Source organism: Rhinolophus sinicus, chromosome 13 (genome assembly GCF_057876585.1).
Source record: "Rhinolophus sinicus isolate RSI-liver-muscle chromosome 13, RSI-T2T, whole genome shotgun sequence".
In the NCBI taxonomy this organism is placed as follows: domain Eukaryota; kingdom Metazoa; phylum Chordata; class Mammalia; order Chiroptera; family Rhinolophidae; genus Rhinolophus; species Rhinolophus sinicus.
The window spans coordinates 2647201-2935558 of NC_142513.1; the positions used below are offsets into that span (position 1 = coordinate 2647201).

A 288358-nucleotide genomic window follows, 5' to 3' on the forward strand; every position below is an offset into this window, starting at 1 on the left:
AAGTTAAGGGAAAGAGCACAGTAGTAGCTGGAATGAGATGTGGATTCAAGGGAGGGATTTTGTCATGTACTTTAAGGGTAAGAGCTTTTTAAAATTGATGGCTGGGGTGACAGAAGTTGAATAGAAAAATTTAAGCCAAAAGAGAGAGTGTAATGGAAGGAGAGCAGCAGGTAAAGAGGAAACAAGATGGGTACAATATATCGGTAACTGTTACACTGGGTAAGTGCGTATTTTGGGTTTGTTATATTATGATTTCTACCTTTTAAACATTTCCATAACATAAAAAAAGATGTAAAGGAAGGCACTGACCTGGGTGCCTCCGTATGTGGAGGAGTCATTTTGGAGTTAGGAGATGAAAGCAGCCAGTTAGGTATAGAGAGTGCTCCTGGCATGGGCCTCACAGGAGCCAGTTGTTTCACACAGAGAACTGTGAAACTGCTCAAAGTGGTGGGGAGAGAAGATGCCAACCCTTTCCTCCTGACCCTGAGCTTTGAGGAAGAATTAGCACCTTACCTGAAGAGGGCTATAACGGTAATGGTGCCATCAGAGTACACACCGGTTTCGATTAAGGCGAAGAAGTGGAGGGAGTTAGTGAAGAGATGGGGGATTTAAGGGAGTTTCTATAGAGTGAGTTGTGCGTAAGTAACTAAGGAGTTGGTCTGTTTGCCTCACATGACTGGGAGGCTTTAGAATCCCATCTGTTAGGCATGGCGTCTGATGTTTACTCAGACTTCGTGAATTCAGTATTTTATTCAGTTATGCAAATTTTCAATTAAATTACTTGAAAGGGCAAAACATTTTAGGTTATTAATTAATGTGCATCAAATCTTTGAATCTGAGGACATTCAGTAGGTGGGATTTGAGGAATGTGTATGATTTCACAAAACATTTCAAGGAAGAAATGACAGAATTTGGTAACATTTTTTTTTTAAAGGAATGTCCTCAAATAAATATTCATGGGTAGTCATTTCTTGTTTTGGTCAAGAATAGGAAACCATAAAATTCATACCATTATTTCCTTTTAAGAGTGGACAGATGTATAATGTATTATGCAGTCAATTGATGAAGCAAGAAATGTGTGATAACAAATGGTTACTGAGTGATATTTAGTAATAAATAAACTTTATTGCTTGTAGAACTTTAAAAATGGTGTTTAAAGAAGCTTTAAAGCAGGAGTAAATTACTTATTTATGGTCAAAACCTGTTTTTACATTTTAAGGATCATCAGTGGGAAGCAGTCACGGTGCCTGAGGAAGAAGTACAAATATACAGCATTGAAGGTATTCAGCTTGTTTTCTGTGATTCTCTTCCTGATTCTTAGCATGCCAGGTAGAAGGTGCATGCTCTCTGGGAAAACAAAATAGCCCAATGAAGCAAAATGAACACTTCCTATGTTCCCGTTCATCCGTTTGATTGTTCAGCATCATCAAATGTCCTGCCCCTATGTTTCCCCTCCCACAGGGTTGCTCCCAGCTCCCTCCTGTACTTGTTTCTTTTCTTTCTCTATCTGACTAGAACGCAGGAGCAGTCACTTTCTCGTCAGTATGTTCAAGGCTCTTGTCCTTCCATCATATTTGTTTGATTAGATCCAAATATCTCGTTTATCCACTCAGAGAACTGGAATTGTGTAACACTGCTGGACAGTATTATACAACTTGGCAGACTGTTATCACCACAAATTCTGCTGCCAAGACATGTTAGTCATTTCAGTGGGCATGCAGTGGCATATCACGATAGTTTTATTTGTGTTTCCGTAGTGACCATTGATGTTGAGCACTTTTTCATGTGCTGAGTGGTCATCCATGTATCTTCATTTGTGAAGTATCTGGTTAAATATTTTGTCTACTTTTTACTGGACTGCCTTTTTAAAAGTTTTTGAGTCCTTATGTATACTGGATACCAATTCTTTGACAGATTAAGTGTTCTCTGAGTATTTTTCCCAGTCTGTATCTTGCTTATTCATTTTCTTAATGGTCATTATGAAATGACCCTATTTTTGATAATGATAATATTGTTTGTTCTGCAATTTTCTTTATGTAATATTAATATACTCTTCTAGCTTTTTGTTGGTTAGTTAAAACATGGCATATATTTTCTTTATTTTTAACTCGTGTGTGTGCGTGTGTGTGTGTGTGTGTGTGTGTGTGTATAAAGCGGGTTTCTTATAGGCATCATATATTAGGTCTTGTTTTTTAAATGAAATTTGACAGTCTCTGCCTTTTAATTGTTGTGTTTAATGTGATTACTGATATGCTTTTAATTTACCATCTAGCTCTTGATTTTTCTACCTGACATCCCACCTGCTATGTTTTTTTCTCTTTTTCTTCCTTTGTATTAATTGAGTTTTTAATGATTTCGTTATATCTCTTTTGTTAGTTTTATACTCCCTTTTTTCAGTGGTTGCTTGAGGGTTCATTTTATACATCTTTAACTTAATAGTGTGTATATTCAAGTAATATTATACCCCTTTATGTATATAGTATGAGACCCTTGTAACAATATACTTCCATTTTTGCTTTCCTAGCCTTTGTACCATTTGCTTCTGCATGTGTCAGAAACACCATAACATGGTGTAGTGAATTTTTGTTTTATGAAGCCAGCTAGATTTTAAGGAGATTTAAAAAGTGGATTAAGAAGTATGTGCTATTTCCAATGTTCAGCTTTGCTTTGTGTAGACTCAGATTTCCATCTGGTATTATTTTCCTCTGCCTGAGTGACTTCTCCAATATTTCTTGTAGTGGAGATGTGCTGGTGATAAGTCTTTCAGTTTTCATATGTCAAAAAATATTTATTTTTGTATTTGAGAAGTATTTCTGATACACACAGAATTCTACATTGCCTATTGTTTTTCTTTCAGTTTACTTTAAAGATGTTACTCTACTGTCTCCAAGCTTGCATTGTTCCTGATGAGAGGTCTGCTGTCATTCTCATCTTTGTTTCATTTTATTTGAAATCTTTTTCCCCCTGGCTGCTTTTAAGAGTTTCTCTTCATCACTAGTTTTAAACTATTTGATTATAGTGCTTTAGTGTAATTTTCTTCATGTTGTTTGTTCTTGGAATTCGTTGAGCATCTTGCTTCTGGGGATTTATAGTTTTTATCAAATTGAAACTTTTCATCCATTATTCCTCAACTTTCATTTCTGTTCCTTTTCGCCCCCTCCACTATGAAGATTCTGATTACACTTATACTAAACTACTTGAAGTTTTCCCACAGCTCAGTGATTCTCTGGGTTCCCCAACCCCCACCCCAGACTTTTTTTCCCTTTCTCTTCTTTCATTTGAATAGTTTTATATTGCTGTGTTCCGTGCTCATTAATATTTTTTTCTGCAGTGTCTCATCTGCTTCTAATCCTGTCCTGTATGTTTATCTCAGACAATATATGTTTCATTTCAATGAGTTTGATTTGGGTCTTTTTTAAAGATACATTTTTCATTTTGGAATAGTTTTAGATTACAGAAAACTTGCCAAAATAGTATAAAAGTTTGCTCACCCAATTTCTTTTTATTGATGTGAGAAAAATGCACAACAAAATTTACCATCTTAACCATTTTTAAGTGTATACAATTCAGTAATGTTAAGTATATTCACATCATTGTGAAACAGATCTCCAGAACTTTTAACTTGCAAAATTGAGACTATATCCGTTAAACAACTCCCGTTCCACCCTCCACTCAACCCCTAGTAACCACCATTCCACTTTTTGTCTCTGTGAACTTGACTATTTTAAGTTGAATCACACAGTATATATCTTGGTGACTGGCTTATTTCACTTAGCATAAGGTCCTTCCCCGAATTTTTCATATCTTGCATTTTTATGGTACACTTGCCACTGCATCTTAAAACAAAAAGCCTGCTTGAATCCTCTGTCTTTAGCTCTAGCAAGCTCATTCTGTTTCCATTATAGCCAGTTTTACAAGAATAGTTTTTACTAAATCTTTTCCTTCCCCTGCTAGTCATGCCTGATCTTATTACATTCTGTTTTATATCCCACTCCACTGAAGTTTCAGATGTCAAAATAATTAACAATCTTATTATTAGTTTCAGTCTTTCCCCCACATTTGACACTGTTGACCATACTTTCATTTTTCAGTCATTTTCCCTAATTTCTCAACTGAGCTTTAAATGCAGATGTGAGTAATAAACCATTCCATTTGGCTATTTTCACAAATATCTCAAGCCATGTCTGAAACTAGACTCATACTCCCAAAGCTCCTTTATTTTCTGTCTTGACAAATGGTATGATAACCTTCCAGGTTCCCAAGTACAGAAGCCATTCTTGATGGTTTCCTTTCTCCTAATAATCATTTTCCATGTTCCTTCATTTTTGTCTCTTAACATCTTTTGCATTTCTCCTCTCGCCTTTATTTCACATCATTTCCCGTGTTAATCACTGCCATCACTTCTTACTAAGGTTTTGTCTTTTGCATCTTGCCAAATGTAGTTGCATATTCATTGGGCAAAAAGTTATTTTCATGGCGTCACTTAAAGTTGATTTTTAAGATCTATTTTCCAATATATAACTCACCCTGATTGTATGAGGATATTTTTATAAAACATCAAGTTCTTTATGCATGGGTCAAAATCTGGGGGGAGCTTACGTGCTGGGAGGGTGGTGTACTGCATATACCGCACTGTCCAAACGGATAGGAGCTCTTGTTCTCAGGACCCCTCCAGATTTCACACTGTGGACCCTTCACCGGCTGTTCATTTGTATCCTTTAATACCCTTGTGATAAAGCCATAATCTGGCCTACTTGTATGGAGCAGGCGGGATCTACATTTTTACACGAATGGCACTCATGGAAGTTAAAAAGGTGTGGACCCTGGAGATAAATCAATATTTCTAGTGAAAGAATTTCTACAAGAAGTTTCTGACTGAGGGGATATGAGGAAACAGCAGTATGACAGAGTGCAGTTAGAGCCTTTTATAAACAATGTATAGGAAATTATAAAATACAGGCTCCATGGACAATATTTGAAAAGTGTTTTTAATGGCTTTGCAGAAGAAAGCATTTTATTATATTCATGTAAGTATAGTATACTGGAATCCCAGAGAAATACCTAGATAACACTATAACATCCAATTATGTTAACATCTATAAATACTTGGATTTATAGCAACAAAATAGGAAGTTTTCCAGTATCTCATTAATATTGCTCAATAACTAAAAAGCAAGGTGTGATATACTCCAGGCAGTCAAAGCAAATGTCAGAAATTTCAACAAAGCCAGCAGTAAAATAAAATAAGTATGAATAATTCTTTTGCAGATAGTCACGATATTTGTGAAGAATACTTTGTACAAATAAGCACAAGGCATTCAGCAAAATAATAAATTTGAAGTGATTCTAATACTATTTCATTGAAGCAAATACTTCATTTACTATAAGTTCACAGCAAGCTGCAGGGAAAAAGTGAAATGCATATCAGAGGGATATAACAATCAGCAAAAATATCCGTGTGGATTATAAATGTTCCAGTCTGCGTCGAAACATTATCATCTTCAAAGCCACCTCAACTTTTATCTCTAAAGCCTGAAAACTTGTGACTGTTGAAACTCATGACTTTTTTTCCAAAGAAAACAAAAACAAAAAAACCCACTGACACTTTGAGTTAGAAACCGTCACCACTGTCTTTAAGCAATTCATAATTCTTAGTACCATCAAAAGACATTACTGTGAAAATTTCATGGCCACATAGTTGCAAAAACAAGTAAGCATTTTCTGCTTCTGAGAGCCTCACAAGAATCAGAAATGGATAGCCTGTTGGACTGTTTGTCCTTTAGAGCAGATCACTGAGTGGCCAGCAGTGCTTTTCCTGCTGTAGAAACAAATTGTTCTCCTCCGTGTGGTCCTTCTCCTTCAAGCTGTTTGCCTCCTGCCAAGAGGTGTGCCCTGGGGGCAGGTGTAGAGACCTCTCCATCCCCAAAGGAGCACCACCATAGCGGCCTTGAGTCCATAATAACAGGCACGTTAATTGGGTGCCAGGTAACTTTTTGATACCTTTTTGGAGGAGTGAGGTGAATACCTCTTATAAAATGGCACTTACAGTATTTTCTTTTCACTTGATTAATAAATCCCTGAAGATCAGCACTGTATCCTTAATGCACAATTTCCTAGCACTCAAGTTTTTATCAAACGATTGTTTATTGTCAACACATTTGTAGCAACTGGATTTAATAGAAATGTCTTAATAGATACTTATGCATAGAAATACAGTTATTCAGGGAATTAGTCATTTCGTTTGCCTCTTTTAAATTAAGAAAATAGTTTTCTCACATGTGTTCAAGGATTATTAAGAACGTGTTAGTGTCCTGAATGTACTCAGGGCTTTAGGTTATTTTGTTGTATTACCCTATACTTTATAGATCAAGAAACTGAAACTCTGAAAAATAAATTGATTAAAAAGATTATTTTAAAATAAATTGACTTAGTTGATTACATAGGTAGTATCAGAATGAATTTAAATACTATTGAAACCTAAAAGTTAATTTTATTTCATTTTAATTAATATGCTGCACGCTTTTCTTATTTATAGTATACCTAAAGAGTATTATAAAAATGAAAATAAACTAATCATCGTGATTTGTTTGTTGTGCAGTGAGAGAATCGAAGAAGCTACTGACCATAATTCTGAAAAATACAGTAAAAATTTGTAACAGAAAAGGGAAAGAATTGCTTTTATATTTTCATGCATCATTAGAAATTACTAAGGTGACACAAAAAATTTTTGGCACAGATAAATATAGGGTAAGTGTTTAAACTGTTTTTAATAAATATTATTTTCACATTCTAGAAACCTATGGTTACTTGGAGCTTTAAGTTTCATTGATTTTTTTTTCTCGAAATCTTAAAATGTCTTGTAGATTTTTAGTTCTTTACATTTGTATTGTGGACTTGCCATCAGATTGTTAGCTATACCCTTTGAGGTACTTATTAGAAAAAGAATAATCTCAGATGACAAAGTTAGCAGCAGCTACTCCAAACATTTAATGAATTCCTGCCAGGTGTTTAACAAATGAAATGAGACAAAGCCCTGTTTTCAAGGTATTAAACACTGTTTGTGAGAATTACAGCATATACCTCAGAAGAAGAAGTAAGTGGCAGAGGGAAAAGGTAGTGGGGAAGTTGCGGAAAGAGAATGTGCATTAAGAGACAGATTTGAAGGAAAGGCTGTGGAGATGGGGCTTGAAATGACTTCGAAGTTGACGGATGAAATTTAGATAAAACGCTTTGCAGGTCTGTGGAAGACATTGTGAGATGGATATTGTTTAACTGGAAATCTAAGGTGACAATTCATGTTATATTTGGGGGAGATACTCTGTTGACAAATTTGGATAGTGGGTATCTTAAGTCTGTTCAGGCTGCTGTAACAAAAATACAATGGACTAGATTGCTTAACAACAAACGTTTATATCTCACAGTCCTGGAGGCTGGGAAGTCCAAGATCAAGGTCCCAGCAGATTTGGGGTCTGGTGGGGCCCACTTCCTGGTTCATAGTGGCCACCTTCTCACTGTACCTTCACATAGTGGAAGGGATGAGGGAGCTCTTGGGGGAGTCTCTGGTAGGGAAAGGGCACCCCATTCGTGTGGACTCTGTTCTCAAGACCTGATTACCATCTGAAGGCCCCACTTCCTAACACCATCACATTGGGGATTGGGTTTCAACATGAATTTCGGGGGGGGGCGGCACATATTTATGGGAGTGCAAATACTTATGGTGAAGAATCCAGAGAATCTGTTTTGAGGAACCCTTACCAAAATGGCAGACGAAGAAGACTATGGCTAATGGGGAGTCACTGAATTGTCTGAGAATGGTATTTATATATACAAAATAATGACTTGAGATAACTGGGCCATTGTGGAAGAAAACAGGTAGGAAGTAATTACCATTTTCTTCTAGTTCTTTCCATTTTAATGTATCACTTTTAATTAATTTAATTTTAGGACTTTACCAGAAAACAGAGTATCTCAGTTGCCAAGACATCTGTGCATATACTTTTTGATGCAAGTGGGTCACAGGTATGTGTCTCACTTCCTTGATCTTACTCATTGGGCTAAGTTTAACCCAAACGATAGCACAGCAATCAAGTTCATGTTGGAGGGTGAACATCTAAAAAATAAATGGTCTCAACGTAGATAGTGCCCCAATAAGATGTATATGATTTTTAAACATGTTATTAATGATAATTTAGTATAGCAGGCAGATAGTTATTAATCAATACCAGTTTGGGTAACTTCAAAAATTAGAAGTATCTGTCCTTCCACTAATGCGAAAGCTAGCTTGTTTTAGGTCTATTAACATTTGAAAAAGTGGATGCTTTTAGTTGGGTCACTTTGCAGGACTGAAAATTATAACAGTACATAGAAACGGAAAGAACTGATATCCATGTAAGATGAATGGGTGCTTTATTAAGACATCAGTGGTTTTTGAGAATATCCTGCGGTTTGCAGTTTTAAATACTTTTTTTTCCACATTCTCCAACAGATTCTAGTGCCAGAAAGTCAAACCTCACTGGTTGAAGAAGAACTCTTTAGTTTGAAAGAAAAACCTAACTCCCAAAGGGAATTTGCTAAACCTAAACCTCCAAAATATATCAAAAACAGTACTCACGGGGAGAGAAAAAATAGTGAGCTTGAGGTAAATATGGTGTCAAAATAGTCATTCATAAAAAACATGTCAAGTCATTGTTATATATAATTATAGAAAAAGCATCTAGAAGTTATGCTAATAGCCTTCATCAATAACATTCCAAAGTATTTTCTCTGCCTTTCGCAAATACAAACAAAAGATAGCGTTTTTATCAAATTGTGTTTATGGGTAAGGGTTAGGGGGTTAGGACAGGTATACTATATACTTCCAAATTAGCAAAGTAATCACCACTTTTTACATGTAACTTTTCTATTTTTGCATTTAGATATAATGTAGAATACACATTTATAATGTGTATATAAATTTCCATTTATTTGCATGAAGAAAGAAAGCAAAGTATTAGGTTCTTTTTCCGCCTCCTCCTCCACTGAGGCTCTCCTCTGGGCCACATCCGGTAGAACCGTTGACAGCCGGCTGTGACCTTGTTGTGACACTTGACATTGCTAACAGCCCTCGCTTCCTTAATGCCCTCCTCTTCTTTGACTTCTCTGTCAGCATTTTAATTCTCTTCCTACTTCTGTTACTGTATCAGCAGCAGTTCCTCTCCCCGCCTCCTGGAAGTGGACTTGCTTTACAATCTGGGTACCTGGCCTTCTGAACATCTCTGCGTGTACCTTCTCCCTTTGCGAGCTTCCTTCACGTGCACAGTGGAAGCTCTTAGAATAAATGTACCAGACTCCTCTTCAAAGTTCTACAGCGACGTCCCCACTTCCTCTTCTCATGTTGTCTTCTGTGTGTCTCAGTAAGCCCTTTCCTGAAACCTAATCTCAAACTCTTTATTTTTTGCCTCAAATGTGTATCTGCCTCCATCCTAAAGTCCTGCTACCATTGATTTTTCTGATGTCATCCCTGCCTCCCATCCCCCCTCACCTAGAACCAAGGTGTTAGTGATTGTTTTTTCCTAGTGTCTCCCACACCCTTGCCTCCTGTTCCCCTGACCGGTACTCATTTGAGCATGCCTGCATGACCACAGCCACCTCTGGCTTGGTCTCTGACACCATTGTTTCATCCTGTGAGCTACCCTAGATGGCGTACCACTGGTTTTCTAAACACTAGTATTTTTGTAGCATTTTTCTGCTCAAAGCTTTGTGATCTCTGTGTTTATCTCACTTAGTCTGAACTTTGGCTCTGAGACTACAAAATACCCTTCACGTTAGTGAGGTCAGTTGTTTTACTGTCTTTTTATGTCACGCTCATTCTTGCCTCTGTACCTTCACGCATGTTGTTTGTTTTTCACCTTTACGCATCTAAAGTGCACTTACTACATTTGTAAGCCTTGGTTCATTTTCACTTTCTTTGTGGAGCCTTTTTTGATTATTTCATTTTTTACCAATCTCTCACCGGAGGCAACTAGAACTCTCATAGGATTTTCCATACATTTGAGGTTTATGTTATGATTTTTCCATTTAGTCTTGTGTCATTCATTCAATTAAAAATGTCATGTTAACCTTAGATCATAAAAGCCATTTCAGTCTTTATATCAGAATCATAATTTGAGTCCTTATTAAAAATGCAGATTCTTGGATCCCCACATTATACCTATTGAATTACAAACTCGGGGAAAGATTGTAAGCACACCTAAGATTGCAAACACTGCAGGATTGTTAAATGGCCACTATGTTTTCAATAAGGATTAAGTGTTGAAAGTATTTATATGAATAAGTAACTGTTCAGGTCCCATTCACTATACCTCTAGGAATTGTCATTTCTCTCAGAAGAATCTGCCGGTCCAGTGCTTTTGTGCTTGATCCTAGAATTCCTTTTTCTTCTGTCCTCCCCGCCCTTTCCTCCGTGTCCTATTGTACATACCTACCAAAACTCCATCAGTGTTCTTTTTCTCTGTCTTAGGGGCAGGTAGGTAGGTGCCTTTTTAAAAACAGCTCTCTGCCTCTTTACAGTTTGTCATTGTCTGCTCCTTCACATGGCACCCTCAGAAACTCCTGCGGTGGCGACGGGGACAGAAGCAGATGCATTCCTGCTTCTCTCCTGTTGCTTTTACCAGTCAGGCATTTGAGCATGAAGTTAAAAATATGAATCTTTATTGGGATACTTGCTTATGTCACAGTCTCTGACTTCCTGTGGCTACTTTTTACTCCAAAGGCAGTTTAGTCTTCACAGAATATTAATACAGTTTTTTAAATGTAGGAAGTTTTGGACAATTCTTAGCATTATGAAAGCACTCACAGACAAGTTCACATAAATATGTATGCAAACATCATCATGAAATAGAAGAGGGAACTGTGAGCCACTGCTTAACGAGGTAGACTCAGTAGCAGTAAAACTGCAGCTAGGAGGTAAAGGTACTTCATTTCCGATGGCTAGGTATCCTATAAATTTTCTCACACAATATTCCTTGTTTCAATACCGAACGTTAGGATAAAACCTCTGGTTAGTGAAAAGTTAACCTAAAACAAAGAAATTTCTGGATATCATGTTGTTTATTAAATGCCATATATCTTGTGTGTGTGGTCAAGGTAAAGTATTATGAATAAAATTATAGGATATTTAATTTCAAAAGATAATGTGTGTTTACTGTGGTTGTTTCTCATGGTTTAAGATAATTACTCCTAGCAAAAGAAAAATGTCTGAAGCATCAATGATTGTTCCTGGTGCAGATAGATACACTGTGAGAAGTCCAATACTTTTAATCAACACATGTAAGTTTTACAGTCTTAAAAAATTTCTAACAAGTGTTATTGTAATTTAAAGCAGGCGTTTTTAAGTCAAGAATATTCTGGACGTAATTGACCTAGACGATAAGTTGGGGATATAAAAATTGAGAACTCTGAACCACAAATGTTTAAGAAAGTTTAATGGGTATTGGCATATAAACATTACTAAAAACATTAATACCCATCATTAATAATGTAATTTAAGTGGGAGCAGCATTATATAGTGGATAAAACATTGAATTAATCAGGCATTTGGCCTGTTTCCCCATTCCCAGGTGTGTGCTTTGTACAGATTACCTTCTAGCTAAGTTTAGAACCAGTTTCCTTTCTAAACAGTGGGGTTGAAGTGGGTCTACCTCATCGAGTTGTTCAGAGGATTAAGTAAAAATCATTAATTCAAATGACAAGGAATATTGTGAAACATTTAGACAGTACCTGGTACATACTAAGAGCTAATACAAATTAGTAAGTAATCTGATACTGTACTAGTTGCTGTAAACAGTCTTGTTTAATCTTTATGCAATTAAATAGTGACCTTCTTTTCCCCAAATCCCATTGGCTACTGGTCAGTTGTCTGATGTCTAACAGGCTTCGCAAACTTAACAGGTCCGAAATAAATGCATCTTTCCACCCATCACTCCAACCCCTAGCAATTTATGTCTCCATCCCTTGCCTTGGTAAATGGTGTCCTTATCCACTTACTCTCTAAACCGGAAACCTGGGACCCGTCATAGAACCTCCCTGTTTAACCTTCCTCATCTAAAAAGCACCTCAATAAAGCAATATGTAATTTTTAAAACCCCACAAATAAACCATCCCTTTGTCCTCCTTTTTAGCAACACCACGAAGAGGAAGAATTAAACCACCACTGCAAATGATGGGCTCTGCAGAAAAACCTGGCGTTTCTAAAACATTGGCTAACGCTGTAGCACTTAACTCTAGACCATCTGAAGGAAGAAGTAGAGGCGATGATACACACAAAGTAACTTTGAAAGCGTTTTTTAAAATTTTTATCAAGTTATTATAGAAATACATATTGAGCTAACTTCTTTTACAAGCAGTGAGTGTCTCACTTTGCTTAAGGCATTGCTTTTTTTCAGATATCATTTGTCCTTGAATGTAAGGTCATTCTCACAGACGACTCACTTACTGTGCTGACAATAAAATTTAGGAATATCCATTCAATATAACTCGGATTTAGGCATTCGGTAGCAGAATGGACTCACCATCATTTTTTAGTTTATTATACAAATTAGTGTCTGCTACGGGGAAGGTTCTAGTATAGAAATATAAGATACAAGTGGACTCTGTACTTAAGTATCTCGAAGTCTAGCATGGGAATTAGACAAATGAATAAGATTAATAATTACCATATTGTTTAAGTATTCTCAGATGTGCCTACAGAATGCAGTGGGAACCTAGGGAGGGCCTGGTGCCTCACCCCAGCTGGAGGGGAGGGTGAGAATCAGGAGATGCTCTTTAAGGAGATGGAGAGGGAATTGATTTCTGAACGGTCAATAAAGGTTGTTCAAATGGACATAGAGGAGAAGGGCGTTCACTCCAGGTCACTGAAGGGACAGCAGGGGACGGCTAGAGAAGGTTGTTCTGTGGAGAAATAGGTAAATGCATCCAGAGAAGTCTGTAGAGGAGGGACACCTCAGAGCTGGTTTTCTCTGCAATGTGGCATGGCGAGCTTCTCTTGGGGATGTGCTGACATAGAGGGCTCAGGGACGTGGAAAGATTTGGAATAGCCACTGAGAGCTAACGAACAGGGCTACAGATAAGTAAGGATGAGCATTAGGCAATATGGAGGGCCCAGTTTCAACTTGACTAGAATTTTATCATGGCATTGCTTCAGAAATATGTGTAATGTTCTCTCAAATATAGCTTAATAGCCTTGGTGTTGCAGTGAGAAAGAATAGGTGGATTTTAATTTGTTTTTAACTGCTACTTATTTTAAGTGTTTTTCCAGGACCCATCAGCTCCAAGTCAAGTAGTTGTTTCAATCTAGTTGTAGTGGGCACAGCTCACTGGCCCATGTGGGGATCAAACTGGCAACCTTGTTGTTAAGAGCACTGCGCTCTAACCAACTGAGCTAACCGGCCGCCCCCTGAAATTGTTTTTAAATGGTTATGTGGCAGAAAGATAAAGGCTGCAAGAGTTGAAGATACTAGCAAAAAAGAGTCAAAGTGGTGGTTCAGATTGTCTAGCGAGGTGTTTCTTAATAGGGGCACTAGGCCTGTGCTTACTTATTGTTAGGCGAACCCTTCTGTCATTGTGACAACAAAAACCACACCTGCGTGTTTTCTTTCTTTCTTTCTTCCTTTTTTCTTTTTTTCTTTTTAATGCTTTTAAGGAGGGCACAGCTCACAGTGGCCCATGCAGGGATCAAACTGGCCGGCAACCTTGGTGTTATCAGCACCACACTCTAACCAGCTGAGCTAACCAGCCACGCCTCACACCTGCCTATTTTCAGACTGCTCTTCTCCCAGTGTAGAGAGCCACTGGCTAGATTAAGAAGGGAAGAAAGCCAGGATGGGCTAAAACATCTTAGTTCAGAGGGTAGATTTTTCTTTAATCTGGTTAAGTGTGTATATGTGGCTATGGAAAGAGGGAAACTTGCTGTCGGTAAAAATTTTTGACGGGGGTTAGGGGGTGAGTGCCCCTAACACCTAAGTTCTAGAGTCAACTGTAAATAGAAAGGCTAACTTTTAATAGCAATGCAACTTTATTTTAACTTTTAATTTTTAATACTCTGACTTTTTAGAGTTATTTTCATACAATGCCTTAATTGAAATTTTAACATATCTCCTGTGTTTATAGCATATCAAAACTGCTAACGTTATAGAAAAGACAGACAATAAGGATATTGACTTCCCAAACCAAAGTTTTAGTAAGTACTTTTTGGTTTAATTTCAGTAGCTCTTTTAAAAATATATATACCAGGGGTGCCAAAAAAAAATGTACACAAGTGGACACTTTGGTCAGCGTTGCTCAAGCAGTAGTTCGCCGTAATCAGAAGTGTCTGGATGCTGATGGGAACCACTTTGAGCACCGCTTGTAATTGCAGAAGTCAAATGTGACTTGTATTCATCTTTTGTTATCGGTATATATTATTACAATTTTAATAGTTTTTTCCTTTCTTAAAATATGTATACATTTTTGGCACCCTCTGTATACTTCTCTCTCTTCTTCCCTTCAGCCCCACTGGCCTTCATTGATTTGGAAAAGAAAAATTCATAAAAAAATGTATTCAACTTTATACGCGTACAAGGAAATTAGAGGATACAAGGAAATATACTCTCTATTCCCAAGAAGTTTGGGTTTGAGAGGGGGAAGGGCGATCAGCCTCCCTCCCAATATGTAAACCTTGACTAAATTCTGTACTGACTCCCATTGTACCCTGCCGACGGCATGAAAAATGAAACTACTGTAATTTTTGTTTTATTTAGATGAATTCCAGAATATTGTTCCTGATTTGCAGTCAGTGGGAAAAATAGATAAACCTGTGTAAGTACGAGAAAACCCATCAGCTCATTTAGCATATACTGTTACTTTTAGATGAAGGTAACAAATTTAAGGAAAAGGCCTGTACAGTCTTAGGATGCAGCATTAATCATCTGTCAGGTACAATTATGATGGTGAAGATTCTATATGTTTTTTCCATATCAACCAACATAACTCCTTTCGAACTGAGACTGAAAAACGAATGAGATTTTCAAAATAATAAAGTATGAACGCAAAGAATTTTAACTTAGTTTAAATACACAGAATATGAAGGATACATGAGATATACTTAGGTAAATATCAAAATAGTAGCAATAATGGAATTTTTAAATAATATTCTCTGATCAATTAGTAAATTTTAACTTTCATCATGATTTATGGAATATTTTCATACTTGACTGTTAACAAATTGTTATCAGTAAAAACATTGAGTATTAAAAAAGTCAAGGTCTTATGTCACAGTCATAACTAATGTTCTATAATATATTAAGCGAATGAATTTATTTTCTAGAATACCTGGTGATTTTGGCAATGTTTGTGGAAATAAAATGCACTCCAAATGGGCATGCTGGACACCTGTGACAAATATTAAGCTATGTGAAAACCAAAGAACAAGCACGTCTTCCGGAGACACATGTAATCAAGGTGAAACACACACTTGACCCTTGAACAACATGGCTTTGAACTGCGAGGGTCCACGTACACAGAGTTTTTTCAATAAATATTGTAAATGTGTTTTCTTCCTTATGATTTTCTCAGTATTTTCTTTAGCTTACTTTATTGTAAGCATACAGTATATAATACATATAACATACAGAATATATTAACTATTTATGTTATTGGTAAGGCCTCTGGTCAGCAGTAGACTGACTATTAATAGTTTAGTTTTGGAGGAGTCAAGTTAGACGTGGATTTTTGACTGCACGGGGGTCGGCGCCCTGACCTCCACCTTGTTCGAGGGTCAACTGTAGTTTTCTCTGTATAGAACAGTAATTCAGGGAAATAGTCATTTCTTGAAATGTCTAACACATATCTTTGGTTTTAACAAATTTTATACATTATCAGTGTATTAATTTAAAAGGATCAATGTCTCATTTTCCCACTAGATATTGTTATCAACAAAAACCTTACTAAACAAAAATCATCCTCTGCAATATCTGATGATAATTCTGAAGAAACAGGAAAGGTGGAATATAAGAAAAAAATAATGCAGCATAAAGTCAGTACAGCAGAAGTAGAAGTTTGCAAAAGAAACAATCAACAACTAAATCATCCACATTCAGAGCAGGAAAGTATTGAAAATACCAAGCAGAGCGGTTGGCATTTTGAATCTGAAACTACTATTAAATCAGTTCTCAATAGAGTTGAAGAATCGGTGATCTACAGGAAGAAGTATGTATTGTCAAAAGATGTGACGACTGCTATTTGTGATGAAAACCCTCCTAGAAAAGGTGCAAAGAGTCATAAAAAATCAAATAAGAGATTGACGTCTGGACTTCATTCCTGGGACTTGAAACCAAAAAAAATGGTGAGCCTTCAGTGTGTTTTACTTCTGCGTACCCATAATCTGCCTACTTACTAACAAAACAAGTGAAAGAAGCTTGATCAATTGCTGCACATTGAACATTAGTAATACCTTGTTCTTTAATTCACACTTACTTCCTCTCCAAGGGCAGTGGCTCCTGAACTCCCTGGTCCAGGCCCTGATAACGCAAGCTGCCTGCTAGTGCATAGCAGGCGTGTGAGTGGGTGTGGCGTGGAGGAACCCTGCCTTGTCTCCTCTTGTTGGGTCTCTCCCACCCACTCTGTCCCTCAGGTCCTTTTCAACATGCATATGGGATTGTCTGTGCCTCTCGAATGGTGCTCACCTTTCTTTTAAACTATTAGGTGTAAAGACTGTTTTACTCAACATTTGTTTTCTTGCATGGCCCAGCACAGCTTTGCGTGTAGTAGCATCTGAAGTATTTCTTGCATTATTGCATTAAAGTTTTCCAAGAAAGGGGGTAAGTGGGCTGGAGGATCCTGCTTTGTGCTCTAACTTGCTCCACTTCCTCCTTCAGAGGAATCAGCAGTAGAACGAACACCTCCAGGACACTTTCAGCTACTTTACACCAGCCTTGGAGACCAGAAGTTTGGGGCAGGGATCACTGCTATCAAGATGTAGATTAAGAAAACTTGTAAATCATAATATATTTCTACTGCCCGCAATGCAAGTCATTTTTCGTATTCCTTAGAGGGTCCAGGTTACATAGGCTTTCATTTTCATTTATCTTCCAGAGTATTATTAATTTGTAAGCGGGCATTTTCCCGCCAAATTGCGTCGTAACGCGGGGCTTTTTTGACATTTTCTCGCCAAAATTAGACTTTCCGTAAAATATTCATATCTTTCGATCTATTTGATATTTTTCTATGAAACTTTCAGTGTTTTAGTTTAAAAAGAGGTCTCGATTTATTTACTTTGCAAAATTTTTGCCGGTTCCAACTAGAGGCGATATGACGAGTTTACTCGTTTCCCACAAACAATGTGTTAATACCTGGTAACCAAATTTTTAATTCTAAATTTCTAAAATGTAAAATGTTCACGTAGTGGAACATCTCGGTGTGCAGATGAAATATTAATACTTTGCAATTATTGTATGTAATTAGACATTATTTCATTTGCCTTGAGCAGACTCTTTGTTTTTAACCTGCAACTCACTTTTTGTGCCTACTTTGGCTACTTTTTTCTTTAACCAAATCCTTTTGGGTTACTTTTTTCTTGTTTTTATTCCCTTTAGGTTTTGTTGTGTGTTTTTTTTTAATTAGTTTCAGGTATACAAAGCAACATAATAGACATTTAAACCCCTCATAGAGTGATAACCCCCCCTTCCCCAAGCTACTACTTGTATAGCTGTTACATTACCATTGACTATCTTCTTCATGCTATACTCCACCTTCTGTGATTGTGTGTGTGTGTGTGTGTGTATACTTATATACACACACACACATATATGTGTATATGTATATATATTCACTTATAGTTGACATACAATATTATTCTACTTCAGCTTCAGGTGTACACTGCAGTGGTCAGGCATCTACGTAGTCTATGAAGTGATCTCCTTGAAAAGTCCAGTGCCCATCTGGCCCCCTGCATAATCTTTACAACATTGTCGATTATCCTGACTTATTTTAATGCCTAACAAAGCCCAAATTTATTAAATAATTTCTGACCCCCTTTATTTCTCTTTGTGGTTATCCTTAGAACCAGATTTTTCTTAAACTTTCTTTTCAGCTTTTATTTATCTTTGAAGGTTAACTAGTAGAGTTTTAAGTAACTTATAAATTGTTTCAGAGAGAAAAGTCAAAAGGGAACAGATTTACTAATGCAGCAGAATCCTTGATAAGCCAAATTAACAAGAGATACAAACCACTGGGTGATAGACCAAAGTCTGCAAGAAAATTAAAGGAGTCCTTGATTGACAGGTATGTTCTTAAATTCTAGACATGAATATTTTTCTGACAGATACAACTAAATTATACTGTTTTAAGGCTAGTTTTAAACATGTTCAAATAATGTAACTTTCAAGTAGAAAGTAATACATAGTTACTTATTTACTTTTATAAATAGTAGCTGTTTAAATTATACAGAAAGAGAACTAAATTTGAAACTAGACAGTCTAGTATCTGATTACATTTTATAAAGTCAAAAACACCATATTGATATGGCATACCACTTCAGAAATAAATCTTTAGGATACAGACATTTTACATTTTTATTTATTGAGCTTAATGATGAGTAAAATGAAATATATTTAAATATATTACTTAATGAACTATGAAATTTAAATGAGCCGAAATAAGTTACTTTTATATAGTAAATATGTATTCCTTGTTTATAATATTTCTGAAGGTTAATTTTTCTGATTATAAAATGTCTCGTTATAGGCTGCCAGTTGGTTAATTCACATTTAAATTAATTCTGGTATCTTACATGGCATGAAAAAATTAGTCTCACAGCAGAACGCTTCATTGGCCCCTCCTGCTGCATGAATGATTCAGCTTGGAAGGAAATATTATTGTTGCTACGTACTATGAGTGAAGCTGCAAAAGTACCAGACTAGGGCTGTCATAGTTCAGTTATTTGTATCATGTCAAGTCGAGACTTACGACCCAAATATGTTTTACCTTATATAAAATGGCTTTCATGAAAAACATTCTACTGATATTTAATTGCTTTTTAAATTTTGACAAAACCTTTTTTTATAGTGGTTTTTCAAACAAATCTGATCTACAGTTCAGTAAGGTAGGTTTCATTTATTTAATTATATCAAACATACAGTCAAACTATGATATTTGACTAAACACTAAAATAGAATAGTGGTATGATGAAATTAGATTTGATGTTTTCAGCATATTGATAAATGGATTAAACAACTGAGAAATTTAGTGGCAAGTACTCATAGAAGTCCTCTAATCTGCTTTTCAAATAAAATGCTGCTTTTACATACACTGATATTTTTACTTTTTGGTTCATGATTCAGTATATCTTTAATCTCCCGTTTTGTTTTGTTTTTGTAGCTAATCCCATCTCTCCTGACAATAAGATCCTTCTTAAATCCCTATTTTTGTTAAAAACATTTACTATTCATCCAGGCTTTAAAGTATCAATTATCTTTTGATTTATTCCTCAATTATTTTCTATCTCTAATTTCAAGTTTTGAGGTTCACCTTCTGTAAATTCCTCCTGAATCTTCCCTCTCCTGCCTATGCCAACTCCTTTTTGGGGTGCTAATTTTTAATCCCTGGATTATGACAAGAGTCTTTCTGTAAATCTTTTCGCTACTAGCATCTCTCTGTGCCCGCCCATTCAGTACATTCAATACGGGCCGTTTCCTTTCTAAAGAACACAGCTTCAATCCTGTCATTCTCGTTCCCTGTCACTTCCTGAATTAAGTGCAGATTTGGTCTGGTTCCCTAGTCCCTTTAAAAATCGGTCTTGTTTTCTAATCCTAGTTCCCTAGGCATGTTTTAGTCAGTTGAACCATAGTAACTTGAGATCCCCCCAAGTGTTTGTTCTGTTTTTCTTCCGCCTTTGGAAGGAACTTGAGCTGACTCAGCAGGCTCTCTCACCTTATCTTTCCATTGTCAAAACTTGACTTCTCCTTGCAAGACTTATTTCAGAGTATTCCTCCTTTTTGAAAACTTTCCTAATGGGCAAGAATTCTGAATCTGCACAATAATTTCTTTGTACCTTTTTAAAATATTTCATTCACTATTGCAGTTCTTTTTTTCTCACTTCTGTCTTTTACTAGAATATAACTCTTTAGAATCATCTTTGTATCCTGAACACCTTTGCTCACTTTTGTGTCCTTTAATATCTTTGCTCATTTTTATATCTTTTGTAATACCTAGCACACACTGGCATGCAAAAGATGAACTGAACAAATGTATCTGAACACTGGTAAAAATCATATTGGAAAGGACCAGTCACTGATCAGAGGAGTAATATATTGAGGGATAATTTTTTTTGGAATAATGCAAATATTTCTATATAAAATAGCCAAAAGAAATAGTAAAGTTAAAGATGAATCACAATTAAAATGAATACTTTAGTTTTAATATTTCCAACTTACTGGATATTAAGTTAAACTTCTGATTGTTTCTGATTAGTAATCATTTAGTGATAGTAATTATTTGTGTATTACAGTTAAATTACTTTAATGAAACATAATTATTGAACTTATTAAAATTTTCTTTAACAACTTTTCGCCCCTCACTACTTTTTGATCAGGTTGAATACATTTTGAGCAGCAGGCTATAGGAATAATCTTACACATTTTTCCCTAAAGGTCCTAGTTGACTGATACAATTTTGAGTCTTTCATGTGAGATTTTTACATAAAACTTAGCCTCTCCCAAAGTGTTTCTATTTAAGAATTTAAAACAAATGAGTCTGGGGGAAAAGTGCTTTTGTGTGTGTGTGTGATTCTAGAATCACTAAAATTAGAATACCATTGACAAGGTCATTTACCTATGTACAATAATGTTAGCAAATATTAAAGATATGAGGATCTAATATTTTGTACTTGATTTTTAATATTTTCTATTATGTTTTTAGTTAATACTTAAGGAAACTGTTACAAATGTAAAATTTATATTCGTGGAAACAAAATTAGAAAATATATGAAAATTTAATTGCATATGTTATTTGTTTGCCAAGTATAATAATGTACAAACTTGAGTGGTTTTATGTAAACCTCTTTTGTGTTTAGGAAAAGGTTCGGAAAAAAAGTTACAGACAACTGAAGACTACTTTTGTTAATGTTACTTCTCAATGCCAAGCGTAAGTAATTAATTGTTCATGAATCTTAGAATTTTCTTCATGTTCGAAGGAAATAAATTTTTTTTATAATGGAGTTAATGTTTCTTTATCTTCATTTTTACAGGAATGATGTCTACAATTTTAATTTGAATGGTGCTGATGAACCTATTATAAAACTTGGAGTAAGCTAGAAATCCGTAGTTATTTTGTATTTAGTTATTCAGTATTTATCTTGTATTTACCATGCAGTTATTAGAGTGTATTTTTTAAATTTCCATCCTCTCATAGGTATGCTTTAAAATATTTTAAAATATATATTCTATTTATTTTATTAAATTTATTGGGGTAACATTGGTTAATAATATATAAACTTCAGGTGTTCAACTTTATCATACAACATCTGTATCCATTTGTGTGCTCACCACCCAAAGTCTAGTCTCCTTCCATATATTTTTAAATATTTTAAAATTTACTTGGTACCAATCTAGGTATATTTAATTTCCTTTCAAATCATTTGGAATGAAGTAGAGAAAAATTAGTAATTGGGGCTTAGAGGGACTCAGATTACTCCATCAAGAAAATTACTTTCCTTATTGATGCAGCCATTTAAATTTTTTAAAAATTGTTTTAAAATTTTTGAACAATTACTCTATTTTATTTTTACTATATTTTGCATTACTAGCTTTGTTCTTAAATATAAAAACATTTTAGTAAACTTAATTTTATTGTGACATGTCTATATCGATAGAAACTAGATTGTACGTTTATTTCTTTTAGTTTTTGTTCACCTTATTTTGACACTAAGAAAAAATTTTTTAATGCTTATTCACAATATAGATCCAGGACTTTCAAGCTACAGCTAGAGAAGCCTGCGTGGATAATTCAATAACATTGTAGGTGTTTTTATTATAATGAAAGTTATCAGATTAAAATACACTTACCTCAACCGTTCCTTTTTTAAAATATCTCCTCCCAGTTTGTCTGAGTTTTTAACATACTATGTGAAGAATGAATAGAAGTGCTACTGTCATGATTATTCCCATTATGATTTTATTATTCCAGCATTTATATTTGACCCTTCAACATGCGAGTTAGAGGCACCGGCCCCCTGTGCTGTTGAAAATCCATGGATAACTTCTGACTCCCCCAAAGTGTAATTACTAATAGCCTATTGTTTACCCGGAAGCCTTACCAATAACATAAACAATTGATTAACACATAATTTGTATGTTATATATATTTATATATTATGTGCTGTATTCTTACAATAAAATAAGCTAGAGAAAAGAAAATCATAAGGAAGAGAAAATACATTTACAGTATTTATTGAAAATAATCTGTGTATAAGTGGATTTGCGCAGTTCAAACACATATTGTTCAGGGGCCAACTGTACTTCTAAAATCAATACACAGATTATGTGCACTTCTGATATTAGTAGTGTATCTCAGATGATAAAGCTGAAAGGCCCTAGCAGTACTTTCATCTAACCTTGTTATTTTGTAATTAACTGTGGTTAGAGGATAAGTCACTTGGCCAGAATTATATGATGAATTAGTAAAAGAGTAAGGCTGAAAACTCAGGCTGGTTTAGGGCATGCTACCTTAAGAAGATAAGGACTTAAAATTAATTAAAATTAATGCATATTTTTGTTTAAGGGTAGGTTTAAGGAGTCATGATGAATTTGAACCTTCTCTCAGAACAGAAGATAAAAGAGTAAGTTACAATATCCTGATGTGTCTAATACCAGTATTTCTTTTAATTTCCAATGCCAAAGATTATCATGGAACTAGAAAACAAAAATGATTGGATCTCTTTTTTTTCCTCAGAGATTATCCATGTTCCCATTATGACTTTTCTTAATGGTCTCTGAGCTATTTGTAATCATCTAGTAATAGATGTAATGACAACTTTAGTTGCTTTCTTTGATGGTATAAGGTTATGTCTCTATAGCAGTAAACTGTTTTGATTTAACTTTTAATTAACAACAACGCTGACAAAATTCAAATCTTGATCTCTGATCTGGATTGCCAAGTGACTTTCTTGGATAGTCCTTAATGACTGATAGATTAGGGGGCTAAAAAGAGTGAAAAGTTTGTTTTTCTGCTTTTTGGTGGTGTTTTGTTTTTTGGCTTAACTTACTTTGCATGACATATACAACACATTTCTTCATCTATTACAAGGACTCTTTTTTTTTAATAGATCGTAACAGATCATAAAAAGAAAAATCCCTTTAGTGATACTGACACAGAATACAGATATGATGACAGCAAGACTGATATTAGCTGGCTGAGAGAACCTAAATCAAAACCACAGCTAGTAGACTATAGCAGAAATAAAACTGCAAAGAAACAGAAGAGTGGGAAATCAAGTAAGAAATCACTTTATAGAGAAATGTTGCAACTGATTTTATCATTTCAATTATCTGTTTCCATCTGTATCAATTATAAAATGCTTTGTTGGTTGATAAGTATATTTTTATATGTAGATAGTATTTTTAATTATATACCCTTATGAATAGAAAAAAAGTAAGTGAAAGCAATTACACAAAAACACTACAAAGGTTTTGCTTTTTGTTTTATTTTTGGTAATATGGTTATATTTAAATTGCTTTTTAAAATGGGATCTTAGGGACATAAAATATGACTTACGATCTTTGGTTCATGAATACTCTCATGGTTTGTCTATTCATGGCCTAATAATATTCAGTCATTAGGTACATACTGTGAATGATGTATTAAGTACCCAACGACCTCAACAAAATGAAAGCTTGCACAACATCCCGTTCCCAGCCACACCCAATACACACACTTCTTAGGAATGAATTCATGTCGAGGCAATAAAAGATTGGAAACAATTTCCTTGCAGAAATATTTTTGCCTAAAACTTCCACAAAACGTTTCCCCAGCGTATGGCTGCTGTTCTCGCTAGTGAATCTCGAAGTAGAGGGATAAGAGTTTGCGGTATGAGTTTTGGGTTATAGACATAACGACCATTTTCATTGCCTAACATCAGTTCCAATGTTTACTAAACTCAAAAAAAGATTTTTATATATTTCATTTTAAAGATAAGACAACATAATTCTGAGCTGTTAAATTTATATTTAAGGGAACCAGCTTTTATCTTATTTCAGGATAAAAACCAGTAGTGGCCTGTGAATGTGGGGGGAGATGGGGTGATGGCTTAAAAAGAAGCAAAAATAGAGATATAGAAATGAACTTTGGTGTGTGGTTAGAAATGAGGCTGGATCTTGGAAATGGATGCGAGGTCAGTCCTATGCATGAGGATTATGACACATAAAAGAGACAGAAGTATGAAATAGCTTTGTGTGCCCAGGGAATGCTGTACTGCAGTAACTAGAACTTGGATCAAACTTGTGGGAAAATGTTGAGAGATGCAGCAGCATGTAGTCACAGTGAGTAGACTCTGAAGCAGTGTGTTATAAGCCAAGGAGAAACATAACATTCGCATGCCCTAGGGAGCTTACAGTCTCGTGGGGAGGTGTACAAATAAAGATAATTATAACAAAGAAGATTAGAGATCTTGGGGAGACATGAAAGATTAGAATACTATAATCAGTAAATACTTTTAAAGTTGAACTTCTGAGTGAATTGTTTTGTTTAAATGGCTGAACGATATAAAGTCAATATGTCTTAGCTGTTATATTGCCAGAATTGGAGGACCTTTCTTCCTGAACTTCATTGCTTCCTTTGCTTGGATAATCCCATTTCTTAGGCTTCAGAGAATATTTCGGAAGTTGAAATTGTGCTTGAAAGGCAAAAGGAGTAGGGACTAAAGCTACTCTCAATCTGGATAAATCTTAGAAACATAATGATGGGTGAAAAATAAGGCAAATCATAGAATATTGCATATGACACAATATTTTTTTATAAGTTCATTATATTGTTTATGGATACATATCTGTGAATTTACACTATACACAGTAAAAGTTATCAATGTCAGTTTAACCTCAAATCATCTTGAAATTTAAATTTTGAATGAGTAAGGATGTATTCTTATTTTTTTATGATTTTAACTTACATACAGAAATATTCTAATAAATGTTACTGCCAATTCTTATCTATTTGAAATTTTTAACCTTATTTTCTTGAATTGCAGGATCATCTTTGGAAAGAGGACAACCAAGATCTAAAATGGTAAAACCAGGAAGTTTGTGTTCAAACAGCCTTTTGAAATTAATTTTATCCTTGTTATCAGTTACTTGTTTTCCATAATTGTTCCGGTCTTTGCACACTTACTTCTTGTCTTTTTGAAATTATTAGCCTGTTTTAGGTCTGTTTTATTCTGTGCTAAGTATTTTTGATCTCTCTCTCTCTCTCTTCCTTGCTCTCTATTTTACTTAAGTTAGTTAACATGTATCAGGCCTCTCAGAGCTTTAATGATGGATTAAAAAGTGATAGAGAAGATACTTGGAAAGATAAAACCCAGTCTTTTTTAAGTTATATAACTGGAAGTTTGTGCTTTGTAATCCCCATCCTCTTTTCTGCCCTACTCCTTACCCCCTCCCCTCTGGCAACCATCAGCTTGTTCCCAGTATTTATAAGTTTGTTTCTCTTTCGTTTTATTCGTTTGTTTTGTTTTTGAGACTCCACATATAATTGAGATCAGATGGTATTTGTCTTTCTCTGTCCAACTTATTTCACTTAGTACTCTCTAGGTCCAGCCATGTTGTCCCAAATGTCAAGATTTCATTCTTTTCTATGGCTAATTACCATTCCATTGTTTTCCAGTCCTTTTTTATATTCTCTCCAGTCATTTTTAAAAATATTAATCAGGGACCTTTTTATTTCTACAAATAGTTTATGTAGGTCTTATCACAGTTCCAATTTTATAGCAAATAGCTTGTATTACTGGTATCTCAAATATTGATCTAATAATATTCAGGAATTTTTCTCCTAAAGACACCCAGTAAAAACATCACCAAAGACGTAGATAAGACAGTTCCAGGTGGGAGAACCAGACTTCCACGAAGAGCAGCAGACACCAAAAAAAATTATAAAGATCTCTCAAATTCAGAATCAGAAAGTGAAAAAGAAGCTTCACATTCATTGAAAGAGAAATTGCTAGTAAAGGTAAATAGAAACAATTCAGATTAATAATTTTAAAAGCTTCTTAAAATACTAAATATAGAATACATTTTTATAAAAATGTCATATTTATCTTGCCACTTCTTTTTCAGATTTATCATGTATGAGAAAATATATGATAATTCTAAGAATTGATCCTTAGGCAATATAATGTTAAAATGTATAGTAAGTTAGCATTAGTATATAAAACAGAGTTTGAATCTAATCAAATTATAACTTTAAGGTAATATCTTTGAATTAGAGAAGTCCTTGTCGTTTCCAAAATTATGCTTCAGGAAAAGTACAACCTGTTGGGAAACTGGGGATCTTTCTCTTGCCATAGTACTGGGTGTGAGGTCCTTCCCGTACACGACTCCATCTCTGTCCGTCCCTGACTTCCTTGTCTCCTAATGTCACAGACATATCCCTACCCCACTGTGCTTGAAAACTTTTTAAACAAAGTTAAAAATGCATACAGTGTTTAGAATGTGCCAGCTGCTATTCTAAGTACAGACAGTCCTCGACTTATGGTGGTTCGGTTCCACTCAGAAATTTTTGACATCAGAAAACCGGTACAAATCGATACAAAATCGATACACAGTCAGTAGAAGCAGTACTTGGAAGTTTGAATTTTGATCTTTTCCCAGGCTAGCAGTATGCAGTAGGATACTCTCATGATACTGGCCGCTGCATGCCTGGTGGGTTAGATGTAGTAAATGCATCTTAAACTTAGCGATATTGCAACTTAAAATGGGGAGATCAGGACATAACCCCATTGTAAATTGAGGAGCATCTATGCTTCGTAGATTTAACTTCTTAAAATCTCGTAAGTACCATGGGTGACTAGTACTATTATTGACACCTCATTTTACAAATGAGAAAATTGAGACTCAGAGAGACGAAGGAACTTGCCCAAGGTCCCACAGCTAGCAAGTAGTAAAACAAAGGTTTGAATCCCAAAAGTCTGTCACTGAAGGCAGTTCTCTGACCATGACACTGTTCTGATTTTAAATCATTAAACCCCCATCTCCCCTTGTTTGTAACTTTGTTCTCTCTTACCCTGGAAGACTTTAAGGACTTCATAATTTATCGCCACACTATCTATCACTCCTTACTTTAATTTACTGTACATATAGTCAGATAAGTCTTCCCAGGCCCCTCTCATCTTATCGCTTTTCAATTAAATACCCTGAATATCTCCATATAGTCAGCCATTCAAAGCCTCCAAATAACTTCCCATGCTGACTTCCCCTCTTCCCCAGTTACCCCTAGAGCTGCAATGGTTGGAATAACCAACCTGTGACTCTAAAACAAGGCCTGTGCTTCTCTGCTGTATCAGCAGCCCTCTGTGCTCTCAAAACTCCTTCCCTCACCACCCGCTCGCTGCTTTCAAACTCCTGGGCCAGGAGACCCAGAACTCGCTCTGGTTTCCCTAAACTGAATATGATTGCCTTCGAACCCTTACGAGCATTTTATTTGTATCTCTTATGGTATTTATTATGGGGTCTGTATGATATTTTCCTGTGAATTCATCATGTTTTCTACAAAACTGGAAAGTCTTTCACTACTCATGCCATGGCCCCTGCTGTGCCTGTATATAGTAATTTAAGACATTTAGTAAATATTTCAATATGAGTTAATTAAATTGTTTTATGTGTCCAAGTATAAATTGCTTGCATCTAGTGTAATTTCAAAGTTATCAATACATTTAGGAGAATACCCGTTCCAGAAGCAAAACCACAAAGCTGTCAAAGAAAGCACAGGATGCCATCTCCACCAAGACACGAAATGATATATCAGAAGAATGGAAAAACTCATCTTTGCTGAAAGATGCTACAAGAGATAATAGCCTTGACTTACCTCCGAGGCCTTCATCTGGAGGTCCATCATCTCCTATGCCTTTGTCTGGGAGCCCATCATCTGTAGAGGTGATGAGAGGTCAGTATATTTTTTCTTTAGTTTGAATATTTTAATTTTCTATTATAACTCTATATGAAAATATAATTTGAAGACTAAATTTAAGGGGTATATATTTAAGATCATAGGTAGTCAAAGTTTCATCTTTAAACTAGTTAAACTAGTCAGTGCTTGGAACTTGGTCTTGGCTAAGACTATTTGGGAACAATGTTATAACACTACAGTGTTTGCACTTTTTATATATTTCAGTCCATTTAAGGATACTTGAAAGCATTTCTAAGTGTCCATAATTTCAGTTAAAATTCAAGACAAATCAGTTAACGTATACTACCTCTAAAGTAGCTATTTTGTTCTTTTCTAGAATATTTTCATAATGCTTGGGACCACTGTCATGTCAGATAAATACATACTCAGAAGACAGGTGCATATGCCCTGATTTGATCTGAACACTGTCTGAGAATTCATTTATACTAAGACTTATTTCAGCCATGAATTTCCTCATCTGTATATGAAGGATTTAGACCAAATGATTTCCCAAGCCATTCCAACCAGAAAATTCTGTGACTTTAATATATGACAGTACTGGCTATGACGTCAGAACAGGTTGATCATTATAGAGCAGTTCCTACTATAGATACTTTTGTTTGAAAATGTTTTGAAAGTTCTTATGGTTAGAGTTACATTTTAAATTGAACCATTAATATTTTTCAAAGTCTTATAAAATGTTTTAAACATAATTTGGTCTTGATTTATTGAAAGGGCATCCTTTTTAAAAACACCTAAGATTTGAGGATTTAATAAATTACTGTATTCTTAGAATTTAAATAAATCATACTGTTTCTAAAGCAGACATCAGTGATAACACCTGCCATCTCTTTTTTGTTTGTGTTTTGTGAGGCAATAATATAGGTATGAAGGAAATAACAGAAAGGGATTTTACTCAGGATTATGAGTGTATAACAAAATCCAAATCACCTTATCCAAAAACTTCATCACCTGAATCCTTAAACAGCGAATATGGAGTTGGAGGGCCAATAAAGTCACCCAAAAACAGTGAGAAAAATTTACTATGTACAAGAGAAAGTCGCTCACCAGTTCTTCAGTCATCCTTTCTGGTAAGATTTTATATACATATGAAAGCCACCCCACCCCCACCCAGTCTCATTCGTCTACTTCTAAATTTTCTTGGCCCTTGATTGTCCATATAAATTTGTTTCCGTAAGTGAAGAATTATCATTTCCCAATATTACTATTGAGCTTTCTCCTTCACATATTTCATTTTTTTCTCTACTTTTTGGTCTTATTTCCAACAAAGTTGTGCCAAATCTTCCATAAATAAAATTATACTTCTTGTTAGATTAATTCCTAAATGTTGTATGTGTTTCCTTTTTGCTGTATTGGAAAAAAAAACCTAAAAATTTTGTGTTTTCTGGGTTTAATTTTTTGCTTTCGTATAGAAACTATTGATTTTTTTTTTTTTTTTATCTCCAACAACCTTGGCCATTCTATCATAATTGCCTGCCTCGAATCTCTTGGATTTTGAATGTAGACAATCATAAACTTTTACGCATCAAAATGTTTTCATTTTCCATTCCAGTCCGTATACTTTCTAGTCTTTATATTTTCAAGATGACAATGACCTCTGGAGCAATGTTAAATAGATATCGTACTAGCAGGCATGCTTATCCATAGTTTTGAGTAAATACTGGTTATCAGGATAATGGTCTGGTTATCTACGTGCTTTTATTTTTCCTTTTAATTATGAACAAGTGTTGAATTTAGCAGCAGATGAATTATTCTCTCATAATTTAAGTCGTCTTGGTTTAAATGTTTTTTTTTGTTTTTTTTTTGGCTTTAGATAATTTTTTTACTTTCTTTGGGTTTCTATATGACTTGTTTATTAATAGTCCAGGCCTACTCCAATTAAGAATAACACTGTTGTGAATAGAAAAAAAATGTAAATTCTGTGGTACTTGCTCAAGAAACACAAAATTGCAACAGTTATTCAAATGCAAGCAGTTACAGTTCTGAAAAACAGTTTATGGAACTTGAACCTGCAAATACCAGTGAAAATCATAGAGAAAGGGAGTTATATATGGTTTATAGCTGTCAAACTTTCCTTAAACTAAGATGATCTGATAAGAATCGATTACTAGCTTTTACTATAATTATAATTTAATATTTTCCACTGTTATTACCTGAAAACCTGTTGTTTAAAATATGTAGGATGGTTTGATTATAGAAAAAAGTTGAAATTTTAAAAATGAGAAGTAATAAGGTGTTAAATAGTGAGGATATAGCTGCTGAGTCCCTGGCTTACTGATTTCTAACTAGGATTTACTGGTTTCAGAATTCGGTTGAGCTTTTTTGCCACTATAAAAGTCCATCAATCCAGTAACAAAAATTTGATAATCTGTAACATACAGAAAGTTAAGACAGAATTTTACAGCTTGGAAAGGGCTAAGATCTGACCTAGACGTAAGTGGAAGGGGGGGTACGTACAGACTAAGTGGAGAGAGAACAGTAATCTAAGTAAAGGAAGGGAACTGGAGTGGACATGCATTTTCATGAAATAGGAAAAAAACTAATTTGGAAGAAAGAAACCTGTGCATTGAAACAGTAAAACGTAAGGTTAGATGAAAAAGATGTGTCTTAAAAGAAACTTGAAAAGAAGAGCTTGAAAGAAGAGTTTAAACTTATTTTCTATGGCTCCCCATTTTCTGACTCAAATCAAAATCCGAGTGAGGAGAAATAGAAAAGCAGGAGTAGTCACAAAAGCCAGATCAAAACTATTACTATAATTTAAGATTGAAGTCAACCTGAGAATTTAGGTTAATGCATTGTAGTGTTAGAGATGAGAAGGTAGGGATAGAAATAAAACAACCTGAAAAAGAATTCACAGCATTGGCAATTTATGGCTTTTGGGTTTGAGAAAGATGGTCAGAGATGAATGTGAAAATACTTATGGTATTTTTTTCTAATTTCTGATGTATATTTTAGGAAAGTCATTCAGCATGCCCATTAAACACATCTAGTGAAAGAAGAGAGAAAATACGGTGTAACATGCCCCGTAACTCTGCTCATGGATCAGGTTTGTAGTCATAGCCTTGCTTAAAAAACAAAAACAAAACACAAGTTAATTACTGAAATACTACTGTGCAATTTCATCTAAAGGGATTATATATTTTAAGTCATACCAGTATTCAATTTACTTAATGTCAAAATGAAAATAAGGAACTACATAGAATTTAACGCACAGTTGCCTAAAACAAAGTAAATAATCGAAACAAAGGCTTTTTTCATAAAAACAAGAAAATATTAGGTATTTTACATCAAGACTGTAGCACTATTATTTTTTAATTGTTCCCAAGGCCCTACACCCCATCTTAGTCGCAAACGAATGTACATAGAAGATAATCTAGTTAATTCCTACGAAGTAGGATTGGAAGAGGAAGAATTAAGAGCAAACTTCCTTGCCAGAAAACTGTCTAAAATGGAAGCTGCAGCTCATCTCACTGACAAAGGTATGTAGGTCATGTGCATATGTCAAAATGCAATTGTTTTGGACGGTACTTTCTTCGATCTTGAATGATTCCATCCACAAAACATATCCCTTTGTAAAGACGTCTTTGGTTAAGTCCAAGGAGGAGGATGCTTCATCACAAAGTTCACTTTATGTGCATCATGTAGTAAAGGTCTTTTTTACTCAAACATCCCTCATCTTTCTATCACTAATTACCTCATATAAGTTTTACTAGAGTATGAACTTATTAGCTTGGGTTAATAACTCGTTTTCACTACTTCAATGTTAAAAAAAAAAATCCAAAAATCTTCCGTTTTAATGTACCATTACTGCCTTAATCCCCATGCCAAATGGATTTTTATAAATCAAAATATTTTTAAATTTAAAAATTAATGAGGTCTGCCTTTGATTTCATAATCCTTAGATTGCACGTAGAATCTGAAAATAAGATAGATTTGTTTCCAGCCTCGTGACCAGTAAGTCTAAATTTGTAAGAATACATATTTTAACTTTGGCTGATTGTCTTCATTTTTTCAGGATCTGAAAGTGTATCTTTGTTATCAACAAATGCCTTTTCTATTTCTGGGGAGAACCGGAAATCTGAAATTTCACGTGTAGACATGTGTGAAGAATTTAATACAGAATTTAGAAAGCAATTAAATGTGAGTTATTCTTTAAATTATGACTTATCCCCAACAATATGATAATATGCCACACTTTTCTACCAAACTACCAGCCTGTTTAATCCTTTGACAACAACTTTGTCATGTACTCGTGGAAAATTGGAATGATTCTGAGGTGAACGCCTTATCTCATGAGCGAGTTTTTCCTCTAAAATCTGTGCATTATCCCTATTCTTTTTCTACGGGTTCTTTCTTTGTCCTATTTTCCTTTTTAATTTGTTTAACATTATGATTTTTCTGTGCCTTTTCTTTTTCTGTCTTTTCATGCCTCCTTTACTATGTTTTAGATCTCACAGAGGTGACCGCTAGTGAGGCCCTGGGAAAGAAGATAAGCGACCCAGTCAGAGGAGCAAACCCCATTTCACTGGGTTCTACCAGCTCTGTGTGTAGGTGGCCTTCATCACTGAGGTGCCATGTGCTCGTGTCTGCACAGCTACTCTCTCAAACAATGTTTAGTTTCTAATGTTTGCTCCGCCCATCTCTTTTTCTTGCATGCCTATATTTACAATAGTTCTTTTTGCCCTCCTGTTAATAAACTATATTTTTTCTGCACAGGTTTTCAGCCCTGCCTCTTCCTTGCCTTTTTCTTCTATTTTGGGGTAAAATCTGAAATTAAGATTCTATATATTTATTTTGTTTTGATTTATCCAAGGTTGACCTAGTCTAAACCGAGAAGCCCTAATTCACATATTCTGTTATGCGTCTGTGGCTGGATGTGAATAGATGTTTTGTGAAAAATGATAGTAAATAATTCTGAGTATAACTTTTAGGCTGTGTTCCTGAAGAGAATTATAATTACTCACATTTTTCTAAAATATTGTAGAGTGTGGGGTCCTTATGAAAATATTACCACCTCACCCCTTAGGCAAAGCCTTCCTAAAGGAACCAGACCCTGCTCTGCCTGAGCTTGCCTATTAACACTCTGCTGAGTTTTTAATTTTTCACTTTTCTAAGTTACATTTAAAGGCTTCGTTCTTAACATAGTCTTGGTTACATTGTTATTTTGTAAATAATGAGTATTTTTCAGGTCCGCCAAAAATTGATAGATTATTTTTCTAAGAAGTCTTTGAAAACAGCTCAACACCATCTGAAAACAGTGACTCATAAGATTCAGGAATACAGGTGTGTAATAAAAACCTTCTGAATGCTGTATGTTCTGAGTCCTATAGTTTTTAAAATAATCTTACTTTGTTTCTTTAATAGGACCAAAAAACTTGATAAATTCCAATTCAGCATCATACGGGAGCTGGAGAATTTTGAAGAAGATGCACAGTGTTTAAAAGATTTGGAGAAGGAATCTGTGGTTTGTGCTTTTAAGAATTTAAATTTTTAAAAAATTTTGAAACCTCATTTTTAAAGAGCTACACTCAGGAAAACCTCTGTTGACCTTCTGTGTTTAGTGTTTCATATAAACACCCTTAAGTTACAGACTTAAGTTTATGATGAATACCTTTGAGAATAAGGGAGAAATCGTGAGAGATTTTACTTGCACTATTTATCTGAACACTGAGTGTATGACATCTGGAACATTCTTAGCATATAGCCAAGTTGTTTATTTAAATTAGACATAATGGAAATATAGTAAATTCTTCCGTCAAGTTTGAATTTTTAATCATATTAAAGTGTAACTATATTTTGTATTTTAAAATTTAGGACTTTTGGGAAAAGACATTTCAGAAGTTCGGTACCTATCAAAAAAATGAACTGGGGAGGTTGGTATGACATTTTTAATCACTGGAATCTATAAAATTTGATTTTAAATTAATAGGATTATATTATTTAAAATTTTTAATTAAATGTGCTATATCAATTTAATCTGAATTCCTCACAAATTGAAAGGTAACTTTTCATCATTTTACTTGTTAGGTTTCACTTTCTGAAAGCTTCATTGGATAAAAACGTCTTCTACAGCCCTGATCGTGAAAAAACTATTTGTACATCTGAGGTATCAATTTCATATTGTTATATAATTTCTCAGTAGTAGTTAGTCTAACGTGTCTTCTGCTGTGAGCATTTTATAGTAAATTTCATTGGGAAAATATTATTTTACAGATGTATTTCATGAAAGAAAACATGAAAAAGCTGCAAGCCAAGCTTCTTAAGGAAATGGTAAATGTTTAGCTTGGGTTTTTCAAATGGAATAATCTATAGTGCTTTTGTAAGGGGAAATTCTTTCACAGTTTTTTCTTCTTTCTTTTTGGATAGAGGAGGTGGTTTTAGTCCAGTGACTTAGTTATTTAAATTAGAATCATGGAAGCATCTTTATAGTAAAATAGGGGTGATCTAAATAATGAGTCCCTCCTAAAGAAAAAAAATATCAACTGCAAATTTAAAAATGAACTAGAAGAATGATTTCTGTGCACTGCTGCTGAACTCCGTCCTGCAGAGTTCTCAGGAAGAAGGGGGTGTCAGGGCAGATCTACTGGAAACAAGACTTCATTTATAGAGGTAGGGAGGGGAAAGTAGTGGACTTTGCAAAGGTCTTCCAGCCAGCAGCGGCTTTGGCGGGGGAAGTACCCTTTGTGAGGTCTGAGGGCTCTGCTCGTGCGACTGTGTCTTCGGAGTTTTCTCCAAGAGGGGAGGCATTCTCACGTCCACTTTGGTGCAGTCTTTGTAGGCAGGATCTGTTCGTACACTTGATACATTTTCCTAGAACCTCAGTCCTGGGACAGCTGGAGATCAAGATGCTTGACTGAGACAGTTCAGCTTGAAGCAGACATGCCAGTCAACCCGACTGAGCACTGTGCAAATTGTTCTCTAGACTATAGTTTACTTGTCCTTTGAAATAGCAAATCTAAATTTCATTGATTTGGGATTTAAAAGACTAAAGGTCTTCTCTCAATGGATCATCTAGAGCAGGGGTGTCCAAACTTTTTTCAACGGTTTTCACCAAGGGCCACATGCGGTAAAATACACAAACAGCCGGGCCACTCACTCGAGGTGAAGTACGTATTGCCTCACCAGGTTTATTTCAGTAAACTAAATATATTTTTGGAATTTGCTGCGGGCCGATTAACAATGGATCGCGGGCCGCAGGTTGGAGACCCCTGCTCTAGATGATCAGGGAGGATCACAGAAGTCTGTGGTTGTCTAGGAACGGACCCTGGGATGAGCCGGCGTGAGCGCTGATACACGGTAGCTTTATGGAAGGGGCTGTTTGGAAATGAAGCCTTGCTAGCTGAGTGTCTTTCTGTTTTGATGGTTTTACAATGATCATTTAAAATGTAATTTCTTTTTCTTGGCCATAGCAAGAAGAGGAGCTTTGTAATGTACGCAAAGGACTGCTGTCATTATTCGTGGCTCCTGAGAAGTGTTAGTGTGTGATACCTAGTTGTTATCAAGTTTTATCCAATGACTCCGTATATAACCGAAAATACCAGAGTGGCCCCACAAAGAGAAAAAGAACTGTCACCCAACCTTTGACCTTTGAACTCAGGTACATGTCTTATGGATGAAAAAAAAACATTATAACATGACTCTAAGCCCAAAAAACCTGTCTACACAATGCCACTCTTTTTTTAGAGAGAGAATTTTGGGGAACCAAACAGTAAAAGGAATTGGCTTCTTACTGTAGTAACATTTGCATTAGACAAATATTACTGAGTTAACTAAACCACTTACAAAACTAGTTTAATAAGCTAAAATTTATATAAAATGAATATAGTTTGGACTAAATGATAAAGTATTATTAGTTTACCTGTTCAGAAGATCTACAAATAATAAAAATGTAAGCATGCTTAGAAGAAGTCTTTGATTTCCAATGTTTACCTGAGTGTAAGCTGGTACTTGCAGCACGCTGTTGGAGGTATAGTTATTCAATTATGGCTCTAGTATTAGAAGGCACAACATAGCCTGAAATAGTCACTATATTTCAGTTCTAGGTAGAAGTCTTAACTCATAGCAGGCTGTTATTAAACTCCTGTTCCTTGTAATAGTAATTTGATAGATTGATTTATAAAAATGAATACAAATGTAGTTTGCTGTAAGTGTATATTAAAGTTGAAATAAATGCTGTGTCACTTGGATAACTATTCTAAAACTATTTTGTAAATGGGTTTCCTATTTTACAAATCCTGGGTCAAACTAAACCTCCCCCTCCAATCAGGTATCCAAAGCATAACAATACTGAGCAGCCTTAGATGCCTCACTTAGCTGCTTAATGGGAGTTGGAGGGCTTGAATCCTACCAGGATTTAAATTCCGTGGTAAAAGTGGTTTCTTAGCTTTAGTCAGTCACTAACATCAGTAAGATTTAGTGACTGGGTGGTGGGAATGCTATTTAAAGGACAGTGACAACTCTAACTTTAAAGACGTCTCAGGAGTTGCAAGTCTGCTTTGCCCTGTAAGACTGTTAGAACCGTATCATAACATGTTTGGCCAGATGGACAAGACTCTTACATCCTACATCATACTGATTCCCGTTCTCCTCATTCCACAATCTGAAAATCAGAGTTGCCTCTTTATTTCAGGACAATCCCCTACTAGTGTTGTGGACCCTATTGTCTTTGACTTCTCTATCCTGGTGTATAAGCCCACACTTATTTAAAAACAAACAAAAGCTCTTTACACCCAGTTCCTCTCTAACTAACTGCTGCCCTCGCCATGTCATTCTCTACTCACCTATTGAACATACTAAATTACCTTTAATTACTAGCTCAACGTATGCACTTCCTGTTTGCTCCTTACCGTCCCTCAGTCCAGCTTCTGTCCCTACTATTTCACTGAAACTCCTTTAATCAAACTTACCAGTGATTTAGCTTACTGAAGCTAATTCTGTCGTCTTACTCAGCTTCTCAATGCCATTTCACCCTTGGCTGGCATACATTTTCCACCCTGTCTTGCCTCTTTCCTGGCCTTCCTTTGCCTCAATCCGGGGCTCATTCCTAGTCTGTCACTTTCTCCTTAGGTAATTGCATCTGGTCCCATATAATAACCATCTTTGTGTTGATGACTTCCAAAGGTAGAAAAGTTCTGACGTTTACTTTGCACATCTCAATGCCATATACACTGCTTTATTGACAGTTCTAATACGCATCTATAGTATCAAAACTCTTGATTTCTCTCCCTCTGCATTCTTTCTCATCACCAAAGGGGGAAAAAAACAAAAACAAACCCTTGTCCTTCCATCTCAGTAAATGTCTTTTATTCACCCAATTAGTCAAGCCAGAACATAGAATTCCTGTTTCTCTTTTTCCTTTGGCCAGTTAGTTGATCAACAAGCCCTACAGTCGTTACTACGACAATATGTTCCACGTGTCTACTTCCCATCACTTCCACTGCACTACCTTTGACAGTGTTAATATCATTTCTCACATAGACAACTGCAACCGCCTCCAGCATTTATAGTTGCCTTTCCACAATCCTTTATTTACTTAGCAGCCAATCTAGTCTGGCTAAATCACAAGTCATACCATGTCACTCCCTTACTTAGAACTCTCCAATGATAACACTCTTAAATAACCAATGAGTCAAAGAAGAAATCACAAGGTAAATTAGAAGATACTGTGGGAGAAATAAAAATGCAATAACTGAAACTTACATGATGCAGTGAAAGCAGTGCTCAGAGGGAAATTCACAGCTGGAAATTTATATACATTAAAAATGAAGAAAGCTCTCAAATCAATAACCCAACTTTACATTTTAAAGAACTAGGAAAAGATCAAACTATGCCCTAAGTTGTCAGAAGGAAGGAAATAATAAAGATTACCGTGTAGATAAAATAACAAAACAGAAAATAAAACCAAAAGTTGGTTCTTTGAAATGGTCAAGAAAATTGATAAACCATTAGTTAGACTAAGATAAACAGGTAGAAGATTAAATCCCTTATGAATATACATGAAAAATTTCCTCAACAAAATACAGCATATTAAAAGGAATAAATTTAACAAAGGAGGTGCAAGATTTGTACAGCAGGACCTCGAATAACATCATTTCATTAAACATTGTTTCATTATAACAATGACATGCTGCAGGAACTTAACTCATATACCAATTAGCCTGTGTTAAAACTGGTTTCATTATACCGCATTTCGCTTAAGGTCACAGAATCTAATTGATGACATTAAGTGAGGGTTTACTGTACACTGAAAACCACAAAACATTGTTGAAAGAAATTAAAGAAGACGTAAGTGGAAAGACATCCCATGGTCCTCAGTTGCAAGACTTAATATTGTTAAAACAGCAGTACTCCCTGAAGCAAGCTATAGACTTAATGCAATCAATCCCAATCCAAACTCCCAATGGCCTTTTTGTGAAATGAAAAAGCCATTCCTAAAAGTCATATAGAAAAGAAGAGAACCCTACATAGCAAAATAATCTTGAAAAAAATAAGTTGAAGGACTTATACTTCCCAATTTAATACTAAAAAGCTAAATTAACCAAAACAGTGTGTGGTACCTCTATAAGGATAGATATACTGACCAATGGGCTAGAATTGGGAATCCAGAGATAAACCTGTTTTTCTATGGTCAATTGAATTTCATCAAAGGTGCCAAGACTCATTTGATGAGGAAAGAATAGTCTCTTCAGCAAATGGTTTGGGGACAACTGCATAGCCACAAAATAATAAGTTTGGAACCTTACCTTCCACCACATATAAAAATTAAATGGATCAAAAATTTTGGAAAAAACTTAGAAGTAAATCTTCATAACCTTAGATTTGGCATCCAGATTCATAAATATAACACCAAAAGTACCGGTGACACGGAAAAAAAAAAGTGAAGTCACCAAAATTGTAAAAAACTTTTGTACATCACTGTATGACTCAGCAAAGAGTTTACAATGAGGTTGAAATTTGTAGCATTTGGTGTTAAAATTTTTTAAGCTTATTTATAAACAATTTAACTTTGAGTTCGTTCTGTGTAATTTTCCTATTATATATTTAAACTTTAAAAAAATAATTTCAGAGCAGGAGTAGGCAAACGGTCTTAAGAGCCATACAGTAAGTGTTTAAGGCTTTTAGGTCAAAAGGTAAAGTTGAGGATATCATGTAGGTACTTGTATAAACAGTAAATGTAACCATTCAAAAATGTAAGAATCATTAATGCTTGCAGGCCGTTAAAAAACAAAAAAGTGGGCCAGATTTGGTTTATGAGCTGTAGTTTGCAAGACCCTGAGTTTAGAAGAAAAATTTTAAAGATGAGATCTCTGTTCTTATTATAAAATTTATTTCTCAACTTATCTTACTATATAACAGAGATAATGATTTAAATCAATTTTGCATTAGCAGAGGCTAAAGATAGTTAATCAACTAATATAGCTAACACTTCTTGATTTTTCTATTTTAAATGCATTAAAAATAAATGATAATTGTAGCTAATGACTTATATTTCTTACCTGGATCACAATTTAACACCATTTGGTAGAGGTTTTCCACACTTCCTCAGCCAAGTGGGGCTATAAAGTATTAACTGTTCTGTTCCAGAAGAATATATGAAAAAAGACATGAAAGAGAAAAGTATTAGTACAGCCAGGCAAAAACTTAAATATTAACTCTGCAGCCTTCCTAACGAGACCTAAACGCCACCAGCTCCTGACACTGGACGCCCAGCAAGTCCTGTGATTGTGTGTAGGCTGCCTGTCCTCCAACACTTAACTCGAGGTTGAGTTTGCATCTGCAGTGACCAACTCTGCCCACGCTGAACTCAGGGACTAGTGTGACACTCCACAGCTGCAGAGGGCGTTCCTCAGCCACTCTGTCCCCACCTGTCAGCAGCTAACCAGTGACATGTATCGCACATGGATTCATACTTAGTTCTCAGTCCCTTAACCTCTGGGGTCGAATCAGTGTGGAAGGGATCATGAATGCTATGAGTAAACAACTAAAGTAGAACTTTGAGCACAATAACATACCAGGAAATAAGTTGCAATGTCCAAAATGGAGCAGACATTATGGTTCCTGAGACGGCTTTGTGTCACACGAGGGGTCACCAGTATAACACCAAGTCCTCTGGGTGGAAAGTGGGCTGGATGGAGGTGGACGCCGGATACCTAGGGTGCACACCTAGGTCGTGGTTTTCAGTACACGTAGCTCTGAAAAGGGAGAATAAACTGCATTTAGAAAATAATACAGCTTGTTTTCAGCTTCAAAAATGTTCAGCATATATGCCATATCCAAATTCCCTACCATTGCTTATTGCCAAGAAAATGTGATTTTTAAAGAATTTCCCTGTCCACATCTAAGGAGATTTGTAATTGATATTAGAGACATAGAAGTTATTTATTCCTCTAAATATAAAATACCGTTCTGTTTTCAGAGCTATGGGACTGATAAGTGGGACCTTTTCCATTGTTCATTCTAGCGCAACATTGTCTAACTATGAACTAGTGATATGTTCCTAATATCATCAGTATCAATAAGTTTACAGAAAAATAAACATGTAATTTATATTAATGTCGAAAATATTTTCGTATGTCAAGTGTGACTTTCAATATGTTCAGTTTCTTCTGAGCAACTTATGAAATGTTCCATATGAAAAAAAAATCTCTGGAAAAGAACTGGATAAATGAGTATTGCAATCACAATTTTAACAGTCCAATCAGAATTTTGCATTTCTGGACTTTGCTGAATTTGCTGTTGAGGAGCTGCGGGTATGTAGCTGAGAATTTTTTCACCTCCCGTATATAATAGAATAAATTTAGGCTTGTAATTACTATGCATGTCCACAAGGTGGACCTCTTGATTTTAGGTGTTTTTTTAATCCATTTCAATTGTCCAAAAATCACTCATGTAATTTCAGAGTACCTTTCAATTTTCATAAAGTCATGTCATATACTGTTTCCCCTATCACACTGGCTTAAAACTTAATGAATGCTCTAGAAGTGATTTAATATAATAATTGTCTCTCAGAAAATTACTCCTTAAGTTTTCTTAAACTTTTAAACTTCTTGAAAACAATTTCTTTAATGGCTTAATAGTCATTGTTACTTTAATAGTTAATCATATTTCATTTTGTGAAAATAGAACAAATGAATTGTTATGTCAATGCATAAAAACCTCATTAATGATCACTGCTAGTAATGAAGAATTCTAATAATTCAGATATTGTATTTGGTATTGAATAAAAAGGCAGAAATTGCTTTTTTCTGTCTTCATGCTCTTAAGTATAGAAACTTTCTCTTCAAATTCATACAACATAGGTAAATTTGTGTAATAATACACGTAAATCACCGTGCCATGTGGTTTGTGAACTACTTTTTAATTCTTTCCTCCAGCGAGAATGAGAGATTTTGCAGCACTTACCTCTCACAGGACTGTGGACGCAGGTGCAGAGGATGTGTAGTCGGTTATCAGTTTCAGTTGATGTCTTAACCACTACACTACTTGATAAAGAACATGAAATAGGGAAATACAATTTAGAGTACTGGTGTATGATTAATAAAAATACAATGGTAGAAGTTAGATACTATTGCTAAACATTTTGATTACAATGAAAATGTCTCCTGGTTCTATGAGATGTTAGAACCCTTGAGACTGGACCAAGCCAAACCCTCCTTCAGGGATCCTGTACTTTGTCTTAATTGTTAATGTTACTTGTCCATCAATTATGGGACTTGACTTGGACTAAAAACCTAACCATGTTTCCTTTCTACCGGGTCACTCACCGAAGGCACATTGAGTTATTTTCTAAGCAGCGCCGTTTCTTTCTGCTTTGGGGGCCAGGATGGTTTCCAGAACGGAAGCACCCACTCCTTTCTTTGGTTCATGGTAAATATATGGCTATTTCTATGTGAGGGAGATGGAAGTCTTAGTTTTAAATAATTTGGGCTCCAATTCATATTTTAAATAGACTAAAATATAGAATAGGGAGCTGCTAATATGTAGCTTAAAACAGAGAAAAAAATCTTTAGTGTTTTGGAGGTTGATTGGCCACAAAAAATGGATTATGAATAAAATAGGGTACATATACTCTTATATAATAAACATATTACATATACTCTTACATATACTCTTAAATATACAATATACACATAAATGTTTATAAAATTAAGGAACTGCCTTCCAGTTAGAAAGCGTTTAGATATCTCATTTCATAGACAGAGAAATTGAGGCTGAGAGAAGTCAAACAACTCACTGTAGGTTACACAGCAAGGAAGAGAGACAGCTGGACTTTTTCTACCATAACGGTGATTTCTATTCAAGACTCTAATTCAACTAACACCTACGCTTGAGCACAGGCCCTTGGGACAAAGGACTACCACAGGGATGAGCAATTTTCATGGGCGCCGGGCCCACTGCAGTCTTTACAGACTGGGAAGCAATGAGGTAGTATGTGTGGGTGAGGTCACACAGCACAGAGTTGGCCCAGGCCACCTGGCAGCTGCACCAAGGCTCACACGGCTCCGATACATAGACGTGCCGGGCGCTGTGCTGATGCTTTATCCCCGATATTTCATCTAGAAACCACAGCAATGTTGGGAGACAGAGACAGAAGATCTCCTGCAGAGAAAATCGATACCTGCTGCATGGCGCCCACCTGTGGTTCCAGCCCCGGGGCCACGAGCCGCAGGCCACGGAGCCAGCGAGCGGAGGCCTGCCTGGAGAGGACACTCATTCAGAGGCCACGTAAAATTACCTTTCAAGGACCACGTATTTTTATTTCACTGATGGTCCCCTTGGAGCCTAAATGACTTTTTACCTTCGTGCTGAGTAAATTTCCGCCTCCACTCCATCTCAACCTTTGTCTCTAAGAACAGTTTTTAATCATGTTCGTAAATGTGAACCTGAAAATACTCTTAAAAAGCATAATTTTCATCTTGGTAGAATTTTTCAACAAGTTAGTACTTACTTCTAGGTTCATTACTCAGTGATACATAAATTTAAGTTGGAAAAGATCATTTGATTTTCCAAGGCACAAACCATATATACTAACATAATTTACAAAACAAAACAAAACACAAGAAGCTGCAATCCTCTTTTCTGGATTCTGGTTGCTCAAAAATCATAAAACCACAGAAAAAGAAATACAAAAATCATAAAACCTGACTCATTTCCTAGAACCCGATTCTAACAAATCTCTTCTCCCACCCCCCACCCCCAAGAAAATAGAAAGCCCAGGTTGATTTCCTGCAATAAGTAGTCATTTAATTAAAGAACAAAAGTAACAGGAATCAAAATGCTGCAGCTGTATTTTTGTTTTGTTAGACATTATATAAAAAACGAAAAAGTATAATACAGTAAATCATTTTCTGTAACATGAACTTAAAGAGTTCGCAAATTAATCATGATCCGAATAAAAGTGTCTTTTCAACATAACACTAATGACATTGCGTCGTCACATGTCCCTCACGTCAGCGTCCGTGGAGTGGTGAGCGCACCCTCAGTCACACTGCAGAACTGGCAAACAAGCTTGAAAGGCAGTTTTCTCCTGGCAGAGTGACTCTGGGTCTTAACTGACCCCAACAGTTCACTCGTCAGACACCAGACAGTGAGTGTGTCCTCTGGTGTGTCCTCTTACGGCTCAGTGCGGCCATGTTGTCACCTGTGTGCGATCCTGCACCTGTCACAAACACAGCAGGTGGCCTCGAGCCGAACTTCAGGAGAGTTCCCTGATGAATGCTCAGTGTTGGTATCAAAAATTAAACGCAAATTCTTCTCAGAAGAAAATCTCTATGGCCTGTGGAATCTAGAAATTATTTTGAAAAAAATAAGGTTATACATTTGTAAGTTAAAACTTCCAAAACCATCCACAAATAAATCTGTTGCTATTAAAAGCTTCTTAGAAGTCCAACCTGTAAAACTGAACACTGGTTAAAGTAGTGCACAGCCCACAGGGCTCCCAAGGGGCCCAGAAAGGAGTTATAGCCTGAATTCTTAAAACGACCTAAAACTTGCTTTGAAAGCCGTTAGTTAAACCTTGCAGTATCCCAGAAAGCTGGGGCTTTGCTGAATCAGAAGTAATGAATGGATGAAACAAATTATTGCAAACTAGTAAAGTTAATGATCTTGCTTTTGTAGAGCTGGTAATGTGTTCATGGTATCATTTAATAAACTTAAGAAAATCTCGTATGACTAAAAATATTGTTCTTTTAAAAACTGACAGCAGGTGCAAAGATGTGCTGGTATAAAAATCTTAATTATTTCCTGATGCCAAGTTTGGGGCTCACTCTTAAAATTCTGTCATCTAAGACAGCTATCAAGGATGTAAGAGGGAAAATGCGTATCTTTAGTCAACATCTCTTTTAATAACGTATAATAGGAAAACAAATATTTTGACATTACCACACATAGAATATGTAGTAATTATATCCTTTTTTTTTTCACACAGAGTGAACTTTGAACCTTTTACTGGAGAATGTTGATTTCCTAAACATTTTTGAGTGTTTTCAACAATCAAACATAAAATGATCCATTCCCTCCCAATGTACGCCAGTCACAGGGGAAGGGGAACCTTAAACATTTTAGACTATTTACTTGCATCGTTTTCTCCTGCCTTTCCAGCCTCCTCTTCTGCCCTTGATACATTCATCCTAAACTGTCTTGCACGATGGAGTTCTAGGGTTCCTGGTTTTTATCCCTACATTGAGCTTACAGAGTAGATCTTTTAAACAACCATTGTTGTGGCCACTTTGTGACAGAGACACAAGGAAAGGAATCCATCATTTTAGTTGAAAGCAGGGTTTCCTTTCTCTGTATTCGGGGATTGAGCATCTTTAGACCAAGGGAGAAATGACAAAGCAATAGGACGCAGGCATCCTGCATCACCTCACCTCTCTGGGATGCAAGGTATATGAGAACTTCAGGGAGTATTACACGTCATGGCTCTGGACAGGAGGGGGGAATGCTGAACGAATACGCAGCCAAATGAGCAAAGGGACGTAAGTCTTCCCACCACATCATCAACAAGGACGCCTGTGCCATCTTTGCTTATGTCACATGGACACAGATTCACCTTGGTGGGAAACGTCTTGAGTCCGGAAGAACTGACCAATATATTCCCACTGGAACATAAATGCCATGAAGATGGGACCCTCCTTGATCTCATCCCACAGTTGTTTTCTCAGCACCTAGAATGGTGCCTAACGCATAGTAGATACTCAAAATATTTGCTGAGGAAACAAATGTTCTTTGAGCTTTGGGGAGCGTTAGTTTGTGTTAAAGGTGTGATTATAAATGTAAATGAGACAGGAAAACGTAACTGGGAGGGAGAGTAATTACACAGAACTCCCCTAAATCCGGGCATCCTAGAAACCCGGAGACTTGTGAATATTAGAGAAGGGGAGTGAAATGTACAGGCTAGTCACTTTCACGCTGTGAAGTTAATTTTCTTAAATGTGCATCAACTACTTAAAAACACCAATGACTGCAGTACTCGCCTACATAATTGCCTTTCACCAAGCCCTGGGAGAAACCATGGGAACGAACCCCCCTTTTAATTGGGGAGCATTCTGTCTGATAAAGACAGCTGTCTGCAGAAATACTGAATGTGTTGACCTGGATACACAGTTCTTCAAGGCAATTTTCTTTTTTAAATAAATACCACGCAATAAGCATCATGAAACCTGTACCAATAGAAATCTGACCTTGTCAAATGCTTGCTTGATGCGTGCACCTCCATCTCGTTACTTTTGTATTCATTGAGTTCTTTGCGGATTGCTGCCTGCAAGGTAAAACACCACGTTGTTTTACAGGACAGCAAAAAGTTCACATAGGAAATTAGTAACCATACGTGTGGATTAACACCCATTCCGAATACTCGAATACTCGCTGACTTCTGTTAGTTTTTATAATATAGTTCAAAAAAGAAAAAGAAGCAACTTTTTGCTCACCATTTGGACTCTGCTCACCCTCACGGCCCTACCAAGCTAGTGCACAGCCAGTGCTATGGATGTGCTTGGAGAATTTATTTGCTGGGCTGGGGGAAGAAGACAGGCGTCCCCACAATACAAATCAGATGGACCAAGCATGTCCTTAGGGTGCTTATAAAGTAGGACCACCAAAGTGATGAGTCAAGTTCAGCTTTTGGTAAACTGGGAATTTCACAATTAGGTAATCCAGAGAGATTACGTAACTTCAGCACATACTTGTTTTGTACCATTGGAAAAATAACATGGTCATTGCATGCGTGTGAGATGTGCATCAAAGTCTTGTCTGTTTTGGGGGGGCCTGGTCCTGCTCCAGATTCCCAAGGCCCACTCATCGTGTACTTCTCTCTCAGAGAACCCCCCACCCCAGCCAGGAGAGCCGAGAACATCAGACACAGCGTCTGGGACAAGGAAAGGCTTTGAGTGGAAAGATTTGGGGGGGTCTGACTCCATTGACACCCTTTCTGCTCCCCATGTGACCACGCTCCTCCAAGCACATCGCCGACCCTGGGAACCAGGAGTCAGTCTCACCCCGACACGTCTGCGTTTCTCCATGTTGGTGCAGTGTCGTTGTGCATTTATTTATAACTCACGGATTCATTCTCAGCAAGAGTGAGGTACACTTAGCCATTTCAGCAAACCCACTGGCTGAATGTATTATATTCTCTTCCTAAAGGCCTAAATCCCGCCAGACGACCAACTTTGACCACCAATAAGACCTTAGCGTCTCTGAGCCTTTGCAAGTCATCTGTTCAAGAGCATCTCAGGGATTTTTCCCCCTTTCTTGAGGATTAAATGAAACAACTGACAGGCTGGGTTCAGGATGGGGCCGACTAGGGGCTCAGTGAGTGTTAATTCCCTCTGCTTCACCCCTTAGCCTCTGGGACCCACTGCCACCTCGGTCTCCCGCCTCTGACCATTCCATTCAGACTTCTCAGGAGGGTCCTAGAGGCACCTGGGCTGGAGTCCAGGTCAGACTCCAGAGTCACCTGTCCACTGCAGAGGCTTTCCTGAGCAGTGTGGCTCTCTCCCACTCGTCTCTGTCCCTACTGTAGCTCATTTGGGCTTAAACTTATGCCATCTAGTCTCTTTTGCCAGCCTCTCCTACTTCTGATTCACCGCCAGACTAGGTTCCTCAACTTCCACATTCCTGACACTTAGGACTGGATAATTCTCTGTTGTGAGGGTTGTCCTATGCATTGTGGGGTGTTTAGCAGCATCCCTGGGCTCCACCCACTAGATACCCCCACTTGCGACAACCAAAAGTGTCTCCAGACATTGCCAAATGTCCCTAGGGACAAAACCGTCCCCTCGTTGAAATCACAACCCTGACCCTGGATTATCTTTGTGAAACCAACATGTGGTCAAGGCATAGCCTTAATTTGAACAGCTGATGGCACCCACTGCCTAAGAGCAGACTTCCTGGCACGATATGATTTGCCGAATCTCCCAGTACTGTAGCCGTGACCAGCTCGGACAGACCAGCTTTGCACCTTATCTGCTGCCGACAGTCTCGTCCAGGGCTTGTCGGCTCGTCTGTCGTAGTCCTGTGCTTTTGCCACTTCCACATAATCGCTGAATCGTATCAGAATTTTTCTGTCTCGCAGCTCATCAACTGTGGGTCTCTGAGTAAGCTAAAACCAAAGAGCATCACATTAGGGAGCACAGACAAACGAGCTTTCTTAAAGTCCTCTAAGCAAACCGTGCATTTCCAGAAATAAACATAAAACTAAAACTGTGAGGCACAGCCCTGCCGTACGTGATGCTGATGTGAAGGGCTTAAATCACACACTCTTGTTCCGTTTCAGCACAGCACAGGCTCAAGGAAACGCGGATGAATTAACTTAGAGCCCACTTTACGGCAGCAGCTGCTGCTTTTCAATGGCCGTTAGATAAGCTTTTTAAAACGGGGACGGATCAAGTTCAAATGCTAACTACTGCTCGTGGTCCTACGTCGAGCTCCGGGAGGATCGTCTCTTCATTTCAAGCAGTACAGGCTTTATTATTATGAGCACAGTGGAGACACCAGAACACTTGAGTTTAGAGATGGTCAGGGCTTCCAAAGTAGCTCCGAGTGCACAGAGCTGCTGCCTGCGTGGGTATCAGCCAGAGTAAGTCCCAGCAACGCGAGCCCCGCATACCAACTCTTAGAGCTAATGGGGTTTTCTGCATCAGGAGCTTCCAGATAAATTGAAGGTGACCGAATTGTCTAAAAGGTAACCAAAAGACTGATACCCAGGTATGCATCCTTAGGCGTTGCATAAAGACCCCAAATAAAAGGAGGAAACGCCCAGTCAGCACCTGGCTTCCTGGGAATAAAGGGAAATGGCATCTGGATGGTTCTGCCACACCACGCCCCTCCTGCGCTGGGGAGGGCGGCACTGGTTTTCGAGTGTTTGGGGAGTGAGTTCACTGTGGCCCTGGAAATCACTGATCAGGGTCACAGAGAGATGCCTCGCATTCCCATCCCACTCGCTACAGAACCAGCTCTTCTCTCATCCCTCTTGCCCCTTAATATTCAGGAAATGTGATGCTTAAATTATAGTACCTTTCTTGTCAACCTTTGCTTGATTTCTCTTCTTTCTTCCTGCTCTGTCTGGTCGTTCCTTTCTGTGAAAGATGAAAACAAAAGCAGAGGGGACAGGTTGAGACTTTCTTCTCTGTAGCGGGGGTGCACTCCTCCCCCCATCCCTATTTCTGAGCTGTGTGTGGGCTGTCACCTGGAGGGGACACTTTTTTCCGTGTCACAATTCGTTTTTCCCCCTGTGCCAGTCACTGCTCTCCCTGTCACACAGAAGTACTTGGAAGGGACGCTCTGTCATAGTCCCATCTGCTGGCCCTTCTCCAGGCCACCCTTAACCACACTGATGGCTGCTGTGCATTTATTTTCAGAAGAAACAGAAAACAGACCTCTCTCCTCTCCAATCGAATGTCTCACCTCTATGGGTGTATTTACCTCTGGGAACATAGATGGCAAACAAACACAGGTACATTGGGATCCGTTTTATATAATATGTATGTTCAGATATACATAAGAGTGAATATTCACAGAATAGTCACTGCTTGCTTTTTTCCCCATTTAATAGGTATACATCCTTTTAGCCAACCACCATAAGATCAAAAACACCCTGTTCCGATTCTGGCCCCGAACTGATATTTTCGGGGACTATTTCCAGTGCAGACACTCAGGAGCCCAGGGGACTGTGTGGCAGAAGAAAGAACACGGACACGATGTGCCTTAGCGGGGCTGCGTGTCTCCCCCAGTCGGGCTTTGCCTGGTGAGTTGTGACTGAACCTTCCAGCCGTGCTCACACCTACACTCGGGAGCTAAAAATAGAGCAGAATGCGAGATGCAGCGTAAAATCCATCCTGGCCCTAGGATACGAGATAATGAAAGCCCTATTTCTAGTGCTCTGCTGCTAAATAAAGCCTCAGCGCCCTGACCTGACGAAACACACTCCATCCCTGGGAAGGGCCCTGCCTCAGCACTCCTAGGGCCGGGAGGGAAATCCTGCTGCTCGCATGTCTCACAGTTTCACACTATCTGCCTTTATGGAAAACGTTTCAAACATCCATGCACCTTGGACTGGGCGCGTGGGTGTTTCACATTCTAGCCCTTGCTCTCTCAGCAATTTTGTTTTTCCTTTAAAAAAGATTCAGCTCGCGTTTTAGAAAAGGAGATGAAATCCGATTATGCTCTTGGTTCTAAATGCAAGTGACATACCGGAAGGACGCATTTCTAAGCTGTAGTCAGAAAGCTGATAACAATCAGAAAACAAAATTGCGAGAGTGTCGCGTCTAAGGCCAACCACGAGGGTTTGAGTGATGACAGGACACTCACTTCTCAGGTTTCCTACGAACAGGCCAGGGACATGGCAAGTCCAGCCTCCATGTGGAAACACTGAAACCAGACCTTGCTTTCCTCCAATCACGGATGAGGTCAGCATCACTACCGAGGTCATGTGGGCACAGGTGCCTTGGGAGCTGTCCCGGAAAGCGCCCAGCAGGTCCTCCTCTGGGCCAGGTGCTCTGTGGGGCGCTGCCTCCAAGACGTCCTACCTGGGAGCTCGGAGCTCCCCTCAGCGATGGGTGAGTGGGTGTCTTGTCCCAGACCCAGAAAACCCTGTGCCTTTTACAAGCCAAGGGAACCCTGAGCAGCACCTCCATGCCCAGATTTTCTGGAAACAGTGCCAGGCACGTGGCCAGCCATACTCGAGGCTCCACAAATCATGAGGAATATATATGACTGCTCCCGTGCAGGGGCGAGGTCACCATGAGGGGGCCAGGCAACCTGGGCATGTACTTCAGCTCTGCCCCTTTGCCAAGCGTCATGTTAAAAAGCCCTGTGACCTGACTAAGCCCTGGCCTCCTCCCCAGGGAAATGGGGACAGCAGACGTCCTGACTGCTATAGTGATGAAGGGAGGGAACATAACCAAGCGCTGAGTAGGGCGCCTGACACCGAGTGGGCCAGACACAGAGTCAGCATTTTTCACGTCATCACACAGAGGGGCCGCGGTGTCTCTTGCTCTCGTATCCATGAATACACAGGCCTGGTGCTGAGCGCTCATCAGACACGACTGCAATTAGTCGTGAGCTCCCCACGCGAAGGGGGGCAAACGCAATGTGAGGACATTCTCAGAGTGGATTATAAACAAGAGCAGTAGAGCAGGGGTGTTGGAAGCCTGTATCAAGGGCCCGCAGATCTACACAGACTGTAAGTGGTCACCCATTCTCATCCCCACAGATCAGAACAAAAAACACCCACCACACACTGCCCTGAAAGTCTCGGGCTCTCCCACCCAGGGCACCCAACAGGCTTCTGGGCGGGGGACACACCTGACTGCTTCAGTGGCAAGGAAGGGGCTACCGTGAACACACGGAGCAAACGGTTTCCCATTTGTGCAGCAGGTGAGTGCAGTCAGGCCGTCAACGCTGGCCATGTCCACTCACCAAGCACCGGGTCTGTTTCAAGGCTTCTGCCTTTACTTGCAAAGACTAACAGAATCGGGAGGGCTGCAGGTGGGGGGACCTGGCCGTCTGTCCGCCACAGCCAGGAGGAGCCAATCCCAGGGGAAAGGCCTCTGCCAGCCACGGGGAGCAGGCCACTCCAAGCCCCACATTCATGTCATGGAGACTATTTTCAGGACATCTGTGACTTTGAAGCTTTAGAAATTAGTGACTTCATTTGCTAAAATTCAAATATTTGGTAACATGGCCTGACTTTTCCATCTGCCAACTTGATGAAGCATGTTATCAACAAAAAGCCTTTTTTTAAATTCTCAGACAAGGCCTCATTCACACAATACAGAATAGTAGTCTCCGTATCTTAAGTTTAAAAGGTAAAACAATTCTTAATCTGAGGGCTATTTCCAACAGTCGATAAGGAGGGGATTGTCTGAGGCACTTAGGAAGGCATCGAGGCAAGGCGAGGGGAGGAAATCAGCCAGCACCCAGCACCCAGGGCACGCGCTCTGCGGGCTGCTTTCCCACAGAGTCCGCCTCGTAACTTTGTAAAAAGATGTTCACAGAATAAAAAACCAAAGCCAGAGAATGTCCACAGTGTTCACCACAGAAAAAGGAAAAGGAATGAAAATACTTTTAAAATCTAGGCCCTTAGAAGACACTTTTTGCAGAAAATCTTTTGAAAACTGAAGTCTATTGACCAGCTACATAAGGACCAGCTGAAAAACACTTTCAAAGGGGTTTACCTCCCAAGTCATGGATGACTTTAATGAGATGGAACAGTGTTTTCTAGACAGTGGAGGCTACGTGTGGACACCTGTGTCCACCCAGCACTTACTGTCACCACATACCTAACTGGGGACACCCAGTGGGCGGGTATGATGCTGGGAGGGGAGTGCCCAGAATCATGCCTCACTGATCCAGATAAAGCTGCCTGCTTTATGCCCTCCAGGTTTTATGGAGGGGGTTTATGACCCTGTCCACACCGAGCCTGTGTCGTCTGCGGCCATCGAGAGGCCCCATCCAAAACTGCCAAGGAAACCTGCTCAAAACCCACATGGCAAAAAACTATATGTAATAAAGGTGCATTTCCCTTAGATCTACTAATTAGGGCTGACTAATTGAAGAACCCTGAAGATGGGGACATCTTCCACTGTGCCAGGCGGACAGCTTTTCCACCCTATATTTTAAAGGTGGGTGTTTCTGGGTGTAGCAACTTTCCTTTAGGGCTCACTTTCAGAATTGCTCAGCTGCTCAGACTCACTGGGGACACAGAAGGGGGCTGGGCTGTGAGAAGGGAGGGCACCAGGGCGAAACTGCCCACAGGTACTGTTCCAGCCACAGCCACAGCCTCAGCACACGTGCGGGGACACCCAGAGGGATCCCCAGCTACTCACGTTTCAAGATGTTTCTTCTCTCCAGTTCCTCCACGGCAGGTCTTTGGCTTAGCCGTCTGCGGAAAAACACTAGAATTACATTTTGCACCATGGTGGCTGCTTGCAAATTGCACTCAGGGTCTGCAAGGTCAGAAGTGGCTGTAGCACCCCTCAGGATCGCTCCCCAAAAGCTGCAGGAGACGAAGGGGACCTCTGGTGGCCGCCTCTTGCTGGCAGGGCGAGTCAGACCCCCCCACGGGAGGGAGGTCCCCACTGTCACCGGGCAGCGCGCCTGCCCCCTCTCCATGGGCGGCTCCTCATGTCCAGGTCTGCGCTCAGCCGCCCAGCCTGTCAGGTCCTGAAGGTCCCCGGGGCCGCGTTTGAGCAGCACAGAGATCTGCTCAGGAAACGCTGCCTGCCCAGGCGGAGGGAGGGACGCCCCAGCCTCAGCTTCTGCGTCCAGAGCTGGGGACCTTGGCGTAGGTGCCTTGACACCTGCCCTGCTCCCGCTGCTCCTGCCGCTGAACCAGCCTCCTGCAGAGGCAGCGTGACTGAGGGCGCCCCGCCTCCCTGCACTGAGCCCGCAGCCCCAGCGAGCGAGCGCGGGTCACACACGGGAATCTCCTCCGCGCGCGGAGCCAGCGCCACGCACCCAGCCCAGACCCCGCGTTCCTGCGATATAAAGACAAATCATTATTTCCTCTCAAATGGCTTCTTATTGAGGGCGATGGAGGATGCAGCCCCCAAAATACAGAAATAAACGAAAGGCTTGTCTGGAGAGTGAGGCATAATTAGACATAATTAATGCCAAGCTCCAATTATTTTTATAACTCCAATAATGTTATCCTTGGGTCACAGCCGGAACCCGCCCCAGTTCCGGATCTTTCAGCTCCTTGCAGGGAGACCACGGACAAAGCTGAGTGGTGGCACACCCAGAACGGGGCCCAGTACTTTGTCCCAAAGAGGACGCTGCCTCCAGCAATATTTGTCTCCTATTTATAATCCCTGTCCAAACACAAAGCCGGGGCGTCCCCAAGGCTCTGCTGCTCCTCCCTCCACCCCCAAACAGGACAGTTTGCTCTTCTGTCCCCTGGGGGCGGGCTTTGTGTGTCTGCTGGCTCCGTGGGTGGCTGCTTCAACAACCTGACTTGCTGTTGGGGCTCCCTGACAACTCCTGGCTGGGAGGGGCCTCCCCACCTGTTTGTTCCAAGCCACAGGCACAAAACCCAGCTCAGTGGGCGGGACTACTCAGCCTGGTCAGGTCGCCAAATGCCGTTCATTCACTCAACCCCATAAATGACTCTACCAGGCAATGTCCCAAGCCCCAGGACACAGTGTAGCCAAGAGAAGCCTGTCCTGCCCTTGGAAAGCTCACAGTCTATCGAGGAAGGCAGACAGTCAACAAATGAACAAAACCAACCCAGAAAGCGGCCAATGTGTGGAGGAAATAAATGGGGGCGAGGAGTGAGGGATCAGTGAAGAGGCAGGGAAATTTAGGGGAGAGCCATTGCTGCTGAGACCCCATGAAAAGGAGGAGCCAGCCAGGGGAGGATCACACCTCTCAGACACAGTGCCTCCTACTAGTAACTGCTTCCAAGCTAGGCTTGAAGATGGGGGGTGGGGGGGGGGGTAGGGCAGTCATCAAGGCAGGCTCCATGGAAGAGGACACTGTCACAGTAGTGGACAGCCCACAGGGGCAGAACCTGGTGCCCAGTGACTGTTAGCTGATCAGCCAGGGCCACCTGAGGAGGGAGGCACCAGTCTGTGAGGAGCGGTGCTAGGAGGAAGGACCCAACAGCGCTATAAAAGCCTGGGTAGGTGGGTTGATCTGGATGGGACGGCTGCCTGGAGGGTGATGCTTTAGTAGAGATCCAAAGGATAAGTGGGGACCGCTAAGCAAGGAAGGGAGGGAAGAACTCAGGAGGCAGTGGGGAGAGCACGTGCAAAGGTCCTGAGGTTGGAAGAAATCCTGCAAGAGCCATGGAGCCTGAATGGAGGTGTGTGCACAACCACCAGCAAGAGAGCTGGACAGGGTGGGGGCAAGGGTGTGCCAGCTTTGGGTGTGCCAGCTTTGGGTGTGCATTCATAAGCACTGTCTGGACTCCTCAGATTGCTACCCAAGGAAGAATAGAGCAGAACCTGCTACCAGGACATACAGCCTGCCCGTGGCCAGGAGCCCTCATCAGACAGGAAGGACAGGCGTCCCAGGCCTGCGAGCAGTGAAGGGCCCCCTGAAATATCAAAGATGACGGGACACTACTCACCCTAGCCTAAGAACACTGCAAACTCCAAATCCACACATGGCAGATGGCACATACAGAGGGTGCCAAAGGAATGTACACACATTTTAAGAAAGAAAAAACTATTAAAATTACGCTGATGGGATCCACTTTGAGCACCTCTTGTCATTGCAGAGGTCAAATGTGACTTGTATTCATCTTTTGTTATCGGTTTATATTGAGTATGACAATTTTAATACAGTTTTTTCTTTTCTTAAAATGTGTATACATTTTTTGGCCTCCTCTGTATATAAAACATAACATTTCGTCCACTTGCTCCCTGAAACTCAGCTGACTCCATGCGGGATGGGATGACCACAACCCTACTGTCACGTCACGCACACAGCACGACTGTGCCTCCTATACAGACGAGACCATCGACGCACAGAGAGGCCACGTGATCAGGTCTCACTGCCCACAGACCCTGGAGCCCACACAGGCAGGTGTGAGTGGCAGGAAGGAGCAAACGCATGCCCGCGGCCCCTCACCCGCACTGTGCAGCGTGCCCGGGCAGCCCAGGGCCAGTGCTGCCAGAGAATCCTCGTTTTGGCTCCTCACAGCCAGGGTTCGCCAGGACCTGTGGGCACACGGCCCAGGGAGGCTGCGCTGTGGGAGCTGAGGGGCCCCGGGCCTCGGGGAGCGGGCCAGGCAGGGCTCAGCACCCTGAGGGATTCCCCAGCTCCCACCCACAGCTGCTCCCTCTCCTGATTCAGAAAACAGTGCTGCTGTGGTGACGATGACGTGCAGGTGTCGCCCGGAGCTGGGGAAGCCAGTCTATTTTTGACTCTCCTCCTTGAGGAGGCCGGAGTGTGTAGCTCATTCCAGTGCCTTGTGAGGTGGGAGTGACACTGAGAAAAGAAATGCCAGGAGAGACGCCCCACCTGTGCTCACAGGAGAGATGGGGGTACAGCGGCCTGGGGACCAGCAATGCGTGGAAGGCCCTGGGGAACAGAAGGGAAAGGCATGGAACGCCTGGAAGGGGCAGGGCGAGCGGGTGGCCCCTGTGGAGGGGCCCCAGGCTGTAGGGACGTGGGAACCCACCCACACCACTGACCCCTCGGGGCTTCCGAGCCCTCCTGCCTCCCTCACGAATGGCTCTGTAGTGAGCCCTGCTTCCCACCTGACCCTGTGCTGTGAGCGTGGGTAATGCCTGGGGATGGGAGAGACCGGCCAGTGAGTGGGGATGAAAGATGGAGAGGAACAGGTGGAGACCAGCGCCGTGGGCCACACACAGGCGCTTGCTGGCTTGTCTTCCTCCTTGCTGGCCCCTCCTCGCACACAGGGTGGCCACAGCACCAGCAAGCGTTAGTAGCCGCGGGAGATTCCAAGAAGCGAAGGGAAGCTCCACTGCCCACACTTGGCCCCAGCCGCCGGCATCGCCCCACCTGTCCACTCCCACCACGGCTCAGGTCTGAAGTCACCCCAGCGTGGAGCAGGAATCCAGAAGAATTCCTGCCAACCAAGCAGAAAGCCTTGGAGCGCAAAGCTGCAGTTGCTGAATAGACAGATCCGCGCCCACGGGGACGCTGGCTATTCTGCAAGCGCCTTCCTGGGAGCACTGAGCCTGCTCCACCACCAGTCTTGAGTCACGGGAGAATGCTGGCGTCCCCGCCTGGGACGGGATTTCCCCAGGGCGGTGCCTTCATTGCCATTCAACAGCAATTCCTGCGTGCTGGGCACGGGGTTCCCGTGGGGCGCTGTCAGGGCCAGCAGATAACCATGGACATGTGGGCAGGCCCGGAGAGAAGGTCAGGGAGGGGACACCTCTCCAGGGTGTGACAGGAACATGAGGCCACAGAAAGACCAGGGATAGGCTGCAGACTGGGGTGAAGCTAGTCCGGCAGCTGCCCCCTCTGTCCTCAGTCACCCCGCAAGTACCAATACCAGCCCACTTAGGGCTCATGTGGGGAGGCACTGGTTGCAGGTCCCCCAAGCGGCAGCCCCGTCACAGCATCTCGTGACCCCAGGCACTCAACATGCACTCGTCCAGAGCCCACCTCCTCACACTGCTCATCTTCCGGTGTCCCTGTCATAGAGAGTGGCACTGGCCATTATCCAGTCACTCATTCTAGACCCCTGATGACCCTTTGCCCTTTTGTTCCTAACCCTCAGCCCCCAGGAACCCCCACACGCTGGGTTCCACTTGCCGACACCTCTTACATGCATCTGCCTCTCCATCCCCATCCCCACGTGACCCAAGCCAGCAGCCTCTCACCTGGACATGTGTGACAGCCTCTGTGGGCCCCTCGCTGCTTACACTGCCCCCTCGGGCACAGACATCCTCCTCCCATCACACCCCACACGCGCTGTGCAACAACGGTCTGTACCACGCCCTGCACTCCATCCTCCCACACACGTTATCTTAAAAACCAATGCAGTGTCCTAGCTGCAACATAAAGGAGGAAGGAAGGTCAGTTCTAACCAAATGACACAGTCAATCCGTAAGTGTTCAGACACGAGCACATTAGGTGACGTAGTAAAGGTGTCAACTGCCCAGACCGACATGAAACAATCACCGTGGTGCCATCGGCTACCAAGGCAGGAGTCCCCTACTGGTCATTCACCGGCTCCGAGAGACGCTACTGTGGGGGAGCCGCTCCCCAAAATGAACAATTGTTGGTCAGGTTCTGACAGAAACAAGGACATGCTTCTGTCAATGTCCAAGGCGTCCGCACTCAGGGGAAGCGCCCCTGTGTTGAAACTGCGAGTCACGTGGGTGCCACAGCGCACGTAGGTCATCGTAACAGGCTCTGCACCTGCGTGAGGGGCCAAGGGTCAGTGAAAGCCAGGTGGAGTGGGGCGAGTCCTCCCTGCCTAGTACGTGCCCTCGACTGCTGGGACACCAGACCTGCTGTCCTGCCCCAAAATGCAGAAGTACTGTCACTGCAACAACCAAGTTCACCGAGGGTCAAAGGGATGCTGCTCCCACCCTGAGTTCTGGGGCAGCCACCTCACCTCCTCTGAGGGGCCCTGCAGGCTTGAACGGGGGGCCCTTCCTTTACTGCCGCCGTGGGCTGCCTGACCTCCAGGCAGGTGTGCTACCCCACGAGCACCTGTGAGACGTGTTCCAGCCAAAGGCTCTCTGCGGTCACCCTGGGGGCCAGCCTCCTAGGCTCCCTCCAGGGCAGGGGCAGCTCTGGGGTTCTCCCAGCCCAGCACTTCCAGGGCAGCAGTCCCTCCCTGTGCCTGGAAGCAGAGAGGCAATGCTGCCTCCCAAGTTTATGGTCAGAATACAGGAGCGATGCACATGGAGCCCTGTGGGCACAGCGCCAACTGCACCTGAGCACTGAGCACCTGCCTCTACAGCCCCTCCCTGTCTCCTCTGCTGCTGCGGTCTGGGTCTGCAGGCCTTCCCGTGGGTCACCCAGGACAACAGGGTGACCCTGTGGGAGGTGGACATGGCCGCTGAGAGGCACTTTCTCTTTATTCTCTCAGCCAGGTAGAGCAGAGGAAATTACTCAACCTGACGCCCAGCCCTATCTAATGCTATTTCTGAAAGGAGGCATAGAGTGTGGAACAGGCCCAGGGCCTGGGTGAGGTGCGACGGAGAGGAGAGTGAGTCCCCTGAGGGGACTGTGATCCCCTGCAGGTGACAGGCTCTGCTGTGCAGGGCCATGGAATCCACTCAGTAAACAGGTGAGTGAACGCTACTTACCATTGTGGTGGTGGTTTCTACTAGTGTCAAATGGCTTCTGAGTGGCTGCAAACAACTCAGTTTGTAACCCAGCAGCTGCATCTGGGCAGAGGGGTAGGTGGGGCTGAGGCTACTGCCTGTTTTTACCACGTACATAATCCCCTTATTCAGCTTTTACAAACTGAAACACCCCGTAATGCTCCCCACGGCCTGCGCCCTGGCAGTGAGACCCTGGTCGACAGCACAGACGTTTCTGCAGCAGCGGCTGGGTGCCAACCCTGCCTGGCCGCCACCTTCCTCACGCACTACCCCAGTGGCACCTGGTGACCGTCCTGCTTCAGACACTGCATTTCTCACCTGTGAGCTCTTGCCCAGGCAATCCCCTGCCAGGCTTCCCAACCCCACCTGCCTGGGGAGGGTCTCCCGGGCCAGCCCCACTGCACTCCTCTCTTCAGCCGCCAGGTCAGGGAGTCTGAGCAGCCCGCAGCTCCCCAGGTCCCTGGACCCCCGGCCCCTCCTCCACCGAGATGCTCATCCCCTGGGCTGCCTCTCAGGGTCCCCACCCCTCCCTCCTCAGCAAGTCTGAGGGGCACTTGCGGCCCAGGGCAGGGGCCCAGCCACACTGCAGTGAGCAAGCAAACACCAGACAGCGAAATGCCCAGGCAGAGAGAAGCACCACCTCCACTTTCATCTGTCCTTGATTTTAGAGAAGAAACAGCGCCACCCTACACACCAAATCGCTCCGACAGGACAGAGAGGTCCTCAGTGCCATTGAGGAGTGCCTGACGCTCACCAGCCCAGAGAGGAGAGGTTAGGAGCCCCAGGAGGGAACCCAGGACCCCCACTGCACCTTGGGCACTCCAGCATGCTAGGAGCACTTCCTGTGCCCCCCACCACATCCGGGGTGCACGTCACACTCTCTTACTGGACCTCACTCCCAGCCCCCTGGTCCTGAAGGCAGTGCCTGCATCCATTTGGTTCCTTTCTCCTCTCCCAGGGCCCAGGAGCGAGGCTGGCTCAGAAGTGTCTGTCCTTGAACTGAAATGCTGTGGGGGAGGGTACCCCTGAGAAGGGGGCAGCCTATCTGTCCACGGCACCCCAGAGACCCCTCAGTTACCCTCTCCCTGCTCCTCCTTCCCAGCTTCCTGCCACCTGCCAGCAGCCCCTTGGCCCAGCACTGGACAGTCGGGGACAGGGGGCACATACAAACTGCCAGGGGGTGCTCCCTGAGCCCACCAGGGGCTCCACGTACACGCCTCCGAACAGACTTTAGAAATCACCGCCACCCAACGGGAATGTCTTCATTCACACATCCATCTGTTTGTTCATGTCTTCCTTTTCCCTTCCATCTGTCTCCACAGAACTAATCTGAACACCTACAAGAGCAGACACTGCTAGTCTACCCAGTGTCCACTCTGTCCTTAAGCAGCACCGGAAAGCTGATTGCACGCAGTGCAGCCTCTCTTCCAGCAAAGCATGGCCGTGCGAACAGGCTCTGACCCGGGAGCGATGTGAGGAGCTGCTGGGGAGAACCTTCCTGAAGAGCTGTCTCAGCTGCCATGTGTGCACCTTTGGGGCTGCAGTGGGATGCCTGGAGGGCAAATGCCAGCGTGAGGATAATTGAGCAGGAAGGGAGAGGAGCCCGAGGCGTCTGTGACTGTGGGACAACCATGCCAGGCCTGACTGTCTACAACTACTCCATGGAGCAGGGTAGTTCCAGGCCTGGTGTCCAGAGCCAGCCGGCCGGCCTGAGTCCAATCTCAGTCCATCGCCTACCAGCCGCGTGACTGTACATCTCAGCGAACCTCTCTGAGCACTTAGAGCTTAGGCTTGAGTGAATGCAGGCAAAGCACCGTCCGTGGCACATAACATGAATGTCACAAACGTTACTGGGCCATCATTGCATCAGTGTTACTGTGACTACCGCTTGCACCAGTTAAGCCCCGATCCTGGGGAAAGCAGGGCCGGCGGATTCACTCCCTGCAAACACCTGTCTCGCTGGCTCCGACAGGTCGAGTCACTCACCTGGGCTCACTCAGTCCACAACTCCCAACCAGGTGACCTCCGGACCCGCCAGACCACCTGCCCCCCTGGGTTTGGGAATCCTGTCTGTTGACACTGAAGGGAGGTTGACATTGTTTCGCATTTTCTTACAAAACACGCTGTACCTTCTTGGACAGATTCCCAAGCAACCAAGAAAAACAAAGAGCAGCTGACCCTGTGCAGTGACTCCAAGGACAAAGGACATGGGCTTGCTTCACAGTGACCCAAACAAGGGAGGCTGCGCTCGCCCTGCAGGGACCACGGAGCCCTCCCTGCTCACCCCAAGTTCTACCCCAAAGACCAAGGTGTATAGTTCTGTCCCCCGAAGCGTAGGTTTTGTGAAACATTCCCCGGTTTGGAAGTGCTGTTTTCTGATGCTCAGTTACCTCCATCTTAAAGCAGAACATGCAGGATGCACACTTTACAGCCACCGCTCTGTGGGGCTGGCCTCGCCTGCCTCCCGGGCCGTGCAGGGCCACCCAGCGTCCTCCCTCTGGGGCAGAGGTCACGCCATCCTCCCCACAACACCCCACAGGGCCCGCTCACAGCCCTGTCCCACGAGCTCCTCTTGCATTTTTGTAACAAATCCTTGCAAGTGTCCTTATAAATCCTGGCATTCTTCTTGACATTCGTAATACTTGGGGGCAGGCTCCTTCCCATAGCAGCGGACCCGGCAGTTGGCGTCAAGTTCAGGGTCTGGGATGGTTTATCTGGATAGAACAGACCTGATCTCAATGTACCCTGAGGTGTCTAACCAGAGATGGAAGCCCCAGGAAGACGCCAAGGCTCTCCGGAGGGCTGAGGAAGCAAGTCAGGTAAATCTGCTTCATCACAGAAAGGAAGCAAAGCAGAGAAATTGCCAACACCAAGAGTCTTTGTTCCTGGGAGCTCAGAATCCCAAGGGGACTGCGGAGAGCTGGAGGTGGCAGGAATCTTGAGCTCACCACCCCAGCAGGTCACTGCCGGGGGCGGAGGCGGGGTGTCCTGGGCTGGACCCACAGGGTCTGTAGGGAGCTGGCCCTGCTCCACTGTCAGCTGAAACAGCACCCCGCCCAGCACAGCTGCACTTCGCTTGAAGAGGCCCAGCAGTCAGTTTTCTGTTCAAGAGTGACCTTGGGCACAGTGAGTTCTTTATCAGTCTGTACGTCTACATTCTTTCTTCCATTTCCTAAAAATCCTTGTAGAGACTGGCCCACTGGCCATTTCAAAGACTGAGCCAACGAATGTGCTTTCATAGACGAGGCGGCCAAGTTCAGCCCCTGAGATTCCCGTTGTGCAGTCGAGCTGATGCTGGGAGAACGTCTCGTGCGATCTTCGTGGAAGGATGTGCTTCAGCTCGAGAGCTCCCCTGACCCTGAGGCCAGCGGAGACCCCAGGGCTGCGGTTCCCAGGTCAGCGGGTGAGGCAGAAGCTCAGGCCCAGGCCCTCCTCAGCGACCTGACGACGACCTTGGCCTCCCACCACTCCCCCATGTTCTGTTTCACCCGAACGGAAATGCCTGGCTCCTGACGTGCCCCACCTAGAACCCCAAAATATTCAGTAAGTTCACTAGCGCAAGCTCCACAGGCTCCCAGAACAAAGAAAAGTGGGTTTTAAGCCCACCTATTTTTGGGGGGTTGCATTTAATGCCGCCCATGTCCAGTAGATGGATGGGGCTCATTAAACCCGAAGACACAGCAGCCTGTCCTGTCCTCGGTGGTCAGTGGAAAACAACCCACCATTCACCAGCCATCCGTCTGTAGAAGTCACGCGGAGCCAGAGGGAAGGCACTGTGGTAGGAAACGAACCAATGACGACAGGAAAACCCGACAGAACTCCATGCCGGGCCTTCAGTGCCCTTGAACTTGAGCTGGCACTGCTCGCCACTGCCACCCCATTATTTCAAAACCACCAGTGGAGTCTCCTCTACCTGGTCTACATGCTCCTACTGTGAGCTCATCCAGGCTCAGGAGTTGAACCATCACTATAAGTGCCAGGGACACCGCCAACCATGCATCTCCCTTCCTTCCCACATCCACCTGTGTCCATATTTTACTACACACAATGATGCTTCGTGTACTTCCGGCCATGCCACCCCATCTCTGTACCCAGCACCTACCTGCACTTTGCAGGGACCTGAAATCTCTGTAAGTGGGGGGTATGCACCCCAAGAGGTATACAGGGGCATTTGATGCTGCAGGAGAAACCAGGGCTGCTTTCCTGTGGTCTCGATTTCTCCCTGTAAGTAACCTGAAACATTCTCTTATGTCATAGCAACCACAGATAAACCACAGGGTAGCAGGCAAAGTTTGCATGAATTTTTAAGGACAGCAATAATGACTGTTATTATAACAGTAACATCCGGGGCTGGCTGTGGCGAGGCCCCGGTCACAATGAAGGGCTATGATATGGGTGTCAGAGGCTTGTTTTAAGGATCGAGGTGGTGACACGTGTACAGCGTCCCACATCACGTGGAACACAAAGGTTCCATCCAGGGCTGCTGACGCTGAAGCAGGCACAAGCCCCAGCCCAGCGGGTGTGGACATTACTGCTTCATTCACACTGACACGGACCAGAAACTGGACTTGGCCGTAGTATGTCGTGCGTTTCCTGCGCTCGCGTGCGAGATGAGAGCGGGATCTGGTGGCATCAGGCAGTGATGCCTAGTGGTTAGGGAGGAGGGCTCCCAAACCTCCTGTCTGGCTGCTCGCCGTGAGACTCTGGGACCACCTTCACCTCTCTGTGCCGTTTCCTCCTCTGCAGAGCAGGGATGACAGTCTCTGCCAAGGGCTGCAGTTGTGCCCGGTGCCCTGGGGGCAGTCAGGGGGCAGCCCTTCCCATGTGCTGCTGCTCTGGTTGATGTTGTCATGAATTCTGGCCTCAGAGGCTGGTTCTCCCTGTTCCACTTATCTGAAATTTATGGCGGGCACTTCCCCGGAAATGAGAATTGTCAGCCACGCAGGTACAAACCCACAGCAGAACAAAGGCCCCGCGGGACGCAGCTCAGCCAGCTGGTCCTGCCCGTGTTCAGTCGGACACCTGGACGGCAGCTTCAGTGTAAACATGGTCTCCACAGGTCAGCGTGTTCTGTCCCCAGGACCTAAGACAGATCTGCCTCACCTGAGCACAGCTAGAGGATGGACATTCTCAGAACTCAGCTGTCACACTGTCCTGTCCCGTTGGCCCCATAGACAGCAGGGGGAGCTGGTGGGCTGAGGCCACGCCCACAGCGACGCTTTGTGCCCCCAAGGCCTTGAAGCATGGAGACCTACAGGCAAAGGTCCCCTGGGAAGTCAGCATCCAGGCTCAGGGGGTGCGTGTGCTATGGGCGGTCGGAGGCCATGTCACCCGTAAGGACGACGCGGAGGGGCAGGCAGCCTCAGGACCCCCCCCCCCCCAAGGGAGCAAGGGTGGGGAAACTGGAGGTTAACCACCTAAGTATGGCTACACAGCCCAGCTGGGCCCTGGTCAGCCTGACTCCGGGGACGCTGACCCCTCACAGGAGCGGGGGACCATGCCACGTCGTTACCGTGTGTTCCCACTGCCTCATGTCAGATTGGGCAGCACAGCGCCGACCTCATGGGCGTGATGTGTGGGGAACAGAAGCAGCCCAGGTGCCATCCGGTTTTTCATCTCACCACACGGTCTCGAAAGCAAAGCAGGCGAGACCTGGGAAGTCACCGGGTCCACCTGGGGCTCCCAGAGTGACCTGACCACCCCCCACCCCACCCCAGCAGCTAAGCTGAACCTCCTGACCGCCCAAGAAAAATTCATCGCTGTTTCCTCTGGGGCTCAAAATTAACCTTCACAGAACTAACCATTCTTCTCCTTCTTCTAAAGTCTTTCACTTAAACGCCCAGAAGTGGGACACTCACTCAAGATGTGCAAACTGTCACCAGGACCCCACACACACTCACTGCTCCATTACTTTCGAGTCACGTGGCTGCCAGCAGTGAGGGATGGCACGGAAACCATGTCACCAGGGCTGAGTATCCTTATTTAGTTTGTTATGATTTACATTAACAGTGACGTTATTAAAAAGTATTTAATATTTAAAGGTAATATTATGGGAACGTCTTATTGTTGTTTTAATTGGGGTGAAAGGTTCTTTCTTACTATGAATTTTTAGGTCTGCGGTTGCTAGCGAAGTTGAATTCTTTTCCGTATGTTTGTTTAGAAGTTTTGCTCCTCCCTCCTGAGCGCCGGTGCCGGCTTCACCCACAGACCTCGGGTCTCACTGCTCCTGCACAGCTGGTCTTCATCCTTGAATACAGACGTGGTCTAATTCAATGCGTTTGTCCCGCCTCCTCTCCGCTTTCTTTCTTTCTTTCTTTTTTTTCATTTCTGGAAATGTAGCTCAGGAAAATGATCCATAAAAAGGAAAACACTGCCGTGTGAAAATGAGCATTGCAGGTTTATTTTTCCAGATCTTGAGGCATCTAAAATCTGCTGAGGGTGGGAGCAAAAGCTGGACACGTGTCCACTCCTGAGATACTTGACCACTTTTAAAAATGAATATTTGAATACCGTGTAGCAGGATGAAAACCCTCTGACATGACATCAGGTGGCAAAATCTCACCTCTGCTAAGAGGGCCTGCATAAAAAATGGGTATGTTTACTTACATTTCTATAGTAAACTCTAGAAATGGATTTGAAATCATGTATAGAAAAATATACCCCATAAAGATAAAACAAAGAGTTGTGGAAATTGAGGCAAAGGGCCTATGACAGAAGGTCAAACACAGACACCCACCCAGAGTGACACAATACAGTTGCCACACCTGACTCTTAGCTTCTTGGTGGCCAAAGCAAAAGGGGAAACACAATGAATTACAAAATGTACATTCTCCTTAAGATACTAACAGGCGGCTGATATACAGAAGCACAGCTTATTTGAATCCTGAAGCCTCAGAGAACAGTCTTCCAAGGTCCTAAGGAAGGCGACACAGTGTAGCATAGGGTGGGCAGTGACATGTGGGAGAGACAAACTCTGTAAAAATACAGATTCCTACTCAAGATATCTCGAGTGGGGGCTGGGAATCTGTTTTCACAAAGTTCCCTGGTGATCTGGATACACAGTCAGGTGTGGGAACTGGTGTGGCTCACATGACCAGTTACCCTCTCTATGTCGGCTGCTGTGTGACTGTGGGCAAGTGACCCACTGCTCTGAACCAGTTTTCCTCTTCTAAAATAGGACCATTAAGAGTATCTACTCCAGAGAGCTCTTGTGAGGCTTCAAGGAGACGACATGCAGGAAGCACCCAGCAGGAAGCTGGTACACAGAAGACGCTGCATAAATGTTAGCAAGGACCATTATTAAAACCACATTTCTTGGTCCCTCATCTTGGATGAAGCCTGCGGGGCTGGCTTGGAGGCTCTCGGACGAGCTGGGTGCCCCCCAGCACAGCTCAGGAGGAGGGAAATCAGCAAATATTTATCGAAGGTCAGTTGTTAGTATGCAATCCCCCACTCCCAGCAATGAAGCTTCAATATTTCCCAAAGGGATGGCTTCCCTTCTGGCAATTACTTTTTTTTTTTTTTTTTGTAAGCCTCTAAAAGAAAGGTTTCTATACTAAGACCCTACTCCACGCCCCCAGCTTTCCTTGCAGCTTCAGCAGAAAGAAGAGACCAAGGCTAATGTTTGGGGGTCCAGCCATGCCACGATAAGCTGTGCCAACCTCATCCCTCCATGCTCAAAAGTGGCACGCTTCCTCCTTCAAATTCTGCAGATGTCAAGGCGACCGTGGGGGCTGGGAGCAGCGGCACACAATGCTTTTTTCCTCCAGGAACTTGTTTTCGTGGAGGCCTGAGTGATGGCAGCCTGTTCTGGATGCAGCAGAACAAAATGTACAGAAGGACGGCGCAAGGATCATTTAATGCCTGTGTTAACATGCTAAGTACCAGCTCCTGTCACTACTGAGTATTAATCAGCTCGTTTCAGTGCGATGGGTCCCAGAGCACAGCACTCCCACGGGAGAGTTAATGGAAGGCTCGTGTATCACTCAGGCAGCACGTGCCCAGCTCCTCTGTCCCCAGGCAAATCACACAATGGTCACAAAAAAGAACCATTGGGACAGGATGACGCGGCCGCTGGCTCCTTTGGCACAGCAGGAGTTGTCCACACAGCAGAGCTCAGCTCATCCTTACTGAGGCCTGCTGGGCGGCCCCCTCCCCCTGTACAGGTGACAACTCGCCCAGGAGGGCACCTGGCCACAGCCAGAACTGCCCCTGAGCGCCCCCTGCCAGGCGCAGGCTTCTTTGTGTTCTGACAGGGACTAAGCGGGAACTTTCCGAAGGACCCCCAGAGAGGACAGCACTGCCATGGCCTCCATTTTACAAACAAGAGGGACACTCGAGATGGTGGTGTGTGCCCAAAGTCACACAGCTGTGACAGGAAGGCTGGGATTGGAACCCCCATCCACGTTTCCCCAGCCCATGCGCAGCCGAGAATCTCTTTCTGGATATTTTCACTAGCTGCCCCCACCACCTTCCACGCTGGGGCACTCGGTCATCAGCTCCCACCCTAACACAGGAAGGAAGTGTTTTGTACCCAAAGGCCCAGCGTGCTGGCTGGAGGCCAAACCAATACAAGAAAATGAGAGGCTGTGACGAGACAGTGCTGGCCCTTCTGGAATGCGGGCCCTGAGGCCTGGGCGTCCTCCTCCTGGCTGGGGGACCCTGGGCACAGTCCTCCTTAAGGCTTAGTGTTCTCACCTGTCAAATGGAAACGGTAACAGCACCAACTTCACTGGCTTCCTATGAGGATTAAATTAAATGAGGAAAAGGAAGCAAAACTGACAGCATGGGGTCGGCACCTCAGCATGAAAGCAGCCGGGCGTCCTCACCGCTGCTGCCCCTTCAATGGTGTGCGCACGCCAGGACTGAAGCACGGCCATCTGCGCCTTTGTGCAGAATTTCCAGAACATGCCTACTATGCGAAACACGGGAGCTGCTCCTGGACTCTGGTGCTTCCTTCACACCTGTGCTAAAGGTGAGCTGATCTCCCCTACAGAAGGGGGTGAGAACCATCACACTTACACTCCTCCACAGGTGACTGACTTCACTCTGGTCCCCAGACCCAGCACACAGGGTGTGTTATTGGGGGCTTGGGAGGCAGCAGTGACCACTTCATCCAGAAAAACCCCAGGAGTACCCAAAAGATCAAATTTTAAGGGTCTGGAAATAACAAAACAAAAAAAGCCCAACTGCCCTTCAGGCACGTTGCCATGACAACCAAAGGCTGAATTATTCAGCAAGTGATAGCAGAAGGATCTCCGAAAGGCAGCAAAACAGACAAAGGGTTCCAATTAAACCACTTTTGTAGGGAAAACAAAGTGGGCTGGCGAGGAAGGCTGCATCTGACCCCAGGGATGCAATTTATCCACCGTGGCTCTGTGGCTAATTCTGTGGGCGCTTTTCCATTTTTAAGCATGGCAACAAATGTCTAAGGCACCACTACTCCATTCCGGTGCAAGGTTTAAAATTAGTTACAGATTCAGTGGAAAATGCACAGAACTGAGGCCCTCAGGCCTGGCATCCCGGCCCCCCACCTTTTCCAGCTCCCTCTGCACCTGCAGGTGGGTGTGGGGTCCCCCAGCATCACCGTGGTAACTGTGCCCTATTTTTAAACCACAGATACTATCATTATTTACTATTTTTCCTTTAAATTAATTCACTTAATACTGTATTCTGAATAAGAACTTGCTTTGTTTATCAAATAGAAAACCATTATCAATTGGCATCTTTAGAAGGTAGCTGCAAAAATGATACCATGAGTCAATATAATTTGTTTTACTGCTGGGTACGGAAGGATTTTAAACACGGCACAAACAGTATAAACCACACAGGATATCAGAGGTTGGCAAACTTTGTCCCATGGACTACAGGGGCCTGTGTTTGTAAATAAAGTTTTATTGGCACATGTTATTCATTACATTTGTTACACCCCCCCCCCCCATTCATTTCACACCGTCTCTGGCTGTGCTTGTGCTACAATAGTAGAGGTGTGTAGTTACAAGACACACGGGTCCACAAAGCCGAAAACATTCACGATCTGGTCCTTCATGGAAAAAGTCTGCTGACACCCAAAGCACCTGATTACTAATCTGACGACCTGAAAATGAGAAACTCCGGCACATCGTCGGAAAGCGTGAACAAAATGAAAATACGAGCCCCAAACAGGGAGAAGGATGTGTAACTCAATGGATTAGAAGCCACAATTTCCAAAGTAAACTTCTAAAATCATGAAGATAAAGAAAACTGCAGGTCAGGTACATGAAAAGAAGAAAGCGAAAAACTGATAAACACTGAAAAAGAAGAAAAACTTCAATCTCAGTAGGAATAAGAGAAAGACAAACCAAATCTCACACGATCGCACGAGCATCCGTGAGCCGGGCCACAAGCAGCACGGGGGACGGACGGGGTCGGGTGGCAGGACGTTTTATGAGGTACAGGCAGAAACGCACAGCAGTACAGCAACTTCGAAGAGCAATTTGGTAACAGCCGATGAGTACGGTGGCGTGCTCTGTGACACCGCTCCTGCCAGCGTTCATTTTAGGGTTAAGGTAAAAGCAAAAACTTAGAAGGAAAAAAGAACTAAGCATCAACTGGGGATGGGCCCCAGGAGCAGGTGGCGCTTGAGACACTTCTGAAACGTGCGGGGAGGAAGGGCTCCCAGAGGCACACACTGAGCAAAGATACTCTGCCCCCTCTTGCAGAATACAACACACATTGTCACACTCAAGGCTATGACAAGTCACATGACAAATAAACCGCTTGTGAATGGTTTCCCAAACTCACTGGACCAAAGAGCGCTGGTTTACATCTCACGCCTGTCACCTCTTTGGGGACTACTGATCCACATGCATCTCTTCAGGGGCCCTCTGAGAGCTCATGTCTGTGGCAGGGGCTGACCTGATCTTGGGGGACCCCGTCCTACCCGTGTCCCTTCCCACTGCTGTGGGGTGTGTGGCCTGTGCTCGAGTCTTTGCTCCCTGCTGTAACCATCGATCCCTCCTGGGACGCACACCCATGCCTCCTGTCCTCCCACGTGCCTACTGAGCGTCGTGTCTGTATCAAGCACCAGGGTGGGTGGACATCAGCGACACGGGAAGAGGCCTGAGGCAGCCACTGCTGACAGGAGCACGTGAGCTAACAGCTGTGTCACCAGCAGCGGCCACAGCGCCTGCTCCTCATAGGAGTGAAATAAACCTTGGTGATGACCAGACACAGAGTGACAAATGCTCGAGGGTCTGACAATGTCACTCCAAGCAGGCTAATAAAGGCCTCAACCCCTTGGTATCGGGGGAGTTGTTAACCTGCCCTCCCCCCAGAGACAGATGGCAGATCTGGGTGGGGCTTATCAATTTCTACTTTAAGAAGCTTCTCCTTGGGGAGCGCTATTCTGGGTTCAGGAGCCACTGGACACCACCAGGCACTTGAGAGCGATCTGTGCCGAGGGCAGCCTCACCCCAAAACTTAGAGGAGACCCACAGGTAGGACCTTCAGGGACCCGGCTCCCAGGCCCCAGCAGCCAAAGCAGCAAGCGCCATGACCGGGTGAGCACGAGCTGCATGGCAGGGCCTCCCTGACACCCACAGTGAGCTTGAAAGTGTCAGCACCTACGTTATAGACAAGAAAACCGAGGTTGCTGAGTTTGGGGCCCAGCTGCTCGGGTTCTTCGAAAGCAATTTAGAAAGTCATCCAATGCTTGAAGACGCCATACTTTCAACCCCTGCCCCATAATTGCCAGGTGCCCTGTGTCAGGGAGCGTGACTGGATCCCAACAGACCTTGGCCACTAAGACACACCCCATGCTGTCCTGTCCCACAGCACAGTGACTCTACAGCCAGCACCCCCCAGTGTCCTCCAAGGGCACCTTGGGGGCTGTAAAGCAGAGGGCACTCACTCGTGGCTCTGGTCACAGCCAGGTGGCAAATGGGCTTACACGGTACACAGACTGACCCCCAAATACACAGAATTCCAGCTTTTCTTGAAACACTTGGACGATCTGGTAACAACTGGAAGCAGAGTGTTGCCGGAACCAATCAGATGGAGGTGAATACGGACACGCCCACTCCCCCGCCCGCCCCCCCAAGTCACTGTGCCACCGTCCCTCCCAACCGCCACCCCTTCTTTCTTCAGGTGCCCTGCTTTGCTCCTATAACCAGTGCTTCTGCACCGGGGGTGACATGCTCCCCAGGTGGCATGTGGCAATGTCTGGGGACAGTTTGGGTTGTCACAGGAGGATGTACCGTGTAGAGAGCAAGGACGCAGCTGAAGCTTCTGACAGAGCACAGGATGGCATGGCGGGGGGAGCTGAGGGCACAGGGGCCCCGGCTGCAGGGCGGGGACGCAGCCTCTGCGGGCGCCCACTACTCACTTGGACAGTCTCATTTCAATCTGCTGCCGGATCTCCCGCCGTTCCTCGTCAGTCCGCCTGGGGAAGACGTTACGGTCCTCCAGCTCCTGCTTGCTGGGCCGGTTCCGCAGTTTCACTGCCAAGAGCTCCTTCTTGCATCTCCGTGGCAGTGTCCCTAGGAGAGCCGTGCGAGGGAGGGGCAACAAAGAAACAGGTGTTAGTGAGGTGCTGGCGTGTCACTGCAGCCACCCACCTGTTGGAGGAGGGAATGAGGTCAGAGCGATGGGAGGACGTGGTCAGCTTGTGGCGCCTTCCAGGAGGAATGGTGGGCACTACAGGGAGACGGGGGTGCCGCCATCTACCTCCCCTAAAACCCCACGCATGGGCCCCACATTCCATGGCGGGTGGGGTGTCAATCATACCGTACATCCCGGGTCTCCAGGGCCAGTCCTGGTTGATACCTGTTGCCCCAGGGTGCTTATTAACAGCACCCACTTTTTTTTCAAACATGTCCTAGTCAGCGTCATACCTTACAGGTACTTTACCCATGGCGGCCCTGCCCTCCCCCTCCCCATCTAGTCCCCCTCTCCCTACTGCCTGCCACCTTTTGGCCATGAGGGTCTTCTTTCAGTTCCTAGAACGTCCCACCTCGGTCTGTGCCCCATGTCTGTCCTCTGCCTACCACCCTGCTCTGCCGGGACTGGCTGGGGCTGGCCTCTTTCCGACCCATGCGGCTAGCCTTGAGCCATCTCCTCAGAGGTGCAGTGGGGCCTCCACTGCCATCACACCACCTGCTGACTCCTCCCTTCTCTGTCTCCTTCTTGCTCCTTAGTTTATTCTGTCTTCTCCTCCAGACTGAGTTCAGTGAGAGCCCGTTCTGCAGGGTCCTGGCACAGTGATGTCAGAGGAGGTTATCAGTGAGTCCTGTTGAGTGAAAGCAGCTGTGGGGATGCTGATTCATGGTCCATGAGGCTGAGTCTGACCTTGGGGTCCTACGCTTGTCCGGAGGCCGTGGGGCAGAATGAGGGCACAAAGAAGCTCTTAGGAAACAGAACGTTTAAGTTTATTTAAGGGCAGAAATGGGGTTGGGCTACATTCAAAGGCAGAGCTGGGCCACTCACTAGTGCTAGGAAACCGCGTGTTCTGGTTAGTGGAGCTTTCTGAATAACAGGGTCTCCGCCTGCCCCGGGCTAATGCTGACTACTGGCAAGTAACTGTAAAGTCTACCGCAGGTGGCATGTGTGCGGGTGCGGTTCTGCAGTGGTGCTAGGGCACAGACTTAAATCCGGAGGCTCAAACCATCATCCAACACAATCGCACCCACTGACGGAGGCAAACTTTATTTCTTAAGGAAAATGGCTTCCCAAAGAAAGTAACTCCTCATGTGGGAGATGAAAACACAAAGCTAGAAGTAAGTCTGATAACATGATAGTTTAACAGAGTTTGGGATCAAATAAGGCATGAAGAGCTGAACTCAGCTAAGGCTTGATTTTCTAATGTGAACTGATTTGGAATGTGTTTTACAGAGAAAAGAGAAAAATAACGGCTCCACAAACCACTGCACAAAGGGCTCCAGCCTGAATTTGTTTTAATAGCTTTACAGAGGACGGGGATCCTGTATTTATAGAATCATAACGAGCCTGAAGGAATGACATGCATTTTCCAGCTGGTTCTCACTGCATGTCCTAGGGGACATTGAAAGCCATGGTGATGGCACTGGCTCAAGGGCGTCTCCAAGGTCTCGGGACAAACCCTCCCTGAATATCAAGGGTCTAATACATGGCGAGAAGGGATTGCCATTTTCAGAGAACTATAGTATGCTTACGCACAAAACTGTACTGAATGTGCTTTAATCCTTCTAGCTTTTCATAGAGAAAGTTTCTAGCCCATTGCAAATGTCTCAGGCTTGCCATTATAAGCTTTAATCATACTGATTCTTAACTGAAAGAGCCTTTCTTCAGAGATTTCTGGACGTAACTGAGACTTTGTTCCACGGGAAACCTCAGTGCTCAGAGCCAGTTCTTCGCCCCCACCCTCTCCTCCAGCCTCCGCGAGCACAGCCGGGTGCACTGCAGGACCACAACAAACACGTATGCACCGGCCCCAGGTCTTCCCCAAGGCAACAGAGGTGAACAGGTTTTGCCACTTAAAAGTCAGAAAAGGAAATTTCCAGACAAATAGCTTGAAATGAGAGCTTTCCATGAATTTGAGTGGCACATCAGCCCAACTGATGGAATTCATCCAAGGGAGCACCCGTTCCAGAACAATCTGTGGAACACGGAGTGGGTGTGAAGTTGAGAGACAGGCCAGGAAGGCTTTGTGTCCAGACTGCGGGGAGCAAGCAGTTCTCCATCCCCAAGGGCCCCCAAACATTTGTCTTCTGATCTTTTTGACCCGGAAATCCCACGACCAGGGGCCTGCCACCAAAACAAGAGGAACGAGCTCATAAAAAAAACATATCAAGGGTGTTCACCCAGCGTCGTTTACGAAAGTAAGAAATTAAGCAACCTACATATCCACCAAATGGGCACTTGTTAGACTGTGGTGCCACCTGTGCCATCTGAATAGCGGGAACCCTTGACTATGGTCCTGCACATGTTACTGAGGGACAAAAAGACAGTCAGGATACGCTGCTTTAAAAAGCAACGTGCAGAGAAGTACGTTAGTTATGTGTGTATAGAAATACAGTTGTGTGTGTCTAATTTCGTTCGGTCCACGTACTCGTACTATAAATCAGCCCAGTAATGCCCGGAATTGATCATTTCAACTCATTAATTTTGGTTTTCTGTATTTTATTTTTAGCTAAAACATAGTTTTCTTATATAAAAGTAAATAATTGTTTAAAAGGAAAGACCTCTGTCGAGTGACATCAGTAACGATAATGGAAAATTCTCCTCTCCATAAACGCAACAAGGAAACTGGCAAAAATGGTCAGAATCAATTTTCAGAACTCTGCAAATTAACCAAAAGGCTACCGCAACGTGAGAAAAACGGGCTGAATCTCAGTAAGAATGTTTTGCGTTGTCCGGCCCCCTGCCCCTCTGTCCGGCTTTGTAGTGCTTCCATCACCGTGAAGAGGGGCTGCCAAGCAGCCACTGGAGGAAGAGGGACGGGCCTGTTCCCAAAGAAAGGACTGCCGTCATGTCACCTGCCTGCCAGCCCCTAAGGCCCCACTGGTAAGGCTGTCTGTATGGGATCTGACTCAGCTGGCCCAGTACAAAGCGCCTTTTCCCCAGGGGGAGTTTGTTGAAAACAATACTGTCTTTCCAGGTGCTCGAGTTTCATTTATCTTTAGCTCAGTCCCGCTCAGTACTCTATGGAGTTCTTTATTGGCAAAAACCAATAAAACATTCAATGCAGAGGCCAAAAAATTAAGTCAATTAAAATAAAACTGTGATGTTACTAGACCTAGTTCAACTCCAGCAAATGTTGGGGCTGCCTCTCCAACGCCCAGCTGACAGGCAGAGCTTAGGAAGTCGGAGGGGGAATGAGGTTCCGTCTCCCCAGGAACCAGAGTGGCCCGGACAGCAGCTGGCCCGCGCAGCCCCGGCTCCACCTCCCCAGGCAGGAGGCAGCCTTCCACGCCCCGTGCTCACCGACACACCAGTGTGTGTGGGACTCAGAATACGCCCATTATCCACCTCAGTGGAACAAAGGGTGCTCCTGGCAAATCTCAGGCTACAGGTTTCAATAAGCTTTTAATAAGTTTAAAGGTGTTTAAGGCATAAAAAGTGTGTTCTCTGATCAGAAGAATTGGAAATCAATAACAAAAAGATCTCCAGAAAAAAATACTCAAATCTTTGGACAATAAATTTAAAAACTTCTGAATAACCCATAGTTCCAAGAAGAAATCGAAAGGGAAATTAGAAAGCATTTTGAAATAAATAAAAATACAACCTATCAAAAGGGTGTTGGGGAAAATTTTATAGCATTAAATGCCTCTATTAGAAAAGAAGAAAGGTCTCAAATCGTTGCCCTCAGATTTCATTTTAACACACTAGAAAAAGAAGAGCAAATTAAAACCAAGGGAGTAGGGGGAAAAAAAAAGCAATAAACATAAGAGCAGAGACCGATAAAATAAAAAATAGAAAAACAATAAAGGACACAATTGAAACAAAAAGCTAGTTCTTTGAGAAGAGCAATAAAATTGATAAAACTCTAGCTAGACTTATGGGGGGGAGGGAGAGAGAGAAAGAGAGACTAATTACTACCAACATCAGGAATTAGAGGGGTGATACCTGCATCTGATTCTACACAAACTAGCAGGGCTCAGTCAAGAAGAAACACATAACCAGAAGAGACCTATATCCATTAAAGAAATATATTTCTAGTTAAAAAGCTTCTTCCACATACAAAAACAAAACAAACAAACAAACAAACAAAAAAATGCTGCTGGCCCAGATGGAGGCACTGATGAATTCTATGAAATGCATAAGAAATAAATAACAGCAATTCTACACAAATTATTCCAGAAAATGGAAACAGAGGGACTACATTAAAACTTGTGCCATGAGGCTAGAATTTCTTGTGCTGTCAACACCAGAAAAGACATTTAAAAGAAACTAAAGACTAATTGTCCTCATGAGCTTTGACGTAAAATTCTAGCAAATGAAACTCGACAGTTTATAAAAGTGACAATACACCATGACCAACTGGGATACAAGGTAGCTCACCATTTGAAAAGCAACCAATGTAATTCACCAAATTAACAAACTTAAAAGGAGGAAATCAGTATGGTTACCTCCATAAACCACCTTTCGGTCTGTGGGGTGCTTGCCCTGACTGTCAGAGCTGAAAGGGGCCCACCAGGCCCTTCCCCGACCCCCCACTGGTGAATGAATGGGGAGGACAGTGAAGTTCATGGAGAAGGGATCTGTCTCAGGTCACAGCTGATAGCAGACAGCGAGCTGGCTGCCTCATGGCTCAGAGAAGTATGTTCTCTCACTCACCTACAAAAGCAATGCATGCTCATTGCAAACAACTTAAGCCTAACCGCAGTACCAAGAGGCAAAACGTCTTCTTTCCCTGCCCACATCTCACCTCCAGAAGAAACCACTACTACTAACACTTTGCCATGTCCACGTCCAGACCTATTTCTGTACAATCAACAGCTTCCAGCCCCACTTCACGCACAAGTGAGCCCCCACTGTACACAGCAGCCTGCAACATAGTCTCACTCATGCATCCGTCTCTGGGTCCAAATCAGAGTGAATCGATCCCGCTCTGCCCTTTAATGGCGGTAAATTTTCCCAGAGTGTGGCTGCTACGCGATCCCATCACGTGTTTTTCTAGCCCACCATGAATGGACATCTGGGGTGGTGTTTGTGTTTGCTCTTTCATTCAAAGCTGCAGAGAACAGCCTCATCTGTATTTCCCTGCTCATGTGTGAATATTTCCATCAGCTCAGCCCTTGGAAAGGGGCAATTCCAGAGCCAAGGCTGCTGCTTATGTTAGGTTTTGACGGGCCCTCCTTTCTCAGCTCCCTCCCCCACCCTACACACACACACACTGAATCTATGCCAGCCTGCACACTTGTTTTTACCAGTGGAAGGCCCACTTGCTTCTCCCACTTGCTGTCACTCTCGAGGTTCGGCACGGCAGCCCTTATAACAATGAATTAGGAAAATGATACACGTGCATTTGATTATAGAAGTCCTGAACACTTCCTTTAAAATGTAGACAAGTAAATCATACTGACAGCCACAGCTGGGGAGCACCTCTACCTGCAGCACATGCTAACTGCACAGAGGGTCCCCATCAGCACCTGTTCATGCATAGGACTTCCATACACCTGTGAAGTGCACAGAGGGACCTCCGCACACCTGCCCCTGCACAGAGGGACCTCCGCACACCTGCCACTGCTGGGCAGTGCCGAGCACTGTGCCACCACACTGCCCACTTCCTCCTGCTGATGGATGATGGAGTCCACTCCTGCCACAGAGCTAGACAGATCTGGGTTCAAAATGGGCACGTTCCTTCCCCTCTGTTTGCCCTGATTTCCTCAACTGTAGCAAAAGGACAGTAACAGTACCTGCCTCCGCTGGCTGTCTCGGGGATTAGGTGATAGAAAGCATGCGAAGTGCCTAGTAAGGTACCTGGTGTGCAGTGGTGGCTCAAAAGAGAAAGGAGCTTTGTTGTGGTGGATTATCATGGCGCCTGAGGTCCCACAGCTCTGCTGCCAGTGCTCAGCGACAGCCACCCAAACCCTGACAGGCTCCTCCAGGAACAGCCCACCAGGTTATCCCAGAGGCCAGGCTCTTCAGAGCATCTTGCATCCCAGTGACTGTCCACAGCGCCACCTAGTGTCCACAGGGGAAATGACCGGGTTTCCAGGTAATTTCAACCCCAGAGCCCCAACTTCACGCACAGGCAATAACTGCATCCCATGATGAGGACAGGAGAGGAGGGAAGTAGGATTATTTTGTTATTATAAGGCCCTCACACTACCTTTGAAGTGGTATAGTGTTATTTAAAAGTGGACCTGGATGTAAACATATAAACTCTAGGGCAGTCACTAAAAAAAGTATAATTGATATGTTAAGACAGGAAAGAAAATCGAATTATATAAAATGCTCAGTTAAAACCACAAAAGATAGGGGCAGCCGGTTAGCTCAGTTAGTCAGAGCGCGGTGCTCTTAACAACAAGGTTGCCGGTTCGATCCCCACATGGGCCACTGTGAGCTGCACCCTCCACAACTAGATTGAAACAACTACTTGACTTGGAGCTAATGGATCCTGGAAAAACACACTTAGATAATAAATACAAGTTTAAAAAACAAAACCCACAAAAGGTAGAAAAAGAGTGGAAGGAGGAGGACAATAAATGAACAGCAGTAACTAATATGGTAAGTGTTGATCCAACTATGTCAATAATCACTTTGACCATCAATGGTCTCAATATACCAATTAAAAGGCAGAGATTCTCAGAGTGGATCAAAAAGAAGACCCAACAATATGTTATCTACATAAAGACACATATAGATTAAAAGTGAAGGGATGGAGAAAAATATACCATGCTAATAACACTAATCAAAAGAAAGCAGGAATAGCTATATTAGTTTCACACAGCAAACTCCAAAGTGAGGAAACTTATCAAGGGTAAATAAGGGCATTGCATAATGATAACGGGGTCAATTCCCCAAGAAGACATAATTCTTAACAAGTATGTACCTAACAGCAGAGTGTCAAACTATGTGAAACAAAAATAGATAGAACTGCAAGGAGAAATGGATGAATCAATCTACTAACATAGCTGGAGACTTCCACACCCCTCTACCAGAAAAGGACAGACCCAGAAGGCAGAAAATTGGTAAGGACACAGATGAATTCAAACCACAATCAATACATTAGATATAAGTGATATTTGTAGACTACTCCATCCAACAGCAGCAGAATATACATTCTACCCAAGCTCACCTGGAACACCTACTCAGACAGACCACATTCTGGGCCATAACACACACGTTAACAAATTTAAAAGAATAAAAATCATATTCTTTGTGTGGGAAATCCCAATGTACATGGAAATTAAAAGACACACTTCTAAATAATATTTGGGTCAAAGAAGAAATCTTAAGAGAAATTTAAAACTATTTTGAATTAAATGAAAGTGAAAACACAACTTATCAAAATTTGTGGGATGCAGTGAAAGCAGAGCTTAGAGGAAAATTCATAGCATTGATGCATTTATTAGAAAAGAAGAAAGATCTAAAATCAATCATCTAAATTATCAATTTAGAAAAATAGAAAAAGGGCAAATCCAATCCAAAGTTGGTAGAAGAAAAGAATAAGAATCAGAGAAGAAATGCAGTGATAGTCAAATCAGGAAATCAACAGAGAAAATCAAGGGAACCACATGTGGCTCTTTGAAAAAATCAATAAAATTGATTTGCCACTAGCCAGGCTAAGAAAAACAGAGGATACAAATTACCAATATCAAAAATAAAAGAGGGGACAACATTATCAATCCCATGGACACTGAAAGAATAAAGGAAAACATGCACAACTCTATGCCCACAAATTTGATAACTGAGATGAAATGGATCAATTCCTTGAAAGACACAACCTGCCAAAAATCGCACAAGAATAGATGATCTGAACGGGCCTATATCTATTAAAGAAATTGAATCCATAATGAATAACCTTCCAAACAGAAAGCAACAGGCCCGATAGGTTCACTAGTGAATTCTACCAAACTTTAAAGGAAGAAATTATACCAATTCTGTATAATCTCTTGCAGAAGAAGGAATGCTAACCCTATCGATGAGGCCAGCATGACCCTGACGTCAAAACCAGGCAAAGACATGATAAGAAAACTACAGACCTCTCAAATGAGCAGAGATGTAAAAATCCTCAACAAAATATTGGCAACAATTATTTAAACTGCTAAACAAATTTTAAGTAAATATTTAAATTAAAATTTTCATTTAAAATCAATTTAAATTTAATGTTTAATTAAAAATCTAAATTAAATTTTAATTAGCAAATTAGCTAGAACTGGGCATCCACATGCAAAACAAAAAAGAATCTGGACACAGACCTTATACCTTTCACAAAATGGATCACAGACGTAATGTAAAATTAGAAACTAACTCCTAGGATATAACATAGGAAAAAAATCTTGATGACCTTAAGTATGGTGAGACATCGCCAAAAGCATGATCCACGAAAGATAATTGATAAGCTGAACTTCATTAAAACTGAAAACTTCTGTTGTGCAAAAGATGATGGAAAGAGAATGAGAAAACAAACCATAGGCTGGGAGAACATATTTGCAAAAGGAACATCTGATAAAAGACTATCATCCACAATGTATAGAAACATTTTAAACTCAGCATTAAAGAAACAAACAACCCTATTAAAAAATGGGCCAAAGACCTAAACAAACCCTTCACCCAAGAAGATACACAGATGGCAAATAAGTACAGAAGATGCTCCCCATCTCGCCGTAAGGGAAACGCAAATTAAAGAAACGAGACAGCCCTGCACCCGTCAGGACGGCCACAACCCAGAGCACTGACACCACACGCCGGCGGGGACGTGGAGCCACGGGAACCCTCAGTCACTGTGGGGAAAGCAAACGGTGCAGCCACTTTGGAGGACAGTTTGGCAGCTTCTTACAGAGCTAAACATACTCCTAGGATCCAGCAATCACGCTCCTTGGTATTTATCCAAAGGAGCTGGAAGCTTGTCCACACGAAACCTGCACACGGACGTTTACAGCAGCTTTATGCACAATCGCCAGAAGTTGGAAGCCACCAGGATGTCCTCCAGTGGGTGATGGATAAACAAACTGTCCATCCAGACAGTGGAATATTACTCAACACTAACAAGAAATGAGCTGTTGAGCTGTTGGGCCATGAAAAGACACGGAGGAACCTTAAATGCACATGACTAAGCGAGAGAAGCCAATCTGAAAAGGCTGCACCCGTGTGATTCCAACTACACGACCTTCTGGAAAAGACAAAACCAAGGAGACAGAGAAGACCAGTGGGTTCGGGGGGGGGGGGGAGGGATGGACAGGGGAGCACAGGGCACTTTCAGGGCAGTGAACTACTGTGTGTGACACTGTAATGGTGGGTACATGACATTATACCTTTGCCCAAACTCGTAGGAAGTACACCACCAACAGTGATCTTAATGTCAGTCACAGACTGGATGATGATGACGTGTAAACACAGGTTCATCTATTTTAACAAACGTCCCATCTAGTGGGGACGTTGATAATGGGGGTGGGGAACTATACAGGTATTGGGGGGCACAGGGAATATGGGAAATCTCTGCACCTTTCTCTTCATTTTGCTGTGAACCTAAAACTGCTCTGAAAAACAAAATCTTAAAAAATTGCTCTTGATGGATTTGAGAATGTCCCCACTTCCTGTTTTTACCTGGCGCCTACGTGCACATAAAGGTGCGTGTGTGCGGGCATGTGCGTGTGCAAGCGTATGGTGGGAGTCGTTTACACACTGCCAGAGGGGGCGTCCAGCGCGAGGCCTAAGCACGCGGCCTGTAACGCAACTCTCTGCATCAATCACGATGTCATATTTGCACCACGTGGAAATCCAACTGTTAGACTAACTCAAATATGTTTTCGCCACAACTGGGGCGAGCAGGACGCCCTTCCAGCTGGTGCGCAAGGCAGGCCTGCTTGGATGGGGCCGCCAGCAGCCCCAGAAATTAAATTCTAACGTGGATACGTGTGCTGCCGACTAGTAGAGAATTCCAGGTGACAAGACGTTTGATAAAGTTTCCTCGAAGTGGTCATGTGGGACAAGACCAGGCCTGCAGAGGCTCCGTCAAGCACCTTCCTGTGGTTACTTTAATGCCCTCTTGACTTCGCACCTGACATTTTATTTATTTACCATTAGGCAGATAAATAAATAAATAAGCAGCACTGCAGCACTTATGATTAATAATGGATGAATCTACTGCCTGGCACTTTTCTGCTTCAGCACCACAGAGATTCACAAATAACGAACCAGCCGTAACAGAGGAAGCAGGGTTTGAACTCGAGAGAAGCCAGTATCATCTGATCCATTCCCGTGTCCTGCTGGGCCAAACGAAACACTCTTATGGGTCTTTCCTACTGTGACTTCTCCTCCCAAAGCAACATTTTATTTATAGACTCCTTGTATAACCAATATTGAATTTTTTCCTCCAAGCATTTTTGTCTCCAAGATTCATAATGGTGTGGGAGTTATGGACACATCTGAGCATGTGAGAAAAGCAAAGACCCTGCTTTCTGGACTCGATTGCAGGGGTTCAGGGACCCCAGACTGGATGCAGGACTAGCACCCAGAGTCTCAATTTGCAGATGGCAGGACTCTCCAGGCAGACCTGTGTGCAACTGGGTGTTCTTAGCGTTGAGTGTGAGGCTTCGACCTTCAGCCCCAAACACTGGTGCCCACAAAAGGCCCCAGGCGGAGGGGAGGCTTTGCTTGGGGTTTGCAAATACAGTAAGTGCACGGCGTCCCCAAGCACAGCATGGGGTTGAGCTGGGCATGTTATTGACTGCTGAGTTTCTACTGAGTTCTATCCTTCCTGCACTCTTGTCACACCACAGTGTGACCAAACTCCATGGTCAGTTAAGGGCACCAGGTTTTAAGAGTCAAGTAACAAGAGACTGAGCTTTGACCCACACCCTGGAAGAAACCACAGAGGAAGGCAGAAACGGGTCCTCTTCCACGTGACAGCCAGACCAGGACGAGGGCTCCCTGCACTGCCATTATTCATACTTCACAGGCATGGCGTCCTTTAATCCCCCTTATGGCCACCTGCACGCCAGGTGCAAAGTCAAGAGGGCATTAAAGTAACCACAGGAAGGTCAGAGGCACCGTTTAGAGGGTTGGGGCACAGTCTGGGATTGGAGCTGTGGTCAAGACTTGGAGACATCTGCTCAGCCACCCCCAGGAGCCCTCAGGTGGAGGTGCCAAGTCAGCAGAGAGGAGAGACACCTGCAGCTCGGGGTCCTGGGCTAGAAGAATGAATGGGGACCCATGGGCGCTGCAGGCAGCATTGAAAGCCATTCATGCAGCAGCTGCTTTGTGACGGCAACTTTGAGCCAGGCTCTGTGTGGATGAGGGGCACAAACATGCTGGCACTGTCCCTCGTGCGGACAACCGTCAAACACATAAATTAGGTAAAGTAATCAGATAATTGACACATCAGTGGGCAGACAGATGACAGGCAGATGATGACAAAAATGAGTGTGAAATTACCAGTGCCCACGTGACGAAAGGCATTTACTGTGTTGTCCTAAATGCTGAGGACGAGTGTGTTTGATCTGATCAGGGAGGCAACAGAGGTGAGACGTGGGGACCTACCCGGGGCCACAGGGGCAGGGAGCCAGCTCTGTCCTATGGCAGGTCCCGTCGGAGGCAGGCGGACTGGCCCCGCTGCAGAGGGCCCACGCTCTGCCCAGGGCAGTGAACGTCACCAGGAGATGCCTCCAGGAAGAACAATAACCCCTCATTCAGTGATAGGAGCCCTCCCTGAAAGGCCTACAGCGTCCACCCGGGACCCTCCGTGAGTGACAGCGCAGCTCAGCACAGCCTGTGTGGGTGCACAGTGAACCCCTGCTTTCCCTGCTCGTGGCCTGCACCCCTTTCCCTTGGTCAAGGGGCTGTCTACAATGCTCTGGCTCCCTGAGCCCCCAAGTCCTCAAGGGTAGGACAGACTGTGACCCTGAGAAGATGTTGTGAGGACAGATACGGAGCTGGGCTTCCAAGGGCCCTGTGACATGTGGCCCCGAACGAGCATTTGTGCCACTTCCGAGGTGGCCACCGGAAACCTCCCCTCCCACCCGCTCTCGCTTTCCTGCTGGCATTCTGGGCCACACGTTGCGAACACCAGACACCAGAGGACCACCTGTTCTCCTTTCTGCCATGTCACCCCAGGCAGCGTCCTCTCAAAGCCATTTGCGGAGCCACATTTATGTTGTTTCACACACAGGAAAGTGAACGTGCAATTTTCAAAATGAAGCCAGGTCAACCAGTGCTTCCTACTTGGCGCCCCAAGCCCGTCTGCATGCACCCCTGCCCGTCTCTGGAGGTGAGACTCCCTCCAGCGCTCCCGGGTGCAGCCCCTGCCGTCCTGCCTCCATGCTGGTGGCGGGAGTGCCACCCCCAAACACACAGACTCCAGCCCCCGCCCAGAGGCAGGACCTCCTGGGAGCGCCCGCTCGGCAGCCAGCCCCCAGCCCCAGGCTCACCGGAGATGATGGAGGCGTTCAGGGCGTCCTCGTCCTGGTACAGAAGCAGGTCGTCCTGGAGTTCGGAGCTCACGAGCAAGTTTTCCTTGTTCTCCTCCGACTCGCTGGCCGCGCTCCGTTTGCTTTCCGAGGCCCCATCGAAGCTCCAGGCCTCTTCCCGCTCCCGGCCCCGCTCCACACTGGACGTTCTCGACAGGCGGATATCTACACGCTTCTTCGGGGACCCTTTACTGTCCCTCCCTTGAAAACTGAACCAAAACGGTAACCGGGATTATACGCTGTCCCCTTCACCTGGAAACCCAGCAAAGCCCAGTGAGGGGTCCATGATGGACACTGCAGAGACGGCCGCCCCGTAAGCACAGCTTCTTGGCGTCGGTCCCAAGTACACAGGGCACGAAGTGCCACCGGCACACACGGCTTTACGTCCAAGACCCATGGTGTTGAGAACGTGCTGTTTCCAACAGCAGACACATGTAATAAAACCTGCCCAAACTGAGTGCGGCAACTGCTCAGCCAGCCATGTCTCAGGACTTCCAAGGCCTGAGAAGGGCACTTTGTCTGGCATCTCCTCCAAACCATATGTGTGCCCTTCACCTGCTTTGCCCTCCAACAAGCAGCTTCTCCTTCACACTCCATGAGGCACGAGACCAAGACGACCAGAGGGAGCCTTCGGGACAGGCGCACCTCTCTCCTGATGAAAACTCGAGGGGTCCTCCCTCGTAAGTCTCTCTCTCATGAGCACCCACCCCACCGGGGTCCTCTGGGATCCACGGTGCACACACCCCACCCCACCCCCTCCCTACCCCCGGCCCCTCGCGGAATGTGGCCACCAAGACCAGCTGCAGAGCCCAGTGCAAAACGGAAATGCAGGGCCCCTTGTTAAAAAATGATGAAGAATTTCAAGGTGGCGACAGCAGAGAATTGAGCCCAGCCCAGCCCCGGGTGACTGCACAGTGCACCCCTGAGGCTGGCCAGGCGCACAGGTCTCCCCTGGGAGGGCGAGGGCCTCACCTGTCCTGGCGGTGCTTGGTGGCCAGCGCCCTGTGCAGCTCCTCAATGACACGGCTCGGGGGCAGCGGCCGGTGGACAGTGGTGAGATGAGGAGACCCCGTGGGTGTGGAAAGCTGTCCTCGGAGGGGAGGGTCTGTGCTCTTCCCGCCAGAGCCTTGGAAGAGTGCGGCCTGACCTGCGGAGCGAGAGAGGCCCACAAGAACGTGAGTGCAGGAAAGGGAGGAAGGGCATTGCTGAGACATGAGCCATGGGGCAGAGAGGACGCAGGCCCATGGCCAGACGAGCACCGATGACCCGGGGCCTGTGGACCACTATCCATCACGCACGGACACATGTAACAAGTGCTGCTTAGCTGAGCACATGACCTGCCCAGGGGACCATGTGTCGCTCCCATTTCTCAGATGAGAAAACTGAGGTTCAGAAGCCAGTTCCAGGCCGTGCACCTCTAGCAGGTGACGGGGCTGGGATGGATCCGGCAGCGTGACTCCAGGTGCAGCTGGCAGAGACCATGGGACCTCCACACGGGGAGCCGTCACCCAGCTGGGCCGGGGCGAAAGCCTGCCCTGAGGGCTACCTCACACAGGGTCCAGGCAGCTGAAACACAGGGGAGTCGAGGGGCGCCCTGCGATTCATACTGACAGGAGGGGAGGGAGCTACAGCAAAAAGAGGAGCACCGGTCCGTCTTAATGGGGCCGCTGTGACTCAGGGCTGCCAGATACGAAGATTTTGCGAGAAAAGCCAGGAATGTGGATTCAAGGTAAGCACTTTCCTGCACTTCTATACATTCTACCATCTAACGCTGAAACATACTTCACTGTCTTGACCATGCTGGCACCCATCTTAAAAAACACTGAGCACCACGCAGACGCAGCAAAGCAAGCCTGAGGTGGGAATTGGGGGCAGGAGACGCCCTAAAATCTGGGGGAAGGAGAAGTGAGGAAGCCCGTGGCTGGGCCCACTGTGCATCTCAGACAAGAAAGCGCCCAGTGGGGACTCAGCTTGTGCACTGTCCCCTTGGGCCCCAGGAAAGTCCAGCTGAGGGGCCCTTCTCCCCCTCTGCTGCCACCTACCATTCACGTTATGAGGCAAACATTTCCCCAAAAGGAAAAGCGAACGAGGGGCAGTGGAGAAAATAAACGCTCCCAAAGGTAGACTGTGAGCGATCCAGGCCGAAGCCCAAAGCTCACAGCCATCCGCCTGGCCCCTCTGCTCCTAACCCAGTCCCCAGACGAGCTGATGTGATGGCCAGTGAGTGTTCTGGAGCTCCTTGCACCTGCGGGGAGGGTGGAGGTCAGAGGAGCCGCCCCACAGGCCCCGGGACCCAGAATTTAGGACATGGGAAAACATAGAGGAGTCACGTGACATGAAGGTCGCGTGCCGATCTTCCCGAGCCCCTGGGCTGAGTTGCTGAGGGCCCAGAAGCAATTCCACAGCAGCCAGAATACAGCCCAGTGAACGGCGCCCAAACAAATGGAGCTCCAGCTGCCCCAAGTTTCAGGGGATGGAAAGGGGGATTATCACACAGACACTACCAAGATGCCAAACAGCACCAGGGCTGCCTCAAAACTCTTGCTCTAGTCTGTGTGGCCGTGTCCCTCAGGGCTGCACACTGTGACGCAGTCCCAGAGATGGAGAGAGATGCAGGAAGCAGACAGGGGGTCAGAGCGTCCATCTGTGGCTTCGATCACTGGCACCCTCACTCAATGGGCCCGTGCTACATGCCAGGCACAGGGCTGTGATGGTGAACGCAGCGACGTGGCCGCCATGGGACTGTCTGGGGAGGGAGTGGAGATGGAGAAATAATTCTACAGAGGAGGTTTGGGTTCCTGGAGTTGCTGTAACAACGTGGCGCAACCTGGCTGGCTCAGAACAACACACATGTATCCTCTCGGCTCTAGAGGCCAGAAGCTGGAAGCCAAGGTGTCGGCAGGGCTGGTGCGTCCTAGGGGCCGAGAGGGAGAAACCGTCCCAGGCCGCTCTCCCAGCTTCTGGTGGCTGCCGGCGTCCTTGGTGTCCCTTGGCTTGTAGACATGTCACCACCATGTCTGCCTGCTTCTTCACATTATCTCTGTGTGTCCTTTTGTGTCTCTTCTAAGGACACCGTCATTGGACGCGGGGCCCCCGTAACCCAGGATGATGGCATCTCAACCCTTCTCTAACTGTGTCTGTAAAGACCCTTCTCCAAGGAAGGTCACGTTCTACGATTCTGCTTCGACATGAACTTTGAGGGGACACTGCCCAACCCATTATACGTGGAGAAACGACGTGGCAAATGCCAGAAGGCCAGGCCCGTGTGGCCACTGGGAGAAGGGACAGGAATGCACGGGCACTGACCAGGTGAGGTGAGGGGAAAGAATATTCCAGAAGGGAGAGCAGCATGGGGAGTGGGGGCGGGGGTATGAGCTCTGGGCCCAGAACTGGGTTCCAGTCTCCTCAGCTGGGGGACCTGGGACAAGTTGCTGGAGCCTCCTGAGCCCCAGTTTCCTCCACTGCAAATCGGGCCCATGTCCCCTAGGGGCTGACACATGGCTTGTGAAGGGGCCGTGTGGCCTGGGGCCTCCTTGGAGTGGCGGGGGCTGGAGCGCACTGGACAATGGGTAAGTCCGAGTCTGGGTGGTGGTCAGGGGTGGGGCAGAACCGCTGGACTCTGCTAACCACGGTCATCTTCACACCCTCCAAGGCAGCATGCAGGACTTACTCTCAAAAACAATCTCCTCATCGTGAAGGGCCTGCTTTTTCCCCGAGACCGCAGTGTCTCCAGTCTCCAGCAGTGATGGGGGAAGAGATACCCAGGTTTGGAAAGTAAATGCCCCAACTTCTGGGATTTTTCAGGCAATGCAGCCAAAGCTGCAGAAGTGGGGGCCTCTGCCCAGCCACGCTCCCCTCTCTGGCCACCACTCTACAGGCTGGTGTTGATTTCCTGGCTCTGCCTTGCTGGACAGAGTTCACTTGAGAACGAATTGGTGAAACAGGGATGAGCAGAGAGACAGTGAGAGGCTGAGAGAGGGAGGGAAGGAGGAAGGGGAGAGAGAGATGAAAGAGAGAGAAGCAGGAACAGAAGGGCACCTAATCACCCAGACAGACAGAAAGTCCTCATGCTGGGGGCTGGCTGGTCTGCTTGGGGGAGCTGAGTGGTCTGACGACCAAAGGTCCTCGCTAAGAACAGGCCCTCCGCCTCCAGTTGTACCCCCTGCACCTGTCCAAAGCCCGAGTCACAGAAGCAAAGAGGGTGAACAGTGGGAGCCCAATCAGGACTGGCTGAAGCATTGGTGGAAGGAAGGGAGGAAGGGAGGAAAGAAGGAAGGAAGGAAAGAGGGAGGGAGGGAGGGAGAGAGGGAGGGAGAGAGGGAGGGAGGGAGGGAGGGAGGAAGGAAGGAAGGGAGGAAAGAGGGAGGGACGGAGGGAGGGAGGGAGGAAGAAAGATGGGTGGGTGGACGGGTGATATGTGCGGACCCACCTGTGACATTTTTCGTGGCTTTGGAGCCTGCCTTGGGCGGTGGGGTGGGCAGCAGTGGGGGGCTGGGGAGCTGTCCCACGGATCTCTCCAGGGTTCTGGGAGGACTGTCCAGGGAGTCGGACCCAGCTAAGGCTTGAGAGGACTCATCCGTGGTAGGCGGAAGGCTGCCGGCGGTGTCTGCTTCTTCACCTCTGGATGCTGACGGCATCTTGGCTGGTTCAAAGACAAAACAAAGTGTTCACAAACCATGGTTCCTCTGATTGGGCGGATGTGAGTGAGGAGAGCAAGGGGGCTGTGGCTGGGTGGGGTTGTGTCCTCAGAGCAGGATATAAAAGGGTCACTCCACATACACACTTGACTTCCGGTGAGTTCAACTATCGACAGAACGTCAGAGGCAGAGAGAGGAGGAGGAAGGGAGGAGGGAGGAGAATCATTTCAAGAGCTTGAGTGATTCCACCCCTTTTTTCACTCCATAGATGGTGCCAAAGCTCCTGCTTCGTCTGGGGGTGGCGGTCAAGATCACAGGTTTTGGAATCACACCCACCTGGACTCCAGTCGGCCCCTGCACTTACTCCGTGACCTTGGATAAGTTACTAAACCTCTCTGTGCTCCATTTACCCATGCATGCCATCGGAGTAGTAACAAAAGTCCCTCCAGTCTTGCTGTGAAGCTCAAACAAGAAGTGACAATGAGATGTGTGCCTGCCTGGCCCATTGCAGACCCCCAAATTCAGCAGCTATTGACTTTACATGTCCAATGTGCAGCAGCCCTGTGCCCTGACGTGCCAGCCAGATGCGTGGTGGGCAGGGGCAGGGAGGTTAGATTTTGAGGAAGGGTGAGCCCACCCAGAGCCCCCATCCCCTCCTCTCAGCTGTTGGCTCAGACTCCCTAGAACCGCTCCTCTGCTGCCTTGAGCACCGCCCTCCAGCCTGTCCACCCCTCTGCTTCCTTCCAATCCCTCAACCCTCTCCTTTCCCACTTGGCTCTTTATCCAGCTCGAGGTCACTGTCCCTCAGAGCAGCAATCTCACCCACACGACCCCCCCATGTCCTCTGCCTCAGTTCCTCTTCATTTAACTCTTAAAACCCCATCTCTGGCTGAAGCTTCGATCCACTGGTTCCCACCTGTGCCGAGAGCTGCAGGAAAAAAAAGGGCAACACACAAGCCCCAGTCCCGGCCCTCTCAGGACCACCACCCTCCAGGGCCCCCAGCTCTGCCTCCATCCTGCCGTCACTCTGCTCCAAACCTTTCTTGGTTCTTTTATACCCCCAGCATCTCACCTCCCGCCCCACTCCCCACGCAGCCTCACCTGCAGATTCTCAGGGGAAACTGAGGCTATCAGACAGGGGCTCCCCTCTGATTTCTGACTCAAACACAAATCCACCGTCCTGATGCCCCTTCCTTCCTTCCTCCCCGACACAGAGGCAGCACCCATTCCCTCCTTGGGACCCCAGCAATCCCTGCCCTCTTCGACCACACCCCAGGTGCCCAGGCCTGTGCTGTTTCATTTTTACAACCACCTGAGGAGGAACAAACAAGCTGTACCCTCAGGGGACAGCTTGACAGAGCTGGTCCTAAAATCACTGTGTGTGTGGGACTCATCCATCCACCAGGGAGTGTCACGCTGGAGGCCTCACCTTGGGCAGGGCGCTGTCCGCGGTGCTGAAAACACCGCTGACTGAGGCGGGCGGACCCTGCCCTTAAGGAGCATCCATCGAAACTTTAGAAGCAAACGCTGCATCCCCCACGTGTCCCCACTAGTTGGCACCATTTCTGTTCTTTTATTGTTCCTGTTGGAAAGTTGGAAACCTCTCAGGCCAGGCCCTTTCTCTTGTGTAGCTCATGGAAATGTCCTCTTTGCCTTAGAAGGGCTGGTCCTCCCAACTCCTGCTGAGCAAAATCTGAGAAAGAACATGCCGTCCCCCACCCTCTGCTGAAGGCAGACTCAGCTCTGTATCATGACGTTAGTGTGAACTGAGAAGCTCTGCGCTGTGCTCCTTGCCTCACATCACATGACGTATCCTGTCATGCACGGATGCCCACAGGACAGTGCTGTTTTTCATTATTACTGTCACTATCACTACTTATAAAACTGCCTTCAAACATGTTATTTGCTAATAGGAGTTTGAACGACTGCTAGACTTCAAGACTAGTGTTGTGTCCTATGAACTGTAACCCATAACTTCTAAGAGTCTACGATTCTGATGGTTTTACTTAAGTTTTGTACCAACAATAACATTAAAATAAACATTTTGTGCCTTCTAGGGAAACACAGTTGTGTGCTTTCCTTGTTAATCCATAGGTGAGCGTGGAAATGTTCTTTTTCTCCCTGTGGACACCAGTCCTAGGAATTCGTTGGGTTGCCTGTCTCGCATAAACAAGGCAATGACACTAATCCTTGGGACACAGCTCCCCAGCCCAGGCCCTCAGCAGGAAGCAGCAGGCGTAGGGCTGGCTTGAGCTCGCGGGACTCCATCCAGGCTCAGTTTCTGTCCCCTAGGCATCCAGCATGTTTCCAAATCATGGTTTTGGGAGAGACAGATGGCACAGGAATGGCTCACCTGGCCTCCAGCACGCCATTCTCCCACAACCATCGCCTGCCTCTGTTGTGTCTGACTCATTTCCAGACATGTGGCCTGGTCTCCACCTCTCTGAGCCCTGGTGTTCTCATCTGTACAAACTTGTGTATAAAATACCCGATCTTGCCCGCCGTGAGGGATGGGGGCATACATGAGCTCGGAAGAAACTGTTTGTTGGAGCATTGCAACAGTTATCTGACTTAGGATGCTTAGGGGCCATCCCGCCAGAGACAAAAGTATTATTGTGGAACACAGATGTGTCTCCCTCATTCTAGGTCAGGGGTTCTCAGCCTTACTCTGCGGACATGTTGGGCCAGGTAAGTCTTTGTTGTCAGGCTGCCCTCTAAGATGCTTAGCAGCTTCCCTGGCCTCTATCCACAAGACACTAGTAACTCTGCCCAGTTGTGACAACCGAAAATGTGTCCACATACTGCCCAATGTGCCCTGGGGAGGGGGCAAAGTGCCCACAGCTGAGAACCACTGCCTGAGGTAGACACTATTTAGATTTCTGAAGGGGGGCACTGTGGCACCCACCTGGTGAAGGCCCACACTGAGAGCCCCGGCTGGGACACCCTCTCACAGCACTGGCCTGGGTCCTCCCTCCCGCCATGGGCCTCGGTCTCCTGCCATGGACCCAGGAGTCTGGACAAGGCAGGCAGTGTTTCAACTGGACTCCACAGAAGTGTCACCCAGGGGAGGGATAAGAGGGGGACAGAGAAGCGCAGGGTCAGGGTCCCCACCCCTGGGTCTGCCCGAGCAGGTGCGCTTGGATCTGTCTGAGCATAGTCCTTCAGTTTCTGTATCTCTAACAGTTTCCTCTGGGCTTCTGGACACCATGCTTTCCACGTTCTGCCCTGTTCCCTCCTGCCATGCTGGCCCTCCCTGCTTAGCCTCTCACAGGCCCCACCTGGGCTGCCCCAGGACCAGGACCAGGACCAGGACCAGGACCCAGGACTCAGCTCGTGGTCCTCTTCTCCATCTCTCTCTCTCTGCAGATCCCACCCAGTTCTCTGGCTTCAGAATCAATCCCAGCTCTCTGTCAATACTTGGCCTTTCTTAAGAACTCCAGATTCATTCATGATTGGCCACTTTTCATTTCCATCTGAAGTCAACTAGGTAAAATGAAACACGTCCCAAGCCATCTCTTGATTTCCCATGAGTAACCCCTCCTCTTTTACTAATCCATCTTTCCATCCATTTCAAAACTGTCCTGGAACAAGGTGGGGCGCAGGCCCTCTTCCAGGAGCTGTGGACATGGCATTTACCAACACACAGCCCCACCTTCACCAGGCTTGCTGCACGCCCCCCCCCCCCGCCTCCCGCTCTCCAGCCAGACTGGACACAACAGTCGGTCCCTCTCTGGCCCTCTCCACCTTGTACTCCCCCGCTTCTGTCTAATTCATGCATAGACACTGTGTGCTCTTCTTCCAAATTATTTCTCAGAAACGCCCACTTGTCCTCCCAATGTCAGCTGCCAAGGCCTCTGCCTGGAACTCAGCAACGGTGTCTGGCAGCCTCCGGGCTCCTTCATCTGCTTCCCACTCTGCCCCAAATCCATTCTCCAAACCAGAGGTCAGCAAACACATTCTGTAAAGGGCTCTGGCTTTGCAGGTCACAGAGTCTCTGGTGATACAGAACACTCTGGAAGGACTGGCCAATCCAAACAGCAAAAGCTCCCCTTGCTGCGCACCTCTCACCCTCGTGCTGCAAAGGAACTTTCTGAGACGATATGAACGTTTCCTCCTTGTCCATTAAAGTAGCCACCCGCCGCATATGGCCAGGGGGACAGCTGACAAGTGGCTGGTGTCACTGGGATCTGAACTTTAATTTTACTTGGTTTTAATTCATTTAAATAGCCATGCAGCTAGTGCCGACAGCAGAAGACATGTCTGGGGTTGAGTCAGTGGCCACGGCCCACAGGGGTCCCTCCACCCCACTAGTGCACAGTGGAATGTGTGTTCCCCCTCTGAAGGCCCTGGGACTCAACACAGCAGCAACCATCCTCCTAATTCTCTCACAGAACTGATTATGCTCATTAAACAATGACCCCTGCGCGTCCCTGACCTGTTGGAGGGGTCCACGGGCTGCGGTGCTGGTTTGCAACATCTCCTTTCTAAGTCGACATCTTTCTCTGCATCTCACGTGAGTGTGTGTAGCTACCATTATAGTTTGGAATCTTGTCACTGAAACTTTAACATCCGTTCAAGTCCCAAATGTTGTAATCGAATTTAAAAAAAAAGAAAAAGAAACCAAGACAGCGTGAGCTTTGCATGTTCCCTGCAAGTGGGATCCCTCCCCAGGGGCTGTCCTCGACCTGTCCTGATCAGTAGAGGTCGCTGCTCACCCACTGAATGCTCAGCAGAGGCTCTTCTGTCACGTGCAAACCCCAGTGTGGGCTCAGATCTGGGAACAGAAGTCACTGAAGCCCACAGTCCCCATCACTCTGGGAGGATGAGACCCAGACCATTTAAGCGCCGGGACCCTCAGACTCAACAGCACATCCCACCCACAAGAAGGTCCTTCATACAAGTGTGTGCTCTCAACAAACCAGGCCTGCTCTCAAACCCGTCCCCAAACCATCTGGATTGAGAGCTCGCCTGATGTTAGATGGGTGTTGAGAGCAGGCACATTGCTCAAGGCTGAGCAAGCAGCAAGAACCTGCCAGGGAGAGGCGCCAGGTGCCAGTGGGAGGCCAGGCAGCTCCCCAGCAGAGCAGCAGGCTCCGTGGCCAAGGGCAGCACTCAGCTGCAAGGACACAGGTGGAAGACAACGCTTCACCAGCCATGAGAGTCACGCCAACCTCCCCCCTGACTGAAGTGACATGCCTGGGGGACACTGGGACACGGGCCTGCCCAGAGGGCCGCTTGAGAGACCAGGACCATCCCAAGGACCACGACTTTTCAGACCCCAACCTCCTGTGTCCCCAAGTTGGAGGGAAACTGGAGAGGCACAGCCACCCCCTCTTGGCAGGTACCTATAAATGCTGGGGGACACTGTGACAGGGACCACGGCAAGACACACAGGTGAGACTTGTTTGGCAGAGGAGGCAGTGAGGACAGATGCCCGCTGCCTGTGAAGCAGCGGCCCGGCCGGCCACAGAAGCCCCAGCGGGCCTGTCCTCAGGGCCGGGCTTTCCAACCTCCCACACTTGTGGAGACAGTTTGAGTTCCAGCCCCCGCACCGGGCCTGGCAAACTCCTGGCTGCCATTGTACTTGGGAACGGGCTTCCAGCTCCATAGAGAGGTCTCCTGGAAGATTTCCCTAAAAATGCTGCTAACAGGTCAGAGAGCAAGGTGGGGGTGTCTCCATGCACCCACAGTTTTAGCTGGGTTCATGCTTTCCTTTCTCTCCACCCTTCCCTTTCTCCTCCACTTTCTCACAGCTGGCACTGTCCTGGTCTATTCCATCAAAGCTACAACCACCACCGACGACCCCCACATCACAGCCCCACCAACAATAATTAACGGGGCAGACACGGTGCTAAGCTCCTCCCACCCTCCAAAAACACAGTCCCCATTGTTTGTCCCATTTAACAGCGAGGACCAAGGAGGCTTGGAGCAGCGCACCAATCACGCCTGGCAGAGAAGCGGCGAGAAGCGCCCTCACCCGGGAGGAGCACGGCAGCTGTGCCTTCACCAGCACCCACCACGCCAGGGCGCCATGCGTCAGACACTAAAGCACCATCTCAGGGCAAGAGGCCACGCCCTGCAGAGGAGGCAGCCGCTGCTATGGGACCTAGGCCACTGGCAAGGTCCCTCTACATCCATCTGCCCGATGGTCATGGGTCAGCTTAGACCTGCCCACTGCACACCGGTTCCTTGAGGGAGAATTGTCTGCTCGGAAGTTCCTAGTGAACAAGCAAAGGTATGCGGGGAGGAAGGTGTATGGGGGGCCACCTCTGAGCCTCTTTAAGCATCTTCATTTACTGGCTGTGCCAGACGTGGGAGCACACGGGAGAAAAATGCTCCGGCAGACACTGAAACCACTCCACATGGTGGAGAGCGGCACAGCTCGTGGCCGGGGCGTGGCGTGCCCCCGAGGATGGTCTCCTGCCAGAGCTGCTGCCCAGGGCCTGGCCGGGACCCCAGTTGCCACCCAGGCTGATGGCCATCCTGGGAGCAGCTCAAACCTGCCCCATCTCCGGCCAATACCTGCATCGTCTGAGTGGGTGTCTGAGGACAGCGGCTCATCCGGAGAAGCCTGGTCTGTCCCGGTGGCCAAAGGGCTTCCAGGCTGGGCATCTTCCAGAATCAGTATCTCCTGCTTGGGAGTGGACGGTTCACTCTGTGCAGCTCGGGGCCGTCCGTCAGGGCCGCACGCTTTGTTTTCAGCGTCTGCAAAGAAATTCTGCTGTCAGCCTAGCCTGCCCGCCCTCCCTCCCCATGCGCTTTCACTCCTGCCATGTGCCTTCCCAGGCCCAGGTGCAGTACCAGCCGCCTCCCCGGTGCCTCCGGGCGTCCCTGTCCACACCGCCTTCCTAAGGTAGCCCCAAGCATCACGACGTCCTTCGGCCCCTGCGCTGCGTACCACTGCCTGCCTGTGCCCTCTCACCCACCTGTGGGAGACGGCACAGCGCCCCCACCACCCCCGCACCCACATCCTAAGCCTGCACACTGCCCTGTGGCTTGCTTTGGTCAGTAGGATGTCAGCAGTATTGATGTGGCAGCAGCTTCCAGGGTTTGCACACTCCTGCCTGCTCCTCTTGTGTCCCCCTAACCTGCGCCCTGAGGACACACCCGGCCAGCCAGCTGGGGGCGAGAGGCTTGTGGGGCAGAGCCAAGGTCAACCCAGGCAGGTGACAAGACACGCCCCCCCCCCCAGGTGCTGGGGTTGTTTGTTACATGGCATTATCGTGGCTGCAGATGACTGATTCGCCTCTGCACCCACCACCCTACCCTGGGTCCCCATTATGCTGACATTTCTCAATCACCCTTTGTGCGTCTGGAGCCACGCAACCCCGGGAAGGCAGGGAATAATAAGACACGACGCTTGCCCCCGGTGGCTCACGAGCCCAGAAATGGGGCACCACCAAGGACTGGCGTGTGGACAGGCGGCCACCTCAGAAGGATGACACGTGGCTCCTAGCAGGGCTGACAGAAGCACCTCGGCTCCCCTTACTTGGGGCTCAGCTGCTGGAGCCTTTGAGGGTCTGTCCCTCGACTGATGTCACCCCAGGGTCACTCTTACTGAGGAGGAGCCCAGCGCTCGGGAGCTAATAACTGGTCTGGCCACAGTCACAGGGGCAGGTCCAGGCTAGGAGACTCAGCAGCTGATAAAAATGCCCCCCTCTGACACACAGGTCACAGCCCCCTGCGCGGCCCCGTAAGTCCCCACAGCAGGTTCACTGAGGCCAGCACGGCAGAGAGCAGTGTGACCCGCACACGTTCACAGGGCCAGGAGGCCGCAGTGTGGACACAGGCCCAGCCCGGACCCGGCAGAACTTCCTGCCATCACGGCCTCCATCACGGTGGGGGAGGGGAGGACAGACGTATTTGTGAATCAGGGGCCCCTCTGCCCAGGTCACTCCTGATTCCTCCCTGCTGTCCCTGTGTCCTTCAATTGTGTGTCCCTTCCACTCCCCAGAGTACTCTGCTTGGACACAAAGCATGCACCCCACCCACTGCAAACGGGTGGGCCCCCACAGCAACCATGTCTGGGCCTCAACCTCATCTATAAAATGGGGATAATAACCTCACTAGTTGCCTCATGGCACCGCTGTAAGAATTAAATAAACACAATGTGCCTGGCATAAAGTAAACACTACACACATGCTTACAATTGTCACTATTGCTGTTCACGATGACAGTTTGGATGGGGAGGAAGAGGGTGATAAGGTGATGGTCTGGCCAGGAGGCCCCGGCCACGTGCCCATGTGCCAACAACAGGCTCCCCCGACTGTGTCCTCCCTACGCGCAGGACTCAAGCCAGGCTGCTGGCGTGTGGCCCTCCGAGGGACATGAGCTGTCATCATGTTCCCTCTGCTGGACATTTGTCTCCTCAGGGAAGGGCAGAAAAATCAGCCAGGCCAAGAGTCTGCAGACCTGGGGGGAGGACGGTCTCAGCTCTGCAGCCACGCCGCCCGACTGGGTGGCCGGCCAGGGGCCCACAACCTGTTCCTAGACAGGGGCAGATGTGTCAGGCTGTGCGGGGCATATGCCATAGGGTCTGTGCGGCATTTTCATCCTTGGTTTTTTAGTTTTACAAAAACCCTTTAAGTTTAAAAACCATTCTGAGCGTGGCCTTATAAAAATAGGCCCCGGGCCAGATATGACCCAGAGATACAGTTGGCCAACCGACCCCTGACCTCGGAAAAGACCGAGATGCAAGCCAAGAGAACTCCCCCAGTGGCCAAAACTAGACGCCACAAAACTCAAAACGACAGGTTCAGAGCCTTTCTCCTGACTGGTTTCCTCACACTGGACACACTGTTGTGACAACCTCGGCCACCAGCTTACTTGGCCCTCGTGACAGAGAATGGAGAGGACAGCCACACTGACGCGGGTGTGGCTGCTGCCAGATGTGTGCTCTGCGAGGACCGTCTCAGGTGAACAGCAGTGTGTTAGGTGAGGCTGCCGCCGCTGTTTCCGGGTGGCAACACCGAACCTTAGAAGGCGCGGGCCCTTTGTTGCCTCGACTGTCGTTAACAACAGTGACCTCTCCATCATCACAAACAAAAACAAGAAGCGTGGAAAGGTCTCCAGCCTTTAGCCCGACTCAGCAGTCTCCACACCAACACTCTGCCCCAGAATTCCTCTTTCACAGCCTAGCGGAGGCACAGGACTTCTCTGGGCTGTGCTCTGAGCTCCAGCTCATAATCTTGTTCAATGAAAAGTTACAGTTCCCAAAATAGCCCTGGTAGCAGGGCCGTTGCTAAGAAACGCTGCTTGGGGTGGGGGAGCTGTGGGCGCTGGTCCCCTGCTCCTCTCGCTGTGCAGTCGGCCCTCCCTCCTGCCCGTTTCCCACCGCTGCCTTTCCCCTTCCGAGGGCCGCAAAGGGGAGCAGTCGGCCAAGCCTGTGTTATGTATGGAGCAGCCACAGTGACAGGGAACGTGCCACCAACACACATGCACACACATGCATGCATACACTCACACACTGCCCCAGCCTCCCTGCAGCACAGAAACCGGACAGACTGACTGGCCATTGCCCGATTCCCTCAAGGAAAGACCCCTCGTCTCTCTCAGGTCGCTGAACACGCACCAGGCTAATAGCTCTGCCATTCTTGCATCTACCGACGGAGTCTGAAACGCCTGGAATTATTTAAGAAAATGCCAAGTGGCACCCACAGGAAGGTAGAGGAACGTCATCCACAGGGTCTGGTGCAGGGACACCGGCCAACTCCAGTCCTCACTCGTTGCATTTGGGTGGGGCCGGGAGGAGAGAGGCTGGCGGGCTGGTCAGCTGTCACTTGTCACATGTGTCAGAGGAGGAGGGCAACAGCAGTGACGACAGGGTGAGGGGAAAGGGTCACCTCCTCTGTCCCCACGCAGACCCGGTCCCATCTCACTCCTCCCACAACCGCACAAACGGCCCTTCCTGGGTTCCTGAGCATAGCAGGCTCCCCGGAGTGAGAGCAGAGGGCAGGTCAGAGAGCTCCATGAATGCAGGCGGGAACAGGCTCATAAAATCACCCCCTAGAGGCTGGAGGGCACGCTATCCCAGGTCAGCCCCCACTGTCACACTGCTGACTGCTTTGTGGGCCAACTCCAGGGTGACTGGCATGTGTCTGTGCACACTGTGTGTGTGTGTGGGGGGGGGGGGGCACGCGCAGGAAGAGAGCCTTCCTGGGGTTCGTCCAGGGCCAACTCCACTCAATTGTGAGTTCATGGGGCTGCTAAGCACTCCAGGCAGTTCTGGGAGGGTCTGTGGCCCCAGCCCGTGGGGGCCTCTCTGGGCCCCTCCCTCATGGTCACCCACTCAGCCTCCCAGGCCCCCGCCCTGCGTATTGTGCTGATGACAGCGCGGCCACAGGCCCAGTTTCCTGGCTGCAGGGATGTCTGCCTGGCTGGGAGCAGGTGCTGGCAGCTGAGGAAGATTCCTTACCCCAAACCCAGGAAACCGCAGCTGCCTCCTGGGACGCCTCACACCACAGCCGCACCAGCCCAAGGCCTGCGTTCCTACTCGGAATTCCCACTCGGGAGCCTCAGTGCTCACTTCCTCTCCCGCCTGGGCTCAGGGCACCACAGAACCCTACAAACCCAGCAGGACCCCTGGTGTCTCAACACCAGGACAAATTAGGGGTACACAGGACCTGACATAGAACTTGACTTTGCCCCCAGTGACAAAAATCATTTTCTGAGCAAGCGCACAACAGAAACAATAGTGCAAGGAAGTTTTTCTCCCAGGAACCTGCTGCCAAAGGTTTCCGCGCGTCCTGTGATGTCACGGGTCATTAGAGGGGACACACACAGCAAAGAATTCAAGCAGTGCAAGGTCAACGGCCCTCTCCTCCCCTCGCTGACGCCAGGTCCTTTCCCAGAGTCAACCTGCTACCCGGATTCTAACATGCCCCTCCCACAACTCCCTGGGCAGTCTCACTGCAGACCCACTCACCCACCTGCCCTGTGGCTGCCCTGGACTCCCACAGCCGCTTGGAGGTGCCTTTGTCACGCAGCCCCTTCCTGGGGACTCTGATTGTCTTGACTCTGCCCACATTGGAGAGAAGGGACGGGGAAGATGCAAGGCCCTGTGGGGCCCAGTCCCCTCTCCCTCTCCAGCTGTCTAACCTCCCTGCACCCAACTGATGTTCTCTGGGCTCCTCCATGGGGGTGCCTAGCTCATGCTGCTGAAGACACGCCCCATTTCCCTGTGACCCCCACTTCTCAACCTTGGCTGCACCAACGTTGGCAGCAGCTGGGAGGTTTATAAAGTACAGATGCCCAGGTCCCATGCCCAGAGCATTTAAACTAAGAGTGGCTTAGATGACCCTTGTGTGCAGCGAACCGAGAGCCAGGCTGTTTCAGTCCTGCCGCCTTCCGACCCCCTCAATCATCACCTCCGTGGCCCCAGGCCAGCCAGGTCTCCGCCTCACGTTCTTAGAAGCTACCTGCTTTTTCTTCACCGTCCTCATTGCAGCTGTGACTTTATATTTATTTGTGGGATGGGGTCATGTTTGTCCCCCCGGACTATGAGTTCTGGGAGGATGGCATTTGGCTCACCTGTCCCCTCACAGCTAACAGACCCTGAACCCAGCAGGTGTGCAATAGATGCTGTCATGCCAATTATAACGTGCGTTTTCGCCTCTCACGGAAAGAGACTGCATCTCAGGCCCCTCCAGTTCCTGGTCCGTAATCACTTAGCCAGAGAGAAAGAGTCATCTGAAGGAGGGGCTAGCAACCAACACCCGGAGGGCCAAACCCAGCCCTCCACCTGTTCTGTGGGGCCTGAGCTGAGACTCGAGTCCACGGCTTTACATGGCTGAGAGAAATCAAAACGTAATAGCTCGTGACACATGAGAGTTGTACCAAATTCAAATTTCAATGTCCACAAACGCAGTTAGCAGGAGCACAGCCACGCCTACTCTGTCCGTGTGGTCTGCTGCTGCCGCTCCCGGGCAGAGTCCTGTCACAGAGTAACTGTGACAGATGCCTCATCACCCCCAAAGCCTAAACCACGCCCTGTCTGATCCTTCCCAGAAAAGGGGTGCTGACCCCATCTGCCTGGCGCGAGGCGGCTCCATCACACACACGGAGGCCAGGAGCACAGCCTCCAGTCACCCTCACACCTTGGCGTCAGTCCCCGGGAGTCTGTCCTCAGCCCGCCAGACAAAACCGTTTGACAAAGACAGACAGACGGCCCTTCTCGTAGACGGTCTCCCTTCCGTTACTTCTCCATCCCTTTACTTTGGACAGGAATCAAACCCACATCTTTGTTTACTCACTCATCAGCGATCATGGTTTTTATCGTAGATATGATAGACAGGCCTTAATCCTGTTTCTATTTCCCGTTCCCCTTCCCCAGGATCCAAAGTAAGTTTTGCTGGCAACATATTCGAAACACCCTGTGTGAAGCTTTGTTGTCCCATCCAAATGAAAATAGTCGAGATTTCTATCTCAGCCATGACAGTCCCCCAAGTGGGGGGCAAGTCAGAACAGAAGGTTCAATGCCTGAGCCCCTCAGGGCTTGACACCAAGCTGTCCTTTCACAGGCCAAGTTGGACTGTTAATAGTAAGCAATTGTCCATGTAGGTTTCCCCTGAAAATAGCATCATACAAATACTTCGCTCTTTGAATCTAAAGAAATGACGACCAAGGCGTAGCCCACACCGGGTCTGTGAACAGACAGGCCCTGCCAGAGTCAGAGCACTTTATAAAGCTGCCCTCACTGACTTCATGAGCTCCCTTCCCGATTGCTGACACGTGGGACAATTACAGACACTACTAACAGTTTAAGGCTGAACTGGGACATAGGAATTCCGTCTATTCACACCCCCTCCAGGAATGGGCCCTGAGAGGCCAGGTTCCTTCAATCAGGAGGATGAACGTGGTCCATCTCCTGAGAGACTGGTCAGCGGCGCTGAGCCCCCGTCACCAAGCGGAGGGGAGCCTGAGAACCAGAAAGCACATCAGGACCCACGTCCCATGCCTCACGCCTCAATCACCGAGAGAGAGCAAGACGGGAACTCAAGAACTTCGTGAATTGTCCTGGAGATGATAACGTGCTTCTCAAAGATGCAAGCAAAGGAGGCCACCTGGCAGACGCCATCGCGATGAAGGGCTCAGACCAGAGTCTGAGCAGCAGCTGGACCCTCCGGCTGTGTGACCCGGGGCAGCTGCCTCCCAGACCCCCACCTTCATTATCTGCAAACTGGGTGGTAAGGCCGTGCCCAGTCCCGAGGATGCTGCGAGGACAAAAGGGATAAGGTGGGTACAATGCCCAACGCAGCCCCCGGATTATAATCAATGGTTAATAAATGGGAGCTGTAGCTGTAGGTGGCAGTAGAAATAACTTGCCCAAATCAAGGATTAAGAAGTGAGTATGAAAAGAGTAGAAGCCACTGCCCCCACTTCAGGGGACTGAGGACTAACCACCAGCTTCACCCATACCCAGCCCAGCGGGAAGCAGTTACACACTCCCAGAGGTGATGGCGGCCCTTAGCTCTGCACCCCATGAGAGAGGTGGCCTGAAAGTCACTGAGGGGTTGTCAGAGGCCCCGGGCTGAGGCCCTGGGGCAGGACTCAGGAACTTCTCCAAGCGTGGAGGCCCCACGCAGGTCCAGCCTCCACATGCAGACCCGGATTCCTCCAATTTCCATTCCGTCCTGGCGGGCTTCCTGGGCCCAGGAGACACACCCAGGGCTGTGCTCCCGGGCCATGTCACGCCCTGCCCCGCTGCCCGCCGCGGAGGCCACCCCACTCACCCTGCTCCATCATCTCCAGCAGCCCCTTCTTGATCAGCTCCTCCCGACCTTGTCTGCCGGCCATCTTCTTCTCCAAAGCTGCACAAACACAAATGGGCAGGTGAGTCAGGGCAGGGAGCAGCCAATGCCGTTCTCCAGTTTGCAGAAGAGACGGGAGGCGGCAGGTGACGGCAGGGTGAGGGGCCTGGTCCATGGGGAGGGGTGTGTTCAGGAACCCCAACCTTTCCCACTGAGCAATCTGCCAAGCATTGCACGTAAAGCTTGGCCAAAAGGAAACACATCGCCTGTTTAAAACGGTCATTTCCATGATTCATCTGAAAAGCAATGCCTCGAATGACACCCTTCTCTCGGCTGGCTCCTACGCTCCACCAAATGCTCTGTAATTTCCCTGCCCCCAGTACCCTGGGGCACTTTTCTGCGGTCCTATTATCATTTGCAAAGTACATCCTGACCACTCTTTATGTCTGTTCACGGTTCAGCCTCTGTACAGCCATCTCACCAAGCCGTCCCTCCCAGGTTAATACTTTCAAAGAATTCACCAGGCAAACAGGAGGGAGGAGGCCGGGCCCCCACACCCTTCCAGCCTCCCCACTCCAGAGCCAAGCCCTCACAACCCATCCGTGTTCTCCCTACCTCTTCCCTCACTGGGGGTGGGGCTCACTTTCAAGGACAATCTCCTTCTTTTCTCTAATTGTCCAGAAAACGATTTGCCTACAGGGTAACCCACTTTCTAAATACAAACCTATGGAATCCTCGGACCCTTTCTTTGAAAGATACAGACAGAGTGCTGGCCGTTAAGCCTGGACCACAAAGAGCCTGGGGGTCACCGTGTGTGCAAGCACTCTGCCCGTGCACTCGGCCCGTGTGGGCTGCCGTGGGGACAACACAGAGCCGGCCCACCTGTCAGAGCCTAATGTCTAGAAACAGATGACAAACAGATAATGACAATGAAGTTATTTAATTTATTCAAAATTATTTACTAAGCACCTACTATGTGCCAAGTGCTGGGGGGGTCACTGGGGAGCAGAACCAACTCAGCCCCCCTTCAGGGAGCGTGGGCTCAAGAGGGGGTGGTGCAGGCAGTGATAACGAGATTACTCAATTGATTAATACTAGTAAAGCATTTACCGAGCACCTACTGTGTGCCAGGCACAGAGGAGCAAAACAGGCATGGCGTCTGCCTGCGGACCAGTGCACGTGGGAGGGGAGAGGACAAACATGTACAGTCAGGCAGGTGGAATCCACCAGAACCAGCGGGCACTGGGGGCAGGGGGCCCTCAGGCTTCCCTGAGCTGTTTGCGCTGAGGGCTAACGGATGGATGGCGCTAACCCAGACGTATCAGGGAGAGGACAGTCAGGGCAAAGGGGACAGAACTCCTTTCTCTAGTCCCATTTCCTGTCCGATTTCCAGGTGCCTAAAGCGTGGTAGATAAAACTGAGAAATGGAACTCTGACTTGGGGAGGTGCAAGGAGAGACGCTGCAGTCCACTCTAGAAACAGGGACAGCAGAATGGGGGGCAGGGGCCTGAGAAATGGGGGACCCCCATTGCCCACCAGCATTGGGTGGTGTTCACGGGGGCCGGCTCCATGCAGGATGTCACCTGCTCTGACTTGTGGTCTTCCCAACGACCTGAAGATGCAGCTGCGAGGGTCTCCTGTCCTCATCTCAGGGGACATTGGCCCCACCCCTCGAGCCACCCCCCGCCCCCAGCAGGTATGAGCTCAGACGCTACTTCCCAAACTGCAGGTTTCTGAGAACCAGCTTGATGGTGGTACCCGACCCGCGCCCACCCGAACCACTGTTTCCTTCAGTTTTTCCTTTAACTCATCTGTTTTTATTCCATCTCATCTTAACCAATGACGCCTGTGAAATTAGGGATCTGATACGCTGAAATAAATGACATCCCACACTTCAGGGGGAAAGAATGGTTTACAATAAATAAACAAAATGCAGTCCTGTTCCCAGGATTCCCAAATGTTTGAATAAAGGTTCTGAAAGTGGGGGTCCCTGCTCAAAGGTGGGGATGCTACAGATAACCCCATGGGGTCCCCACAGCATCCAGATGCCCTCCCAGGTCACTTGCCCGCAGAGCACTGAGGAGGGGCCCGGGGGCATGGAGTCCGCATAGCACACAGCTCAACCCTCCATGGCTGAGGACACCGAGCCCAGAGTGTCACAGGCTCCCCTGCGGTCACAGAGGTCACCTGCTTTGGCCCCTTCAGCTTTTCACTGATGCGCAAACATGTCTTCCCCAGCTCAGCACCTCCGCATGGGCTGTTCCTACTGTTGCCATGCTTTGCCTTGCCTCCTCAAGGCCGATTGTGTCTCAGCTCCACGTCACGCCCTCACCTGGGTCTTCTCAGGCCACCTAACACAAGCAATGCCCAGCCGCCCACTTCCTGCACAGCACCAGAGTCGTGGCCGCCCCCTAGGCTCTGCACTGCTCCCTTTGCCGCCCAACTTCAGGGACAGCTCTAAGTGGGCAGGGCCTGGGGCCTCCCTGTCTGCACTGCACCTGGCATACGGGACGTGCTCACCATCCACTGAACAGCAGTGTGTGTTCTGCTCTCGTTCCTGAAAAGGAGCATTACCCGTCAACCTCCTGGGTGGTTACAAAGTAATTACGTGAAACGTGTCAAGAGTGCGAGTGGAGGACGTGCTGCTGCGATTAGCAGGTCCCCCATCGGCTTTGTCTGCGCGTCCTCTGAGCTCTGCAGTCCGCACCTCTTCAGAGCTGAGAGGGAAACAGGGACCCCAGGGCCCGCCAGCAGCCACAGCCTGAGCTGGCACTTGCCGGGGCTGGTCCCCAGGGCCCAGGACTAATTCCACACCAGCAGCTCCCTCACTAGTTCCAGCCACACCTATTGGGCACGTGGCCCAGCGGCAAGGCCCGTGAGGGTGAAATGCTGTGTCCTCGGGGGTTTGCTTCTCAAGCCACCAACCTCCCGTTGAACCAAGGACACCCAGGACACCTGTCATCCCGGAGCCAGACCCAAGCCAGATGTCAGGGCTCAAACCCCAGCTCCCTGACATGCTGACTGCTTGGCTGGGAGTGACTTCCCCTCTCCGAGGCCGTTCCTGTCCCTGAGAGATGGGCAGGATCACAGTGACAGCACCGGCCGTAGGGGAGGTGCTGGGTATTCCGTTGGTTTAGAAACGTGCTCGGTCGCTCTTTGCTATTATGACCAATTCTGCAGTTGTCACCACACATGTCCCCTGTCATTTAGTCTAATGGTCATAGCTCCTGGCGTAGTTGGCAAGGAGGCCGGGGCAGCGGTACAACCCAGCGCAACCCGACGTCCCACAGAGCTGGGACTGGCAGGGTGTAAGGAAGCAGCCGACGGTGAGTGAGGGAACCTTCCGGGCCTGGTGGGGGAGGCCGTTGGGACGGGAGGACCTCGGTAGGAGCCTCTTCAGGAAGCGCTTAGGGCTGGGCAGTGGCCGGCTCTGGCTTCCAGTAAGAAGAGACATCTCGAAGTTCCAGGCCAAATGAAGGGCCTTGACCCTCTGAGTCACCCAGGGGGCTCTTTGGGGACAGCGAGACCCAGAGCCAATGGAATCCGCATCTCTGGGGAGGGGCCCAGGTGCCGGAGGGCTGGGTGCTTGTTACTCGAGGGGGTCAGCAAAGAGAGCTTGTTGCAAGCCAGGGTCTCGGCACAGCCCGGCTGTGAGCTGACTCGGCTCGGAGCCTGCATTTTCAATCAGGTCCTGGGTGACTTGCGTGCCCAGCCCTTAGGGTGTAGGTGGTGAACGGGTTATGGTGCTGACCTGCTCCAGCCAGGTGAGACCTGGAAGGGCCAGTGGAGGGAGGTGACCCGGAGGAGGATGGGCAGTTCCTGGCCATCAGAGGCCACCGAGCATAGCCTGCCCTCCTGGGTGGGGCCAGGAACACAATATTAGTCACAGAAAGCAGAGTGACAGTGACACCAGGCACCCTCCCCCTGGTGCTCACCAGACGTCGTCTGCTTCAGTTTTTCATTTTTCTTTTTCCTCCATTTCCAGGGTTTGAAGATCCGGCCCAGGGTGGCCAGCTTGCTGTTCCTCCTCACGGGGGGAGTTCGAATCCCTGAGACCAGATACTCGGAACGCACTGGGGGGGTCGGGTCCATCTCATCTGCAAGACAAAAACCAAGGAAGGACTCAAGTGGTCACCAACCCTACAAGGCTCCCCGGGGGGGCCAAGGTGACCCCACACACACAACCTGAGGAGCCACCAGTGATTCTCCAAAGCCTGGGGATCAACAGGGTCCTCAGAGCAATGGAGACTCTCTGGGACCCATTCCAACTAGGTGGCCCATGGGTGGCACGGGCCAGCTCATAAGAGTGTGCATTCATTTCCCTTCTGTGCAGACCCTCCCTCCTGCACCCCTCTCACAGCCCGCAGGAAGCCCTCACCCAACTCTGCCTTTGGCCACAGCAATTTAAGACTTTCCCACCCCAGGACCTTTGCTCGTGCTATGCCTGCCACCTGTGCTGCTCTCCCTTGTCAGCTTCTTCTTTGCCCTGTGCACTTCAGTGACTCGGCCGAATCTGACTTCCTCCAGGATGTCCTTCCACCCCCGTCCAGACAAGGTCCAGCCCCTGCCTCCTGCTCCTGATGCTACTCATGTGGGCGCCAAGGGACTGCCATGATCCCAGGCAGTTCAGCTGCCCGCTCTGCCTCTGGCTGTGCTCCTCAGTGAACAGCTGCAGGATGACTAAGTCCATGAAAGGACAGAGCGAAGCAGCTCCCTTTGGATCCCTTCCTTGCTCAGAAAACGAGACCATTTTGTTCACTCTGTGGGATGCAAAAGATGGCGTCTGAGGAAGCGCATGGTACCACTGTTTGTCATACAGGAGAGCGGTAGCAACCTACATGCCCCTCGCCAGGGCCATGGCTAAGTCACCGTCCTTCCTCTCAATGACCCGTGTACAGAGGTGGGAAAGAATAAAGCAGATGTTTGTGTGCAGACCAGCAACCTAAAATCGCTAAGTCAAAACAGCCGCACTCAAAGTCACACAGGTGCCACCAGTGGACAAAAGGGGGCCATGCGCATGCACAAGCTGGCGTGTGCAGAGAAAAAAGTCTGCGGGGCCCCCTAACAGAGGGGAAGCCCTGGCTGTTGGGGGGACTGGGCTTCACCATAGGCCGTATATGATGTGTGCTTTTTTAAGAAATAATATTAGAACGGAAAACAACGGAACCAACAGAATGGTGAAGTGGAGACCTGTGTAAAAGAGCAGAGCTGTCCCCAGCAGCTCACCCTGGACCCCCACCTGACGGGCAGAGCTTAGATCTGAGTTCAGGCCATCACTGTGGGAGGACTGAGAAAACAATGCCCAAGTGGCCCCAAAGCCCTCCTGGGACGGGAAGACATGTCTCTTCCAGCAGTGATAAGGACCTAAGTCCCCTGCAGGCTCTCAGATTTAACCCCCCAGTGTCACTTGGGTGGAAGTCTGTATACCTGGAAGGAGGCGGCCAGCAGTCAGAGGGACCGGGGACCTGTGATGGGCTGGTAACCATCAGACCCAGCCCAACCTATCATGTGACATGTGTTATTTTACCCTCACAGTGAATCTATGGGGGTAGAGACTGTGCTGTGTCCATTTCACAGACAAGTGCACTGAGGCCCGGAGCAGTGAGTCATTTGGTCGACTGTCACAACGAGAGGTATGCTGAGGTGGGGCATGACCCCAAGAGCAGCCTGACTCCACAGACCCCTCTCGAATCTCTAAGCTGCTTCTAGAGTGACCGTATAAATTTATCACCCAGGGCAGGACACAAACGATGGGACACCAAGAGGAGAGGCACAAGCCGGGAGCAGCCCAGGTCAGCTGGGGTACTGGCCTGTTACACCTGAGCTTTAACTGTGTCCCAGGGCTGTGTCCCAGGTGTCCACAGAGCAACCCCGGGTGGGAGGCCTTTATCCAGGATGAGCCCAGGACATCTTACTTCAGAACTTGTCCTGTAGGCTCAGCAACCAGTAAGGCACCAACGGCAACAGCATTCTCCATCTTGTTTTCAGCTATAATAACCCTGGCACCCAGTAGGGGCCCAGGACATGTAGGTCAGGGAGTGATGGAGCCGGGGAGACCAAAGGTGCTGGGCATGTGTCCCTCCTGCCATCGTCTCCCCAGCTCCACACTCCAGGCGGGCGGGAGGCAGCCGGGTCCTTCTCTTCCCAGAAGCAGCGTTTTCCATGTTATCCTCTCCTTTCCTTCCTCCGCCCACGGCTGCCAGATGGAGTGGAACTGCCAGTGCCACCAGTGTTCCCAGGAAAGCTGGTTGTCCTGGAGGCATTTCTGGCACAATGGGAAAAGAACTGGCCAGGTCTCCCCAAGCCTTGGGGCTCATTTGAAAAGAGAGATGAAGGTCCCCAGGGATGAGCATGGGGACGATGGAGCATTGTCATTGCTTTCTTTATACCTCACCAAGTTTCACAAAGGATGGGTGGCAGTTACCAGAAACACACAAACCCAACAAGATAAAATGAGCATCCGAGGAAATCCAGAGGGAGGGGACCCAGACAGAACCACAGCTTCAGGGGGTTAAAGACCCACGTGGGGGCCAGGGGAGGGCACACATGTGGCTCTGAGCTTCCTAGCAGCCAAAGCAAAAGGGAGCAGCACGAAGAATACAAATCAGACTACAACCCACTCCATTTGCTGAGACCCTGGCCCAGGCCACCCGATGGGGAACAGCCAGGCCAAGAGCTGGTGGGTGAGGACCACGGATGCAGCTGGGGAGGCAGGTAGGGGCTTCAGCTTGGTTTAAAGTTCCACAGGGAGCCATCAGAGACCTTTAGCTTGGAAGGCCTGATTTGTCATCCACCAAACACGCAATGTACTCGAGCAGGACAGACACCTTAGTCTGAGAGACTCCTCAGAAGGAGTCCCTGTCAGGGGAGAGCAAAGCCCACAAGCCCAGAGGTCTGAAGGGAGGATGCGTCCTCTCCCCCCGCACTTCTCCACCTCCCCCAGGTGGCTCAGGCCCAGGGCCAGGCCCACGAGGGCTTCTGAGGCTGTGACTTACAACCCAAGAACAAAAGGATCAGACATGCTGAGCTGCTCAGTGAAGGAGGTACTTACAAATGCCTGCAGGGCAGAAAGGGCTCGCATGTGTCACCAACTGTGTGCTCCTCCGAGTGAGCAACAGGTAGGCTTGGGTCCTGCTGGGCACAGCGTTGGTGGGTGTGAAAGTGGGCGGGCATATAGTAGGAGAGTGGGGTGTGGGAACGTGTCTACGTGTGCCATCGTGGTGAGTGTGTACGTACATGGTTGGGTGCATGTGCCCATACGGGTGTGTCCACAGAGAGACGGGAGGGCTGGGTGTGCTGCCATGTCCCTCTATCTCCAGCCCTTGAACCTGAGTCTCTCGGGAGTTGCTGAGAAACCCCCTTCCTGCACTGGGGAGGACCGAGGTGTGAACACATTAGCAGGTCCCTCTAGTCTCCGAATGACACAGTGGTGCTAAGTTCCCCGGGTACCTCTGCCTGTGAGACATTAGCAGTTAATTAATGGCAATGAGTCCCCACACGTGCATGAGGGAGTAAAACAGAAAGCCACAGGGGGGTGGGGGGGCCCCCCTGGTTCCCAAGTGACGATGGGGCAGGCTGAAGGTGCAGGCGCCAGTTCCCTCCTGTCTCTGGTCCCCTAGGTAACTCCAACCCTCTCCTGGTCCCCTCTCAGGCTCAGGGCAGTTGGTGCACTTGTCCCCTAGTATCCAACTGCCCCTACCTGCCCCCTCGATGGATCCCGCAAACGTAGAAGTCAGGCACTGTTCTAGAACAAGGCAGTGAGGGACACCAATGCCATGGCTGAGCTCACGGAGCTTACAGGCCAGTCTCCAAGCCTGGTGCAGGGCCAACTCCTTTATTTATAACATTCCCTTCCATCCTACCTGCAGTCACTCTCGGATATCATCCTGAGATGTTTACTCTTGTCATCTTTCCCACCAGAACAAACAGGTGCCATGAGCACAGGAGCTGTGGCCGTCTTGTTCATTGCTGTCCCTGGTGCCCAGAAGGCGCTTCAATAAACACCTGCTCGACCTGAGAATCTGGGATGTAGAGCTGCTGCTGCTGAAGCCAGGATCTGGCCCCACCCATCTGACTTGGAAGTCCACCCTTAGTGACACTGGGCGTTTCTTCTATCCACTGACCTGTCCCTCTCGACAGACACCTTCTCCCCAAAACACAATGGACGGAAAGCCCCACCTCATTGGGGGAGCAAGGTCAGGCACCAGGTGTCACATGCTGAGTGGCTGGCCCCTTAGGGAGGACAGACACCATCTGTCTCAGACAATGTTGGGACGTGATGTTTGCTTGTTTCATTCATTCATTCACAAGCTCATTCATCAGGTATCAGCTGAGACCCCCTGGGTGCCAGGACTGTTCTGAGTTTGAGACAGAGCAGTAAACATGATGGACATGCTGTCTCGTGCTGCATGAAGCTCACCTGCTTGTGGAGGAGGAAGAAAACACACACGGAAACAATGACATAACTTCAGAGTGTGACGTGAGCTATGTGTGAAAGAGGCAAACAAGAAGCTGAGATATGGACCAACAGAGAAGGGACCCTATCTGTTCAGTGAGTCCTTCCTTGCCCCAAAGAATCCATCTGACAACACGTACTTAGTGACCACCTGCTGTGAACAAAACACCGTGCCAGGCCTGAGGCAAAATGAAGAGGTGCTGGCCACCCCCTGCCTGGGGGGCTCACTGACCACGGAGGAAACCACAGTGCAGGGACTCACCAGGAAAAAACAAGACAGAAGATGACAACTGCAGAGAAAGCAACTCTTCCTGCCTGGGGGTGGAAAACTATGAGAGGGCTACTGGGGGTGGAGAGATAGTTGAACAGGGCCTTGGCGGTTGAGTAGGAGTTAAATAAAAGGGGCAAATCCATAACAGCATGACAGCATGTGGTGTTTGGAAATGGGGAATAACTCAGGGAAGTGAGATCTGATGTGCCCAGTCTCTGAGGTTCAGAAACCCAGTAAAATTTCCACGTATAAAATTGGGATCCAGGTAGAGATGCCAACTTCCTATGGTGCCGAGTAATGACCAACACATGCACACAAATACACATACACAAAACTACCATCAATTATTATCATCACTTACTACAACTATTGGAAAGAATGTAATCTAAAAGAAGAGAATCGTTTTAGTAAATACATGTTGATAAATGAAAACATAACAATGTTGTGTTGGCCTCAATGTTCCTGATTTGCTCGCATCGGTCTGTGTGCCTGAAAGTGAGAACTCAGGCTGGAGCTCAGAGTTTCCGGAATGGAGAAGATGGAGCTGAGGAGGGATGGGGCCAGCCAAGCAGAGCTGTGTGTGGCCGAGACAGGTGCCTCAAGGGCATGGGAGTCACTGGGGACCTGGTGTGAGGGCAGCATTGTGGAAATGCTGGATGTCGGTGTGGATGGGAAACCGGGGAACAAGGCCACAGGTGGGGCAGCCACTGAGGGGCAGGGAGGTGAGGGCAGTGGGGCCAGCAGAGAGAGGACGGAGGGATGTTGTTGAGGCACAGCCCTCCTCAGGGCCGGGTGAGCAATCAGTGTGAGGCATTCATACATGTGGAAGAATCTAGAAAACCAAGCTGTTTTGCTGTGACCATCGCCAGCGACAACAGCACTGCTGTGTGACAAGCTCTGCCTTGAGCCCTCCCATGAATTAGCACGTGCCATTCCCACCCAGACCCAGAAAGCAGCTCACCATTTCATCACCCACATTTCAAGGAGGAAAATGGAGGCACAAAGATATGAAGTAAGGTTCCCAAGTCATGCAGCTAAAGTGACAGTAGACGTGGAAGTGAGGATGTCTCCTCCAATAGCCCTTATCCGAACCCCTCGTGAGACCCTCACGGAGCAGGTGATAAGCGCCCTGCTACCAGGGGTGTGGGATGAGGGGCGGGGAACAGGGCTGGGCAGAGATTATCATTAAAGCAACATCTACAGTAAAATCATGGCATTTGGGGGTCAAGAGATCAATGGCTAATGTCCAGGCTGGAGGATATGTGGACTGACGGCCATAGACAAACAAAGTGCTGGGTGTTTTAATAGACTCATCACAAGGATGGGTCCAAACCTCTGAAACCAAACTTTCACAATGAATTTTAATCTCCCAGATGGAAAAGTAGTCTTCATCTGACCTTCCCCACTCCTCCTGAAAAATGCTTGAGTAACGATGGCAGAGGACATTTGGGGAGCACTGATCAATATGAATGGAAGTAGGACCTCATTTGAAGCCCTTTCAGGAAGGAGGGAGACCATGCCACACAGTCACGCTGCTCATCACCGAGGAAGGAACTGGTCGCTGGCGTGGATGGGGCAGGGAGGGATGCAGGAAGAAGGGGGGGAAGAACTGCTAAGGCCCTGTGGCTCCATTCCCAGGACCTCTGCAGGCTTTACCCTACAGCTCTGCCAGCACAACCCTCAGAGCCCGTGATGGGTCACAGCCCCCGTGATGGAAACACTGTTGCCTTTCCAGCGTGAGGAACCCAGGACCTCAGCAGCACCCAGCACCGCGCCTGGCACGCAGAGTGAAGGAACAAAAAAGCGTGTGAATAAATGAAGGAGCAATTGAACCTGTGATACAAACACTGAAGAGGAATCAGAACGCAGGTCCGTGGTCACTGACAACGACTTGGGGTCACCCCTGTGCCCCTTGAGAGGGGGACAATTGCAATTCTGAAGCAGCTGCCAGGCCTCCTGCTGGCCCTGCATCTCTCCTGGCTACCACCTAAGCAGCCTTACCACACACGGCCTCTCCCTTCCCGCCCTTGCTCATCAGTCAAGGTGCTAAGAAACACAGAGAAGGAACTACAAGGGCCTGGCTATGAGCATCACAGTGAATAACGGGCCCCTGGAATACTGTGAATCCAAGCCTGCCTAAATGCGGGGGAACAGTTTTGAATGTCCGAGGGGAGGCCACCAAATTCTCTAGCATGTTCATTCCAAGCCAAAAAAAACCCCTAGGAGGCAGGGACTATATTTCCAGCTCCATTTTACATTTAGGAAGTGAGGGTTAAGGGCAGGGAACCCAGGTGCGAAATCACACAGCTGGGCACTGGCACCCAGGCTCTCTGATCTAAAGTTCACCATCTGGACATGGCACCAGTGTTTCCCAAAGCGTGTTCCCTGGAACCCTATCTTTCTGGATGAAAACAGTTGGGAAAACACTGTCTACACTAGAAGCATCCGCTGAAGAGCCCTATTACATCGTGTCAGAGTGAAGGCTCTGAGAAGTGCCGCAGTACGCCTACTCAGCTGCTTAGCCAGCTGTTCCTAAACAGATGGACCAGGCAGCCCTATGTACACCTTGATGCTCAAACAGCAATAACCCCACAAAAGCCGTCCTAAGGAGTTTGAGCAATAAACCTGAGATTAAGCAGTCTGAATGTACTCCTGCTAAGTAGTGTTAATGACAATTTATTTTTGGAATATAGAAGTCTCTTCCCCCATATCTGTATTCCACAGATAATAGGATTCTCTGCTTTCTGAGCAGAGGCTGGGCCTCACCATTTCCCAGGTCTCTAAGCTTCTTCCAGCTGTCTGAGGCCCCCTACACAGCGAGGATGCTGAAATTAGGACTAGATAAATGGGCGTCATCCATGCCTCTGACACCAGTGGAAAAATCAAGGCATTATTAAAGTGGCTTCTTTTCCCTCATCTGCAGGGTGGGAAACATGGCACATCTAACTAGAAAGCCCATCTGTTTAGTATCAGCCCCATAACTCTGCCAATGGTCGCGTGTGCCTGCCAGACATATGGCCAGTTCTCCAAGTGAAAATCAGCTCAGATCTGCAAAACAAGTGGGTCTGAAAATGGTGCAGGGAGTTTGGGACCAGGAAAGACAATAAGAAGAGGACGGGGTCGGGGAAGGAGGATGGTGCAATCTGGAAAACCGACTTTGTCATTGTCATTGCCCGAGTCCTGCCTTGTCATTGGGTATTTGCGCGCAAGCAAACGCTCATAAAAATGCTTTTGCAAGAAGCCCAAAGATTTTGCAAAGACTAAACGCTGCTTTTAGAGACATCCTCCTAAAGCCCTATCTGACGGGGAGAGGGGGGGAATGAGTGTTTCGGAGAGAGGATAAACAGTAAAATAACGCATCAGGAGATTTTAGCAAGTTACTAAAAATTTAGACAAGTAATATTGCCCATGATCTTCAAAGCCCAAGTTCCACCCCTGAATTTCTAAAGCTGAAGTGTAAGATGAGGTTCTTATGTAATGTCACTCAAAGCTTAATTTAAAAATATGCATACTTTAACATTTTTCAGAGAGATTAAACACGTTTTAAATGCTGGGAAGATATTGAGCCAACAGGCTTGTATTTTGAAAATGTGTCCCACACTCATTTTGCTTAGGTCAGAAATAGGCAAACGTGTTCTGGAAAGGGCCACATAGTAAATATCTTAGACTTCGCAGGCCGTACAATCTCTGTCACGACTACTGTAGCATGAAAGCAGCCGTGTACATGTACATTAGATGACATGTACATTACTAGGCGGGGCCACATTTTAATGCAATATTATTTACAAAAACCAGTGGTGGGCAGATTTGGTCCGTGGGCTGTAGTTTGCCAACTCTTGCTTTAAGTGGTCCCTTTGGAAATGCCTTCAGGGAGAAGGTACTAGTGGATGCTCTAAGAAGACAGGGAGAAAAGGAATGGTTCCTGATCTTGACCCCTTGCCTCTCCCCCACTTCGAACCCAAGTCAGCATCCCTCTCCCCACCCAAGTCTGCACCTCCTCCCTGGTTTTCCAGCATCTGCTAATCCTGCCCCACTAAGCAAACAGGGTCTGGGATTACTTTCATACATAATGACATGGTGGCTTTTAGGATGAAATACAAAACCCCAACTGTGACCCCAGAGTCCTGACCTGATTTCTTAAGCTTATCTCATGCCACACCTCACCCCATGCCCCAATTGTATCTATCTCTTTTTTGCTCCTCACTCATCAAGCTGTCTCCTACCACAGGGCTGCCTCCTACGCCAATCCCTCTGGAGAAAACACTTTTCATTGATGAACTCCTACTCATCCCTCACAGCCCCATCCTCTGTGCCCACCTGCTAGGTTTGTTGTCATTTTTTCCACCATAGTATTCAGTACAATTTATAATTAGCTATTGATTTGCATGTTCATTAGTTTAACGTCCTTAGCTGTTCGACCATAAGAGCAGAGATCCAGTGTGTCATGTGTAACTCTCTCCCCAGGCCCTACAACAGAGTCCAGGAAGGCCCAGGAAGGGCTCAGCAAGTATTTGAGAAGCCAAAGGAAAGAGCTGCAGATTCTTCTGTGCTCAAGTTCACAGCCCCTGAGCATGGAGCACTAGCTGGAGCTGATGCTCTTACCAGAACAAGGCACATTGCTCAGGAGTTACCCACTTGGGTTCCTTCATGAATTTTATGAGCTTTTCTGTCACGCTACACTCTACCTGGGCTCACGGTCCACCTGGGCTCACAGTATACATGGGTTCATGACCCACCTGGGCTCACAGATGTCAACCAACACATCAAATGCATAGGGTACCACGATAGCCAGGTAAGTGTTTTGAGGGAGAGGGAGGGAGTGGCATGAGAGCACATAATGGGGGATTGGACACATTTCCGAGAAGAGGTAACTCAAGCTCAGATGAGGAGAATGAGCTGGGCTGAGCACTTTTCAGTCAGGAAAAAAAAAAAAAGAAAGAAAAACAATGTATAAACCCACCTAGAAAGGGGCACATTCACACCTTCCTCCAAAAGTCTTCACTGACCATTTATCTCGCCTGCATGCCCATCAAGAGCCACATGGCAAAGAGACAAGTACAGTCCCGAAAGGCGAGGTGACTGGCCCAGGGTCACCCAGCACTGGGTAACGGCCCGAGTATGGATACTGGGCTTCACATCTTACCAGGTGAAGGCAGTTTCTACAGGTCTCTGCTGCTCCCCACCCTGAGGGCGCCCAGACCAGAGTCCTGCAAAGTGTGTACCCTGTCCAGCTGCTTCTTGTGAACGTCCGAGGGACTGTAGGCCCCCAAGTGACCCAACTCTTCACCACTCCAATGTCTTTTGAAAAGTCATGACTCTCCAACTCCCTTTATAAAGGTCCTTGGTCACAATTCCCAGCCTAAAAGGCAGCCCCCCACACGGTGGTTTAAATGCGCTGTCGAAAGCGAGTCCTTGGGGACCACTCAGTCTCAGCCTCAGAAATCACTTCCCTCCTCATCCATTAAGTAAATGAAGTTCCGCCCGAGACTGCCAGTGCTTCCATCAGGCTGCATGAACATGGGGGAGGGCAGGAGAGGACGCTGGCTGCTCCTGCAGGCGTCCCGGCCCTGCCAGCGGGGGCAGGAAGTATGCCGGGCGTTCTCGTGGGGCACCTGCTCTGTACATCGACATGCAACTGCTCGGGGCAGGCGTGGCCAAGTGCGCGAGAGATGTTCAGGAGTGATCACAAGTGTGGGCGAGGATGTGGGAAATCGGAGCCGTCTACATACAGCTGCTGGGCTGGTGCTGCTCTCACACAGCATCAGAACTGCTGGCTTCACTCGGTTTCTAGCTGGAATGACTCCATCGAGGCAGAGAGACAGACACGTCTTGCCCACCCTCATTCATCAGGGCAGAACCTTATCGTTAGTCCTAGGGCAGGACCTCTTGAGAGGGCCGTGTCTGCTGCAGGTTTACCCAAGCAGCATGGCCAAGCTTGGGATCCATGGGTGTGAATGCAAGCTCCCATTAACTGTTAAAACTGGGACACGTTACCTAACCTCTCTGAGCTCCCACTCGCGGGCATCTGTGAAATGGGATGACTCTAGTACTGACTGCAAATGATTATTGTGGGCATTAAACGCTCTCATGCACATGGAGGGCTTAATACAATTGTTGGCACCCAGCATCACGTTCACGTTTAATAAACGTTAGCTACCATCATCACCTTCTTTATCACCAGTTTTTCTAGGCTCCGTGGCTGGCTTTCCTGCATCAGTCTCTGGCACACAGTAGGCCACTCAATAAATATTTGTGGAATGAGTAAAGACACTGCAGACATCCTAGACAAAATCGCAGTTTTCAAGGGACTCACAAAAAAGCAAACACATTGATCAAGCCTTTGATTTTCAACAGAATGGATGTTCCCTTCCAAAACCAAAACACCAAAGACAAACAATACCAACAACGAAATCAGGGGTTCCTCCTGGAATCTGCAAGGACTGGGTTAGATTCTTTGAAGGGAATTGGCCACTATGGCAAGAATATTAAGATACTTGGAAGAAACACAATCTTTTTCACAAATCTGGAAAGAAATGCACAGTGAAAATAGTCAGAGGAGCCAGCGTCCTGAGACCAAAGGAGACGCACGGAACTGTGTACAGCTCACGCTTCCGTTGGAAGGGGGCTTTGGCAGGAGGGCTCAGGCTGTGAGGAATCCCGGCCTAAACACACAGCACAGAGGGGACTCGGGCACGGCGAGTGCCATCAGCTACGTGTCCCTGCTGGGTCCCACAAGAGACAGCACTACTGAGCCAAACTCAATGGCTGTGCCCCCAAGAAGCAAAGGGGACAGGAATAGAGGGACATAAGAGGCCATGGCCTCTGTCTGTTTCAGTCTCCACATGAGCCCATGGACTCTTCATGGGTGGCCTTAGTGTTTACGGACACGTAAGCACCATGAACCTCCAGGAACCAGCAGGCCAGTACATGTGGTGTGGGCCACTTGGCACAGGCTCACCCAAGGAAATGGTGACCTTCTGGGCCAGAAGTGCTGGCCTCTGAGAGAGGCTGTTGTTCTTCAACGTGGTGCCCCCCATGGGTAATGTGGTAGCGATGTCCCCTCCTCCCTGGAGAAGACCGCCCCAGCACGCGTGCCCTTCCTCGCTGCATGCATCCTGGGTGACAGCCTGAGGCTGAGAACTCTCAGAAACACCAGCACAGGGCCCTGCTTCCAAGGGGTCTGCAATCCCACTGGCCACCTGGAAACGCCAGGGCCTCCGTGCCAGGAAACATGGGCTGGCTCCACGTCACGCTGGTCCTGTGGCCAGAGCCGGGTCCCAGCCCTCTCCAGGTCTCTCAGGGGTCCTCAACTGTGACATGTGACAACGCTACTGTTAACACCAGTCACACCCACGACGACCCTGGGAGAGGAATCAGCCACCAAAACACATACATGAGGAAGTCCAACGAATTCCCCCAGAGCCTGTTTAGAAGCCACAGAACTGAGGCTGGTCGGGAACCACACACTTGGTTCGACCGTTTCTCTGGGGGCAGGTGGGCCAAGGGGCTGGAGATGTGTCCTTCAGGCTAAGAGCACAAAATCCGGTGAAAACCCCATAGGATCTGGCAAACTTGAAATCACCTCAGGAAGGAAAATAAAAGCTAGCAAATTCCCTTTAAGAATAAGCTACCAATAAGAAGGAAAAAAAAAGCACATTTTCCCCAGCGTGCCGCTGTCAGAACAGCCCCTGAGGGAGGCCCGTTATTCATTTATTCATCTGGCATTACCAAGAGCTAAAAACTAATTTATTTAAAAAAACACCCTCATGCAACTGTACACTTCGCCACATTAAATTTTCATGAGATCTGATGGGCTCTTATCTAAATAAGGGATGGCCCTCCCGATGAGATCGCTGTCACCCAGAGCAGGGCAGGCTTTCTGGTGACGACAGGAGGCCATGCGTAGGCCAACCAGTGACTTAACCATGAGGAGCTGCTCACCACACATGGCAGAAATACGGCTGAAACATGCGGACAGCCTTTTCCAAACACAGCCATGCAAAGTGCCAATGTTCATCCTCCTTTAGACCCAGGTTTAACTCAAGGCGTTGCATTAGAGTGAACCGTTCGAAATTGCCAATACTCAGCTGCCACTGACTTACAAAATCGGCAATTTCATACGGATCAACCGCATGTAAGTTAAAACCCAGATCTCATTCTGTAACGAAATAAACAAAGATAGGAATGTGATTAGGGTTGTTTGGGGGCAACTTTTCTCCTACATCATCACACCCAAGCCTCAGTAATGTCCCCGTCATTATGCTGCAATGGACTGTCCTTTTCTTCCACCTTCAGGCGCACGCACACACAAGGCAGGACCTTGCAGATGGTCCCGGCAGGTGGAATCACCGACCCTGGGGCTCGGGTCCTGCTGGACCTCAGCCACAAGCACAGCATTCACTGGGACCAGATGGGAATGTTGGGCGGTAGGAAGCGTTCGGATCCAGGGTCCAAGGTGAACGCAGCACACCCTCTCCTGCCTCAATAACAGAGCCAATACGTGTGGGGAAACTGGTCCAGCAGGAATGAAACAGAACCCAGAAATTCAAGGGTTGGCCAGCCAGGTTGTCCTAAGCTTCTGAGCCATGAGAGCCATATCCAAACATGATGTAAAGAGGAGACACCACCCAGAGCCCCTGGACACTGAACCGTGAGGAGGGCCTGGTTGGGACTTGGGGGCCCTCGCTCCTGGGAAGAGATGGGAACTGAGTATTTAGGGACCAGGAGGCCAGCCTATGACGGACTGCGATTGTCACAGATGTCAGTGCCCCCCTGGGGAGAGGACTACACACCTGGTGGAACTCAGGCTTGGCCATGTGATGTGCTTTGACCAAGTGAATGAGTCAAAGGGACACGTGCCACCTGGGTGGATGCTTCACCAGCCACGACAGTTCTGCACGTGCTTGTTTCCTGCCTCTATGTCTGTGGGGCCACACGCTGAGGTGCAGCCTCTGTCAAGGTGGGAACCAGAGGTGTCCGATAAGCAGAGTCACCTTGCTATCCCTTCATCAACTCATACAAGTGGTGACATAGACAATAGCTGTGAGCCCTTGAACGTTCAGGTCATTACAGCAGCATGAGCCCAGCCAATCCTGTCTAATGCCCGCCCTGCCACCCCCAGCCAACTGTCCCACCCACCCACACCCCCGGGTCCCCACTCCAGTGTACACACACATGACCCAGGCCTTATCAAATCAGCATCACTTCTCACTGGCCACAGTGACCCTCAGGGAAGGACGTGTGACTGGGCTGGGCCCGTGAGAATCAATTCCAGGACTTGTTATGACCTGTTGGGATTAACATTTGTTTCCGTCCAGAAGGATTGCTAAATTTTAAGACCATGCACATGGGGCTCGAAACAGCCACCTTGTGGGGAGAGTCTGCTGGGAGATGAGTCAAGCCAGATGAGTGCAGGACACACCCGAAAGAAGGTTCCTGCCGAGAGCGTCTGTAGCCCCGCGTGCAGCTGCCTGGTCAACACCTGGACATTTCGGTTCTGTGAACCCAGTGAGGCCCTTTCTCATTCACGCCACTTCAAGTCAAACTCTTCTTCCCGCACCTGTTACTAAATGCAAATAGAGTCCGTGTTCTTTTCAGAAAGAAAACAATGAGCTGCTTTGAGAGAAGCTCTGAGGAAAAGGCCCGCAGACAATCGGAAGCAGTGGTGGGTTTTTCCAACGAGGAGAGAATGCTGACTGGCTCCTCCCCACATCGACACTGACAGAGCCGAGAGCCTGGGCCCTTGGGAGCCAGGCTGGGGACGGTCCCCCGTCTGTCAAGCCTGGGTTCTCAACCAGAGGGCCTCTGGTTGTTCTGGCTTTCCATGTATGCACGTGATTGTGTGTGTCTGCATTCTAAGCAAAAACACAGGACTAGAAGCAAAACGTAGCACTTCTTTCCCCAATTAACAGCTCTTAGGATAACGGCTCAATTATCTTTCCAGACCCAAGCGGAACGTCCATTAACACTAATGGGATCCAGACAGGAGCCCGAGAGCACTGGCTCCTGGGAACCGGACACGTCTGGTCTCTGCTCTGGGAGGGACCAGATGAGCCTCCTACAGGCCTGGCCACCGGGTGGGGTCAGACTGCCATTCGTCATGACCCCCATGTTCACAAAAGTCTCAGATCCATACAGCCAGGCCCGTGCGGAGTCAACATCTCAAATATGGGGCATTGGGAACCTCACTGTGCCATTTCCTCGTTTGTTAACGAAGAGTCCTGGACCTCACGTGCTCTCCGAGCCTTGTCACTAGCGTGCAGTCTTCCCGTGACCTGGGACATAAACCCACAGTCTGAAGCTCCCAAATTGACCATACTGTCCTTTGTGAATGTCCAGATGCCACAGGCTGGCACCTTCTGCTACCTGACGGGTGGGAAGCCTAGACTTAGGTAACAAATAGGTCTGGTGGACACCCTGAATTCTGTCTGTGGCACCGTCACTCCCCTGACACCTGCCAGGTAGATGCTTGTTTGTGCATAGAGTGCTCACAACTTTCCGAGCCCCATCAGTGGACAAGACACAAGGGCCCTGACTCGGGAGCCTACAATCCCGTGGGGAGAAAGGAAGGTGCCCCTCGTGGGGGCCGGGACCAGGGAGACTGGCCTGATGGGAAGGTCCAGGAAGGCTTCCTGGAGGAGCTGGTTCTGCATGCAGTGGTGAACAACATGCAGAAGGGGAGAAGGATGTCTGTCCTGGCAGAGGGGGCAGCAAGAGAAGAGGTGTGGAGGGAGGGGATCTCACTGGATCAGATCAGGAGCCAGTGCAGGAACCAGCAGCGTGGTGTCCTCAAAGGCAGGACTGGGCAGAAGGATGGGCCCGGCCATCAGAAGGCAGAGTTCTAGCCCCATGTGGCCACTTGCCAACCAGCTGCTGACCACAGGTGAGCTGCATAACCTGTATGTATTTATTCTGGGTTTACTGCCTAGAGAAAGGGCAGTTTAAGGCTAGTCAGATGACAGAGCACAGAAGACACAGCAGGGACACGGAGCAGAGCTGCCCTTGAACCAGGCCATGTGGATCAGGTGGGCGCTATCTGAACATTTCACAGGAAGCAGTCACTCCTTTCACTGTGGGCTACTTGGGGAGCTGGTCAATCAAACCATGCTCAGAGAACTGAACAGAACCCACTGGAAAAGCATTTTAAATGTGAAGGGTTTCTAAGGTAACTTGTAACAAAATGAATGAATCCAAATCAGTATTTTTTCCTAATAAGTTAACAACCATCACCCAGATAATGTCAAAGAAAAATGAAAATCCCACTCACAGTAACAAATGCAAAACATTAAACGCACAGGAATAAAACTCATAAGAAATTGTTGGACTCCTTGGGAGGAAACAATAAAATTTAAACTGAGAGTTATATTGACTTTTGAAAAGTCTCAAACAACAATGAGATGTACCAGGTTCTTGAATGGGATGACACAATTTGGTAACGATATCAGTTCTCCAAAATGATTTTATTAATCTCATGCAATTCTAGCTGTATATTGTAATCTAACATGATATAAATCATAATATTCTTCTTATAGAATCCTTATGATAGAATGGCCAAAAAAATTGGAAAAAATACAATGAGGTAGGCTTCATATTACAATGCATGCTAACTGTATTTTAATTAATATATAATTATAATTAATACATAAATATGTAATGAGGGAAGTCAGATATTAAAATATCTGTAGTTATTAAAAGGACAGATACAGGTAGAGAAAAGAAAGTTAAAAGTCCAGAAGAAGAACTCAGTATAAGTAAGAGAAGAGGGTATGATATAAAATATGTATCTCAAATCAGTGGCAAAAATGAGCTATTCAAAGGATGGGGCTGAGTCTCTGACATAACTCAGAAGGTCAGGACATCACACCTCATACTAAAATGCATTTCCCATGACCTGAGGGCCAAACACAAAGAAAAGGAACCTAGAAAAGAACCAGAAGAAAAGAGCGAGTTGCTATTTATCTGACTTGGTGACGGGGACGACCTTCTCAGTACAAAAGCAATTAACAAAGCCTTAAAGAAAAATTACCAGTATATTTGACCTAATAATTTTTAAAACTTCTGAACACGAAAATACACCATATGAAGAAAAACAAAACAGAATGCTACCTGGTGGAGAAAATATTTTTAACACACGTATCAGTACGGTATAAGTATCCCCAGGCATAAACAGAGGAGCTACAGTATTCCTTGCTGTTGAGAGTAAAGTTTGGCACCTTCTCTCTGGAGAGAATTGAGCAAAAATGTATAAAAAGCCTTCAAATGTTCAGGCCCTTCAACCCAAGAATTCCACTTCTAAAGACTGACTGTGAAGAAACGAATGATGGTGGTCTCAAAGATTCCAGTGTGAAAGGGTTCCCAGCATAACTTTTCAAATAATGAAATAACATTCCACTATTAAAACAATGTTTTCAAAGAAATCCATTGAAAATGAGGAGTTTAAATGAAAAAAGAAGTAGGATGCAAAACTAAATGCAGAGAACTAGCCACATTCTGCTTTGAAAGATGTGACACATATATACGTGGCTTCTACCCATTCAGTAAAGTGGCGCTGAGCGTCTTCTCAGAGCCACACGCTAGACTATGAACAACACAGACGAGAGGCCTGCCCGGCTGGCGTTTGCAGTGTAATGAGCTCACACGCACACAAAGGAAATACACTAACAGGCTAACGATGTTTAAAGGAACTATGGGTAATGCCCGTTTCTTTCTTACACTTGTCTGAAAATATTTCCATCACACACATTCATTTCATAATTGGAAATGGGACTTGGGTTAAAACCCTCACCACTTCCTACCTAGGACACCACCCATCCCCATGGAAAGATGCAAGCACCTGACTTGTGTGTGTAAAGCTCGTCTCCTGGGCTGGTTGAGCCTCATCTAAATCTTCTTTCCCTGAAAATAATTTCCTTTGCTAAAAGTAAGAATGGGTGAGGAGAAAGATATGAGACAATGATCCACCTACTATATTTGAAAAATCTAAATGACCTTTCAAAGTACTTGGACTGAAAATAAATCTGTGACTCAGAAACAAGTGATCCCCAGTGACTGAACGTCCTCATAAAAATACCTTCAAACGGCCCCCGACTGTGGATAACTCACCACACCAAAAAAAGACCATTCATGCTTGTAAGTACTGACAAGAAAATGGAAATTATGTCTGTAAATTTCAAGACCTGTTCAAAACTAATGTATTTATGGTGCTTATCTGCACCTCAGGAATGGAGAACGGCAGAAGCTACATCAACACCTTTCAAAGCCTAAACGGATGGGGAGGAAAAGGAGAGACGGAACATTTACGAAAGCACCTCTTTGAAGCTGCTTCTTGTTGGTTTGAATGGCAGGACACTGACGGCTCCATCCCTCTGTTCCAGAGGAAGGGGGTGTGGACTAACCTCCGGCAGTAGGCACATGACCACACGTCAGGGTCCCAGCCACGCCGCCCCAGACACAGCACACACCCCTGCAGGTGTGCTTTCCCACCTCTCCTGCTCACTGGGTGAATGTGGCCGGCACAGAGGTGAGGCCGGCGACTTGAGGGTCATCAGAGTGGACAGAGTGATCAGAGAATCATTTGTTCATCCCACAGTTGTTTTCCGTAAGCCTCAGCACCCTGCCCCCACCACTGTCCTAGGGCTGGGGGTTGTGGCCAGGGATGAGCCAGAGGGGGGCCCTCCCTCTGAGGGGAGACAGATCACAAACAAGCAGATGACTGTCTCAGGGCGTGAAAAATGTCATAAAGGAAATCCAAACAGGAGTTTGTGAGGGAGGGTTACTGGGCAGTGCGGAGTCCTTTCAGGAGGGGTCAGGGAGACCTGCTCAGAGGAGGTGTCATTTGAGCTGAGACCTAGACAGTGGGAAGACTTGGGCTAAGGCTTTCTGGACAGAGGGAAGAGTAAGCGTGAAGGTGCTGAATGTGGGACCCAATGTGGCCACAAGTGGGAGGGAGGGGACGCAGCATACGAAGCCAGATGGGGGCAGAGTAAAGGAGCAGACTCCAGGCTATTTGGGTCTCAGGTCACAGGAGATCTGGATAATGTTCTAAGTGCAACACTATTTACGTGTGACATCTAACCACTTTGAAAATATAAAAAAAGACTGTGCCAAAAATTGGAAGCACCTCAGATGTCCTTTACTAGGTAAATGGACAAACTCTGGTGCATCCGGACAATGGAATATTATGATTCGATGATGAAAAAGAAATGAGCTGTCAAGACATAAGAGAACACAAGGAAACTGACAGGCATAGTGACTGCATCAATCTGGAAAGGCTCACACTGTATGATTCCAGGTATGTGACATCCTGAAAAAGGCAAAACTGTGGGGACAGTAACACGATCAGTGGTTGCCAGGAGTTCAGAGGGAGGGAGGGAGGGGTGGCTAGGTGGACCACAGATAACTTTTAGGGCCGTGAAACGATTCTTTATGATGTTGTAATGGCAGACACATATCATTATACATTTGTCGAAACCCACAGAATGTTTACCACCGAGGGTGAGCCCTACTGTAAACTGTGGAGTTGAGATAATAATATAATCAGCATTGGTTCATCAGTAGTAACAAAAGTACCACATTAGTGCAAGATGTTAATGATATGAGAAGAGAAACCTGGGGGGGGGGTCAAGAGAGGGGGAGGTATATGGGAGCTCTGTGCTTTCTAGACGATATTTCTGTAAACCTAAAACTGTTCTAAAATACAATGCATTTGACTTTCATAAACCATTTGTGTCCGTGCTGGTCTTTCCTATCCCATTAGGGCCTGACTACTAACTAGGCCCTCAGGGTGACTAATGCCCCAGAGCCTGGCAGACAGTGGCATTTAGGGGGCAACCCCCAGGCAAAGGGATGGCCACTCATACTCAGGGTGACACTAGGTTCCCCAGTTCTGCCACCTACTTAATCTCTCAGAACCTCTGTTTTCTCATCTGTATAAGAAAAACAAAGTCATGGCTTCCCAACCTCACAGGAAAGCCTCAGAAATGAGTGACAGGATCGTGCCAGACTCTCAGCCTGCTGCCTGCCACACGATGAGTTCTCACTAAATGCCGGCAGAGAAATGAAAATGCATCATCATTTATTGTCCAAATTTTTATTGCATGGGTCAGATGGTGAAACTGTTTCACATCTGACTTGAAAATGCCTGTTTAGTGGTTGCCAGAGGGTAAGGGGGGTGGGGGGTGGGGAGTGGGAGATGAGGGTAAGGGGGATCGAATATATGGTGATGGAAGGAGAACTGACTCTGGGTGATGAACACACAATGGGATTTATAGATGATGTGATACAGAATTGTACACCTGAAATCTATGTAATTTTACTAACAATTGTCACCCCAATAAATTTAATAAAATAAAATTAAAAAAAAAAAAAGAAAATGCCTGTTATAAAAAGTACAAGGAAATGAAATATTTACAAAAGAACAGACATGAAAAATGAACGGCCATGTACCTGTCACTCAGCTTCTGGACTCCCAACGCATGGGTGAGCTCTTTTCATACACACCCCCTACTCCCTCGCACCCCCACTACATTATTTTGAAGTAAATGTAAGACATGATGTCATTTCCATTGTAAATATGGCGTTAATTTAAGCCAAAAAATGACTTCTGGTTTCAAGCACTACTCTTGTTGATGCATCTTTTAGAGTTTTTGATGACCTGGCCTGGTGAGGGCAGAGTGGTCAAGAAACAGTGTTCCTACTAATTTTTGTGTGATTATAAATTGGCACAATATGTTTTCAGGTCAATTGTTATGTCTATCCAAACTTAAAATGTACATATTATTTGACCCAACAGTTACAATCATCAGAACATAGGTTTCAAATAAACTTGAACCTGAAAATAACGATGCATACACAGGTAAAATATTGTTCAGGGTAGAGCTGATTTTATCAACAAATGTTTGGACACCTCAGTCTCTACCAACAGGGCTCTGGAGAAGAACATTTTGCAAAGAGTGAGGAAGACTGACATGGCCTGATCTACAAGCAATCTTGGCAAGTAAGAGAAGGTACAAAACAGTGTGTCTAGAAGTGTCAGTAGCATAAAAAAGCAGGGACACACACATATACATAGTTTCACCTTGAATATCTCTGCAAAGAGTCACAAAGAAGAAATTCATAGCAGAGGCTGCCTTCAGGACAGAGAATTGGGCAATCTGAGAATAAAAGTAGGAGGGACACTTCTCGCCGACTAATAAAAGTATTGATGATACTGATAATAGTATTCATGATAGCCCTATGCACCTTTTCATGTGGCTTAATTTTTTTTTACCATATGCATGTATTATCTATTCAAAAAAATTTTTTTGAGTAAGCGTAAGGAGAGGGCAGGGGGAACACAGTTGCCAGACCAAACATAATAGCCAGCTACCATGGAGATATTTGAAAGGAATCCTAAGAGAGGAGACTGGAGTCAACAGCGCCACTGGCCTTCTTTTTAACAGCAGAAAGAGGAATGTCAGGTCTTTGCCCGTCACAAGGGTGACTGAGGGGGCCCAGAGTGACCCTCAGGAATGAGTGACTTCTGGATTTGAAGTTGCTGGTTCGGGCCACGTTTCCTGTAGCTCTTGGCCCTGAATCTAGAGGATGCCATATTGGCCCCTTAAAACAACATGAGGAAGCTGTGCTTTCTCCTTGCAAACCCCAGGGCTGGCAAGCAGGTGAAGGAGGCAGCCAGTGGGCTCGGCATCTCTTTTCCTGACTTGGTCTGAGGCTTCTCAGCTGTTGGAGCCCTCTGGGCCCATGAAAAACAAGAAGCAACACCCCTTTCAACTCAATAGTCCAGCAATTTGATGATATTTGTATAGCTCGGACATAACCTTTCGACCTTGGGATTTGGGAGCAGCAGAAACCCTGGAGCATCTGGGGGAAGTCGTGTTTCTGAATGTGCTTCCCAGCGCTGTGGATCTGTTTTCAACATCCTGTGGCTCAGATGGGCCAGAGAGTGACTATCTGAATTCTTATCAAACAGAGAGAAAAAGAATCATCAAAGACGAGCTCACTTAATTAGAGGAATTGTGTGCCCAGTAGTTAAAGAATTAGCACCATGGACAGTTCCATGGACTGTGTGCCGGGTTGGCAATTCATAAAGCATCCTCTAGGAAGTAAGTCAGATTAGACCTTGAACGTAAAATACGAATCTTCAGCTATCCAGCCCTTTCCCTCCCCTCTATGCTCCTCCCCAAGTAAATCCCTTTTCAAATTGTTTCTCTAATTTCTCTGAATACAATTTTTTAATTAAACGCACAGGGAATAATATATTAAACACACAAAACTGGCAGCTGTTAAAGCTGCTGTTTGGTGTGTGCGTGTGTATATCATGGCATATAAAATATATATAATGAAGCATTATTGATAAAGGTGAAAGCCTCTTTTACTCCATCCCACTTTCCCAGAAGGGCCAATTATCACGCGTTCGTATGTGTTTCTCCAGGCCAATATTTAAAGTACTACGCTGTCACTTTTGTGCGTACTCACTCACACGCTCTCTCTTTCTCTCCCTCTCTCTCTCCCTTCCTCCCCTTTCCAACACCACACTTCATCTGTATGACATTATTTAATTGGGGGGTAGGTTTATAAACACGATACCACACTGTACCTATTGTCTCGCAATTTCCTTTTTTGTCACAGAAATTTAGTTTACTGCTTTTCACTACGGCCTCGGGTCCCAGGGTGAGGACACATCACCTCTGATAGATCTGGCTCCTTACGGACGGCCATTCAGGTTGTGTTCAGCTTTTCATTACTACACACAATGCCCTAATTGTAATGACTACCCTGGCACATGCCTCCTTGCCCAGAAATAGACAAGAGGAGTCTGCACATTTCCAGATTTATATGATATTGCCAAGTGGCTCCTCCAAAATGGCCATGTCAATTTACATCTGAAACGGATGAGAGCTGCTTCCCCCCAGTTTTGCCAACACTTAACATTGTCAATTTTTAAAATTTTTTGTCAATCTCTTGGGTGAACACTGTCCTGCCCTTTCCTTTTCTTCCCCTCCTCCTTCTAATCCCCACCCTTTTGAGCCTGTTCCCTGACGAGGACATCACATACGATGAGTGCTTCCTTGTTCCTCAGGGTCACCAATGGCAACAGCCACTACCTGAGGCCACGGAAAGGTCCCCTGGCTAAGAAAGGGTGGCGGGGGTCTAGCGCCCAGTCCCCTGGCTCACAAAGCCCCGTCCCCAGCACTCACTTCTCTGAGGGGCGTCTGTGTGTGAGGACGGGGATGAAGAGGTACATATGAGCCACCGAGAAAAGTGCCCTTTTCCGGTTTCCATGATGTCATGACATGGATCCCTGAAGCATTGGCGTCCAGCCATCCAACAGCAATGCATAAAATATGGGAGCACACACTGAGAAGAAAGGAAGGTCCCCACTGAGACACACCTGAGCCCACATCCTTGGCAGAAGGCTCTAGACAAGTGTAGCTGAGCATCTGTCCACCCTGGGGTGACTTACCCCAACCCTCCGAGCCTTCGTTTCATAACCTGTCAAGTGGGGCAGCACTAGCCTCATGAGCCTTGGTGACAATTAAAGGGGATGAGGCTGTTTCTGTCTGATGCTGTTTTCATTTTCACATCTCTGCATCCTAGAGGGGGACTGTGGGCAATTGGTGGCACTGCTGTCCCTTCTCTGGAGCTCAGTTTTCTCCTATGTAAAAAGGAGGTGAAAACAGCACCTACCGCAAAGGGCTGTGTGGAGACCAAAGGGTTAATCCATGGAGAGGACTGAGAATGGCATCTGCAGGTTGTCCACAAATGGCAACTGCTGACATCAGCAGCATCCATCGTTGTGTACCTCACTCCTCCTGGAGGTCACAGAGCCCACGACAGACTCACAACCAAGCCACCAAGGCCAGGCTTCCGGCAAGGGCCAGTCAAAATGCTCACTGGGCAGCTGGCCAGATGCTAACTCAGAGCGAGCACAAACAGGTCACCTGTGGAGCCGAACGCGTGCGATCTTCTGGATTCTCACTCAGTTCTGTTTATGATGATTCCTGTCCCGTGGGCCTGCTAGGGAAATGCTTGTGAGGTCTTTGGTCCTCAGACTGGAGTCCACACCACTTGCTTCCTTCCCGAATGCTGTGCTCTGGGTACTTGTCAGATTTCACCCACAAGTTCAGTGGAGCCAATCCTTCTAATAGAACTTCCTTCCAACATTGAAACAAAGACGCAGTGTTGGCTACATTGTAGCTTTACTCTGGATGCTAGTAGCAAAACGAAAATCCAGGTTGAATTCCTTAGCTCCATCCTTTCTTCTGAAATCCTACTGCAGAAGGTGCCTTGACTCAAAAGATCCACCGTAAATCACAGGGAGTCAGTAGACTGGGTCACGTACAGATAACACACCTCCCTGGCAGGGTGAGGACCAGCTTTAGAGCTGGAGACTCTGGCTGGGGAGGAGGGATGCGGGGGGAGGAGCAGGAATACGGGGATTTCCTGCCTTGTCACCACCACTAACTCACAGCTTTGCTTTCATAAAATCACTGTACTCGCTACAAATGAGAGCGTTGGACGGCTCACCACACATCCTTCCAGATTTAAATCCAGTACTTTCTATATGACTAAAATCCTAATGAAGTTATCAGAGATTTAAGACATATAGGAGGTAAGCTAAAATTTAAATGAAAAAATGAAGAAAGAAAGAAGAAGAACCAGAAAAAGATTGAAAAAGGAATAAGGGGAGAGGGGAACAGACGTCTTTGTTATGAAAACATACAAAACGGTGATAAACATTTTAAAAACATGGGTTTGTTGCAAGAATAGACAGAATTCAATGGGACAAAAGGAAAGGTCCAAACATAGACCTCAATTCATATGGAATTTAATATTTTTATAAAGAAGGCAATAAAAATCAGAGGAAAGTAGGATCCCTCAATAAATGGAGTTAGGACAATCAGTGGCAAACAGGAATAAAAGTAGGTCATATCCGTCCCTCACACTTTACACCAAAATACATTCCAGATTATCAAAGCTTTAAATATGTAAGAAATGAAAGCATGAAAAGAGTAAAAGAAGTCATTTAAACCTTGGAGTAGAGAAGGTCTTTCTAACAATGATATGAAACCCAGAAGCCATAAAAGAAAGTCTTGATAAATTCACCTATAAAAAAAATGAAAATTTCTGTATGACAAAAACCACTATAAGCAAAACTGAAAGACTAGCTTCAAACCATGAAAACATATTTGCATCTCATATCTTAGGAAAAGAGCTGATTTCCCTAACACATGAGTAGACAGAAAGAGAAGACAGAGAGCAATGACAGGAAAGTGAGCAAAGTGAAAATCATCCCCGTTGACAATCCGAAGAGGATGCAGAGGGCAGGCTTCCCACCAGGACACACACAGGGCCACACAGAAGCTGCAAATGACCCCTTCACGGCAGTGAATCCTGCTTTCTTACCCACGACATCCTGACCCCAATTTCTTCTCCCCCCTTCCTGGACAAAGACCACTGAGATACCGCACAGTGGAAGGGCTCCCCTTTCTTGACAATAGCCAATGCAGTCCTGGCGCTCACTTCTTTCATTCCTTCGGGAATCATCCAGCTCACGTTCTATACCCAGGAGAAGCCCCTCCCAGGCGTCCCTACGGGGACGCTGCCTGGGCCCCTGGGTGGTCAGTCCTTCTGAACTGCAGCAAGCTCAGTGCATCTAACTTTATTTGACTGCAGCTGTTTCACTGGTGGCCTTCGGCGGCTAGGCTTTGGCAGTATGACAGATAGAAAATGACTAGTTATACATTGATTATTCAAAGTATTAAAAAGAGACCGTTCCAGCATACAAAAGGCAGGGGCTCTGGGGATGGTGAATTGCAATTGGCTTCCTTTCCCAGGGAACCCAGATCTGAAACTACCCCACAACACGATGCTTCAGTGACCCAGTGAGGAGGAAGGGTTTCCCAGCAGGACAATGAGGAAAAGGCCATTTCCTGCTTGGACCTCAGAACATGAAGCCACTTCTGTGTATGGCTCGTGATCTTCACACAGCCCCTAAGGTCTCCATCTGTGCTACATGTGCTGGCAGCACCCTAGGCGGACACCGTGCTGATAACCCAGGACACAGGTGCGTGAGGTAGAAGAGCTTGGCTTTCATGTTGCTGACAGCCCAGTGTGTGACAGGCAGAGCCAGACGGAACCCCAGCTAAGACAGTGACAGTCAGTTCTGGGTGTCCCAAAGGACCAGGAAGATGTGACAGGGCCTGGTGAAGAAGTGATGCTTGGACGTGGAGGAGGATGGGCAGGGAGAGCAGGAGTCAGCTGGGCAAAGTCCTGTGTCTGTCCACGTTGTGGGGGTGCAGTTCACATTCAGAATTCAGAACTCTACTGCAGGTTATAACATGTGTCAAGGTACTGAGTTTGGAAAGATGTCCGTGCCTTCATGGGGCCAGGAGGGCAGGGAGGGGTCAGAGCAGGCAGGATGATGAGGAGTCGGGGCATGTTTAATCTTACAAGTCATGAGCAGCCCCTAAGGAATTTTTAAGCAAGATGGGACCATGGGAGGGGATAGACAGAGGATACTGCCATAATGAGATTTGAGGTCTAAAAAGATCACGCCAATTATTCAGCAGAAACCCAATTAGATGGGTCTGCCAGAGGAAGCAGGGGACGGGCCAGGATGCAGCTGCCTCCTCCAGAGGAGAACCAAGGAGGCCTGGACCTCGGTGGGGTAGTGCTGGAGGTGAGGAGAAGCAGACGGGCTTGGGAGGTACTCGGGATGGAGCCTTCAGTGATGCAGGAGAGGCAGGGAATGACCAGGCTGACTCCCAGGTTTCTGACTCAACAGCCAGGTAGAAACTGCCGCCGTCCCCCGGGAACCCTGCAATAGGACGAGGGGAAACCCTGAGTCTTGGTTTCCCCTAGTGTCCAGTGAGGGGCCTGGACTGCGACAGGGTTTTCACTTCCATTCACCAACCAAGTCTGGACCCCAAACCAATACTCGCAGCATTCTGGTACCCAAACAAATCAGGTGAGAGGGGATGCAATGTTCAGCCTGGATAGCTTGGCATGGCCCTTAATTCTGAGCGGGCCCCTGGGGCACCCCTACAAAACTCTCAAAAATTGTCTCTGGGGAGACAAGTATGAAAAAAACACAGTACTCAACAATTTCACCAGCTGCTGCTATCTCTGTCCGCTCTCCTACTTGACAACCCATCTTTCTCCTGGCTGAGTCATCCTCCCGCCTGGCCTCACGCTGCCCTTCATCCCTTTGGCCTTCTGGCCAGTCCAGCAGCTTAAGCAACAGCCGCCAGGGACTGACTCCTGCCCTCTGGGGGAGCAGCCCCTGGGACAGTGCTGCCAAGGGCTGCAATGAGAGCATCTCCCCCAAGGAGTTAGCACCGTCACCCTCAGCCCTTGCAAACCCACATGGCAACTCTCCTGGCACAATGGCAAACCCACACCCGACAAAAAAGCTGGCTCTTCAGACATGCATTTAAAAATACCCATGGGATGGTGTGGGTATAGAGAGAGAATGAAGCCAGGCGCCTCAGCCCACACAGAATGCAAATATGTGGCTTGAAAAAATCCATGTTGTAGCTTAAATAGGGGCCTAAGAGAGGAACGTCACCAAAGAATAGAAATTAGTGCTCAGAACAACTGTGACGTCACCTAGTCCAAGCCTCCGAGAACAAAGGCTCGCGCCCTACAATGTTCTCTGCTTGCCTCCTGGTCCTGATCGCAAACATCTCCAGTCGTGCAGCTGCCCCGGTCTCACAGCTTGAGGACACATGTCATCGTTATTTACTATTCAGCATTTGTTCATGACCCCCACCATGTTCCAAAAAGGGGGTAAGGTAGCTTATAAAAACGCCTAAGGCAATTGTATATATATTTTTTAAAAAGGTAAAATCAAGAGAGAAAACAAGTAGAGGAAAGAAAATACACAATTCCAGGGCTTAAATATACACAACACATACTATAGGGTCTGTGCAGGATTGGAGGTCTGAATTAAGTTGGACACTGGGCTTCCTAGCAACCCTGGTGAAGAGAGAAACACGATCAGGTATGACATTCTCAGAATCCAAGAGAGCAAACCAGGCTTCTCCAGTACTAAGAAGAGTGTGTTCCCGTGGATACTCACAAAGCTGCCCCTTAGGGAAGCAGAGAGAGCAGCTTACATGGCCCCAAAGGACCTCCAAACTTCCATTCCACCTACACCCATATCCCTCACTCTGCCTTCCATGAGCGTTCTCTACAAATCTGTCAAGAATCTTTGTATGCACAATCAGCTGCCTGATAACTTATACTTTAAGTCAACTGACTTTTTGCTCCTCAGTAAATGTATCTATTAAAGAAACTTTACCCCTCTGCTTTCATAAGGATATCAGAATCGATTTCCTGAAATGTTAAGAGGCCACAAAATAAATCCAGTGGAAACAAGTCAGTGTAATTACATTCTGGCAGATACCGCCCCCTTCAAGGGCTGTTCTCTGCCTGGTAGAAAAAGGGAGCTCAGCCAGTGTTTGGTGTCAAAGACACACCAGCCACAAACTATAATTTTCTCCTTGATGTACACAACCAAACGACTCCAAGAAAATTCAAGGGGGAGCAGCCATCTGACCACAGGATCCCATGACCTCAAAGCCCCATCTGAGTTAGTTACATCAAAAATAGTGGTGCTCACAGCCATCCAGGGCCACCTGGGAAGTGTGTGCAGTGGGTAGCAACCAGGTAAGGATTGTCTCAGGTACAAATCTATCCCCCAGTTAAGGAAAAGGGTCACAGTGTTTTTCTCATATTAAAGAAAGTCACCCCAATAAATTTAATTAAAAAAAAAAAAAAAAAGAAAGTATCGGTTTGCAACAGATTGGAAATTTTAAAACAGGTCCTATTGCACAGGGGGTGTGAGAGTCATTGCATCAGGTACCTGCTGGGGGCTGTGGCCACACAATGGTAAACAGGCACCCTGCCTTCAGCTTTAGCACATTTCAGTTCAGTAGAGCTCATGAGTCTGAATTTGTCTGATAACGGCAAACAAGGCTCATTCATTCCCTGGCAAACACTTCCTGTGTCCTAGCTCTCCTCTCATTGACTAAATAGTCTTTTCTTCAACTCTGCTCTACTCCACATTTTGAAATCTACTACAAATAACATCACTACCACCATCATCACTACCACCATCACCACCAGCATCACCATCATCACCATCATCACCATCACCATCATCACCATCACCACCATCATCACAGTAGCTACCATTTATATAGCAATTACCAGGTGCCAGATACTGACAGTGTTTCAGGACCTTTAAATATGCCTAACTCACATAATCCTCCCAACAACCTTGAGACAGGTACTATTATGAATCCCAGTTACAGGTGAGGAGACTGTGGCACAGAGGGATAAAGCAGAGCTGGCCCAGGCCACCTGCTGATCAACAGTGGGAGTCAGCATCACACGTGGCCGTTAGGCTCCTGACCTCTCTTCTCATTCCCCTTCATCTCATTCCCAACATCACGCTGCGCTCTATGAACTGGACGCCTTGCAGGGGTCTATCATGTCATGCGAGCTGGCATCACTGCCCAGGACGCTGGCACTTTGTGAATCCCGAAGGAAAACACTCACACGGGAAAAGGAAAGCAGGATGCAGCCAGCACCCCATGCAGCATAAATGATCCAGCCACTCACACAATGGCTCTGTGTCTGAGCATTCATGCCTTCATTCCCTATTCCTTCATTCATTAGTTCACCTGAGAGTTAAGACAGCTTTCTGGTCGAGGCACCAACAGTGGAGGAAACAGCAGGCAAGGCCCCCACCCTTGCAACGGTCAAATTCCGGTCGAAGCAAACAACACACCAGCAAACAAAAATATCATGGGTTGTGACAGAGAATGTGGGAATGGGGGACTCACTGCAAACGAGGTGTCAAACAGGGCTGCTCAGAGGAGGTGACATTGAACCTGAGACCTGAGGAATAATGGGCTGACCAAGTGACAAACCAGGGGACAAGTGTCCTTAGCTAAGAAATAGGAGGAACAACCATGGGAAACAGTCTGACAAGTTCAAAGAATGTGAAAAGGGGCCAAAGTGTCTGGAAGGCTGTGCTCAATAGGGAGAGTAACAAAGGGACAGCAGCAAACCCTTAGGTGGTGCCAGCCTTGTGCCAGTCCGTACACTCAGCACTTCCATATCTTGACTTGGTCACGCTCAGTACAACCTACGAGTTAGGTAGTGTCATCGTCAGCAGTTTACAGATGAGGCAAAGGAGAAACAAAGTCACAAAGCAACCACACAGTGCCGTGGGTTCACGGCCTCCTGGTCTGGGGCTCCGAGTCCATGCTCCCAACCAACGGGCTTCCCGGCCCCCACTCCCCGGGGATGCAAGATGTTCAGCAAGGAGGCGGATCAGTGGTTTGCACTTTGAGCCTCCACAGCTGTGGGCAGGAAGTGGCCCCCAGAGGGCAAGAGTGGGCGAGGCAGGCTGGTGAGGTTGCCCCGGAGCCAAGAGACGATGGGACAGGACGGAGGCAGAGGACCCAGGAAGGTCACCGTGAGTGAGCTGGGGACAGAGGTGGTGGTGGTGAGTCAACATCTCATAAAATGGGGGCCGGACGCATGGGCATGACTCAGAGACCTGGGAAAGAATGGAGAGGACACCCCAGCAAAGATGGGGGAGGGGCTGGACCTCGGGCCACGCTGGGCTCAGCGGTGGCCTGCAGTCCCGCAGTCACGGCAGATTCTGCCACCCTCCCTTCCATTCATTCAACATGTTCAGAGCATCCTCCACGTGCCGAAACAGGGGTGAGTTGGATGTGACAGCAGGTCACAGATGCTACTCTCCAGGTGCTCCCAGCCCAGGGAAGGTGACAGCATCTTCAGAATTCCTGCAGAAGAGGTTGCAGAGGCAACACTCCACAAACGTACAACACGAAGGACCTCAGGGACCCAAAGTCCCTTCTAACACTGAGAGAAACCTGGTTCTGTTTACACGCTTCTCATGACAGTGAGCTCCCTCTCTCAGCATCAGCCTAAGATGGACAGCAGATAACACAGAGAGCTCCCCTCTCCGGGCACAAAATACGGGGCCACCTCGACCTGTGCCCAGGCCACCCACAAAAAGAAGATTCTGCAAGGACCCCTCAGCACGAAGGCCAGCTCCGGGCCAGGATACCCTGGAGCAAAATCTGCAGAGGGAAGATTTTGTGCACGTCCAGCTCTTTGCTGCTTCATTCTGAAGCAGAAAAAGTCAACTGCAGTTCACCAGACACTTGAGGGAAGCCTGCAATGTGAAAAAGAGACCTCAATAAACACAGAAGAAACACTGCAGAAGAAAGAAAGGAGTCAGGAAGCAGATTATTTATTGAAAATATACAAACGGCAATGAGAATTCTCACAGAGGAATCATGAGCACAGAGGGAGCTCAGAGGGAGCTGTCTGCCTGGGTCCCCCCCACCCCTAGGTCCCAGTGCCACCCTCTGGAGCCACGTGGGACAAATCCCACCCTTTCTTTCCAAGGTGGTTATCCCCCAAGTCTGTTCTAGAACAAATAGACACAGACCCTCTCAGGGTTCTTGCAAATCCCAGTTTGCCAGAGTCCTTCAGAAAACAGAGGCTCCTAAAGTGAAGCCAACTTCTAGCAGAGGGTCAAGCTGGACCCCACACCCCCTCATTCCACCCACTCTCCATCCATCAGCTGCCTAGCTCAGCAGCTCCCCCCAGGGCCAGGCACAGACCCGAGGGTAAGGAGGTGGTTTTAGAGGGTTCATGGACCTGCACAAAGTAACAAATGTTGGTCCCTTTCCAACTCCTCTCCAGTCTTCCAGAGAATGCTACAGGAGTCGTGCATCGTTCGGTGTTCTGATGACACTGACACCCCCAGTTCTTGTAGATCCCAGTTTTTTAACAAGTACAGAGGGTCCTCTGGGTCAAAGCCTTGGTGGGAGACCATGTCTCCTTTGAACTGAACATTGTTTTATAGTCATTGTTCTTAGTTTTATGGTTGCATTTATCAAAGGCAAGCGATTCTAGTTTTCCACGCCAAGATGCAACAAAGATTTCCTCTTGAAATGAGTTTAGGTAAACATAGACTTGGATTAAAAGAAAGTAGTCACCAAGTTACTCGAAAGGTGGCAGACAAATGACTCAGTTGAGAGAGACACATAAGCGCAGTCAATTTGTGTTCAGCCCCGCCCCTCACCAGACCCCACGCTCCTGCAGCCAGTTCCCTACGTCGTCTCTACATGGATATCGAGCAGACGCCCTGAGCTCGAAGCCAAAAGTGACCTACTGTCCCCTTAACCTGCTCCACGCAGGGCCTGCCTCTCCCAGGCCAGGAAGGCGCTTTGTCCTTCTGACTCTCAAGACAAAGTCTCAGGACACCTCAGGCCTTGCTGTCCCTCCCCTTTCTGTCCAGCCCCCAGCCAACCCCACGCGTGTCTGCTGCCCTCACTGTGATCAGTCACCACCACCTCTGGCCTGGGTTGCTGCAGTGACCGCTGGATGGATCTGACACTTCTACACCTGCCTGCTCCCAGGGCGCGAGGGTGGGGGTGCCCAATCCCACACCCCAGAGCGCATTTCCCCTAAACGTGAGCCCTGCCACCTCAACTCTGGGCCACACTTCCCTCCGGGAGCAGAACTCTCTGGCTGGTGCCAGTTCTAGCCATCTCTTGTCCCCAGTCAGCTTCTAGGGGCTTCTCTTGTGCTAATGCCTCAAGCCCTGCACGTGTGAAATTCTCCTGTTAATTGGGGGGTTACTTCACAGGAAGTAGGAAGCTTATATTTCAGGTAGGAATCGACACATTTTTAAAGGGAGCTCCAGAAGACAACTTCATACCAGGAGTGGTAAGGCAACCGTAATGGACGTCGACCAGGTGCATAACCGCACCCCGAAGACTGAAAGCACCAATGACTCACAGCATTTCAGAGCCGTGTGTGTCCACATACGTGCTCCATACGCCCAGGGCAACTCAGCTCTACATATGCACTGAGTCTTGACTTTCCCACGGTTACCACACACGGAAAGGAAAGCTGCATCCAAGCCCTATTATGGTTTTAACATGCTAATATTTTTGAACTTGCAGAAAGTTAAGAACAGTGTAACGAACACTGTCATGCGGGGAGTCCGGCGGGGTCTCTGCTCCCACTCCCCACATAAGAACGCAGGATATGGTGAGGCCAAAAAGGAACACCCACGGAGCCATAGGTGGGGGAGTCATACCACTATATTCTCTCTGGCGGCACTGTACTCTCACTGGAGGCTGGATCCACACTGTCCGCAAACCACCATCCACGCTTGCCAGCCCAGCCGCCATCTTCTTGCTAGCCCCCATTCTTCTCTTCTCTCTTCTTCTCCTCCTCCTAGCGTAGCCACAGCAGTTATATTAGTGGCCAATGGCTCACTGGTTACAGCTGACGGCCAACTAGCCACAGCTGATGGCCATGCAATCACAGTTGATGGCCATTTACTACCTGAGCCAGCACCTGTCTCTGTGAGGCTGAGAGCCTGGAAACTACTTTCTGGGGCTCTGCCCCCACAAACACCCTCCAGCTTGGGCAGCTGTTACTGTTTTGCTCTATGTACCTCAGACATTCGCACACACATACTTCTGTTACACACTGGGTTTGAACCGTCTCAAAGTAAGTTGTCTGACATTGCGACACTTCACCTCTAAATGGTTCAGCCTTCATCCCACCAAAATAGCATTACCCCATCTAACAGCATTAAGAAGAATTCCCTCGATCACCTAATACCCAGCCCCTATTATTCAAGGTTTTATCTAAACAGTAATATCTTTTCCAGTCAAGTTCACCTTCGACCACACGGACAGGCTATACAGCCAGTCTCCTGCTCCACCTTCCGAATACATCTCAAGTTGGCTCTCGACACTTAAGACACCTTCCACCCTCTGAACCTGTACTGACCCTCCACTGTGAGCTGTGTCGGTGCTTCTAAGAGTGGCGGGCACTGGCCCGGCTGCAGCACCTGGTGATGTGTTAGAAACGCACGTTCTCACACCCGCCCCAGACCTGCAGAATCACAAACTCTGAGGGTGCAGCCTGCCAGGCTCTGGTGTGAGAAGCGCCCAGGAAAGTGTGAGGCAGGCTCTGAAACCCTGAGGGCCACAGACCTGTGCCCTCCGGGCTAACAGCTGAAGGACAGCCCCTCCCCTCCAGGTGCGTGGCCAGGGGAATCAGCACAGAAATGAAAGAAAAGGCGAGATGTTATTCTGCGCCTCTTCTGAGGTTAGTCGGTAATCTCTTAACTTCCTGCCCCAGGAGAAACAAGGCAGCTCAGGCAAGGACGCTGTCTTCCCAGACAGTGCAGAACACAGTAACCTCTGCAAATAGACGCATTCAGCTGTGACATGTCAAATTACGTCAAGATGCAATGAAAAGAGGGAGTTAAAAATAGCACCACACGACAGAGCACCAAGGGCTGGGGCTCATCAACTCCAGGACCAGAAGGAAACTGCCTGCGGCCACACCCCAGCTCCCCGGGGGCCCCGCCCATAGGTCACGTCACCTCATGCCCACAACCTTCTGTGTGCAAAGCCTGGGACTCCAGGGGAGGCAGGAGCGGGCAGGTTGTTCCTGAGGATGACATTTTCTAGTTTAAAAATAGAACGTTCTGAGTGCACACAATAGGAACAGCCAGCCCCCAAGCAAAGGTATTGCATTATGCAGCAACAACGTGATTAAAAACCCCGTAAGTCACAGGCTGCAGCTCGACTCGGGGCTCAACTGGTTGACAGCCAAAGAGTTAATACCAAAAAAAGAAAGAAAGAAAGAAAAAGAAAACAACACCAGAAAAACAAATCTCTATTCCCTGTAGACAGAAAACTGCACACTGCCAGTTCCCGGTGGGTGTGGCCGGGGAGGGCCGTTTATGGTACAGAAACCTGCATGCATACGCCATCCTCTTATTTTCGCCTGCCAGGTGAAAGCTGTGAAATTAAACAGCAGCAAATTTGCAAGCTGTCTTCCTGAGTGTTTGCTTCTGCTAGAGTCACACCCAGGTGACAAGGGAAATGATGGCTCCAGGACACTGTTCCCTGCTCCTTTCCTTAATGAAACAATACGTCCTTGATTATTTCTGAATGAACGTCAAGCATGGTGTGTTTTATGATTTGTTATGCGTAAATTTTGGGAGCCAGTTACCATCACTGTGTATTTGCATAATTCTGTAATTCATCCTCGCAAGATAACGTGCCAAGGACAACCCCCCAGAAGGACTGCTGACAGACAACTGCCCTCTCCTCAATTCCTTGCAATCCAGAATCACCATCTCCCTCTGGGTCCAAAAACTTGCAGCTCAGAAACACAGCAGGGTACCATCCTATCCAAAACCAATTTTGCTTTCAAGAAATTCACGTGACCCATGTTAACACTCGGAAGTAGCTTCCCCACCTCCCTCCTTGGCCCCAACTCCAGATATCCAACCTCACTTGCAAACCGTTTTTCACACCCCCAAATCCTAAATACAAAGTCACAGAAAGGCAGAGCCCACACTCCTCCCCACCCCCACTCCCCAAACCGGGAGTCCGTGGAGATTCCCAAGGGATTAATGACCCCTGACAGCAGCGTTTATTCCAGACACTAAATGAAGGTTTAAGCCTCCACTCCTGGAAACCTCCCCTACTTTGAATTTTTCCAAAATCACGCTACAGAACAGGACCCTGTGCAGTCAAAATGCACAGTGATGACAATCTATTATTTCCTGGAAATTTTCTTACGAGCTGCAGATGAAAAGGCATCCAGGTGGAATTTTTATTTTCAGCCCAGAAGTAATCGGTTAAAATAACATTCATTGTGGAAACAAAGACTCTTTCTGGGCTCTTGGCCGAGGTGCAGGGCTTCTGGCACATCCTGGCCTAACCTGCCAGACGCATAAAAACGACCCCTCTGTGGGGAGAGGGCTCCTATCCGTCAACCCAGACTCCAACGTGGCCATTTAATCGGGGTGGGGGGGAACCCCGTCTGCTGGCCCTATTGCTGCTAACATTTGCAAAACCCTTGCCTCTAAGAGGCCCCAAAAGGACCCCCCCTACAAAAGATGCCCACTCCCCTGCCTCCCCCAGAGGTGTCTTACCTTACAGTCAACAAAGGTTCTGAAGTAAGGTCCTCACCCTCCCTTTGGGAAATTCTGTCTCCTGCAGGTTTCTGGAGGCTGTCTCCCCAAACCTCCCTCAGAGGTAGGGCTTGGCAGAGCCCCCACAGCGCTCAGGCCTCTCTTAGCTCCCGGAAAAACCGCCAACCCAACGCAGCACTGCAATTGTCAGGAAGCTCCTGTCTGCCTTCTGGGGCTGAACACCATTATTATCTGTAAACATTTTTAAATATAGACGTTGCAGGAGTGTGGCTGGGAGTGGGGGTGAGGAGGGCACCCAAGGCTGAGGAGTCAGCTCAGTGGGCCAAGCTCCCCACTTTGCTCGGGGCCCAGGATTCATCAGCCAACACTGTCAGGACATCGCCTAGGCCGGCAGCTGGCCGGGGCCTGGCAGAAATGCCAGAACCAGAGCCCCAAATTCCACATACAACGCCCACTGGGCCAGCAACTTCTCCTGGCCTTGGGCAAGGTCCATTGACTATGGGGGTGCTCTCCCTGTCCAGCCCCCAACCCCCCTGGGGAGAGGGCACCTTGGCCACCAGAGTCCTGAAGCGACTGCAGTCTTGGATCAAGGATGCTGCCTGCAGTCAAGCCCCGGGGACCACAGCAGGACAAACGATGCTGAAGGCCCCTCACTGCATCTTTTATTCCAGGCCCAGGATTGGCAGAGATGGACGGCGGGGTCAGGTCCACAGGCTCACCTGAAGCCCCAACGTCAGGTAGGTTTATTGCTGGCTTAGGAGCAGAGCAGGTGCTCACCTGGTGAACACCCAGTGAGGAAGGGGCCCAGAGCAGGGTTCCCCACCTCAGCACTGTGACATCTGAGACCACATATGTCTCTGTCCATGGGCCTGTCCTGGGCATTGTAGGATATTTGCCAGCATCTCTTATCTCTCCCCACTGGATGCCAGAAGCACCCCCCACGTCTGTGACAACCAGCGTCTCCAGACATTGCTGATGTCCCCTGGGGGACAGAGCTACCCCTGGTTGAGAAGCACCACTCTAGAGAAGGCAGCGTGGGCCTGAATCATGACCCCACCACTTCCCAGCTGTGCAAACTTGGGCAAGTGATTCCACCTCTCTGTTCTTAGCCTCAGTATTCTCATCTGCAAAGGGGGGTAATATGGCTGTAAAGCACTTAGCCCAGGGCCAGGAACTGATTCCTGAGGCTCTGCTATTAAGATTCAGTTTCACTGAGCACCCACAGGGGCCCAGATCCTTCCTGCTCGTGGAGATAAACTCGAGTGATGGGGCTGACTCTGGAGCAAGTCTGGCCCAGGTCTGGGCTCTGCTCCCACCGCACTGCAGCTGGGTGTCACGCCCCTCTCTGCACTTCCATTCAATCCACTGTACAACGGGCCCCCTCCCCGGGGCCTGTGTGACGTGAGCTGAGACAAGCTGTGCAAAGTGCTCACCACACAGTCCAGGCTCCAGAACCAGGAGTGCGGAGCCGGAGGGAGAGGTGTGGGGAGGGGCTGCAGTAGAAGGGACAGGTAGGAGCCCCGAAGAGCAGGCTCCAAGGAAAGCCAGGTCCCCGCAGAAATCCTGGGGGATGCACGCTAACTCTGAACATCTGGGGGGAGTCATCCACATTTGGGGTCTCTCTGAAGCCTCGAATTCCAGCAGGAACTGGCAGTGGCTTCTGCAGTTTAGAAAAGCGGTCTCACCCCTCTAAGGCCACCTCTGCACTACCCCCGGGACAGAGGACGGAGGGCCAAGCCTGAAGAGCCGCCCGTGCGGAGGTTGGTGGCTGATTTCTGCCCCTTTTCAGCGTGAGGAGAACGAAGGATGGGAATCTTGGTTGGGGGCAGAGGACAGAGGAAACTGACAGTTTATGTCCCCTCCACGCGTGTCCAAGGCAGCCCTGTCTGCCTGGCACCGTGCAGAGGCCAGCAGCTTCACACAGTCCCACCCTTACTCACTACTGTCCCAAGGGGACACACTTCTATGACTGCTCTGTCCAGTGGGGAAACTGAGGCACAGAGAGCTGCCCGGGGCCCCATCAGAGGTGGCTGTGGAAGGTGACAGAAACCACTCCTGCCTGACTCCAGGCCTGGGTAAGACCTGCTGCAGCTCAGAGGCACCAACATCTGGGGCCTTGAGTCACTGTCCGGGGCAGAGACAATTCCCAGGGAGCACAAAGCAAGGCCAAGCACAAGTCCTGGTCCCAGGCCTCCCACAGGAGGCAGAATCCCAGGGTGCCCTCCTAGCCGACTGTCTTCCGCAGGACCCCCCAAATCAATTGAGTGTCCGCCACACACTGAGCCCCAGAACCCACTGTGAGCAGCTGCGGGAGAACCCAGGCCTCATTCCTGGGCAAGTCACTGAGCCAGGCGGGGTCAAGTGCCAGGCTCCCAGGAGGCTCCCGTGCCCCTGGGGCCAGCTATAAGCAAGACAAACCATCATCAGATTCCCCCCCTCTGTATTTCAGGAGTCCTCACTTTACTGGAAATTTCCAGTATCAGATGGCTGGGTTCTCACAAGAGGCCATGGAGGGAGGGATTCTGGCCCCATTCTGCAGATGGCAAAACTGAGACCCAAAGAGAACCAGCAAGGCTGCAGGTGGAAGGGGAATCTGACCCAGTCTCAGAACACTCCTGCCAGGCTGACACATACATTGTGAGATGATGACAAGTGATTTAGGGTTGTCCCAGAAAGATGCCCGAAAGCTCCACATTTATTTGAATCCACAAACCATACTGACTCAGATGCTGGGGAGACACAAGTGACATGGGGTGCCCTCCAGCCCTCAGATACCACACAATTTGGTGCAAAAGATGCGTCTGAGCTATTGGCAGCTCCTCTGGGCTCCACCTCCAGGCTCCCTCTCCATTTCACGCCCTCCTGCCCACCCCATCCACACCAGCGTAGACGGAGCCATGCCCATCTCCCGCCTGGAAGCTCAAGACAGCCTCCTGCTGTCTCCCCAGTTCCGTGCTAGCCACGCTGGGGTCCACCCACCAAAGGTCAGACTGCGAACTTCCTAAATCCTCCAGGGACCAGGGGAGCAGCGATGATGGAGGGGAGGAGGGGGGCAGGCGCTGGACTGCAAAGTGCACAGGTGTGCTGAGGAGAGCCAGGCTCTGCAGGGACGAGGGGCAAGTCGGCGCTGTTCCCACCCACCTGCCTCCACGTACCTCCACGTGCAGTGCCGGCAATGTGCCATTACCCTCACTTCCCAGCAGGGTGCGCTCTCCTCCCCCTGCGGTGCAAGTGAGGACACTGAGGCTGGCCAAGGGCAAGCGACGAGCCAAGGTCACGGTGAACACGCGGAAGAGTGTGGGATTCCAGAGCCAAGGACTTAGCCCACGGCCACCATACCCGAAAGTCAGAGCTACACTCGTGACTGCTGAGTATGCCTGTGTGTACAGGTTATTGCCAACCCTCCACACCTGCGGGAGGTGGGCATTTTAATCATCCCCGTGTTAGAGATGGGAAACTCATGGAAAGTGTGAAGCCACCACATGTCACCCCCACCGAAACCTCCCATCCTTCCTCCTAGGAGCCTTCAGGTCCCCACAGGCTCCCCTTCTGCTCGCAGCCCCTCGGCCAGCTCCTCCCAGGTGTCATTTCCATCCAGTTCAGCCTGGGCCCCCACGGTCCGCGTCTCCTACCAGGACTCGAGACTCAGTCACTCCCCTGCCCCCCACCACTACCTCCGTGGCCACCATCTACTTTTCTCATTTCTGCTTCTGAGCAGATAGCAAATGCCGGAGAAAAACAGCAGGCTCCACGAGGAGCCCGTGTCATCTGACTGCAGCTGGGCGCTCCAGGTTCTCTGCTCACCCCCAGCTGACTTCCTGTCCCATTTCCCATCCTCGAGGGGGTGAATTCAAATGCCTCTGTGTATTGCCAGTGGCCCTGTAAACCAGCACAACTCTTCCCAATGGCAACCCTGCGTTAGTTTTCAAGAGGCATCCGACATTTAACTTCCTCAATTCCTGTCTCAGAATCTATCCTGAGGAAAGAATCCTGAATCAGACAGCACCACAGGCAGGAAGCTTTATTAGTAATTACACTGAAAATTCTGAAGCACTGAAAATATCCAACAGAAAGGGGACCAGTGAAAAAAATGTTTACTAAAGTGGGTATTCAGTTGAAACTCTGCTTGTGCCTGCAATCGTGGAAATGAAGCTTCAATTTAGAGGACTTGAAATAAATCTCTTTGTTTGATTACAAAGTAAAATAAAATGAAACGAACCAGGTGCAAAGTAAGCGTATTATACTCCTGGGGTAGGAAGTGAGAGAGCACATGATGCTGACGTGAGGGGTGAGAACGTGGCCGTGGCCGGGAGAACCCCACATCCAGGCTGTAATGGTTAACAGGACACTCACTGTCCTCCAACGGACAAGGACATAAGGCTTCACAGAAAAGGGTAGGTTCGGGGAGCCAACCTGTGAAAGATGGCATCCAGATGGCTGGCAGGAGGGGCTGGTGCTTCTGCTAAGGGATGGAGGTGAGACAAACCAAAGTCTTAACAGCTTTGCGATACCGGGATATACAAGAGGATGGGCAAGCAGCCCTTTGGCCCTGGCCGAGGTTGGGAACACAGATAAAAAGCGTGGTCATGTGATTTCCATCATTAACGAGGGCTCAGCTCCCAGGCACCAGTTTGGAGGCTGGGGACGGGGGCTGCAGGTCAAGGCTGAGATCCCATGGAGAGTGAGGCCATGGTCCTGACATTCAGGCTAGGTCAGTGGAAACATGTGTCCTTATAAGAGGACAGGACACACAGACACGCGGGAAGAAGGCCACGTGACAATGGAGGCAGAGATCAGAACTACGTCCCAGGAACGCCAGGGGCCACAAGAAGCTGGGAGAGGCAGGAGGGGTCCTTTCCCAGAGCCTTCCGAGGGAGCACGCCCTGCACACACCTTCATTTCAGACTTGTAGCCTCCAGGGCTGTGAGACAACACATTTCTGTTGTTTTAATGCTTATTTGTTATGGTCACCCCAAGAAACTCAGACACTCCTTCACCCTCCTTATTATAATAGTTCCATCACTGAGTCACACGAAGTTTACCCCTTGAATAACTGCATTATTCCCAAGCCCTCCACCCCATTCCCCACCCCCAGCCCAGGAACCCCCAAACCTCCTGCCTGGGTATCTGCAAACGCACCCCCTTTCCCTCCACCCACCTGGCCCACTCCAGCCCCTTCTGCATCAGAGGGAGCTCTTAAAAATGCAAATCTAATCAATAACTCCCCTACTTAAACACCCTCCAACTTCTTCCCCCTTGTTTGTTTTCAGATTCCTTTCACACACGGTTCTCTGTCCCTAAACACACTGCTCCTTTCACCCCCTACCTCTCACTCCTCCTCTGGGAATGTTACTCCTCCTGTGGGTCTCAGGGTGAAGGCAGCTTGCTGGGGAAACCACCTCTGCTCCCACCTCTGTCCCAAGCGAGGTCGATCTTCCTGCTAAGCCCAACTTCTTGTGCTATTTCCTGTTCAGTTTCTGTCTCTCCCTCTAGACTGCACGCCCTCCAACGGTGGAACTGTCCCTGTCACCCCCATAACCCCAATGTGTACACAAAACCCGGCACATAGTAGATGCACATTACAATGGGGTGAGAGAATGAATGCATGAATGGTCCGCAGATGCACACAGAAAGCCCTGGAGTACAAGGCTTATGTCTCCCAGTGGTTTCCTAGGCAGCACTGAGAGCAATATACTCGTACTGCCATGATCCCCTTTTGGGGGATCAGGAGAAACTGATGCAATTCAAAGCAATCCACCCCAGAGACAACAGGCCCAGCGCCAGCAGGACTGCAGCTAGTGGTCACCTTGTGGCCAATAGAAGCCAGGGCAGATTGGGGTTTTCTGTACCATCTAGGTGCCAAAGCCAGTCGTGCATACACAATAGATTTCCATCTGATTAGACATCCTGAAAACTCCCAGTGAGAAGCAGGTCTGTCACTCCACGGTCAGCCCAAAGTCAGAGGGAGCCCTGGTCACACGGATGTAGGAAATAACACACAGTGGCTTCTTTGGCCACAGAAAGAGCACCCCGTGGAAGGCCAGGCTGGACAAATTTCCAACATGAGTAAGAAGATCTGGCCAAACATATTCACTAACACACGCTGCAGCCATGGGGGCCAAAGAATCTAGTCCTAAAATGGGGGTCCTGGCAATTGTCTAGGGAGCATTATGATAGAAATGACCACTTGGACTTTTCCTGAACAGATAATAACTTTGGAACCACACACCTAACAACACACCAATAAAAGAATAGTCCAGCTGGAAAGGACCGCTTTCTCCGGCTCAAACTTCCTTCGTTCTGAGCCAAGTCATGGCACCTTCTGCTGCTTGATTCTCCCAGCCCTGAGCCCTGTTTTCCTGTCACTGTCAGGGGATAAGAGGCTTTGAAAATTTGAACAAGCCATTGTCTGCTTTAAATTTCTGAAATTTGACGTTAAGAAAATGATTATCATAGCATGAAGAGATCCAGTCAAACAGACATTCAAGCTGTCACATTCTCTTCCTTGTCCATCAAAATTTTCAAAAAGGGCATAAATAAAGACAAATAAAAGTGTTTTCAAGAGGCGAAGCAATGACGTGCCGATTCCTCTTCTCTATAACTTTCATAAGCAAAGGCAATGACTGTTGTAGAGTTTCCCTGTTTTAAAAAAAAAAAGACTAAATTATACATGTTTCATAAAACAACTCACTTTCTGGCTCTCCAAGAGAACGATGTCCTTACTGTGGATATGCAGTGTTTACATATGACTAACATTTGTATGAAATCCAGAGTATGCAAATAGAGTGACAGAAAATATTGTTTAAGGAGTTTGCCAGCTGACTGCTCTCACCCCTGACAGAATGAGGCGAGAAGAACAAGAAGGAGAAATGTGCTGGTGTTTTAGTTAATTTCTGATGGCCAGATGACAGATTAGAAGGTGAAGGAGCCCCACGCCACACAGGGAGCTTTTACCCTCGGGTCACTCTTTCCCACAGATAAAGTAACCAACCTGAAAGACCCCTGAGACATGTAGTGCCCAAGTGAAAGGCAGCAGCCCTCGGAAAGTGGGGCCTGAGGATGAAACTCAAGAGAAACCCATCCTGGAAATTCTAGATTGTTAGCTATTGAAGTCTGGGTCACAGGGGCGAGCTGAAGAAAACCCCTTCTAGGCATTGTAAGCCTTCACTGAATGTAAGAAAGTTGCCCTCCAAGGTCTGGCAACAAGGTAGCAGGGTCACAGCGCAGAGGGAACTCTCCCATGGGACTGGACAGCAACAACTCTCTGTGACCCCTACATCCGTGAGCCAGACTGTAACATGGAGAAAGAACTCTCAAGGTTTCATAAGATGGTACCTAAGATGTAAAAGCACAAAGAGACCTCTCAGTGCTCAGAGACCAAGCCACGCTGAGGGAAAATCCTGACCCTTCTTTCAAAGCACTTCAAGCTGGTAGTAAACGGAATTAAAGTAAAACTAAAAAAAAAAAAAAAAAAAAAAAAAAAAAAGTCCAGACTCAGCTCAACAACAGACAAGATTGACTCAGTGCTCCAACTCTGATAACCTGAAAAGAGAAATATACTGTGATTTGATACAAAATGTCTGACATGGAGTAAAAAACATAAGCTGCACGGTAAGTCAAGAAAATGTGCTCTATGATAAAGCGAGGAGACAGACAATCAAAGAACACTCCAAAATAGCCCAGCTATTAAAACTATCATGGAGGGATGTTAAAATAATGATAATAAAAATTCTAAAGAATAGTGTGTGAAAGGTGGACAACATGTCTAAAGAGATAGAGAATTGAAGCACATAGAAAATACAAAAATCACCTAAATGAAAATGCTGCAATGAAAAGGACAATATCAGAATTGAGGAATTCATTAAGTCGGCTACCTGGTGGACTTGGCGGAGCAATGAGAAAGATCAGTGAACTTGAAGACGTGTGTAGCAGGCTGGTAGATCCATGATCACAACAAGCTAAATAGCCGATCAGCTATTTTATCAGAGACAGAAACAGCTAAGAATAGCTCTCTTGGCCAAAGATTAGCCTCAAAAAGTAACTTTGCAAAGGAATCCAAATTTAATTGAATCAAGCTGTAGACGAATTTAAGCCCCTGGGCATTGTTGAAAATAGCAGACCAATCAGCTGGCTAGTAGTGGAGTCTAACAGCTCGGTGTGATACCAACAGAGGCAGAGAAATTAGGAAAAAAGGGCATCAAAGAGAGGTCTGCTAAAACCACTGTCATCTCAGAGTGACCGTGTGCACCCTCAAGGCTGCAAGTTCTGAGAAGCTACACTAAGGGCTCCACACTGTGGGGGTAAAAACTGAAACAGCCAATTTAAGTCACAAACATATGAACAAGCAAACAAGTCCAAGAAAAGGGGAAATCAGTATCCAGTGTTGCTAAAATACATTATGTAAAAAGTCCAGTTTGGGGAAAGAATTGTAAGATGGGTAAACAAAAAGGAAAATATGACCAACACATAAGGGGGAAAAGCAGACAACAGAAACAGTCCATGAAAGGGCACAGATATCAGACTTAGCAGACAAAGACTTTAAAGCAGCTATAAATATGTTCAAAAAAGCTAAAAAAAAATCTTAAAGAGGAAATGGAGGTAAAATGACAATGCTTGATCAAAAAGTGAGTATCAGTAAAAAGATAGGAATTATTTTAAAAAATCAAATGGAAATTCTGGAACAGAAAATTATAATAACTAAAATAAAAAAATTCACTAGAGGGGATCAACAGTAGCTTTGAACTTGAAGAATAATCATCAAATTTGAAGAGAGAGATCATTCAATCTGAAGAAGAGAAAGAAAAAGAATGAAGAAGAACCAAGAAAAATAAAGAGGCCCAGAAAATTTGGAATCACCATTAAGTATACCAAAATATGCATAATGGGAGTACCAGAATGAGAGAAGACTGAGAAAGGGGCAGAAAAAATAGTGGAATAAATAATGGCTGACATTTCCCAAATTTGATTTTAAATATTAATCTATACATCCAAGAAGCTTAGTAAGTTCTAAATAGGATAATGTAATGAAATCCAAATCCAGACACAAATGTTGAAAGATAAACACAAAGAGAAAAATCTTAAAAGTAACCAGAGAAAGTCACTAGTCACATACAAGGGGAAAACCAAGAAGATTAAAAGCTAGCTTCTTATCAGAAACAGTTGAGGCCAGAGGGCAAGTGGGACATATTCAAACTGATAAAAGAAAAAGTTCTCAACCAAGAATCTTATATCCTGCAAAACTATCTTCCAAAAGTGAATGTGAATTAAAGATATTCACAGATAAATAAAACAGAGAGTTCATTCCTAGGAGACCTGCCTTGTAAGACATGCTAGGAAAGTTTTCAGGCTAAAAGCAAGTGACATTGGACAGTAATTTAAATATACACACACAAAAGCAAAGGACGCTCATACCTATGATTATGTTATTATTTTAAAAAAAGCATGAATGCATATTTAGTTTGCTTTCTTCTGTTAACTGATTTTTAAAAGTTGCATAAGATGATACAAATACGTGTATACACACATGTATTATTGGCTCTATACCATATAGAATGTAATAAGTGTGACCAAAAAAAACACCAAACAATAAAAAGGAGGTGTGTGGGAACAAAGCTATATTGGGGCTAGGAAATTACACCAGATGGTAACCTGAATTCACAGGAACAAATGAAGAGAACCAGAAATGGTAAATAAGGTTAGTATAACAAACTCTATAACTTTACACTTGCTATCCTTTATTTTCTTAGCTCCTTTAAAAGACATAAATTCATATAAAGTAATAATTATAACAATGTAACGTATATAGATACAACATATACAATAATTAGAGCACAAAAAGAGAGAAGGGGGAATAAAGGTACATAGTAGTAATGTTTCCATATCTGACTGAAATTAAGTTCATATAAACCTGAAGTATTCTGGTAAGATGTATATGGTAAATCCTAGAGCAACCATTAAGAAACAAACTCAAAAAAAATCATTAAAGAAATAAAAATATTACACTAAAAATATTCACTAATACAAAAGAAACTAGTAAAGGAGGAATAGAAACAAAAAAAGACACGAGACATAGAAAACAAAAAGTAAAATGGTAGATGCAAAGCCAACTATAACAATACCATTGATTGTGAATGCATCATCCAATCCAACAGAAGGTAGAGATTGTCTGGCTGAATAAAAAAATCAGATCCAAGTATACAGTGCCTATAAGAGACACATTTCAGATTTAAAGATACAAACAGGTCGAATGTAAAAGGATAGAAATATGTACATCATGCCAGCAGCAACCATAAGAAAACTGGAGAGGCCATACTAATACCAGACAAGATAACTTTAAAACAATGTTACTAGAGACAAACAGAGACATTTCATAAAGACAAAAGGGTCAATCCATCAGGAAGGCATAACAATTATAAACATATATGTACCTAACAATAGAGCTCCAAAGTACACGAGGCAAAAATTAAGAGTTGATGGAGAAATAAATAACTTAATAATAATAGTTGGAGACTTTAATGGTTGCACAATTCTTAAAATATGTAAAAAAAATTAAAGTGTACACTTTAAATGTGTGCATTGTGTGGTATGTGAATTACAAATCAATAAAGTAGTTTTGTAAAAAATGAATTTTAAAAAATCAAATAAGATACCATTTTATAGATGCCTGAATGGCAATATTAAAACGACAGCTAACACCCACTTTTGGAAAGGCTGTGAAGCAACTGGAACTCACATCGCTTAGAACTATTTGGATGTTCCTTACAGTGTGAATCATATACCTACCCTGTTACACCAATTTCACTTCTTGTAATTTACCCAAGAGCTATAAAAACATACATCCCTGAAAAGACTTGTACAAGAATGCTCACTGGCAGCGTTATATACATCAGCAAAACAAACTGGAAAGAACAGAACTGTCCATCAACAGAATAGACACATTATGGGATATTCGTACAAGGGACCATTCTTCAACAATAAAAAAGGAACAAATCAATTACATATAAACACACACACAACATGGAAGAATTTCTAAAACAGGTTTAGTGAAAGAAGCCACACACACAGGTGCACATTGCATGACTCCATTTATGTGGTAATCTGCAGTGAAATCTGTGGCAAAAAAAAAAGTGTGTTTATGAGTAAAGGTGGAATTAACTGGCAGAGGAAACTAGGAAATGTTCTGCATCATTGGACCTCTTCCATATCTTGTTTCAAAAGGTTGGTTAAATTGTTAACACATTCCTTTAGTCCCTGTACTTCCTGCAAACTGGTAGTAAGATCTAGAAGCTTGATCACATTCTGGTTTAATTTCTTAAGACAATAATCCTTTCCAGGTGGTGACGTGTATTTCCAATTGTGTATCAGGAGACACAGCATGTCTGGTGGCCCCACTTTTAGAAACTTGAAATGAAATCAGTTGATTCAGGTTACATCTGCCTGATCCATCTGTTATGAAACTCCCCATCAACATATAACTAATGATGTTGACACACATTGATGAGAATTGCTTAGATTTGTTAGTTCACTAGGGTTGTCAAATGGTACCTTTCTAATTCTGTCTTTCCTTCAGTACTTATTAGAATTTTTCTGTAAAGGAAGACTTTTCATTATCAACTATTTGGTTACCCTGAAATAGAAGTGAAACAGAAAAACAGAATAAATGTTTGAGTCTTTTCCCTTATTTAGTGATTTTCAGAATAGTGAGCTGGTGCTCTAGCAATATTTTTGAAATATCATTGTGAAGGCAAAATTTTTAAATAATTTTTATGCATTTCAATCCATTCTAGATATTCTACTTGATATGCAAGTATCACATCTTAGCAAGCAGAAAAATCATCCAATTTAGTTCCCATATTCCTTTGACATAACCCCATTCATCTCTGATACCTTCCTTGATTTCTGGCATAATAAAATTTTCCGGACCAGGAATCAGTCACTTCTCCAAGAAACTCTGCTTCCTTTTAACAGGAAATGGTACTTAGCAAGCAAAATCTGGGCAGCAGCGGTTGTTCATTGTCACAGGGTTATCACTGCTTCTAAGCCTTTTCAGTGGAAAGAATATACAGTAAATATTTTTAAGAGCAAAGAATATTATGAATTCATATTGAGATTTCCAATCAAAATTTAAGATTATAGGACTTTAGGTAACTTTAAAAATATTATACCTTATCTCTTTTCTATCATGCTAATAATCTCGATTCTTAACAATATGAACATATTACTTATTTGTTCTCCAAAATTATTCCTACAATAACTGCAAAGTAACAATAGCAATATTCCAGCTAATACTAATAATGAATGCCGTTTGTGATTTCCTTGTATTTATATATGCATGTGTGTCCTCAAACTACAGCCCACTAGGGATGGATAGTTAAAATATTGGGGTTGAAAGTCACTTGAAGAAAATTACTTTCTCCCAGGTTAAACCAACTTGTTCAACTGTTACATGTTTCAACATTTTTCCTTTCTTAATTTAACTTTTTAAATATGTAAAATCTTTACATGTTTCAAATCTCACAACTATATAACAAAGTACATTCATAGAGGTCTAATTCCTGTATCTGTCCTCCACCCCACGGGCTCCCTCCCCTACATGCAGCCATTTTTCTTAGTTTTATACGCTTCCAGCATTTCTTCTGAACAATCCAAGTACACGTACACACGCACAAACACACGCGCACTCACACATGCCCACACACACACATCTCCTCCCTCCTCGTACACAAAAGGTTCTGTGCTATAAACTCTGTTCTGTATCTTGATTTTTCCTCTCTCGATGATATATCCTGGGGACCCGTCCACAGTGGTACAGGGAGCTGCTCATCTCTCTTTACATTCCACTGTGTGCACCTACCATTGTTTACCAAACAATCCACTATTCGTGAATATGTGGGCTTTTCCCAACGTAATGACAACATAAATAACCTCGCATATATGGTATTTTATATTTTGCCAAGATATTTTGGCATAAATTTATGCCAAGATATTTTGGCATAAATTCCACTTTGGTTACTGGTTCAAAGGGTAATTGCATATGTAATTTTGCTAAATAAAGCCAAATACCCTTCCATAAGGTTTATATGGTTAGTTTGTAATGACAATACAGCATAGTGTTTTAATTTTTTTAATTCTTGTGTCTATGTTTTTTATTAATGAATACACACTGTCAGGTTATTTTGGCAACCAACTATGGAGGCAATAATTCATACCTTACTACATACTTCAGCAGTTTGACTTATTCCAGTGCACGATATAAAAAATCCACTATTTTAAAAAATGCAATGAGTTGATTTCTTTTGAATCATACACATGCACAGAAATAAACATGCATGTATCCAGTAGCCAGGATTAGCAAAGATTAACACCTTGACATAGCTGCTAAGAGGGGTGTTCTTTTTATTAGAAGCAGCACATTATCGGTGGAGTTTAAGCCCCTGCAGTAACATCAGGAGTCCATTCACCTCCCTCACCTGCCACCTCTGCTGAGGCAAAGGCTTAGTGACCGAAATGTGCAAAGCGCGCCATTTCCCAACATCTGCTATGGCCCATCCCTCTTTTTTGCTACTGAGCCATTGCTGTGATAAACATCCCTGGATTTCTCTCCTGCTAATAACCCTGGGATGTGATTTTCTCCAGGGCAATGGCATGGACAGGCAATGCTGGGTTGTAGTGTTTTGAACTCAAGGAGCTATGCTGTATTGCTCTCCAAAGTGGTCACACCCATTGATGCGAACGTCGGCAGTGCATCCAAGTTCCTGTTTGTCCCAATTTCACCAATCCTAGCCATCGTGATACGTTTTTACTTTTGCCAATCTGATGGGTGGAAATAGTATCTCGTTTTAATTTGCCTTGAATGAGATACTGTTTTAAAACAACAGTCTCCTTCTTTAATGGGGAAATTTGCTTTCAATTGGCTTTTTAAAATTAATTTTTACGCCACAGGAACAATCGACATAATACAAAACACAGAGAACAGCTTTATATGTGGATTCTCATCCCTAAGAACTTAGCATCTTTATATCCTCAACCCTTTACGTAAATCTTAGATATATGATGATATATAAGGCATACACGTTATTCATTTTAGAAAAAAATACATCACAATCATGCAGATCCATTTGAAATTTTCCCTGGTTTGTTTGCGAATGGTTCTCTTGATGTTTAAGGATTTCTTTGTTTTCTGTGTTTCACGGCAGAAACACAGATTCTAAGAATCCTGTCTTAGAAACCGCAACCAAAAAACTCTCCGCATTTTGTGTTATGACCATTATTCTGCACCCAGAGCCTAATATTTCATTCTTTATAGTTTGATTTTTGTATGCTCACTTGCCAAAAGGAAATTCTTCCCAAATCCCTTTATATCTATTTCTATACACATAAAAATAAAATTTGTACCCAAAATATCTATATTTTGATAGATGTGCCAAATTTACCTTTTGACCTTCAGGGAAAAAAGCAGTATACAGGAAAATACCACTTGACTTTCAGCACTGAAATAGTTGGAAACCTACCAGTTAGCAAGTGTGAAATAAGACCGCTACAATAACTCAGATAAGTCAAATAAAAGATAATTTGTAAAAGCATCTTCTCACTGCAAACAAAGACATGTAGAAAACCACATTATGAGGAGGTTTTTGTTTCTTATGGTTAACCTGTGAAGGTCAATACTGATCAGTTGCTTATGGGACAGTTTGTATCTTATTGGTGCTCCAGTTTATCGGTGACAATTGATACTACAGGAAATGCCATGCTGCTGAATATTACTGAGCCATGAACTGGTAAAAAGCCTTCAAAATACTCAATCTGTGCTGGCATCTGAGTTCTTAATAGGAATAAGCATTTCTAATTGTGATTCTAACAGAATGATGCTTTTCAGTGGGTTGGGGTACAGAGTTCTTTAAACCCAAACTGAAAGAAATAGAAATTCAATAAAACCCCAAAATCTATTATATTACCAACAAATCCATCCTGTATAATTCAGCCCCTAATTTAGAACATGAAATATATAAAGTATGCTCTCAGTTAACGTCGTTGATAGGGTCGTGGAAATACAACTTTAAGTGAAATGACGTAAAAAGAAACCAATTTTACCAGAGGCTAATTAATATAAATGAGAGTTACATTCCTACAGCCTATTTCTGGACACAAAAACATCACCAAACTTCTAAATAAAGACCCAAAACATTTCTATATTAAACAGTGAAGTCAACGTGAGCTATATATCCACTTAAGAAAGATTCATGAAAACAAGTCAGATCCTTATTTTCCAACCTGCTGATTCCAGGTCAGGGTCACGGTGGCTGGAGCCTATCCCGTCAGCTCAGGGGGCAGAGGCAGAACCCACCCTGCTCAGGACCCCCTTCCATGCCCGGTAGGGCCACTCACACTCACGCACGCCCACACTTGCTCAGACAGGGGCAACTTAGGCACAGCAGCTCACCTCCTGTACACATCTCTGGGACATGGGAGGACGCTGGGGAAAATCCACGCAGACCTGGGAGAAACAAACTCCACACGGACAGTGGCCCCGGCCAGGAATTGATTGTTCTTTCCTCATCAACATTAAAACCAAGTAACGTTGAACGAAAGGACACTGAGGACCTTCAGTACTATATTTAGAAAAAGCAGGCATGGGGCTGCTGCATGCAGCTAACCCTTTGCTGAATTTACTTCATTCATTCACGTGACTGTGTATGATAGAGAACACATTAAAATGCGTGCCTTGAGAAATCTCTTAAGAAAAATGCATTTCTATATCTTGGCTGGAATCTCTGTAACCATCGAGCATTAAATAGAGTTGTTGTGTTCTAACCATTACCATAATAACTTTTCTTATAACAATTTCATAGATGGGTTATTTGCTATTTGCTTTTCAACATGCTCACCATAAAAATTTCAATCCCATTAGCTGTTTTTTAAATGTGAGTCCAAGTCATAGAAATCAAATGCAGAAATTAACTCAACTAAGTAAACAATTAGCACATAAACTCGGGGTGGGCGGGGGTCATCTGATTCTTCCTCCTTCTCCTAAGCCAGCAACACTGAGCTGAATGGAGCCAGAGAAGCAGCAGTGTCAATGTCCACACTTCAAACAGCCGTCTCCCTGAATCTGGCAAATCTTCAGGAGGAGGTAGGGACCCTGCCACCCCCAAGCCCTCCCACGGGGAAGAGAGAGAGCTTCTCTGTGTCACTTATCCCCACGCTGAGTCACATCAACCCAATCCATCATTTTACTAATCCAAATGTGTCCTCTTTAATTAGCGCCAAAAGGACATGACAGTGATGGATGCTGGTGAGGACAGAGGAGAGGACAGACCCCACATTCAGCACCAAGGTCAAAGCAAACCTGTTACTGAGAAGGAAAACAAATGGTGTCATCAACCCCAGAAGGTCAAGTCTTCCAACACCCCCTCACCCTTCCCCCCGATCCTGGAATAACCAGATTCAAGCCATTGTCTTGCTGGTTAAGGAGTTATTAGGATTCTTTAAAGGAGGACTTTTTTAAAGAAGACTCTGAGATGGATTTTTGTTCCTTCCCCAACACCAATTAAGCCTTTTCTGGTTGTAGCCCCTGGACTTTCCTTGGGAGGGAGGGTGTTCTACCCCTTGCCCACTCAGTCCATGTGATTTGAAAGAGGCTGACCACCTCCAGGCCAGTACAACACCATTTCCTAGAGTTTTGCTTTGTTTCTGAACTTTCCCCAAGCTGGCTGGCTAGAGCCTGAAGCCTCTGAGGGCCCCAGAAGGACGAGTTGGCCTCGGAGGAGCAGGCAATGAGATGGAAAGGGAGCAAATGCTGATGACAGAATGGGACCCTCTGGACCCAGTGGGGCCTGAAGGCAGCTCCCCCTGGACTGATGAGCTCTGTCCGTCGACGAGCACCTCCTACAGCAAAGCCAGGGTGGCTGGGCTTCCCAACGGCACCTAAAGCCACATGCAACGAAAAGCATCTTGACCGGTATGACAGAGAATCATACAGAAAGTTTCAAAGCCGGGAGGAAATGCAGAAATGAAATAACCCAAACCCCAGATTGCACAGATGAGGAAACTGAGCTCAGAAAGGCCACTGAAGGTCACAAGTATGACAGTGGTGGCCCTGGTACCTGAATTCGGGGACCTGATTCTTATCACTCCGTTCAGGTAACTCGGGAGGAATTTGGAACATGTGAGAGCTGACTGTACAGGGTGTGTGTGCCCGCACGTGGATGTAAGTGATTGATGATAACACAGTCCTTTCCTCCTGGAAATTTAGAGCTCCTTTGTCAAAGGATACAGGGCGTTGATGGGAGAAGGGGAAGAAAGGGGTTAAAAGATAAAAAGGGACCAGGTGGACGCTGTCTCTCGGTCAGGGTTTCTGTTGGAGACACGCCAAGGGGTCTTCTCAGGAAATCAGGGTGTGAGGATGCTGGATGGGCCCACAGGGCTCTGAAAGAGTTTCTCACCCTCGTCCGCTCCCCATGCTCCTGAGCGTGTTTCCTGCTGGGTGGGCCTAGCACTAATGGTGGCCAGCCATAGGTAGGGGTCCTGGGCTCAATAGCCTTGTGGAAATACGGCAACGTGGAGGGGAAAAGGAAACTCATTCATTCATTCAAGAAATGGTTAAGCCTCCGCTCTGTGCCAGGCACTGCACTGGGAACTCAGAAAGCCTCTTATTGAAATTATATTCTGGTGGTACAGACAGGTGCGCGCAGGCACACGCGCGCGCACACACACGAATGCACGTCACTATAGGGATCTTTATATTTTATATATAACAAATATAAGCACTATTCAACTGTGCATAAACAATGTATTTCCAGACAGGGCTCAGTGTGCTCAGAGGAAATAAAGTGGGGTGAGGAGCTATAGTGAAGACGTGCCTGGGGCGGGTGGCGTTTGAGCTGCGGTGGCCGGATGGTCACATGTTGCTGAGACATGAGACATGAGCTGGGGAGCAAGGATCTGAGGAAGGTTGTTCCAGGCAAAGTCTTGACTCCTGCCCGCCCTCCCGCCCTCCTGAGTCTACAACAGGACTTCTGCTCGTTCTAAGAATATTGAGCCCGTGTGATCAGGGCACATGGCGGGTGGCCCCACCCTGGTAAAGAGACCCGCCAGCAAAGCAGTAAAGCTGGTGCCATAAGTGGTAACGAGAGGAGGTGCAGGGCTGAGGCAGTGAAAGGGAACAGCCCCGCTGGGAAAGCTCAGGAAGGCCTCCTGAGGGGGTGTGACAGTGGTTTGGGCTGCCATCTGCTCTGGGCACACTGGGACAAGCTGGCCTCTGCCCTCCAGCCCCGTCTCCAGGTGCTCAGGCCACACGGAAACACGGGATGGGCCATGTCTTGTAGAGTCCGTGTGAACGCCCGTCCTTCCAACACACACACAACCAGCTACAGTGCCAGCCCTGGAAAGGAAGCAGAGGCAGTCCCACCCTTTTGGAGTTTGCAATATAAGGGGGGGGGGGGGGTAGAGCCTAAGGAAAGAGAAGATAGGGCTGAAACTGAACAACTGATGTCACAGACATTCTGTATTATTCATGTCATGTCATATCACATGGATAGAAATTCATGTAAAGCCGTTTTCACCTCAAAACACAACACAGACCCATTTCTCCAGGTACATAGCACCCCGGCTCCCCTTTCACTGTTAACTAGCTGCTGAGTAATGGATTCGCTGCTGCCAGCTCCAGCGGATAGATGGTCACAGGGATGCCGTGTCCCTTTTGCTCATCACGGCCCCTAGGTCTGCGCCTGCGCACAGTAGGCACCTCAGGAACTTGGACTTACTAAAGGAGCCTTTCCACCCCACCACACTCTAAGCTCCCATTGCATCCATGACCTTTAGCAGTCAGGTAGTAAATATTTGCAGGGTGGACGGCTGGGTGGGGGGATTCTCGAGAACATTCCGGGTCAGCCAATGTCGGGACAGACATGCTGCTCAAGCCCTGAGCTGTCCGACCTACCTCCGTCCTCAGTCCAGCCAGGACTGCTGTCTGTCTAACAAGCTCACAGCACAGCACTAAGGCGGACTCAAGACCCGGAGGGCCCCCCTCCCGGCATCTGCAAACTGTGGCCCCAGAAGACGTAACTGGGTGTTCGACACGCTTCTCCTCCTCATTTGGAACCAAGAATTTTTAGACCAAGTGGAGGGACTGCGTCAGCAGCATCTGTGCTTCTGCTCTGAGCGCTCCGCCCTCATCTCCCCCTTTTAGCTTCTCGCTGCTCTATCAGCCGTGTGCTCGCGTTCACCTGCCAAGAGACACGAATTCCCCCGCCGGGATTTTATTTAGATGCATCTTAACATGCACTTTTTGCCTTCTAATTTTAGAGTCTAATTATCCTGTGAGGATCGAGGCAAATATCTGTTCTCCTCTTGGAGTAAGGACACAGTTTAAGACAGAATTACTCCATAAATGGGAAAACTTAGCAAAATTGGGGGCTCATGTTAAACCAAGATGCTTAAAATAATAAAAACAGGCCCTCTGTGGGTGTGCTGTTGGCCCCCACACTCTGCAGCTCAGGCCAATTGAAAGAAACGAAGAAACCAGGTAGCATCTCAGTTCTCACCGACAGGCCAAATCACCACAAATGACGGAGAGGAATAGTTTCATGTACACGGTGTGCTGCGGTGCCGTGCGGGATACTTTCTCGCCTTACTCTGATCCCCAGCTTTCAGGCATAGGATTAAATTTCTCTAAGCTGCTTGGTTCATGCGCTGGCTCTTTCTGTGGGGAACACGCCATCCTCAGCAGGAGGAGAAGCTGGTACAATGTATCAAAACACCTCCAACCTTCCTTTGACTCGGGAATCCTGTTTCTAGGAACTGGGCCTAAAGAAATAACCAAAGATGCACACACAAAGGTGTGTAGCCTCAAGTCCATCACCATTATTTGTTACAGCAAGAAACAAAAACAAACAAAAGCCCCAAGCCAGACTAAGTTTCAGATGAAAGAGGAATGAATGGGCAGATACATTTTGGCAAATTCATGTTCTGGAACGTTACCAAGCCATTCTAGACCATGGTTACAAGTATACTGAGCAATGTGGAGAAATGCTTATGATATATTAATTAAAGGATATACGGAAAGATCCCAAGACAGTAAAAAAAATTGTCATAGAAAAACGCCTGGTGGGAAACAGAGAAAAAAAATAGCCACAAACATAATCTCTGGGTGGGGGTGGAACTTGTAAATGGTTTGTTTCCTTCTCGGTATTTTTCTGTGTTCTCTGAATTTTCAATAATGAATACGATTTTTTTTTCTCATCAGAAAAAGAAATTTTTTAAGAAAAAAATGAAGAGACATTAGACAAACAAGCCAATAACTAAATATCAAAATAACCACCACCACCGCCTCCAAAATCCAGGAAGCCGGAGAAAGAAGACTGTGGGGCGGCTTGCTTGCTTGTGTCTAAGGCCCGTTTTCTATTTGATTCAGACCGTTCCTTTCCAGAGTCTCGTTCTCTGAGAGAGGCTGTCTTCTCTACATCCAGATATCAGCTGGTCCAGGCCCACTGCCAGGGGCAGGACAGCAATACGACCCAGAGACCCAGCAAGTCTGTCACAAGGGAAGCTGTGTACATTCTCCCTGAGAGCTGAAACAGCCATCGGTCACCTGCTCAGGTTTCCTAAGTGACAGGGACCCAATTTTCATGAGAGGAACTGGGGCTCCATGACGTTTAATTGACTTTAAAGAGACTAACAGAAGAGTAATTAATAAACAGGACTAGAGCAGCCTGCTGCATAATTTATTTGCACATAAAGAGGCTGCAAACCACGAGTTAATCGTTCCCTCAACGCTGGGAGTCATTCTTGACAAGATAATTATATATCAGATACGTATGTACACACATATCTGCAGATAGACACATATGTACATCTATCTACCTATCTATGTATCTATACATCTATGGAATAACAGAGAAACAAAGAGAGACGGGGAGCGGAGGAAGGTAACTAGAGTGTCGTACACATGGTCATGTGTCCCTCCCTACCTACAGGTCCCTTTCCGATCCATCTTTATAACTTAGAAGCCAAGTTCTCAATTTCCAAAGACGCATTTATGTACCTTTTGCAACACGTGTATTTGTCACATTCTCCTTGTGGTTCGTTACATTACAGCATCCCTAATCTAAACGTGTACCGCGTTTCTCCAACATGTAGGTAAAAGTTTACAACTGTGACGGTCATCCGTGTGTTCTCTCCCTAGAAACAAAACATACGTCCTCGCACAGCCGGCTTCTCTCCCATCGGCGGGATACACTTGTCACTTTGGCCATCCACGCTTTCTGTTTCCTCTGTCCTCTGACTTGTCATTTCTAGTCTCATCCCTGCCTCCTACAATGCTAGGTCAAGAAAATGTACCCAAATCGACCTCAATAAAAACAACAGTGCTGCCAAAAGAATGAAAGTTCGCATTGCCTAAACTGGGATAGACACATCTGCCAAGAGAATGACTTTTCCGTGCTGTTTTTTGGGATTTTTTTTCCATGTTTTGCATTGCGGTCTGTTTATTGGTTTTAAGGCTCATTTCCAGTCTGTTCGTTGAGCACAATGATTGGGATGAGGACAGTTGTCACTAAGGTGGCCATTGTCTTTGGGAAGGGAGCTCACTTCCAGTAGAGATGCATCCATTACACACATACATTTCCATGGAGCGTTTAATCCATGGGATTTTTACCAGAAGTAAACGTGGAACAAAGGGGAGCTAAGATGCGACCCGGCCAACTCCATAACCTCAGGAGAGGGTGGAAGGCACAGCCCGACTGGAAATGGACGTCACGCTGGGACGTGTCCACAGACTAGGCCACCCACCCATGCTGTGATGTCTGTAACCTGCAACAGAAAGGCCAGAACCATCCTGGACACAGCTGCTCAGGGGCTGCAGGAGAATATCGGGAAGCCAGAGGCACTGGCTCTGGGGACCACTAGTCACCCCTTGGACACGGAAAATACTATCCATGATCAGACGCCACCCATGAAACATACCCAGCAGCCTGTGGAGGTGTGACAAGCCAGGGAGGCTGTGACAGCCCCGGGGGGACAGGCTGCTTGTGAAGCAAGGCGGGGGGGGGGGGCAGGCTGCTTGTGAAGCAAGGCGGGGGGGGGGGGCAGGCTGCTTGTGAAGCAAGGCGGGGGGGGGGGGCAGGCTGCTTGTGAAGCAAGGCGGGGGGGGGGGGCAGGCTGCTTGTGAAGCATGGCGCTCTTCTTACCTAAATCGAATCTACTGGCCTCTGTGGATTGGAGGTCTGTGTTTGTGAGAAGGCGGTCTGGGGCCCACCAGGGGCTTTCAGCAGAGTTTTCATTGTTTATTACATGACAGACGTGGAAACAGATGCACTGGCACACAGTCACAAAATAAATGACAGCTCACCTCAGGTAGCTGCTACATCCTACACACTTCCTAGTCCTCAACTTTACTGCACATTTTTCATCATTGTGTTAATAACTGATGCTGATAACACAGGTAACAGCCACCATTTATCATTGATGGTGCAGAGAACGCTGCCAGGGCTCTTACATGCTTCTCCGTGGGTCCTCAAAACAACCCCACGAGGTCAATACCCAGGTATCTATTTGGGAGCTGGGGAAATGAAGGCTCTGTCCAGAGCCACAGCGCCAGTAAGCGACCCCTCTGCCAGCCAGGTCTGCCTGCCCCGTGTCCCACACCTTCCTCCAGGGCATCCTACCAGGGCTGTGAGGAGCAATCACCTGTTCAGCTCCAGACTATGACACTCACTCGCCTAGGACTGAGCGAGTCCTCAGTCTCCTCATCCGTGAAATGGTGGTAATAACACCTGGCTCACCAGGTGATTGGGAGGAATGGATGAGCTAACGCCTGCAAAGCGCATAGTAGGCCCTTGCCAAATACAAGCTGCTATTAGACCCAATCCACACCCTACTACACTGCCCAAAGATTCGGGAACTGGTTCACAGCCACTGGCCCAAACCAGAAATTAAAAGGAGCAAGAAAAATGACCGCACATCTTTTCAAGCAGTGACTTCTGGACGCATGTCTTATTCAACATCAAAGTGACAAATACAAATGAGTAATTTTTCACCATCAGCCCAACACAGACGCGGAAGGTGGGCAAGATCCAGCATTAACTAACGTGTGAGGGAGCAGAAGCTTCCAGCACCTTCTGCAGGAACATAAACTGACACATGTCTCTTAGGAGGACAGACACATGGCAACTCTGTAGAAGCATGAAAAACACAGAGACACTTTGCAGCAAGGACACTTGTCACTGTACTACTTACAAAGTCCCTGGCTGCAAGCAACCCACAGAGCCATCTGGAAAGGTGACCGCGTCACCGAGAACCCTACAGACATTAGTCATGATCACACAGAGCTTTGAGTGCGCCTGTCCCATGCACAAAGTGGGCTGGCACCATGCGATCGTTAGCACCCACCTCCTGCAATGTACAGAGAGCAAAAGTGATGCCACGTGTGCAGAACCAACACTTACAGGGCCTTATCTCCAAATCATGGACTAGGTATCCTCATTCTTTCCTGCATGCTTTTCCTATGTTTATCAATTCACAAAATTTTTATATTTGTAACTGAAAATGTTTTTGATAAGGAAACACATAAGAAAAATGAAGTAGGCAGCCTTCCGCCCTCCTTACTTCAGCCAGAGCCAGCACCCTTCATCTGGGCACTCTCTAAAAAGGATGCTAGTGGGGGGACCACACAGGGTGTCTCCTGTCTTATACACTGAGATGGAAGAAGGAGCTTGTCACCACTCACCCAAAGTGCCAGCCTCTAGCCACAGGAGGCTGTCTAAATTTAAACTCATTAAAGCTAAATATAATAAAATGTAAAATTCAGTTTGCAGTTGCACTAGCCACATTTCAAGCATCCAGTAGCCACGTGTAGCCAGTGGCTGCAACAGTGGGCAGCACTGCAGATGCAGGACCTATCCATCCTCTCAGAAAGTTGCTGGACAGCATTCAACTGCAATGAAGCCTCCGACGTGTTACCAGAGAACACAAAAGCAGGAGAGGGTGGTTCTAGGGCAGGGGGCAGCAGTTTTTTCTGTAAAGGGCCAGAGAATCAATATTTTAGACTTTGTGGGCCAACATCTCTGGGCAACTACTCATTTCTGCCACGAGAGTGTGAAAGCATCCACAGACAACACGTAAGTGAACAAGTGCAGCTGTGTGCCAATAAAACTTTATTTATAAACATAGGAGGCAGGCTCAGAGGGCATAGTTTGCTGAAACTTGCTCTAGTGAATATTAACCATCATCATTAAGAGCCATGATTCCTAACCGTACTATTACCCTGTGTTGGGTACCAACGTAAGTGCTCTACCTGCAGTTTCTCATCTAATCGTCACTGTGACCCAGCCAGGTTAATACTGTTAGGATCCCCATTGCACAAAAGGGAAACCGAAACAGAGAAGTCAAGTAACCAACCCAAGTGGAGGAGCTGGGAGCCACACCATGTCACCCTGACCCTAGAGGCTGCACCTGGAGCAGAACACAGTCCCTCGTGAGAATGAAATGAAACCTTTCTACTGGATTTCTGGCCCCTCCAGCATTAAAATATCGCCTTGTGTTGCAAACACGTTCATGGGCTTCATAAAGGAGGATCCACGGTATGTGTTTCACAGGCAATAAAATGAAGACCCAAAGCTTTGAACTGAATAGCTATGGAATAATAAGAACGTTCGTGTTTAAACCTGGCAAAGAACTAATGTAAAAATTAGACGTTTCCCAATGACTTTACACAGTTGAGTGGTTTTGGAGAAAATATTCTTTGGAAAATTCAAAATGATAATTAAGGTAGGAACCTATTAATCTGTTACAAAGTCTTTGGTTTTGTAAGACCTTCCCGTCTCCATGTTCTAAATAATTAATCGTGTCATCCATTAACCTGGAAGTCTTACACCGCTCAAGGAACCAGAGTCCAAAGCCACAGGGGGTAATAAATTGTGATCATGGGTGTCTCATTATTAAAATTAAATACGTTCTTAGCGGCTCCTCAGAATACCTTTTTAGTGACTTACAGAGCTTGTCATGACACGTAAACCCAGGCAATATAAAAGTGTCCAAGCAAAACCCCACTTTCCTGAAAAAAGCCTGCACCCCTGTTACCCCGAGTCACCAGGAGTCATAGAAGTCCTTCCAGGAACAGAGGCCACCAACAGACATGTCCCCTCACTCCTCTCCTCACTCCCACCATAACTCCACAGCCCTCCAAGGTGCTTTGAAAAAGCTGCAGGAACCTTCAGTGAGGCAGAACCTGAACACTGAAGGGAAGGCCGGTCTTCTGCAGTGTCCCCAGGATGAGGTATGTGCTTGAAGAAGGAGAGAGTGCGGTATGCGGGGGACCTAGGTGGTGTGCAGATTCCATTCGTCCTGTGATCTGGACAAAGATGCTCTTCCTCTAACTGCCTGTGACGACCAGAGCTCTTATCGAAGTGGTAGAGCCCCAATTCGAACCAACCAGCTGACGCACAAAAAGGAATCTGTGTTTAACTGAGACGTCCAGGGTGTAGCAGCCTCACACACAGCTGGACCCAGGGCTGGAATCGCCACTGGGGAATCAACTCCTTCTCGTCACTCAGCTTTCCTTTGGGCGGGATCTGTTCCTGGGCAGGCCCACCGAGCAGCGTGGGGAAACGGACACCTGTACTCGAGGCTCACATCCTACCAGCTCAGTGGCCTCTTAGTGGAGAGCAAACACCTCTTTCCAAAGCTCCAGCGGGAGTCCTGGAATAGACTGTGGTAACTGAGTCACGTGTCATCCCGGAACCACTCACGATGGGCAGAGGGCCACAGATGAAGAGAGTAGGGGCCGTGTGAGGAAGAGAGGTGGCGTTCTAGGGTCTCCCCAGCTTTGGTATTCAACCCCAACACATCCTGGGACGTGGGAACAGGTGGACACGAGTCAGCGATGCCTGTGGCTCAACACGGCCTACGACGGGCACTTAGATGAGAGGCCAGAGCCAGTGCAGCAGCCCAGGAGGAAGGTGAGGACGAAGAGCAGGAGGGAGGGCACGTGGCTCACAGTCCCTGCTCAGTCCTGGCTGCCTCTCCCAAGAAAGGACAGAGTGGCCGCCAGCTACTGCACAAGGAATTCTGGGAACATGAGGACACCTCTGAGGACACGGAAGTCCCCATTCTTACAGCCCCAACCCTCAATCTGTGGACCCCTGCCAGCCTGTGGTGACATTCCCCGTGCCCCCCCAAAACAAGGACAGTGCAGTGCGGCATTCTTGAGGCTGGCTCTGCATACTTTAGAAGATGGTTCGCCACCGAAACAGATAGGCTTCCTGCTTCTTTGGACCTGAAATTCCATTGTTTTAGGAAATAATGGTGGTAACAGTTCGATGTGTTCTGTTTTTCTTCATTGTTGTCTTTTTGTTTTTAAGCTTATTTGACTGAAATTTAAAAGTTGGCAACGCGTGCCCACCTTTCCTGTCTTGGTTGAGCCACTTTTAACAACTAGACCAGGACAAAGTGCTCTGTCCCCTCTCCTCCCTCCACTGCCCTGCAAGGACACTGGTCTCTGCTGAGCAAACCTTCTCCCACCAGCGGAGAGAGCAAGACAGCGAGCGTGCGTGGGGTGGGGTCGGGAGACAGGAGATGAGGGCAGCAGGTTCCCGGGAAGCTCACCAGAAATGCAGAGTCCCAGGCCCCACCCCAGACCTCAGGAATCAGAATTCACATGCCAACGAGATCCGCTGGGGACTCCTGTGCACAGGGGAGTTTGAGAAGCACTGGACCAGACTTGATCCCACACCCCTTCTCTCTAAGTAAGCCACGAGGGCCCTGAGCCGGGGCTCTTGCCCCTGGGTTTTTCGCTCCAGACCTTACTTCCCTGAGAACCGCTCAAAGTTGTTTCTTTGCAACTTCCGTGGCACTTCAAAATTCTTTCAAAACGAAAAGTTTAGAAAACATACAAAAATGTAAAAAGGAAAGTCTAGCCTCCTTCGCTCCCCCACAGCTGCCGCTGTCCTTTGTCTTACTAACATACCTTCCAGTCTTCTGCAAGGCCAGCTTCCTCGCGGCTCATCTCCACACAAGTCGTGGGGAACCTTCCAGAATACACATTCCCCCACAGGCAGGTTTGGACGCCCACGAGGGGCCACGAGAGAATGAATCAGTTCTCATACTACTTTCTTTCTTTGTGTTTTTGTTTGTTTGGTCAGACAGAGCCCAGGAGAGAACAGGGCTGGCTTTCTCCCCGGAGTGAGGACCCTGGCGTGGGGCTGCAGCCCCAAGCAAAAGGCTCATTCACGCGCGGACACGCAGAGGCTTGCTGCAGAGACCCCAGCGAAGGGCTTGCTTTCTGTGAAATGCCTAATTTTTGTTTCCAGCCAGCGTTCAATCTTCCAGTGTCGCCTGGCCTGCCTCAATGGTGGCCTTGTCCACGGGGGCACAAAGCTGCCTTTCCCGGGGAGCCAAGAGGAGGGAAGCTGCAGCTGAGAGGAGGCGTCTCCCTCCGTGACTGGCCCTATTCTTCCCCAGCACATGGGGCCGATCCTGCCAGGGCACGCAGGCCTCTGAACTCCTAAGTGCCTCCCCTGGCAAGTGGAGAGTGTAAATAAATCCTGGGGCAGGAAATGAGAGAGAAGCACAGTCCCCAAACACGGTGCTCAAGTGGTCACATGAACTGGAAACTTCTAAGCAGAATCCTTAAGAGGAAGGGACTTTCCTGTCACTTGGGGCTTTCAAACAGGGGCAAGACTCGAACTGGGCAGGGATGCTAAGGAAGGGGTGGGGGGAAGCCAGTGATGGATGGATGGGAGCATGACAGATAGAGAGAGAGAGAGACACACACACACAGACAGAGAACAATAGGTAGACATGAGAGGTATATAGATAGATACAGACAGATGATAGATCAGATGGATAAAGAAAAATGAAAACGAGAGAGGGAGGAAGGAAAGAAGAGAGAAAGGGAGGGAGGGAGGGAGGAAATAGTACTTCCTAAACAGGAAGGCACAGCTAAATCGCGGATGCCAGGTGGGGACCCTGACTACCAAACGCTGTCTCCTCCCAGGTGTCTATGTATACCTGTCCCCAAGTCCACACACCATCTCCACTCCGCACGTGATAGGCCTCCAGATCAGAACCTGCCCAAAAGTGAACAGAGAACGTTTGCCCAGACTCCTAACCTGCCCGTCTCCATGTCTCCTCATCACTGTCCCGCACGTCCACCTTCTTCCAGGCGCAAAACCAACTGAGCTCCAGTCTCCAGGTCCCTACTGTGGGCAGTGGGGGTGGGGAGGGTGTGCGTGGAGGGCAGTGATTCTGGAGGAGCTGAGAATTGCCCACCAGGAGGCTGGGACCTCTGCCCCGTCCCCTTAGTCGAGGATTATCCCCTCTGCGTTAAGTCCCCTGGCCGAACTCGTGCTCTGTAGGAGAAGGCCCTGGGGCACTCCGCTCAGACCGGAGGTGAGGCCCCGACAGACGTGTGCTCGTAAGTCTCTAACAACCACCTGGCTGACACAGGGGAGCAGATACGTAGCTTCTGCCAATTTCCGTGGTGCAAATACTCCCACTGTGGCCAATCTGAAGCGACTGACATGATGTCCACCAGCTCGAAACATTCCTGAAAATGTAAGCACAGCTCTCGTGTGCCACTAAGAGCTGCTGCAGGCTGTCCCTACTGTCCTCTGTGCAGGGTGAGTTGGAACCACAGCTGAGGGCACAGGCAGAGGTGGTCCAGGGGAATGGGATGCAGGCACCAGAGACGTCTGCTGCAAACAGCACGCTCCCAGCCACCGCAGTCTCTGACTACACGACCTCTTACTCCTGCCTTACCCAGTACAGTTTAATCTTTACACTGCAGCCAGGCCAACCCCCTTCCACGTGTTAGCTCTGAAAACAAACCCCACCTGGGCCTTGGTGCCTCTCCAGAGGTATCACAAATTCCAGAGAGGAAGTTCAGATGGATTTCATTTTGAAGCTCCCCACAGGGGACTGCAAGGAAACTCCTGGCTCAGAACACCTGGGTTGAATGCCCTTTAAAATCGGATCAGCCCTGGTGCCTTCAGATGGCCTCTCGCCAGCACAGCGTAAGCACTAAGGTCTCCCAGTTATTGGCTCTCAGGATAGAAACCTTCACATCCATCACCACAAACCAGGTACACATGGTCACACATCTAATGGGCACATCCTCCAAATTCAACCCAGACCCAGAATCAGCCAGAAAAAAAGCGGAGAAACCTCATTTAAAAGTCAGCACCTGCCCAGCAGCTCTGAACAAAGGACCACAGTGTAACTCAGGGAGGGGAATAGCCCCAAGTAATTCAAATGTACCGCTTACCATTTGTATCCATTAGCTATCACTGTGTAACGAACCAGCCTATAAAGTAGTGGTCTAAAGTAATAACAATTTTATTGCTCACTTGCCGTGGCTCAGAACCTAGGGCAGGGCCCATCTGCTTGACCTGGTGAGGGCTGGGCTCACTAGTGCAGCTGCGTTCAGCTGGATGCCTGGGCAGGGCTGGAAACACCTGGGAATAACCAGCACCCGGCCAGAGATGGCTCTGGTTGTGTGGGCACCTTCCTCCCCATGGAACCAGCACCCGGCTCAGCTCACCAGACATCTCTGACTCCTGCTTATCCCGCAGCTGGAGGGGCAAGAAACACAGCAGGCCTTTCTGTGTGCATAGAGCGATCTTTGAGCAAACAGGAGCATCACCCTCCACAGTCAGGGTGACCTCTCACCAGACTCACCACTGGGTGCCAGGCAGGGGAAGAGTGTTGCTCCCTGGGCCGCACTTTCTACTCTACTCATTGGCATGCATGGGGTGTGCACCTGGAGGTCAGTCACAGTTGGCTTACATTGAGCTGCAGATGCTGGTTCAAGGTCACAGACCTCATCAGAGCCTTACAACAAAGCCAGGCTTAGGAACTGCCACTGCCACATTCTACAGAGGAGGAAACGGAGGCACCATCTGAAGAAGGGACTTGCAGGGGTCAGCCAAGTACAAAAGACAGGGCTGGGGCTCAGCCTGACCGGAGGCCAGCTCCCGGGCGCCCAGGTGCATGGGCTCCAGCCGTGTACACGAGGGAGGCAGCCTTTCTCAAAGATGAGGAGTTACAGCAGTGCAGCGCACACATACTCACAGGCAAACGTGCACACGCACACACATACATGCACGCATGTGCACCACGAGTCGCTCCTCCAATGACTTTTGACAAAAATAAACACAAAAAGCTGTATGAAGGTTATCGCCTGAAAGACGGACGACGAAGTTGACCCTCAAAGAGCTCCTGGTGAGCTTGGGAGGCTGTGCCTCCCCCCATAGCCTCCTCTTCTGCTTAGGAAGGAAGGAGGGCAGCGCATGAAGAGGAAGGAGGAGAACAAAGGGCAGGAGAGGGGAAGTCAGACGTTAAACCCGTTCTGTAAAGGAGGCCCCACCTCACTCCCCAGGCCACCCCTCCTACCACTGACTGACCTGTTCCTGGAACGCTCCCAAGCGACCTCACACCTCCTGCCTTTGCATGACCCATTCCCTCTGCCCAGCACATCTTTCCTTCCCACTTGGGCTGGTTCACTCCAACCACTTTTTGGCTCTTAACTCAAGTGACATTGCCATTGGACACCTTCTCTGAGGCCCCTTCACAGCCCCCGGGGACCTCACCTGGAGTGACTGGGCAGGGCACTCAATTATGGAATAACATGGTCTGAGCCTATCCCCACTAGACTACTGCATGGGGACGGGGGGACATTTCTCTTCTCTGTGGTGTCCCCATGCCTGGCATCACACCTGACCCAATAGGAGAAACCCAGTTTCCTGGATAGGAGGGAGAAAGGAGGAGAGGAAGAACCACACCTGTAGTGAGCTCCGTGCACGCCTATACCCCATCTTTTGTGTCACTTCTTTTCTCCACCAGGTTCCTGTCTCCTTTCAGGGGGAAGACGCCATTTAACACCCCCTCTCCAACTAGTGCTGCCTCCTGGGATGTCACCCCATGAAACATTAACTAGGCTCCAGGTGCTAATGGAAGAAATGACCTCACAGCCTCCTGGCCCAAGAGTTCATTGAACAAGAGACAAACATCAGCTCCACCCAGGGTCAGAAAGAGGAAACAGAAAAATGCAAGACAAGCAATGGGATAGATATTTTCCCATGAGAAAACAGCTGCTGTGTGATCATATCCTCCTGGAATAAACTGTTATTAGTTCATTTAAACACCGCACAGAGACCAATTATGAACAAATTTGTAGGCTTATTTTTAACAACGTTATTACTGATAACTTGAGCTCTGAGACCCTGCCCTTCTCACTGTTCCTTCCTTCCAGGAATTTCCAACAGGGCACAACCATTTCACCTGAAGTCACCAAGCTTTGTTGTTGGTGCTTGGGGGTTCCCTCAATTTTACTTTTCCTTATGGGCCCACGGGAATAGGAATAAGAAGGGCACTGCTGGGTGTCATCACCACATACTCAGGACAAAAGCAACGTGCACTGAGCACCCACCCTGAGGTAGGCCCTGTTCCTGAGCTGAGGACCCAACGGCGGACAACACAAATTCTTAAAGAAAAATCATATTTTCCAGAGAGTGGGAAACAGTTGTAAAAATATTCGAGGAAAGTAATCTCATTAAAATGTCAATAGTGGAGAGAGGAATCCTCCAAGATGGCAGAGTAGATAAACACTGTGCCTGCTTCCTTCTGTGAACACATTAAAATTACAACTAAATTATAGAACAATCGACCTGGAGAACCCTCTGAAGTCTAGCTGAACAGAAGTTTCATAACTAAAGGTATAAAGAGACCACGTTGAGACTGGTAGGAGGGGCAGAGACGCAAAACGTGCTGGCCCCACACCTACGTGTGACAGCTGAGAATCAGGAGGTATATCTCAGCCACAGAGGGTGTCCCTGGAGAAGAGAGGGGCCCCAGCCCCACACCAGGCTCCCTGGCCCAGAGCACTGGTGCCAGGAAGAGGAGCCCCCACACCTGGCTGAGTAAAACAGTGGGGATTCCGACCATCCAGGTGGGATGAAAGACTACAGGACACCCAGACATCCTTTTAAGGGGCCAGCACACAGAGTTAATCGCTTGCAGGTACTCACCCTGGGCTCTGGCAGAGGGACGGTGACTAGGGGAATGTCAGAGGCATGCGGGGGGCAGACTGAGGTATGTGGTTTCAGGGAGAGGGCTGGAGGGCAGTCGCCATTTTCCCTGTGAAGGGTCCTGCTCCTGGGCAGCTGTGTGAGCCTGCCCCCTATAGCCAATCTGAATCTGATTGGAGAGATCTGCTCACTCTGCCCAGCTGACTCACTTGGGCCCCACCCCACACAACTTCCCCAATGCTGGATGCACTTTCTCCAAGAGCAGCCAGCCCCACTCGCACTGCACTTTCTTGGAAAACTACTGGACTCCAAGGGCCCCCGGTGGGTGGCGACTGGCCTCAGTGAGCTCTGAAACTTTTGCTGAGTAGCTCCAGGCTCAGCACTGGCACCAAACCAGAGTCTACTTTAACCTGATTATCGTAACTCTTCCCACTCTAGTGACTCCCTGAGACCTTGCCTCATCCAACTTGTGTACTGCACAAGGCTTTATCAGCAGCTGAACCTTAAAGGAGCCGGCAGGTAGCAGGAGCCTCGGATGTCCTGGCTTTTTGCAGAGCTACTCAAGGCCTGGTACTAGTGGCAGCCATCCTCCATTCAAAGTGTGGCCTCTCCCACACACCCACAGGTACAGCACAGGCAGTGAACAACCGTGGATCATGTTATAGTTCCTCCTAGGTAGTCACCGGCCAGTCACAGGGAGTGGGTGACATAGGCCTGCACAGGAGCCCCTCCCAAGACGTCCCAGAACTAATATAGTGGGAGTTTGGCTTCAGACCACAGCAGAGCACCACCCAATTAACCCCACAAGTGACTCACACAAGGAGTGGTCTCAATAGGCACCAGAGCCTCCTGGGGCAAATCTGACTCAGTGGGGTAAGCAACCTAAATGGCAGCCTATAAGCTTTGGATATGGCCAAACCCCACAGCCAATCATCCTGAGGGCCAATGCCACCCACTGACATGCCAATAGCAATCAAGGCTCAACTATAACAGGAGGACACACACAACCCCCACAATGGACACTCCTGGAGCACCCACAGCAGGTGACCAGACGCCACAGGCACCTACTACAATAAGGCTGGGAGACATAGCAGACTACCTAGTACACAAAAACAAACACAGAGAGGCAGCCAAAATGAGGACACAAAGAAATGCGTCCCAAATGAAAGAACAGGAGAAAACTCTAGAAAACGAACTAAATTAAATGGAGGCAAGCAACCTACCGGAGACAGAGTTCAAAACAGTGGTTATAAGGATGCTCAAGAAACTTAGTGAGAACTTCAACAGAGAGATAGCAAGCATAATAAATGACAGAGAAACCATAAAAAAGAACCAGTCAGACGTGAAGAACACAATAACTGAAATGAAGAATGCACTAGAAGGAATGACCAGCAGACTAGATGAAGCAGAGGATCGAATCAGTGATTTGGAAGACAAGGCAGCAGAAAACACCCAGTAGGAACAGCAAAAAGAGAACAGAATCCCCCCCAAAAATGAGGCCAGTTTGAGAGACCTCTGGGACAACATCAAGAGTTCCAATATTCGCATCACAGAGCTACCAGAAGGAGAAGAGAGAAAACAAGGGGTTGAGAACCTATTTGAAGAAATGACTGAAAACTTTCCTAAGCTGGCGAAGGAAATAGACACATAAGTCCAGGAAGTGCAGAGAGTCCCAAACAAGATGAACCCAAACAGGCCCACACCAAGACACACTATAATTAAAACAGCAAAGGTTAAAGACAAAGAGAGAACTTTAAAAGCAGCAGAGAAAGGCAACTAATAACTTATAAGGGAGCCCCCGTAAGATTGTCAGCTGATTACTCAACAGAAACTTTGCAGGCCAGAAGGGATTGGCATGAAATATTCAATGTGATGAAAAGTAAGGACCTACATCCAAGACTACTCTACCCAGCAAGGCTATCATTTGGAATCAAAGGACAGATAAAGATCTTCCAGACAAGAATAACCTAAAGGAGCTCGTCACCACCAAACCAATATTACAAGGAATGTTAGAGGAACTTCTTTAAGATGGGGGACAAAAAAAATCAAAATTATAAATAATAAAATGGCAATAACTACATATCTGTCAACAATTACTTGCAATGGAAATGGGTTAAATGCTTCAATCAAAAGACATAGGAGGGCTGAATTGATAAGAACCCTTATATATGCTGCCTGCAAGAGACTCACTTCAGATAGAAAGACACACATAGACTGAAAGTAAAAGGATGGAAAAAGTTATTTCATGAAAAAAAAAGCTGGGGTAACAATACTTGTACCAGAAAAAATAGACTTTAAAACAAAGGCTGTAACAGGAGACAAAGAAGGACCCAGTAATCCCACTTCTGGGCATTTACCCGAAGAAACCCAAACACTACTTCAAGGGGACCTGTGCATCCACATGTTCAGTGCAGCAGTGTTTACAATGGCCAAGATGTGGAGGCAGGCTGGGTGTCCGTCAATGGATGCATGGATAAAGAGGAGGTGGTACACGTATACAGTGGAATATTGCTCGGCCAGGGAAGGGAATGGGTCCTTGCCACCTGCAGCTGCATGGATGGACCTAGGGGGTGTTGTGCTGAGTGGAGTGTCAGACAGAGAAAGACAGATGCAATGTGATTTCGCTTATATGTGGACTCTAAAGAACAAAATAAATGGGGGAAAAAAGAAAGAAGGAAAAAAAGAAAGGAAGAAAAATAAATAAAATAAAATGTCAACAATAGTGATCTTAAGGAAAAGACAAGTTCCATCAGATTCCAGGGGAGACAAAGGCAAGAGGACACCACCCAATGCCCCCACCTACAGAGGCTGCCCAGGTCAGCGGTAGCATGAGGCAACACTCTCAGTTTGTTACACGTTGTATGTTATAAAATGTCCCCATCACTCACCCTTTCAACTAAAACCATGAGAGAAAATAATAAAGTATTTCTAAACATTTTGTTATTTTGTATTAAAGGAGAACCAGCTACTTACAAGGATTAGGGGAAAGAAAGAACAACAGTGCAGCGCAGGAGGCTGTCAGACCCACCGTCCATGGGCAGCTCCTTCCTGAGCCCCAGGCCAACCGCAAAGGGCCCGGGGACCACGTGGTCAGCTCAGCAGTCATAGCCTGTGTCCCAGCTGGGGCTGACTCAGCCTTTGACCTTCACCTTTGACTTGTGCCTGTGATACAACCTCACATTCTTGTCACCCCAGCCCAGCTCCCCAGCTAGGAGGATGGGCACCGTGCCTAGTGAGGAGTCCCCGTTGCCCCCCAGCGACCCTATGAACCAGCCCTAGGCCATGTAGGGGGAAGTATGGAAGGTCCTATAGGGATACCCAGCCAGGAGGTTCCCTTCTCTCAGCATCACAGAGGCACCAGGGGAGACGTGTGCCTCTGGGAGCCTCAGTACTGCACAGCATGAGAGCTTCCCACTGTCATCAGCCAAAATGTGCAGAGGCCTCCACTGGCCTTGGGTGGCCGCTTGTCTGTACTGAGGAGGAGACTGACACCAGCTCACGGTTACTGCGATCGTCCTGCGTTCCGGGAATTGTGCTCAGTGCTGCACAGAAACCAACCCACCTCGTCCTCACCAGCACCCAGGCAGGTGCTGCTACATGTAATCCTCCTTGTACAGGAATGAGGCTCAGAGATGCTCAGTGGGTCTGTCAACGTCACAGACCCAGGCACTCTGAGACCGAAGCATCCATGCACCTTCCCAGCTCCCCTCAACACCTTGTCTGTTGGCTTCCCGATGTCAAGGCCCCACCATGTTAGAGGCAACATGAGATTACAATATGCATCTGACTGAGCCCCTTGCCCCAGTCTACGAGGGCCAACAGGTGACTGTGTGGACGGCACTATGGCCCCAGCTCTCCACCCGTCCTGTATCTGCGGGTGACTTGCCTGCTCCTCCCACCAGGGGAAGGAGTGTATTTCCTTCCCCTTGACCTTAAACCAGCCCACGTGCATTCTAATAGAATTAGGCAGAATGGAAGGTCCTAGACCCTCAGAGGTTACGTGTGTTTCCACCACTGTCACGGGACAACATCACTGCGTCCCAGTAGGAAGAGGCACACACGTGGATGAGCCCAGCTGAACCCAGCCTGGATCATCAGCCCTGCCAACCTGCAGACACCCAAGGAGCGGGCGCTTACTACCACAGACCCCGGGGGTCCAGAGGTGGCCATTGCAGCAGCCTGAGACACTGGCTAGAGAATGCACTGGACACAGAACTGAGAGGTCTGGCACCTATTACATATGTACCTTGTCATTCTTTTTGTCAAAATGGCACGTCCCTCACCAGACTGTGAGCTTCCAGGATGGGCAGCAGTCTTTCCATCACCCTCATGCTGTGCTCCCTGAACACAGCAATGCTTCGTGTGTCGGAAGATCAACAAATAATACGTGCAGGTTCGCAGGATCGCCTGCCCACGTTCAGTGGCATCCTTGTCTCACTGAAACCTGCTGTACCACCTGTGACCTTTGCCACGCCTCTGTCTTCTCACCCTTCTCTGTACTGCCTCCCCCACTTTATTAAGACTTGAAGTCGATCTTCTTTTGTATAGAAATAAATTTAATTCCAAAGAAGACCATATAGCAAGCACCATGCTCTGTGGAGAACCAGTATCCCAGGTCATCCATGAGTCTAACAGGAAAACAAAGACGGTGCCAGGCAGACCCAGCAGAGCAGCACCCTGGTGGAGACAGTCCTGATACCAGGGAGTACTTGGGGCTTTGCACAAAAGCCCCTGCTGACAAATGCGCCAAGGTCAGCAGCAACTTGACTCATGTGACTGCAGAAACACAGTCATTACCGAATGAGCATTGCCTGAGACAAGGTTCTCCTGCCAAAGGGAAGTGGAAAGATAACTTTTGGCACATCTTCCGGACTTTATTTAAATCCCCTGAGCTATTGATTACGACAAAGCAAAATTTTGCCTGCACTTGGATACAAACTTCCAAGAAGTAGGGAACCGAAAAATAAAGTGATAACAATGCAACTCATTAGCAAGCGCACTGAGACCAGTGGCAACTTTAACAAAGTGTTACATTTAAAACAGACGCATAACAACGTGTGATGAACACATTTTTAAGTCTTGCAGCCACAGCTCCCACCCTCTACTCGGTTCTTGGCAGATTCATCTGTGGCTGCCAACCAATCAACATCAAGTCTACTTATGTGGTCATGCCCATTAGATGAGGGGCGTTGCCAAGCTACCCACCCAAGTGACTCACTTTAACAAGCAGGAACACTGGCCCTAAAGCATTAAAAACAGGACCTTCAACAACTTGGCCAACGGCTGATTCTCTGCCATCACCTTGACTGACTTTCAATAAATAAATCTTGTTCTAGTGGCCATTCTCGTTAAATGAACTGGGAAATGGAAGAGTATGTCTGTGCCTGTGTGTTTATGTGACTACAAAAATATATGTCTGTGCGATGGATTGCTTGAACAGGGAACGGGATGAAACACGTGTACCTGTCCTATCTAAAAAACAGCCTGCCTTCCAGTAAGATGCAGGAGGAGGCCAGCAGGTCAGCAGGGCAGAGAGCAGGAGGGGAAGAGAAAGTGGGCGGGGCAGACAGTGGGTGGGGCATGGAGTGGGCGGGGCATGGAGTGGGCGGGGCAGACAGGGTGGACAGGCCATCAAACTCACCTGGATTTAAACTCCTCTTTAAGACACCATGGCAGGGTTATTCAGCCTCCCTGGTCCTCTGACCCTCTGACCCTACTGCAAGGGTTTAGAGAAAGATGAAATAAGAAGTGTGATGGCTCCAGAGTGAACAACAAGCACATTTTCACTCCGACCATCAATAACTTACCAGACCATCAGCTCCATGAGGGCCAGTGCCCTTGTCAGCCTTGTTTCCCTAATAAATGTTACTAAATAAAACTTTTGATGGACATAATAGTCAGGCTTGGACCACACATCTTAGTCCAACCTTTAATTTCTTGGTAAAGAAATGTCATGAAGCATAAAAATGCTTCAGCCTTCCTGAGATTCTTCCTACATGAGATTTCAAAGGGCAGCCTGCCGCAGCCCCAGATGTGTTGGGTTGGGGTCACGTGTTTTGTTTGTTTTTAAATTGACGAAGATTGTAGTTGACTGCCAGTGGTCACTCTCCTTTTCCCCTTCCTTTCTGCCTTTCCTTGTTAGGGTAGCCGTGCAGGTCTCAAAACAACCATCCAAACACACAAACATCCTTCTTAGGCCCCTACAGCTGGGAGTGGCCATTGGACACCCTCTGGCCAAAGAGGTGTAAATGCGCGTCACTGGGCGGGGCTCCCAGGAAAGCAAGGTCCTAGCTCAGCAGGTGGACATCCCTTGACCTGTCCCCATCCCTCCTTCCTGCCTAGAAAGTGCACTTGTTGCTGGAGATGCAACAGCCATCTTGTAACCAGGGGCTTGCAAGGAGATAGCAGAGCCTTGACCCGTGGGACACGGAAGCTGGTGCGCTGTCGGCACTTCCGGTGAAAGAGAAACCCCTTTCTTACTTATTATATAGCCAGTGCTATTTAGGTTTTCTATCACGTGAAGCCAAACCAATCCCTAACTGATAAACTTGCCAATATTTAAAAACCACGTTGCACATAAAAATCTGGATTCCCAACATATGTCTTAAAATAGGACAGTATGGCTGCCCCGGGCCCACATCCAAGCACAGGGTAACCGGCTCTCTGCAAGCAGTGCTGCTCCCTGACCCGCCCATTTGCGAGAATCCTGGCCCCTGCAGACACTGCAGTGGGGGCCTGGGTTAAACAATTTTATCGTAGGTGGAATAAATCCCAGCTCTCAAATTCAATAACAATAAGTCTCCAATCCTCTGATATACCTTGTTATAGCCAAGCTTTCTCCTCTTGCTTCTATTCCTGTGACATTTTACATCCACCCTGTAAATGGTGCTCTGGTTGAAGCACTGGTGGGGGCTCAGAGCGTCCCCACCCTCCACACCCACGCCTGCTGCAGCTGGTGCGGCCACACCACAGGCCAGGGTTCAGACGGCTCACCTGAGTCCTTCAAGGAGATGCCCTTCCCAGAAAGAGCTCACTAAGCCATCTCGTAACAGTGAAACAATAAAACAAATACACATTCAAGTCCTATTTCGAGACCACCAATGTGCTATCCCATAATTGCAGGACCAGATTCAATAACTTGGAGAAGGTGGGGGAACCCTAGAGGAATTGCAGTTTGGAGAGGGAGGCAGGGAGGGGGCTGGGGAACAGCATCTGAGGAGGAAGGACCAGGAGCTGGACAGGGAGGGAGGCTGTGGGGGTGAAAATGGCCCCAGAGAAATGGTGGTTATGGGAAAGCACGCGTGAGGTCAGGAGCCAGAGGCTGGGTGGGGAGAGACGGTTAGAGCCACCCTGTCCACAGAGCAGGCTGCTGCTGCTGCCATCCGGGTAGACCAGAATCAGAATCGGACCCGAGTTCTTCCCCCACCCCGCTTCTCATCACCATTCCTGAGCCCAGGCTCTGTGACTGGTGCTGTTGTGTGGCGCAGAGGAGCATGGCACCCCAAGTCCTTACCAGCCCCTGGCTAGGTCGGCACAGCACTTACCCATATTTCAGAGGTGGAGGAAATGACAGGCAATAAGGCTGACCAGCTTGGCCCTCACAGGGAGCCAGTTAGAGGAGGGGCTGAGAGTGAACCCGTGTGCTGTCTTTCTTACACCCCCTGCAGCTCGCGGTGGGGGGTGGGGGTGGGGGGTAGGGCGCCGATGCTCTGGAAGGCGTCTCCCTTTCCAGGCAGAAAGGCCGAGGTGGAACTGCCCCTGCTCAGAGATGTGGCTGAGGCGTGTCCACACTCACCTCCCAGCTGCCCTCTGGCTGTAACTGAACTGCTTGTCCACGGAGGCCCCGTCCAGCTGGCAGGAGGGCCCAACCACCTGGGCAGCCCCATACCTCATCAGCTAGACCCTGTTGTCTGGTGCTTGAACCCATTCGTGCCTTAAATACTGAAGCCTCCTCCATGTGAGGCCTTGCTGGGCTCCCAGCCTAGAGGGCCACAGTCCCCAGAGAATGAAAGCGACCTGAAGCCCAGATAGTGATGAGCACCACAAGCAAATGAGAACAGAGGGACAGGAACAGGGCTGACTGGGGCAGGCACCACTTTACCCTAATAGGGTGGGCAGGAGGGCCTCTGAGGTGACACTGGCCCCAGACCTGAAGAACAAGAAGGCGTCAGCAGGACACAGAGGTCTGGAGCTCAGGAGCCAGACAGGTCAGTGCAGGATGCACTGTTGTCAGTGGAGAGGCTGAGACCATGGCTGAGGGCTGGGCTCAGTGGCCCCCCAGCTGTGGTCACCCGACCAGCACCATCAGCACCACCTGGTAACTTGCTGGAGATGACACTATCAGGGCCACCACATAGATGCTGAATCAGAGCCCCTTGTGTGGGGTGGACAAGCCCAGCAGGGGATTGTGATACACACTTTGGTGGGAGTGAATAATTGACAAAGGCAGCTCTCCAGGGAGATTTTGCCCTCAGGGGACACTCGGCAAAGTCTGATGACATTTTGGTTGTCACCACTAGGGGCTGGGGTGCTACTGTCATCAAGTAGATAGAGAGGAGGGTTGCTGCTAAACACCCTACAATGCAGCGGACAGCTCCACAACAGAGCAGGGTGCGGCCCCTCATCAGTGGTGCTGAGGGAGAGAAACCCTGCCCTAGATCAAGGGTCCCCCACCTGCTTGGGCATCAGAAGCAGAATCTTTAAAAAGGTAAATTGCAAGGCCACACAGAAACATTTAAAAAAGCTATCCCAGGTGTCCCAGGACCCTTGTCGGTCCTCGGGGATCCAGGGACACACTCCAGGGAGAGAGCTGGGAGTGGAGGGAGAAGGCAGCAAAGAGCACTGTGGGAACCCTTGTGTGATGGACACGGAAGAGGAACTGGGGCATGACAGGCAGAAAGTAGGAAAGAACAACTACCAAAAACCAGAGGTCAGGACAGTGAGGGGACAAGACAGAGAGAGGTGGTGGTAGGGGATTGGACGAGAAGGAGCTCACAGACTGCCTTCTCCCTGGGGGACGGAAACCAGGCAGGCCCCAGGCATGGAGGGGCAGGCACCCTTCCCACAGCCTGGGAACAAATGCGGGGAGAGGACGCATAACTCCTGGTGAGTAGGAGCGCCTCAGAAGGAGGAAAAGTGGTGGGGATGCTGCTTTACCTTTGAAAATGTTAATTTGGAGAACACCTAAACTGGGGGTCTCCTGCTTGTGGGAATAAAGACTTACAGAGGGAAACGTATACAGATTCAGAGGGAGTTATTAATGGAACAATGACGTAGAGAAAGTGCATGGGTTGGCCTTCGTGGGAAATCCTTCACCCCTGCCACCCAGGCTATGGCCACAGATGTGGCCACTGAGAGATTTAGTGCACGGATAAGATCACAGAAAGATGCTCCAGGTCACCAACAATCCAGGAGCCACAAATTAACACAACAAGACACCATTCGTCACCATGCAAGAGAAAATCTGACTGATGCTCTCAGGTGTTGGCAAGGCTTTGAAGAAAGGGCATTCTCAAAGAGTCTGGAAGGAATATCAATTGGTGTATTTTTTTCCAGGAGGGTACAATATCATAGAAATAAAAAATATGGGTCCCCTGTGACCCAGACATCCCACTAGCTGGGACATGCCCTAGAGGAAATGCACAGGCCAGCAGCGCCATGTTGCCTGTTCTGGGTATAACTGAAAACAACACAAACATCTAATAGCTGAACTGTGAAAATACAGTCCTTGGACTCCTCCGTGGCTACTAAAGGAGGGAGATGGCACTACAGCGGTGGTAAGACCTCCGACACCCAGTGTTGAGTAGAAACACCAGGAGAGCCTTCTGTGCCGTGTACTAGCACTTGTGTTTCATTAAATGAAGGTCTCTTCCCAAGAACATGTAGATATAAACATGTAGGAAAACGTACAGTGGATGCAGAGATAAGCGCTGGAGAGGGAAAGGGGTGTCACCGTTCACCAGCCCATAAAGTTCTGAGGTTTTACTAAGAGAATATTGATGCATTAAGAATTAATTTAGGGGGTAAGGTAAATGCCACCTTGAGCTGTTTTATAAAAGTATAGAATCTAGATGGAAGGTGGCAACTCTTGCAGTTGACTTTGTGCCGGGTTGTGTCACAGCTGGCGCACTGGCTTCAGTTTTCAGGAGTTGCTCTTTCGAGCAGCAGGTGGACAAGTAAAGAGAGCCCAAAGGGAGAGCAAGATGAAAGACTGGTGAAAAAGGACTCAGGTTGGTGGGCTAAGTGATCTAAAACACCAGACTCTCTGAAAGCCCCAGGAACACGCATTGTGAGAAGACGCCACCAGGATTGAGGGGTGGCAGAGCCTTAAGAGCCATTTGAAAAGGAATTTGTAAATAGATCCACCCAAAGAGAAGCATGCCCTGCCTCAGAAAGAAGTGAGTTGCCCAACAAAAGAGGTATGCAAGCACATGCCGAGCCAGCCAGGCAAAACAGTTGTAGAAAATATTCACTCCCCTAGTTCACCCTTCCTGCTTCAAGCTCCCGGGTCGCTTCCAACGTGAAGATTCTGACACTCTTTCTGCCAGAACTCCTCTGCTTAACAAGATCCATAAACGCTTCACTGCTGGATGCTTTTCAGTAAGGTCCTCTCACTCACAGAATCATACGTACTGTCCACTTTTCACCTCAGATATCTGCTCTCTGGGTCCCATTTTGACCATTAGAGCGAGAGACGAACTCGGGTGTCCGTTTTCTCAGGCATCACTTAATCACAGCATCCAAGCCCTCCCACTTCTCTCCCTGGTGGAACCAGCACCAGGCACCTGCCAAGCCCTCTGTTCCCACCCACGGAGGCAGAAACTCACAGACAGCCAAAAAGCTAAATCCTCCATCATTTCCGTTTCAAGTTTGCTTCTTTTTACTGCCAGGGAGACAAAAGGAGCTGGGAAGGATTCTCTCGTGACGAGCCACTCAACTTCCATAATTGGAACAATCATGGACGTGCATCTCCAGCGCGGAGAAAAACCAACCCAACATGGAGTGCTGAGGGCTTACTCCTCGATTTCTAATACAAGGATTAATTAAAGCCTTCAGGGTCTGCTTATGGCAGCCTCTGCTTGAAACTCCAAGGAAATGAACTTGCCCTCCCAGATACAGGAAAGCCAGGGGTTTCCGCAGGCTGATACCTTAGTTTGACCGGATGATACATTGCCAACAGTCCTAACAAAGAAATCTTACAAGTCTTGCATGGGCTTATTGTTTAAAATTTCAACGTGGGCCCACAGAGCTGCCGTTCACGGGTCTTTCTTTGCAGTTAGGAAAGCCCCTCTGTGTGCCAGCGAAGCAGGGAGACCCGCCCCACAAGGCCATGTCCACCGAGTCCCCACTGGGGGTCCATGCATTTACAGAGACTACATCTTCAAAGGAAGGTGAGGGCAACGATTGTCCAAACAGACTCAGGGCTGGTGCTTCCCTGAGATCGGACACTGAGCCCTGAGGTTGATACCAACACACCAGCTTGGGTTCCCTTTTTTGACCCCTGCATTTCAGAAGCACAGACTTCTCCCTGTGAAGTGAAAATTGCCTTTGGTGGAGAAAGGTTTTAATGATCACTTCGCTTCCTGCGTCTCCATGGTGACAGTGCGTGCACAGCCCACCCCCCTCCTGCTTTATTAGGCCTTTCTTCCTCTCTGGAAAGTAATCAATCAAGACACATTGACGCCTTTGTGACCGGATTTATCACCTAAACAATGGACGCTACCGCGGGAGTGGAGAAGTAGACGACGTCTACACAATTTAATGAAACCGGGCTCCGACCTGCACACGCCCTTCATGGCCAGGCTGGCAGCTTGGGGAGCACACCTGTCCGGGGAGGCGGGCGGTGCGCCCAGGTGCGGCAGGCCCCGCCCGAGTTGGGCGCCCAGAGGAAGCCCCTCTGCTCCGTGGCCCCAGGAGCGCTGCCCTGCTCACCGGGCCACCTGAACTAAGCACCCGGGAGGGAGGGAGAGCTCCAAGCCAGCCCTGGCGGAGGCGGCCACAGGTCTGACTCTCTTCCCCGAGCTGGTCGGCACCCAAGGAAGAGAAGCCCCCGGCAGGGACCGCATCGCCCACCAGCCGACAAGGAAATCGGTTCCTATCCGGACAAAGGGCTCCTCGGCGCCCCAGCAACATTACTGGGCATGTGAACCGCGAAGCCGGAGCACCGGTCCGGCGGAGGCTCCCCAAATGCAGGTGGAGACGCTGAGCGGCGCCTGGGATGTGCGCCTGGCACGGTCTGCCCCCGGCCTCCCCCACCCGCCCAGCTGCCCCCGCCCGGCCCTGTTACCTGGGTTCTCCCCGGCATCCGCGGAGGAGGTGGCCGAGGACTCGGTGAGGACGCTGGGGTCACTCTGCGAGCGGCCCCGCGACACAAGGCATCCGCTACCGTCCTCGGACGCGGCCATGGGCCCGGCCGGCGCAGCGGCAAGTTGAGGGAGCCGCTTGGAATCAGAGCATCGGAGGCGGCCAAGGTCACTGGCGAGGGGGCTGGAGGGGGCGTCTTTTTAAAAAGGAAAATCAAAACGGCCCGGGAAAGGGAAGGAGCCGGCGGACGACGCCGGGCGCTTCAGGGCGCTGAGACAATAGCCTCGAGGCTGCAGCCAGGCGCGCGGCCTCGCTGTTATTTATTCGTATTTATTCCCATTCTTCAGTCTATATTCCAGGAAAAAAAGTTGAACCAGAAAATAAAAACTTTTGCTTGTCAGTGTTTACTGCGTGCTTTGGGGCAGGGGGTGATGTCCATGAATTTCTAGGAGTGCTCCCTCCCCCCACCCCACCCCCCACCCCCCCGGAAAAAAAGGGAAAAAGAAGAATCTTTGCTCTTGCAATTGCTTTAATCTGAAAGCTGTTCTTGGAGCATCTGTTGGAAAACATTAGGATTCTCCCATCATGCCACGCGAGAGGAGCATGACGTCACGAGAGAGGGGAGTGAGAATGAGCGCGTGGTGATGGGGAGGGGTCTCAAATACCTGGACTCAGGCGGCAGCAGCTCTGGGGAGGTGGGGGCTGCATCCTGAGTTGTGGACCTCCCACCCCCACCACAGCAGAGCTCTAGAACCGAGAATGCTGCCTCGTCCCTCTCCCCAGCAGGAGGGGAGGAGACCCTGTGGGTGCCTCCCTTGGAGGCAGGGCCAATTTCCCCAGCAGCTCAGGCAGCTGGTTTCCTGGGCCCGTCCTCTCTTGGATATGGAGGCCAGTGGGTCCCGCTACCCAGGCTCCACCACGAGGGGGGGCACTCCCGGCTTTCTCCCTTCCCACAGCCCACCTCTCCTTCCTCCAGGCCCTCCACCCCTGGCCTGGGAAGACAGAGGCAGGAGGGGTAGCTGGTGCCTACCTGGGAGGCTTCCCCACCTGCCCTTGAAGTTGATGGGGCCAGGCAAGGGAGGTGATAGCCCTAGGGCTGCCACTTACAAAGGTGTCCTCCCAGGTGCTAAACAGCAGTTCTCATAATTCTAGGTGGGAGTGTGGGAGAAGTGCAGACAACCCCCACCCCTCCAGCTCAGGCGGCAGCTGTGTGCAGATGTGGTGGAGAAGCTCCAATGGGCACCATCCTGTTTCAGCCCCTTAAACAACCCCGGGGGATGGGCGCCCCTGAGTCCTCACTGCAGATGATGAAACTCAGGCTCAGAGAAGGAGCTTGAGAGGGTCCCACAATGGGTGACAGCAGAGCAGGGACTACTGGGACCTTTCTGGGGTGGCTCTTCCATATCTGGCCAGCCCCTAAGCAGGGAGCACCCTGGCAGTGTTGGATGAAACCCCAGTGAACAGCCAACAGAATCAAGATGTGGGGAAATAACATGGATGATGGCCCACACAGAGCTTTGGGCTCTGTGCAGTAGTCACCTCCAAAGAAAGCATTCATTCATTGGAAATACGCAGAAAGCCGAGTGCAAGCTGGGTGCCAACCCAGGCATTAGGGATCCAACAGTGAACAAATGCAGAAATATCCCCCAGTGGGACTTCCAGGAGGGAGCCAAAAATGGTCACCAATAAACCAACAGATGCCCCCCAAAACAGTTCACTACAGTTGGCAATTAATACCCTGGACCAAAGAGGAAACTAACAGGACATTTTACTAGACACTTTTTATCCCCATAAAACTGCTGGATGGGGACGCACCCCGCTCTGAGCTGAGTGCTTCACTCAGGGTAGCATTTCTTCCTCACGAGGCCCTAGGAGGTGCGAACTACTGTCATCTCCACCTTGGAGATGGGGGCAACTCAGACCGGTGAGTGCACCTGCCCAGGTCACAAGCCAGGAGGGGGCAGAGCTGGGATATGGCCCCGGCCCCAGGAGTCTCCAAGTGGGTCCGTGGGCAGGTTTCAGAACCACCCCCCAACCATCAGCTCCTCCCACATCTCTGCACTTAAATGCATTTTCAAGGAAACCATCACGACAGTGACAGCCACACAGCCCCCCTGTCATGGAAGAGAAGGACCATGGTGCTGACTGGGTCCCAACCACCCGAGTCCACCAAGCGCTTCCATTTTGGAGAAAAGGGCGATGAACCAGGGTGGGAGGTGAGTTCTGCCACCCAGGCACCAAACGGAGAAGTGTTCCTTCCTGCTACCAGGACAAAGAACAGAGGGAATCTCCACGAAGCCCATGTTCCTCATGGCCCCATCTAATCCGACGGCTGATCCCTTCAGATGGTCCACACCGCAGGGCCCATTCACCCGCTTCCCCAGAACTGCACAGATGGGGCTTAGAAGCACAGAAAGGGCAAGGCAGCATTTGCTCCAGAGCTTGTGGGCAGTGAGGAGGCAGACGAGAAGGGTGACAACCGAGCTTATTTCTTACAATACACACTTTAGCAAAGCACCGCGATCTGGTGGCACTAGGTAGGGATGGGGCTGGTCATTATAATTTTCACTGGCTTTGAAATATTCTGTAATATAGTTCTAAGGTTAAAAAAAAATGAGTGACCCCACGTATACTCATCAATAGCGAACCAAGTTTCCTGGTGAATTTGGCCTTCCAAGTCATTCACCCCCAGGCCAGGGCCACTGCAGGGCTGGGAAGGTCTGGCCCACAAGGTGTGCCGAGGGCAGCTGTCTGCAGGGGGTCCCAGCCTTGAGGGTCCTCAACAGGTCTTTGTGAATGTCACCAACTGTCCCTTCTCAACAGGATCCCTGACAAAGGTGGGTTTGATCAGCAAGCACACTCTGGAAACCCTATAGGAACCTGCAGGCTTCCTAATGGCCCCCCAAATAGAAACAACTCAAATGTCCACCGACCGATGAATAAATAAAATGTGGTCTATCCATCCATCCGGTGCAACATTATTGAGCCCTAAAAGGAAAAAAATCCTGAAACCTGCTACAACGTGGATGCACCAAGTGAAAGGAGTCAGTCACAAGAGACCACGTATTGCAAGGTTCCAGTTTGGTGAAATGCCCACAGAGCCAGAGGGCAGGTCAGTGGTTGCCTGAGGGTGGGGAGTTGGGTGGGGGGAATGGGGAGTTACTGTTGATGAGTAGGGTCTGCCTTGGGGGAGTGACAGAAATGTTCTAAATGTTGTAAAATTAGATTACAGTGATGGTTTCACAACTCTGTAAATACACTAAAAACTATTGAATTTTATACTTTAAACAGGTGAGCTCTATGGTATGTAAATTTTTGCAATAAAGCTGTTTAGAAAAACAAAACAAGGTACACAAGGCATGTAGGCTGAGCACCGCATGTGAAGGATGGTTTCCCGCCCCTCTCCATCACCTCTGCCCAGAAATATCACGCTTAACACCTCTCCTGTCCCGCCCAGGGCTCCCAATCAGAGGCCCTCCCAGGAGTCATCCTTCTGGTCCTTGGTCAGAAAGCCCACAGCCACGTCCTGAATCCAGGCAGCACCAGTAAACCCCAACGTAGCTGCCTCAAAGAACTGCAAAGAGCCAGACAAGGTCCCATCCTGCGTGACAGAGGTCATCACCTCCCGCCCCTTAGTCCACAGGCTATGAGGGTTTTTTTCTCCTCATCCATCAATAGAAACAGAATTCAACCACCAAATTCCATTGCTTAAAAAGAACTACTCAGACCGTCGTCTCTGTCCAAGCTCTAAGGGAATCAACTGAGTGGGACAAGTGGGCAAAACCCTAGTGTGGGAATTCCAGGTCAAAAGAAAGAAAGGACGAAGACAAAGCAGCTCCCTACAGAGCCCGGTGATAAGGAGGGGAGCCGCGCCCTCTGCTGGTCACAGGAGAAACTGCGCCCAATGCGGTCACCTGCCTGTCTGCTTCCTGCCTTAGTGTCCTGCAGGGTCTGGAGCTACATAGCAGCTACACTGGGACCTTGCCCCGACGCGCGTAAGTTTGGAATGTCAACAAGTGAGGACAGACACCTTGGGACTGCCTCCCTCCAGATCTCCTGGGAAGGGAGCAAACATCTTATGGCTTAAGCCTCTGTTGGCTGGGTTTTCATTTACTTAACATGTAGATCTTACTACGCGTCAGACATCGTTGTAAGAACTGTATCATTATTAACGTGGCTAATGCTAAACATAACCAAATAAGGCAGGTGCTATTATATTCTTAAGTGGCACAGCCAGGGACCTCATGCTTTTCTGGATCCCCTGAAAGTCACTCACTCAGTGACGACAGGGGAGGAGGAGGCGGCAGTGGGGCAGGTTGGCACGATGACAGCAGGTTTGCAGCCACACGACTTCCCAGGGGCCGTCCATGTATTGATTAACAATCCTGGGAAGCTGGACTCATTATCCTCTTTTTAGGAAGAATGACGTTGAGGCTCCGAGAAAGTATGTGACTCGCGAGCTCCCACACCTAACAGTCCTTCCTCACTGAAGGGAAGGGCCGCTACATTCTTGCCATTCTGCCTGCCAGCCCCTCGCTGGGGCCTCCCTGCGCCCAAAATCTCTGTCTGCAGCTCCAGCTGACCTACAGTGTACGAAGACGAAGCCGTGGGCTGGAACAGACACCTACTGAACCCTGACTCTCCCTGGGCCTGTCCTGCGTGCTGTGGGGAACAGCTGGCTGCCTCTGCCAGGACAGAAAACGCCCTGTTCTGGGGACCCAGGACAGACATCGCTTGTCATCTAGTCTACAGAAGCCCAAGTACACAGAAAGGTATGAACAAGGCAGCTACAAGTAAAGGGGAAACAACGTAACGTCGCTGGACTCTAAATGGCTGACCAATAGACTTTCCACACTAGGGGATATCACACAGTGACTTTTTAAGTGAAATAAATCTATGTATCCGAACACCATTGGAACTCTACTACTTCCTGGGTGAGTGGCTGCATCGCAGCATGACGTGACGATACCCAAATCACTCATACAGACATACCCACGTACATACTCCTTCCCCAGGCCCGTGTTCCTAGGAAAGTGTTCAGATGGGATCTGGGCAGCTCTGTCCTTGACTGATGGAGTGGGTGTCCCAGGAGAAGGGACAAGGGCTGGAGATCGACAGTAGGGGGTCCTCCAAGTTCCCACCAGCAATGCTCTCGTTTTTGCCAGGAGCAGGAGATCGTGAAACACTTACATGATTAGAATGTTAAAACTAAACAAAAAGGCAAACCGCACCCCGACAATTATGCTCGTAGCCCGACCGCCAGGCCATTTCACTCTTTCACTTTTAGAAGATAATTCATGGTTGAATATGGTTTTTGTCACCCAAACACTTTCTCCAATTCCAGGTGTACATTTTAATATGTTTATTAGATTTATATTCTAAAGAGGCTTTTTTTCCCATGGGAGACTACAGAGCGGGGCTCATTGACTCACCAGAGAGCCTGGATTTATGTCACCGACACCCCATCGCAGACACAGCAGGCTACGTATTTTACAGCGTAACAGTTCAAACACAGCACCGCGCCTGATCTATAAATTACAGAAAATCCATAACGCTAGGTTTATAGGTAGTACTTTAAAAATACATCATAAGTCCCAGGGCCGGAGCGATAATTCCATGGTCCCACTTGCACAAACCTATAAATAATGACGGATGCGCCTGTATTTTCACAGAGGCTGTGATCCCTTTCAGGGCCCAGCACTCATTAAATCTACTGTGCACTTTAAAGCTGGTGCGTCCACTGGGGTTTCGGATTTGGGAGCAGCAGTGATTTAGGCAATCCGATTCTGGCGCCTACACCAGTCCCCACTCTGTCTGGTCTAACCGTGCCAGGGGTGTCCACCACCTGCGGGGGATAACATTCAAGCCCGTGTCTAGCAGAGGCCACTTCAGTCCAGCGACTTGGGGTGCACCAGAGATTGCTCCTGGCATTTCTCGCTGCAGTGTTTGGGATTGCTGACCCTCCTGCTTCTCTTCAAGGGCCACCTGGGTGATGTATGTGTCCACCCATGCTGTAATATAAATCAGAGCCCCAGGGTTTTAGAGAAATGGGCCCCAGGGTGCTGTGAAGAGGGAGCGGAGGTGCAGAAATCCAGGGTGGGGTTGGTGCCGGAACCCACCGCAAAGATGAGAAGCTGATCCTTCATCCTTCGGGCATAGGTCTGAGGACCACAAGGATCCAGCAGACCACACCTGGGGGCCCCCAGGCTTGATCCAAGAGAAACGTCCTAGAGAACATGAGGCCCTGTCTGGGTTGATTGACTGACGCGCTCACTCACTGATCCATTTGCCCATTTATTCAAGTGTTCACTGAGTTCGGAGCACGCGTCGGGCACGGTGCAGGGGGAGAAGCGTGCTCTGATGACAGCACATACAAAGGCCCTGGGGTGAGAACGCACTGGGCAGGTGGAGGGGCTGACACAGGGCTGGGTGACTGGAGCACTGGGGCAGATGGCACACAGGGAGGGCGGGGGGCAGGCCCCAGTACTCCAAGGGCCTTGTGAACCAGGGAGTGGAGGATGGATTTATCCTAGGAAGGATGGAAAACCCAGGAGGATCTCCAGCCACGAGAAAAAAGACAGCAGGTTTACCTTCTCTCTCGAAAGGTTCCGGGGCCACTGGGAGGAGAATACAGTGGAGGGAAGCAAGTAGAGGCCGGGAGGCAAGCGAGGTGGGTGGGGTGCTGCATGCAACAGGGAGAAGGTGGGAGCGGCCCGGCCTAGGGTGGGGACGTGGCGAGGCAGAGCAGTGGACGGAACCAAGACACATGGTCGGTGTGCTCAGTATCTCCTTACATATAAAGATACCTGCAGCCAAACTGCAATAAAGGAAAAATCCCTGCGCATGATTACTGTTACAATTCAGAGTTACCAGCTGACTCATGGCTCGGTCATTGGAGGGGGGCTTCTGCTTTCATGTCGGGATTCCTCCAAGGAGGACTTGGCTGGCTCTAGCCCCACCACCCCATAAATTAGTGAAGCTGATACAATGGGGTCTTATCACAGTGGCATCACACCACGTGTACCAAGCAGTGAGCTGTGGGCAGACCCTGGGGTAACCCACTGACCCACAGTGGGGCGGGCAGAATTCACACCCCCAGCACCCCCGCCCATCACTCAGTCAGATGCTGCGAAGGCTTCTGTAGATGGAATCAGGCTATTGTCAGCTGGCGGAAGGCAGGGACATTATCTTGGATGATCGATGGTCTAGTGGCATCACGGGAGCCCCTCACAGCAGAGGGGAGGTAGAAGAGGAAGAGAGAGATGGAGCAGAGAGGAGGGACGGATAAGAGACCCAATGCAGGAGACCAGGGCTGGTGTCATCCTCCATCGGGGGGACAGTGAGGCCCCAGGGGCGGGCACTGGAGAACACACACAAGGGCACGCAGGGAGCCAGGACCCGGCCATGTGCCAACTCCAAGGGTCCTTCTCCCATCTCTGCACCCCCTGCACCCCTCCCCACCCTGCATGGGCCATCCCAGGGCGATGGATGCGCTCACATCCAAGGTCAACACGGCTCGAATAAAAGGAACAAACTACGTAGGAGGAGAAGTAGAAAGGCGTCCCACCTGAGGGACACATGGCATGTCACCCGCGGGACACACAGCTTCCCGCCTGGGGGGCACATGGCATGCCACCCGCGGGACACACAGCTTCCCGCCTGAGGGACACACGGCATGCCACCCGCGGGACACACAGCTTCCCGCCTGAGGGACACACGGCATGCCACCCGCGGGACACACAGCGTCCCGCCTGAGGGACACACGGCATGCCACCCGCGGGACACACAGCTTCCCGCCTGAGGGACACACGGCATGCCACCCGCGGGACACACAGCTTCCCGCCTGAGGGACACACGGCATGTCACCCGCGGGACACACAGCTTCCCGCCTGAGGGACACACGGCATGCCACCCGCGGGACACACAGCTTCCCGCCTGAGGGACACACGGCATGCCACCCGCGGGACACACAGCTTCCCGCCTGAGGGACACATGGCATGCCACCCACGGGACACACAGCTTCCCGCCTGAGGGACACATGGCATGCCACCCGCGGGACACACAGCTTCCCGCCTGAGGGACACATGGCATGTCACCCGCGGGACACACAGCTTCCCGCCTGAGGGACACATGGCATGTCACCCGCGGGACACACAGCTTCCCGCCTGAGGGACACATGGCATGCCACCCGCAGGACACACAGGGTCCTGCATTTGGCACAGGGCTCTTTCCTACCACCAGCCTTCTTGTTTCCAAGGCAGGCATCTCCAAGGTGTGGCCAAAGTTGGGGTATTCGTTAGGTCCCCAAATTAGGCACTAAGAACAAGTACTGCCTTCCAGAAAAAATGGCAGAGAGTGTCATTAAGGTTTATGAGAGGCAGGAGAGCAAAGCGACCAACAATTCAGAGCATGCCAAAATAGACTGCTCGGGTTCAAAGGCAGGTCCCCCGCTGTGTGGCCTCAGGCCAGTCACTCCAGCCCTGTAAGCCTCGGCCCTCTGCTGTGCATGGGCTCACACTGCGTACACAGCCATGCAGAAGAACGAGCTGACCCGAGAACAGGGTGCGTCCGTGCGCGAGTGTGACTACCACTGTCCCCACTGAGGGTCTCTGTGGCGCCTCTCGGGTCCCACGCTGTGAGGACTCCCACGCAAACCCAGCATAAATGACAATTATAAAATATTTTGCACTTTCACCTGTGATCATAATTCCCCAAGTTGGAAATCACTCTAATCTATAAATGAGAGGAATACCTCTTCTTGTTTATTATCTAAATGTTTAACCATGAGGGGAAAAAAAGGAAGCTAATATACCATGATTTGGGGGGGGCGGTTATAGGAAAAAATATAGATAACAAAGCCATTCAAATAAAAATTAAAATTGAAATTTGCAGCAAGCCTCTACTGTACTGACACACTCATTATCTGAGTGTGTGTACACGGCAGTCCTTAAAGAGAGTTGGTCACAGACAAGGGAAAACATTCAGTTCATGCAGCTGCGTTGGACACTCACAACTTCCCTAACTTGTATTAGAAACCGCATCTAATGCCAAGTCTCTTTGAGTTCCTACCCCCAGGGTACCTACCATCCACACACGTCATGCACATTCCGTGGGCAGCAGGATACGTGCCCACCTCCCGGGGATCTCGCTGATGGAGGGAGGAAGCAGACAGGGACTGACTGGACAGTGGGAAAAGGTGGGATGCTTTGATTAAGATGAAGGTGCCGGCCAAGGGCACCTATTGTGTCCAGGTCGGTATTGGAGGGTCCAGGCAGGCCCACCCACACCCATTTCAAGTGGCGCTTGTAGAAATGGTGTGTAAGTAATTCAAGACAGTCTAAAAATGTGATGTACAAGAGAACATGGGAGCCTCTCAAAGAGATGCACGTGTGCAATTCTGCAATTTGAGAGGGAAAATGCTACTGAATTTGGGGGTTCTTCTGCTGAATGGTTCTGCTTCAGGGAGAAGCCAGAGACTCTATGCTAGAACAGACGCGGCCTGAAGGAAGGAACTCCTATGAGCCAGGAGAATGGCTCTGCTGTCTCCACGGGGGTTGGGGAGGGAAGGGCTCATGCTCTTAGTGAGGCTGCCCGATTTACAAAGCACCTACTACGTGCCAGGCACTGGTTGACATGCTGCACACACGAAAAGGAGCAAGTCGCCACAGCACAGGGTCTGTATTCGGTGGGGAGGTCGGGTCACTAACAAGAGAGTAAACAGATGACTATTGTGCCGGGGGTCCCCAAGACCACCCCCAGGTTTGGGGATTCACTAAGAGAACTTCCAGGACTCAGACACAGTTGCACTCACAGCTATGATTTATGACAGCAAAGGGACACAGAGCACAACTGGCACTGAAAAAAACGTGCATGGGGTGACGTCCAGGGGAAACCAGGCCAAGCTTCCAGAACCCTCTCCCAGTGCAGGCACACAGGACTCACTTAACTCCAGCAACCAGTTGTGATGACAATGTGGCATGTCGTCTCCCAGGCAAGCTTGTTGGACACTCAGTGCCCGGGGTTTGCACTGGGAGCTGGTCTCATGGATATCCTCTGCCTGGTACATACCCAGATACCAGACCCCAGAAGGAAAGCAGGTGTTCAGCATAAACCATACACCGGAATCCCCATTAAAAATCTGTATCCCATCTCATACTGTCCATGAAAGTAAATTACAGTGGATTAGAAAGGAACCGTAAAGAAAAGAGCTATACACTCACTGAAAGTAAACATGGACAGATGTTTATTACCAACTCTCTGGTTTGCCCAGGTGGGACTCAGGGGTTCTCAGGAAACGGGTCTTTCAGGGCTATCATCAGACTATCCCGGGCAAACTGGGACAAGGTTTTCACTGTGAACTTGAGGCCGAAAAAGATTTCTCACAGAAGACACCAAAAGACATGAAGTAAAAGCTTGATAAATGTTACTACATCAAAACTAAACACTTGGGGATGTAATGTACAGCCTGGTGACAGTATTGAATATTTGAAAGTTGCTAAGACAGTAGATCTTAAAAGTTCTCATCACAAGAAAAACAATTTGTAACAATCTGTGGTGATGGATGTTAACTAGACTTACTGTGGTCATTATTTGCAATATGCACACATATCAAATCATTGCATTGTACACCTGAAACTAACATAATGTTACATGTCAGATATATATATATATATATATATATATATATATATATATATATATACACACACACATATATATGTAGCAATTTCTAGTCAACCAAAGACACTATAAACCAAGTTAAAAGACAAGCCACAGACAGCAAAAACAGAGAATTAGAGTCCAGAACACATACATAGCTCTTATAAACCAATTAGAAAAAGACTAACAACCAGATACAAAGATGGGCGAAATAAAAGACAGGCAACTCACAGCAAGTGAAATCCAAACGGTCAATTAACATAAGAAACAAACCCTCTCCAAGTAATCAGCGGAATGCAAATTAACCCTAGGAAGTTCCACTTTTTTTCTGGCAGGATTGGCAAAACTTAAGAATCTGAACATTCCAAGGCACCTGGAGAAAGGGGCACCTCAGACACTGCAGTTGGGAGTGGCACAGCCACTTTGGGAAACGACTTTGACGGATCAAATAAAATTTACAACGTGCTCATCCGGCGCCCCAGGAATCCCTCTTCTTGGAACGCGCCCCACTGAGAACCCCTTGTGCAAATGCACCAAGAGGGTATATGAGATGCTCACACGGCCACTGCCCCTCATGCAGCGGGTCTAGGTCTGACAGTGACCTTCATGGCCATCAGCCAAAGGTCAAAACAAGAGTGGAACATTTTACAGCAATTAGAAAGGATCTATTAACCCAGATTAATCTCCAAGACACGTTGCTGACTAAAAACAGTAAGTTTCAGAACGAGATGTGCTGTTTCCAGACGCCTTTTTTCCAAATACTTACAGGAGACAATCCTGCACATTTCTCACTGAGACCCACGTGCCCATGTCAAGACAGTCTGGTGGGAAAAGCAGGACATGGTCATGGGGTCCCTCTGGGAAGGAGGAAGGAGTGGGCGTCCCGGAAGATTTTAGCCGTATTTGCAGTGTTTTCACTTCTCATTTGGAGCAGGTATTCAGGCCACACTTAGTGTGATTCTATTCCCCAACATCGCCCCCCACCCCCGAGGAACCTGGTACCTGAGTAGAACACAGTAGGGTGACATATTTATGGAGGGCCAGCTACAGGTCAGACCTGGTCTCAAGCCTGAGGATGACTTGTTTTCCTTAAAACAAAAACAGAGCAATCACCTTAGCTATCCGCCATGTTCACCAGCAGACAACAGTCTTTAAGGTCATGGGTGGCACATACAAGCGGATGAGGGACAAGTGGCCAGAAAAATGCCCCTGGCACCTGGGCAGGTGATGGGAGGGGGGGTTGAGACCTTCAGAATGCCCCTCGCAGGGTCTGCTATGTCACTCCCTCCGCTTCTCGCCTCTAAGCACACACTTGTCAGGAGAGAAACCTGAAGCCAGCAGATGACTTCAGACCCACAGTGGGTTTTTCAGGTCAGGTGAGCACAGGTAAGGGTCCCCACATTGTGGAGACACAGCTGGAAATGTGCTGGTGTTTGCAATGGCTGGTACCCACTCTCCTTCTTCTGCCGGCATCCCCCTGGCTTTTATCCTGGGGGTCTCAGGCCTAGCTGGTCTGTGAGCTGGGCCTCAGCCGTCCAGCTCCCCCCATTCCCAGCCCACAGTGATGGGTTCAAGGACAGGCAGTGTGACCTGCTGAGCCCGGGACAGACAGGGGGACACTAGCTGGAGCCACCGAGGCCCCCCAGTTTGCACATCCAGTTTTCTGGGCTGACAAATGCTCCCTTTGCTTCTGAAGGTCTAGTCACTTGCTACCAGAAAAGCCTGCTAAGTTTAGCCGGTTGTCATTACGATTTCAGAAGAACTGGGCAGCTCAAACCCAGAGCTGGTCTTCAGGGTCACTGCCTCAGGGAGACTGGCTCAGCCCTGAGCTGAGCCAAGGACACAGACATCACATTTCCAACTGCCACTCAGAGGCCCCTAAAGCCACAACTTTTAATGAGCATCAGCTGAGACGTGTCATGATATCATCCATCACGCCTTTCCCTTCAAAAAAAAAAAAAATTAGAAAAAAATCAAAAACTCATTTGGTGCAGAAATATCCTCGTACGACTCAGACGTCGGAGTCTAGATGACTGGCTAATTTGTCCCTAATTTGAGGCAGCTCCTGCCATAGAAATAGCACATCACCCTCCAAGGTTGGGAATCAGGACTGGCCAAAGCGAGCTCTGGGATATGGCGCTCCCGTCAAGGGAGCCGAGCGTCAGGTGGCAGCTGGACAAATCCTCCTGGGCACAGACGGGGACAGACCAGGGAACCTTCCCAAGGTCCGGCCGCCAGAATGCCCAGAGCTCTGGGCACACAACCAGGCTCTACCCTGGGTCCCTGGAGCCTTGCTCCCAACCAAAATTTGGTGTATGGACTGGGATCCCGTCTGACGCCACCGTGAAACACAACCCAGACCCGGAAACTCAGCCCCACTCTGCCTCGGCCCCCCCCAGGGACGTCCTTTAGACGCCAGCCCCATTCTGATGGACCTCAGATTGGAGGCTCCAGGCTGACCACTGCGCCAAGCTCGACTCAGCCATGCAACGGCCCACCCATACCGTCTCAGGATGTCAACAGGCCTCTCCAAACAGGCATGGCTTCCTCCCTCCACCAGTCCCCATGCCCCCATCAACCCTCCCCCTCACTACCAAGCTTTCAACAGCTCCGTAAATGGTACCTTCAGGTACATAGACACAAAACCTATGGCATATCCTGGCTTTCAGACCCCCAAGGCATCAGCACATCCTCTCAGCTCTGCCACCTAAAAGTCCCCAAGCTGCCCACCTTCCCATCTCTGTCCCCCATACAAGCTGCAGGTATCTCCCCGCCTTCCTAAGAGCCTGCTGCCACAGGGCCAGCTGGAAAGATCTCTCTCACACATACGCAAACCAGGCAATTCCTCAGAGTAAAATCTGCCCATGGCCTGGGCCTGCACCGTGAAACCCCCAGGGCCCTGCCCAGAGCCTGCCCACCTCACCAAGGGCGGGTTCAGCCTCTTCCGTTGCTCACACATCCCCAGCCTCATGGCCCAATTCTGTTCCCCAATTCCACCAAGCCAATTCCCGTGTCAGGGCCTCTCCACTGCTCCTTGCTGCTGGGAATGCTCTCACCCCCATCCTTACATGGCTCCCTGCTTCTCCCCATTCACGTCTACAGCTAAGTACCCCTCTTAGCAGAGCCTGCGCTGGTCACCCAGCTAATACAGCTCCCATCCTTAATCACTGCCTATCCATCCTTATCTTTTCCCCAACATGTCTCTGCAGAGATTATCGTTTTGTTGTGTTTTGTTTTATTGGCTTCCATGTCCCCTGTCTTTCTCCCCTCGCTAGAATAAAGGCTCCCAGAGGGCAGGACGCTGACCCCTTGTCTGGACGGCAGCCCCTGGCACCCAGGTCAGCGCCTGCTCCATTTCCAGTGGTTACTAAGCACCTGCTGACCCAGTGCCTAAATGCTCGGCTTTCTCCTTGGCAAAAGTGGGTTAGCGGTGCCTAGCCATCCTCTGTGGCCTAGACAGCAGCCATAGAAGCATTTTAAAAACACCCAGCAATGAAACGAGCGTGTGGAACAGGACTTGCATGATGCTCACGGGCAGGTCACCCACTCGCGATGGCTCTGAAAGCACCACCGAGCTGCTGAAGGGCAGCTTGGGAAATGTCCTTTCTCAGAATCCAGCGCCAATCCAGCACCTGGCGGGAAACTCAGTACCCAGGCACTGCTGGGGGTGGGGGGAAAGCTGGGACTCCTGGGCACCCACTCTGTGCAGGCACGGGCGAGCAAGCTTCCTCCTGGGGGACGTGGAATCTCCTTCTTGGTCACCACCATACCCCAGAGCTCAGCACAAGGTCTCACGCTTTGTGGGGACAACAGAAGGGCCCCCCACACTGTGCTGAGCCCCAGATGATCCACTCACCATGAGCTTCTCACCCTCGGGGCACCGCCCAGGTCTTGGCACATAGTGGGCTCTCCATGACACCTGCTGTCCCAACAGGGTCCCTCCATTCTCAACCCCGCCACTCCATGTATCTCAGTTCCCCTGACACTGTGCTTCTGACACTGTAGATGAAATCCTTTCTTTTGGGGGGTGAGGGCTGTCCCGAACACCACAGGATGTTCAGCAGTGCCCCTGGCTCCTCCCATTAGATGACAGTAGTGGGGGGGGTAACAACCAAAACTGTGGGGACACACAGAATCACCCCTGTTAAGAGCCACAGGTAAGAACCACCGACTTTCTAAACCAGAGCTTCCAGACTGGCTTGAATCCAGAATCATTTGGGGGGATTAGTTAAAAATACAGATTCCAGGAGGCTGAGGAGCAGGCCTGGGGGGGGGGGCACATTACAAACAGCTTTGGGGGCCCCACCCAGGAGTGTTACCAAGGGGCTAGTCTAGAAACAAGGGCCTGTCCTCCCCCTCCAGCGTCCAGCCTGCAGGTCACCATCTGTAGACGGGAGCCACTGTGCAGGGCCACCCCTGGCCTCCTCTCCAGGAGACCCAAGCCCCCTCCCGCTGCAGCCCCCTTCCCTGGGCCAGAGGGGGGCCTTACCACGTTCCAGCTTCCTCCCCCTCCCCCGAGATCCTGTTCCTTTAATTGCAGCTGGACCTGCTCCAGGACCAGGTGTCAGCCTGCAGGGGCCCTGGCCACTCCTACCCGGCACAGGTGGGGACCCGCTCCAGGGAACACGCGTGGAACTCTCACTGGGTGGCGAACGCCGCTTATGTGATTCCAACTATTGCCCCACCACTCAATACCGGATCGCCCCATCTTACGAATGTGGAAACTGAGGCACGGCAAAGCAAGTGCTATGCGCACTGTTCAGACAGCGAGCAGGGACGGTTTCAGACCCCGGACGCCGACCCCAAGGCCAGCGCTCCGGACCACCGCGCGCACTGCCCTTGTTTGGGACCAGAGTCGCCCGCCTTGGCTGCAGGGACAGCCCGAGCCAGAATGCGCCCACCTCTGTGCTGAGGGCCCAGCGGGCATCCTGGCCACCTCGCAGCGGCCAAGGGCAGGGCTCCCGGCGGGGCTACCTCCAGCCCCGCGCCCCCTCCCCGAGGCATCGCTTACCTTGCGAAGGGCCTCGGGCGGAGGCCGCAGCGTCCCGGGCCCCGAAGGCGCGCAGCAGCGAGCGCACCGGCGCGGGCCAGAGGGCGCGCCCCCCGCTCCGGCCGCGCATCCCGCCGGAGGGCCGCTCAGGGCTGCGTGTGCTGGGCCGCCCTGCGCGGCGCAGAGCCTGGGGCTGCGGAGGCGCTGGAGAGGCGGGGGCGTGGGGCCCGGGGCTGCGGGAGGCGCGGGCCGGGAGGGGCGGGGCGGGGGCGGGGGCGGGGCCGCCACGCGAGGCCGGCCCCTCCGCAGGGCGGGGGCGCCAAGGGACGCCGCTGTGACCTTGATCTTCCCTGGACCCGGCCCGCGCCGCAGCCCCGCAGCCCGGCATGCGGGACTTCAGTGTAAGGGACGCCCTGAAACGTTAAAGCGACAGCGGGGCCAGAGGGAAGCCTCGGGTTAATTACGTGGTAAAGAGACTGACGAGTTAGAGCCATTGTGGGACTCTGGGCGAGGCGCTTGACCTCGCTGAGCCTCAGTGTTCTCGGGTGTAAAATGGGCTTGGGGACGGTGACCGGAGATGACAGTGAGCCTGGAACTGCGCCGGGCCTGGCTGTCCTGGCGCGGGAGCCTCCTTGGCTGTCTTTACGGTTCAGGAGCCATTGTTGCATTCTCATAAACTAGTGATATATGTTTTTACCTTCTTTAAAAACAAAACAGAAATATTCAGCTTCCTGAGTACTCTATGCGGGTCACTGGCAGCCACCAACCAGCCCCACCCCAGGTCCACGGAGGGTGCTTCCTCCGCCCACAGCGCCTGGTGGGTCTTCAGTCTGGGGAGGGCCCGGCAGCCTCTGCTGACCTTGAGGCAGGGTCTCTGGCCCGATATGGGCTCAGTGGCGTCAAGGTCATCAGCGAGGTCCCGGTAACCATCACACTGACCGGGGCACAAAGCCCCAAAGGGTCAGCACCCTCCCCCCATCTGTGAGAGCTTCTGGTCCCAGTGGTCCTCCAGTTCAAACCCCAGCAACTCCACCCGAGGTGTGATCACCTTGTCCATTTACAGCTGAAGAAGCAGAGGTGACAAAGAGGAGGGAATTGCCCACAGCCACGTGGCGGCTGAGTGCAGTGCTGGCACTTGGATGTAGACGGGCTTCCTACCCACCTGCATCCTCCCTGGGGTACAGCCCCCCTGCTTCCAGCATCTCCCGCCAGACCTCTCATCTCCGGAACTTTGCACCAATAGTAGCAACAATTGCTAATGGCTAACACTAGATGGCACTGTGCTAAACGCAGCTTCACTTAATCTTGCTGATAAGATGAGCTGGGTACAATTATCCCCACTTCACTGATGAGAAAATACAGGCTGGGGGAGAGCAAGGACTTTGTCACGTGCATTGCTTCATCTCAGCTTCATCCTATTTCCGCCTCCATCAGCTCTCTGGGAGGCACTATGATCGTCCCCCACTTTTTAAAGGAGGAAACTGAGACTCAGATGAAGTAACTTGCCCTAGGAAATTAGGAAGGGGAACAGTGGGGACTCAAACCCCAGTCATGTCTCTGTGCCTTTGCTCTCTGCCCAGCCCCATGGGCATGTCGTGGGAAACCTCTACGCATCCTTCCAGACCCAGCTTAGGCAGTGCCTCTGTTCTGAAGCCTGTCCGTCAGCCTCCCTGCTTCTCCGCCCCACACATTTGGCTTTCCCCAGGCTATGCCCCAGTATTGTGTACACTTTCCGTTAGGCAAGCACCATGACACAGTGCAGTCATGTCCCCCCACTTCTGCCCTGTGACCCACTGGCCTGGAGTTTTAGGGAACAGACATTGACGCTGGTCACTGCCTTCCCAGGCCCACCGTCATGGAACACCTGTTTTGCAGGTTCTGTCACCCGCTGCTGGTAACAAAAGTTCCATTTTCCTCTGAGCAGCTCCCTCCCCAATGCTGGTGGAGCTGTGGCCCCTCCCTAATGCCAGGGGGGCTCATGACCCAGTCTGACCCATCAGCACTGTCCATCCCTCTGTTTTCAGTGACTACTTCAGGAAAGGTGGTCCATGGAGGCACACACAGGTGTTGGCTCATGGTAGACGTTCAATAAATAAAGGTTAAAAAGTTACCACAAGGATGAGGGGTTTTACTTGGAGCAATGAATCTGTTTGGGAACTAGATAGAAATACCACTGACTTGCTAACTTCAAAAATGTGAATTTCACCTCAATAAATTATTGAAGAAAAAAAAGCAATCTCTGTTTTTGAAAAAGGCACCACAAAGTGACTCAGAGTGGCTGGGATGATGAAAAAAAAAAAAGAAATCTGGAGAAGGCACTCTGAGCAATTGTGTGTGTGTGTGTGTGTGTGTGTGTGTGTGTGTGTGTGCAAGCACATGTGTTCTTTTCCTGGCAGTCCCATGGGAAACCTGTTTTCCCTCTAGAAAGTTAATGACAGAGACTTTCGACGTCCAAACCCAAGTCAGAAGAAAATCAAAGTATACCCTGCAGTGGTCTGGGACTAAAATGATTAATTTCTTCTAAGTCTTTTGTTTTATCATAAAAATCCATGAGAATTTTGCATTCTTTCCACACACATGAAATTTCCCTCCAAATCTCCCAGTGAGGCTGACGCTGGAGGAACTGGCACTCTGTCCCCCTGGCAGTCCCTGGATGACAAAGGGACGAGGAGCCCAGCACTGTCACCCAGCTGGAGGTGACTTCTCCAAGAGCAGTCTGTGCCTCTCCCCATCCTGGCCCCATTTCATGTCCCCACTCATGTGTTTCTCTCTCTTTGCACCATCCTTATCTCTCTGGGTCATCATGAACCCCGAGGCCCCACCTGTACTCACATGTCTTCTGAATTTTGTGAATCACTCTAAACAGCTGTGGGGGCAGAGCCCCAGAAAGTAGTTTCCAGGCTCTCGGCCTCACATAGACAGGTGCTGGCTCAGGTAGTAAATGGCCAACTGTGATTGCATGGCCATCAGCTGTGGCTAGTTGGCCGTCAGCTGTAACCAGTGAGCCATTGGCCACTAATATATCTGCTGTGGCTACGCTAGCAGAAAGAGAGAAAAAAATGGGGACTAGCAAGAAGATGGCGGCTGGGCTGGCAAGTGTGGATGGCGGTTTGCGGACAGTGTGGATCCAGCCTCCAGTGAGAGTATAGTGCTGCCAGAGAGAATATAGTGGTATGACTCCCCTACTTATGGCTCCGTGGGTGTTCCTTTTTGGCCTCACCATATCCTGCGTTATGGGGGGAGCGGGAGCAGAGACCCCACAGGCCGTCCCGCACGACAACAGCCCCAAACCTTCTTGATTCTAACAGCAAATACATACACAGACAGGGATGGTGGCCGTTTCTGGGGCACCTCCTGTGGCTGTGTGCTGGCCCTATGCCCTCTCTCATGTACTCCTCACTCCCTCACTTCTCAGCATCTCATAGAGCGGAACACAAGGTCAAGGTCGCCGAAGAGGTCACAAAGTTTTCAAGGCCAGACTGCTCTGGGGTGAGCTTGGCCCCCAGCTGATAGACTCTCTACTGCTCTCTTTTCCATCCATGTGCTGATTCAGGATAACAGTCTGAGCCTGCCACAGTCCCCTTGGGAAGTTTTGGGGTAAGCACTGTGGATAAGCTCTGCTGGCAGCATTGAGAAGAAACTCTCAGAAACCATATTATTTCCAGGAATCTGAGACTCACGGGGTGGTCCTGTCGCCCTCTAGTGGCCACTAAGAAGCATGCAGTCAGATTGTACAGCATTCCGCAATTCCTGAGGGCACCCCTTAAGGGGTATCTGATGTTGACTGGTGGGGCTGGAAAGAGCCTGCAGCGGCGGCATGCACGCACTGGGTACCTTTGAGTTCTCTAAAATTCACTCAATTTGGCATTCTAGTCAACGTGTGTCCATATACATCAACGTTTCCTTCCCTCTTCCACTGTCTGCTGTATTTTAGGTATGAGCTTAAACCTTCTAAAACGTCTGCAGGTTTTGGATACGTACCACTCCTGGGTACATACCTGAGTAGGGTGGAAACATACGCCCCTAGGAAAGCTTGCCATTGTTCACAGCTGCATGAATCACAATCACCCAAAAGTGGGAGCAACCCCCACGCCCACCACCTGGTGGCTGGATAAGTACAGTGCAGTCCCTCCGTACAATGGAATATTATGTGGCAACAAAAAGGACTGCGTACAGATGCATGCTCCATCACGGACGGAGTCTGACAACACTGCACAGTGAGAGAAGCCAGTCACAGAGGCAATGTGCAGCACGCCATTTAGGGAAAAGGTCCAGAATACGTGGGTCTCTCTGTCTCTCCTCTTGTCTCTCCATCTCTCCATCTCTGTTCCAGCCTGATGCAGTCAGAAGTCTCCTCCACAACCCTGCCCCCTCTCCATGACACCCTCCCGCCCCGCGCACCTGGTGGGAGGGGTCTCTGATGGGTGTGGATGGATGAAACAGTGGGCCCTCTGGGCGTGTCTCCCCCAGTTTCCTTGGGCCCCTCTTCAGCCTTGTTTCTGCTCCTTCTTTCCACTGACAGGAAGACACCAGGCTGGGGTTTGGGGTGAGCAGCAGGCGTGGGGAAACTTTTTCCAGATTTTCCTCTAAACTTGGAATTCATCAATGTCCACTAAGCCCACTGCCGACTGGAGTGTCCCCCCAATAAGGACTTGTTCCTCCTTATCCTCCAAATGTCCCCCCAGAAAGCCTCCACCAGCCGGCGAAACGCCCCCCTGGCTTCTGTGCCACTGCCTGGGGGGTGCCCTCCCTGGGACTGAGCCTGCTCTGTCTCTGGGGCTCAGACGTGCCATCACTGCTCTTCTTAACTCCTCCAGACTCCAGATGGCCCCCCAGAAACAGAGCCAGAGGGAGGAGGACCCGAGAACAGGAGGAGGGAGGGAGGGAGGCAGGACAGCCCATCTCATCGTCGCACCCCGTACCCTACAGGCCGAATAAGGACCGTGAGCAGATCACTTATTCTACAAGCCCGACACTGGCGAGAGCGAAAGGGGGGCGCTATCTTAATGACGTCTAGGCCGCAGATGTACCGGGGACCGTCCGGGCAAACTAGGACGCGGGACCACACTATGTATAAAGGACTCCCCTAGGGTCCCTCTGGAGGCAGGAAAGGAAAAGGACATACCGCCGCCTCCTGTCTCCCGCTGGTCAAAGATTTACGCCAGTGGCCTTGCCCCCTGCACGAGGGCACAGAGCAGGGCCCACGGGAAGTCCTGGGATCTGCAGGGAGGGCTGGGCAGCGGGGAAGTGGGGTGCAGGACCCCTCGGAGCTGCTGAGGGAGGGGGAAGATGGTGAGGTGGAGAAAGACAATAACATTTACAGAAACCAGAGAAACAACGACAGAAAACGATAGCATCTGGATTACTTATGTTATACTTCTCCCAGATGTTTTTCTTTTTATGGTTGGGAAGCTGTGAACCCTGTCAGGCTGCCCTCTAGTGGCCATTGGAAGGGTTGCAGAAACCTATCCGGTTGCCCTCTAGTGGCCATTGTCAGGGTTGTAACAGAATGTCTCAATTTTTCCCCAAAGAAGAAATTTTGTGACCCACAGATCCTGAGACATAAAACCCAGGGGTGCAACAAATATATTTCCAAAAATTGCTTTACCTTATAAGTTTTACATGAATTCCATACGTTAATTCAGCATATACCCATGTTCATTTTCATATAAAACACTGTGGGGTTTTTGTTGTTGTTCTGTTTGAATGAAACCCTCCCTGTTGGGCCTGTGGTCCCTCAGGGCCCTTTGGGTGCCGCTAATTCCTGTCCCTTCTCTACTAAGCTGAGACGTCTTCATTGTGCAGGGTTGCCAGAGCAACCTCAGAGCACTCAGTGAAATGTGAACTTCTGATAAGCAAGAAATAATTTCTCAGTATAAGGATGTCCCAAATATCGCCTGGGGTAAGCATAGGGAGAAAGCATTGCAAATCCCACAGGACCGCCGTCTGCCCCCAGCTTGGACTCCAAGCTGGTCCAATGGGTCCTGGCCACTTGCGCGGGTTTGCTTGCAGAGTCTGTGTGTCGTCTTGGGATGGCTCTTTCTCAGGGTTCCTAGGGGCACTGGACTAACACAAGCCAGTGTCCCTGGAGGGTGGACACAGCCAGGGTCCCCAAGTGCCTGGGTAAAGCCAAGTAAGAAGTAAAGTGTGGCTGTGTGGGGACTGCAGCTGTGCACTGACCACACCCCCCCAGCGGGGAGGTCCTCCAGTCAGTGTCCACCTTCCCAGTGCCACAGCTACACAGCAAGAGGTGATGGCAGCAACACAAATGCCACCTGTTCTGCAGACAGGTAATCGGGCCTGTGTGGTTGTCCCTCACCACCTGGCGGCCGGTTCACTGAGTCTTGTTGGTCTGGAGGAAAGACTGAGTCCTGTGTGACCAGGCTGGGACAATGGGAGTGGGGACGAGAGACTTCATTCTGGGATGACAGCTCCATAATATTTACATTTGCCTCTGCTCACCAGGCCAGGGTGCCTCGTGCCAGGCATGTCACGGGCTTCTGTGAGAGGGAAGGTGACCGCTCCCACCCCCTCCTGCTCTGCCATCCTCTTGAAATGCTGAACCTCTTTCCTGGGGAGCCTCTGCCCTGTTGTCCCACCTAAACCTTTTGCCCCGATTGTCCAACCCAGAGAGAGAAGTCATGTCCTGTGTGCAATTGACATATACCTTAATATCACCCACTTGTGGACTTCAGGGACAGTCACTGTGCCTGTGATTGGGTGCCATGCTGCTACCACCTGTTTCTTGTAGGTCAGGAAAAGACATTAGCCAAGTTACTAACAACTTGTCAATCTCGGGTACAGGTTGTCACTGGCTGTGACAGTGATGACATCTGGCACTGCAGGGGCATTTAGCCTGGGACGGTCTCGTGCCAGTTTCCATGTCCTAGTGGCTTTTTTGATAAGCCAGACCGGCTGTTCAGCAGTGACAGGGGTCATAACATTCCTGTGTGCCAGGTCCTGAGGTAACAAATGTCCCCTTTGCATCTGGTGTGCTGTACCACTTTTGATGACCAGTCCACTGGGCCTTGGGTAACTTAGGTGGTTGGGCGGGAGTGATGCACCCCACTGTTATGACTCCAATTCTCTGTTGAGGGTCATATCCCCTCAATCAGCAGTGACATTCTGTGCCCAAAGCAGCCAAAATCTAAGTGCTTGTGATGCATTCAGCTGTGGGACCCACGAACACCGACACCCAAAGTGGCCCAAAGGCTCTACCCACAGGCGTATCAGCACCTGCCTGTCATGAGTCAGCACGTTTGCCCCCAAACTCCGGTGTCCTCCACTTAATCCTACCCTCATGAGGACCTGGAAATATTGCCACGACACAAGAGCACCAGAGTCTAAATTTTCCTGTTACCCCCTTTATCCTGACAGAAGGAAAGGGCTGCTGGTACCAGGTGGGGACCTGGAGACCCTGGTCCCATCCCTAACTGTGCCATTATGCCCGAGACATTTGGGTCCTCATTGTCCCTTCACCAGACACACAAAGCAGGCTGCTGGAGACGTCCCTGGCTCTTATCCATAGCTGCCCTTTAGTTTCTGTATTTCATTCTTGAAGAAGGATCTCATTTCAACAGCTTGATTTTCAGCAATGCCGTCAGTGGTTTTGTGTTGAGTGACAAGAAACCTTGTGGTGGCGGGAAAGTGACCTACCCAGGGGGAGCTCCCTGCATGAGGTCCCTCACTTCCCTTGGACATTTTCTGCGACTCTGGGACACCATGGAGCATCCCCGTGGCCAGAGAACACATCAGCCCATTACCACCTGGGACAGGGGGCTGAGGGGGCCCTGTGTTTCCACCAAGCCAAGATGTGCCACGTTGGGGACCCTGCTCGCTGCACCAAACTGTCCAGCAAGTGGCATCTCTTCTCTGTCACCAGGAACAAAAGCAATTTGAACCACTTCTGCCCTTGTATTTTGGTGTTGACGTCACCAAGGAAAAGACAATGCAGTGACGTGCTAGATGGGACGAGCTTTTGTCACAGAGAGGAGACACAGCAAGGGCAGCTTCAGCAGGGGGGTCAGTCCTCACAGCCAGCAGGTTGCACCCGGAAGCCGCCTCAGGACCACTGGCCTGCATGCACCCCTCTGTGCCACATCAGAAACACCCCCTCCTCTGCAGGGACAGGCATAGCAGTGGCTTGGAAGGAGCCGCAGGACACACACACCTGAGCAGACAGAGGAGTACGTGTTGAGTGACACAGGGAAAGACACTCCTGCACGAGGACAAGCCGGGCCATGCTGTGAGGACTCTACCTCCTGGGAACACAGTGCTCCAGACCCAACGCCCTGCCTTCTGTGGCTGAGTGGGGGTCAAATGACGGCACACATAAGAGTGACTCTCACACAATTACTTTAGGATCCAGAATCCCACCTCTGGATATGAACCCCAAAGAATGGAGAACGAGGTCTCGAAGAGGTATTGGCACGCCCATGTTCATGGCAGCATAATTCATAAGAGACAAAAAGCAGAAGCAACTCAAGTGTCCGTCGATGGGTTACTGGATAAAAAAAATGTGGTATATGCATAGAGTGGAATGTTTTCAGCCTGTAAAAGAAGGAAGCAAGCGCTGGGATAAGCTACATCCTGGCGGAACCGTGAGGACACGACGCTCGGTGAAACTAGTCAGTCACACAAGACAACTACCGCTTGATGCCACACTAGGCATGTGGAAAGGAGTCAGACTCTTAGCACGTTCGATGCCAGGGGCTGGGGTTCAAGGGGCACCAAGTTTCAGTTTTGCCAGGAGGAGTTCTGGAGATTGTTGTACCACGAGGTACGTAGCTAACATGACTGAACTGTACGCTTAACAAATGGTGAGGATGGTAAATTTTATGTTACGTGTTTTTATCACAATAAAAAAAGCAGTACCTCTGTTTATGTGTCCTAAAACCTCTGCTTTCTGACCTCAGGGTATGACCTGCTCCTTCTGTGAACGAAGGCTGGCAGAATACCGCCTCCCAAAGACGCCCCATCCTACTCCTCAGAACCCAGGAGGACATTAGGTCACGTGCAAAGGAGAACTCAGGTCGTGGATGGCATTAAAATGGCCAATCAGGGGGCGGCCGGTTGGCTCAGGTGGTTAGAGCGCAGTGCTCTTAACAACAGGGTCGCTGGTTCGATCCCCACATGGGTCACTGTGAGCTGCGCCCTCCACAACTAGATTGAAACTACTACTTGACTTGGAGCTGATGGGTCCTGGAGAAACACACTTAAATAAACAAAAGTTTTTAAAAATGGCCAATCAGACCAGGTTAAATGAGGAGAGCGTCCTGGAGTATTTGGATTAGCTCGGTGTAATCACAAGCGTCCTTAACATTGGAAGAGGGAAGCTGAAGAGGGGGTCGGAGGGGTGCGACGTGAGCAGCAATTATCCTCTGTATCCCTCCAAATCCTCTAAATATGATGAAGCCCTAACTCCCAAGATGACTGTATGTGGCTAGAGGGACTTTAGGAGGTCATTAAGGTGACATGAGGTCATAGGTTGGCACCCCAGTGTGACCATACTGTGGTTTTATAAGAAGAGGAAGGGAGGGAGATCTCACTCTCGCCACCACATCAGGACAAGCGGAAAGGTAACCACTTACATCCAGGAAGAGAGGTCTCACCAGAAACCAACCCTGAGGACATCTTGAACTTGAACTCCCAGCCCCCCGTAGGTGAGAGAAAATGAGTGTCTGCTATTTAAGCCACCCCTATCTATGTTTTGTTATTCCAGCCTGAGCTGAATGAGACGAGTGGTGGAGGAAGGGGCTAGGAACCAAGGACTGGAGAGAACAAAGAAACAGACTCTCCTGGAGACCCTCCTGAGGCACACAGCCCCACCCACCTTGATGGTGGCCCAGGGAGACCCGTGTCAGATTCGCAGGCTAGAGAACTATACGGTGATAGCTTTGTGTTGTTTTAAGCCACTAACTTTGTGGTCACTTGTTACGGCAGTGATAGGAAATGAAAACATATACCGAGATTGAATGAAAAGGTCTGGACCCATTCCATCTCTCAGTTTTTCTGTAAAACAGCAGTTCTCAAACATTTTGGTCTTGTGAGCTCTTTGCACTCTTGAAAAATGTTGAGGACCCCAAAGAGCTTTGGTTTAGGCAGAGTTGATTCGCAGGGAGGGAGTAAAGAGAGATTTACTTAATTTGATGTAAAAATTTATGATTTAAAGTACTTATGTATTACTTTTTTAAAGAATACTAACAGACCCAACACATTGCTGGTGGGAATATAAATGGTGCAGTCACTTTGTAAAACAGTATGACAGCACCTTACATAGTTAAACATACATTGATCACAGACCCAGCAATTCCATTCCTAGGTGTTTATCTAAGAGAAATTAAAACATACATACTTGCAACCAAGTACGTGTATTATTCATAGTCAGCATGGCTCATACTAGCCCCACATCAAAAGAAGCCCGTCTCCAGCAATGGGTGGAGGAGTAAACAAATTGTGGCACAGCCAAACCAACTCAGCAATAAAAATGCACAAAATATCCATCCAGACACTGACATGAATGAATCCCAGAAACCTCGTATCTCTAATATACGGCGAAGTCCTAAGGTCTGGGAGGATTTCAGCAAAACTTGGAGTTTAAGAAACAACATAAAGATACAAACAGAAAATCCGCAGGAAAAGAAAGGCAAATGGTCCTTAGTCCTATGAAAAGATACTCGGCCTCATTTATAATTGAACTACGAATTAAAATTGCACTGAGATATTGTCACTTAAGAAACTGGAAGAAGTTTGGAGCACACCCTGTCGGTCACATGGTGGAGAAAGGGACACTCTAACATTGCTGGTGGGCATTCGAATCCCCAGGAGAGGGGAGGGTGGCAGATGTCGGAGGAATCCAAGTCTGTTTACCCTTTGACCTATGGATCATACTTCTAGGACGTGTCCCAGAGAAACACGGGAAAATATATCAAAAGAGGCATGCAAAAGGGACAATAAATATATCCTCATATACACTTACATTATCAAAATAAAATACTGGGCATGCAGCCACTCCAAAAAAACAATTGGGGCCTTCAGAAGAAAGCAACCACTTACTGGCAGAATAACGCTGCACCCCCAATCCCCACCAAAATGTCCCCATTCTAATCTGAGGCAGTATGTCACATGACAAAGGAGAATTAAGCCTTAAAACAGGAAGATGATTCTGGATTATCAGGTGGGCCTAATGTCATCACAGGGGTCCTTTAAAGTGGAAGATGGAGACTGAGGAAGAGGCAGAGTGATGAGATGTGAGAAGATTACACTGGTCACTGCCAGCTTCGGAGCTGGAGGAAGGGGCCACAAGCCAAGGAGTGTGGGCGGCCTCTAGAAGCTGGAAACCGCAGGAGACGGGTTCCCCATGACGCAGGCTCCAGTGGGAAGGCAGCCCAGCTAACTCTCGGACTTTAGCTCTGGGAGACCTGTTTCACGTTTCTGTCCTTCAGACTCATAAGGTAATAAATGTATTGTTGAAGCCACTAGATTTTTGGTCATGTGTTACAACAGCAGCCACCAGGAAACCAACACAGATGTCAACAGGTTTCCTGGGAGAGGCCACACCTGACTGGGTGGTAATGGCTTCCTGGAGCCCAGTCCTGAAGGTTGCAAGGCTCCATCCATCCTGGGTGAAGACATTCATGTCTGGGTCAGGTTTTTATGCTGAATAATAAATTACCACACATTTAAACAACCCCCACTCCTTGTCTCACAGAACCATGGTCAGGAGTTGGGCTGAGCTGGCTCTCTGCTTGGGGTCTCAGAGCCTGCCGCAGGGTGGGGCTGGGCTGGGGTCCCCACTGAAGGCTCCGCAGGGAAGAACCACTTCCAAGCTCATTGATGAGGCTGTTGGCACAGCTCATGTGATGAGGGCTCTGGCTCCTTCCTGGTCCTCACCGGTCATCGCCCTCAGGTCCTTGAGCCACGTGCAGTTCCCTGCCACAGGCCCAGCTCCAAAAGCAGTTCCCAGCCAGGCTGTTTGCTTCTTCAAAGCCAACAGGAGGGTCTGTCTCCAGTGGACTGACATGGAGTCTTACACAATGCGACCCACTCAAGAGAGTGATGGCCCATTATGTTTGTCAGTGTCTATTGGCGAGAATCAAGTCACAGGTGCCACCTGCATTTGTGCTGACTTGTGTCATCGGGTCAGACCAGATGCGAGTGTGGACACAGAAGACGTCACACAACTTTGGAAGGGAACTGGGCAGTTTAGGGAGATGCGTGGAGGTGTGAGCCTGCCCCCTGCCCGGGAAACGACTTAGCGATGGCCGACAAGACCAAGGGAGAGAGGGAGGGCAGGGAAGGGCGTCCGTCAACGGGCCCGATCTGAGTGGCCATACACTGTCCTGTCCATTAGGTGGTGAAACAATAACAACACTAATAAGAAAAAGACACTAAAAGCAACAATGCTGATCTGGGGGCAGGGGGTGGTCCTAAGCTTGTTTAATTGTTTTGTTTTTATCTCCTTGAATTTGTAGCTCCATGTTTCTTAATAGGTGTCTGAAGACCCTTGGAAATGCAGCATGTGGCAATTCCAGAAGGAGTTTTTTAAAATTTATATTTTACCGGATTCAAAACTACTGGTCTTCCACACAGTGAAAAAAAAATCACGAAGACGACTTCATAGTCTAAAACTTTAAGGTTTAAAGTTAAAATTACTTTGAGTCTCTAACACATTTCCCCCGAAGTTTTGCTGAAAGCTCAGGTGACTGAGGGGCCCCCCAAGGAGCCTGAGGCCCCTCAGGGCTCAGCCTTTCCAGGCTTCTTGCTTTCTCCTAGCAGGGCATTCACAGTTTCTCTTTAAAAAGAACATTCACAATTTTTCTTAAAAACTGCCTTAAGATGTGTGCTCTACCAAACAATGCGACTGCATTTGCTGCAACCCTGAAGCTGTCTACTTACTGCGTGTCAGTGAAGAGTGGAACAGCACGGCAATATCTCAGAGGCTGTGCAGGTTGTGGGGTTTGGGCCCATTCCATAACCTCCTGCTGCCAGTCTCCCCATCGGTCAAACTGCTGTCGTGAGGAGGACCACACACAGGATGGTTTCCACATTGGCTGGGGAAATTCCAGCCCAGGTCATCCAGTGAGACGGTGCTGCCGTGGAATGGCACCGTAAGCGTGTCCTGGCGTTATGGTCCTCCAGCAGGCGCCACCACTTTCATCCCGTGACCTCACCTAAACTCGTGATGTGCTGGGGCCCCTGGGCTGGGCTGGAGGCAGACTCTGGGCTACGCAGGTGAGAGTGGAGAGAGCGATGGCTGGGTGGGCAGAGCACGCATCAGCCACAGGACTGGACTCCCCTCTACCCACGCAAACACGTTCTACCTTTCACTCCCCTTTCTCACCACTGTTAAGTCCTGGAATGTTGTTTGATATTATCTTCCCACGTAGGCCCTCACTATCCATGTTTAGGAGAAGGCGTAGATAAAAAATAAATTAGAATTACCATGGAACTCGAGAAGACGATGGGACTGCCTGTGTTAAGGGCCTCCTACCTGTGTACCAAGCTCAATGCCAAGTGTCTCCGCTTTCCACCGCACTCCCAGGGCAGACGGCAGCTAGCAATACCTGTCCCCCTTTCAAAAAGCTGACCCCTGAGGCTCAGAAAAGCCACATAATCTACCAACACCACACAGCTACTGAGCAGCGGACATGTCATTCATTCACTCATTCATTCATTCATTCACACGTTCAATCAGCCCACTCACTTGTGCGCCCTGCAGATTTTCAGTGAGCACCACCACATGTGGCTGCAGGAGCTGGCGAGGCAGCTGTGACCAAATCAGACGCAGTCCCGCCCTCATGGAGCTCGCACCCCGGTTGGGAAGACAATCACACAAATTTAGAGAAAGCAAAGAAAGAACCACTTTTTTGAGTATCAGGCGAAGTGGGCTGCCATTGAAGGGCTTCCTTGATGGAAGGACCCCTGAGCTGAGATCGGAAAGAGAAGATGGACAAGGGGGTCACAGGACATTCTGAGTTTTCAGCTCAGTGCCGCGTGTCTGTTCCTGTTATTGCTGAGTGTGCTCCCACTGTATGCTCTTCCATTTACCATGGTCTCAAGATATTGATAATTTTGTAGATTACCCATTTGAAGTTGAACGTGACACTCTCGTGTGGCTTTCTATAGCCTCAGCAGAAACGGGTCTCCTTGGCATTGGGTGTTGTGAACGTCTGCCTGGCTAACAGGAAAGAACAGCCGAGGCAGGGAATGGCACCCAGCTAGTGGAACTGGAGAGGGAAATAACAGCGATAATATTAACGATTACAATATAAACAGAAATGGTTCTGCTCTGGCCAGTAGTTTTGTTGTGAGGCAATTGTCAGCCTCCAGAAGCAGTCGCACTGCCCTCTGGTGGGTGGTGCGGAGATTGCAGCCTCACTTTCCAGCTTCTCTGTCACTCCTGTAAGGACGACACTCCCCCAGGTACCCTGCAGAGGTGGGGCCTCTGGGATCAAGGGCTTTGGTGCACTGCCTCAATGCCTGTGAATTATTTTGCTTCGTCTTTCCAAACCCACGGGAACTTCACGTTTTGGCTTCCATAACCTAGATATGTTTGTGATGCGCTCGGTAACTGCATTTATACTTTCTAATCCTAAGGTAGGAGCGTCAGGTGTGTCCTTTGGCCTCACACAGCGCCAGCACGTGCACAAGGGCCCTGAAGGTGAGCGACGGAAGGCTGAGAGGCCTGGGCTCCGAGCCCATCTGCAGCCATCCCGCAAAGCAGTCACTGGTGCTCAGTTAACAGCAGACACTGCGACCAGAGTCCTCACCCAGGAATCACACAGGACATGCCCAATCCTCCAGCAACGATGCGGGACGACACCCGCTGTCCTGTGCACTAGCCCCACCCTGGCCCCACTTCCCCATGGCCCTGGGCTCATTTCCTGGGCCACCCCTTTCTCTCCTGCTCCAAACCACCGTCCGAGTCCTGCTACCCTAGTTTCTGAGCCATTGCGAGCCCAATGTCCCCTTTGAAATGAATGGAGTACATGAATACACCTGTAACAATGGGGATTTGATTTAAACAAGAGCCCTCCCCCCACCCCATGGAGGGCCCTTCAGGCCCCTGGTGAGGGACCGCACACTCTCCCACTCCCATCTACAACAACGCTAAAGGGGAAGGTTTATTACTCTCATTTGATAGAGGCCATTATGGCCCCAAAAGATTAATTAATGTTCATACCACTCCATTGAGATGACTCATTCTAGCCTTACCTGGGGTGAAAAGACAGGTGTCATCGAGATTTGGGTGATAAATTGTTTCCTCTGACTTTTTAACTGGGACCCACGGCTCCTGGCTATCTGGGGTGCATGGAGAAGGGCTGTGTCCTATGTCCAGACTCATGGGAAAAGGCAGTTGTAATGGAATAATGATTCTGGTCAAGAGCAAGGGAGGAGAGATGGGATCCAAATAGGTCACCAACCACACTGGTTTGTCCAAGATTGGGGGATTTCCTGGGCGTGGTTGGCTGAATAAGGGCTCCCTAACATGTCCACATACTAATCTCTGGAATTTGTGAATCTGTTACCTGACACGGCACAGGGGACATTGCCAATGTGACTAAGTTAATGATCTTGAGATGGGGAGGCCATCCTGGATTACTCAGGTTGGCCCCATGGAATCACAGAAGGTCCCATAAGAAAGAGGGAGGCAGGAGGGTGTGAACCAGAGAGAGAGATGGGAGGATGCCATGTATGCCGCTGGCTTTGAAGATAGAGGGAGGGCCAGGAGCTAGGAATGAAGGGAGTTTCCAGAAGCTGGAAAAGGCAAGGGATAAATTATCCCCGAAAGCTTCCAGAAGGAACATAGCCTGCCAACACTGTGATTTTAGCCCAGTGAGGCTGATTTGAGAAGCCCTGAGTTCTGGAACTATAAGAGAATACATTCATGCTGTTTTCAGTCACTACGTTTGTAATCTGTTACAGCAGCAAGAGGAAACCGATACACTGGGACCTGAGACATTCTGTGGGACAAGCTGGTCACCCTAGAGCCCAGGGACCTTCGGTTAGTTGAGATGCATGTGCAATGTCAGCCATTGTCCTCCTAGAGGCTCACGGGAGATGCTGGGCTCTGGCTCTGGAGCAGGAGAAGCCGGGTGCTAAACTGGTAGCAACAATAACAAGGCTGAGAACAGGGCCAGCTCTGAAGAGCTGCCCTCCCTCCTCTCTGCTCTCTGAGCACACACCTCTCTCTCATGGATGCTTTGGACCTTGGGACCCAGTGTCCCTCACACTGGCACTGGCACCCCTGTGGATGGGTGGATTTTCTGGAGGGAACAATGTGCCACAAGAAATTTAATGGTGGGTTTCTTTGCTGTGGGATCTTTTTAAAAGAGCTTTACAAAGCCTCTCTATTAGAGTGTTAATTCACAATGGAAACACTTCCATAGCCTGAGCTTCAGATTTGTAAATGGGTGCTCCCCAAACTGGTGTCTGTGGACTACTTGAGTCATCCTTGAGAATTAAGTTTCCTTACGGTGCCATGTGCTCAGGTTTGGGAAACACAGATGCAGCTTCTTGGGTTTCCCCAGGTGGCAACCAGGCATTTTGGGGCTGTGCTCTTCCACATTCACTCCTTTACTTTCCCTGGGCCATCAGAGCTCACGGCCGCCTGTGAGCTCTGGAGCCAGCAGGAACATGCTGGCAAATGCTTAACAATTAGCTTCCCAGAAGGTGAAAACGTGTGTACATTATATTGGTGTAGAATTAACCCCTGGTCATTTACAGAATGTGAAGGAATTCACGAGAGTACAAAGAAGGAAAGCAAGGAAAGGCTTACTGAAAGTCAGGCAGAGAGAAATACTGGCAGCGGAGTTTGCCAGGGTAGACTCTGATAGACAGCTGCCAGTGAGAAGGAGTGCTGGGGTTTACAGTTTTCTGTGCAGGATGTAGGGTGCTTGTCTGCTTGCAGGGGGGCTGCCATTACAATTGTCTTCTCCTGGGAATTGTTCTGTTCCCATCTATGGTGGATGTCTGTTAGTTTGCAGGGGTTTGCTGTTGCGATTGGAAACTGTTCTCTTCCCACCTATGATGGATGTAAGGTGCCTGTCAGCTTGCAGGTGCAGTGCTAGCCAGGGATTCAGAGCCAAGCTTAATTTTTAAGCTTGTTCCTGCTAGCTCACAAGCTCACTCCTGTTAACTCTTTACTTATCATACATTGTGTATGTACTGATGTTTATGTCTGTTCTAAATTCCACTGGTGGGTAGCAAAAAATTCACACATAACAAGCTACAATACCCTAATGTAAATTCTATTCAACTGTAACTTCAGTGTAAGTTGTATTTCTTGCAAAATCCATTGTAGCTTCTAAAAGTCTATTGCCAACAACAGTCACATTAGCAGGCTATGAATGAATGCTCGATTCAGATCCAATTCAGCAAAGAATTTGGCTCACATCATTGACAAACAATTACAGTTTCCACCTGAATGTTGGTTGATATTTTGATTTATGTTAACTAGTGATACGAAAGTGAAATAACAAAGACAGATGTCAAAACTTCACTCAGTTGACAGTGATGTGAATGATTTCCTTGCTGAATTTGATAATAGTTTTCAAATACTCAAAGAATATTTCCCCAATGTCTTTGTGCTATTCACAATGGAACAGCTACAAACATGACACATATTTAAGGTTAATTTGCATTATTAACATTTCCCTGTCACTTTCTAGACAATCAACAAAACAGTATAACAAGGACTGATTTCCATAGTATAAATATTGCCATCACAGGTGATTTCAAGCTCCTGTTGTGACATGGCTGAGCACAGAGTTGGGCAGAGACTGTGTCCCTCATGTACTATTACTGCCAATCAGACACAATAGACATTCATAACCCCAAGAACACAGATAATAGCAAACTGTAGCTAAACAATTAGGAAGTGGTGGCTTTCAAGTACTCATTTGCTTTGTTTTTTATATCATGTATTTAACTATAAGTTTGAACTTTTAATTTTTAATAATGTCAACAACAGCTTGCAAAATTCCTGAAAATTTATCCCTCAGCTCTGATGGGTCATTACTAGGTAGTTCTGATCCAAAATACTCAGGTATTTAAAGTGTCCATTGTGATAACTTGGCATATATATATATATATATATATATATATATATATATATATATATATATATAACGTACTTAACATCTCTCACCTCATATTTATCTTTTTTTTTTTTTTTTTTTTTTTTTGGTGAGAACGTTTAAATTCTACTCTCTTACTGTATTTCAGTTATGCAATCCAGGCTGGTCACCATGTTATAAAGTAGATCCTCAGATCTCATTCATCTCATAGTTGAAAGTTTGTGCCCTTTTACCAACTTCTCCATATTTCATCCCCTGAGCCTTTGTCAACCGTGTTCACCATTTCTTGAAGAAATGCCTTGCATTCCACTAAAATACATTTAAGGTTTGTGACTACTAGATGATACAATAGTTTTAATATAAAGATAGTTCTTCCAACTCTTTAGTAAAAGCAAATCTCAATAAAATTGAGCGGCAGAGTGTAATGGGGAAAAATACTATCCTAAGCTTTTGTCTTAAGAAGCTATAAAATAAAAATTAAAATAAAATTAAACCCATGACAATGAGATATCACTTCACACTCATCAGGATGGCTATTGTAAAACAAAACAAAGCAAAAAGAAAACACAGAAAATAAGTGTTGGCAGGGATGTGGATAAGTCAGAACACTTGTGCAATGTTGGTGGGAATGTAAAATGGAGCAGCCACTATGGAAAAGTCTGGCAGTTCCTCAGAATATTAAACATAGAACTGTATGATCCAGCAATCCCACTTCTAGGTATATACCCAAAAGAAATGAAAGCACGGTCTCGAAGAGTTATTTGTACACCCCTGTTCGTAGCAACATGATTCATAACAACTCAAAGATGAAAGCAACTCGGGTGTCCATGGATAGATGAATAGATACACAAAATGTGACATATATATATATATATATATATATATATATATATATATATATATATATGGTTATTATTCAGTTTTTAAAACAAAGGACATTTCAATACACACTCCAACATGAATGAACCTTGAGGACAAAGCCAGTCACAAAAAGACAAATACTGTATGATTCCACTTGTATGAGGTTCCCAGAGGAGTCAAATTCACAGACAGAAAATAGAATGGTGGTTGCCAGTGGCTAGGGAAGGAACAAGTGGGGATTTAGTGTTAAACAGGGACAGAGTTTCAATTGGGAAAGATGGACGGTGTGATGGTTACATAGTGATGTGAATGTACTTAATTCCATAGAACTGGACACTTAAAATGGTTAAAAAGGTACATTTTATGTTGTGTATATTTTACCACAACATAAATAAATAAATGTAATCCAAAAGTAAGTAGACAGAAGGAAATAATCACAATAAGGGTGCAAATTAAGAAAAAAGAAAACCTAAAAACAATACAGAAAAATCAATTAAATCAAAAACATTCTTGGAAAAGACTGATAAAGTTGGCAACCCTTTAGCTAGACTAACCGAGAAAAGGAGAGAAGACACCGGTGACCAATGTCAGGGATGAAAAAAGAGACAAAATGAAGTGCTATGCACGTCAAAATTTGTTAAGAGGGTGGGTATCATGCTAAGTGTTCTTATAGAAAACAACAGAAACAAAGGTACATGAGGAAACTCTGGAGGAGATGATGTGTTTGTTATCTTGATGGAAATGATAGTGTCACTGTGTTTACATGTGTCCAAACTTATCGCATTGTACATATTACATGTGTGCAGTTCTCTGTAATATCAATTATGTCTCAACAGAACTCTTAAAAAGAGATAGCACCATACAGGCTAAGCAACTTTATGCCAATAGATCTGATAAATTAGATGATAAGATAAAATGTTCCCAAGCTGATTTAAATGGAAGAAAACTAGTTCTGTCAATTAAGAAATTGAATTCACAATGGAAAACCATTCCATAAACACAATGTAACAGTATATGTTAAAAAATTCCAAGTGATCAAAAAAAAAGCTCTATTTTTTTTAAGTGCTATACTAGTTGTTGTAACTAACAAATGAGTTTATCGTATTTGCTAATTTTTTAAAAGTCTACTAAAATCTGAATTGGGAGAGCTTTGAATCAATACATAAAACCAGTTGTATTTCTACACATGAACAAACAATGGGAAAAATATATTTTAAAATAGCACTAAAACCATGACATCCTCAGTGATAAATTTAACAACACGGATTCCAGATCAATACACTGACAACTACAAAACCGTGCAGAGAGAAATTAAAAAGGACCTCAATAAATACACATACCATGTTTATAGATTTCAAGACTCGATATGAATTTATAGATTCAAAGCAACCTTAATCATAATCTCAGCAGGCTTTTTCTCAGTAAATTTAACACGCTGATTCTATAATGTATGTGGAAATACAAAGGACCTAGAATAGCCCAAGACATTTTGAGACAGAAAAAACAGAGTTGGTGAATGAATTGATGCTGCCTGATTCCGCGATTTTTTATAAAGCGATAATCGAGACAGCAGGGGCATTGCATTAAAGAGAGACAAACAGATCAATGGAACAGAAAAGTGAGTTCAGAAATAGACCCTCATGTGTATGGCCAAGTGATTTCCCATTAAGTGCAAAGGAACTCCTTGGGAAAGGGTAGTCTTTTTAAAAATTGGAGCTAGAAAATCTGAATATCTGTAGGGGCTGGGGGTCGCCCTTGACCCTTATCATACAATATCCACAAAAGTTCATTCAAATTTCACCATAGACCTGAATATAAACGCCATTATTACCACGCGCCTAAAAGAAACAAAGGAGAAAATCTTGACCACCTTAGCCCAGATCTTAGATCTGACTGGAAAAACATGGACCAAGAATGAAAAAGTGATGCTTTTTAAGACTAATTCAAGTGTTTCCCTAAGAAAAAGGCAAACGTACGTCAACAAAAAGACAAGCACACGAATGCTCGAATGTTCATGGTGTCGTCATCCAGAATCGCCCGGCTGGAAACAACCTGATGTCCCTCCACAGATGAAGAGATGGTCGCATGGTCGTACATGCACACAGACACTCGTCAGCGACAGCAAGCAACCAACCAACCGCAGATCCACGCAAAACATCAAGGGCCTCAAAAATGTCTTTCAGGGTGAGGGAGGCCAGACACCACAAAGTCTGCACGATTCCATCTTATGTGGAAAATCAAGACAAAGCAAAATTACTCAAGTGACAAAAAGGGGCAAGAGGGAACATTTTGGAGAAGATCGGTAATGAGTATCTAGACTGTAGTGATGTGTACCCAGGTGTTCACACGTGTTCAAACTCACTGAACTGTATACTTTAAATGGATGATTTTCATTGCATATAAATTGAATTAAAAGCTGGGGGGGAGGACAGTGTTTGTGTCCTAACCTAAAAGGAGTCTGTCTGAGGGCAGAGTGTATACTTGGGAGGAGAAACAGAAGGCAAAGTCAGAAACAGCAACATAAGGTGCTCATAGGAAGAGACAGGGAGTCTTTCCACAGGCAGGTAAGGGGTCAGCTAAGAGCTCTGGCTGTTTGAAATGGAACAATCAGGCTTTGTCCTGAGCCCGGATCTCAATCCCCAAAGGCCTGGAATTGCTGTGTCTGGCCGTCTCAAGACCAGGCCACCCTAGAGCCACGCTCACTCAGGGGCCAGACCCAGATTCTACAGAAGGAGAGCGTGGCCCAGGAACTCAGCCTGCAAGCCGGGAGCTGGGAAAACTGCAGCCCAGGGTTTGGGCTCCCAACGCTAGAGGGACCCTGTGTGTCCTGCAGAGAGAGGTGCAAAGGCGGGACGCAAGGCAGCACACACTAAATTCTTCTACTTTAGCACAATTCTTGGAAATTCCTAGTAGAATTCATGGGAAGTTTACTTTTTACTTTCTAAAGCAAAGCAATTTGTAAAAATATAAGAGTAATGGTGTTTTTAGTTTTCAAATTGTCAAGTTAAAAGATGCCCAAATGTGTCCTATAGCTTCACACAGACCCATGCATGTGACCACAGACCCCTGAGTTCCTGGACCCCAGTGCGTGGCCCACCCACCCGGCCTGGACCCACACCCGGGTCAACTTCATGTTCTCTTATGCTCACCATCCCCTCTTACTCCAAATCTCTGCCCTCACTCTGAGTGATGTGTCTTGTGACCCTCTTTGAAAGGGGGAATGTGTGACCATGTACCTAATAACACCTGATTGGAAGTAGCTCCACTTACCCAGCACCTACTGTGTGCCAGGCACTGTGTAAAGTGCCCCCCTGACACTGACGGGGCTGTTGGTTATTCTGATGTCACCGAGACACAGAGGCCTCAGAGGCCTTGGTTTACATGGGGTCCCACAGCTAGTGGAGGGGTCTGGTCACTTCCTGGGCAGCTGGCACCACCATCACAGTGCTGAGGGCAGGGCTCGTTCCAGCATCATCTCAGCACTCGTGGACACTCCCCCCACACACACACCCTGACACACGTGCACTCACACAAGCATGCCACATACACCCCAATGACACACACATGCCCATCACATACACACACACACCACACACTCGCTCCACAGTGTTCCTTTCCTGTGGGCCATTTGCCTGGGCACTTTCCAGACCCCAGGGTGACCCTAACACTAGTTGGGACAGGGATCAGTTGTGACACCCGCACCCTGACCCCCTTTCCTTCCCCTTTCCCTTCTCTCCCTTCAGTTTTTTCCTCTTTTTTGTCCCACACAAGTCCTGGTGTGGGTGGGTGGGAGCTGGTGGCCCTCCCCTGGGGCAGGCAGACCCCATCCACTGAACACTCTCTCTCCCGCCCTGGGATCAGTAGGGGGGCAGTGAAAGGCAAAGCACAAGCTAATTTCTCTGGGGGGCTCTTTCAGGGACACGCTGCCACCGCGTATGTTGGTCAGAAGGGAGGTGAATCGGATAAGGAAAGCGCAGCAAGGGCCTGCATGACAAGGCACTTAACACCGTAAACATCAGGAAAAAACAGGAGCGAGAACAGTGTTTCACTTTTGCTTGGGGACCCCTGTGAATCTTGGAACCTGGTGGCTACTAGAAAGTATGCAGCCGGTACCTCCAACATCTCCCCGCAAAGACGGAGGCCAGCACCCAGCCAATACCTGAGCAGGTGGACCTGGGGTGCAGCTCAGAGAGTGGGGAGCAGATGCCAGATGCTTCTGAAGCCCCCAGTTTTATCTTAGAAATGCAAATGAGTTTTCAGTCTTCTCCAAGCTTTGTGCTTGTCTGTTTAAAAATAAAAATCATGTGTACTTTTGCTCAAATCTTTGTGTGACGGTGGTGTCCCGGTGAGACACACTTTGCCACTCCTGGAGCTTGCTGCACCCACTTTGGCTCAAGCAAGTGGCTCTGGGTCCCGAGGCTGTGTTTCAGGGCCTTGCACCTGCTCTCGGGTGCTTCCTGCAGGTGTGCAGGACTTCAGGCTGTGTTCTCTGGGCACAAGAGCCCTCCTGAGCCCACCTTGTATCCCTCACCTTGGTTTGCATCCTGGTGTTTAGCTCCCTACCTGTTTTCAGTTTGGTCATGTGCTGAGCTTCATAATAATTTCAGCCAATATTTATTGAGTGCTTACAATAGGCACTCAACTAATTTACCCTCCCCTTTGAGATGGGGACTATCATTGTCCATTGCAAAGAGGGCAAACCGGGGCGTGGACAAGTCATGGGACAGCCCAAGGCCACACAGTTAGTGGGGAGCCGCAGACACTCGAGAACGCCAAGCAACCTGAGACAACAGTCTGGGTTCTTAACCGCTGAAATATTGTGCCGTCCACATAACATGGGTCAGTAGAAGCCACATGCAAAGTCTCCCTAACGAAGAATGTCCTGTCAACATTATTAATAAGAGCCCCAAACTGGTAACAACCCCAATGTCCATAGACTCTAGAATGGAAATATTTTGGTTTGTTCACGCAATGGAATCTCACACAGCAATGAATTATTGCTCCACATACAACGTAGATGAATCTCACAGATGTAATATTAAGTGGGAGAAACCAGACAAAGAAGTATACTTTTTTTTTAAATTTCAAAAATAGTAAACACAGTTTAGAATAGTGGGTACTTTTGGGGGTTGGGGAGATATGAAGGAATAGGTGAGGGCAAAGGGGGCCCTGGAAGGTTCTACGTGCTGATGCGGTGCTGGTGGGCGTCTAAGCATGGAAACATTCATTAAGCTGTGCACCACGATTTCTGCTCTTGCCGTAAAGCTCTGTGGTAGGCAGAATGGCCATGAAGATGGTCATACCCTAATGCCTGGGGTCTGTGAAGATGGCACGTGAGATGGCAAAATGGACTTTGACAGGTGTGGTTTAGGTTACAGACCTTAAGGTGGGGGGTTATCCTGGATTATCTGGGTGGGCCCAGTGTCATCCCATGAGCCCTGAAAAGCAGAGAACTTTGGCTGGAGTGAGAGACGTGGCAGAAGAAGTCAGATTCAAAGCATGTCTTCATCGTCTCCTGCTGCCGAAGCAAATTACCACAAACTCAGCAGCTTCAAACAACGTGACCTTATTACAGTGAGTCCCCACTTAGTGTCATTGATAGGTTGTGCGACTTGAAGTGAAACGATGTATAATGGAGTCAGTTTTACCACAGGCTCATTGAATAAACAAGAGTTACGCTGCTACAGCATCTCATCAATGTGATGACAAAACAACACTGGACAAAATGACGTTGTTCGACGACCTGCCGTATTTCAGTTTCTGTAGGTCAGGAGCGCAGGTGGGTGGGCTCTGGCTCCTCTGCTTGGAGTCTCACAGGCCCAAAGCAAGGTGCCAGCCACACATTCCTTGCTGGTGGCTCTGAGGGGGTTGGGGGGCTGGCTCTCACTCTCCCCAGTGCCCCAAATCCTCTTTCTACACCCTGGTCACTTTCCTCAGATAAACTCAAGGCTGCAACCCTGAGAGTAAGTTGGAAATAAACACATCTGCTCAGCAGACTGGGAACCAGAGTGAGATGCGTGCCCCGGCCACAGAGGTTGAGGAGGGGTCCCTAGAGTGAGTGCCTGTGTGCCTGGGGCTGGCCCTCTCACCCTGGGTGGATACAAGACAACCCAGCACATACCACCGCTGGATGCTCATTCATTTGTTCACTTATGCCCTCACTTTCGAGTAGGTAAGTGGGAAAGTGCTTACTGAGTGCCAGGTACCATGCTGGGGGCTGGGACCCCTCCCTTGCAGAGTTATCTGCTTAAACTGGAGTCCCTCTTTTGAGGGGTGTTCTAGGTAGAGTTGCCATATTTAGTAAATCAAAATACAGAACACCAGCTCCATTTGAATTTCAGATAAGCAACAAATAATTATTTTAGTAGATGTATGTTCCATGTCAAGTATGGGGCATGCTTACAGTAAAAAGAAATATGTGCTAGTCATTTGAAATGCAAACCCACCTGGGCATTCTGTGCCTTCTCTGACAACCCCAGCTGAGGTCTGTCCCCCACGTGGGGCTGCCCTTCCCCAGGACCCACTCCAGGGCCTAGCCGACCACACAGGAAACACCAGGTACTGGGTGTTGGGGGGCTGCCTGCACGGTGGCTCCTGGAATCCCACCCAGCTGGGCTGTTCTGGTCCCCCTCACCCCAGTCTCTAATGTGGCTGCACGACTGAGTCACCCGGGAGCTTGAGCACCTTGTGCCACCCCAGGGGTTTGAATTTAATCGGTCTGGTGGAAGCCCCAGCATCAAAAATTTAAAAGCATCCGAGAGGATTCACTGGGCAGTCCAGTTTGAGACGGGGCCCCCAAGAGGCTGCTCAGACTCAGGACCCCTGTCTGAGGACGAGCCTTGAAGTGAGCAGCAGTTGCCCGGCTGTGGTCAGCGGGTCCCACGATCGGCCGGGCCCGGGTGCAGTTTCCAGCTGTGCAGCTTTGGGCTAGTAGCCTCTGCTCTCTGAGCCTCAATTTCTTCCCTCAGAATAATAGCGATAATTGTTATTGGGATTGTCAAACCAGGCTGAGGGCAGGCTCTGTAAACTCTTTACTCCCCAGACACTCTCAAAGGTGGGGCAGCGTGGCAGCCCCTTAGACTCGCCTGGGGAGATTTTTAAATCCAGATTCCCAGGCCTCCTTGGGCAGCCGTGCCATCGGCATTTTCCCAACTCCCGTGACTCTAAAGTGCAGCCAAGTTGCGGAGCCCATGGCCTGGTGGACAGACAGGATGACCATCTCCTGGGCCAGTATTCCCTATATATCACATACCCCCACACACTTCAGGACGCACACCTTGGGGTGACACAGGCACTTCAGAAACTTGGTCCCCAACTTAGGGCTACATAAACTACCGAAGTCAACACATGGTGACTTAAAAACCTATTAACTTCATTTCAGGGGGAAAAAAGATGACTTTTTGGTTGAGTTAAAAACAAACAAACAGGGGCGGCCAGATGGCTCCGTTGGTTAGAGCACAAGCTCTGAACAACAGGGTTGCTGGTTTGATTCCCACATGGGCCAGTGAGCTGCGTCCTTCACAACTGGATTGAAGACAACGAGCTGCCGCTGAGCTCCCGGAGGGGCGGCCGGATGGCTCAGTTGGTTAGAGCGCGAGCTCTCAACAACAAGGCTGCCGGTACACCCATCTGTCTCCCTGCTCCATCCCACCCGCACACTTCTGGGCCATCCAGAACGAGGCTGGGCCCAGCTGGCCAGAGGTGCAGCGTCCCAGGCTCCGAGTCTCTACCTGCCTCCTGCCTCCATGTCCTCGGAATCACGGAACACCTCCTTGGTGAAGCCTGCCCTGCTTCCCCAGGGCTGGCAAGGCCATTGGTCACATCTGCATCTGGCGATGTCACTAATGCCTCCTTGCTCTTCCCACCCCAGTTAGCCCATAAGGGGTGAAGCTGGCTCCAAGGCCCCCTCCTGCTCTTTCGTTCCCTCGGCCACATGGGTCCCAAAGTTGGGACCCTGAGTGACAGACAGTGGCACAGCATGGCTCTTCAGCGATGGCAGAGAGGTGACAACTCTGATGCTACCTTTGTGGATTCCTTTTGGGGGCTCCCAGCTCTCTCTGTGTCTCTGCAGATGGGTGTATCCTTCCCATATGGCCCCGTGAGACGGGCCCAGGCAGCCCCTTAGCCCGGAAGACCAGGGTGGGGAATCAGCACGCTGGAAACAGGCTCTTTTCCTCCTTTTCTTAGGGGGTCACCATCCTCACCTCCTGAGGGAAAAGTCCTGGAGCAGGGTGGCTTTGTGGGCAAGCGGCCTGTGCAGTCACAAAATGCCCAGGCCTCTGTTTAATGCTCTGCTGTTGCTGCCTTGAAATCTTACTACTTTTGAACAGGGGCCTCACATTTTCATGTTGCACTTGGGCCCCCCAAATTCTGTGATCTAGAGGGTGGAGGTCAGGTGTGCAGAGGTCTGGTACGGCCACGTAAGATAATCGGGTCTGTGTTTAGCATTGCTCTGGCCTCAGGCCCACCTGAAATGGAGGTCCAGGGTCCCCGAAATCCACCCATCCACCCACCCACTTGCAGCAAATGTGAGGTCACACATATAAGAGGGTCATCACCACACCTGTCCCCCCAGGGGGCAGCAGTAAACACATGGCTGTCACTAGGCCCATTCTTCTCTGAGTTGGCGGCACAGGGGAGGTGTTCTGTGGGCTCCATAGGAAGGGTTCTCAGGGGGGGCTCTTCGGGCATCAGTTTCCTTAAGGAAACATTGCATGCGAAGATGGCTTCTCTAACTGCCCTTTCCAGTGTCATTAGTGATGTCACTTCCCACTATTACCAATTGGGGCCATGTGACAATGTGAGTGTATGTTTAACTTTAGCTGTACGTAGCCCCATATCTGTATCGGCACCCAGATCTGTTTCTGTAACCGTTTGCAAATCCATAGCCATAGGAGACAAGCAACACTTACTGAGTGGTTACCATGGGCCCAGCATTCTGCACGCGGCATTGGCTCTTGTCTCTAGAACAGGGGTGTCCAAACTTTTTTCAACGTTTTTCACCAAGGGCCACATGTGGTAAAATACACAAACAGCCGGGCCACTCACTCGAGGTGAAGTACGTATTGCCTCACCTGGTTTATTTAAGTAAACTAAATATATTTTTGGAATTTGCTGCGGGCCAATTAACAATGGATTGTGGGCCGCAGTTGGCCCGCGGGCCGCAGTTTGGACACCCCTGCCCTAGAAGGACCTGTGATGTAATCAGTACCACTGTGCCTGTGCATCAGATGGGAAACTGGAGGACACACCGACTGTGAGGAGCTGGGACCCCGGAGAGTCTGCCTCTAGGGACCACACAGATGCTCCTGGTTCCCACCTGAGGCACAAAGCTAAGATGTGGAGGGGGTGCGGGGCCAGGCAGGGTACCCAGGATGTGGCCCTGACCTGACATTTGCTGAGGCAGTGGAGGGAAGCCCAAAGTTGTGGGGGAGGTGCCCAGACGGAGGAATGAAGGAAACAAGTGCCCCCTCCCCTGTGGGTGGGAGGCAGGAGATGTGAGGTACGTCCCAGGACCCCACTGACCCTCAGGAGGACTATTAGTTCTGCTGTGTAACAAACCACCCCAAAACTCAATGGCTGAAGGCCACATCAGTTATTCAGCTCTTGATTCCATGGGCGGGCACTTTGGACCGGGCTCATCTGGGTGGCCGCGGTCTGGGCTGGCTTCAGGCTCCCACAGGCTCCCCTGGGCTTCCCGTGCCAGACGCGGGAGACCCTGGGAGCTCACAGAGCCGGGAGACCGAGGCTCAAAGCTGCCACCATACCCCTTACCTCATTCTATCTGTCAAAGCAAGTGCCAGGCCAGCCCAGTGTCTAAGGCCGCGAATCTACCTCTTGAGGGGTACAAACAGCGCAGTCACATTGCAAAGGCGGCAGAGCACTGGGGCAGCTTTGCACCAGAGCGGGTCTGAGCCTGACTCCTGCACATAACCTCCTGCGAGCGGTTAACCTCCCAGAGCCTCCTTTTCTCGTCTGTTCCCCAGGATTGTCCCAAGCACGTGAGGAGATGATTCACGGACAGCTGAGCCTCTCTCCTGCTCCCTTCTTTGCCCCTTGTTCCTCCTCTCACCTGCCTGCCTAACATTCCAAAGAGCCCAGGTCCGCAGGAGGGGCCGGTGGCAGACTGGCCATGAGAGGGGACGCTGCCCTGTGTGCAGCACCTAAGAATACACCTGGAATACACCTGGGTTTTGGGGATCAGCTCCCTGTGTCCACACCCTCCAATGGCATCTTCACACACAGAGTGAAATCCAGACTCCTCACCGTGGTCCGGAAGCGTGTCCCTGCGGTCCCCTGGCGTCCCTGATCACACCCAGTTAGTTGTCACCCCAGAGCGTCTCCCGACAGGTCCTCCGCCAGTTCCTGCAAGGCACTCACTCATTGCTGGGATCTTAGACCTTCTTTGACACACACATCTCGACTTGCCCTCCTCCCTCCAGGAGATTTTTAATATTGCGGGGAGATCGTATCAGCTCTGTGACTAAGACATTGATTTGCAGGCCTGCGGGAGTAACACGGACTATTTTAAACATACGTGCGGCATGGTGAGCAAGCTGGACCGGGAAGGCTCCAGCAGGGGTCCGTGGGGGGTGTCTGTTGACGCCTTTCAGTGCCGATGCAAAGCCGGGTTCAGATTCGCGTGGGCCTGGAGGGCAAGCTGGTGCTCGGCTTTCAACATGAGGCGCAGCCCAAGCTGGAAGGGGGTCTCAGGATGCTGCCGGCTGTCAGGGGCAGAGGGAGAATACCCAGTGTCACGGGTTCTGCGCTCGTTTTCCCAGGAGCCGGGGCAGGGCAGACTCTGTGTCTTGAAACCCAGCCCTCAGAGCCACAAGTCACTCCTGCTCCTCTGTCCATGCCATCCCCATCTCAGGAGGGTGGTGCTCTCTGCAGGCCTCATCATGAGCTCTACATCCATGCCCCCATCCTACTGGGGATCGTGGGGGCACGATCTCGCTGCCCAGCCCACCGTCACCATCCTGACCCGGACGGTCAGGTGCCAAATAAGCATTCACTATGATTGTGTCACATGCTTTCTGTTTCTGGACGGATATAAGTCTGCTTACAGAGGAAATGTCACCTCGTAACTAAGGACTCCATGAGGGGTCAGTCAAGCCTTGGCTTGACAACTATCTCTGCCATTTCTAGCTGAGTAGACCTCCCAGTGCCTCAGTTACCACATCTATAAAGTGGACATGATACAACCTCCTTCTTGTAGCGATGAATTGGAAAGATAATGCATACAAACCATCTGCAGAGTCATTAAAAAAATTATGTGCTAAGTAATAAACAGAGCAATTATCATCACAAAGCATAGAGGTTAAGAACTGGGACTCAGAGCCACTGACGGCCTGAGTTCAAATCCCACTTGCTGTGTGACCGTGGCAAATTACCCACCCTCTCTGAACCCCCATTTTCCAAACCATGAGACGGAGACAATACTAACACCTACATCACATTGTTGGGAATGTTCAGCGAGTTTCTAGACAGAGCCTGGATGTGGCGAACTTTGGAAGCATGAGCTGCCTGTTGCGTGGGTATCGCACATTTATTGGGTGTAGTGGAGATTGGATCACCCTCATTTTCATTCACAAAACTCAGGTAACTGCTTTCAGAAGACTCCACTTGGGATCCACACTGGGATTATTACCTAAGGTGCTACTTACTAGAGATCAATGAACAACCAAGACAAGCAGTTTTCTGACGGCCATGACGGGAGCTGGATGGGAGTGAAGCTGTCACCGGGCAGCTGGAGGTGTCTGCTACCGGGCCCCAGAGGTGAGGCCTGGGAGCATGCCGGGGAAAGGCTGCCAAGCTCTCCTCGCTGCCTCGCATCTCCAAGCCCCAAGGAGACAGAAAAGGGGCCCTGTAAGGACCCCGTCCCAGCAAGGTAACGGCCTTAGTGACTGTCCCCCTTAGTAACTGTCCACACTCAGCAGGCTCCAGGAGGCTGGGGGTGCTCCTAAAGGGGAGAACCCAGCCTTCTCTTTTCTTTAGACACTGCCCAGGGAGTCTTTAACAAATAAACAACCCCCACCCCCCGACCCCCATGAGAGCCCAGCTCTACCAAACTATATGGCACACAAGTTTCCATGGTAGGGGGGCTGCTGGGGGGCATCAGTGCAACTGGGGTGTGGTCTGCCCCTAGGACTGCAAAAGGCCAGAACCCGAAAAAGCACAACAGATTGTGTTAAGTGAGTGCTAGTCCGGAGGCAGCCAGGGATGGAGCTTGGGGAGGGCACCAACCAGGGAGGGAACTGCAGCCCCTTCAGGTAGGGGGGCCCTTCTGTCCCCATCATCCCCATCGTCAGAAGTTCAGAAGGAGTAACAAACTGGTGCCGGAGGTAAAAGGCAGGGACGCAGCCGCCCACAGATAAGAGAGGGGGAAACCGAGGCTGCCTCTAATCCCATGGGTGAGTCCTGCCCTTGGCGGGCCTCCCAGTCACTTAAGATGCCCTCTTACTCTTACTCTGGAACCCCGCAGAAAGTTCTAGAGGAAATACTGATTTCTGACCAGAGGTGGTGCTGTTGCCTCACAAATGAGCTGCTCAACGTGGCTGATGGAAAAAAAAAAATTTTTTTTTCCCCTAAGACTGAGAAGTTTCCATGTCGGGAACAGGGCCTGCATCCTGACAAGCCCTTGGCCTTTCTCCTGCTGGGGCCCGCTTTCCCAGGAAAGGCCCCCTCCACAGTCCCACAGGCTGGGGTGAGGGAAAGAACATTACCAGGAAGAGGGAACACCAGTCCTCGGAGGGGCCACGTTACAGTGCACCAAGGGCTACAGAGTGTCCCAAGGTGGCGAAGCCTGGCCCTGTGCTAAACGCTCTACACACGTTTCCTCTGATCCCCACAGTCACCCCCGTGGGGTAGACAGGCCTTGTCTCCACACTGCAGGGTCTCAGTGTGGCTCATCACTTGCCCAAGTCCGTGGGCATCTCTGAGAGAGCCAGAATGTGGACCTGGGTCTGCGTGGCCGCAGAACCAGCGCTCTTCACCACTTGTGCTCTCCGGCGGTGAGTGGCATTCTGTGCCAACTGCACGTCTTGTTCTAACTAGGGAGGTGGCATGGGCTCGGTCTGAAAGTTGGGTCCAGGTTTGCCCTGCCTTTCCCAGCTGTGCTGCAAGCGTGTCCTACAGCCCGAGCTGTGCTGGAGGGGCTTGGCATGCAGAGAACACCGGGAGAAAGTTTCCATTAAACAATCAGCTCCAGCCAGATGTTAGGTTTTTAAGCCATGGGTTTTTTTTTGTTTGTTTTCTGTTTTTTGGTTTTTAACGACCTAAGAGAGACCCTTTCCCCATTCTGGGGGAAGGGAAGAACATAAGTGAGAAAATTGAGCTCAAGCCACCTGGTTTACATTGCAGTGCTCAAAAGCAGGCCAAGGTCTGGGCCCCAGTGTCAGCGGGGCCAGCGAGAAGCCGTGCTGGAGACCAGGAGTCAGGCCAGGGAAGATACGAGAGGATATATGTGTTTTCTTCTCACATTTATGCCTGAAAAAAGAGAGAGTGTGGATGGAAAAGAGACAATTAGCATGATTCCTTCCACGTCCTGGTGTATGGAAAAGCGTACGTCAATGCAATACTCACGAAAACTGGCTCGTATCCTAACGAGGACTGTTCTACCAGCTCATCGAGTCCCTTTCTTGGGGCGACTCTGAGTTTTTGTAAATAAACCCGGTGAGGACCATTTGTAAAAATGAACATTGTTAGGCAAAACTTGCTAATTCGACGCCAGCCAGAATTAATTGGGCACCAAAATCCTGGGGGGCTGAGACGACTCTCAGGACAGAGTTTTCTGAGTGACTTGACATCTGGCCGGTGCTGCTCACTGGACCCCAAACAGGGCTGGTCGCCGGGGAACCTTGACCCACATCCTGGGTCACGAGGAGGTGGACAAGATGGCAGCTGAGATGTTCTCAGTACAGCAGCCTCTCGGGTCCCAAGGGGCCTCTGCAGGCCGTGTGCCGTCCGCTCAACACATACACAGGGAACGTATCTGTTCTGTGTACGTCAGTTCATCAGCTTTTCTCAATGCTTCCTATTGCACTGCAGAACCAGCTAGCATGGGGGACTCTGTGCACAGGTGGCCTCCAGCTCTGCTCTCTGCCTCTGCCGGTGATTTGGAAGGTGCTTGCCTCGAGGGAGGGGCTCCTTTGGGGCCTGTGCGGGCTCTAAATCAGTAAAGGCCTCCTTTCCTCTCAGAGCTGGATAATATGACAGCATATATGCACCATCATCCAGGGGTTCGCAATTGGGGTAGGGGCCATTCTGCCCTTCAGGGGACATGTGGCAACATCAGGAGACATTTTTGGTTGTCACAAATGTGAACCTATCACCAATGTGAGGGGTCACAACTCTGGGGCTACTGTTATTGAGTGGGGAGAGCCCAGGGATGCTGCTAAACACCTGACAGTGCCCAGGACACCCCCACTGCAAAGAATTATCCAGTACTCATAGTCCATAGGGCCAGGGCGGAGAAATCCTGCTGTAACTGACTCAAGCCCTTCTGATGGCCACGCATATTGTTCCAAACACTTTGCTGTTACAGGTGTCGCTCCAAAAACTGCTTTAGTACCGAGCTGCCCGTGCCATGGGTGAAGGTAGCTGATGGTGTGTGTCATGCGGTACCACTTGGGCAGAAAGAAAGAAGATGGAACCACAGCCCCCTTCCTAAGATGCTTCTGGAAGGTGACGCAAGAAAGAGCGCTTTTAGGATAGACAACGGGGGGGAAGCAGCCATCTGTATCTTAGGCTCTCTGACCCCACTCGGCTCCTTTGGGTCCTTCCTGATCCAGGGAGGACAAGGGTGGGTGAAACAGAAGAGCCAGAGGATCAGGACAAGACGGCCTGACCCTGAGGGCGGACGCGTCTCTGACCTGGATCACTGGGGTCCAGCACGCAGCCCTGCTCCTCCAGTCCAAAGAAAGAGGCTCCAGTCGTTAGCCTGGCTTGGCCCTGCGTGGTCACCCAATGCTGCCACCTCCTCCTCACTCCTGCCACCCTCCCCTCTGCCTCTTTCAGGACCCTAACTGTCCCACACCTGCTGCAGGCCTCACCCATATGGTTCCCTCCACTCTTTTCAGGACTCAACTCAAACACCAGCACCACTCAGGGCGGCCTGCCCAGACCTCCCTGACCAGGAGCTCTCCTGGCCCTGTGCCTCTTTTTGCACTCACCAATCTTGTTATTTTATATCTGTTTGTGTGACTCTCCAGTTGATAGCCATCCCTGCCCCACGACTATACGCGTCACAAGGGTGATGCCATGGGTCTTCTTTTCCTATGGTGGTGCCTGCAGCAGAGCCTTGCACAGGGCCTGACACATAGGAAGTACTCAAAACCACGTTGGGATCACATGGTATTTGCATGGCTGCTACTCTCCAGAGCCTCTGGCCTTGACACCCCTTCCTCAAAGCCCAGTACTCCTTAAAGCATCACTCTGCTATAGTTTCTTCCCAGCACTTAGGAAGTCTGAATGTTGTCTCTCTCCTCTTCAGACCCTGAGGTCTGCCAGGGACGGGCTGCCCTCCCTAGTTCACAGCAATGTGCTCAGTGCTAGCATGGTGCTTGCTCTGTAACAGGAGCTCATAGTGGATGGAGAGATGGAGGGATGGAGGGATGGATGGATGGATGATGGATGGATAATGGATGGATGGAGGGATGGATGGATGGATGATGGATGGATAAGTTAGTGAATGAGTGAAAAAAGAGCAGGAAATAGGCAGGCTAGACATGATGCTGGAATTTTGCACCTACACACATGTGTAAGTAGTGCTAATCCATTTTATAAATGAGGCAGCTGAGGTTTCAAGGTGGCTTGGCTTGCCCTTCGAATAATGAAGCCAGCAGATAGTGGAAGCTTCTTTCACGTGAGGCCTCTGGCTCCACATCCAGCTGCCTTTTGAAAGTTTTTTGATGACCGGAGGGTGTCTCCACACCCACTTGAGTCCAGCGCTAATTGCCTATGTGTAAACGCATCGTGTCTCATGTGAGGTAGTCAGAAATCCATCCTTTCCCTGCCCAGCTGAATGTTTATTCCAATTCAGCAAGAGCAAAACTGTGTCCTCAGGAGAGGAAGGAGGTCCAAATGTTTCTGTGCCGAGAGTAATCATCATTTCCCAGGAAACATGAAAAATGCTCCACTTCCAAGTATCATTCTATCCTCTCCAAGTGTTGGAGACCGTGCTGGGGCTGGGCCCATTCCTCAGGCCACCCCAGGGCCCACGTCCATGATGGAATGCACCGTGTCCTGTGACGCTGACCAGTGAGGGCACATCAGAGCTGTGGGCAGCTTTGTTGTGGTGGTTCCTTCAGATGAAGCGGATGCTTGTGTGTGTTTCAGGTATCGTTGACACTTTACGTCTTAGCCATTTCAGAGGTCACATGACAAGCACGCATCTGGACTCTGCTTATTCAACAAGAGGAAGAGAGAGCGAGGGAGGGGGAGGGGGAGAGAGAGAGAGGGAGAAACAGACATATTTCTCTCTTGACATATGTGGCACCCTGTTTTATCATCACTCCATCCCCCTGCTAAGTTATGAGCGCTGTGAAGATCCAGGGTGTCTCTCCTCCAGCCCCACCTGTCCCTCCAGTGTTTAGCAAGAACTTCATACACAGTAGGAACACAAGTGTTGACATCTAAGTGAATGAACAAGAAATTCCTGCCTCTTTATTTATTGTGTGAATCTGCGTAGATAAACATGTGCAATAGCCATCCATTTATTTAAGAGTAAAATCTCATTTGTTTCCATTTTATGGGACTTATACATTGTTTTACAAATTATACCGTGGACACAATTTTTAACGGCCTTGATGTCCTTCAGGATTTATTTCAAGGGCATCCTAGGAAGCTCTATGAAATCCCCATGACTTTAAGGACATAAGTTGAGTCCCTCTGGGAAAGGAAAGGATAATCTGTTTTTCACTTTCCTTTTCAACAACACCTTAATCTACAGTAACAATGAGAAGCACTGCATGTTAATTCACTCGATACTCACAGTCCTATGAGACTGATAGTATTATCATCTCTCTCTTATAAGTAAGGCATTCGAGGTGCAGAGAGGTCAAGTAACTTGTTAAAAGTCACACAACAGATACAAGGACAAGCCGGGACTCTCTGTTTGCAATTCGCTTTACGTCTTACCCTTTGCTTTCACATCTCCTACGTGCTTTGAATTCCTTGGCAACCTGGACAGGAGGCATCCCATTTCATGGCTAAAGAAATGGAGGGTCAGAAGGGGGCAGTGACGCAGGCCGAGGTCACACTGCTATTGGTGGCAGAGGTGGCCTCACGCCTGGGTCTGTACGCTTTTCCACTGGAGTCTCATTGCAGGGCAGGCATGTGCTGTGCAACGGGGTTTGCGTGCGTGAGCCAAGCCCATCTTTCAAATGTGACATCCCTCACCTATGGCGAGGCCCTGTCTGCCTGTGTGACGCTTCAGCAATTTATCTGGAAGATGTTCCCCTTCTTAGACTATGGGAAGCCTCGAGCACACGGCTTCACACGCATCAGACGCCCATTCAATAAAATGTTGCTGCCCAGCTGACTGGAAGCTATTAAAGGGAAAAGCACAGTAAATCACTCACAGAACGTCCTCAAGAGTTAACGACAACAGTCTGATCTGGGGACACAGCATTTCGAGGTGCACAGACTGCCTTGCGTTTCTTTGCCCAACCCTGTTACAGGCAGACTCTTAATCGGACTTTTAAAATATGATGCTCATCCACGGTTTGACGCCTGTTTATATCCCGAAGAGAGACTTTAATTGAGTCGATTACTTTTATTATAAGTATTACTGTTCTCATTACTACGTGTCCTGAAAAGAGTCGCTCTGGGTTGGGCTCTGTGCGGTCGAGCTGACTTCATTTCCTTTCATGTCAGAGTTCAGGGTTCAGATGATGGGTCTTTGGGGAGTGTTTCAGCAGGAGCAGAACGACATTTTTATGAAGAGCAGGCAAAAAAACGAGCCATCACAGTTGGAGGGCAATTGGGGTGTTTTTCAAGTCTATGTTAATGTCACACATTCTCAAGTCCATAGTGTCTTCAATTAAAGGGACCAAGGAGAAGACATGAAGACCAAACAGGACATTCTTTGAATTTGTCCTCATTCCACTCATTTTCTCTGTAAGTGCAGACTTAGCTGGTCTTTCAAGCAGGAAGCAAGCTGGAGATAGCGGGAGCGATGGTGATGGGGGCCTGGTGTCTTCTCGGCCTCAACGCCCTTTGCTCTCATATCAGACACATGTCAATGCATTTCTGTTTGTCTGTTGTACCAGCTTGTGTATGTCATGCTGAAACCTCGCAGGCGAGCCCTTAAGCCCCACATTCCATTTTCTATCTCATCTTTCTTGGAAGTTACAGAGAAAGGACTTTGGGCAAAGCTCTTGGTTATCCCTTTGCTTCTGTGATCTTTGTTGATGGGACTCGCCTCCCGTGACTCAGAATTCTGTCATTTTCAACATTTGGCAGAGACACAAACAGCCAATAAATCAATATTGCCATGGAGACAATCATTTCTGGGCCCGACTTAATTGTGAATCATTAAGAATGGTTCAGTTGAATTAAAAGAATTAGAAGGGCTCCTCTGTTTAATGCAGGCTTCAGTGATGTGTGTTAAGTAGCAACTAGATTCATTACCAAAAGTTAGATTCATTAGGTTATATAATTTGCAAGTTTCTATTCTTAATTTCTTCTAGAAAATTCCAATTATTTTCTTGAAATAGCATAATTAGTGGCAGGGGGAGAAACCACATTAACATGACAGGAAAATAACACATTTTTCTTTCCATTTGGTTACAAACATCCTTTTGAATGTATTTTTGGCTCGTATATAACAGCACTTTCACGTACACAGCCTTATGCCAGAGATGTCTCTTCACATTCATGGGCAAGACCCACGCACTCACCTTGGTACGTTTCATTAGCAACAGGTATTCTGAGTAAGCGATTTCACCCTAGCTATTGGGAAAACCTAAGATTTGTATTTGTCTTTTGGTGCCTAATTAAAATTCCCACAGAATGTCTTGGTGACTTTTTTGGTTTTTTTCGCCCTCTTTTCCGTTGATGAAAAAGGAATTGAGCCTCCAAGTGAGCCTCAGGGACGTGACCTTTGCAAACGTCCACATTTTGCATGTAGTGCTGGACATTTTAAGGAGGGGGTGGCATCTGGTTGCAAAGAAAAAGAATGTGGAAATTTCCGGAGTGATTTTAAATTTGAGCTCCTAATAGGCAATTTTATAACCTGTTTGTCTCTTCAATGCTCCTGTGGCTTTCTGTATTTCTTATTATCTTGTGTGAGTAAGCATTTAGTTCAGGTGAGACACTGCGCATTTGGAAGCAGAGAGGAAAACTGGCAATTAGCCAGTTGATTTCAGCTATCTAAACAATTGAACTGGAATGTTCTGGCCAAGAAATGAAGGAAGGAGGAAAACATGAAGGAAGGAGGGAGAAAGGAAAGAAGAGAGACAGGAGGGAGGAAAAGAAGAATGTAATAAGGAGAGGGAGGGATTGAGACAAGGAGGGAAGGAAGGAAGGAGAAGAAGAAACCCATCCTGTGGGTCCAGCAATCCACTTGTCTGGCATCAGAGGAACAGCTGTAATCTTGTCTCTGTCAGGCTGTCTCGTCTTTTGGATCAGACATATTCAAAATGGCACCCTAGTCTCTATAGCTTTGCCCATTGCAGACATTGTGGGTTCTGGATCATGGTGGTCCAGGGGAGCTCAGTGACTGGGTTGTATCTAGTTATCTGGGGACTTGTTTATGCTGGAGAATGACACTTCCAATTAGCTTTGATTCTGCATCTGAGAATGGCTTTGCATTGAGCCACCTTCCCTGAGATGGTGGGGCCCCAGTAAATATACCCTTGGAATTCCAAGCCTGGATATGAGCATGGCTTCACCCAGAGGCATGGAGTCATTTATCCACAGGAGTGGATGTGAAAACTTAGGTTAGGTCCACTTCAAAGGAGTCGGGAATGAAAAATCAGAAGCTCCAAGGTGATCTTCCCCCAAACTCAAAGAGAAGAGTGCCCACTTCTTGTCAACTGTATCACTCTAACATGATGCCTTTATTTAGAATTGTCTAAAACTTTCTAACTCCAAGAGAAAAAAAGGGTCTGGTTGAGAAAATGGTGTATTAAAAAGTTTATCTTCCCGGTGTTGTCTTCCACATTTAGACATTCTAATAGCACCTCTTCTCTTTCGAGTCAGACTCTGGGTCAGCTCTCCATGGCTCTGTGACCTGCTGGCACCTCTGCTTAGTCACACCAACAGCCACACAGCCTCCCACGTCTGGCCAAGTTGGGTAAAGCTAGAAATCAATTGCGTTCTGCAAATTAGAGCAGCCTTGAAAATATTTCACCTACAATGAGAGACGAATGCTCATTATGCCATGTTTCGACAAGATATCTGAGCTAGAGAGACACGTGGTTGAATTCAATCGTTTGGTCCATTAGATGGGTGTCTGGAAGTGTTTTTAATGCTCTTTTCCTTCTTGCAAAAGAATTGCATGGATCAACGAAACAGAAGTGTGGGGCATGATTTCTATGGTGGGAGCAGAAGCTCTTGTTTTGTCCCCAGCTGTATGGAGGTGCAGTTGCTAAGTAAACGTGGGATATATTTAAGGTATACAATGTGATGTTTTGATATACACACGAATGGTGGAATTTCTTTTCCCCAATCAAGCTAACTGACCTATCCATCACCTTGCCTATTCCCTTTTTTATTTTATTTTTTGTGTGGTGAGACCACTTAAGATCTCTCTCGACAAGTCTCAAGTGTCCAGTAAACTATGATTAACCATAGTCACCATGCTGACGCCTCTTGTCACAAGCAGCCATCTTTCACCGTGAGTGCCCACTCCCTGGAGACCATCTCCCTCACTGTGTTCTGTAAGCCCGGTTCCCATGCAGCCTTGGAGCCGGGGAGCCTCAGGGAAACAGGTCTGCCAGGAACCCCAGGTGATCCAGGCTCGCCTGCTAGCGTGGCTTCCTGCTGTCCTTGATTTTGTGCTCATTTTCTTCGTGTGCCAAAGAGCGCAGTGAATCATGGTCGTTTCCTTCTAATTAAACCCAGGCAAGCATATGTGAGCTAAGAATTGAGGGGGAAACGGGTCCAAAGAGGGAAGAAACGTAACCGAAGGAAGAGAAAAGTCAAGGTTATTTTATCTTCTAAGCCTTACAGACTCCAGCACTTGGGAGAGAAAGCGCTCAGCGTGGGAATCCTCTTTAACTCTTATCTCTAGGAATTTTTTTTTTAAACAACTATTTACATCTTATCAGCAGGAGGATCAGAGTCCAAGAATTCTGAGCTCTGGGGTCACCAACTGACCTACACTCATACATTCTTAGCCTCTGCCTTCCAGAAAAGGCCAGGCAAACTCTCCTAAAGTCTGTGTTGCTCTTAGCTCCCCAGCTCCAGGGAGTGAGTGGGTTGCATTTCTATGAAGAAAGCTGGGTTGGCCCCCAAAATCACCGCAAAAGTTTCCCAAATAGGAGACATGACCAGCCCAATTCCCAGGTGGTGTCTTCCCACCCACAGCTTTGCAGAGGGCTCTGCTCCAAGGGAAAGACCAGCAGCTGACATGTCAACCCCCTCTGGAAAAGACATGTGAACTAAGCTGCTCGCTCGGAAGAAGGTTCCTCTTGTCAGGCCTTCCCCTTTGAGCCTTGTAGGAATGCCAGGCCAGTGGCATGACTGTCACCAACTGTAATAATCGCTAGCCTTTATTTCGCGTACAGCTGCACACTGAACCGTTGCCATGACAATGCTGTAAGACTGATGTTTTTATTCCCGTTGACAGATGAGGGAATGGAGGCTTGGAGATTACATGAATTACCCCAAGTCCCACAGCCGATAACTGGCAGGTCCCCGCGAATTCCCAGCTTGTGGTCCATCTCCTGTGTGTACCCACACCACTCCCAACGCACGTGTGCGACAGGCCGAAGGTACCAGGTCGGCCCAGCCCTGACTCCAGACGTCCACAAAGAGGCATGTGCTCTGATAGTCTTATGTCCCTAATCGTTGCCATATTGAATTTGGCTGCTGCACCTCTGAGGCCTTGAAGACGGAAACGCTGAGACTAGAGTTTCCTCTCAGATGTTAAGAGACAGACACATGTCCACTTGGACTGTGAAAGGTAAGAGTAGGTGTTTCAAAGCATCTCCTTTCTTTCTAGTCTGGCAAGAAAAGAATTCTTTCCAACCCCCATCCCCACCCCAACCCCTGACTGCCTTGCCTGTTAGAAGGGAACATTTGGACTCGTTAGAAAAATATGGCATGCACACGGCACGGGCTTTACACTGGGAACTCAGGGGAGAGGTTTGCAGTGGGCCAAATGCAGCGTGTCCATGGGGTTCTGTCTTTTAGGGACACTTAAATGCCAACGTTTGAGAAGCCCGTCGGTGACCGGGGCAGTGACGTGTGCCCCTCCTGCCTCTAGATGGCCTAATGTTCTGCCATAGCCTCGTGCTGAAGGAAAATGTTTCTAATTAACGCAGCCCCTTCGGGGTGGGCTGCTTCAGAACACGCGAGGACATGCTTGGTTACCAAGGCACCTTGCCACTGTGTGTGCACCGCCTGGAACCTTTGACGTGCCATTCATCACAGCACGGCTACTCAGACACAGAGCCAGATGGCCCCTTCTCTTCCCGGGAGGACACATCAGCGGTTATTTAAGGGACCACCATAAATATCAGAAGGGATCAGAAGACATCTTTCCTTGAAAACAGTTCCACACGTATAAATGAAAGACCCTTTCTTCTCTTTCAGTGAGTAAAGAACACAGAAACAGGATGTTAGGGCTGTGTAGGAGGAGCTGGGGGGCCATTCTGGGGGGCCGTCCCTAGTCCCCGTCACCTGCCTGAGCACCCATTCCCTAGCTGTGAACGCTCATACTTGCACCCCCTTTGGAAGATCACCACTGACCTGTGTGAGCCTGGCGGTGCCTGACCCCCGCAAACTGAACTGTTGAATGAATGAATGAACACAGTCGATGACTCTCTGATGTGGGGTCTGGCAGGTCTCTTACCTCTGGGGGTCGGGGTGGAGGGCACACTGAGGGGTACCTCACCTCCAGGGGTCCCTGTGGGATTCGGCTGAGTCACTCATCTGAACCCGCTTCTTTGATGAACTCCTTCCCCCATGCGCCCCCGACTCCCCTGGTGTCACCCGAGACGCCCTCCCTGCAAGAATCCCCACCTCAAGCTCTTTCCAGGGGCCACATCCTAAGACGGACAACGGTTCACTATCCTGTTGCTTCAACACTGAGATTGCCTGGAGAACGTGGTGTGTGGGCGGGGCTTCAACAAGGGTTCTATGAACTGCCTGTCTTGTTCATTCTTGAAACTCCAACCCCACGTCACACAAGTCGTGACTGCCCGAGAGCAAAGCTGGAAGGGGGAGCACAGGGTGCTGCGCAGTTGCCCTGCTTTCCCACCTGCTCATGGGGACGCAGAGGCACGGAAGGTCAAAGGCCCGGCCCAGGTCACATAGTGGTTGGTGGCTGAGCCATGACCAGAAGCCAGATGGGAGAAGGATGGGAATCTCCAAAGTGACCCTTCCAGGCTCACCCTGGGTCTGCCCTGTGAAGCTGAGCATCCCATTTTTAAGACCGAAATCCAACTGAGGTGACCTGGAACCCGCTGGCCTGGTGGCCCCTACTTCAGACTAGGACTCTGCTGCTTCCTCATTTCCCATCGCTCCTCAGGAAAAAGCATCTCCCCACACTGGAGAACGTGCTTGGGGTCCTGGTGGCCAGCCCCCTCCTCACTCCCCACACAGCCTCACCTGTCAAATAGTTAATGATCTGAAATAGACATTTCCAGCCTCTGGTTAATGGAAATCATTTGGGGAGCTCCTTTTGGGAGTCCACAATTCTTTTTTTCGCATGTGAATAACGAATCCCAAATTTATCCTGTTTTATAAACTGCCTGTCCCTGGGTTGAGATATAAAGGGAGGGACTTGTACAGCCCAGTGGAACCTTCTGCATATTCTACCAATATGGCAGCCGTGGCTGTGGGTGGCTACTGAGTCCTTGACATGTGGCTGGTGTGTCTGAGGAATGGGATTTTATATTCAGCACGAGTTAACTTAAATGTAAGTGGTCACCTGTGGCTGGTGGCTACTGCGAAGGACAGCACAATGTACACAGCAGGGCATAGTGGTGGGGACTCAGAAGCCAAACCACCTGGGTTCAAATCTCCTTCCCAGATGCATGATCTTTCAGCTCCTTTGGGACTCAGTTTCCCCATCCACAACTTGAAGATGACTTGGCCCCTCCCTTGTGAGGACTGAAGAAGACAAACTCTGGGAAGTGCTTAGCCTGAGTCAATGCCTCAGGGAACCTTAGCCATTGTTAGGTTGGTTTACAAAATCCCTGGCTTCCAGGACCAGCCTGGTCAGGGTTGGTGTGTGTGCAGGAGACAAGCAGTTCCCGGGGGCAGGAAGGTGAGAGGTTGAGGTTTCATCACAGTGCTCGCTAAGAAAACCAATTTCTTAATGACAGACTTGACAGGCTTTCCCTGTGACTCTCACCACAAGCTGAAAAGTAGACATCGTCTTCCTCATTTCATGTAGGTAACGCGACACCAAGACATGAAAAAAGGAACTAGCAAAGCGAGAGGACAGGCAGCCTGGAGCCAGACCACTGACCCCCAGGCCTCCCCCGGGGCCCTGGCGATGGCCACTGCTCCCCCAGCTCACGCCAGCAGAACTTCCCAGGGAGGGTCTGCCCCCTAATCTGTGTCCTCTCCCCCTCCTGTGGCTGCAAGCAGTCCGCAGGGCTGGCCTTAGCAGGGCGGGAAAGCTCACATCAGAGACCACAATCCTCCTGATATGGAATTATCAAGGTTAGATAAAAAGGAAATCTACAAAGCAACATTGCAACATGGCAGATTAAAACAAAAGTCCCCCACTCTCCATAGTCTGCATTCTTTAGTCTCGGGCAGTTGCAGACCTTCACTTAGCACGTCCTGCCCTGGGAAGCATGCATCCCCTTCCCAAACTGGCCCCAGCCTGAAGTTGCCCTAAGTCCCCTGGGTTTGGCGTTTTCCAAATTTCATCTAATTGTCTTCATCGTGTATTTGATTTTCACTTCAGAAGTTCCGAAGAAAACATGTTTCTGCATATGGTCTTTGGGATGACATTTTTGTGGTTTACAAAATCTGGATCCAATATATTAGATAAACTGTGACTCCAGAAACTTTTTTTGTTTTTTTGTTTCAGCTTGAAACTTTCATTGTAAAGGGACGAAGCCTGCAGGGCTGCTCTAACATTGTCCTCAGTCCTGAACTTACTTCTCCAGCATTTATGTGCCAGTAGAACTTTAAAAGCACAGTTGGATGTGGAAAAGATTTGGTACCAATTTCTCTCTGTGTGTGTGTCTTTAAAAGGGTTTTTTTTTACCCCCGGTCATGTACCTTTCAAGTCAGATGCTTGAAAAGAGAGGGGTGAGGCTTTTCTTTCTCTCTCTCTCTCTCTCTCTCTCTCTCTCTCTCTCTCTCTCTCTCTCTCTCTCTCTCTTTCTTTCATCCCCACAGTCCTCCCCTGAAATCAAGGTGCCCCAAGCCAGGCCAGTTCATGGCAGATCCACCATGAAAAACTGCTTCTTGTTGTTGTTGCTTTTTAATTTCCCTGAAAAATTTCCAGAGGTGGTTCTGATGGTGCTGGTGACATCACAGCTGAGCCAAAGGACAAAATACATAGATAGCCACCTTCACGTAATACATACACACTTGCCCTCTCAGATGCTGGAACTAATAGCAAAAACGTCCTATGGGCATCACGAAGGCAGTGAAGAGGCCACCACGGAGTAGAAAAGGCCTTTCCTGTATCTATAGTCTTGCAGATGAAGAAGGTCTGTGTTGCAGGGATGTGTGTGCATCGGTGGGAGAGGGGACAGGCAGACAGAGGGAGTCTTAGAAATCACAGAGCTGGGTGAGTACACAAGCCTTTGAAATGCCTTAGAGCTGAGATGGAAGGGAGAGTAACTCCGGAGCATTTCTCCATAACCTTTCCTGTGCTGATAAGAACCTCTTCCCTTTTACGTGCTGATGCGTCCTGCTTGTAGGTAGGGAGGTAATTAATTCACTTCTAACATTCCTTGACTTGTAAATCTGGTTTGAAGGTTAGGCCAGGGGAGGAGTCCCTGGGGCTTTCACAAAACTATTGTTCAAGTTGGAGGAAAGAGAGGTCGGCAGTGTTTGCATTCAAGATGCAGGAGTTCTCCTGAAAGGCAAAGAAATCACTGCTCTGCTTATCTTTGTGGTGTACAGGGGTCCCCGGGCCTACAAAGTGTCACCATATACACACACGTACACATGCACAGACATACATCAACACAGATAAGTGATTTCCACATGTGTGTGTGAATTTCCTGGATAAACTAAAATCAAAACCAAAAAAACACACCAAAATTTGGTGATGCCTTGCTTAAAAATAAAATGTGTATTTTAAAAATTCATAGGAAGGTCATCATCTCCTCTCAGTTCTATGAAATTTACCATTCACTCCGATCTAACTGCCCTGCTATTTTGTACCAAACGGGGAAGTTTATGAAGGGTGCAGCGGGGCCTCTTCCCCTGGGACTCCCAGGTGACTAGCAGAGAACCGGCCATAGTGACATTAAAGGGAGGGAGGGGAGAAGCAGCAACCTCTCCCACATGTGTGTGTTCACAGGGTTTAGGTGAGCAGCTGTGAAGAACAGCTAAGGAGATGCTGGCTGGCTGGCTGGCACTGAGGGTTTGAGGCAGACGCTGCAAGCATCCTCTCAGCGCTCACCTCTGCGCACCACCGGTTGCCAACTGAGTGACCGCAGCTCTCTCCACACAGAGAACGCTGAGGTGCCAGAGTTCGTGCCCCTGGAACCCTGGAATCCAATGTATATTGTCGGCCATTCCAGGTCAATGCAAACCATTTCTGGACTTCTTTTCGGATTGGAATGGAGAAGAACTCATTTGCCCAATCAGTGGCCGCACACCTTGTACCTGGGGCCAAGTTCGTTTGCTCTAGAAGAGGCAACACGCTGGCACAGGAACTGACCAGGGAGACCACACTGTTGGGTGGGCTTATGGTCGTCTACAGACACCCTCCAGCACCTGTCTTGGTTCTGCAGAGGGACGGGTCACATAGACATGTGACGGGACCTCTGCATCTTCTAGCTCTTCAAGAATGGCACTGAGCACATTGCCTCCTGGGATGCGATGTGGCCTGGAGGAGACGAAGTTTCCGAGTTTCCAATTGGCTTCTCCACTGAGACGGCTCTTACCTCACAGAAGAAGGACCTGATATGGGGTTGCAGGGAAATGACCCCTGGGTGGGTCTTCAGGCCCAGGGGACCTGAGAGAAGCCAGAGGTGGGCTGGGAACCCCGTGCATGATGAGGGATTCTATCCCTCTCTGCTCAGAATGGAACCATGATGAGGCTTCTGTGGTTTCTGAGAATCACCTTGAATGTTAATGAAAGAGAATAACTGAAATGTTTTCTACCACTGACCGTTGCCACGTGCAAGGGAAACTGACAAACTGTTGTACAGCAGGTGCCTAGGCTGGGAGATGAAACGAACACTGAACACTCATGCTGTGCCTGCCAACGTCGTTTTCGGATGTCTGTCTCTGGACTCTGGGCAGCGCCCTCTGCTGGTGGTCTAAAACTTAACCAGCAAGCTTGGAACAAGTGATGACTGCCGCTCAGGGCTTGGAAAATCGGAGGCAACAGTATTTACCACCACCAGAAGGAGAAAGGACCTGGCTAGCCACTTGAGATCAGGACAGAGGCCTTGGACAGAGCGACCATGGTCAGGAAGGTGCAGGCGGTGGATGGGTGGGAATGGAGTAGCTGTCGCTGAAAACAGGGTCACCAGGACGCTGTGGAAGATACGAATGGCAAAAGTACAGAATTCTCCTTTCTCAGACAAAGAACACCAAGGTGACCACATATGCCTGTGCAGGGCTGTTAAACCTGACATTTCTCTCCCAGCATGAAAGACAAATAAAATTGTTTTTCGTGATTATCTCTGAAGGGGAAGGAAACATAAGAGGAAAGCTGGGCACCCAGGAGACCCTTCCAACTGGGCTCCAACTCCAGATGCCTGAGAGGATGCTCTTCCCAGGGTTTTGAATCTCCAGGTTGGCCCGTTGGATTCCTGAGCAGTTCTGCCAGGAAGTACCCGGCAGTTGCAGTGGCTGGAACCCCGCTCGCAGAGTAACAGCTCACACCCTCCCAGTGTATTTGACAAAGCCCATTATTCAGATAAACCCTGTGGCCCCTTACAGCCCTGGTTCTCCAAGCAAGCCCTCCACCGCCTGGGGCCAAGTCCTCAAGGTCTTATAATTAACCAGCACGTAAGCGCAGGGAAAGTGACAGCCCCAGGTGCTGGGGGGATTTTTTTTCTTTCCCTTTCCCTCTGGAATTCCGTCTTCCTCCACTTTCCAGCACCAAACTCATACAAGGAATATCACTCGAGCTTTCCCACTCCCTCCTCTTGGAAGCTGAGACTAGTTTCTTTTTTCCAGGCAAGCATCTCAGGAAACTTCGCATTGCCATTATTAAAAGAAATGGAAATACGCAGACATTTCCTTTTCATTTAATTGTCTTACAATCTGGTGAAATGAAATTGCCTGGGCCGTCTGTCAAAGGCCCCAGCCAACAAAAGCCATCCTACCTGGACACAGGCCCGTTCCTCACCGACTGCACCGAGAAGCTCAGGGCCCCTGTCTACTATCTAATCTTTGTGCCACCCTTCACATGCCCCCCCTTCATTTACATGTCATTAGATATCCCAATATATCACTGCACAATAGTAGAGCTGAGCTGTTCTTTTTCAGTTTAATCGCCAAGCTCAAATTACTGACCCCTTGTCTGTTTAATTAAGATGTTGTTGCAGATAATGAATAATTTGAGAGGGGAAAAATTCCAGTTTCCTGTTTAGCTGTCTTTGGTTGAGGACCTTGCCAGCATGGAGACTGAACTGGTCTGTATCTTATGCCCGTATGATTCTATAGACTAACTCCAACCTGAGCCTCACCTCTTGTTTTCTGGGTAAAAGTAAAGCACTGGGAATGCATTTATTATTTCTGTAAAAGCATAAAGGAACCTACTGGAAACAAGTCATTGCTATAAGGATCAAACACCAGCTCCCTGGAAAATGGGGTCATCCCAGCCACAGGGGCTTGGAAGCAAAAGTGGCTGGTTCTGCCCAGTTTTCAAAAGGAGAGTAACTCCTTCCTTCGTGGACCCTCTGGAGGGATTCTCTTTGTCTCAGGCTTTCTGCTCCCCGGTGGAACCAGAGTTATTCTATAACCCCTCCAACCTTCCTCCTGACCCCCAGATCAGAGGAAGGCACACTGGGTATAGTAAATATTATTAACATTATTGTACATCCCTCCCTGGGTACTTGGGCTCCATTTTCACACTCATAAAGTTAGTGCATGAAGATCCGATTATGGGAGGGAGCAAATGAGATGTGTTTCATGAGGTGAGTCTGAGATGGTCCATTTCAGCCGGGAATAATTGTGTCTTCTGGTGCATCTTCAAATAGTTTACCAAAATGTATTCATTTTCACAGAAGGCAGGAGGCAGGCATACTTGTTTTTATTTCTCCAATTAAGAAACTGGAAGACCTGATGTAGGCCCTCCCTGGGGGCTCAGGCACTGTAGATTTTATTTTATTTTATTTTATTATTTTATTTTTTTTGATGTCAATGTTTCGGCAAGCAGGTGGAAGAGGTCAGACGAAAGAAGCTGAATAGACACTCACGCTTCTGAGTTCCATGCACATTTCTATCCCACATGACTTCAGAGAATTCTCTCTGGGGCACTGGACTGCTTGCACACTGGGGAGAAACCTAGCGTCCTTGGGGACTTTCTGGCTCCACGACGAATTCCCCAAAGCCACGCTTCTGCCTCCTTCTCTCTCATCAGCCTCATCTCTTTGAGACTCACTCCATCTTAGCTCCTTACTTCTTCTTCTGATACCTTACTTTATACTTTGAACCTCTTCTCTGCCAGTCTTCCACCCGCCAAGGGCCCCGGGGTGGCTCACCGTGGAGGCACTCAATACAAATCCGTCAAAAGGAACTGAACTTTTAAAGCAAGCAAGGTCAGTGATGTTTTTTTCGCCTGGTGGCCAACCTGAGTCCAGAGTAGGACGACCTGGAGCCTGCTCACCCCTAATCTGTATTTCAACGCAGTCTGCCTAGGGTTAGGGCTTAAACTTTCATTAAAAAAATGAATCAGTTGTTGGGTAGCCCAAAATAGAGCCAAAAGACACTAACTAATGAACCCTCAGTAGGAATATTCTCCCTCTGGCGAAGAGGGGCTAAAGCTGATACTACTTCGATTATCAACAACTCTTTATTCTCAAGGCTTGGGGTCTACACGTCCCATCTCCTATTTTTCTAGAGTGTTATTTTGTGTATTGTGATCTACAAGGTATGGCTGAATGGAAAAATGGTGTCGGCTTAAAGCCACAGAGCAACAGTTCTCACCTTGGTCTGGGTGACTCTCTGTGTTGTAGCCTGTCCTGGTCACAGTTTAGCAGGACCTCTGGCCTCCACCCATTAGATACGAGAAGCACCTTGTTGTAACAAGCAAGAGTGTCTCCAGACATTGCCAAATGTCCTGGGGCTGAGGGCAAGGGCAAGATCACACCAGTTGAGAACCACTAATAGAGATAGATAAAATGCCAAGGAATTAAACCTTCAAATTAATTGGGGCTATTCACTTAGAATTGACAAATGTCCACAAGCAGCAAAGCACATTCTTCGTGCTTCCGTTTGCGTTTCTATTCTCAGGACCAATTATCTATTTAATTAAATCCTTCTGGTTTCATCAGACTCATTGGCGACATCAAAGTATTGACGAAACCCTGACAACTTGGGGGAGATAGGAGGCCTGGGACACTCAGCCAGACCAGGGAGCGGTGCCCACACCTCTCTCTCACAGCTACTCGATGACTTTGGAAGAAGACGCTGATGGAAACTCCTGGATCTGAGCAGGTCCATACAAGTTCTGGTTCTGGTTCAAGGGAAGAAGGGTACGAGGCGGGGAGGTGGGACCCCACACTCAGCAAGCAGTGTGCACCCAGGCAAATCCCTTCAGATCCATGCTTCAGTCTCCTCGTCCCCCACATGGAGATGGCACTACCATTTGTTCTGTCCCACGGTTAGGACCAGGCTCTCTGGCGAATATTTATGTGAAAGCGCCTTGAGCCACTGAACACTTTGAGCAAATGAAAGCCTTTTTATTCTTCTTTGTCTGGGTCCCATCCTTCTCAGCCCGTGGAAAGATAGCAGACTCCGTAGATGGCATTTCCTGTTTAATCAGCGAGATCTCTGTTTCAGGCAGCTTAATGGTCTACTAGTAAGGAAGGTGTCACATTGCAGAAGAGTTTATCATCTGCCACTATTGACATCTCACAGAGGAGTGACCCTGGAAACATCACCGAGTGCAGAGCTTCATGGCTGGACTTTAAAGGGAGGCACCGGATTGCAGGCATGGTTCAGAGAAAGGCAGTATAGAGCGTACACTTTGTATTTACTTAAATAATGCAGTTCTTGGGAAACTGAGTTCACTTGGAGTCCTTTGAAAGAAAGGAACCAAACCTAGCTCAGGGTGAATTGGCTGTATGTGTGAGCAAGGCTATTTCTTCAGACCTGTTTATCGGCCTACTTGATCTAAAATGCAACAGGGCAGAGATTCTCAGACTCGACTGTTTGTCATAACCCTCTGGACGGCTTGTCAAAATCCACACAGTAGGGCCTCACCCCAGTTCCTAAGTCAAGTTCCCAGGTGGTGCTGGTGTGAGGGGGGCTTTCAGACTGAGCACAACCAACGTGGGGTGAAACTGGGAAGTCTGCAGGGTATGCGGGTGACAACCTCCTGTCTTAGAGGACAAGTTCCTTGCCCTCCGATGAGGCTGCAGACTGGGAGACGGGCTCCTCATTTGAAGTTCCCCTTGGGTTGTCTTGGATCCGATCCCTCGTCACACATATAATGGTAGGAACAATATCCTCGGTGACTATGGAACAAAGTGAGTGATGTTACATGAACTGTTTTCTGTGAACTTTCCGATGTTGGTTACTATTGTTAGTAAATAATGTAAAAACCACATGCTTCCAAACGTCCATTGTCCCCTTCCACCATATTTCGCTTAGGAGATTACTACACATTCTAGAGATGGCGTCATGCTCGAAACACTGCCACTAGTGCTAAGTGGAAGCCTGCTTGGGGTTTTATTTGCATCTCTTCTTCATTCTTTGCATTTCTATTCGTTGTGAAGACACAGTTTTAGGCCAAATCAAGGGGAGAAGTCCTTCCCTCAGAATCCCAGAAACCTAACACAGTATTTTCCTCCCCCCGTTTTTCCAACTGTAGAGGTGCTTACAATTTTGGGGTCTTGGTTTTCCCCCCCACATTATCCCCCAAATGCTTCCATATGTCTGGACGGTCGTTATGACGTTCGCATGGGGGGTCCGGGTCACAGCAGCTCCTGCCGGCCCAGGCAGAGGAATTTCGGTTGTTTTGGAGTTCTTGCTTGTTTGTTTACTCAGCTATTATTCTCAGTGCTCTTAAACGTCTTCATGCATGCAGCCTTTCTTCCTACTTGGCTGTTCTTCCCTTCGAGGGAGAACTCCTGCCTTTGGATGAATAACGAGGAGAAAGAGGGCCCCCGATAGAAAGATGAACTTTTGCAGGCACACAGAGAAATCAGCTCTAGGACTTTGGGGAGTTGCTTCATTGTCCAGCATTTTACCTGGGAGCATTCTCTCCCCCCCGCCCCCCAGACTCCTTCCTATAGCTCACTCACGCCCACTCCCTCACACCTGCTCCTACAAGCCCTCAGCTTCCTTACTTACAGCAAGGAGGGCTCTGCCATTAAAACATTATAATAGAAACCGCTTCCATTTTTATGTTTCCCATCCCGGTAACACCAGTGGTCACTCCCAAAGCAACATTAAAATGACAGAAGCTTCCAGAAACACAACTCTTAAGGCAGTAAAAGCCTGGAAATTACATTTTATACAATTAAGAAGATCGCATTTTAAATATAATTCTATCAATTCAGCTAAATACGCTCAAACTATAAGATCGACTCTCTGAAACAAAGGAATACATCTTTCTAACCAATATAATTACATTTTTAAATGATAATCTTAGCGTACCCTTCCATGAGGCATGTCAATTATTTCCAAATGCTTGATTAGGTTATTAATCTCCTTACCTGCCATAGCACCGAACTTCGAGAGGCTACTCTATATCAAGTTCACATTAATGAAACAATTAAGATAATTTAAGATAATATATCATTTCAAAAATATATGATTCCAGATCCCTGAAATCATCTCATAAAAGAACCAAGGATCTCACTGCAGAAATCGACCGTCAAATAAAATTAGGTCTCACATCACTTGAAGGATTCAGATACTCTTTCAACTTTGGGTGTTTTTGCCATAGCCACACTTAGTTCAAAGAGTTCTATCTTTTATGTCTCCCTTTAACATTTTCTAGATTCCCAAGGATTGGAATAATCTTCAAGAGAAGTTGGGAAATTAAATAAAATCTTTCTGAGATAAAATGCTGCTACAGATGGGCCGATAGCGCTCAGCGTCCGGAGGTGGACGCCTGGGTGGTAACAGGGGGGTGGCTGTAGCAGCGACTCTTCTGGGGGTTGGAAATATTTAATACCCTACAAGGACTCATCCATATATTTAAAAAAAAATTTTTTTTTTAAATCATTGATTAAGATTTTTGAGCTCTGCTGTCAGCATGTTAGACCTTACTATAAAAGGCCAGACAAACAAAAATTACGAGAAAAAGATGAAACACTGTCACAAAATCATCTTCCTGAGAAATAGGGGTGGCATATATTGTGAATGGGGAAAGAGAAGATGATTTCAAAGGAGACATGGAGGGAAGGGTCAGGTATGGCTCCCACGTTCTGTAACCAGGCATGGCGGGGAGGGCGGCCGTGGTGTGGGGTCTGAGGGCTAACGAGTGGATTCAAGCATGAGCCCTTGCAAAAGGGAAGACCGATTACAAGAGGCACCCAGACTTGGGTCGCCAGCGTTTAAGGGCCGGTTCCAACACTGGGGACTCTTGCCTTGGTTCCCATTTTTCAGGGATTCTGTCTGTGTCGTCTGGGACCCAATAGTCTGTGAAGGCTGACTGCAGGTCCCCAGTCAGGCCAGCTCAGTCCCCACTCTGCCCTTCCTCAGGCAGGACTGAATTGTATGGATGGGACACAAAAATGTCAAAGCGAAAAAGGAGAAGAGCTTCTGCCTTTTTTCATTTGACCCTTTAGCGAAAGCAGCTAACAGGAATTATAAAACAATATAAAGATTGAATAATTAGATCCAGAACACATGCGGTCTTCATTATTACAATGATTACTTTTCAGTAATATGAGAAAAATATGAATCTTAAAGTAACTCACAATAATTAATTTGAGGTCAACACCCCCCAAAGAGTTGTGGCATTTATGAGAAATCCCGACAATACGGTATTAGGTATTCAGAACGGCTCTGGGAGACCACGCGCTTTTCAGTAGGGACCGGGGGGCTACATTTCATTTTTTCTGTTGTTGTTTTGAGAAAGAAAAAAACAACAGAGTTCCCAAATGTGTTAATTATATTAACACCCAGCTGTGGCCAAGTAGGTCAAAACGCATCGGCATTTTCCTTTATCCCTTCCTTGTGAAGGGCTTTATGGTTCTTTCACATCTCAACTGCACTGGGGTCATCGGACCATCCATTAATTCTTAGGTTCCGTGAAGCTAAATGAGTTTAACTTAGCTGGAGCTCGAATTAGAAAACGCGCCCCATTCTCCCCCAGTAAAGGTCAGCAGAGGTGGAAAAAAGAGTTCTTCCTACTTATTCTCCCCCTGTGGTCGTCTCCACCCACCAGCAGCGGTGATCTTTCTAAAATGGAAATCAGACTCCGAAGACGAGTCCAGCATGTGTGGGTTTGACCCCGACTGCCCGCTGCTGAGGCCCACCTGATTGCATGCCCCAGGCCTGCCTACCGCCTCTGCTTCATTTGTCCTCTCCCTCCCCACTCCAGACCTTCAGCCATCAGTCTGTCTCACAAGGCCCTGCTCCCTCCTGCCCCTGGACCTTTGCACCAGCTGTTCCCTCCACCCACCCCACACACATCTCTTCCCCTTATGGCTACTTGCCTCCTGGTCAGCCAGGTCTCAGTTCCAAAACCACCTCCTCCTAGGGGTTGCGTTCCCCACCAGGCTGCTGAAAGTACCACCGCATCACTTCCTGACATCATCCTGTGTTATTTCAGTCCAGGCCCTAACCCTTGCCCATCAGTTCTTTTTATTTCTTCCATTGTCTTCCCCCACTGACACATCACCTCCATAAAGTTTTTGTCTCCTTGGTCAAGGCCGTTGCCCAGTGCAGAGGAGGCCCTCCGTGTACTAGTGGATAGAGTTCGTGGAGGGCATGGAGGTCTACTGTGCAAGACAGGGCCCAGTGCACAAGGAGCACTGTGTTCAAGGTCTGGGTTGGGGTGTTACCGCCCAGGGCCCTGGCGGTGAGGAGAGGGGGTGCAGTGACCTGAGCCCAAGAGAAAACTGAGGCTGCAGGAGCGTTAGGAGGAGAAAGGCAGAACTGCAGCCTGGGCGTGGGGTGGGCGCTGTTTTTCACACAAGGAACCCAGGCCTTAGAGAAGTCCAGTACTTTTGAGGTTGCTGAGCTAGCAAGTGTGGGAAGCCGGGGGCTGGGAGCTCACAGACAGGTTAGAGCTAGGGATAGAAACTTCGGGCCGTGAGAAGAGTGGGTCCAACCGGGCATGCAACCATGAGACCCTTTGCAGCCAGGCCAGACAAGCATGAGACTAAGGCACTACCGCTACAGAGTCTTGGCAGAAGCTCTCAGGAGGCCTGCTGACTGGGGGCCACACCCTTCCTGCCCCCATCACCAGGCCACTTGCTCAGGCTCTCCAGCCCCTCCTTTGCTCTCCATCCAGGCCTCACAGCAGCTGGCAGCCCACCCAGCCCACCTGCCACATCTGCAGCCATCACAGTCACGTGCCACATCCAAGGTCATCTGACTTTCGGGAAACCTAAGGACAAAGCCTGGGCCCCCCACCCCGGCCCTCCGCCAGCCCCTCAGCCCCATAACCCAGCAGGCAGAGGCCCCCGGAGGCGCCTGATCTCAAGGTCACCAAGTTCATTGCTGCATAGCTTGGCCCAGAGCAGAGGCCTCCTGGGCCAGGCACGCCCTGCCAAGTCACAAAGACTTTACTGTATATATTCCAGACAGAGTAGGAAGAAATTCAGGTTTTTCCACCCTGACAAAGTACTGTGGATTATTTGCAAGAAGTCTGGGAAATTCCAGAAGTCTGTTTTCAAAAGACGCCCACTTGGCTGGCCATCACTTTGTGAATAACCCCTCATTCAGGTAGAGAGGCGGGTGTATTCTGCTGGAATTTCCAGACCCCCGGGCTCACCAACTTGGTGGAAAGAGCTGGAGAAGAGCAACTATCGACCCCAAATCACGCTGCCCATCCAGCCTCCCTCGAGTTGCCCACAGGTTCCCCAGTCACCTGCCCAGCCCCAGCACCTGGCTTTCGCTGGCATCCGTCAGAGTCCCAGCATCTGTTTTCCATTACTTTAATTCCAATTCTTCCCAACTTTGTCAGCTCCCCTCCCTCTCCCCCCTATAATGTGCCTTGGCCTCTACATGTAAACTCTGAGATCAAATCGAAATTCCAATTCATGGACGTAAATTGTCCATGTGATTTGAGTAAGTGGGACAAGGCCCCGGGTTGGCGATTTTTCCTGGATTCCTAGACGGGTTATTTACATGTTGGACGGCACTGGATGCATAATTGGGCAGTTACTCTTGGATGAGTCTATACATTACTTCTGTGTTGAGGGAAAATAAAACAGGACCCTGAAGGGAAAATTGGTGCCAGAATTAAGTGAATTTGTCAGTTGTACCCAGAAACTATTTATAAAGATATAAAAGGGAATTCGTAAAACATACAAGCATAAGAAAACCTGAAACTGAAATCCTTTCTTCCCAAATAATTTAGACTAAAACTAAGGCAAAGGTCTTGACTATTCAAGAAGATAGCCATGGTAGAAAATTTTAAAAGTGTAACTATAATGTCACTCTAAGAGTTTTATCGTATAGGTGGAATTACTTCATTCCTAAGACTTTTTTTGTTTTGCTCTTTTATGAGATAATTTTTATTTAAAACATTTTAAATACAGAAAAGTTTAAAGACTGATAAAACAAACACCGGTGAACGCTCAACTGAAATTTGACAGCTGTTAACAATTTCTTCGTATTCCTTCAAATATTTTTGTTAAGAAATGAAATTTTAGCATCAGGCAACATTTTTATGCTGGTTATTCCTTATCTTTGGATTCCCACTCAGAGACAACCTCTGCCATGAATATAAATATCTTTCCAACAAAATATCTACATATGAAATATTTGGGATATATATATATATATATATATATATATATATATATATATATATATATGTATGTATGTAGAGTAATGTAGAGCAAACTTTTACTGTAAACAGACTGCTAATAAACATTTCCGGCTTGGTGGACCATATGGTCTCCTTTGCAGCTACTCAGATGTGCAGTCTGAGTGGGAAAGCAGCTACAGGCAATATGTAAATAAATGGGCATGGGTGTGTGCCAATAAAACTTTATTTGACAACCACAGGCGGTATGTGGTATTTTGTCAAGTCCTGCTGTACAGTATTATGTTGTGTGTGTGTTTAAATAGGTATCAACTGAGCTATAGCTCACTCATTTTAACTGCTAATTAGAATTCTATCATCTGCAATATCACTTTCTTCAGCCAGTCTTGTATTGATAGGCATTTAGACTTCCATTGTTTGTTTGAAGGTTCTCCCCATAATCAAACCGGCTAGCTGGATTTGACAAAGTCTCTTGGACCTGAGCCACAGCATGGACTCTTGAATTGCAGTGTCAATGTATGCCTCAGAGGACAAGGTGGCAACAGGATTAGCTTGCTCTGTAGTGGGGACGTGGTTGGGTAGGGCCTGCCCCAGTCTGGCAAGAACTAGAACTTCCCCCCTTGATTACCCAGACAGTTCTCTCAGTCTCCTGTTTTCTCTTGCCTTGAAGACTTGAGAGAGTGCTTGCCCCAAATCGGGGGCACTGGCAGAGAACAGGGGTTACTCACTCAGAGCCTGACCCTGAATAAGAGAATGGGCTGGGGGTGGCTGTGCAGCCGGGAAGCATATGCCCCATCCAGCCTCATCGGAGGGCCTGCACCACATGGGAGCATGGCCATGGCTACAGGTCTCCTGACTTGAGAAGTTGTGTGTCTGACTGTAACGTGAATCCTCCCTGTTTTCAAATGCAACTAAGCCAATGGAAGGAAGGCAGAAAGGGAGGGACCACTCCCGTGTGCATGGATCAGATTTGGCCCCAGTTGCCAACCTCCAGAGAATAGGGACAAAGAACTGTTGCATGAAAGAAATAGAAAGCCTCCTTCTAGGGAACCCAGAAGCTGTTGGCTCTGCCCCGCTTCCCCCTCTGTCCACCTGGGCCAGTGTTTCAGCCTGGTGGAGTTTCCCATCTATGAAGTGGAGCTGCATGGTGCTGACCTAGTTACAAAGATGGGGCGCTTTGGGAAAAGCAGAAAGGAAAACGCTATTATCACTACCCTACAAAACCTCTGAAACGTAATGTAAGAAGCAGCTCTGTCCTCCAACGAGGCCCCATCTGCTCCGTTTTAGGGTGTGTGCTCGTTAGCTCCTGCCACACCATATGCTGATAGACTCCGGATTCCTTCCCTAATGCCTCTGGGCCCGTTCCCAGAAGCTCACTGAGTGCGCTCTGTGATGGATCCAAGACACTCCTTAGCGTTCTTGCAAGTTTTTTAGAGCAAGTCCTGCCCTTTCCCCAACCTCCAGTAAATGATTTTCTTCTCTCCTCCGTGTCCCCCCTCCTCAATTTGGAGAAAATATTTCTGCAGTAGTTTCCCATCATTTCTCCTTTCTTTGTAATTTCATTAGGGTCCCAACCAGCTGTGCAGCCCAGGCATCTCCTGAGCTTTTTGTGAGCATCATGTTACATATTTCCCTTTAGATCCAAAAACAAAACAAAACGAAAAAACAGAAAACGAGGCTTGCAACCCAGAGGGGGTTTTTTCCCGGGGATTCTGGCTGCTCGGAGCCTTCTTAAAGAAGTTGGGGTTGCCCGGGGGGTCATTACATATAAAGAGAGCCTGGGACATGTCCCTTTCCTCAGAATTGACCAGAACAGCCACCTCCAAGGATGTAATGTGGACAATTGGTCCACACCACAGCATCAGCCGATCTTCAGAAAAACCCAGGCAGATAATTACAAGCTAATGTTAGAAAAATAGAAAGCTGGAACATGTCACAGCCTCAAAGAACAGACGAAGACCTTCCCTTCTCACCATGTCAACCCCCTCCTTCTAGGACCTGGCCCTGCCCCACCTCCCCTCATCCCCTCAGCAGCTGCCCTTCCTGGGGTCCATACCAGCCAATCAGACCAAGATGAAAAACAAATGTAGAGCAGAAACAAACTCGATTTTCACCCCAGTGTCTAAAACTGTCCCAGGAGGTACAATTTCCCCGGACATGGGCCTTGCTTTTGCCTTGTAAGGAGAGGAGAGGGCTGGGCAGGAAGACAGGTGAGTGTAGAAGCTGTGTCCTCCCTGTTCTTGTTTTCTGCTGTTTCGCCCTCAGGCCAGGGAAGCAAGGGCAGGATACACAAGTTAGCAAGGTGAATGGACTTTTCTCATCCCACCCGGAAAGGAGAGGGCATAGTCACAGGCCTCCGAACTGAGACTTCACTTGGCACCTGAGCACATTAGAGTGGAGGGTGCAGGGCTGCCCGGCCATCTGGGTTTGACTCCTTTCTGTGACACTGGCTGGCTGGCCCTGGGCAAGTTACTAATTGCACCTCTTGGATGACACCTTCCCCATCTGTAAAACAGGAATCCTGATAGCATCCACCTCCCAGGGGGTTATAGCAGCCAGCCGGCTGGCCCAGTGAGAAAAGGATGAGACGATGAATGAGACTAAACACTGCTGCTGGGCAGTGCCTGGCACTGGTAAGGGCTGCTGCCATTATTGCCAGAATCCGGAGACAGTAGGACCAGGTGGAGCCCTGCCCCACAAAGGCAGCGCCAGGTACAATGTCAGGGACCGTAAGTGATGGGTGCGCAGAGGGAGAAAAGCATGCCCGAAGGTTCTTTCTAAAACCCCAGAATCCTCTGGGCACGTCCTCATGCATCACGTGGCTCCCGACTGCCCAGGGCAGGGCCTGCGCTCCCCCGTGCACAGAGCTTGCATGCAGTAGGGTGGGCTCTCAAAGAGGTGGATGAAGGGATGGATAAACAGCATTCTCTGGTTAGCTTTCCCTTAAGGCCTCCATCATCTACCCCAAATTGCAGCCACAGGAAGACCCTCCATGGTGTCCGCTCTACTAGCCTTACTAGGAGCACACCTCCCCCGAGGGCCCTCCCTTCACTTGTCTGCTCTGGACAAACCAGTGTTGTCCAGCTCCTTGATTTGGGATGGATTACAGTTTGGGAGTGCAGGATCCCAGGTCCCCGAACACAAGGAAAGCTACCCCTGGGTACAGACCCACCTTATACGACGACTGCTCCCACACCCCCGGCATAGCCTTGGATTTCTGCTCCAGGATCCACTTCTGACTGTTCCCTTTGGGCATCTTTATGGGGGGGGGGGGAATCTGTAAATGGGACACTTTATACTCTCCTTTGTTTTCCCATTTTTCTCACTTTCTTTCCTATGTCTATCCATGAGATTTCCCCCTCTTCTCCCATTAGTGTCCCAATTCCCCTCTGTTCTGAGAACACCTTAACCCTGATGGAAGCCACAGGTCAAGGTCAAACCACTTTTAGGAGCCCTGGTGGATCACAGGGCCACACAAGGGGATAAGCCCCTTCCAAAAAATAAGACCTCCAGTGGCAGGAGCCATAAGGAACAGCCGAGAAAACAACGAGATGAGCTAGTTGTGCAGATGACTTCATGGGTGACCTTGCTCTTAGCTCAGCCATTTCTCAGCCCCTGAAACCATCTGTGGAGCATCTGATGAAAAAAGGATAGACAGTCTTTGAAACCTTCAGACAAGAGGCGCCAGCTAAATCCTATGTGACTTTTATTCTTAAATGTTTAATTGTACCTCTTTCTGGTGTACTATGGTCAATTTCTGAAACACAACCATAGCAATAAATTTCTCGTAAGAATTTACTGCCAGATTAATAGTTTTGTAGTGCAGCTATTATTGTTTTAATAAGAAAAAAAACACATTTGAAAAGACTCTGCACACAATGTATGTATAGTCCAGCGTGAGCTCATGAAGGCAGGCAGCCAACTCGAGGTGTCAGCCAGAGAAACAGCAAGCAGGGCTCGGCACGGTTGGACCATGTCCGTCTCATGGGGGAGGAGGGACGAGCCACTTGGCTGGACGCTCACTACCTACCCCAACCCCGGCCCCCAGAGCACTTGCAAACACAGAGCTCTTGGAGCCTTGGCAAAAGAGTCTCCGGACATAAGGAAATGGAGAAATTTCTTCTGAGCATAAGCCCAAGCCCATGGTCCGTGGGAGAATCCCACTTGCCTCTGGGCTTGCCACTAGAGAAGGACGTTAGCACGTGACACCTTTGTGCTGTTGCCCCCTCTAGAACCGGTTAAGGGTTTCTGGAGGCAGGACCAGGACAGGGAGTGGGGCCCAAGCCTTTGGTTGGCAAACACTTCACTCATTTGATGACTGACTGGTGCCTCTAACATCCTTTGACTTCAGACCTAACAACCATCCTGCTAACATGATACTTTAAAAATTCAAAGGCCCAGCAAGCTGCGAAAAGACGTGGAAGGAACCTTAAAAGTATGTTGCTAAGTGAAAGAAGCCAGCCTGAAAAGGCTACAGATTGCCTGATCCCAACGACATGACATTCTGGGAAAGGGAAAACAATGGAGACACTGAAAAGATCAGGGGCTGCCTGGGGTTGGGGATGGGGCCCACGAAACAGAGTGTCACAACCTATGCAGCTGGCCATCTGTCTTGCCGTAGACGGGGAGCTCCCATGATGAGGCCTGCCTCCCCCTCCAGCCTCTGAGCATTGGTGCTTGGCCCCCAGTCCGACGCCAGCTTCACTGGATATGTGAGAAAGAGTGTGAGTGTTTGCAACTTGCTCTCCTTAAGCCTATCAGGGTAGGGGACCACCAACCCCCATCACCCTCATCCGGGACGACTGCTTGTCTAGTAGTGCCCAGGGCATAAAAAACGGTGTTAGGCATCTGGAAAACCCCACCACGATATGCTGCTCTGCGAACATATTTAATCACTGGCACTTGCATCCCATCCCCTGTTCCTCTTCTCCCGTGACTAACGTGCGTCTCTGGCTGTAAAGTAGCTGCTTCTCGCTCTAATTAAGTTCGGGTCCGTTCTAAGCCGGCTTCCAATGTTCAGCCTAAGGATTTGCCCACGGCTTTCTAGGGATTCAATGTTGGGATTTCTTCATACTTGTATTAACATTTCATATGCAGGAGTGTCTCTAAAATCATTAACCCTAACAAAAAACAAAATTTCTTATGGTCATAGAAGCTAGAAGAATGCTGGGGGGTGTTAGGGGGAGGGGCACACGGGAGCCTTCTGGCTCGTGGACGTGCTTTTAGTTTCATCTGAGGATATGTGTTAGGTCCACACCATGGAACCTGTGACTATGAGACCTTACAAGGTACAGGGGACTTTGCAGATGTGGTTAAGGTACAGGTCTTGAGAGGCGGAGACTATCCCGGATTATCTGGGTGGACACAATGTCCTCTCAAGGGTCCTTACTCTGAGGGAGGCAGGAGGGTCAGAGACAGAAAAAGGGACTAGAAGATGCTACACTGCTGGTGTTGAAATGGAGGAGGGACCACGAGTCAGGGGATGCAGGCACCTCTGGAACCTGGAAAAGACAAAGAGACAGATTCTCTCCAGAAGGAATGCAGTCCTGCCTGCACCTTGATTTTGGGACTTCTGACCTCCAGAACTGTAAAATGATGCATTGGTGTTGTTTTAAGTCAGTTTGTGGTCATTTGTTCCAGTGGTATTAGGAAACTAACACAGTATGCCTATATGTGAAAACCGACATACATGTATGCGCTTTCGATTTGCGCACTTTGCTATATGTCAGGTCAGATATTGACCTCAGCATCACTGACATTTGGAGCCAGATGTCTCTTTGTTGTGGGGGGCTGTCCTGTGCATTGTAGGGTGTTTTGCAGCATCCTGGGCCCATGTCCACTAGATGCCAATAGCATGCCCCACCTCCAGATGTGAGAATCAAAATGTCTCCAGACATTGCCAAGTGTCCCCGAGAGGGTGAAAATGCCCTCGGTTGAGAACCACTACCATATGAGCATTACCCTTCAATACTCTAAAATATTTCATGAATCCCATATAAAATAAAACAGAACAAACCTTCGTTCTACCCTAACCAAAGCCACTGTAGGACGGCTTGCTTTACTCAAGTCACGGACAAGACCATTCCTTCCGAGGGAAGCTTTGAGGGGTCACCTGGCACCATCTTAGAGTAGCCTCCTAAGACTCCCTGGTATTCCCGTGGGTGTGTGGGGCGAGGATGGACGGTGGCATTCGGCGAGGGCGTGCCAGCCTGTAAAGGGACTTCGGCTCCACAGGGCCGGTAGCTGTGGAAGGACAGGCACTGGAGCCCCCGCCCAGACCCTGGGTCTCTTCTGTGCTTCCCTATGTGTTGAATGGAACCGGGTGAGTGAGAGGCCTGCCTTGGGGCTACTGAAACCCGAGCCCTTGGGAGGCGCTGGTGAGGTGGGGTCTGCACAACATGAGGAGGGGTGGGCTTTGAAAGCTCCCAGTCGGCACTTGGGAGGGAGAGTGCTGGTGGCTGATTCGTTAGAAGAAAAACGGGTGAGAAGGGACAGCTTTTGTAAACTAGAAGTCTCTGCCAGGCAATTTCCCTCTTACCCCCAACCTTGAACTAATTTTCAGGAACTCTACCTTCCCCAATTACTTAATTGCCGCTGAGTGACATCTGAAGAGCTCCAAGAGGCCAGGCCATGGGGCTGGCCCTGCCATGGACCCTCACTGTGCTGGAGAGGGTCAGCGCCCAGGTCGTCAGGGAGGGTGGGGGAGCCCGATCAGACACTGACACCTCCAGGGCCCCCGGCGGTGCATTCCCACTCGATGTGGGGTCAATGGGGTCACCCGGAATTCCTAGGGGAACAGATACCAAGAGGTTAGAAAACTAGACAGAGACCAGCTTGACACTTTGGGTGACAGCTCCTATAAACAGGGACTAGCAGTTTCTGGATGGTTCCGCTGCTTCCTCAAAGCAGCTCAAGGTGGCACCAGAACGCTTTCCCAGGCTGCGAGCCATCAGAGCTGCAGGGGAGATCCAATTCCAGCCTTGTTTTTGAGGGGTGCTGTTCAGGGTGTAGGGTGGGAGCCAAGTGCTGATAAGAGGGGATTGTGACCCCAGATCTTTCCTGAATCAGGGGGATCCCATTCCCCCCTTCTTTCAGTGGGTGTCTCCTCATACCCCTCACAAAGTCAGTGAAATGCTGCCGGCAAACAGTTATGCCCGCCTCTTTGTTCCTGGGCTCTTTGGTCCTGAGCTGTAATGGAAAAATAAAATACCGACCCCTCTCCAAGGCCTTCAGGAATGGGGACCTCTGGGAGAGGGCCGTGGGGCCAGACTCCTGCAGCATGTCACCAGCAGCTGGCAGCACCGTGTTTACAGTGAGAAGCCATTTCTCGCTCCTCCTTCCGGGCTGGGGTGACATATACAGAGCAGCCCAGCTGTTGGGAAGATCGTTTGCAATGTTTGCAATGTATTCAACAGACTGTGGTCACCGTCCAGCTTAGCGGAATCAAGGCAAAATAAAACAGACCCTCACACTGATAAAACCCACTGTACCTTTGAAAACCCAGCATGAAGTTTTGCAATCCATGCTTCATGCCTGTGAACCAGCTCAGTGGCCAGCTGGGCTGTGAGGACCGACTGGTCCAGCCAGGAAGTCTCCTCCCTCCCTCCTTCACCTCCTCACTGCCCAGGCCGCAGCTGGCCTCCCGGGGCCCATCTCTAGCTGCCCCCAATGATGCCTCATCCAGGGGTCTATAGAAAATGACTTCATGTTTCCAATTTGGGAAAGTTTTGCTCCCGAGTAACTGGTATTGCAAAGGGAGGTTGTGTCACACTTGGAATAACGGAGACTCTGCCTTGGGTGGTGGCTGTCTGGTGACCCCTGGGTCTGGTTGAGGAGACTCTGTGTTTCCTTGGTTCCATCATCCAGGCTTGGAAGCAGAAAACCATCAAATGAGGAAGCTCATGAATGCCCAGGGAAGAGCGCTGCCTCCCAGGATATGATCAAAGGGAGAGAAAACGGCCCAACTCAGAGCTGTCAGATGTTCCAAAACTTAGTGTCTGCCAAGGAGGAACTCTTTGCACTGGGGACCCAGGGAAAGTGAGACACTGATCTGCATTGTGGCACCGGCACCGTCAAACATGACTGACAGCCCATCGGTGCATTTGGTACCTACTGTCTGTGGGCAAGGACTTGGGGGCCATTCTGGGAGAGGGGAACGGCGTTTGGCACCCATTAGGCAATGCAATGCAGCGGCTGAACTCTTAGGCCCCACACGGAGCCACAGTTTGTGATACGCGTCTTCTCTTGAAAAGTCGAAAGAGCTGGCTGTGCTCCCAAGTGCTGGGAGGTGCGGGTGGCATAGCGACAGCAGCCGGTGTGGCGTAGGCCCCGGGGCTGGGACCCGAGCAGGGTCCCTTGATAGGGCAGCAGTGGATCTGCTCCGGATTTCTCCACAAACAAGGAGAAATCAGTTGTGACGACAAGGCACATGCTTTGAGGCGTCAATTCCCCCATCATAGTTTCAAAGCGAGTACCTGAACGGGGGCCGCAGAGTGACAGCTGAGGAAGATGGTGGCTCCCTAAGGAGTGAACCTTGCGTACTTAATCTCAGGCGGCCTGCTGTGGTCACCGGAGCCCGAACATTGGGTGGGTGTAAATATACATTAATCAGCTTCTTCAAGGGTAGTTTATTCGCTGGGCCAACATGAATTCTCTTGGCAGTTTTTTCTGGATCACATTTGACGGAGACGCTCATGGCTTCTCAGACAATGGCCTGTTAAATCTATTTTCAAAAGTCTCAGTCTCTCTGATTTTTTCTGCAGTAATCTCATTAATACGATCCTAAAATAGATGTCAAGTTGTTGGTTATTTTTTTTTAAATAATGACAATATCTCAATGGTCAGAAACTAATTTTATTTAAAAAAAAAGGAGACATTTAACATTTCGTAAAGATGCCATTTGGGGTTTAAAACCCCGAAAGTCCTTTCTTCCTTCCCGGACTCATTTTGTAATCTAACACTAGTCAGACATTTTTCTCTCCTAATTCATCACATAGATGATTCGCTTGTTTTTCACAAACTGAAAAGATGATGAACCCATTTATCATTTGCTCCCAAGCTTGTGGGGTGCTTTCAATGGTATATCTGAGCTTAAAGGTTCTTCCTGTCGCTGACAAACTTTCTACGCTAACAAGGCCCCTGACTCATTGACCAGGAAACCCCCCGCTCTGGCCCATGTCTGCTTGCCATCTGAACAAGCTCCCTCGCTTGCGCTATACCAATGAACGGTAGAAGATAATTTATCCACCAAATACGTGGTGGATTGCGTGTGTGAATGAGCTTCCCGTACCACCATTTTTAAAGATGTACCATTTTTAAAGCATGTCATGGAGGCTTAAAAATATTACAGTTCAACTAACAAATGTGTGTCAAGAGATATAGATGGTGGGTTGTTGAGTGGGTTCCTTGCATGAAAATAACCCCATGTTTCCTGTTTTGAATGGGGATCCACTTCCATCATCTGTCTTGTCTCTTCTTCCTTTGCCTCCTCCCATCCAAAGAAAAGGGTGCCCCAAAATCTCAAAAATATTGAGACCTAGAAGCATTCATTCCCAGAAGGGTGGGTACCCAATGGCCTACTGGGGCCTAGAAGCAGAATGAGAGAAGAGCCCCATTCCAGCTCCTCTTTTTGTACCTTGCAGCCCTAATTCATTCATTCCTTGTTTCTTGTTGACAATGAAAAATTGTGACCTTTCTGGTTCTGTTCTTATTGACAGCAGAGGAAAGAATCTGCCTAAACAGAAAATAATACTCACCAAGAATATTCTGTGCCACTCGAGAAAGGTGAAGCTCGAGTGACCTTTTCCAGTCAACAAAGCCTTTAAGCCAGCTCCTGTCACCATATATCATTCATTCATTCATTCATTCATTCATTCAGTAAACAGTCTGAGCATCATAATGTCCCTGAATCCAAACTACTCATGTTCTCCCCTGAACTCTATCCCAGGATCCCTTAAAAAAAAAAAAAAAAAAAAAAAATCCTATATGTCTGGGTGGTTTTCTGAGCCTATATGTTAAATATTTAAATTGGTCCTACAAACATGTTTCCAATGGAACTTTCAGGCTTTTTCTGGGAGGCATGATAGGCACACCTCTGAATTCGAAGACAAGAATTTTTCCATCAAGAGTCCCATATGCCAAAAAGTAAAAAATAAAATAAAAAGGAAATGAACACTATGAATGGAGAGAATTTCAATGCACTATACAATCATTCACTTCTAAATTAAGGAATGCGTGAGCTAAACTTGATGCAACACATTCTATGAATAATAACACAGTTGTGCACCGTGGTCAGAGAGAGCAGAGCTAGGAAGGGAAAAATGAGATGCAGAGACAGGCAGAGCCAGAGAAACAGAGGGAAAGGAGGAAACTAAGGGAGAAAGGAGTCAGGTGAGCTGTTTCACGCTGTTTCCAAAACCTGAGTGTGGGTATCACACGGGAATCCAGGGTGTCCCTGAGGATGCGAGCCAAACCTTGCTACTCTTTGTAACCTCAGGAGATAACACAGCGCCTAGTACACAATAAGCACTCAGCAATTGTTTGAACAATTGGACAAGAGGCAGAAAGAATCTGCCTTTCATGAAAAATCCTCTCATTTTGTGGCTTATATGACCTCAAGTCAATTTGATTCATCTTGACTGGACTCTCCTCTTTTTCTTTCATATCTTACTTTCATTTCCTTGTCATCTTGAAGTGAAGACACTAAATTTTTTTTCTGTCTTTTTTGGATTGTAGCAACCGGGGGAGCCATAGCTCCAAGGAAATCTCCCATCCACGTACGCGGTCCTGAGCCCAGTGTTTTGTTGCAGCTCTTCGCTTCTATTTCCTCATTTCCAATGAAATAAGGTGGGGAGGTTTGCCATTGTTGTAGGAGACCCTTTCTCCACCTCTCTCAGTCAACAGGTGACTTTGGGTCAGAAGGAAGGCGTGGCCCACTCACACAGCTGTGAGAGGAAGAAAGTCCCTCTGGGTTTATGCTCAGGTTCAGAGAAAATCACTTGCTGTGACAACCTGGCAGGGAGCTTGTTTGCTGGCCCCCATTTCCTCATCTGAGAAGTGAAAGATTTGGAATACGTATCCCTTTCGAGGCCCAGACTTGGCTGAGGCCACATAGTTAAGTGAGAGGAAAAACCAAGACTCAAATTTAGGACCTCTGCTTCCTCAGTAGGTCTTCTCTCTCTCATTTAGGGAGTTCTTGCTTCTGAGGACCAGCCCCTGCATTTCACTGGATGGCTTTCCAGACCCCATGTGGATTTCTCAAAGATCCTCAAAGACCCTGGAAGATCTTCATGGTCCAGAGAATATCTTGCCTCCAAAGTTGTCTTCAGGGCTTAGCAACCACAAGCCCTCATTTCCTTCTCTGGTCATGATAAAATTGGGACAAAAAGGGGATCTCGTCTCTTGGGGTTCACATGGATTCATGATGGAGTGCTGGAACAACTACCTCTAATTCTAACTAACATGTGAAGGGTTAATATAATTCCATTTCCAGCAGGTGAATGTTGCAGATGAGAGTCAACAACGAGGGCATAGATGTTGTGGGAAGATTTATGACAAGGAGGTGTTGTTCCCCAAAATTCTGTTTCCCTTTCATTTAATGCAATGAAGTCTCCTCTTTCGGAGCTTTAGCAAAGTCCGACCTGGGTTCAAAGCACTTCTCATTTGCAAATTATTATGGAACTGGAACTTCTAAAACTAACATGGTAGGATTTATGGCAAATTGAAAAATTCTCCTCCTTGAAAGTGAGTCTCAAGTGAGAAGAAGTGAGAACAATTGCACTGGGCCATCCAGAAGACATTAGAGTTGGCAGTAGTTTTATAACTGTGGTTCTTTCATGTGAACTCTGAAGAGTGGGAATTTGGGAATTAGGCATTGTATCAATGACTATGAAAGAATACATTTTAGATTATTATTTTAAATATCAGGAGACAAGCTGTTTAAATATTTTATTTCAAAGTTGGAGCCAACAAGCCCATGCTGTGGGTCCAGCCCTACTCCCTCAGACACTTCATAAGGAAGTTGAAGATCCTTAAGTCAACATGTAAGAATGTTGAGAAAACAACAGCAATGCCCACAAAGAAAGTTTCTCAGGGTTCAACCCAGCCCTGAGAGGAGCAGTCAGGGGTTCTGAAGGAAACGCCAAGGCAAGAGGTCTTTGAGTTAACACCACTCAGGGGAAGATGATGAAAAGGAGAAGCTGACTTGGCAAACCTTTGGCCATCTGGTCAACCGTCCATGAATCGTTCAGACTTTGCATTCATTAATTCAACAAATATGTAGTAAGTGCCAAAGACATGCCATGTGTTTTTCTAGGCTCTGGGGATACAGCTGTGAACAGAACAGACATCTCAGGAGCTACTCATTTAAGCTGCTGTGGGTAAGACCTTACAAGAGATGTGAGGAAAGTAAAAGGAAGTTACTAGCCCTGTCCTCACGAATCCTCCTCAGTTAGGAAGAGAGCAAGACACAAAACTAGAAGCTCAACAGCATTAACGATACACGATATGCCTCAAGGCATCAGTAGATAAGATGGTGAGCAAATGAGGGATGAGGACATAAGGACACTCTTTTAAGAATATATGGTGATGGAAGGAGAACTGACTCTGGGTGATGAACACACAATGGGATTTATAGATGATGTAATACAGAATTGTACACCTGAAATCTATGTAATTTTACTAACAATTGTCACCCAATAAATTTAATAAAAAAAAATAAATAAAAATAAAAAAAAGAAGTGGGACTCCAGCCAGACCATACTACCTCACTTTGAACTTCTGGCTAAACATTTGAAAAGTAGGGCAACATTGCTCTATTACCAATTCCATTGTCTCTGCCTCCCAAATCTGACCACATTTTCCCATCCAACTATTGTTTCCCACCTGGACTTCAGCAATGTCTTCTGGCTGATCTCCTTGTGTTCACATTTGCTGCCCACACAGTCCCAGAGGGACCTCGTAACCACTCATCAGATTTTGTTCCTTGCTTGAAATCCACTGGCTTCTCCCAAACTTAGACTGAAATCCCAACCATTCACATCTAGCACAAGCGGGTCCTGCCTGCTTCCTGACCTCACCTTCTCATACCCCAGGGCCTTTGCACGTGCTATTCTCTCTACCTAGAACACTCTTAGTGCTATTCTGTACATGGCCTGTGCCTTTTTATTATTCAGAGAAGCCCTCCCTGACCCCCCTGTTTAAAGAGCCCCTCCTGATTACTCTCTAACCTATTTTGCCTTATTGTTTGCAATTGTCTGTTTTTTTGTTAATTGACGTGTTTTGTCTTCTCCCCACTAGAATGTAAGCTCCTTGAGAGAAGGAGGTCTTACCTGTCCACACTGTATTCTCAGCAACTAGCTCAGTTTCCAAAAGACAGCAGGTCCTCAAGAAACATCTGTGACACAATGATATTCTTTCTAACCCACCTCAGCTGGGGGTGAGGAAGGTGGTAGCTTTGCCTCATGTCCCAAATGTGACTGAGAAGTCCCAGTGGACCTGGCCCAGTGTGGGTCCATTAGTGACCCCCTGAGGATCTCGCTGGGATGACATACTGTATAATCTCTAGACGGCTGAGCTGATTTTTGCTGATGGGAAACAAGGAGATCATTAGGAGAGGTTACTCTTGGGTTGGAACGTCTTCCTGGGACACTCTGATCGTCCCAGCCCCAGCAGGAGCACATATTCCCCACCACCCCAGGAGCTTCCCCACTGAATGGCACAGACATTCAACCCACAACCATCCTTGGGGAAGTGGAAGTCCCAAAACCCATTTCCCTGTCTGGGAGCCGTGTTTGCTAAGTAATGACACTAGCAGGTCATGAACCACCGGTACTAGAGCCTACCCCTGCCCGGTCCCCTCAGGACTACCCACTTCCTGTGACCCTCGAAACTGAGGCTCAGAAAGGCCACATGACTTGACCAGGTGCCCCTAGTCAGCAAGTGAACCCAAGTTTATGATCTCATTCTGTCTGTTTTCCCTCCAGTGAAACAGCATGGATCCGACCTCCTGGAATCTTTTATTTTTTGGAAGGAAGGGGGGTGATGTGTCACATACACGAGTAGAAAACAACACCTTAAGCCCACACATCGAGGAGGGGAGATTGGAGTAAAGCCTCTCTTCCTGGGGTCCCAAGTCAGGACCTCTTGGATCCCTAAAAGGAAAGACTAGTGGAAGCTTCTAGAAACAGCTCTCTCACGGCCTTGGGACTGAGCATCTCTAAGGAGAAAAGGAGCAGGCAACGTTGCGCAGAGACCCCACAGCCGCCCCTTACGTGAGTGGACGTGGGTTCCAGACGACATGCTTAGAACTGTCGATCGTGGACAGGAGGGGGACCCAGAGGACCAGGTCACACGGGCGCTGCGCTGGTTGGCTGCAGTTCCGCCTGCGGCCGCGTGGGCGCGCTGTTGTGCAGCGAGTGAGCACAAAGCGTGGGCGCGGCGGCGCTGGGCCAAGAGGTCCGCAGACCTCCCTGCGGCGCGCGGGGGCGAAAGGCGGCCCTTTCCGTTTTCTTGGGCACCGCAGCCCCCATTCTGGTCCCGGGACAAGGTCCTGGTTGTTGGCCTGCCCCCCGCCTTGAACCCAGATGAGATGGGCTTCTGAAGGCAAACCCCTGGGGAGGGTCCCCAGATCCGGGCGGGGGCATGGAGCAGGGAGGGTGTCACACGGAGCACTTCGATGCCCACCTGGGACACCGAGGACCGTGGACAGTGTGGCGGAGGACAGAGCAACGTGCCTGTATAGGAGAGGCCAGTTGCCAGCTGGCCCAGGTGCTGCGAGCGGAGGAAGACCCCCCAGAGGCCTTGGGGCCCTGGGCACTAGGAGCAAATGTCTGCTTCTTCTCCTTGTCACGGTCACCATCGCGTGTGGCAGGGTGCTGGGAGAAGCACAGAGACTTGGGCCTGGACAGTGACACAGCACACTTTTCAGCTCGTGGAAAGGGTGTTTGTGAGGGAGAGACAGAGACACAAAAAGATGGCCTAGCTCGGGAGAGAGAGGAAGAACAAAACGGGCACACTCTCCTAGCTGTAGAAAATGGGCGAGAGACCGATGCCCCTCTTCCTAAGAGTTGGGGGCTGTCGGGAGACCGCGTGCGGGTTTCCAGCCCCTGAAGGGGTTAAAGGAAGGAGGCATTTCCACTGCTGGTTGGTGGTCTCCAACAGCAAACCATGGGTTTTCCGCCAGAGGGAGGGAGAGGCAGAGACGGGGGAGGGGGAGGGGGGCGGGGGGAGGGGGGAGAGGGGGAGAGAGAGAGAGAGAGAGGTTGATTTTCTTCTGAGAGGAGACACACACGCACACACGTGTTTTTCTGTGAGCGGGACCCGCAGAGCACAGACAGGGTCTCCCCCACGGACACCCACGAAGCGTTCTCTCTGGAGAGCAATCGTGTCCCTGTGTTTTCCTAACATGATGTGTGTTTCTGTGCTGCGGCCAGGAGACATTTCCAAGAGGGGATGAGACAGAAGGAGAGAGATGGTAGACATTTTCTGCCAACCACCCGCTCCGGCCCCCCCAGACATGGTTTCTGCAAACTGAGAAACAGTGTTTCTCAGGGGTGCACACTTAGTGAGGAAAGGGGAGCTGTTTGCCCAGCAGTGGAGCCCACTAGAGGTCTTTGTACTTCAGTGTGTGTGTGTGTGTGACAGAGAGATACAGAGACAGGCAGAGACAAAGTGAGAGACAAAGACAGAGAGAAAAAAAGGCAGAGGCAGAAAGAGACGATTTGTTTTCTATTTGGAAAAATCACACATATATTTTTCTGCTTGTGGAGACATAGATGAACACAGAGACATTTTCTGCCTCTAACCACACACGTGAACACGCAGTCTCCTTTTCCAATGTGTATTTTTTGTCTTGTGTGAGCTTTCTTGCGGAAAGGGGAGTTATTTTGCCCAGTGATGAAAAGCTTTAGAGGGAGACTTTTCTGAGAGGGAAAAAGAACATTTTTCTGCCTGGAAACACATTTCTGTGAGCTGAGAATTACAAAGTGCTGGTATTTCAGGTGATGGATATTTAGAAAATGAAGACATTCTGTGTGTGTGTGTGTGTGTGCGCGCGCGTGCGCACCCACGTGCGCACACACGCGTGTGTCTGACATACACGCTCGGCTGCAAAAAGCATTTTTAAAAAATTTTTGCCTGCAGTAAGAGACAGTAATAAATTCCGGGCTTTCCCCGTACACACGCACACGCACACAATTTTCTGAGTAGGGAAAGAGGGTAGTGCGTGTTTTTATCTGTGGTCTTTATGGAGGAGAGTATATTTCTCCCAGTGGTTTTTAAAAAGTTACTTTTCTGAATGGAAATAGAGAAGAATTTTTTTTTTTTTTTTTGGCTTAGAGACAAGCACATACAAAATTTTCTGTAAGCCGAGAAATACTGTTTGTTTGTTTTCCACAAACATAAAGAAGAGTCACCGTGTGTGTGTGTGTGTGTGTGTGTGTGTGTTGGGAGTATTTTTTCTCTCTGGAGAAAGAACATATATATTTTTCTACTTGCAAGGACTCGGCTCAACACAGAGACTTCTGGTTTTTAACCACACATACGAACATACGAATTTCTTCTTGCTGAGGGTGTGTGCACATGTCATCAGAGGTGTGTGGGGGGTCATTTCTGCCCTGTGGACAGAGAGCTTTAGAGAGGAATCTTTTTGAGAGACAGAGAATACGTTCTGCCTAGAAACATGGACATTTTTCTATGAGCTGACAATTACAAAGTGTTAGCGTTTTAGGTGCTGCGTCATGTTAGTAAGAAAAAGAGAGGCACTCTGCTGGAGACAGAGAGAGTTTTTCTGCCTGGAAAAAGATACATATTTTTTGGTTTGCAAGAAGACAGACCAAAACCAATAATTTTGTGCGCACACACACACACACACACACACACACAAATTTCAGTATGGAAAGGGAGTGTGATTATGAGTGTTTTCCCTCAAGTGCCCTTCCCTGGGGAGGGGTCGTTTCTCTCCCAGTGATGAAGTGCTTGGAGAAAGCCTTTTCAGAGGAGGAAATAATTTTCTGTCTGCAGACAGATTTTTCTGAGCTGAGAATTAGAAGGACAGAGGGTTGATTTTCAGGTGGTGCACACTTAATGAGCAGAGGCCACGCTTGTGTGTGTGCGTGTGTGTGCACGTACATGCATGTGAGTGTGTAGAAAGGGTGACAGGGGTGTCGGGCTCTTCCTGTCATAGTGTGTCTGTGCTTGCTTGACTCCTGTGAGCGTGTGTGTGTGTGGACGGGGCCCATGTCTGCCTAGTGACAGAGCTTTAGACATTTCTCAATGAGCAAATGTGTTTTCTTACTGGACACACAGGATTTCCTGAGTACCAAGAATTCCAGAGAAAGATGTTGGCACAAATGTATGCGGAGAAGGGGAGACTATTTTGTGTATGTGAGAGAGCAGGAGATGGATTTTTCTACCTAGAAAAAGGCACACACATTTCTGTTTGCAGGAAGAGACAGACCAACAGACACGATTCTCCTGTGCATGTGTGTGTGTGTGTGTGTGTGTGTGTGTGTGTGTGTGTGTGTGTATTATGTGATTTGTGCTTTCTTGGGGGGCATTTCTGACTTCTGACAGTTTTTTGGAAGGAGCCCTCTCTGAGTGAGAGAGCATGACTCATGCCCAAAGGCTTCTGGAATTTTCTGTGGATCAAGAACCAGGACAAGAGTGCCGGTCCTTCAGCCGGTGCATGCTTGGGTGGACGAGGGGACATTTCTGTCCCAAGTGCCATGCACACACATGTGTGAGGTGGCAAGACAGTTGTTTTTCCCCTGTCTGGAAAAAAACCCATATTTTTCTGAGCCTGCACGGAGACTGGTCAGAAGCAGACACTTGTGTTTGTTGCACAAGCACGCACACACAGACAGTGTTCTCAGTGTGTGTGTGCTTCTCTCCGGTGCACCTTTTATTAAGTGGATGGGGCATTTCTGCTTTGTCACAGGGCCGTTAGAGGGAGCCTCTTCTAAGTGAGAGGAACGGGCTTTTTCCCTGGACATTCGGACACACGTAGACAGTGTTTTGAGCTGGGAGCAAGAGGAAAGAGATGGTTTTCCTGGGGGTGCAAACTGAGGCCTCTCTGGCAAAGTGAGTGTGTGCCTGAGTGTGAAAGTGTGTGTATGGTCGAGACAGTCTTTTCTGCCTGGACAATGACACATACACCACCACCCCCCCAAAAAAAAAAAAAAAAAAAAAATCCTAGGGAGAGTAGTGCAGCCAACAGACAGAGGCTTGTATTTGGTTTGCTTCCTGCACAGCACACACACCCAGTTTTCTGAGTGTGGAAGGAGAGTGACTGTGACCCCCCCAGTATGTGTCTCTTTCTCCTGAACATGCTGACAGCTTTCTGTGATGGGGAAAGCATGTTGGCGTTGCAGGTGATGCATCCTTCCCAAGAGAACAGAAGGTGTTTTGCATTTGTATGTGTGTGTGTGTGTGTGTGTGTGTGTGTGTGTGTCCGAGGAAGATTTTCTGCCTTGAGAAAAGGCATGTACAGATTTTCCTGCCTGAGAAAAGAGTCCCATAGACAGACAGTGTGGTGCACGCATACAAACACACACACACACACACACAAACATACACATTTCTGAGTGTGGAAAGACAGCCCAGTGGGAGAGGGGTTCTCTCGGGTGCTTTTTGGGGAGATGGGTCTTTGTCCCCAGAGATGAAGCACTCAGGGAGGGAGGCGCTGTCTGAGGGACGCGGGGATGGTGTCTGCCTGGAGACCCACACCGAGGCAATCTTCTGCGAGTTGGAACACAAAATGAGTGTTGGTTTTCTGGGTGCTGCATCCTTAGTGAGAGAAGCAAGGCATTTTCTCTCAGTGACACAGCCTGTGAAGGAGATACTTTCTGTGTGTGCGTGTGTGTGTGTGTGTGTGACAGCACTTTGTCTACATTTCAGGTTTCAGAGAGACAGACCAAGATAGAGGAGCATCTCCTGTGCACACGCGCACACACACACACACACACACACACACCTGAGCATTTCTATCTAGTGTGCGCTCTATTATTGTGTGTGGAGTGTGTGTGTGTACCTTTTGCCTAGTGACAGAAACCTGTAAAGAGAGACTTCTCTGAGACGGAGGGTACATGTTCTCATGTTCTGATTTCCTCCTGGAGACACACACATACTATTCTACATGCCGATAAACCGAGTTTGTTTTCCAGTGGCACGCAGTTAGTGAGAGAAAGGAAGACATTTTGCATGCATGTGAGAGAGGGGATACATTTATCTTTGCAAACAAAGACCTTTTTTCTCTCATTGCAGGGAGAGACAAACCAACACAGTGTCACACATACATGTCCATGTGACCACATACACACACCATTTTCTTCTTGACCACAGAATTTGTGTTATGTTTTTCTCTCTGGCATGTACTTTCTCAAGAGAGACAGCATTTCTGCCCAGTGAGAATGAAATTTAGAGAAACTTTGAAAGTTCTCTCTCTCTCTCTCTCTCTCTCTCTCACACACACACACACACACATGCATACATTTTTCTGTATGCTGACAGATAGTGTTTTTTTCCTCAGATGATAATTCCCTAAATAAGGGAAGTAATTTGTCTAGTTTTAAATCCAATCGCGAGAATTTTCTGCTAGAGAGAGAGAGAGAAGAGAAGAGAAGAGAAGAGAAGAGAAGAGAAGAGAAGAGAAGAGAAGAGAAGAGAAGAGAAGAGAAGAGACAGAAAGACAGAGACAGGAAGAGAGACAGATGTTTTTCTTCCTGCAAAAAATCACATGTACATTTTTCCAGCATCCAAGGAAAAAAGCCCTGCAGGCAGAAGCAGTCTTTCTCTCATACACGCTTTCTTAAGGAGAGGGTTGTATTATTATCTAGACACAGACATCTTCAGATAAAAACTTTTCAGAGACAGGGAGCATTTTCAATAGGGACCTGCATGATTTCCTTTGTGCTGAAAACAGACAAGGATTACTTTCTATTTCAGATGGTAGATACTTAGCAAAGGAAGTGGCGATGGCTCTGGTCCCTAACCAAAAGGCACCTTCCTACCTGTGTGTGACAGCAGGTGTCAGAGGGACAGTAGTTTTTTATTCCTGGGGAAAGACCCATCTGTCTCTCTGCCTGCAGAGTGAGGCCTCAGAGTTCACACAGGTACACTCACCTGTGTGGACATTCGTATGTACCCACACCCTCCCCAAGGGCGGGGCCGAGCAGGGTGTGTGGTTCTCCTAGTGACGTTTTGAAAACTGGTGTGTTCTACCTAGAGGCAGAGAGTGAGGAGGCAGAAACATGAGACACTCATGGACACACATGCGCACAAACCAACACACAAACACAGACTTCGATAGGCTGAGAAATAGAAAGTGTGTGTGTGTGAGCGTGTGTGAGTGTGTGTGTGAGTGTGAGTGTGTGTGTGTGTGTGTGTGTGAAAGAAAGAGAAAAACAGAGACAGACAGAGAGAGGCTTTCCACTGGCAGAGAAACAGACAGACTTCAGATCTAGCGGGCGCTCCAAGCAGGTGAGAGACGGGACCACGTGACCAGGCCCTGGCAGCCCACTGCCGAGACCCCTCCGGGCACAGTGCCTGGTGTGGTGCCAGCACCCAAGGGCTTTTCAGGCTTTTCTTTCATGGGTCAGAAATAGGCCCGCGTGCCACTGTGCTGTTGCCCTCTCACTTTCTCTCCATCCAATGACTCCTGTGTATACTGTCCCCTCACTTGCCCCATCTCCTTTCAATGGCCACTGCCTCGTGACCACAGAGCTAGGACACTCTGAGGTTCAATGCCTGAAACTGTTTTCCAGTCAAGAGGTCTCAAAGGTCTGGAGCTTGAAGGGGCCCTAGAGAAACAGTTGTCACTCATCACTCTAAGTGTTCTGGGAGGGCAGGGACAAAGGGCATGACCTCAATCACTGGAAATCGTGGCTTTGGCCCAGAATATTGCAACATCCTTGAAATATGCACTTGAGGGGAGAGATGTGGGCCCAGGACCCCTCCTCCAGCTGCCCTGGGGAGTGGCAGGCAGGGCCTATTCCTGACTTCTCCCACCAGATCTGAGCTTGGGACTCCGGAAGTAGAACGGGAATGTGGGGTCGCTGGGGGGCTCTGTGGTTTTCCTTCCAGCCTTGGCTGACTGATGGGACATGTTCTGTGAACCCAGGGCTCACCTGGGGGTGGCCAGCACGGCACCAAGTACTCCAAGCGCCTACCTGCTTCCCTAGATGCTGGGAACAAGCACTACAGCTTGTGGAATTGTGGTGAGGTTGGAATGGGGTTACTCTGAGGAACGAACACACGTACGCATGTACAACATTTAACTCAGTGACTGGCTCAGAATAAGTGCTCATCAAACAAAAGCTATTTTCATCTGCATTGCTATGACGAGTTGCAGAAATACTGGCTGTCTACCCAACCGTCAGTCGTGTTCCCTTCGTTCTTGTGAACAGAACCCTGATTTTTGTGCGACAATGTGCCCAGCTCGACAGAAAGAGTGCTGACTTGTCTATGCCATCGCAAGCTTATTCTCCTTTGTCTTGAGCCGGGTAGGGATGGACCTATGACCTACTCTTAGAAAATGAAATACAAAAGAAAATCTACTAGGAGGCTTCTGGAACACATTATGCCCCCACTTCAGAATAAAGAGAGATTCATAAAGAAGAGGCTTTTTGGCTTCTACCCCATTCTTTCCTGTTTGGTGTGTCATTGTGGAAGGAGCACATGATGTCTGGAGCTGTGGCAACCGTGTTGTGAGCATGAGGGTGGCACAGCAGAGAACTAGGAAGAGCAGGAGTTCTGGGTTATACCAACGCGTGGCCGCCCACCTCCAGGCTGCTAGTTATACACTATGAGTCAACTCCTGCTGTTTGAGTTTCTTAGAGTTATTTCATCTCCTACAACCATAAGGATTTTGACCAACACATTTTTACAGTGGATTAAAGTCACCATGCCGAAAAATTTGTAAATAGAGGAATGTTTTGAAACAAGCGACAAGCTGGCAGCAGAGATACCATCCTTGCAAAATTTCTTACACACTTTCTAGTGGAGCAGGCTGTCACCTTGTCCTGACTCTCTTTCCTCAGAAGGTAAGGGCTAGAAAAAGCTGTAATTTGATCCAACTTTCCTCACATTAACGCCGTGTGAGAGGAAGTTAACGCCAAGGGCCCCTGTGTCTTTGGGGATCCCGTCGTGGGACCTTTTGAAGCATAAATAACCTTTCTCATAGTGGCTTGTTCTGTAAAAACAGTTGGCATTTGGGGAGCACTGACCACAGCTCTGCGAGGTCCGATCTTTAACCCCCTGCTTCATGGATGATGCATGCGAAGGCTCCGACTGGCACCCAGTAAGTAGCACTCAAAGATTTAATCTTCAAGTTCATGTTCAAGTCCGTCGCATTCCAAAACCTGAGTGTCAACATGGGCTCTTGTGAGAGCCTTTTAATAATCGCAAGTGTCTCTTCCCCTGCAAATGGGCGACCACATGTGGGAGCAGGTGCCTCGTCAGGAGATGAGGTAGGGAGGGGTGAGGCCACGAAAACTGAGAGTTTAAGAAGAGGAGAGAGAAGAGGGGAGCTTGGGGAGCAGGAGAACAGACCCAAGACCGTGGAGAACGACCTCTTGGGAGCCATCTTGACCGCCATTTCTCAGCTCTAACTACAGGCACACATCTGTCAGCTTTCCACACTCATCCCATTTGATCCTTTGGACAAACCTAGGGGGATGAGTTTGTCAGTGAGCAGCCCCTGGGCCCCACGTGGCCCACAGATGCATCTTCTATGGCGTATAGAGCATTTTGTGATTTGACGTGTAAGTTATTCTGGCCGAGGCCTGTGTTCCGCCAGCTGCAGACCCCCGATCCATGGTTGTGCCCCCACGCTTCTGTTCTACCATCTATGTGCCCCTCTGATGGGCAATTTGCAAACATGGGCCCTGACATATTTACAGATGAGAAAGACGAGTCTCAGAGAGGCACCGTCACCCACCCAAGGCCACTCTATTCACAGGAGGTGGAATCTCAACTTGAACCCAGGTCTGTCTATAAGCTTTGGCTTAGAGTTGTCAGATTTAGCAAAAATAAAGAAAGGAGAGATTCTAATTTAACATGCAGTTAAATGAGAATTTCAGATAACAATTTTTAGTATAAGTACGTCCCATGTAGTATTTGTGACATACTTACATCATTGCTGTTTTTCTGAAATTCTAATTTAACTGTGTGTCCTGCATTTTATCCGGCAACCCTACCCATGCTTCACCCTCCACTCTCCTGAAGCAGGATGACAAGAAGAATCCTTATACATTTTACTTCCTTGAATTATAACCCCAAACTTATTTTAAATAACTTCTATTTCTCTTCACCTCTTTCTTCTGTTATACTCTCCTGCCTGTGTCCTTCCTCTCCACACAGGTCTCTATGAGGTGGTGTGGTCTGGCTGGAATGCCACCTCGTACCATGAGATGGACGGATGGATGGATGGATGGATGGATGGATGGATGGATGGATGGATGGATGGATGGGTGGATGGATAAATGTTGGCTTAGCAGGAAGAGGGAGTACTTCAAGTTGGTCCCTGCAAGTCATGGGACGAGGTGAGGGTAGTGAGAGTTAGGGGCAGAAAGAGCCTGACTCTTCTGGGCTGTCTGAAAGCAAGGGGGCACATAACTCCCTCCCCATCTCTCTGTCTGGATGCATTGGTGGGTTAATGTTTTATAATTCCCTCCCTGGTGTAACCAAGTCAGAAGATGCTGACTGTTGTCTCGCTGAGGGTTTGGAGCAACCTCCAGCCTGGAGTTAGTTCTCCAGGAGACCCGGACCTATAGGCTCTCTGAATTTGCCCCTGGAAAGCTGCATGGGTTGCGGGGGAGAGCAGGACAGCTGGCTGCTGGCAGGGTTTCAAGGAGCCTCAGCAATGTAGACAAGCATTAATGGACTTTACTGCTTTCTCAAGAATATAGTTACAGTCATTTACACGACTTCATTTTAATTGCTGCAATAAATAATTTTTGGTTAATTAGGATGCATAAACTTATATATCACTTATTAACAAAATTATTTGCAGCAAAAATTGATATGTTTTGCCCTTGGGCATACTGTGTCGGTTTTGGAAGCGCTAAAGAATAAATAATCACCAGAAGGAGAGATCCACAGACACAACTGAGAAGTATTTTTAGGCCTACTGTGTGTCTGGCTCTGTGCTGGTGTGGGGGAGCGACACAGGAGAGCAGAGAACAAACAGGAAAAAACCTCTTTTTGCGGTCACTGTAAAGAACCTTACCGTTGGGTGGGAGTCTTCTTATAATTTATCAACTGTGTGCCTTTGGGTGAGTTACTTAACCTCTTTGTGCCTCACGTCTTCATCTGTAAAACGTGTCATAGAGGACCCACCCCCTGAAGGTGTTGTTAGGATTTGCATAAAAAGGACCACAGAGGACACATGTTCCTTTAGGTGACCCAGCATCCATGTCCCTTTCTTCTAACAACCATATCCTGATGTTCCTGAAGGGACTTATTCCCTCTCTATGTCCATGTGCTTTGATCTTTGGGAAGGAGGTCATGCAACTCATCCCTAAATCAATCAGCATAATCCTGACCATAGTGATCAGCTGAGGGATGAGCATGTGACCTAGATTGTTCAATCAGGACTAATTCTGGGACTTTTGCTGGAGTGACCAAGAGGAAGACCTTCCTTTCCACTGTGAGCCTTGGACAGTGGGAGCCACCAGGAACAGAGTTGTGGCACCAGCCCATAGACAAGCAGCTGAGACAGTCCTCAGAATCCTGGGATGACACTGCAGCTCCTGGATCCAGCCATGCCTGAAGCAAGTTTATCCCTTGGCCTTTCAGCTCTGTGAACCAATGAAGTCCAGTTTGGACTTAAGCCAGTTTTAATTTTCCTTTCCATGGGCAACTGACAGACTCTTCACTAATATAAACACTTAGAACAATGCCAGGCTCATGGTGAGATTCAATAATTGTTAGTTAACAGTGCAGAAGGTGAAAGAAACAAAATGGGCTGCTGACGTCTCACCCTGGCCTGCTTATCCTGATACTTCATTAGGAAGGACATGTGCTCTGTGCTGGTCCCGACATGCTCCAGCCCTGTAGGGACAGCCACACGCAGGGAGGTAGGCTTAGGTGACGTCTGTGTCCCCTGGCTGCATCTACAGAATTGGGCACCCATTCTGGGCCAGCCAGAGGCAGGGAAAGGGGCTATGGGCCCCGGTGGCCCTGAGCAGCCCCTGACAGTGACTCTGGTCATGGAGGTGACCAACGACACAGCTTTCCAGAACACCTGAAACCAAAATGTTATTTACTCCCTCCTTGCCGAGGTCCCTTTCATCCTGCCAATCACATTTTGGAGGTGATGGCCCTTCCTGAGCCCCCGTTCCTGACCTGGCTTGCCAAAACCCAAGCTGTGGCTCTCCTCGCACAGCACGCAGTTTTCCCCTGGGGAGAAAGACAGCTCGTTCTTTTGGATGCTAGCAAATGTCCTTCCTGTGTGACGTGTGGCCTTCCTGTGACCACCAAGGTCGTGCACCCAACCTGAATGTGTTCTTCTGTTAATATAAGAGCCGAGGGGCGATTTCCTCGTGTGCCTTTTTCTCATTGAGGAAGCTCTTAAGGGGTTAGCAGCACCTTCCATGACCAACCTCAGCGCTTCCCACAAGAGAAAGAAAAGAATGGGGTCTAAGGACTTAATTTCATGATATTATTAACTTTGGGGCAATTTATCTTCTTTCACTGACCTTTCCCTCCCCACCTGCCAGCCCCATTGCTGAGACCCGTCAGGACAGCCAAGTCGCCGGAGAAAAGCTGAGCAGCGTCACTCTAGGGACAGGGGTATTTCAGATATTCTTTCTCAGGAAAGAAGAAAACATCTTTATGCCTTCGTTTGCACGCTCTGGGTTAAACTCTTGCGTAGGAATTCAACATTTCCTTGGCGTGTGTCTCTCGCCACCTCCCAAGATGGTCAACTCTCTTTGGAGAAACACAACGGCGTCATGGCCTGGGAGACCAAATGAGGGGTGAGTGGCTGTGATGGCAGATGCTGAGGGTTCTTCCATCCTGTGGTGACGGCTCCCCGGGGTGCAGGCATTGGCCTGTCCTCCCCCCGCCCCACTGGCGCACACAGAGCCAGCCAAATGTGAGGATAATAAGGAAAGGAGGAGAGGGAGAGAGAAAATAAAACTGTCTTCACCACCGAGGAGCCAGGCGGATGATTTAACGGGCAGAAGGAACTTTCCAATCCTCATGGCGGCCACTCCCTCCATCCGCTGATTTGGCCCCACTTGAAACATTCCCTTGGTTTTTGAGGAGGAATTAGTGGAATCTGCACGTTCTTTTCTACCAATAGTGAGTATCTGGGGACAGGATTTTTGTGGCTTTTTTTTTTTTTTTTGGCAGATGTTGAGCCTTCATTAGGCAAAGGAAGAGAGAGGGGCCCCATGACCCACGTGACATTGCCGGAGGGGTTAAATGCTCTTCTCCAACACCTGTGCCCACCGAGGCTGGGCCCAGGGGATGGAGTGACACTGAGGCATGGGGCAGGGCAAATGAAGTAGAAAGCTGTGCACCCACATTTGACCTGAGGCCTCTCCCTTCACCACTTGGTGCCTCAGTTTCCCTCTCTGGGACTTGAAAGGCGGCACTCTGTCTGAGTTTGCTGAAGTATGATGTTGTGAAGACAAACCACATAAAGGAATGTTTTACTTGCTGTCCAACTCTGTCGTTTTTCTGATTACATCAAGAAACATCTCAGTCTAATGTATCAGTGGCCCCCAATCCGTCGCAAACTACCCTTTTGAATGAACCATGCCTTGGGCTCAGAATCTTCTGTAGGTGAGGTTTCCAGCCAAATTTAATAATGTTTTGTTCCATCATCTTTCTGTTCATGGTTACCGTCTATTTAATATGGCAAGGAATAGTGGTTTTCCACTTCTGGCGCTTTGTAAAACAATCTTACATTTTTTTTAAAGGTGAACTGATTTAGAAACAAATATCACAAAGTCACATCAGTGAGAGTCATGCAAGTGGGGCTGCTTGTATCCTATGAGGACAGCGTGGTAAGCGTGTCCCCAAAAGCCGGACCTGGGGCCACCTCCCTTCCTCCCCAGTCTAGGGTCTATGGGTTCCAGAAAACTATTTAAGGTTTGGGACAGCATGCGGAAATGTATAGCGAGCAAACAGGGAGGGACTTTTAAAGTGGGTGCTGTCCATGTCCAAACATAAAAGTGGGCTCCGCTGATGGGGTTTCGGGAAGGAAGCCAGCACGGCTGGAATGAGAGGGACTCACGCAGCCCCAGCCTGGGAGAGGGACCTGAGTTCTGGCTCTGCCTAGGTTAGGACAGGGCTGTCACATGGCAAGGGGTAATGCTGCCTGTCCTTGGAACAGACCTGCCCGTCTCTTTGGGTTTGGGAACTTGCCACCAGCCCTCCTTCCTCTGTCGACAGGGGCACTTCCAGGAGCTGCAGGCAAGCACCCGAATGGAGAGAGGATTGTTTCGATAGACCAACGCCCACACGCAGACGTACACAAACACACCTCCAGACCCATGGCCCGCACAGCCACCCCAAGGGCCCCCAGAGCTGGACACATCTGGAAAGCAACAAGGCCAGCCTGGCCTCCTGCCCCTTCCATAACCTGAAACTGCTGACTTCTGCAGCCCGGGTTTCTGGCCCATCAGCCAGGACCCCCGTGCGTGGGCTCTGTTCCTGGAAAGGACCACTTCTGAGAAAGCCCTTGGTCACGAAATCCCTAAGCTCATGTGCCAGATTCTTCAACGCTGAGGGCGAGCTACTCGATAGAACATTCAGCAATCAATTTGGTTCCCAAAACGGTGGTCGATAAATCATGGAGAAGATGGTTTCCCAGAAGAGTCTGTTTCTCATCCATAAGAAGAAGCACAGCCTGCCATTCCCGATTTCTGAGCCAAAGCAGGAAATGAAACGTCTGAGCTTCGTCACCAGCCCAGACCTCTGCTTAAGCTCCAGCTCACCCACCCTCGACATATGTGTGTGTGTGTGTGTGTGTATATATATATTTATATGTTGTTTTCCTCTCAAGAACAAATTACTTACCGAAATGTTGCATACCTAATGCTGTAATTATGGGCCCCGTCAACACCTACAGGTGCCTACTGAGAGGCAGCAGGGTGGGCAGCTCCCTCACCTGACTCCATAATTGACTCCTGCCTTCCCAGGAGCGTGCAGCCCGCTGTCAGAATGAGGGGTGGTGCAGGGATGAGGTGGCGAGGACCCTGGCCCACCGAGCTTCTATCCTCTCTGGTTTGCCTTACATGGGACAGAGTGGGGACTGGGAGTAGGGGTCGGAGGTGGGGGCACCTGAGAGATTCTTGCTGCTGGGTCCCTGTCCTGCTCAGGGCTCTGCGTCCCGTCCCCCCCAGCCTCCCACCTGGCTCCTGTGCCCCAGTTGTCACCCAATAGCGAGCCCTTCCTCAGAGCGCTGGCCGGTCACGTTTCCCAGGAATGGCTTCCTGTCATCAGACCGAGGCCAAACCCAAAGGCCAGCTACACACCCAGCCATCTCCAGTTTCCAGGTTCTCAGCCAAGTGAAAGAGGGGCCCACGGGCCAGGAGCCAGGCGCTCATGGCAGCCATTACTGACGAAGTGGCCATTTCCTTGGGCCATGTGGACACTCCCCTCTGCGCATGTCACACTCAGCTTGACCCCAAGGCTGCCCTGGGGCAGACATGACTCCCTACATTACTGAAAGGGAGCCTGGGGCTCTGGAATGTGGCAGGTCTGGCCATAGACCACCTGGTTGGGGTGACCAGACCTGGAGTCTAGCCCCAGACCTTACTCCAGAGCTTCTGTTCCCACCTCCATTCTACCTGCTGCAGTCCCTTCCTGCTTCCTGGGTACTGCCTGTGTATCCAGTGATGACCAGTGTGTCTCCATGGGCCCCCTTGTCCCAGCGGTGCTGGAGAAACCCAGGGAGCAGAGCAGGGTGAAGGAGGCTGGAGGGGTTAAGGCATGGAGGAGGGCTGGCCACGTCTCCTCCACTGAGCACAGGTGCCAACACCCTGACCAGGAAGAAAGTGCAGGGCCCCACGGCGCCTCGCACACCGCCTGGAAGGTTGGCTCCAGGAGGGACCTGCATATCACTGGAGTCACGTGACCAGGAAGAGCAGTGTCAGTAATCTGCTGCCTAATACCAAGAGTATGAGCTGGTCAAAGGTCTGTGACACAAGTACTCCCTTCAGGTCCCACCGCCATCACCTGCTGTCCTTTTCCTGGGACCCTGTGCATTTCCTTGGTGGCCCTTGTGACAATCTGTCTTTGTATGTTTAGCTGTGCTGGAATCTGTTTACTATCTGCCACCACAGTCACTGTCAAGCTTCCTGAGGGCAGGGACTCTATTTGCCTGTTTCACCACCGATTCCTGAGCCCTGAAAATAGCGCTTGGGGCACCAGAGAGAAAAGGGAAGGAGAAGCGAGGCAGCGAGGGACACACACGAGTCTCCTGGACACGTGATGGGGGTTGTGAGATTCCTTTTGGGGGTGCTAAGGTGCTCCACTGTATTGAGAAGGAAGTCAGATTAGATGAGTCAAGTACCCCCTACGTAATACTAGTGTTCGAGAATTCTGTAAATGCAAGGTCAGCTGTGTGCATTAGTCATGGATGTTATGAATGGGAGCCATTTAGAAAAGGTTAGATGACACTGAGTGTGTCCTGTTAGCTGAGGCAGGACCCCATGCTAAGTATCCACAGTGTCATCCACCAAGAGTAGCCCTGACGAAGGATGTTTGGGTGCTGGGATGGCTTCTGCGTCCCTCACCTGGAAAGCTCACTTATCCGCAACACTTGGCTAACGCCGTGGGACCCAGGGCGTTGCTGCCGAGCTCTGCTGCGCTGCGACATTCTTTAACCAGGCTCACTTGAACTATTGATTAAAATCAGCAGTTTCCCTTGCAGTTCATTTTTTCAATAATGCTAATTTTAGTAATTCATTAAGTTAGGCCAGACAGCGTGTGCTTCTAACATGTGTAATGAGCCAAATCATGAAATTAGATAATGCATGAACTCCAAGACGAAACAGGTAATTGGCCAAGCATTGCCAATCAGCTCAGCACACAGCGATGAGAATGTGGGTCCCACAGAGACCCTCGTGCTGCTGCAAACTCCCATCCCAGAGCCCGAATGAAACTTTTCCCATCAGGACAAGTGAGTCATGTTGTTTTTGAAGTTCTTTGTATTAGAAAGACATTTGCCCCAGACCATCATCATTCATTCCAGAATTTAATATCCTGAGACATCAGGAAGTTTTCCACAGTATCTAAATTAAATTCTTTCTTATGAAGCTCAGATCCATTTCCTTCTGAATAGATAGCAAACTGCCAGCCATAACCGCCTGCGCGATAAC

At 48.1% G+C, this 288358-nt stretch overlaps 2 protein-coding genes across 3 annotated transcripts; one reads left to right on the forward strand and one right to left on the reverse strand.

Annotated features, from left to right (window-relative positions):
* Window positions 1–26031: 26031 nt before the first annotated feature.
* SYCP2 (synaptonemal complex protein 2) lies at window positions 26032–36349 on the forward strand. Its single transcript, XM_088789049.1, has 12 exons — window positions 26032–26223; window positions 27930–28155; window positions 29044–29249; window positions 31135–31225; window positions 31506–31658; window positions 32195–32319; window positions 33368–33462; window positions 33544–33643; window positions 33994–34052; window positions 34207–34285; window positions 34393–34449; window positions 35589–36349. The coding sequence occupies exons 2-12, from the start codon at window positions 28113–28115 to the stop codon at window positions 35655–35657; spliced, it is 1077 nt and encodes a 358-aa protein (XP_088645175.1). The 5' UTR covers window positions 26032–26223; window positions 27930–28112; the 3' UTR covers window positions 35658–36349.
* A 7047-nt stretch (window positions 36350–43396) lies between these two features.
* Window positions 43397–201866, reverse strand: PHACTR3 (phosphatase and actin regulator 3). 2 transcript variants are annotated; one of them, XM_074318348.2, is made up of 13 exons: window positions 201657–201866; window positions 105845–106006; window positions 101892–101969; window positions 94684–94866; window positions 87954–88166; window positions 84497–84671; window positions 83486–83733; window positions 70798–70951; window positions 52503–52558; window positions 48691–48752; window positions 47636–47776; window positions 45861–45937; window positions 43397–43963 (listed from the first exon to the last, which is right to left on the reverse strand). In XM_074318348.2, exons 1-13 carry the CDS (start codon window positions 201763–201765, stop codon window positions 43948–43950), a joined length of 1674 nt encoding a protein of 557 aa, XP_074174449.1. In that variant the 5' UTR covers window positions 201766–201866; the 3' UTR covers window positions 43397–43947. The 2 variants fall into 2 exon arrangements, with proteins under 2 accessions (XP_074174449.1, XP_074174450.1); XM_074318349.2 differs by lacking the exon at window positions 201657–201866 and adding an exon at window positions 185970–186566.
* Between the last annotated feature and the right edge of the window lie 86492 nt (window positions 201867–288358).

What these genes read in the sequence shown, in the direction of transcription:
- SYCP2 (XM_088789049.1), top strand. Translation starts at nt 28,113, where the DNA reads ATGCCTTTGTCTGGGAGCCCATCATCTGTAGAGGTGATGAGAG. An exon ending in TAACTCTGCTCATGGATCAG is followed by an intron (nt 31,226 to 31,505) that starts GTTTGTAGTCAT and finishes ATTGTTCCCAAG; the next exon opens with GCCCTACACCCCATCTTAGT. An exon ending in ATTTGGAGAAGGAATCTGTG is followed by an intron (nt 33,644 to 33,993) that starts GTTTGTGCTTTT and finishes TTTAAAATTTAG; the next exon opens with GACTTTTGGGAAAAGACATT.
- PHACTR3 (XM_074318349.2), bottom strand. Translation starts at nt 186,087, where the DNA reads ATGGCCGCGTCCGAGGACGGTAGCGGATGCCTTGTGTCGCGGGGCCGC. An exon ending in GAGAAGAAACATCTTGAAAC is followed by an intron (nt 48,753 to 52,502) that starts GTGAGTAGCTGG and finishes CATCTTTCACAG; the next exon opens with AAAGGAACGACCAGACAGAG. An exon ending in AGCAAAGGTTGACAAGAAAG is followed by an intron (nt 47,777 to 48,690) that starts GTACTATAATTT and finishes CTTTGGTTTTAG; the next exon opens with CTTACTCAGAGACCCACAGT.